Source organism: Homo sapiens, chromosome X (genome assembly GCF_000001405.40).
Source record: "Homo sapiens chromosome X, GRCh38.p14 Primary Assembly".
Taxonomy (NCBI): domain Eukaryota; kingdom Metazoa; phylum Chordata; class Mammalia; order Primates; family Hominidae; genus Homo; species Homo sapiens.
Genome location: NC_000023.11, coordinates 52473527 through 52727138, shown reverse-complemented (window position 1 = coordinate 52727138; position 253612 = coordinate 52473527). Strand labels below are relative to the sequence as shown.

The window sequence follows — 253612 nt, the reverse complement described above, 5'->3', positions numbered from 1 at the left end:
AGTAGTAATATAGCTTAGGGGTACTATTTTTGGAGAAAAAGGCAGTTCCGTTGATTTTTGCAGTGAACTGCTTAGCTCTGTAAGATATATACTTCTTTCTTTCCATCAGTCTCTCCTGTGAAATCTTTCATAAAGTATCCTTTTATAGCTATCTATTGCCTGTGATGTGAATTTTCTTTTTTTCTTTTTCGTTTCTTTTTTTTTTTTTTTAAAGAGATAGAATTGCTGTCGCCCAGGCTGGAGTGCAGTGGCGTGATCTCGGCTCACTGCACCCTCCGTCTCCCAGGTTCAAGGGATTCTCCTGCCTCAGCCCCTGCAGTAACTGGAATTCACAGGAGCCCGCCACCACGGCTGGCTAATTTTTGTATTTTTAGTAGAGACGGGGGTTTCACCCTGTTGGCCAGGCTGGTCTCAAACTCCTGACGTCAAGTGATCTGCCTGCCTCGGCCTCCCAAAGTGCTGGCACTACAGCGTGAGTCACTGTGCCCGACCAGGAGATGCTCTTTGTAACAAAGCCTCTGAAAAACTCCAAACCCTGAATCAAAAAAACACGGAGGAGGAAACGGCCTTAGGATAATCATCATGTAGGTTAATTTAAAAGTTCATTTGAAACGTCTGAATCAGCCAGATTCCCCTCCAACACCACAGACAGATTGGCTGGCAGTAGCCACTTTTGCCTCTAAGATGAAACTCTGATAATTGTTCATTAAAGAAAGTGAAGGCCTGGCGAGGTGGCTCACACTTGTCATCCCAGCACTTTGGGAGGCCGAGGCAGGCAGATTACCTGAGATCAGGAGTTCGAGACCAGCCTGTCCAACATGGCAAAACCCTGTCTCTACTAAAAATACAAAAATTAGCCCGGTGTGGTGGTGGGCATCTGAAATCCCAGCTACTTGGGCGGCTGAGGCAGGAGAATCAGTTGAACCTGGGAAGCGGAGGTTGCAGTGAGCTGAGGTCTTGCCACTGCACTACACCCTGGGTGGCAGAGCAAAACTACGTCACAAAAATGAAAAACATAAAAAAAAGAATATTAAGACTGGGGAGAAGGCAGTACTTGAAGAAATAATGTTCTAGAATTTTCTGAACTGAACAAAGACACTTTGGGAGGCCGAGATGGGTGGATCGCTTGAGGTCAGGAGTTTGAGACGAGCCTGGCTAACATGGAGAAACACCGTCTCTACTAAAAATACAAAAATTAGCTGGGTGTGGTGACGGGTACCTGAAATTCCAGCTACTTGGGAAGCTGAGACAGGAGAATCGCTTGAACATGGGAGGCAGAGACAGCAGTGAGCCGAGATCACCCCACTGCCCTCCAGCTTGGGCGACAAAAGTGAGACTCCTTCTCAAAAAATGTATATGTAGCTAAGACAATTTTTGAAAAAGAAGAATAAGGTGGGAGGAATGGCTCTACCATATTTCAATACTTCTTGTATAGCTACAGGAATCAAGACTGTGTAGTATTGGGAGAAGAATAGACACATAGATCACTGGAACAAAACAGAGAACCTGGAAATAGTCCCACACTGATTTTCCCCAAGAGACAAAAAGAAGGAAGGATCGTCTGCTTAACAAATAGTGCTGGAGCAGTTGCATATCCATAGACAAGAAACAACAACAACAAAAAACAAACAACAACAACAAAAAAAAACACCTAATCTTCATATATATATACGTATATATATATGTGTATATATACACATATGTGTATATATGTGTATATACGTATATACACATATGTGTATATACGTATACACACACATATATACATATGTATATATGTACGTGTATATATACACATATATACATATGTGTATATATACACGTACATATATATGTATATGTATACGTGTATATGTGTGTAATATTTACGTGTATATATATACATATATGTGTATATATATACTATATATGTGTATATATATATATATATAAAACTCAAGTGGATCATAGATTTAAATCTAAAATATAACACTAAAAAAACTTTTACAAGAAAGCGTAGGAGAAACGTCTGAGATCTAGGCATGGTGAATGGTTCAAAAAACATAATCCATAAGGAAAAAAATAAATTAGATTTCATCCAATTTAAAACTTTTGCTCTGTAGAAACCGTGTTAAAAGGATGAAAAAACAGGGTGTAAACTGGGAGAAAATGTTTGCAAACCACGTATCCAAGAAAGGACTCACATCCAGAATATATAACGGATACGTATAGTACTCTCAAAACTCAACGGTATGCCAGGCGTGGTGGCTCACGCTTGTAATCCCAGCACTTTGGGAGGTCGAGGTGGATGGAGGGTAGATCCCTTGAGGCCAGGAGCTCGAGACCAGCCTGGGCAACATGGCAAAACCCATCTCTACTAAACATACAAAAATTAGACAGGCATGATGGTTCGCACCTGTAATCCCAGCTACACCGGAGGCTGAGGCACGAGAATCGCTTGAACCTGGGAGGCAGAGGTTGGAGTGAGCCAAGATCATGCCACTGTATTCCAGCCTTGGTAACAGAGCGAGACTCTGTCTCAAAAACAAAACAAAACAACGGTAAAAAAAAACAAACAAATAATTCAATTAGAAAATTATGAAGATATATGAACATACATTTCACTGAAGAGGAAATAAGCAAATAAGCACATGAGAGGCTGTTCAACACTTACTTGCTTCACTAGATGCAAATTAAGACCACGATGAGGCAGCACTACACACTTATTACAACAGCTAAAATAAAAGACATAGTGACAATACGAAATGCTGGAAAGGATGCAGAGAAACTGGACATCTAATAAAATGCTACTGGGAAGGTAAAATCTTACAGCCACTCTGGAAAGCAGTTTGGTAGTTTCTTATAAAACTAAACATGCAGTGACCATACAATTCATCAATTACACTTCAGAGAAATTAAAATGTATGCCTATCCAGAAACTTGTACATAATTGTTCATAGCAACTTTACTTGTAATAGCCAAATAGCCGGATATAATCAATATGTCCAACAATAGGTGAATGGTGAAACTGTGGTACATCCATACCATGTAATACTACTCAGTAATAAAAATGAACCATTGGCCGTGCGCGGTGGCTCACACTTGTAATCCCGGTATTTTGGGAAGCCGAGGCAGGCAGATCATGAGGTCAGGAGGCAAGTAGATCATGAGATCAGGAGTTTGAGACCAGCCTGGCTAATATGGTGAAACCCTGTCTCTACTAATAATACAAAAATTAACTGGGCGTGGCGGCGTGCACCTGTAGTCCCAGCTACTTGGGAGGCTGAGGCACGAGAATCGCTTAAACCCGGGAGGCAGAGGTTGCAGTGAGCCAAAACCGCGCCACTGCGCTCCAGCCTGGGTGACATAGTGAGACTCCATCTCAACAACAACAACAACAAAAATATGAACTATTGATACACAAATATTAATAGCTTGGATGAATCTCCAGGGAATTATGCTGAGTAGAAATAAGCCTCTAAAATGTTATATACCATGAGATTTCATTCGTATAGCATTGTAGAAAATATAAAATAGTAGAAATGAAAAATAGATTAGTGGTTGTCAGGGGTTAGGGATGGCGGATGGGAGGAGAGTGAGTATTACTAAAAATGAGTAGCACAAGGGATGGCACTGTGGTGATGGAAATGGTCTGTACCATTTTTTTTTTTAAATTCCAAGATTGAGTCTCACTTTGTCACCCAGGCTGGAATGCAGTGGCAGGATCTCTCGGCTCACTGCAACCTCTGCCTCCCAGGTTTGAGCCATTCACCTGTCTCACACTCCCATGGATCTGGGTATACAGGCACGTGCCACCACGCCTGGCTAATTTTTGTATTTTTAGTAGAGAGGGGGTTTCACCATCTTGACAGGCTGGTCTCGAACTCCTGACCTCAAGTGATCTGCCTACCTTGGCCTACCAATGCGCTGGGATTACAGGCGTGAACCACTGCACCTGGCCATGTTCTGTATCTTTTTTTTGTTTTTTCCTGAAATATAAGCCTTATTTTAAATTTAAAGAAATATTAAAAATAAACTTTTTTTACAAATTATAATCAAGCACTCAAAACAATTTAGGAATTTTAATCACTAATTCTTAATTCAAAATAATGACAACCATAGAATACATTCTGGTGTTTGCCAATATGAAGTTTACTTAATATTAGTATTTTACATATGACTAACCATTCGCCCTTCCTAAAATTTAATGATAGCAGTGATTTGACTTTACAAGATGAAGCCTTTTATGCAATACCCCAGAGATAACTTTTTCAAATACAAAAAATTTTTACCAGCAAGGAAATTATAAAAACATATATAAAGTATACTGAAGGACGTGATTTAAAGGCTGTTCTGTATACATAGATATGTTTTACCTTAGAAAGTACAGATGCACATCAAAACACTTTCACTGAATATAGATGCCACTACATTCTCTTACTTACGTTACGAAGCAAAAGGCAGGTTCATAAACGTTGTTCTATTGTGTATCAACTGAAAATAATGGATATTCCACACAAAGGCTTTGAAGACACATGGGAGTAGAATGTGCCTACATTTAGAGCAGAGCTTTTACAGGACCACCTGTCTCCAGCCGGCTCCCAGGGACCACTGAAAACAGCTGCTACCCTCAGAAAGACAAGATGGTCTTGTTAATGATTTCACTGGACTCTCGAATCTCATCCTCCTTGATCACCAGTGGAGGCGCAAACCTGACGATGTCACCATGGGTTGGCTTGGCCAGAAGTCCATTATCTCGAGTCTTAGAATCACCTTCCAAGCATCACGATCTTTGGTTTCTTTAATAACAATAGCGTTTAATACTTCTTTTCCTCACTGGGCATGGTGGCTCACACCTGTAATCCCAGCATTTTGGAAGGCCTAGGCAGGTGATCCATTGTTTTCTTAGTTGGACATGATCCTGGCATTTAGTGAGTACCTATTACTTAATCTAACATAACACAACTTTAATATTTCATCTCCATATGGTAAGAGCAAGAGAAAAAAACATTTCAAATTACATGAAAAGTTCACTTATAAACATGTATCTCACAGTTACCTCATTTATTCATTTTAACTATTATACCTAGATTACTTATGAAAACTGACATATTAAACAAAGCCAGTCGGCCGGGGTCGGTGGCTCACGCCTGTAATCCCAGCACTTAGGGAGGCCAAGAAGGGCAGATCACTTGAGGTCAGGAGTTCAAGACCAGCCTGGCCAACAAGGTGAAACCCCATCTCTACCAAAAATACAAAAATTATCCAGGCATGGGGGCGCACGCCTAGAGTCCCAGCTACTTGGGAGGCTGAGACAGGACAATCTCTTGAACCTGGGAGGCAGAGGCTGCAGCGAGCCGAGATAGCACCACTGCACTCCAGCCTGGGCGACAGAGGGAGACTCTGCTCTAAATAAATAAATAAATAAATAAATAAATAAATAAATAAAGCTAGTCATTTGGAGTTATTTTCCTATTAAAACATTTTTATAGCCTGTAAATGTCAGGTATCCACCTGAGCAAAAACCTTAAATATATGAGTATTTTGCCAATAACTCAGAAAATACAGCTGTTTTATTACACCCACAATATTAAATTAGTCTTACTTATCAAAGAATTGCACATAAAAGACCATTCTGTTTTTAGGTTAGGTTTATGTTTCATAACCTTAAAACATCCAACAGAGACAAATATAGAACCAGTAAACCCAGCCAAAAATGTGTGGTCACAATTTTGAAAACATTTCTCATTTTATTTTACCAACAATTTTAAAACCAGCTTATTTTTCAACTACTTAATTAAGTTGCATGAACTAAATGCGTTTTAGTTAATTACTGTGTATTTATATGAGTACCTAGTTAAGCCAATCTGAATAGGATTCTTTAAATAATTGTTTGCCAACGATTCCAGATTTTACCACGTAGACACATTTAACATAACACATGTACATACGTATGAATACGCCCAAACACAGATACGTACATAAACAAAGATAACTTTCATTTTAGAATTTTGATTATGGGACAGTAAAACATACAAACTCACCAATTTATAAAAGACGTTGGATCTAAATTATATTTCTGACAAAATGGAAGAAGGCTAAACTTTATTTAAGATTTTTCTCCTCAATAGGTAATCCTATGAAGGTGGTGACCCAAATTTTGGGTAAAGCAGTTTGAGTCAGTTACCAACATGTTGAATTAGACAAAGAATTGTTAACTGTAAAAATGTGACTGAATTATGTGAGAAGGCCCAAAAGATAAGTGGTATTCCAATAAGCTTTGTATAGTGTTCTCTTGGTCTCAATTCCTCATCCTTGAAGATAAGAGTGTTGTCTTCCCTTTTAGTATAGGAAGGAGATCTTTTACATGGGAATTTCATCTTTTGCTTTTAAGAAACACTACAAAGGTCAGTGATTTTATTTTATTTGTATCTGATGTCTTTCAACTGTCTTTATTTTAATAGTCAGTATGTCAGAGTAGCTGAGGAGTTTTGGAAAAAGAGTTTTGCTTAAAGAAGGATAAAGAGGAAGAGGTAAACAAAGGAGAGGGGAAGGCTTTGGAGAAGAAAATCTCAGCTAGCTTTAGACAGTATCTTGCAGTGAGGCAGCCTTTGAGTCTTGAATGTGTTCTGGAGCCTCAAGATACCAACTGAGATAGGAGTCCCATTTGGACTGTATTATTTTAGTTCAGTTTGAGGAAAACAGACTGCGTGAATGATCCCCATAATGTTGGCACATATTACCAGCTGGCGTCCCAGAAAGAGGGAACTATGTTGGCATGCCTTTGAACTTTGAGAGCCTGTGTGTAAATAAATTAATCTAGGTGATTCGGTTTAATGCCTAATACACAAAAGCCAAATTAAACTCTAAGCATGCAAACGATTCAGAAAATAAAGTACAAACTTACCAGGAAGCATGAGAAGCCTTCTCTAACAGAAAAATCTCTGTAACCAGGCCTCATAACCAGGAGGGAGAAAATCCCTCTTAAACAGGCCGTCTCTGGCTGGGTGTAGTGGCTCATGCCTGTAATCCCAGCACTTTGGGAGGCCGAGGCGGGCAGATCACTCGAGCTCAGGACTTCAAGACCAGCCTGGCTAACAGGGTGAAACCACATGTCTACTAAAAAACACAAAAATTATCCAGGCGTAGTGGCGCACACCTGTAATCCCAGTTACTCGGGAGGACGATGCACGAGAATCAGTTGAGCCTGGGAGGTGAAGGTTGCAGTGAGCCCAGATCACACCACTGCACTGCAGCCTGGGCGACAGAGCGAAACACTGTCTCAAAAAAAGAAGAAAAGAGAAAGACAAGATAAAAAAGACAAGACAAGAAAAGAAAGGAAAAGAAAAGAGGAGGTTTCATAACCAGGAGAGAGAGAAAGACCCTTCCTAACAAATTCCCAAATAAAACTGAACTCAACTCCTCAGCAAATGGCAGTTTGATCCAAGAAAGACTCACCAGGGGGGAAAGAGGCAACCAGAAAAGCAAAAGCTCAAGGGGACCAAGTGTGCAGACCTCACGCCATAGTTCCAGAGGTCATTGATATCTCCAAGGTGAGTCAGCTTCGGACCCCACTTCTGACACCACAAATATCAAAGTCAAAACCTATGGAGACGAGTCTCTTTTTTTAACTACAATATTAAGGATGTTATATTATGTTTTTGTTTTTGTTTTTTGTTTTGAGACCGGGTCTCACTCTGTCGCCCACCCCGGAGTGCAGTGGCACAATCTCGGCTCACTGCAACCTCTGCCTCCCCGACTCAGCCTCTGGAATAGCTGGGATTACAGGCATGCACCACCACATCCAGCTAATTTTTGTATTTTTTTGTGGTGACAGGGTTTCACCACGTTGTCCAGGCAGGTCACGAACCCCTGGGCTCAAGCGATCCACCGGCCTCAGCCTCCCACAGGGCTGGGATTACAGGGTGAGCCACCACGCCAGGCCATGAATCTCTAAACATTTTACTTGAGAATCACAGAATTGTGATGTGAGGCATACACCCAAACTGGCTGGTCTTTGGTATGTCCAAAGAACAAAGAGAAAGTTGAGAGTTTTATTAGAAACAGAAATGTTACCTATAGTTTTTAAAGCAAGTCCATTGGCACCAGAGAAGCTTTCAGGAGCTGGAAGCTCTGATTGGTGAGTGTGGACAATAGGTAAAACAAGCCTTAGAGTCATTGCAGGTTGTTTCAGCAGTTACTAGGTAAAAGTGCTCTTAGGGTGGCAGCAGGCCATTTCAGCCACCAGCCTTGTGGAAAATTCAATTCTTAGAGCAGGTGCAATGTGCCCTGAGTGCTTTTTCCCCTGGCCACACAACTCTGACATAGTTGTGTATGTCAAGAATGAGTCAATTCAGTGGGTTGCGGTGGAGCACGCCTGTAATCACAGCACTTTGGGAGGCCAAGGCGGACAGATGGCTTGAGGTCAGGAGTTTGAGACCAGCCTGGTCAACATGGCAAAACCCTGTCTCCGGTAAAAATACAAAATTAGTCGGGTGTGGTGGCACGTGGCTGTAGTCCCAGCTGCTCGGGAGGCTGAGGCGGGAGAATCGCTTCAACCCAGGAAGCTGAGGTTTCAGTGAGCCGAGATCACGCATGGCACTCCAGCCTGGGTGACACAGAGAGACTTCATCTCAAAAACAAAAAAAAAAACAAAAAAAAAAACAAAAAAACAAACAAAAAACAAAACAAAACAAACAAAAAAAACAACTAAGAGTGACTCACTTCACATAATCAACTTTCACAATGTTTAAAGCAGAGTCCTGTTTAGCAATGCACAAAAATTCTCCTTTGTGACCCATTCATTTTACTGCTGTTGGCTTTCTTGCTTTTGCTTTCAGACAGAGACACTCTCCTTTGACCAAACTTGAATCGGGCTCCTCTGAGTCCTGTTTCTGACTAGGTCCCAACCTCGGGCTCTGTCCTTCATCCAGGGACTCTGCCCATTTAGCCTGTTTCAGCAAAAATCCTGTCAAGTCAGTTTAGCCAGAATTCCCCTGCACCTGAGGTTTCCTCCAAGTAATTTCCCATCTTCTGACCCCCCGACCCTACTCCTTGACTACAAATCCCCACTTGTCCTTGTGGAGTTGAAGTCGATCCCAATATCACTCTCCCACCGCAAGACCCCATTACGGTGGTCCCTGTACCTATCACAGTAGTCCCCCCTCTGAGTAAAATCGTCCTTACGATCTTTTTTTTTTTTTTTTTTTTTTTTCAGAGACAAAGTCTCACTCTGTAACTCAGGCTGGAGTGCAGTGACCCAATCCTAGCTCACTGCAGCCTCAAACTCCAGGGCCCAAGCAATCTTCCTGCCCCAGCCTCCCGAATAGCTGGGACTACAGGTACGCACCACCAAATCCAACCATATATATATATATATATATACATATATTTTTTTTTTTTTTTAATTCTCTACAGACCCAGGAACTTGATATGCCCGTCTAATTTTTGAATTTTTTGTAGAGACGGCGTTTTGCCATGTTGCCCAGGCTGGTCTTGAACTCCCGGGCTCAATCAATCCTCTTGCCTCAGGCTCCCAAAGTGCTGGGATTACAGGCACGAGCCACTGCAGCTGGCCCTTCCTTACAGTCTCTAATAAGTGCAGTAAATACTTGTTTGCTTTAACATTTCCCTGTGTCTTCAATCTCCTGAAGTCATGTGGCTGACATTGTCTTTACTCCACCCGGTATAAAAATTCCTTTCTTTCGTCGGGTGCAGTGGCTTACGCCTGTAATCCCAGCGCTTTGGGAGGCCGAGGCAGGCAGATAACCTGAGGTCAGGAGTTCCAGACCAGCTTGGCCAACATGGCAAGACCCCATCTCTACTAAAAGTACAAAAATTAGCCGGGTGTGGTGGTGTGCGCCTGTAGCCCCAGCTACTCAGGAGGCTGAGGCAGGAGATTTGCTTGAACCCAGGAGGCAGAGGTTGCAGTGAGCTGAGATCATGCCACTGCACTCCAGCCTGGGTGAGAAAGCGAGACTCTGTCTCAAAAAAAAAATCATTTTTTTCAACAGCTTGGAGTTATTACACCATTGTATCCTTGCCTCCAGTGTGGTATTTGAGAGATCCGGTGTCAGTTTATTTTTCCTCCGTAAGTAACCTGCTATTTCTCTCTGATCGTTTTTAAAATATTTTTTCTTTGTCTTTCACAATTTTACATTTCACTTTTCCTGTGTGTATGTGTGTACTATAATACCTTTAAACCTTAAGTCATTTTTTTAAATCTGAGGAATTCTCATTGATTGCTTATTTAAGTACACTCTCCTTTTTAATAACTGTATTCTCTTCTTATAAGGCTACTATTAGATGTGTTTTGACATTTATTCTTCTATCCTCTCTATTAATTAACTTTTCTTTCATTTACTTCTTCTCTATCCATTACTGATTACTTTTATGAATTCTTTAGACGCATTTCCTCAGCTCAGTAATTGCTTTTTCAACTATATCGGTTTTAACATCCAATCTATTCCGCTGAATTATTTATTTGAGCAGTTAATGTTTTCATATCCAATCTATCCAATAGGTTTTCTATTTATTTATTTATTTATTTATTTATTTATTTATTTATTTATTTATCTGAGACAGAGTCTTCCTCTGTCGCCCAGGTTGGAGCACAGTGGCACGATCTTGGCTCACTGAACCTCTGCCTCCCGAGTCCAAGCAATTCTCCTGCCTCAGCCTCTTGAGTAGCTGGAACCACAGGCATGTGACACTGTGCCAGGCTAATTTTTGAATTTTTAGTAGAGATGGAGTTTCACCTTGTTGGCCAGACTGGTCTCGAACTCCTGAACTCAAGGGATCCACCTGTCTCGGCCTCCCAAAGTGCTGGGATTACAGGCTTGAGCCACTGTGCCTGGCCTTTTTTTTTTTTTCTTTTTCCAGAGTTTCACTCTTGTTTCCCAGGCTGGAGTGCAATGGTGTGATCTCACCTCAATGCAACCTCCACCTCCCAGGTTCAAGTGATTCTCCTGCCCCAGCCTCCTGAATAGCTCAGGTTACAGGCGTGCACCACCGCATTCTATCATTCATTAGCATCTGTATCCCTTCCTTGAACACCAAAAAAACTTATCTTTTCTTTCCTGTCCCTGCTCCCGTCTTCCAAGTTTATAATACTGGGAATTTTAGTTCAAGACTGTAATTTTAAAATTTTTCAATCTAAAGCTTACACTTTTCAATAAATTTTACTATTTTTCTGCTCGCCATTGCTTACTGAAATCACCTCCTTCCTCCTAAATTTAGTTTTCCCTTCTCACAGGACTGGATACCAATAATTATTTCTGAAGGGTATATGCGTCATGAATTTTCTGAAATATTTTTCCCCTCATTCTGGATTATTCTGGCTGTATATAGATATCTAGGTTCAACTTTTTTATTGTTTGTTCTTGTTTTGTTTTTTTGAGACAGTGCCTGGCTCTGTCACCCAGGCTGGAATGCAATGGCACAATCTCGGCTCACTGCAATCTCCACCTCCCGGACTCAAGCAATTCTCCTGCCTCAGCCTCCCAAGTAGCTGGGACTACAGGCATGTGGCACCACACCTGGTTACTTGTATTTTTTGTAGAAGTGGGTTTCGCCTTGTTGGCCAGGCTGGTCTCAAACTCCTGAGCTCAAGTGAGCATCTGGTCTTGGCGCCGAAAGTGCTGGGACTACAGGCATGAGCCACTGCGCCTGGCCCAAAGTTATTTTAAATCAGCTCCTTGAAAAACCTCTCCATTGCATTCTCTCTTCTCTTTTTCTCTCTGGGACCTTTCAGGATTTTATCTTTATCCTAGAAATTTTACCCCGAGGGGGTGTGTGTGTGTGTGCGCTCCTGCGTGCGCAGGTGTGTGTGCACATGTGTGTTAATCAGGCTCAGAACTAGGTGGCTCTTTTCAGGTTGAAGATTCATGTCTTTGTTCAACTGGGAAAATTCTAGAACATTATTTCTTCAAGTAGTGCCTTCTCTCCAGTCTTTTTTTTTTTTTTTTTTTTTTCATTTTTGAGATGGAGTTTTGCTCTGACACCGAGGTTGGAGTGCTGTGGCAGGACCTCAGCTCACTGCAACATCTGTTTCCCGGGTTCAAGTGATTCCCCTGCCTCAGCCTCCCAAGTAGCTGGGATTTCAGGCGCCCACCACCACACTGGGCTAATTTTTGTATTTTTAGTAGAGACAGGGTTTCACCATGTTGGACAGGCTGGTCTCGAACTCCTGACCTCATGTAATCTGCCTGCCTTGGCCTCCCAAAGTGTTGGAATAACAGGCGTGAGCCACCGCGCCCGTCCCAGTCTTTCTATTCTCTACCTCTGGATCTTCTACTGGATGAACGTTGAAAGTTCTTGGATCTCTTCTCCATTTCCTTTACTATTTTCCTTTCATAATTTCTATTCTGTAATTCTTTTCTGCTATACGATAAAGTAGTGCCATGCCTGAACACATTTTTTCATTTGGTTGTTCCAGTTTCTCTTATTGATATGGAAAAGCTTTGTTACATATTAGAGATGGTTACTGTTAATTTATTGGGGATGCTTCATTTTCCCCAAAATTTGCCTTTTTTTTTTTTTTTTTTTTTGAGACGGAGTCTCACTCTATTGCCCAGGATGGAGTGCAGTGGTGCAATCTCGGCTCACTGCAAGCTCCGCCTCCCAGGTTCACGCCATTCTCCTGCCGGGTTCATACCATTCTCCTGCCTCAGCCTCCCGAGCAGCTGGGACTACAGGCACCCACCACCACACCCGGCTAATTTTTTGTACTTTTAGTAGAGACAGGGTTTCACCGTGGTAGCCAGGATGGTCTCGATCTGCTGACCTCGTGATCTGCCCGCCTTGGCCTCCCAAAGTACTGAGATTACAGGCATGAGCCACTGTGCCTGGCCTAATATTTGCCTTTTTAAACAGTTTTTTTATGGTGTCTTTTGACTTAGATGATACTTTACTTTTTACATCTTTAAATATGTCAGATTCATTGTTTATAGCCTTGGTGTAATGTCAGGAAGTGCCTATGCCAACTCAAGATGTCTTACGCTGTAATATTTTCCTAAAATTTCATCTAGTTCTTTATGACTTCACGTTTTCACATTTAAGTCTCTGAATTTTTAGAATTTATTATTTTATGTGGTTGAAAGTAAGGATTTAATGTTTATTTTTCCAAATGGATAGACAACAATCCTTTATTATACAATCCTTTATTATACACCCCATCTTTTGCCCACTGTTTGGAAATGCATGCTGAAGTTTGTATATAAATTAGTCTGTTTCTTGACTTTTTATTTTGTTTCACTAATTAATCTATTTCTATGTGTATTCATTTTTGATTGCTGCTGTAACAAATTGTCAACAGCTAAGACAACACTGGGCCCCGTGTCTCACGCCTGTATTCCCAGCACTTTGGGAGGCTGAGAGGGGCAGATCGCTTGAGGTAAGGAGTTTGAGACCAGCCTGGCCAACATGGCGAAACCCTGTCTCTACTAAAAATACAAAAATTAGCCGGGTGTGGTGGCGTGCACCTGAAATCCCAGCTACTCGGGAAGCTGAGACAGGAGAACCGCTTGAACACAGTAGACAGAAGTTGCAGTGAGCCAAGATCACCCCACTGCCCTCCAGCTTGGGCGACAAAAGTGAGACTCCATCTCAAAAAATATTTATATAGCTAAGACAATTTTTGAAAAAGAAGAAGAATAAGGTGGGAGGAATTGCTCTACCATATTTCAATACTTCTTATATAGCTACAGGAATCAAGACTATATACCATTGGGAGAAAAATAGACACATAGATCGCTGTAACAAAATAGAAAACCTAGAAATAGCCCACACTGATTTTTTACCAAGAGACAAAAATAGGGAAAGATCATCTGCTTAACAAATGGTGCTGGGGCAGTTGCAGAGCCATAGGCCAAAAAAAAAAAAATAATAATAATAAGGCCTAGTCTTCATACCTTTATACAAAAAAGTAAGTCAAGTGGATCATAGATTTAAATCTAAAATATAAAACTAAAAAAGGCCGGGCACGGTGGCTCACGCCTGTAATCCCAGCACTTTGGGAGGCCGAGGTGGGCGGATCACGAGGTCAGGAGATCGAGACCATCCTGGCTAACACAGTGAAACCCTGTCTCTACTAAAAATACAAACAAGTTAGCTGGGCGTGGTGGCAGGCGCCTGTAGTCCCAGCTACTCGGGAGGCTGAGGCAGGAGAATGGGGTGAACCTGGGAGGTGGAGCTTGCAGTGAGCCGAGATCGTGCCACTGCACTCCATCCTGGGCAACAGAGCGAGACTGCATCTCAAAAAACAAACAAACAAACAAACAAACAAATGAACTAAAAACAAAGTTTTACAAGAAAATATAGGAGAAACGTCTGAGATCTAGGGCATAGTGAATGGTTCAAAAAGCATAATACATAAGAAAAAAATAAATTAGATTTTATCCAATTTAAAACTTTTGCTCTGCAAGAAATCTTGTTAAAAGGATGAAAAAATAGGGTACGATCTGAAAGAAAATGTTTGCAAACCACATATCCAAGAAAGGACTCACATCCAGAATATACAATGGATACGTATAGTACTCTCAAAACTCAACAGTAGGCTGAGCGTGGTGGCTCACGCTTGTAATCCCAGCACTTTGAAAGGTCGAGGTGGACGGAGGGCAGATCCCTTGAGGCCAGGAGTTCAAGACCAGCCTGGGCAACATGGCAAAAAACCCATCTCTACTAAAAATACAAAAATTAGACAAGCATGATGATGCATGCCTGTAATCCCAGCTACTCTGGAGGCTGAGGCACGAGAATCACTTGAACCTCGGAGGTGGAGGTCGGAGCGAGCCAAGATCGTGCCACTGCACTCCAGCCTGGGTAACAGAGCAAGACTCTGTCTCAAGAAAAAAAAAAATAATAAAAACCTCAATGGTAAAAAATACAAACAAATAATCCAATTAGAAAATCATGAAAAGATATGAACATACATTTCACTGAAGAGGAAATAAGCAAATAAGCACATGAAAAGATGTTCAACACTCATTTGCTTCACTAGATGCAGAATAACACCACGATGAGGTATCACTACACACTTATTACAATAGCTAAAATAAAAGACATAGTGACAACACCAAATGGTGACAAGGATGCAGAGAAACTGGACACCTCATTAAGTGCTGCTGGGAAGGTAAAATCTTACAGCCACTCTGGAAAGCAGTTTGGTAGTTTCTTATAAAACTAAACAATGCAGTGACCATACAATTCAACAATTACACTTCAGAGAAATTAAAATGTATGCCCATCCAGAAACTTGTACATAATTGTTCATAGCAGCTTTACTTGTAATAGCCAATAGCTGGAAATAATCAATATGTCCTAAAATAAGTGAATGGTCAAACTGTGGTATATCCATCCCCTGGAATGCTACTCAGCAATAAAAATGAACTATCGTCAGGGCACAGTGGCTCACCCTGTTATCACAGCACTTTGGGAGGTCGAGGCGGGTGGATGATGATGTCAGGAGTTCAAGACCAGCCTTGCCAGTATGTTGAAACCCCATCTTTACTACTGATACAAAAATTACCCGGGTGTGGTGGCGCGCACCTGTAGTCAGAGCTACTCGGGAGGCTGAGGCTGGAAAATTGCTTGAACCCGGGAGGCAGACAGTTGCAGTGAGCCGAGACACTGCACTCTAGCCTGGGTGACAGAGTGAGACTCTGTCTCAACAACAACAACAACAACAATGAACTATTGATACACAAATATCAATATCTTGGAGGAATCTCCATGGAATTACGCTGAGTGAAATAAGCCCGTAAAACGTTATATACTGTAAGATTTCACTTGTACAGCATTGTAGAAAAGACAAAATTGTGGAAACGAAAAACAGATTTGTGGTTGCCAGGGATTAGGGATGGCGGATGGGAGGAGAGTATTACTAAAAATGAGTAGCACAAGGGATAGCATTGCGGTGATGAAAATGTACTGTACATTTTTTTTTTCAAGAGGGATTCTCACTCTGTCTCCTAGGCTGTAGTGCAGTGGCACACTCTCGAGCTCACTGCAGCCTCTGCCTCCCGGGTTCGAGCTATTCTGTCTCAGCCTCCCATGTAGCTGGGACTACAGGCGGGTGCCACCATGCCTGGCTAATTTTTGTACTTTTAGTAGAGACGGGGTTTCTCCATGTTGGCCAGGCTGGTCTCAAACTCCTGACCTCAAGTGATCTGCCCACCTCGGCCTCCCAAAGTGCTGGGATTACAAGCGTGAACCACTGCACCCGGCCATGTTCTGTCTCTTTTTTTTTTTTTCTGAAATATAAGCTTTGTTTAAAATGTAAAGAAATATTAAAAATAAACTTTTTTTTACAAATTATAATCAAGCACTCAAAACAATTTAGGGATGTTAAACACTAATTCTTAATTCAAAATAATGACATCCATAGAATATATCCTGGTGTTGGTCAACATAAAGTTTACTTAATATTAGTAATTTATAGGCCAGGCTCAGTGGCTCACACCTGTAATCCCAACACTTTGGGAGGTCGAGGCGGGCGGATCACGAGGTCAGGAGATCGAGACCATCCTGGCTAACACGATGAAACCCCGTCTCTACTAAGAATACAAAAAATTAGCCAGGCGTTTTGGTGGGCACCTGTAGTCCCAGCCACTCGGGAGGCTGAGGCAGGAGAATGGCGTGAACCCAGGAGGCGGAGCTTGCAGTGAGCGGAGATCGAGCCACTGCACTCCAGCCTGGGCGACAGAGCGAGACTCCGTCTCAAAACAAAAACAAAAACAAAAAACAAAAGAAAACAAAAGAACTAGTATTTTTTATATGCTTAACCATTGATCCTTCCTAAAATTCAATGAAAACAATGATTTGACTTTATAAGGTGCAGCCTTTTATGTAATACGCTAGAGATACTTTTTCAAATACAAAACCTTTATACCAGCAAGGAAATTATAAAAGCATATATAAAGTATACTGAAGGATGTGATTTAAAGGCTGTCTGTATATACAGATGCATTTCACCTTATAAAGTACACGTGCACATCAAAACGCTTTCACTGAATATAGATGCCATTACATTCTCTTAACACTACAAAGCAAATGTCAGGTTCATGAACATTGTTCCATTGTGTATCAACTGAAAAAAACATATATACACAAAAAGATTTTGACGGCACATGGGAGTGGAATGTGCCTACATTTAGAGCAGAGCTTTTACAGGACCACCTGTCTCCAGCCGGCTCCCAGGGACCACTGAAAACAGCTGCTACCCTCAGAACGACAAGATGGTCTTGTTAATGATTTCACTGGACTCTCGAATCTCATCCTCCTTGATCACCAGCAGAGGTGAAACCTGATGATGTCACCATGGGTGGGCTTGGCCAGAAGTCCATAATCTCAAAGTCATAGACACACCTCCCAAGCATTACAGTCTATGGTTTCTTTAATAACAATAGCATTTAATAATTATTTTCCTCCCGGGCACAGTGGCTCACGCCTGTAATCCCAACACTTTGGGAGGCTGAGGCGGGTGGATCGCCTGAGGTCAGGAGTTCGAGACCAGCCTGGCCAACATGGCGAAACCCCGTCTCTACTAAAAATACAAAAATTAGCCGGGCATAGTGGCGCGTGCCTGTAATCCCAGCTACTCAGGAGGCTGAGGCAGGAGAATCGCTAGAACCCAGCAGGCAGAGGTTGCAGTGAGCCAAGATCGCGCCATTGCACTCCAACCTGGGCAACCAGAATGAACCTCTGACTCAAAATAATAGCAATAATAATAATTCTGTTCCTCTTATGGCAGTTACAACATCAAAAGGTAGCTTCATGGGTTCACTTCTCACGATAATACCCATTTTTTTTTCTGCATTTTCAGCAAGATTTTCTTGTTCTAAAACCTCAAGGGCTGCGATGGTCACTCAGCAGCCTAGTGGATTGCCACCGTATGTGGACCCATGTTCCCCTGGCTTAATGGTCAGCATTATGCCATCGTCCCACAGCACTGCAGACACAGAGTATCAACCTCCAGAAAGGGCCTTTCCAAGGAGGACTATATCAGGACTGACATTTTCATGATCAACAGCCAGCCATCTACCAGTTCTGGCCAATCCTATCTGTATTTCATCAACAATGAACAGAACCAAGCTGGGAGCATGAGATGGGACGAGGGCAAGTAAAAATACCACAAAGCTCACTGTTCTTACGGAGATTCAGCTGGTCTCTCTCTCGCTCTTTCTTTCTTTCTTTCTTTCTTTTTCAGTCTTGCTCTGTCGCCCAAGCTGGAGTGCAGTGGTGTGATCTCAGCTCAATGCAACCTCCACTTCCCGGGTTCAAATCATTGAGTGAGCCCAGGAGGTCAAGACCAACCTGGGAAACATAGCAAAAGGCAGGGTGGTGCATGCCTGTAGTCCCAAGGCCGAGGCGGGAGAATCACTTGAGTCCCAGAGGTAGAGCCCAGCCTGGACAACATAGCGAAACTGTCTCTAATAGAAAAATTAAAAATATTAGTGGGGGCGGGGTGGTGTGAGCCCATAGTCCCGAGGCCGAGGCGGGAGGATTGCTTGAGCCTAGGAGGTCGAGGCCAGCCTGGCCAACATAGCGAAACCCCATTTCTGCTAACAACAAGAACAACAGAAAAATAGCGTGGGCGGGGTGGCTCACTCCTGTAGTTTTGAGGCCAAGGTGGGAGCATTGCTTGAGCCCAGGAGTTTGATACCAGCCTGGCCAACAAAGCGAAAGCCTGCCTCTCCTAAAAAATAAATAAATAAATAAATAAATAAAAATGAGCGGGGTAGAATGGCACACGCCTATAGTTCTGAGGCCGAGGTGGAAGCATCATCTGAGCCTGAGAGGTTGAGGCCAGCCTGGGCAACATATCGAAACCCGGTTTCCACTAAAACGAAACAAAACAAAACAAAAAATAGCTTGGGCAGGGTGGTGCATGGCTGTAGTCCTGAGATGGGAGGATCCCTTGAGTCCAGGAGCTTGATGCCGGCCTGGCCAACATAGGGAAACACGGTTTCTACTAAAAAAAAAAAAAAAAAAAAAAGCGTGGGCAGGGTGGTGCATGCCTGTCGTCTCGAGGCCATGGCGGAAGGATCCCTTGAGCCCAGGACGATGAGACCAGCCTGGCCAACATAGCAAAACCTGGTTTCTACTTAAAAAAAAAAAAAAAAAAAAGCGTGGGCTGGGTGGTGAATGCCTGTAGTCCCGAGGCCGAGGTGGGAGGATCGCTTGAGCCCACGACGTCAAGACCAGCCTGGCCAACACAGCGAAACCTTCTCTATTAAAAAATCAAAAAATAAAAAATATTAGTGGGGGTAGGGTGGTTCGCGCCTGTAGTCCCAAGACGGAGGCTGGAGGATTGGCCAAGGCAGATGTAACCAATACCACAATCACATCCCATAAGTAAATACATTTTCCTCTCTTCAGGGCTACAGGTAAAGGATGGTAATTGTGCGCACCATACTTAAGATTCCCTTTCAAAAATGTAAGCAGAGGTTGCGGGGCCTTGGACTGTTTTTTCAGTGGCAACAGACATAGAAGCCACTGAAGAATGAAAGCCACGACTAAGTATAGCAAACCTCCGCAAATGTGCTAGTTTGGAAAACATCGTGTCTTTCAAGTAGAAAAATCACAGATTGACTATTTTTTTCTTCCCACAGTTCAGACTAGAATCCAGATTTTTAACCCAAGATCCAGGAACGGTCTTCAGAGAGTTCAAAATCTGACGGCGCCTGAGGACCACCCACTTTTTCGCAGTGGCAACAAAGTGTGGCTGGAGGAGGAGACATTATTCTGCTATGTCACTGCCCAAGGATGATGGACCAATCAGGGCAGTTAGTGAACTCCATCTGGCCAATTAGAAGTCAGAACAGTAGGCGGAACAAGCGAAGCGGATGTGGCTTCTATCAGTCCCGGCTCCAGGGACGGAACCTTCTCAAAGTGGGGGTGGAGACTCTAATTTTCCCGCCTAAAGCATCCCCTGGGATTGGCTACTTTAAGTTCAGAGTACGCATGCTCTGACTTTCTCTCTCTTTCGATTCTTCCATACTCAGAGTACGCACGGTCTGATTTTCTCTTTGGATTCTTCCAAAATCAGAGTAAGCATACGCCGATTTTCTTTTTCCATTCTTCCTACCCCTCCCCTCCTCCGCGGTGCATTTGCTATCTAGTTTTAATAAGGAGTGTATATGAGGCAGGCCGCCATCTCGAATCTTTCCTGTCAGTTTCTAACTTTTTCAGGTACGGGATTTTTCCTAGGAACTCTGTAGTAACTTAAGAAATTTGGGCCGGGCGTGGTGGCTTACACTTGTAATCCCTGCACTTTTGGAAGCCACAGCTGGTGGATCGCCTGAACCTAAGAGGCGGAGGTTGCAGTGAGCCATGATCACGCCAGTGCACTCCCGACTGGGCAACAGAGCGAGACCCTGTCTGAAAAAACAAAAACCAAAAAAGCTCACTCAAATCTTTCCTCCTGGGCTCAAGTGAGCCTCTCGCCTAGGCCTTGGGGCTACAGGCGCGCACCACCCCGCTTCTGCTAAATTTTGTTTGTTTTTTTTAGTAGAGATGGTTTTGCTACGTTTGCGAGCCTGGTCTCAAGCTCCTGGGCTAAGGCGATCCGCCCACCTTGGCCTTCCAAAGTGCTGGGATGGTACAGGCCTGCTCCACCAACCCCAGCTAACTTTTTGTGTATTTTGTAGACGGGGGTTTTGCTGTGTTTCCCAGCCGGGTCTCGACCTCCTGGGCTCAAGCGGCCTGCACGCCTCGGCCTCCCAAAGTGCTGGGATTACAGGCGTGAGCCACGGCGCCTGGCTGATTGCTGCATCTTGAAATGCCCCACATTCTCTCTAAGTGATGGCGGGCTCTTGTAGTCTCAGAAATTCTAGCTCTCTTCCTTCTAATAATTTACAAATCACCGAGTAATAGCCTCTGAACACGTTCATATTAGCGATGCTCATTTCTCTTCAACAGAACAGAACCCCCCATCCCTCTGCCTGATCAGATCCATCGCCAAAGAGACCATGTTATCTCTGGGACTAACTTCCCTTCCTTTATTTATTGAGTGGGGGTGTCAGCATGCCCCCACTGAATAAAATTACACAGTCATGTCCCTGCCTCCCCAAAAAGGGTCCGTACATCTTTCAGGGTAAGCCTAGCTCCAGGGAAACTACTAACAACATTAGCCAACCCCCTCCCAAAGACTCAAGGCTGCTTTGCCCATAGGAAACCTGTCATTCCCTATCAATACTTCTCCCAGAGACCCCTGGTTCCCTGTTTTCATCTGATTTCTCCCCATATCCTTACTCAGGGACAGATAAGCCCCGGATGGAGAAATGCAGCAGCTGATTCCAGGTGACTGAGGGTGGCCGGCCTTCACTGACTTCTCCCTCCACAGGATCAAAGCTGCTGTGGCTGGAAAGACTCAGGCTATTTCTCTTGCAGGTCAGACTGCTCCCGGTGCCATGAACGGAGACGACGCCTTTGCAAGGAGACCCACGGTTGGTGCTCAAATACCAGAGAAGATCCAAAAGGTGAGGTGACCTGGAGGGAGCAGAGTAGTGGCCCAGGGGACAGTGTGGGGTGACCCGGTTTCTGAGGAGGGGAGGACAGAGATACTGGAGACAAGGAGCAGGGTCTCGGGGGAGATCTGGACCCTTGGGAGCCTCCCACCCTCGCTCTGTCATCACCTAGCATCCCTGGAGACAAGTCTGTGACCTTGCACTACATCTGGTGACTCTCAGTCCATTCTGGAAGGTGGGAAGAGAGCCAGCCAGCAGCATTAAAGCCCTACTGTGTGGCAGGGGTGAAGCTAGGGAAGGTCCCTCGTGTTCTGTCAGTTAGCCATGGCATCAACCAGGAAGGATTATCATCCCCAGTTCCCAGATCTAGCACACAGGAAGCGGCTCCAGCTGAATGGCAGACATGCCTAGCTGAGTCCCTGCCATAATTCCTTTTTTTTTTTTTTGTAGGCCTTCGATGATATTGCCAAATACTTCTCTAAGGAAGAGTGGGAAAAGATGAAAGCCTCGGAGAAAATCTTCTATGTGTATATGAAGAGAAAGTATGAGGCTATGACTAAACTAGGTAACAGAAAGTTCTGGGAACAGACAAGTCTGGGGACACATGAGCATCCCTTTTCCTGCTTTGGCTACTTCTTAGGCTGCAGAAAGTACCTCACATTTTCCTTTTGTGCAGGGAAAAATCGCAAGGCAGCTTCTGGGTGTTCTGCTCTTCTGTATCCTGTCAGGGCTGAGGGCAGGGACTGGCCACAGTGGAGCTTATACCTGGATCCTGCACGTTTCTCTCCCTTAGGCTTCTGTTCTGATGAGCCCAACTGTCTCTGTGGCATCCCGGCAACCCCCCTACCCCCACCCCACACACACCCACCCTACCTTCTCTCGGCTTGTCTCTTCCTTTTTTTTTTTTTTTTTTGAGTCAGTCTCAGTCTGTCACCTAGGCTAGAGGGCAGTAGTGCAATCATAGCTTACTGCAGCCTTGAATTCCTGGCCTCAAGCAATTCTCCAGCCTTAGCCTCCCAAAGTGTTGGTACTACAGACATGAGCCACCATACCAGGCCCAAGCTTGTCTCTTAAGGAATAAACATTTTGCTTCTTTCTAGGTTTCAAGGCCACCCTCCCACCTTTCATGTGTAATAAACGGGCCGAAGACTTCCAGGGGAATGATTTGGATAATGACCCTAACCGTGGGAATCAGGGTGAGTAGATGGGAAGGGGCTGGAAAGGGTCTCCTCAAGCCCAGCTGCTTTTCAGCTCAGCTACCTGAGAAAGATCCTCAGGCATTTGTTCCCTCATACACATCAGGGCTGAGTGAAAAAAAAAAAAAAAATTGCATGCAGAAAGTTAACTACAGAGGCCATTCATATAAAATTTTAAAACATGCAAAAGAAGAATATATATTTTATGGATAATAAGTAAATGGTAAATGTATACAAACATGAATGTGAATAAAAAGCCATCAAATTAAGGTGACTGGCTGTAAGTGGAGGAGGGAGGGAGGGCGGGCAGGGATTACTGAGTGCGGCACAGACAGCTTCAGCTGTGACTTGTTGATAGTGTGTTTTGTTTGTTTTTGTTTTTGAGATGGAGTTTCACTCTTCTCGGCCAGGGTAGAGTGCAATAAGGCAATCTCAGCTCACTCCAACTTTCACCTCCTGGGTTCAAGTGATTCTCCTGCCTCAGCCTCCCGAGTAGCTGGGGTTACAGGCACGTGCCCCCACACCCAGCTCATTTTTTAATTTATGGTAGAGACGGGGTTTCACCATGTTGGCCAGGCTGGTCTCAAACTTCCTGACCTCAGGTGATCCACCCGCCTCAGCCTTCCAAAGTGCTGGGATTACAACTGTGAGCTACCACGCCCGGCCTATTTGCAGTTTTTCTAATATTCTGAATAAATAAATCAGACCTAACATAGCTGTGGGGTAATGTTGAGATCCGACTGGACTCAATATTATTCCCCATACTTTTCTGTGTGTTTGAAATATTTCTTTTTTAAACGACATGTTGTTCTTCCTAAGCACCGTTAATGAATCAAAGGACTGCTAAAAAAATGCTACAAGTGAAAAAAAAAAAAGAAAGAAAGAAAGAAAGTGTTAAAACTGTAGATCCGCCAAAAACTTCCAGAGTTTGTTTCATTAACAGCATGTAGGTATTGGATAGGTATCTTAGGAGTGAGGGTGATGAACACATTATGTAATAAAGATCGCTGTTTCTCTGTATTGGTTTATCAAAACCAAATAGTCTTCTCATTCCCAAAGAACCCTGATTCTCCGTAATGAGCTTGGAAGAGAGTTTGAAGGAGTGATCCCTTATCCAACACACAGAGAGCTTTCCCACTTGTCAGAGAGCAGAGATAACATAGGGTGAAAAAAAGATAGGTTCTTGGGTAGAGAGCTTTGTACATTTCAGGAATATAAAGGGGACATATGTATTTACTTGCTCTTCTACTCTGACAACATAATTATAAGACAAGGTCAGAATGTCCAAACCGTCTCCAATAGACCTATTACTCGCCAACTAAACAGGCCAGATTCTACAATCTCCCGCAATCACTATAAGAGACCTGAAAAGCCAGTGCTTGAGTATCTGCCAAGTTTTGACAGTAAAGGAGTGTCTTTATACTGAAAATATTTCAGAGCCACTGGACCAAATCATCCATGGTTCATCACACATTTAACAGCTTAATTCACATACCATAAGATTCACCCATTTGAAGTGTACAATGATTTTCAGTTGTTGCACATCTTGAGTGGATACAGTTCAGATTCCTAACCAATCAATTTAATTATTTGGGAAAAAGTAAAAGATATGTAATGGAATAAGATGAGACTGTGATGGGGTGTAGTCCCCATGTGATAAACCATGAGATGGAAAATTCTGAATTGATGCCACAGATAAATGCACCAACCATGACTAAACATAATTCAGAAGCAAATCTGAAATAACTCCTCAACAATGAGTGGACTCATAACCCTCTGCTGCAGAATACCCTGATGCGACAGAAGTCTCTCTAGAGTTTGGAAACCTTTACCAACAAAGAAAAATTCTGATGTATTCTCTTTCAGTTGAACGTCCTCAGATGACTTTCGGCAGGCTCCAGGGAATCTCCCCGAAGGTGAGTGTCTCTCAGATCTAAAGGACCAGAGAACCTTTGTCCCTCCACGGATGCGAACACTGGTAAGAGTGGGAGAATATCAAAAATGCCCTCACTGCCTTCTTCTCCCCATGTCTATCACAACACCTGATGTCGCACCGACGGCTTGATAGTACCAACAGTTGCGATTGTTAATACTTCTTTTGTTTTCATAGTGATGCCAGATACTATTTCAAGCAGTTCACATGGATTAATTTATTTAATCCTTAAGAAGACATTGTTTCTATTATCTCCAAATAATAATGAGTCACACACTTCAGTTTTCATCCATATGAAAGCCATGTGACTTGACACAAATCTTCTAAGTTCTCTGAGCTCCAGATTCCTGGTCCATGAAATGGAAGTAAAGAATTATAGTTCATGTTTTAGATCATAGTTATCAGCAACATAATAATAAAATGAGGCTATCGTGGTACAGAGATGTTAAAGAATTTTCCTGGGGCGCAGTGGCAGTGGTAGTCTAATCCAGAGCTCCAAGCCATTTAAAGCTCATTCACATTTGCATTTGTCTATGAAGTTCAGATGTTGCTCACTAGGGCTTCACCCCATAGGGCCTGCTGGTGCTTCCAATGAGACACCCACTCTCTCAACAGGAAGGACCATCTGGTCTCTGCTGTGTTGCTGGGGCCACTTGCATGGCTTAGGAATCACTTTGATTGTTGGCCCCTCCCTACTGTGAGCTCCTTGAGTGCCTTGTCTGCACCTGGGGCATCTGGGAAGGCCCAGTCCCAGCCCAGGGGATCCCTCGGAGGCCCCTGAATGAGTGATCCCACAAGTGCAGATTCAACTCTGGTTTGGAGGGTAAAGGGATCTGGGAGTTGGGTTGCCAGTGTGGAGACTGAATTCAAAGAAGGATTGTGAAAGGTATTAATTGTTATTATTACGACATTTAAACAGTGTTTACAAGCTCAGAGAGGACTTTACTGTAGGCTATTTGACATGTATGGTTCACTATTTCATAAGGGAGGAAGCTGAATGAAAAGTAGCTTAAGAGCCGGGCGCGGTGGCTCACGACTGTAATCCCAGCACTTTGGGAGGCTGAGGCGGGCAGATCACGAGGTCAAGAGATCGAGACCATCCTGCCCAACATGGTGAAACCGTGTCTCTACTAAAAATACAAAACTTAGCGGGGCGTGGTAGTGCCTGCCTGTAGTCCCAGATACTCTGGAGGCTAAGGAAGGAGAATCGCTTAAACGCGGGAGTCGGATGTTGCCTTGAGCCGATATCATGCCACGGCACCCCAGTCTGGCGACACAGTGAGACTCCGTCTCAAAAAAAAAAAAAAAAAAAAAAAAAAAGAAAGAAAGAAAGAAAAAAAAAAGTAGCTTAAGATTGTTGGTCAGTGACACATCCCAATGCAACCAGAATTGGTATGGGTACCACCTCACTGAATTCCACATTGAATGTCGGTGCCCCAGTAGGGTAGTATGTCATATCTGGTACTGCTTTGTTTGCTGCCTAGATTAATTTCGGCAAACCATTTCTTTCCCTCTCCCTTCCCTGTATTCATCTCCCCACACCATCTTTCCCAGCAGTGTTTTGTCGCCTCCCTATGTTTTTACATTTACTCTCCCAGCAGCTGTCTAGAAGCTTATATGGGATCCCTTGTATTTTACAGAACCTCTTCCCTTTGTAGACCTTGTGAATTCTTAGAATGCTACTCTTCTCCAAATCATCTGTATATCACACTCTCAATTACATGGAGATTTTTGCTGTTTGCAAGAATGTCAGTCCTAAAAGAGTGGGAAGATAAGCATTCTATCCCTGGAAACCATATTCACTTAGGCCATTCCTTTCCCTTCTAACCTCCCCTCCCAGGTTTCTCCTAATTTAGGCCTGTGTAACTCTCCCAGTGTTGTTGAGAACATTGAATAAGCTAATGCATGTGAAGACCCTTTGTAAGCTCAAAAGCACTATAGATATGTCACTGATACTATTTATCTGTGATCTTCACATTATAAAGATCATGCCCAAGAAGCCAGCAGAGGAAGGAAATGATTCGGAGGAAGTGCCAGAAGCATCTGGCCCACAAAATGATGGGAAAGAGCTGTGCCCCCCGGGAAAACCAACTACCTCTGAGAAGATTCACGAGAGATCTGGTAAGAGGAAGCAATTCAGGAACAATCCCTCTGGCTTCCCTGGCGATGTTCAGGTATATGGACTGGGTGTGTGGCATGGATCCCAGATAACCCTGGGTCCAGACTGGGCTGAGGAGCTCGCCCAGCTCCAGATGAGATGTTAGACATGACTTCCAGAGATAGACTTGATTTGTCACCCATAGAAAAAACCATGTGACTTGGGGCAAGTCTTTCAGATTTTCTCAGCTCCAGATTCCTAGTCCGTAAGATGGAAATAAGGAATCATAGTTCATAAATTGTTTGGAGACATTAAATTTAATCTAGAAGGCCTGATGACATGAAAGGTGCTCAAGCAATTCTATCTGTGATTACCTGGGATCATTACCTGATTAAGACTCAGCTCAATGCCATGCCTGTTACCCAATACAGGTGTACTTCAGAGATACTGCAGGTTCAGTTCCAGACCACTGCAATAAAGTGAGTCACACACGTTGTTTTTTGGTTTGGCAGCGCATAAAAACATTATGTTTATACTATAGTGTAGTCTACTAAGTGTGCGATAGCGTTGTGTCTAAAAATGTATATACCTTAATTTAAAAATAATTCTTTGTTAAAAATGCTAACAATCTTCTGAGCCTTCAGTGAGTCACACTCTTTTTGCTGGTGGAGGGTCTTGCCTCGGTGTTGATGGCTGCTGGCTGATCAAGGTGGTGGTTGCTGAAGGGTGGAGTGGCTGTGGCAGTTTCTTAAAAGAACACAACAGTGAAATTTGCCACATCGATTAGCTCTCCGTTTCATGAAGGATTTCTCTGTAGTATGTGATGCTATTGGATAGCATTTTACCCACAGTAGAACTTCTTTCAAAGTTGAAATCAATCCTCTCTAGCTATGAAAGTCCTAGAAGGCATCTCCTTCCAATAGAAGGCTATTTTATCTACATTGAAAATCTGTTGTTTCATGTAGCCACCTTCAACAGTGATCTTAGCTAGATCTTCTGGATAACTTGCTGCAGCTTCTCCATCAGGGTTTGCTGCTTCACCTTGCACTTTTATGTTATGGAAACGGCTTCATTCCTTAAACCTCATGAACCAACCTCTGCTAGCTTCACATGTTTCTCCTGCAGCTTCTTCACCTCTCTCAGCATTCATGGACTTGAAGAGAGTTCTGGTCTTGCTCTGAATTAGACTTTGGCTTAAGGGAATGTTGTGACTGGTTTCGTCTTCTATCCTGACCACTCAGACTTCCTCTATTTGAGCAGTAAGGCAGTTTTGCTTTCTTATTCGTGTGTTCACTGGAGTATTAGTATTATTATTTCCTTCAAGAACTTTTCCTTTGCATTCACAGCTTGGCTGTTTGGCGCAATAGGCCTAGCTTTCAGCCTGTCTTGGCTTTCAGCATGCTTCCTCACTAAGCTTAGCCATTTCTAGCTTGTGATTTAGAGTGAGAGACATGCGACTCTTCCTTTCATTTGAACACTTAGCGGCCATTGTAAGGTTGTTAATAATCCTCATTTCAGTATTGCTGTGTCTCAGGAAATAGGGAGGCCCAAGAAAAGGAAGAGAGACGCGGAACAGCTCATCGGTGGAGCAGTCAGAACACACACAACATTGGTCGATTCAGTTTGTCAACTTCTATGGGTGCAGTTCATGGTACCCCCAAAACAATTACACACAACAGGGTGATTATAGTCAATAATAACTTAATTGTACATTAAAAAAAAAACTAAAAGTGTAAATGGATTGTTTGTAACACAAGGATAAATGCTTGAGGATGGATACCCTATTTTCCATGATGTGATTATTACCCATTGCATGCCTGTATCAAAGCATCTCATGTACCCCATAAGAATATACACCTGCTGCGTACCCACAAAATAAAGAACAAAAATTATTTTAAAACACTAAAAAACAATAAAATCAATTGCAGTAATAATATCAAAGCTCACCGATCACAGATCACTATAGCAGATATAATAATAATGGAAAAGTGTAAAATTGGTGAGAATTAAAAAAAAAAATTGCAGCATCTGCGAAGCAGTATGAACATGAGGTGCAACAAAACAAGGTACGCCTGTGTGGCCTTAACAAATACGTGCTGGATGAAAGGAGGTATGGGGGAATGTTCCCGTAAGTGAAGAGGTTGGGAATCTAAGCCTGAGAAGGGAAGGAGCCAGAAGCTAAAACTTTAATTGGCATTTGGCCTATGTTGGTGTGGATCTAAGGTCTCAGCCTCTCTAAGCCAGAGAATGTGAAAAACTGGATGAAGAAGGCCCATGGGCACTTGGGAGGAAGCAGGCATCTCCTTTTTTTGAGTAAACAGAGCCTAACACTCTCCAACCTACCCAACCCTCACTTTCCAACTATTCTCCATCACAGGACCCAAAAGGGGGGAACATGCCTGGACCCACAGACTGCGTGAGAGAAAACAGCTGGTGATTTATGAAGAGATCAGCGACCCTGAGGAAGATGACGAGTAACTCCGTAAGAGAACCTTCCACTCATCCCCCACATCCCTGCAGACGTGCTATTCTGTTATGATACTGGTATCCCATCTGTCACTTGCTCCCCAAATCATTCCCTTCTTACAATTTTCTACTGTACAGCATTGAGGCTGAACGATGAGAGATTTCCCATGCTCTTTCTACTCCCTGCCCTGTATATATCCGGGGATCCTCCCTACCCAGGATGCTGTGGGGTCCCAAACCCCAAGTAAGCCCTGATATGCGGGCCACACCTTTCTCTAGCCTAGGAATTGATAACCCAGGCGAGGAAGTCACTGTGGCATGAACAGATGGTTCACTTCGAGGAACCGTGGAAGGCGTGTGCAGGTCCTGAGATAGGGCAGAATCGGAGTGTGCAGGGTCTGCAGGTCAGGAGGAGTTGAGATTGCGTTGCCACGTGGTGGGAACTCACTGCCACTTATTTCCTTCTCTCTTCTTGCCTCAGCCTCAGGGATACGACACATGCCCATGATGAGAAGCAGAACGTGGTGACCTTTCACGAACATGGGCATGGCTGCGGACCCCTCGTCATCAGGTGCATAGCAAGTGAAAGCAAGTGTTCACAACAGTGAAAAGTTGAGCGTCATTTTTCTTAGTGTGCCAAGAGTTCGATGTTAGCGTTTACGTTGTATTTTCTTACACTGTGTCATTCTGTTAGATACTAACATTTTCATTGATGAGCAAGACATACTTAATGCATATTTTGGTTTGTGTATCCATGCACCTACCTTAGAAAACAAGTATTGTCGGTTACCTCTGCATGGAACAGCATTACCCTCCTCTCTCCCCAGATGTGACTACTGAGGGCAGTTCTGAGTGTTTAATTTCAGATTTTTTCCTCTGCATTTACACACACACGCACACAAACCACACCACACACACACACACACACACACACACACACACACACACACACCAAGTACCAGTATAAGCATCTGCCATCTGCTTTTCCCATTGCCATGCGTCCTGGTCAAGCTCCCCTCACTCTGTTTCCTGGTCAGCATGTACTCCCCTCATCCGATTCCCCTGTAGCAGTCACTGACAGTTAATAAACCTTTGCAAACGTTCCCCAGTTGTTTGCTCGTGCCATTATTGTGCACACAGCTCTGTGCACGTGTGTGCATATTTCTTTAGGAAAGATTCTTAGAAGTGGAATTGCTGTGTCAAAGGAGTCATTTATTCAACAAAACACTAATGAGTGCGTCCTCGTGCTGAGCGCTGTTCTAGGTGCTGGAGCGACGTCAGGGAACAAGGCAGACAGGAGTTCCTGACCCCCGTTCTAGAGGAGGATGTTTCCAGTTGTTGGGTTTTGTTTGTTTGTTTCTTCTAGAGATGGTGGTCTTGCTCTGTCCAGGCTAGAGTGCAGTGGCATGATCATAGCTCAGTGCAGCCTTGAACTCCTGGGCTCAAGCAATCCTCCGTCCTCAGCCTCCAGAGAAGCTGTGACTACAGGCGTGCACCATCATGATCCACTAAGTTTTTTAAGGTTTTGTCAAGAAAGTCTCTCTATGTTACCCAGGCTGGACTTAAACTCCTGGGCCAAAGCAATCCTCCCACCTTGGTCTCCTAAAGTGTTGGGATTACAGGCGTGAGCCGCAGCACCTGTCCTCCAGTTTTTATTTTGATACAGACTATACACTTCAGTCCTGGAGCAGGATTCTGTAGCAGGTGGTTGGGCATCTTGGCCTTTGCTCTCTGAATGATTTTCGGTTTCAAGGTCTGGGACGGTCCATTTGGGTGGATGTGGGAGGAGACACAGATGAAATCGTCATCTGGGGAACGTGGAAGAATAAGGCAGATGCGTGCAATGTAGACCCTGTGATGGACAGGGAATAGAAGAGTCCACTTAGTCTCCATGCAGGGGAGCAATTGGTGGGAAAGTCTCCTGGACAGAAGCATGAGAGCGCCCATCAAGGGTCTCACCAACCAAAGGCCTGGGGGCTGGGGTGGGGATGATGATTTGGGAATGGGACAGTTCTTTCTCACAGGTACCATTGCACGGTACAGAGGTGAAACAGTTGTGGGGAAGGGAAGGGCAGAGGGGAGTCTATTTTAGAACAAACCATTGCGTGTCAATGGAGACATCAAAGCTCCATTCACACACAATGGACTTGAAACACCAGCCCCAGGTGGAGGCAGGATTGGAGCTGTTTTGCCCGTTCGTGGCCCATCACCTTGGCCTCCTGGTTCTCCCCAGCCTTCGAAGGAGGACACTATCATCATTATGCCAATATAATAGATGAGAGACGGAGTCCCAGAGAGATGGTAGGTGTCTTGTCAGAGGTCCTACAGCTGGCAGGTGCAGGAGGGGCTGAGTTTGGAGCTCACTGACTTCAGAAACTTTAAGGAGGACAGGTGTGTGTGGTGGAGGGAGGGGGAATTGAACAAGCCCCGGGCTCTGTCCCCAATCAAAATGTAAAGGCTGTGGGTTCATTTACCGAAGACAAGGAGCCCTAGGAGAGAGAGAGTGCAGGGAGGGAGAGGCAGTTGTGGTCACAGCAGGGACAGTGGGAGACAGAGATACGAAGGGTGGGCAGAAGAGGGGCAGGCAAAGAAGCAGGGGAGACAAAGCCACATGTGGGCTGTCACAGCCACCAGAGGGAGAGGGTGCCTGGAAGGAGATTGTGGAGCTCCAGGAGCAACAGAGGTTCCCCAGATCTGTGAGCATGCCCTGCCTGGCAGTGCAGGAAGAGATGGCTGCCACCCAGGTCAGTGTGGACGTACCTCTACCTGTGTCTCAGAGGGAACAAATTCTATTTTATCCCAATATAGTTCTGTATTACACAAATGTAACATTCGGCTACTAGATATTGAGTGCCATGTCCTCCATGCAAATAGAGGAGAGGATACCCTAAAAGAGATACCGAAGCATTTGATTTTTCTTTCTCCCTGGGACAATGGGATCCATAAGTTGGGTCCCCCAGCCCACAAGACAGGTGCAACGTAGTGTGGCAGGAAGATTGTGAGTTATGACAGGGAACATTTTTCCTTAGGTTACATGGGTATATAAAGCTCCGGACTATCTGTCTATCATGGATAGATAAAGAGTGAACATGGTCCCTTCTCCACAAATGTGTTTCTCTCCTTGATTATTACTGTAAAGGGCTGAAGTTACACCAAGTCCTGATACATTACTTTTTCGTGGTTTTTTGTTTTTGTTTTTTTGTTTGTTTGTTTGTTTGTTTGTTTTTTTGAGACAGTATCGCAGTCTGTCGCTGAGTCTGGAGTGCAGTGATGCAAGTACAGCTCACTGCAGCCTGGATCTCCCAGGCTCAAGGGATTCTCCCACTTCAGCTTCTGATCTAGCTGGAACTACAGGCACACGCCACCACACCCAGCTAGTTTTTGTATTTTTTTATAGAGACGGCATCCACTATGTTGCCCAGGCTGGTCTGGATCCCCTGGCCTCAGGCAATCCTCCTGCCTCAGCCTCCCAAAGTGCTGGGATGACAAGTGTGAGCCACCTCGCCAGGCCTTCACTTTCTTTAATGAACAATTATCAGAGTTTCATCTTAGAGGCAAAAGTGGCTACTGCCAGCCAATCTGTCTGTGGTGTTGGAGGGGAATCTGGCTGATTCAGATGTTTCTAATGAACTTTTTATTTTCATTATACTTTAAGTTTTAGGGTACATGTGCCCAACGTGCAGGTTTGTTACATATGTATACATGTGCCATGTTGGTGTGCTGCACCCATTAACTCGTCATTTACCATGAGGTATATCTCCTAATGCTATCCCTCCCCCCTCCCCCCACCCCACAACAGGCCCCGGTGTGTGACGTTCCCCTTCCTGTGTCCATGTGTTCTCATTGTTCAATTCCCGCCTATGAGTGACAACATGTGGTGTTTGGTTTTTTGTCCTTGCGATAGTTTGCTGAGAATGATGGTTTCCAGCTTCATCCATGTCCCTGCAAAGGACGTGAACTCATCGTTTTTGATGGCTGCATAGTATTCCATGGTGTATATGTGCCACATTTTCTTAATCCAGTCTATCATTGTTGGACATTTGGGTTGGTTCCTCTAATGAACTTTTAAATTAACCTACATGATGTGATTATCCTAAGGCCCTTTCCAGCTCCGTGTTTTTTTTGATTCAGGGTTTGGAGATTTTCAGAGGCTTTGTTACAAAGAGAATCTCCTGGGTGGGCGCGGTGACCCACTCTGTAATATCAGCACTTTGGGAAGCCGAGGCAGGCAGATCACTTGAGGTCAGGAGTTTGAGACCAGCCTGGCCAACAGGGTGCAACCCCCGTCTCTACTAAAAATACAAAAATTAGCCGGTAGTGGTGGCAGGCCTCTGTGAATTCCAATTACTGCGGGGAGTGAGGCGGGAGAATCCCTTGAACCTGAGAGACGGAGGGTGCAGTGAGCCGAGATCACGCCACTGCACTCCAGCCTGGGCAACAGAGTAAGTCTGTCTCACAGAGTAAGTCTGTCTCAAAAAGCAAACAGCATCTCTTTACTACAGTGATTTGAGCTGTGGTCTTGTCTCCTCGGGTTTCTCTATCAGTCTGATCCCATCTACTCTATCTCCCAGGAATGCCTCAATATTTCTGGCGGACCACTGACACGTTTTCTTATTTTCCTCTACTGTTAAGAGTTGACCCTTGAAAACATTTTCTTCTCAGTTCAATGGAATGTTGATTGAGTGGGGCACGGGATCTGTCTGCCATCTTGCTCCAATCATCTGGTTTTAGATATTTTATGTACTTTTGTCACTATGAAAGTGTAATTTTTCTCAATTTGGTTTTCTAAATGGTTATTATCGGTATGTAGTAAACCTATCTATGATTGTATATAATATTTTGTTACCTGTCTGGGTGCAGCTTCCCCTGCATTTTGGCACAAGACTCAACTTGTTTTATTCTCCAAAGTAAATGTGACAGGCCGGGTACGGTGGCTCACGCCTGTAATCCCAGCACTTTGGGAGACTGAGGCAGGTGGAACACCTGAGGTCAGGAGTTCGAGACCAGCCTGGCCAAGATGGTGAACCCCCTTCTCTACTAAACACACAAATGAAAAAATTAGCCAGGCATTGGTGTTGCATGCCTGTAGTGCCAGCTACCAGGGCAGCTGAGGAGGGAGGATTACATAAACTCAGGAGGCAGAGATTGCAGTGAGCCGAGATCGGGCCACTGCACTCCAGCCCGGGCGACAGAGACTCTGTCTCTAAATAAAAAAGAAAAAGAAATAAAAAGAAAATTCACTTCACAGGCAGTAGATATCCCACAGGCACGAACTCCCCTACACTTCTAGATTGCATCACCCGCCCCTTTGGCAGCTGTCTGGGAAGCCAGATCCCACACTTGGAAGTGTAGTGTTTCATACAATCCAAAAGTGGTAGCAGAGGCCAGGCGTGGTGGCTCACACCTGTAATCCCAGCACTTTGGGAGGCCAAGGCAGGCGGATCATGAGGTCAGGAGTTGGAGATCAGCCTGGCCAGAATGGAGAAACCCCGTCTCTACTAAAAATAACAGCAATTAGTTGGGCATGGTGGTACACGCCTGTAATCCCAGCTACTCGGGAGGCTGAGGTAGGAGAATCGCTTGAATCTGGGAGGCAGAGGTTTCAATGAGCTGAGATCACACCACTGCACTCCAGCCTGGGCAACAGAGGGCGACTCCGCCTAAAAAAAAAAAAAAAAAAAAAAGCAAAACAAACAAACAATAAAAAGTGGTAGCAGAAATCAGAAAGTCCAGATATGTAGGTAATTGGCCTGGCTGTATGGCAGCAGCCAAGGGTGAACACTAAATGCTCCCAGGCAAGTCCTAAGTTCATCAGGTAACTGGAGTACCCATCTGTGTTAGTTAATTGCCTTTATCTGAAGGAAAAATAAAACTCATGTCTCTACGACAACCAGCTGCTTACAGCTTAGAGCAAGGCATCTAGGCTAAACTCCCCTGGTGACAGGGAGACAAGGACATCATCTTCCTCAGTGTTCACATTTCGAAGAGATGGCGCCAAGGCCCTGAAGAAAGACATTTCGGGGGCAGGGCGTGGTGGCTCACGCCTGTAAGACCAACACTTTGGGAGGCTGAGGCTGGAGGATCACTTGAGGCCTGGAGTTCAAGTTCAAGACATTCCTGGGTTCTAGGATGGCCAGAGGCTTACAGATCAAAGGAAGAATTTACAAATACAAATTTTCTCAAGGAAATGCTCTAAGGAAAGTGAAATGGAGACAGGTTTCTTCTTCCCTCTTGGCAACAGGAAAAATTCAGTTTTATGTTTAGTTACCCTTACAATTTCCCCCTTTTGTTAATTGTTTTATAGGAACACTACAATTTTCTAATTATCTCCACTGCTGTTTCTATCTTTCTCTGCGTAGTTTACAGCCACCTAGATATCCAACAAGTCCATAGTAAGATGCAAAGCAAAGCAGTTATCAAGATTGTAATAGAATGATTTTTTTTTTCGGGATGGAGTTTCGCTCTTGTTGCCCAGGCTGGAGTGCAATGGTGCGATGTCGGCTCACTGTAACCTCTGTCTCCTAAGTTCAAGTGATTCTCCCGCCTCAGCCTCCCGAGTAGCTGGGATTACAGGCATGTGCCACCACGCCCAGCTAATTTGGTATTTTTTTAGAGATGGGATTTCACCATTTTAGCCAGGCTGGTCTTCAACTCCTCACCCTAGGTGATCCACCCACCTCGGCTTCCCAAAGTGTTAGGATTACAGATGTGAGCCACCATGCCCTGCCTAGAAAGAATTTTTAAATTCAGTATAATACTCACCCTGTCAGGGGGTGGGGCAACCTTTAAGCACATCATACTGGTTAATTGTGTCAAAGTCAAAATAAATTATAGAGACAAATCCCTAAATCAAATGCTGTATTTGGGAATCACAAAATTGCAATTCAGGGCATACACACAGACTAGGGTGGTCTTCAGTATGTCCAACGAGCAAACAGAAGTTGGAAGCTTTATTAGAAAGAAAAATGTTACATATTGTTTTGAAATGAGGCTCATTGGCCCTGGAGAAGCTGGTTCATTCGCACAATCAGCTTTCACATTCCCTCTTTTGATCAACATCTTTCTTTCAAAACCTCACCGATCAGCCATCTTAAAGTGAGGCTTCATTGTCACTCCATGCCAGGATGGACCTGTGCCGGTTGTCTTTATCCCATGCCAAGGGAAAGGTAAGGGAGTCTAGATCAGGGACATGGGCCATATTTGAGCAACAAAGAGGACAGAAGGAAAAAAAATTTCAGGCAGGTTTGCCTGGAGTTCAGCATCAAGTTCCATCTTGTTAGTCGCATCTATATTAGCAAACATCTTGACGCACTGGGCTAACATTATTTTCTTGGGAGAACTGGCTTAACAAATATTAGGCAACAAGTATGGAGCTCAAAGATCATAATTCTAAAATAATTAGCAATTGTTTATTTTATTTTATTTATTTTATTATTTTACTTTATTTTATTTTATTTTATTGCAATGGATTCTTGCTCTGTCGCCCAGGCTGAAGTGCAGTGGCGTGATCCCGGCTCACTGTAACCTACATCTCCCGGGTTCAAGCGATTCTCCTGCCTCAGCCTCCCCAGTAGCTGGGATTACAGGTGCCCATCAACATGACTGGCTTATTTTTGTCTTTTCAGTAGAGATGGGGTTTCACCATGTTGGCCAGGCTGGTCTCGAACTCCTGACCTCAAATGATCCCCCCTCCTTGGCATCCCAAAGTGCTGGGATTACAGGCGTGAGCCACCACACCCAGCTATAATTAGCAACAGTAGAATAAATTTAGTTTGTACAATGGTTTTGAACCAAGATCCCAAGCCTAAGGGCCACCAGCTAAACAAATCAAAAAGCTATGGGGGAATTGAATGAGACCTCTTGTAGTCTTTGAGTAGCATTTGAGGACTGGGTCGAATTAAAGCAGAGTGCCAACTCTAAAGGGACCACTAGGTGAGGTAAAGGATTTGGGCGTCGGGTTCTGTCAAGTGAAAAATGTAGACATTCAGGGGGTAAGAGTCTCATTACGATATGAAGACTTATTCTGACGTCTTGGGAAAAGCTGTCTATAGTGTGGAAACGTCAACTTCTCATCCTGATTTGTCGTTCGAATGTCTCCGGTTATGGCATTGGACAGTTTGGTGAACTTTTTGTGTGGTCCATACATCAGGCAGCAGACTTGTTCCTTAAAATGTATGCACTGTTATCTTACAGAACTTGTAGATCAAAAATAAAATCCTATCCCCCGCCAACCCGCAACCATTTGAATGGACTTCTTCCTCAGCCAGGGCTCTTTTAAAATTTAACCTGAGAGATGGTTTCAGGCCATGACAGGAAGTGGGGGTCAGGCATGCCTCATTATACCTCTCTGGCATCAACATCAACACAGACTTTCAGTCTAATAAGAAACATGTTACAACCTAGTCTCTCTGAAGCCTAGTACCTGAAGGCTTCCTCTGCAAATAAGAACTTGGGTCTCCACAATCCTTTATCTTAACCCAGGCATTCCTTTCTGTTGATCCTAGGGTTTTGTTTTGAGATGGAGTCTCTCTCTGTCGCCCAGGCTGGAATGCAATGGGCGGGATCTTGGCTCACTGCAACCTTTGTCTCCCAGGTTCAAGCAATTCTTTTGCCTCCTGTAGCTGGGACCACAGGCGTGGGCCACGACACCCAGCTAATATTTTGTCCTTTTAGTAGAAAAGGGGTTTTGCCATGTCGCTCAGCCTGGTCTTGAACTCCTGGCCTCAAGTGATCTGTCCGCCTCGGCCTCCCAAGGTGCTGGGATTCCAGGCGTGAGCCAACACGCCCAGCCTACTGATTAGGTTTCTTCTTGCTTAGGAAAACTGAGCTTTGAAAGGGTAAGTTTTTAAGTCCATGTAACTTTCTGTATTGCTTTTGAAGTCTGTGGACTATCACTCTGGTTAAATGAGTGACTATTATTTCACAGTGACCCGTGATCCTGTTTTGCACAAGTGTTTTGAGCCTTTTAACATCTTTGACAAACTTCCCCAAAATGCAATTCTTTTTTAATTTATCTATTGCTGTTGAACAAACTAATCAAATTCTAATTTAAGTCTTTTTAACCTAAAATTGACTTTGAGATTTACCAGTGAGGCCCCTGGAGAGCCTCAAAGAATGTGTCTCTCATTAGGCTTATTTGATATGTCACATTATATGAAAAACAATGTCAGATAATAAAAAATACTAATTGGTGTTTACATTTATATAGATATATTATTGATGTTAATGTTCAGAAGATCATATAAAATTTACAGAGGTCTGATGGTCCTGGTGTGATGCTGTTAGTCATGATTCTGGTTGTTATCTTAAAATTCTCTCTATAATAGAAATAACTGAATTTCCTTGTCAATTATTGAACTTTCATCGGATTTTAATCGTTACTATTCTAAGCTTTATCATCTACAGTGCTGATTCTTCTCTAAAGGCATCCAGAATCAGATTCATAAAAAATATTTTAACAAGTACTGTTGAATATAGATTTGTAATAACTTTCAGATCAATGAACGAAATGAATTATTTTTGAAAACTCTAACGAAAACTGATGGGTTCATGCAACTGATTATCAAGATCAAGCAGAACAAACATTAATTATATGAGGCTAAATAACCAATAATGTTTTTGTGACCTTTATTTAAAACTTTATTTATTCTTGGGCTGGGTGCAGTGGCTCACACCTCTGATCCCAGCACTTTTGGAGGCTGGAACAGGAGGATCCCTTGAGTGCAGGAGTTCAAGACCAACCTGGGAAATATAGGAGACCTGGTTTCTGAAAGAAATTAAGAAAATAAAACTTTATTTGTTTTTTACCTAAATGTTTTGTTTTCCACATTTAAGAAAATTTTCTGGTGGGATGTGGTGGCTCACTTTGGAAGCCAAGGCAGGAGGATCGCTTGAGCCCAGGAGTTCCAGACCCGATTGGGCAACATGGCAAAACCCTGTCTCTACAAAAACAAAAACAAAAATAAGAAGATTAGCTGGGCATGGTGGCACGCACCTGTGGTCCCAGCTACTTGCAAGGCCGAGGTGGGAGGATCACTTGAGTCGGGACGCAGAGGTTGCAGGGAGCCGTGTTTGCACCACTGCACTCCAGCCTGGGCGACGGGGCGCAATCCTTTCTCAAAAAAATGAAAAAAAAAAGAGAAAATTTTCTCTGTTAAACTATCTATAGTTTATAATAATTTTGTGAAGTATACTTTTGTAAACTGAGATGGAAATGTTTGCTTTTTCTTACTACTCAATTCCTCCAGAATTTGAAAACTATTTGTAAATATTCCTATGGCAATATGGTTATTTACACAGGTCCAGTAAAAACCTGCTCTTGGTGCCTCATTCAACTCCAACATGGCAAAAGTCTCCAGCCCTACAGAGAGTCCCTGATTGCTATTTTCCAGAAATAGGCTGGAAAGGATGGTTACGATAGCATTCACTCCAAGATGGAGTTCCCAAGCTTCATGAATACAGAACTGGATGCCTTCATGAAGAACCAGAGGCCCCCAGTGTCTTTGACCACATGATGAAGAAACTGGACCTCACTAGTGATGGGCAGCTGGATTTCCAAGAATGTCTGCATCTGATGGATGGCATGACTGTGGCTTACCATGACTCTTTTCTCAAGGCTGCCCATTCCAAGAAGCGGATCTGAGGATCCCCTGGGCCTGGTTTCCAAGCCACCCCCTTTCCTTCCAGCCTCACCATCACCATCTCCTCACAGCCCACACGTACCCTGGGCCCAGCACACCCACCACCTCATGCAGGCCCTGCCTGCAGGTAGTAATAAAACCATTCCCGCCTCCGTGCCGCTCCACCGCTCCCCCTCCCCTGTCCCCTTCCTCCCCCTCCCCTCGCCCTTCTCCCCCCCTTTCCTCCCCTCCCCTCTCCTCTCCTCCGTTCCTCTTCTCTTCTCTCAAGTACACCCACCACCTCATGCAGGCCCTACCTGCAGGTAGTTATAAAACCATACTTCTTTTCTCTTTTCCATCTTTCCTTTTTTTTTTCTTTTTCTTTTTTTTTTTTTTTTTTTTTTTTTTTTTTTTTTTTAGCAATGGGGGTCTAGTTATGTTGCCCAGGTTGATCTTGAACTTCTGGGCTCAAGTGGCCTCCCAAAGCTCTGGGATTTTAGGTGTGAGCCATTGCACCTGACCCACCTTTTTTCTAAACACACACAAAAAAATCTGCTCTCTCTTTATAGACAGATACAATTAAAAACATTGGTTATAAGGCCGGGCATGGTGACTCACACCTGTAATCCCAGCACTTTGGGAGGCTGAGGTGGGTGGATCACCTGAGATCGGGAGTTTGAGACCAGCCTGGCCAACATGGGGAAACCACATCTCTACTAAAAATTATAAAGAAAAAATGTAGTAGGGCATGGTGGTGTACATGTGTAATCCTAGCTACTCAGGAGGCTGAAGCAGGAGAATTGCTTGAAACCAGGAGGTGGAGGCTGCAGCGAGCTGAGATCTCAGCAGTCTGGGTGACAGAGCAAGACTGTCTCAAAAAGAAAAAAAAATTGGTTATATTACCAAGGCTTTCATCAAAATGCATGGAATGCCTGACTTCAAGTGTTTTTAGCTTTAGAGTGGGTGAATAAAAACGGTCACTTTCTGTCAGGCCCAGGAACCTTAAGAAGGTAGGTGAAATCTAAAGTCGGCCTTGGTTTGACTTTCTATGCTCAAGAGGTTTTTAAATCTGAGATTCCTAAGTGATCAATGTATAGAGAAAAATTATGTTGCTAAAGAAAAGCTCTAATAGACCAGTTATTAGATTGTAGCTCTCTGCATTTTTTCGAGTTCTTGTGTTTTTTTTCTTTTTGTGTTGTTGTTGTTGTTTTTGAGACAGAGTCTCGCTCTGTCACCAGGCTGGAGTGCAGTGGCGGGATCTCGGCTCACTGCAACCTCTGCCTCCCGCATTCAAGCGATTCTCCTGCCTCAGCCTCCCGAGTAGCTGGGACTACAGGTGCATGCCACCACGCCCGGCTAATTTTTGTATTTTCAGTAGAGACGGTGTTTCACCATGTTGGCCAGGATGGTCTCAATCTCTTGACCGCGTGATCCGCCCGCCTCGGCCTCCCAAAGTGGTGGGAATACAGGCCTGAGCCACTGCGCCTGGCCGAGTTCTTGTTATCTACATACAGACTAGACTAGATCCAACTTTTTCCCATAAAATTACTAAAAACAGAAACTGCTCTGTTCCTGAAGCCTGCTGATGAAAAGAGTCAAACTCTGGAAAACACTTGAAGAGACTTATTCTGAGCCAAATAGGAGCGACCATGGCCCATGACACAGCCTCAGGAGGTCCTGAGTTGCCCAAGGAGGTTGGGGTGCAGCTTGGTTTTACAGATTTTATGGAGACTCAATCAAATACATTTAAGAAATACATTGGTTTGGTCCAGAAAGGCAGGACAACTCGAAGCAGGGGCTTCCAGCTTACAGGTAGATTAAAAAATTTTCTAGTTGACAATTGGTTGGGTTTTCTAAAAACCTAGGATCGGCCAGGCCTGGTGGCTCGTGCCTATAATCCCAGCACTTTGGGAGGCTGAGGCAGATGAATCACCTGAGGTGAGGAGATGGAGACCAGCCTGGCCAACATGGTGAAACCCCGTCTCTACTAAAAATACAAAAAAATTAGCTGGATGTGATGGCGGGTGCCTGTAACCCCAACTACTGGGTAGACTGAGACAGGAGAATTGCTTGAATCCGGGTGGCAGAGGTTACAGTTGGCAGAGAATGCACCATTATACTCCAGCCTGGGCAACAGATCTAGACTCTGTCTCAAAGCAAAAACAAACAAACAAACAAACAAACAAAAATGCCTAGGATCAACAGAAAGGAATGCCTGGGTTGAGATAAAGGATTGTGGTGACCCAAGTTCTTATTTGCAGAGGAAACCTTCAGGTACTAGACTTCAGAGAGACTAGGTTGTAACATGTTTCTTATGAGATTTAAGTCTGTGTTGATATTGATGCCAGAGAGGTATAATGAGGCATGTCTGACCCACAAGTCCTGTCATGGCCTAAAACAGTCTCCCAGCTTAATTTTAAAAGAGCTCTGGCTGAGGAGGACGTCCATTCAGATGGTTAAGGGTGGGGGTGCTTAGGATGCTATTTTTGGTTTACAAATACTCTAAGACAAAAACTGCATAATTTTTTTTTTTTTTGAGATGGAGTCTCACACTGTTGCCAAGGCTGGAGTGCAGTGGTGAGATCTCGGCTCACTGCAACCTCCGCTTCCCGGGTTCAAGAGATTCTCCTGCCCAAACCTCTCGAGTAGCTGGGACTACAGGCACGTGACAACATCCCCGGCTAATTTTTTGTATTTTTAGTAGAGGCGGGGTTTCACCGAGTTACCCAGGATGGTCTCTATCTCCTGACCTTGTGATCTGCCCACCTCAGCCTCCCAAAATGCTGGGATTACAGGCATGAACCACTGCACCTAGCCAAACTGCATACATTTTAAGGAACAAGTCTCGTGTCTGATGCATGGACCACACAAAAAGTTCACCAAACTGTCGAATGCCATAACCAGAGACATTCGAACGACAAATCAGGATGAGAAGCTGACGATTCCACATTGTAGACAGCTTTTCCCAAGATATCAGAATAAGTCTTCATATCATAATGAGACTCTTATCCCCTTAATGTCTACATTTTTCACTTGGCAGACCATGACTCCCAAATCCTTTGATTCACCTAGTGAATCCTTTTTATAGAGTGGTCCCTTTTATAGAGTTGGCACTCTGCTTTAATTCAACCCAGTCCTCAAATGCTACTCAAAGACTATAAGAGGTCTCATTCAATTCCCCCATAGTCTTTTGATTTGTTTAGCTGGTGGCCCTTAGGCTTGGGATCTTAGTTCAAAATCATTGTACAAACTAAATTTATTCTACTATTGCTAATTATAGCTGGGTGCGGTGGCTCGCGCCTACCGTCCCAGCACTTTGGGATGCCAAGGAGGGCGGATCACTTGAGGTCAGGAGTTCGAGACCAGCCTGGCCAACATGATGAAACCCCGTCTCTACTGAAAAGACAGAAATTAGCCGGGCGTGGTGGTGAGCACTTGTAATCCAAGCTACTCGAGAGGCTGAGGCAGGAGATTCGCTTGAACCCAGGAGGTGGAGGTTGCAGTGAGCCGGGATCACGCCACTGCACTCCAGCCTGGGTGACAGAGCAAGACCGCGTTGCAATAAAATAAAATAAAATAAAATAATAAAATAAAATAACGATAGCTAATTACTTTTGTATTATGATCTTTGAGCTCCATTCTTGTTGCCTGTCTAATATTTGTTAAGCCAGTTCTACCAACAGGAAAATGTTGGCCTAGTGCTTCAAGATGAATGCTAATATAGATGGGACTAACAAGATGGAATTTGATGCTGAACTCCAGACAAACCTGCCTGAATTTTTTTTTTTCCTTCTGGCCTCTTTGTGGCTCAAATATGGCCCATGTCCCTGATCTAGACTCCCTTACCTTTCCCTTGACATGGGACAAAGACAACCGGCCCACGTCCATCCTGGCATGGAGTGACAGTGAAGCCTCACTTTAAGATGGCTAATCAGTGAGGTTTTCAAACAAAGATGTTGATCAAAAGAGGGAATGTGAAAGCTGATTGTGCGAATGAACCAGCTTCTCCAGGGCCAATGAGCCTCATTTCAAAACAATATGTAACATTTTTCTTTCTAATAAAATTTCCAACTTCTGTTTGTTCGTTGGACACACTGAAGACCACCCTAGTCCTTGTATATGCCCTGGATTGCAATTTTGTGATTCCCAAATACAGCATTTGATTTAGGGATTTGTCTCTATAATTTATTTTGACTTTGACACAATTAACCAGTATGATGTGTTTAAAGGTCCCGCCGCCCAAACAAGGGGAGTATTATACTGAATTTAAGAATTCTTTCTAGGCAGGGCATGGTGGCTCACGTTTGTAATCCTAATACTTTGGGAGGCCGAGGTGGGCGGATCACCTGGGGTAAGGAGTTCAAGACCAGCCTGGCTAAAATGGTGAAACCGCATATCTACAAAAAATACCAAATTAGCTGGGCGTGGTGGCACATGCCTGTAATCCCAGCTACTCGGGAGGCTGAGGCAGGAGAATCGCTTGAACTCAGGAGACAGAGGTTGCAGTGAGCCGACATCGCACCACTGCACTCCAGCCTGGGCAACAAGAGCGAAACTCTGTCCTGAAAAAAAAAATCATTCTATTATAATCCTGATAATTGCTTTGCTTTGCATCTTACTATGGACTTGTTGGATATCTAGGTGGCTGTAAACCACACAGAGAAAGATAGAAACAGCAGTGGAGATAATTAGAAAATTGCAGTGTTCCTATAAAACAATAACAAAAGGGGGATATTGTAAGGGTAACTAAACATAAAATTGAATTTTTCCTGTTGCCAAAAGGGAAGAAGAGACCTTTCCCCATTTCACTTTCCTTAGAGCATTTTCTTGAGAAAATTTGTATTTGTAAATTCTTCCTTTGATCTGTAAGCCTCTGGCCATCCTAGAACCCAGGAATGTCTTGAACTTGAACTCCAGGCCTCAAGTGATCCTCCAGCCTCAGCCTCCCAAAGTGTTGGGATTACAGGCGTGAGCCACCACGCCCATCCCCTAGGAATGTCTTTCTTCAGGGCCTTGGAGCCATCTCTTTGAAATGTGAACATTGAGGAAGATGATGTCCTTGTCTCCCTGTCACCAGAGGAGTTTAGCCTAGGTGCCTCGCTCCAAGCTGTAAGCACCTGGTTGTCACAGAGACATGAGTTTTACTTTTCCTTCAGATAAAGGCAATTAACTAACACAGATGGGTACTCCAGTTACTCGGTGAACTTAGGACTTGCCTGGGAGTATTCAGTTTTCACCCTTGGCTGCTGCTTTACAACTAGGCAAAGTAGCTACATACCTGGACTTTCTGACTTCTGCTACCACTTTTGTGTTTGTTTGTTTGTTTGTTTGTTTTGTTTTGTTTTTGAGATTGAGTCTCGCTCTGTCCTCCAGGCTGGAGTATAATGGTGAGATCTCAGCTCAGTGCAACCTCTGCCTCTCGAGGTCAAGCGATTCTCCCACCTCTGCCTCCGGAGTATCTGGGATTACGGGTGCACGTCACCATGCCCAGCTAAATCTGTACTTTTAGTATAGACGGGGTTTCACCATGCTATCGAGGCTGGTCTCGAGCTCCTGACCTCACGATCTGCCTGCATCGGCCTCCCAAAGTGCTGGAATTACAGGCGTGAGCCACCACACCTGGCCTCTGCTACCACTTTTGGATTGTATGAAAAAACTACACTTCCAAGTGTGGGATCTGGCTTCCCAGACAGCTGCCAAGGGGGCAGATGATGCAATCTAGAAGTGTAGGGGAGCTCGTGCCTGTGGGATAAATTTTGACCGTTAAGAAAAGGAACCAGGAGTGAGAGCCAGGTATGTAAATTCCCTCTCCTCTCCTCTCCCCCTGCACCGTTCCAGGCATGGTTTCTCGGTATAGTCTGTCTAGAGGTGTCCGGAATGGCCCAAATTCTGTTTCCTTGGGAACCTGAGCTAAAACAATGGGCATGCAAACACTCGAAGAGAGTGCTAAGTGTTGTGGAGGACCTAGATCTGGGCAGAGGAAAATTATTGCAATAAGAAAATGGACAATTTGAGGATTTGGAATAGAGGGAAGGACTAGAAGAACCAGTAGTAGAATAGCTTAGGGGTAATAATTTTGGAGAAAAAGGCAGTTCTGGTGATTTTTGCTGTGAACTGCTCAGCTCTGTAAAATATACACTTCTTTCTTTCCATCAGTCTTCTCTATGAAATCTTCCATAAAGTATCCTTTTATAACTCTCTATTGCCTGTGAAGTGATTTTTCTTTTTTTCTTTTTCTTTTTGTTTAGAGATAGAAACTCTGTCGCCCAGCCTGGAGTGCAGTGGTGCCACCTTGGCTCACTGCAATCTCTGCCTCCCGAGTTCAAGTGATCCTCCCGTCTCAGCTGCCCTAGTAGCTGGGAATACAGGCGTGCGCCACCAGGCGTGGCTAATTTTTTTTTTATTTTGTATTTTTAGAAGAGATGCGGTTTCACCATCTTGGCCACCCTGGTCTCGAACTCCTGACCTCAGGTGATCTACACACCTCGGCCTACCAAAGTGCTGGGATGACAGGCATGAGCCACCGCACCCAGGCTATCAGGTTTTGTTTTGTTTTGTTTTGTTTTTGTTTGTTTTTTTTTTTTTTTTGAGAATAAAACAGATTGAGTCTTGTGCCAAAATGCAGGGGAAGCTGCACCCAGACAGGTAACAAATTATTATATACAGTAATAGATAGCTTTTCTACATACCAATAATAACCATTTAGAAATCCAAATTGAGAAAAATTACACATATATAGTGACAAAAGTACATAAAATATCTAAAACCAGATGATTGAAGCAAGATGGCAGATAGATCCCGTACCCTACCCAACATTCCTTCGAACTTGGAAGTGCAGTGGGAGATCTCGCCACTGCGCTCCAGCCTGGGTGACAGAGTGACATTCTGTCTCAAAAAAAAAAGGAAAGAAAAAAACAAATAATAATAATAAAAGTAATGTATCAGAACTTGACGGAACTTCAGACCTTCACTGTAATAGTGAAGGAGAGAAACACATTTGTGGAGAGGGGACCATGTTCACTCTTTATCCCTGATAGACAGATAGTCGGGAGTTTTATATACCCATGGAACCTAACGAAAAATGTTCCCTGTCATGACTCACAATCTTCCAGCCACCCTTCTTTGCACCTGTCTTGTGGGCTGGGGGACTCAACTTATGGATCCCATCTTCCCAGGGAGAAAGAAAAATCAAATCCTTCGGTATCTCCTTTAGGGTATCCTCTCCTCTATTTGCATGGAGGGTAAGGCACTCAATATCTAGTATTGGAATGTTACATTTGTGTAATACAGAACTATATTGGGATAAAATAGAATTTGTTTCCTCTGAGACACAGGTAGAGGTATGTCCACACTGACCTGGGTGGCAGCCATCTCTTCCTGCAGTGCCAGGCAGGGCATGCTCACAGATCTAGGGAACCTCTTGCTCCTGGAGGCCCACAACCTCCTTCCTGGCACCCTCTCCCTCTGGTGGCTGTGACAGCCCACACTTGGTCTTGGGTATCCCCTGCTTCTTTGCCTGCCTCTCTTCTGCCCAGGCTGCACATCTCTGTCTCCCACTGTCCCCACTATGTCCACGATTGCCTCTTCCTCCCTGCACTCTCCATCTCTAAGGGCTCCCTGTCTTGGAAAATGAACCCACAACCTCTACCTTGCGACTGGGGACAGAACCTGGAGTTTGTTCAATTCTCCCTCCCTCCACCACACACACCTTTCCTCCTTAATATTTCTAGAGTCAATGAACTCCAAACTCAGCCCCTCCTGCACCTGCCAGCTGTAGGACCTGTGACAAGATGCCTACCATCTGTCTGGGACTCCCTCTCTCATCTATCATATAGGCATAATGATGATAGTGTCCTCCTTCCAAGGCTGGGGAGAACCAGGAGGCCAAGGTGATGGGGTATGAATGGTCAAAAGAGCTCCAGTCCTGCCTCCACCCGGGGCTGGTGTTTCAAGTCTGTTGTGTGTGAATGGAGGTTTAATGTCTTCATTCACACACACTGGTTTGTTCTAAAACATACTCCCCTCTGCCCTTCCTTCCCCACAACTGTTCCACCTCCGCACCGTGCAGTGGTATATGTGAGAAAGAACTGTCCCATTCCCAAATCATCGTCCCCACCCCAGCCCCCAGGCCCTTGGTTGGTGAGATCCTTGATGGGCAGTCTCACGCTCCTGTCCAGGAGACTTTCCCACCGTTGCTCCTTTGCATGGAGACTAAGTGGACTCTTCTATTCCCTGTGCATCACAGGGTCTACAGTGCACGCATCTTCCTCATCCCTCTGCGTTCCCCAGATGACGATTTCATCTGTGTCTCCTCCTACATACTCCCAAATGGACCGTCCCAGCCCTAGAACCCGAAAATGGTTCAGAGAGCGAAGGCCAAGATGCCCAAACACCTGCTGCAGAATCCTGCTCCAGGACTGAAGTGTATAGTCTCTATCAAAATAAAAACTGGAGGCCAGGTGCGGTGGCTTACGCCTGTAATCCCAATATATTAGGAGGCCAAGGTGAGAGGATTGCCTGAACCCAGGAGGTGGAGACCAGCCTGGGTAACATAGTGAGACTCTCTAGACAAAACCTAAAAAAATCAGTGGGGCGTGATGGCGCATGCCTGTAGTCACAGCTACTCTGGAGGCTGCTGTGGGAGGATCACTTGAGCCCAGGAGTTCAAGGCTGCATTGAGCTATGATCATGCCACTGCACTCTAGCCTGGATAGAGCAAGACCCCATCTCTAGAAGAAACAAACAAACAAACCAAGAAACCCAACAACGGGAAACATCTTCCTCTAGAATGGGGGTCAGAAACATCTGTCTGCCTTGTTCCCTGGTGTCTCTCCAGCACCTAGAACAGCGCTCAGCATGAGTATGCACTCATTAGTTTTTTGTTGAATAAGTGACTCGTTTGACACAGCAATTCCACTTCTAAGAATCTTTCCTAAAGAAATATTCATACACATGCAGAGAGCTGTGTGCACAATAATGAGAGGAGCAAACAACTGGGGAACGTTTGCAAATGTTTATTAACTGTCAGTGACTGATAGAGGGGAATCGGATGAGGGGAGTACAAGCAGATGGGAGATGCTTATAGTGTTACTTGGTGTTTGTGTGTGTGTGTGTGTGTGTGTGTGTGTGTGTGGTGTAAATGCAGAGGAAAAAATCTGAAATTAAACACTCAGACCTCCCCTCAGCAGTCACATCTGGGGAGAGAGGAGGGTAGTGCTGTTCTATGGAGAGAATACCTGACTATACTTGTTTTCTAAGGTAGGTGCATGGATACACAAACCGAAATATGCATTAAGTATGTCTTGCTGATCAGTGAAAATGTTAATATCTAACAGAATGGCACACTGTAAGAAAGTACAACGTAAACTCTAACATCGAACTCTTGGCACACTAAGAAAAATGACGCTCAACTTTTCACTGTTGTGAACACTTGCTTTCACTTGCTATGCACCTGATGACGAGGGGTCCACAGCCATGCCCGTGTTCATGAAAGGTCACCACGTTCTGCTTCTCATCATGGGCATGTGTCGTATCCCCGAGGCTGAGGCAAGAAGAGAGAAGGAAAGTAAGTGGCAGTGAGTTCCCACCACGTGACAACTCAACCTCAACTCCTCCTGACCTGCAGACCCTGCACACTCTGATTCTGTCCTACCTCAGGACCTGCACACGCCTTCCACGGTTCCTCGAAGTGAACCATCTGTTCATGCCACAGTGACTTCTTCGCCTGGGTGATCCATTCCTAGGCTAGAGGAAGGTGTGGCCCGCATATCAGGGCTGACCTGGGGTTTGGGAACCCACAGCATCCTGGGTAGGGAGCATCCCTGGATATACAGGGTAGAGAGTAGAAAGAGCATGGGAAATCGGCCGGGTGCGGTGGCTCACGCCTGTAAACCCAGCACTTTGGGAGACCGAGGCAGGTGGATCCCGAGGTCAGGAGTTCGAGACCAGCCTGACCAACATGGTGAAAGTTCATCTCTACTAAAAATACAAAAATTAGCCGGGTGTGTGGGGTGCACACGTGTAATCCCAGCTACTCAGGTTGCTGAGGCAAGAAAATTGCTTGAACCGGGATGCGGAAGTTGCAGTGAGGCGAAATCGGGCCACCACATCCAGCCTGGGCGACAGAGCAAGAATCCCTCCAAAAAAAAAAAGAAAGAAAGAAAGAAAGAAAGAAAGAAAGAGAATGGGAAATCTCATCATTCAGCCTCAATGCTGTACCCTAGAAAAGGGAATGATTTGGGGAGCAAGTGACAGATGGGATACCAGTATCATAACAGAATAGCACATCTGCAGGGATGTGGGGGATGAGCGGAAGGTTCACTTACGGAGTTACTCGTCATCTTCCTCAGGGTCGCTGATCTCTTCATAAATCACCAGCTGCTTTCTCTCACGCAGTCTGTGGGTCCAGGCATGTTTCCCCCTTTTGGGTCCTATGATGGAGAATAGTTGGAAAGTGAGGGTTGGGTGGGTTGGAGAGTGTTAGGCTCTGTTTTCTCAAAAAAGGAGATGCCTCCCCACCACCAAGTGCCCATGGGCCTTCTTTATCCAGTTTTTCACATTCTCTGGCTTAGAGAGGCTGAGGCCTTAGATCCACACCAATACACCACAAATACCAATTAAAGTTTTAGCTTCTGGCTCCTTCCGTTGTCAGGTTTAGATTCCCAGCCTCTTCACTTATGGGAACACTCACCCATACCTCCTTTCATGCTGCACGTATTTGTTAAGGGCACAAGGCAAACCTTGTTTTATGGCACCTCATTTTTATCCTGCTTCGCAGATACTGCAATTTTTTTTTGAAATTCTCACCAATTTTACACTTTTCCATTATTATTATATCTGTTATAGTGATCTGTGATCAGTGAGCTTTGATATTATGATTGCGATTGTTTTGTTGTTCTTTAGTCTTTTAAAATAATTTTTTTTATTTTTGTGGGTACGCAGTAGGTCTATATACTTATGGGGTACGTGAGATGTTTTGATACATGCATGCAATGCATAATAATCACATCATGGCAAATAGGGTATCCGTCCCCTCAACCATTTATCCTTGTGTTACAAACAATCCATTTACACTGTGTTAGTTTTTTTAAATGTGCAATTAGGTTATTACTGACAATAATCACCCTGTTGTGGGTAATTGTTTTAGGGGTAACAGGAACTGCACCCACAGAAGATGACAAACTTAATTGATCAATGTTGTGTGTGTTCTGACTGCTCCACCGATGAGCTCTTCCTTGCCTACCTTCCTTTTCTTGGGCCTCCCTATTTCTTGAGACACAGCAATACTGAAATTAGGACAATGAACAACCCTACAATGGCCACTAAGTGTTCAAAGGAAGGGAAGAGTCGCATGTCTCTCACTCTAAATCACAAGCTAGAAATGGCTAAGCTTAGTGAGGAAGGCACGCTGAAAGCCAAGACAGGCTGAAAGCTCGGCCTCTTCCACCAAACAGCCAAGCTGTGATTGCAAAGGAAAAGTTCTTGAAGGAAATAATAGTATATAATGCAAAGGAAAGGTCTTGAAGGAAATAATAATACTAATACTCCAGTGAACACACAAATAAGAAAGTAAAGCAGCCTTACTGCTGAAATAGAGGAAGATTGCGTGGTCAGGACAGAACATGAAACCAGCCACAACATTCCCTTAAGCCAAAGTCTAATTCAGAGAAAGACCTGAACTCTCTTCACGTCCATGAAAGCTGAGAGAGGTGAAGAAGCTGCAGGAGAAACACGTGAAGCTAGTAGAAGTTGGTTCGTGAGGTTTAAGGAAAGAAGCCATCTCCATAACATAAAAGTGCAAGGTGAAGCAGCAAACCCTGATGGAGAAGCTGCAGCAAGTTATCCAGGAGATCTAGCTAAGATCACTGATGAAGGTGGCTACACTAAACAACAGATTTTCAATGTAGATAAAATAGCCTTCTATTGGAAGGAGATGCCATCTAGGACTTTCATAGCTAGAGAGGATTGACTCCAACTTTGAAAGAAGTTCTACTGTGGGTAAAATGCTATCCAGTAGCATCACACACTACAGGGAAATCTTTCATGAAAGGGAGAGCTAATCAATGTGGCAAATTTCACCGTTGTGTTCTTTTAAGAAACTGCCACAGCCACTCCAATCTTCAGCAACCACCACCTTGATCAGCCAGCAGCCATTAACACCAAGGCAAGACCCTCCACCAGCAAAAAGAGTGTGACTCACTGAAGGCTCAGAAGATTGTTAGCATTTTTTATCAATGAATTATTTTAAAATTAAGGTATGTACATTTTTAGACAATGCTATTGCACACTTAGTAGAGTACACTATAGTGAAAACGTAATGTTTTTATGCACTGCGAAACGACAATAACAAAAAAAATGTGTGACTCACTTTATTGCAGTGGTCTGGAACCGAACCTGCAATATCTCTGAAGTACAACTGATTGGGTATCAGGCATTGAGCTGCGTAAGACATGATCCCAGGTAATTAATTACAGATAGAATTGCTTGAGCACCTTTCATGTCATCAGGCCTTCTAGACTAAATATAATGTCTCCAAACAATTTGTGAACTATGATTCTTTACTTCCATCGTATGGACTGGGAATCTGGAGCTGAGAAAATTTGGAAGACTTGCCCCAAGTCACGTGGTTGTATATGGATGACAACTCCACTCTGTGTCTCTGGAAGTCATGTCTAACATCTCTTCTGGCGCTGGGCAAGCTCCTCAGCTCAGCCGGGACCCAGGCTTGTCTGGGGTCCGTGCCACACACCCAATCCACACACCTGAACATAGCCAGGAAAGCCAGAGGGTTTGTTCCCGAATTGTTTCCTCTTACCAGATCTCTTGTGAATCTTCTAGAGGTATTTGCTTTTCCTGGGTGGGCACAGCTGCTTCGGATCGTTTTGTGGGGCAGATGCTTCTGGCACTCCCTTCTAATCATTTCCTTCCTCTGCTGGCTTCTTGGGCATGATCTTTATAATGTGAAGGTCACAGATAAACAGAATCAGTGCCATTTCTATAGTGCTTTAGAGCTTACAAAGCGTCTTCGCATGCATTACCTTAATCAATGTTCTCAACAAAGCTGGGAGAGTTACACTTGCCTAAATTAGGAGAAACCTGGGAGGGGAGGTTAGAAGGGAAAGGATTGGCCTACATGAATGGGGTTTCCAGGGATAGAATGCTTATCTTCCCACTCTTTTAGGACTGACATTCTTGCAAACAGCAAAAATCTCCATGTAATTGAGAGTGTGATATACAGAAGATTTGGAGCATAGCATTCTAAGAATTCACAGGTCTGCAAAAGGAAGAGCTTCTATAAAATACAAGGGATCCCATATAAGCTCGTAGACAGCTGCTGGGAGGGTAAATGTAAAAACATAGGGAGGGGACGAAACACTGCTGGGAAAGATGGTGTGGGGAGAGGAATACAGGGAAGGGAGAGGGAAAGAAATGGTTTGCTGAAATTAATCCAGGCAGCAAAGAAAGCAGTACCAGATCTGGCATACCAGCCTACCGAGGCACCAACATTGAATGTGGAATTCAGTGAGGTGGTACCCATATCAATTCTGGTTGCACTGGGATGGGTCACTGACCAACAGTCTTAAGCTACATTTATTCAGCTTCCTCACTTATGAAATAGTGAACAATACATGTAAAATAGGCTAAGGGAAAGTCCTCTCTGAGCTTATAAACACTGTTTAAATGTAGTAATAATAACAATTAATACCTTTCATGATCCTTCTTTGAATTTGTCCTCCATACTGGCAACCCAATCCCAGATCCCTTTACCCTCTAAACCGGAATTGAATATGTAGTTGTGGAGTCACTCGTTCAGGGGCCTCCAAGGAAACCCCTGGGCTGGGACTGGGGTTTCTCGGATGCACCAGGTGTAGAGAAAGCCCTCAAGGAGCTCACAGTAGGGAGGGGCCCACAGTCAAACCTATTCCTAAGCCATGCGAGTGGCCCCAGTAACGGATCAGAAGCCAGCTGGTCCTTCCTGTTGCGAGAGTGGGTGTCTCCTTGGAAGCACCAGCAGGCCCTATGGGGTAAAGCCCTAGTGAGCAACATCTGAACTTCATAAACAAATGCAAACGTGAATGAGCTTTAAATGGCTTGGAGCTCTGGATCAGACTACCACTGCCACTGCACCTCAGGAAAATTCTCTAACATCTCTGTACCACGATAGTCTCATGTTATTATTATTTTGCTGATAACTATGATCTAAAACATGAACTATGATTCTTTACTTCCATTTCATGGCCCAGGAGTCTGGAGCTCAGAGAACTTAGAAGATTTGCGCCAAGTCACATGGCTTTTGTGTGGATGACAACTGAAATGTATGAGACATTATTTGGAGATAATAATAGAAACAACGTCATAGACGTATTCTTAAGGATTAAATAAATTAATCCATGTAACCTGCTTAGAATATCTGGCATCACTATGAAAACAAAAGAAGTGTTAAGGATTACAACTGTCAGTGTTATCAAGCCGTCAATGCTACATCAGGTGTTGTGATAGACATGGGAAAAAGGAGGCAGTGAGGGCATTTTTGATATTCTCCCACTCTTACCAGTTTTCGCATCCATGGAGGGACAAAGGTTCTCTGGTCATTTAGATTTGAGAGATACTCACCTTCGGGAAGATTCTCTAGAGTCTGCCGAAAGTCATCTGAGGACATTCAACTGAAAGAGAATACATCAGAATTTTTCTTTGTTGGTAAAGATTTCCAAAAAGTGCTGGGATTACAGGCCTGAGCCACTGCGCCCAGCGTTGTCTAAGCTATTGAAAATTTGTTACAGCTGCAATAAAAAATGAATGCACATAGAAACATTTATTAGTGAAACAAAATAGAAAGTCAAGAAACAGACTAATCTATACGCAAATTTCAGCATGCATTTTCAAACAGTGGGCAAAAGATGATGGGTTGTATAATAAATTATTGCTTGACAAGTGTCTATCTATTTGAAAAAATAAAGATTAAATCCTTACTTTAAACCACATAAAATAATAAATTCTAAAAAATCAGTTACTTAAACGTGAAAATGTGAAGTCATAAAGAACTAGATGAAAATTTAGGAAAATATTACAGTGTAAGACATCTGGAGGTGTCATAGGCACTTCCTGATATTACACTAAGGCTATGAACAATGAATCTGACATAACGATGTAAAAATTAAAGTATCATCTAATTCAAAAAACACCACAAAACTGTTTAAAAAGGCAAATGTTGGGGAAATTGGTGAAGCATCCTCAATAAATTAACAGTAACCATCTCTAATATACAACAAAGCTTTTGCATATCAGTAAGAGAAACTGGAACAACCCAATGAAAAAATGTGTTCAGGCATGGCACTACTTCACCGTATAGCAGAAAAGGATTATGAAATAGAAAGTATGAAATGAAAATAATAAAGGAAATGGAGGATAGAGCCCAGAGGTTTCAACGTTCATCCAATAGAAGTTGCAGAGGTAGAGAACAGAAAGACTGGACCAGGCGCCGTGGCTCACGCTTGTAATCCCAGCCCTTTGGAGGCTGAGGCAGGCCCATCACCTAAGGTCAGGAGTTTGAGACCAGACTGGCCAACATGGCGAAACCCCGTCTCTACTGAAAATACAAAAATTAGCCCGGTGTGGTGGTGGGCGCCTGAAATCCCAACTATGTGGAAGCCTGAGGCAGGAGAATCACTTGAACCCGGGAGGCAGAGGTTGCAGTGAGCTGAGATTGTGCCACTGCACTCCAGCCTGGATGACAGAGCAAAACTCCGACTCGAAAAGGAAAAAAAAAAAAAAAAAAAGAATAGAAAGACTGTAGAGAAGGCGGTACTTGAAGAAATAATGTTCTAGAATTTTCTCAACTGAACAAACACATGAATCTTCAAACTGAAAAAAGTCACCTAGTTCTGAACCTGATTAACACACAGGCGCGCGCACACACACACACACACACACTCACACATATACGCACACACTCCCTAGGGGTAAAATTTCTAGGATAAAGATAAAATCCTGAAAGGCCCCAGAGAGAAAGAGAGAAAAGAGAATGCAATGGAGACGTTTTTCAAGGAGCTGATTAAAAATAACTTTGGGCCAGGCACAGTGGCTCACGCCTGTAGTCCCAGCACTTTGGTAGGCCAAGATGGGAGGACAGCTTGAACTCAGGAAATTGAGACCAGCCTGGCCAACAAGGCAAAACCCATCTCTACAAAAAATACAACAAGTAGCCAGGTGTGGTGCCACGTGCCTGTAGTCCCAGCTACTTGGGAGGCTGAGACAGGAGAATCACTTGAGTCCGGGAGGTGGAAATTGCTGTGAGCCGAGATGGTGCCACTGCATTCCAGCCTGGGTGACAGAGCCAGACACTGTCTCAAAAATTAAAACAAAACAAGACAAAAACAAACAAAAAAGTTGAACCTAGATATCTATATACAGCCAGGATAATCCAGAATGAGGGAGAAAATATTTCAGAAAATTCATGACACATATACCCTTCAGAAATCATTGTTGGTATACAGGTCTATGAGAAGAGAAAAGTAAATTTAAGAGGAAGGAGGTGATTTTAACAAGCAATGATGAGAAGAAAACCAGTAAAATTTATTAAAAAGTGTAAACTTTTGATTGTAAACTTAAAAAATTATAGTCTTGAAATAAAATTCCAGGTATTATAAACATGGAAGATGGGAGGAGGGACAGGAAAAAAAAGAGAAGTTATTTCGGTGTTCAGGGAATGTATACAGATGTTTATGAATGATAGAACGGTAGAATGGTAAAAGGCACTAGCATTAAATTTTGTTTTATTTTAGACAGGGCCTCACTCTGGTGCCCAGGCTAGAGTTCCATAGCACAATCATGGCTCACTGCAACCCCAGCCTCCTCAGCTCAAGTGACCCTCCTGCCTCAGCCTCCCATGTAGCTGGGACTACAGTGTGCACCACCATGCCTGGGTAACTAAAAAAAATTTTTTTTTGGTAGAGACAGGGTCTTGCTATGTTGCCCAGGCTGACCTTGAACTCTGGACCTCGAGCAATCCTCCCACATCAGCCTCTCAAAGTGGTGGGATTATAGGAGTGAGTCACTGTGCCCACTTAACGCTAGTATTTTAGAGTACAAACTCTGGAACCAGACAGCTTGGGTTCAGTTTCTGGCTTCTCAACTTATTAAGCTATGTGACCTTGCGTAAGTCATATAACCTTTCCGTGTTTCAGGCTACTCAAGAGTAAACTGGGGATAACCACACTATCTAGCTCATTTGATTGCTATGATTAAATGGGCAAGTACCTGTAAAGCACTTAGAATAGTGCCTGTCATGTGGTTAAGTTAGTATATATCTTCTACTTGTTGTTAGTAATGACTTCAAATTACTTTTAAAATGTAAAGGCATATCTGGTTCAAGAAGAAGATGGTGAACCAGGAATAGCTGCTGGTTTCCTTCCCAAACCAAATCTTGCAGATGCCACAGACGAGGTGGGAAGTGGTTGGAGTTCAGAACAGTTCCTGTAACAAAACCCTTGATGGTTTGGCCCCACTGGGGGATGAGATGGCTTCGAGTGGGAAAAGGTCAGAGGCCACAGATGGAGGATCAGCCCAGGCGGAGCTTTCTAAGTTGCATTCTTGTTTTCTCCTTGTTTTCTAGAAGGCTTATTATCTGTTCTGTAAACATATAGAGCAGACACTTGGCAGGGCTGGCCCAGTGCTAGCCCAAAGTGGCCTGATAACATTAAAGAATAAGGGGCTTGGCAAGCTCCTAGAAAAAGTGCAGACTCATCAAAGCTGGCCAGTAACTGAACATTTCTTTCCTACCTCTCCCTCTGCCCTCTGAGCTGGGCGATTACAACCAATATCATCCACCTGTAGACTCCCTCCACACTGTAAGGCAGAAATCCTGTAAGGGTCTCTGGGGGCTCATAGGCTAGGGACTGGAAGAAGAATTGGCTCAGCTCAGCTCTAGAGGCTCCGTATCCTACGACCTATCAATCCAGAAACCCTGAAACTCATGTGGAGTGTCTGGACTGACACACCTTCCCAGGAACAAAGAGTTATACAGAAAAACTATCGGATAGGCTGGGTGTGGTGGCTCACCCCTGTAATCCCAGTACTTTGGAAGGCAGAGGTGGGAGGATAACCTGAGGTCAGGAGTTTGAGACCAGCCTGGCTAAGATGGCGAAACCCCATCTCAACTAAAATTAGCTGTGTGATGTGGTGCATGCCTGTAACCCCAGCTACTCAGGAGGCTGGGGCAGGAGAATCACCTGAACCTGGGAGGCGGAGGTTGCAGTGAGGTGAGACCACACCATTGCACTTCAGCCTGGGCAACAATAGTGAAACTGTAAGAGAAAAAAAAAAAAGGCCGGGCACAGTGGCTCACACCTGTAATCCCAGCATTTTGAGAGGCTGAGGCGGGCGGCTCACCTGAGGTCAGGATTTCGAGACCAGCCTGGTCAACATGGTGAAACCCCGTCTCTACTAAAAATGCAAAATTCACCTGGCATAGTGTCACACGCCTGTGGTCCCAGCTACTCAAGGGACTAAGGCAGGAGAATTGCTTGGACTCAGGAGACAGAGCTGCAGTGAGCCAAGATGGAGTCACTGCACTCCAGCCTGGGTGAAAGAACAAGACTCCATTTCAAATAAATAAATAAAAAGAAAACCTATTGGATAGATTGGATATGAAAACATTAATTGCTCGAATAAATAATTCAGTGAAATAGGTTGGATATTAAAATGGATATAGTTGAAAAAGCAATTACTGAGCTGAGAAAGTGAGTCTAAAGAATTCATAAAAGTAATCGGTAATGGATATAGATGAAGTAAATGAAAGGAAAGTTAATTAATAGGGAGGATAGAAGAATAAATGTTGAAACACATCTAATAGTAGCCTTATGAAAACAGAATATAGTCATTAAAAAGGAGAGTGTACTTAAAAAAGTAATGAATGAGAATTTCTCAGATTTAGACAAATGTCTTAAGATTTAAAGGGGTCATCGTACACACGCACATACACACACAGGAACAGTGAAATAAAAAATTGTGAAAGACAAAGAAAAAATATTTTAAAAATGATCTGAGAGAAATAGCAGGTCACTTACAAAGGAAAAATATTTAAACCTTCATCGGGTCTCTCAAACACCACACTGGAGGCAAGGATACAATAGTGTAATAACTCCAAAGTGTTGAACGAAAGGATTTTCTTTTTTTTGAGACAGAGTCTCGCTTTGTCACTCAGGCTGGAGTGCAGTGGCATGATCTGCCTCCCAGTTACAAGCGATTATCCTCCTCAGCCTTCTGAGTAGCTGGAGCTACAGGCGCACACCACCACACCCGGCTAATTTTTGTAGTTTTAGTAGAGATGGGGTTTCACCATGTTTGCCAGGCTGATCTTGAACTCCTGACCTGAAGTGATCTGCCCGCCTTGGCCTCCCAAAGTGCTGGGATTATAAGGGTAAGCCCCAGCACCCAGTGAAAGGAAGGAATTTTTATATTTCGTGGAGTAAGGCAATGTCAGGCATATAACATTTCAGGAGATTGAAGACACAGGGAAATGTTAAAGCAAACAAGTATTTATTGCACTTATTAAAGACTGTAAGGTAGGGCCAGCTGCAGTGGCTCATGCCTGTAATCCCAGCATGTTGGGAGCCCAAGGCAAGAGGATTGGTTGAGCCCAGGAATTCAAGACCAACCTGGACAACGTGGCAAAACCCCCTCTCTACAAAAAATACAAAAATTAGACGGACGTATCAAGTTCCTGGTTCTGTAGATAATTAAAAAAATATATACCTGGGTGTGGTGGTGTGTACGTGTAGTCCCAGCTACTCGGGAGGCTGGGGCAGGAAGATTGCTTGGGCTCTGGAATTTGAGGCTGCAGTGAGCTAGGATTGGGTCACTGCACTCCAGCCGGAGTGACAAAGTGAGACTTTGTCTCTGAAAGTGAAATAAAGATCGTAAGGACGATTTTACTCAGAGAGGGGACTACTGTGATAGGCACAGGGACCACTGCAATGGGGTCTTGCGGTGGGAGAGTGATATTAGGATCGACTTCAACTCCACCAAGGACAAGTGGGGATTTGTAGTCAGGGAGTAGGAGCCGGGGGTCAGAAGATGGGAAATTACTTGGAGGAAAACTCAGGTGTGCAGGGGGATTCTGGATAAACTGACCTGACAGGATTTTTGCTGAAACAGGCTAAATGAGCAGAGTTCCTGGATGAAGGACAGAGCCCAAGGTTGGGACCTAGTCAGAAACAGGACTCAGAGGAGCCCAACTCAAGTTTGGTCAAAGGAGAGTGACTCTGTCTGAAAGCATAAGCAAGAAAGTCAACAGCAGTAAAATGAATGGATCACAAAGGAGAATTTTTGTGCATTGCTAAGCAGGACTCTGCTTTAATCATTGTAAAAATTGATTATGTGAAGTGAGTCGTTCTTAGTTTTTTTTAAGTTCTTATTTGCAGAGGAAGCCTTCAGGTACTACGCTTCAGAGAGAACAGGTTGTACCTTTTTTTTTTTTTTTTTTTTTGAGGTGGAGTCTCGCTATGTTGCCAGGCTAGAGTGCAGTGGCTCCTTCTCCGCTCACTTCAACCTCCGGCTCCTGGGTTCAAGCAATTCTCCTGCCTGAGCCTCCTGAGTTGCTGAGACTACAGGCACGTGCCACTACGCCCAGCTAATTTTTTGTATTTTTAGTAGAGACGGGGTTTCACTGTGTTAGCCAGGATGGTGTTGATCTCCTGACCTCGTGATCTGCCCTCCTCGGCCCCCTAAAGTGCTGGGATTACAGGGGTGAGCCACCATGCCCGGCCAACATGTTTCTTATCACACTTCAAGTCTGTGTTGATGTTGATGCCAGAGAGGTATAATGAGGCATGCCTGACCCCCACTTCGTGTCATGGCCTGAAACCGTCTCTCCAGTTAAATTTTAAAAGAGCCCTGGCTTAGGAGGACGTCTATTCAGATGGTTGGGGGCAGGGAGCTTAGGATTTTATTTTTGATTTACAAGTCCTATAAGGTAAAACTGCATAAATTTTAAAGAACAAGTCTTGTGCTTGATGTATGGACCACACAAAAAGTCCACCAAACTGTCCAGTGCCATAACCAGAGACATTCGAACGACAAATCAGGATGAGAAGTTGATGTTTCCACACTGTCGACAGTTTTTCCCAAGATGCCAGAATAAGTCTTCATATCACAATGAGACTCTTACCCCCCGAATGTCTGCATTTTTCAATTGACAGAACCTGGCCTCCAAATCCTTTCCTTCACCTAGTGGTCCCTTTCATAGAGTTGGCACTCTGCTATAATTCAACCCAGTCCTCAAATGCTACTCAAAGACTATAAGAGGTCTCTTTCAATTGCCCCACAGTTTTTAGATTTGTTTAGCTGGTGGCCCCTAGGCTTGGGATCCTCGTTCAAAACCATTGTACAAACTAAATTTATTATACAATTGCTAATTATAGCTGAGTGCAGTGGCTTAGGCCTGTAATCCCGACTTTGGGATGCCAAGGCAGGCAGATCACTTGAGGTCAGGAATTCGAGACCAGCCCAGCCAACATGGTGAAACCCTGTCTGTACTAAAAATACAAAAATTAGCTGGGCGTAGTGGTGGGCACCTGTAATCCAAGCTACTCAGGAGGCTGAGGCAGTAGAATCACTTGAACCTGGGAGATGGAGCAACCTTGCTCACTGCAGTGGGTGGATCGCACCACTGCACTCCAGCCTGGGCGACAGAGCGAGACTCCGTCTCAGAAAACAAAACAAAAACAAAAGCCTAATAAATGCAGTTAAGAAACTATCTTAAAAGAAAATCCCCGTTTTTTTAGACTAATTATTTAAAAGATAAAGAAAAATAGATCAACCTGTTAAGAAAACCTATTTCAAACTTAGAGGAGCAGACTCACCCTGCTTCAGTTCACCCTTGACACTAATGTTCGATTTTTAGAAAAATTGATAAATCATTTCTTTTCAATCCCAACCAATCTGATCATATATAAGACTTCCTTCCCAAGGCCCATCCTTCATAAACGTCAACAACGTGCGTAGACATTCCATCGTGTTTTTACCCCCAGTCTTAGTCCTATAATTTTTCATTTTTATATTGGACTTCAGTCCAAGTACTAACCAAGCCTGACTCTGTTTAACTTCTGAGATCAGACAAGATTTGGCATATTCAGGTGGTATGGCCATAGACTGTTTTTTTTTTTTTTTGAGACATAGTCTCACTCTGTCTGTTGCCAGGCTGGAGTGCAGTGGCGCAATCTCAACTCGCTGCAACCTCCGCCTCCTGGGTTCAAGCAATTCTCCTGCCTCAGCCTCCCAAATAGCTGGAACTACAGGCAAGAGTCACCATGCCCAGCTCATTTTTGTATTTTTAGTAGAGTCAGAATTCCACCATGTTGTTCAGGATGGTCTCGATCTCTTGACATCAGGAACTGCCCACCTCTGCCTCACAAAGTGCTGAGATTACAGGCCTGAGCCACTGCACCTGGGCTAAACTATTTTTTTTTATGCTAAGGCAACCAATCATTTTGTTTTAGGATAAAAATATATTTATCACTCAGACCACACAAAATTTTTTGATATAAAAATTGTTTTCTGTATATTTTGTATATGGAACTACATATACTAAGAACTTTTAATTTTTAGTAACCTTAATTTTTTTTTTTTTGAGACCAAGTCTTGCTCTGTTGCCCGGGCTGGAGTATAGTGGCACAATCTTGGCTCACTGCAACCTCCACTTCCCAGGTTCCAATGATTCTCCTGACTCAGCCTCCCAAGTAGCTGGGACTACAGGCGCCCGCCACCGTGCCCGGCTAATTTTTGTATTTTTAGTAGAGACGGGGTTTCACCACGTTGGCCAGGATGGTCTTGATCTCTTGACCTCGTGACCCACCCGCCTCAGCCTCCCAAAGTGCTGGGATTACAGGCGTGAGCCACCACACCCAGCCAGAACAATTTTCAATGTAGAACAGGGCATTTTATTAATGGATCCAAGTATCTTTTGTGTTTTATAAAACTTAAGGGCCAAGAACAAACTTGTATTTATGTTTAGCGATTTGTTTCAGCTGTTTTCTTAGTTGGAAAGATCCCGACATTTAATGAGTACCTATTACTTAATCTAACACAACATAACTTTAATATTTCATCTTCCTATGATAAGAGCAAGAGAAAAAAGATTTCCAATTACATGAAAAGTTCATTTATAAACATGTATCTCACATTTACCTCGTTTATTCATTTTTAACAATTATACCTAGATTACTTATGAAAACTGACATATTAAACATAGCCTGTTGGCCAGGTGAGGTGGCTCACACCTCCCCATCCAGGGACTCTGCCCATTAAGCCTGTTTCAGCAAAATTCCTGTCAACTCTGTTTAGCCAGAATCCCCCTGCACCTGATGTCTCCTCCAAGTAATTTCCCATCTTCTGACCCTGCTCCCCACCACCCTGCTCTTGACTATAAATCCCCACTTGTCCTTGGTGGAGTCCAAGTCGATCCCAATATCTCTCCTACCACAAAAACCCATTGCAGTGGCCCGTGTACATCTCATATTACTCCCCCTTCTGAGTAAAATCGTGCCTACGATCTTTTTTTTTTTTTTTAATTTTCAGAGACAAAGTCTCATTTTGTCACTCAGGCTAGAGTGCGGTGACCCAATCCTAGCTCACTGCAGCCTCAAACTCCAGGGCCCAAGCAATCTTCCTGCACCAGCCTCCTGAGTGGCTGGGACTACAGGTACACACCACCAAATGCAGCTTTTTTTTTTTTTTTAATTATCTACTGAGACAGGAGAACTGCTCGGACTCGGGAGGCGAGGTGCATTGAGCCAAGATCACGCCACTGCACTCCAGCCTGGGTGACAGAGCGAGACTCCATCATAAATAAATAAATAAAAAATAACCTATTGGATAGATTGGATATGAAAACATTAAATGCTCAAATAAATAATTCAGTGAAATAGGTTGGATATTAAAACGGATATAGTTGAAAAGGCAAAGGCTGACCTGAGGAAATGAGTCTAAAGAATTCATAAAACTAATCGGTAATGGATACAGATGAAGTAAATGAAAGAAAAGTTAATTAATAGGGAGGATAAAAGAATAAATGTCAAAACACATCTAATAGTAGCCTTATAAGAAGAGAATATAGTCATTAAACAAGAGAGTGTACTGAAATAAGTAATGAAAGAGAATTTCTCAGATTTAGAAAAATGACTTAAGATTTAAAGGTATTTATAAGTACACACACACACAGGATCAGTGAAATGTAAAATTGTGAAAGGAAGAAAAAGTAGTTTTAAAACGATCAGAGAGAAATAGCAGGTTACTTACAGAGGAAAAATAATTAAACTGATATTGGGTCTCTCAAACACCACACTGGAGGCAAGGATACAATGGTGTAATAACTCCAAAGTGTTGAAAGAAAGGAATTTTTTTTTTTTTGAGACAGAGTCTCACTTTGTCACTCAGGCTGGGGTGCAGTGGCATAATCCTGGCTCACTATAACCTCCGACTCTCGGGTTCAAGCGATTCTACTGCCTCAGCCTCCCGAGTAGCTGGGGCTACCGTTGCACACCACCACACCGAGCTAATTTTTGTACTTTTAGAAGAGACAGAGTTTCCCGTGTTGGCCAGGCTGTTCTCGAACTCCTGACCTCAGGCCTTCCAAAGTGCTGGGATTACAGGCATGAGCCACCGCGCCTGGCCTATCTGATAGTTTTTCTATATAACTCTTTGTCCCTGGGAAAAATGTGTCACCCCAGAAACTACATGTGAGTTTCAGGGTTTCTGGATTGATAGGTCATAGGATACACAGCCTCTAGAGCTGAGCTGAGCTGAGCCAATTCTTTCCAGTTCCTAGCCTATTAGCCCCCAGAGATGCTTACAGGATTTCTGCCTTACAGAGTGGAGGGAGTCTACGGGTGGGTGATATTGGTTGTAATTGCCTAGCTCAGAGGGCAGAGGAAGAGGTAGGAAAGGAATGCTCAGTTACTGGCCAGCTTTGATGAGTCTGCACTTTTTCTAGGAGCTTTCCAAGCCCCCTATTCCTTAATGTTATCACGCCACTTTGGGCTAGCACTAGGCCAGCCCTGCCAAATGTCTGCTCTATATGTTTACAGAACAGGTAATAAGCCTTCCAGAAAACAAGGAGAAAACAAGAATGCAACTTAGAAAGCTCCACCTGGGCTGATCCTCCATCTGTGGCCTCTGACCTTTTCCCACTCTAAGCCGTCTCATCCCCCAGTGGGGCCAAACCATCAAGGGTTTTGTTACAGGAACTGTTCTGAACTCCAACCACTTCCCACCTCTTCTGTGGCATCTGCAGGGTTGGGTTTGGGAAGGAAGCCAGCAGCTATTCCTGGTTCACCATCTTCTTCTTGAACCAGATATGCCTTTACATTTTAAAAGTAATTTGAAGTCATTACTAACAACAAGTAAAAGATATATACTAACTTAACCACACGACAGGCACTATTCTAAGTGCTTTACACGTACTTGCCCATTTAATCATAGCAATCAAATGAGCTAGATAGTGTGGTTATCCCCAGTTTACTCTGGAGTAGCCTGAAACACGGAAAGGTTATATGACTTACACAAGGTCACATAGCTTAATAAGTTGGGAAGCCAGAAACTGAACCCAAGCTGTCTGGTTCCAGAGTTTGTACTCTAAAATACTAGTGTTAAGTGGGCACAGTGACTCACTCCTATAATCCCACCACTTTGAGAGGCAGAGTTGGGAGGATTGCTTGAGGACAAGAGTTCAAGGTCAGCCTGGGCAACATAGCAAGACCCTGTCTCTACCAAAAAAAAATTAATTAGCCAGGGGTGGTGGTTCATACCTGAAGTCCCAGCCACATGGGAGGCTGAGGCAGGAGGATCACTTGAGCTGAGGAGGCTGGGGCTTCATTGAGCCACGATTGTGCTATGGAACTCTAGCCTGGGCACCAGAGTGAGGCCCTGTCTAAAATAAAACAAAATAAAATGCTCGTGTTTTTAACCATTCTACCATTCTATCATTCATTAGTATCTGTATGCATTCCTTGAACACCAAAATAACTTCTCTTTTCTTTTCTGTCCCTCCTCCCATCTTCCATGTTTATAATACCTGCAAATTTAGTTCAAGACTATAATTTTTTTAATTTACAATCTAAACTTTACACTTTTCAATAAATTCTAGTATTTTTCTCCTCACCATTGCTTATTGAAATCTTCTCCTTCCTCTTAAATTTACAACCTCTGCCTCCCGTGTTCAAGCGATTCTCCTGCCTCAGGTTCCTGAGTAGCTGAGACTACAGGCGCGTGCTACCGTGCCTGGCTAATTTTTTGTATTTTTATTAGAGACGAGGTTTCGTCGTGGTAGCCAGGATGGTGTTGATCCCCTGACCTCATGATCCGCCCTCCTCAGCCCCCTAAAGTGCTGGGATTATAGGCGTGAGCCACCCCGCCCCGCCTAAAATTTGCCTTTTTAAACGGTTGTTTATGGTGTCTTTTGACTTAGATGATACTTTAATTTTTACATCTTTAACTATGTCAGATTAATTGTTTATAGCCTTGGTGTAATGTCAGGAATTGCTTATGCCAATTCAAGATGTCTTACACTGTAATATTTTCCTGAATTTTCATCTAGTTCTTTATGACTTCACATTTTCACATTTATGTCTCTGAACATTTAGAATTTATTATTTTATGTGGTTCAGAGTAAGGATTTAATCTTCATTTTTTCAAATGGATAGACACTTGTCACCAATCCTTTATTATACAACCCATCTTTTGCCCACTGTTTGTTTGGAAATGCATGCTGAAGTTGGTATATAAATTAGTCTGTTTCTTGACTTTCTATTTAGTTACACTAATCTGTTTCTACGTATATTCATTTTTGATTGTTGCTGTAACAAATTGTCAATAGCTAAGACAACGCTGGGAGTGGTGGCTCACGCCTGTAATACCAGCACTTTGGAAGGCCGAGATGGGCAGATCGCTTCAGGTCAGGAGTTCAAGACCAGCCTGGCCAACATGACAAAACACCGTCTCTAATAAAAATACAAAAATTAACTGGGTGTGGTGGTGAGTGCCTGAAATCCCAGCTACTCGGGGGGCTGAGGCAGGAGAATCACTTGAACATGGGAGGTGGAGGCTGCAGCGAGCCAAGATCACTCCACTGATCTCCAGCTTGGGTGACACAAGTGAGACTCCATCTCAAAAAATATTTATATAGCTAAGACAATTTTTGAAAAAGAAGAATAAGGTGGGAGGAATGGCTCTTTCATATTTCAATACTTTTTATATAGCTATAGGAATCAAGACTGTGTAGTACTGGGAGAAGAATAGACGCATAGATCACTGGAACAAAATAGAGAACCTAGAAATAGCCCCACACTGATTTTTTACCAAGAGACAAAAAGAAGGAAGGATTGTCTGCTGAACAAATGGTGCTGAAGATGTTGTAGACATAGGCCAAAAAAAAAAGACCTAATTTTCATACCTTTATACAAGAAAGTAACTCAAGTGGATCATAGATTTAAATCTAAAATATAAAACTAAAAGAAAACTTTTACAATAAAATATAGGAGAAACATCTGAGATCTAGGGCATAGTGAACGGTTCAAAAAGCATAATCCATAAGGAAAAAAATAAATTAGATTTCATCCAATTTAAAACTTGTGCTCTGCAAGAAATCTTTTTAAAAGGATGAAAAAACAGGTTATGACCTGGGAGAGAGTGCTTGCAAACCACATATCCAAGAAAGGACTCACATCCAGAATATATAATGGATATACATACTACTCTCAAAACTCAATGGTAGGCTGAGCATGGTGGCTCACACTTGTAATCCCAGCACTTAGAAAGGTCGAGGTCGGGGGGGCGGGGGCAGATCCCTTGAGGCTAGGAGTTCGAGACCAGCCTGGGCAACATGGCAAAAAACACATCTCTGCTGAAATACACAAATTAGACAGGCATGATGATGCGTGCCTGTAATCCCAGCTACTCGGGAGGCTAAGGCACGAGAATCGCTTGAACCTGGAAGGCGGAGGTTGGAGTGAGCCAAGATCATGCCACTGCACTCCAGCCTGGGTAACAGAGAGAGACTCTGTCTCAAGAAAAATAATAATAATAAAAGAAACCTCAATGGTAAAAAATGCAAACAAATAATCCAATTAGAAAATCATGAAAAGATATGAACATACATTTCACTGAAGAGGAAATAAGCAAATAAGCACATGAAAAGATGTTCAACACTCATTTGCTTCACTAGATGCAGAATAACACCACGATGAGGTATCACTACACACTTATTACAATAGCTAAAATAAAAGACATAGTGACAACATGGTGACAAGGATGCAGAGAAACTGGACACCTCATTAAGTGCTGCTGGGAAGGTAAAATCTTACAGCCACTCTGGAAAGCAGTTTGGTAGTTTCTTATAAAACTAAACAATGCAGTGACCATACAATTCAACAATTACACTTCAGAGAAATTAAAATGTATGCCCATCCAGAAACTTGTACATAATTGTTCATAGCAGCTTTACTTGTAATAGCCAATAGCTGGAAATAATCAATATGTCCTAAAATAAGTGAATGGTCAAACTGTGGTATATCCATCCCCTGGAATGCTACTCAGCAATAAAAATGAACTATCGTCAGGGCACAGTGGCTCACCCTGTTACCCTAGCACTTTGGGAGGCCGAGGCGGGTGGATCATGACGTCAGGAGTTCAAGACCAGCCTTGCCAGTATGTTGAAACCCCATCTCTATTACTAATATAAAAATTACCCAGGTGTGGTGGCATGCACCTGTAGTCACAGCTACCTGGGAGGCTGAGGCTAGAAAACTGCTTGAACCTGGGTGGCAGAGGTTGCAGTGAGCTGAGACACTGCACTCCAGCCTGGGCGACAGAGTGAGACTCCGTCTCAACAACAACAACAACAATGAACTATTGATACACAAATATCAATATCTTGGAGGAATCTCCATGGAATTATGCTGAGTGAAATAAACCCCTAAAACGTTATATACTATAAGATTTCATTTGTACAGCATTGTAGAAAAGAGAAAATTATAGAAATGAAAAACAGATTAGTGGTTGCCAGGGGTTAGGGATGGTGGATGGGATGAGAGTGAGTATTACTAAAAATGAGTAGCACAAGGGATAGCATTATGATGATGGAAATGTTCTGTACCTTTTTTTTTTTTTCTGAGAGGGATTCTCACTCTGTCACCTAAGCTGTAGTGCAGTGGCATGATCTTGGCTCACTGCAACCTCTGCCTCCCGGGTTCAAGCGATTCTCTTGTCTCAGCCTCCCATGTAGCTGGGAATACAGGCGTGTGCCACCATGCCTGGCTAATTTTTGTATTTTTGTATTTTTTGTATTTTTGTAGTAGAGACAGGGTTTCTCCATGTTGGCCAGGCTGGTCTCGAACTCCTGATCTCAAGTAATCTGCCCACCTCGCCCTCCCAAAGTGCTGGGATTACAAGCGTGAACCACTGCACCCAGGCATGTTCTGTATCTTTTTTTTTTCTGAAATATAAGCTTTATACTAAATTTAAAGAAATATTAAAAATAAACATTTTTTAACAAATTATAATCAAGCACTCAAAACAATTTAGGAATGTTAAACACTAATTCTTAATTGAAAATAATGACATCCATAGAATACATCCTGGTGTTGGCCAACAGGAAGTTTACTTAATATTAGTATTTTATACATACTTAACCATTCATCCTTCCTAAAATTCAATGATAACAATGATTTGACTTTATAAGGTGAAGTCTTTTATGTAATTCCCTAGAGATAACTTTTTCAAATGCAAAGCATTTATACCAGCAAGGAAATTATAAAAACATATATAAAGTATACTGAAGGATGTAATTTAAACACTGTCTGTATATGTAGATACGTTTAACCTTAGAAAGTACACATCAAAACACTTTCACAGAATATAGATGCCATTGCATGCTCTTACTTACGTTACAAAGCAAACAGCAGCTTCATAAACGTTGTTCTGCTATGTATTAACTGAAAAAAATAGATACTCCACAAAAAGATTTTGAAGACACATGGAGTGGAATGTGCCCGCATTAAGAGCAGAGCTTTTACAAGACCACCTGTCTCCAGCCGGCTCCCAGGGACCACTGAAAACAGCTGCTACCCTCAGAACGACAAGATGGTCTTGTTAATGATTTCACTGGACTTGAATCTCATCCCCCTTCACCACCAGCGGAGGCGAAACCTGATGATGTCGCCATGGGTTGGCTTGGCCAGAAGTGGATAATCTTGAAGTCGTAGACACACCTTCCAAGCATCACAATCTTTGCTTTCTTTAATAACAATAGAAATTAATAATTCTTTTCCTCCCAGGCACAGTGGCTCACGCCTGTAATCCCAACATTTTCGGAGGCCGAGGTGGGTGCATCACCTGAGGTCAGGAGTTCAAGACCAGCGTGGCCAACATGGTGAAACCTAGTCTCTACTAAAAATATGAAAATTAGCTGGGCATAGTGGCACATGCCTGTAATCCCAGCTACTCAGGAGGCCGAGGCAAGGAGATTCGCTAGAACTCAGCAGGCAGAGGTTGCAGTGAGCCAAGATCGCACCATTGCATACTGGGCAACCAGAGTGAACCTCTGACTCTAAATACATACATACATACACACATACACACAATAATTCTCTTCCTCTTACAGCAGTTACAGCATCAGAAGGTAGCTTCATGGGTTCATTTCTCAAGAGAATACCTATTGTTTTCTGTATTTTCAGCAAGGTTTTCTTCTTCTAAAACCTCAAGGGCTGCGATGGCCACTCGGCAGCCTAGTGGATTGCCACCGTATGTGGACCCATGGTCGCCTGGCTTAATGCTCAGCATTATGTCATCGTCCCACAGCACTGCAGACATAGAGTATCAGCCCCCAGAAAAGGCCTTTCCGAGGAGGACTATATCAGGTCTGACATTTTCATGATCAACAGCCAGCCATCTACCAGTTCTGGCCAATCCTATCTGTATTTCAGCAGCAATGAACAGAACCAAGCTGGGAGCACGAGATGGGATGAGGGTAAGTTAATATACCACAAAGCTTACTGTTTTTACAGAGTTTCAGCTGGTTCGTTCGTTCCTTCCTTCCTTCCTTCCTTCCTTCCTTCCTTCCTTCCTTCCTTCCTTCCTTTCTTTTCTTTCTTCTTTCTTTCAAGTATGGATGTATTTATTTATTTGACAGTCTTGCTCTGTCGCCCAAGCTGGAGTGCAGTGGTGTGATCTCAGCTCAATGCAACGTCCGCTTCCCAGGTTCAAATCATTGAGCGAGCCCAGAAAGTCAAAAGCAGCCGGGGAAAAATAGCAAAAGGCAGGGCGGTGCATGCCTGTAGTCCCAAGGCTGAAGCAGGAGGATCGCTTGAGCCCAGGAGGTAGGGACCAGCCAGGACAACATAGCAAAACTGTCTCTGCTAGAAAAATTAAAAATATTAGTGGTGGTGGGGTGGTGTGAGCCTGTAGTCACCAGGCTGAGGCGGGAGGATTGTTTGAGCCCGGGAGGTAGAGGCCAGCCTGGCCAACATAGCGAAACCCCATTTCTACTAACAACAAGAACAACAAAAAAATTGCGTGGGTGGGATGGCTCACTCCTGTAGTTCCGAGGCCAAGGTGGGAGGACTGCTTGAGCCCAGGAGGTCAATACCAGCCTGGCCAACGTAGCGAAAGCCTGTCTTTCCTATAAGTAAATAAATAAATAAATAAATAAATAAATAAATAAATAAATAAAATAAAATAAAATAAAATAAAATAAAAATGAGCAGGGCAGAATGGCAGTAGTCCTGAGGCCGTGGTGGAAGGATCCCTTGAGCCCAGGAGGTTGAGGCCAGCCTGGCCAACATAGCGAAACCGTCTCTTTTAAAAAATCCAAAAACAAAAAATATTAGTGGGGGTGGGGTGGTTCCCACCTGTAGTCGCGAGACCGAGGCGGGAAGATTGGCCAAGGCGGATGTAACCAATACCACAATCACATCCCATAAGTAAATACATTTTCCTCTCTCCAGGGCTACAGGTAAAGGATGGTAATTGTGCACACCACACTTAGATTCCCTTTCAAAAATGTAATCAGAGGTTGGAGGGCCTTGGACTGTTTTTTCAGTAGCAACAGATATAGAAGCCACTGAAGAATGAAAGCCACTACTAAGTACAGCAAAGCTCTGCAAATGTGCTAGTCTGGAAAACATTGTGTCTTTCAAGTAGAAAAATCACAGATCCGACTATTTTTTTCTTCTCGCTGTTCAGACTAGAAAACAGATTTTTAACCCAAGATCCAGGGACGGTCTTCAGAGAGTTCAAAATCTCCTGACGGCGCCTGAGGACCACCCACTTTGTCGCAGTGGCAACAAAGTGTTGCTGGAGGAGGAGACAATATTGTGCAATGTCACTATGCAGGGATGATGGACCAATCAGGGCAGTTAGTGAACTCCATCTGGCCAATCAGAAGTCAGAACAGTAGCGTGATAAGCGAAGCTGATGTGGCTTCTATCAGTCCAGGCTCCAGGGACAGAACCTTCTCAAAGTGGGGGTGGAGACTCTGATTTTCCCGCCTAAAGCATCCCCTGGGATTGGCTACTTTAAGTTCAGAGTATGCATGCTCTGACTTTCTCTCTCGATTCTTCCATACTCAGAGTACGCACGGTCTGATTTTCTCTTTTGATTCTTCCAAAATCAGAGTAAGCATGCGCTGATTTTCTTTTTCCATTCTTACTACCCCTCCCCTCCTCTGTGGTGCATTTGTTATCTAGTTTTAATAAGGAGTGTATGTGAGGCAGGTCGCCATCTCAAATCCTTCCTGTCAGTTTCTAACTTTTTCAGGTATGGGATTTTTCCTGGGAACTCTAGTAACTTAACAAATTTGGGCCGGGTACGGTGGCTCACGCTTGTAATTCCAGCAGTTTTGGAGGCCACAGCTGGTGGATCACTTGAACCCAGGAGGCGGAGGTTGCAGTGAGCCATGATCACACCACTGCATCCCAGCCTGGGCAGCAGAGAGAGACCATGACTCAAAAAAAAAAAAAAAAAAAAACTCACTCAAATCTTTCCTCCTGGGATCAAGTGATCCTCTCGCGTAGGCCTTGGGACTAGAGGTGCACACCACTCCGCTTCTGTTAATGTGTGTGTGTGTGTGTGTGTTTTGTTGTTGTTGTTGTTTTAGTAGAGATGGTTTCGGTATGTTGGCCAGGCTGGTCTCAAGCTCATGGGCTCAAGCGATCCGCCCTCCTTGGCCTCCCAAAGTGCTGGGATTACAGGCGTGAGCCACTGCGCCTGGCTGATTGCTGCACCTTGAAACTCCCTACATTCTCTCTAAGTGATGGCGGGCTCTTGTAGTCTCAGAAATTCTAGCTCTCTTCTTCTAATAATTTACAAATCACCCAGTAATAGCCTCTAAATCCGTTCATATTAGCCATGCTCATTTCTCTTCAACAGAACAGAACCCCCTATCCCTCTGCCTGATCAGATCCATCACCAGAGAGACGATGTTATCTCTGGGACTCATTTCCCTTCCATTATTTATTGAGTCGGGGTGTCAGCATGCCCCCACTGAATAAAATTACACAGTCACATCTCTGCCTTCCCAACAAGGGTCTGTACATCTTTCAGAGTAAGGCTAGCCCCAGGGAAACTACTAACAACATTAGCCAACCCCCTCCCAAAGACTCAAGGCTGCTTTGCCCACAGGAAGCCTGTCATCCCAAATCAATACTTCTCCCAGAGACCCCTGGTTCCCTATTTTCATCTGACTTCGCCCCATGTCATTACTCAGGGACAGATAAGCCCCAGATGGAGAAATGAAGCACCTGATTCCAGGTGACTGAGGGTGGCCGGCCTTCACTGATTTCTCCCTCCACAAGACCAAAGCTGCTGTGGCTGGAAAGACTCAGGCTATTTCTCTTGCAGGTCAGACTGCTCCTGGTGCCATGAACGGAGACGACGCCTTTGCAAGGAGACCTAGGGCTGGTGCTCAAATACCAGAGAAGATCCAAAAGGTGAGGTGACCTGGAGGGAGCAGAGTAGTGGCCCAGGGGACAGTGTGGGGTGGCCAAGTTTCTGAGGAGGGGAGGACAGAGATACTGGAGACAAGGACCAGGGTCTTGGGGGAGATCTGGATCCTTGAGAGCCTCCCATCCTCGCTCTGTCATCAACTAGCATCCTTGGAGACAAGTCTGTGACCGTGCACTACATTTGGTGAATCTCAGTCCATTCTGGAAAGTGGGAAGAGAGTCAGTCAGCAGCATTAAAGCCCTACTGTGTGGCAGGGGTGAAGCTAGGAAAGGTCGCTCATGTTGTCGGTTAGCCATGGCATCATCCCCACTTCCCAGATCCAGCACACAGGAAGGGGCTCCAGCTGAATGGCAGACATGTCTAGCTGAGTCACTGACAAAATTCCTTTTTTATCTTTTCCTAGTCCTTCGATGATATTGCCAAATACTTCTCTAAGAAAGAGTGGGAAAAGATGAAATCCTTGGAGAAAATCAGCTATGTGTATATGAAGAGAAAGTATGAGGCCATGACTAAACTAGGTAACAGAAAGTTCTAGGTACAGACAAGTCTGGGGACACATGAGCATCCCTATTCCTGCTTTGGCTACTTCTTAGGCTGCAGAAAGTACCCCACATTTTCCTTTTGTGCAGGGAAAAATCGCAAGGCAGCTTCTGGGTGTTCTCCTCTTCTGTATCCTGTCAGGGCTGAGGGCAGGGACTGGCCACAGTGGAGCTCATACCTGGATCCTGCACGTTTCTCTCCCTTAGGCTTCTGTTCTGATGAGTCCAAGTGTCTCTGTGGCATCCCGGCACCCCCACACCGTCCCTACCTTCCTTCTCTCGGCTTGTATCTTTCTTTCTTTCTTTTTTTTTGAGTCTGAGTCTCAGTCTGTCACCTAGGCTAGTTTGCAGTAGTGCAGTCATAGCTCACTGCAGCCTTGAACTCCTGGCCTCAAGCAATACTCCAGCCTCAGCCTCCCAAAGCACTGGTACTACAGATATGAGCCACCGTGACAGGTCAAAGCTTGTCTCTTAAGGAATAAACATTTTGCTTCTTTCTAGGCTTCAAGGCCACCCTCCCACCTTTCATGCATAATACAGGGGCCACAGACCTCCAGGGGAATGATTTTGATAATGACCGTAACCAAGGGAATCAGGGTGAGTAGACGGGAAGGGGCTGGAAAGGGTCTCCTCAAGCCCAGCTGCTTTTCAGCTCAGCTACTTGGGAAAGATCCTCAGGCATTTGTTCCCTCATACACATCAGGGCTGAGTGAAAAAAAAAAAAATTGCATGCAGAAAGTTAACTACAGAGGCCATTCATATAAAATTTTAAAACACGAAAAACAAGAATATATATTTTTATAGATAATAAGTAAATGGTAAATGTATACAAACATGAATGTGAATAAAAAGCCATCAAATTGAGGTGACTGGCTGTAAGTGGAGGAGGGAGGGCGGGCAGGGATTGCTGAGTGCTGCACAGACAGCTTCAGCTGTGACTTGTTGATAGTGTGTTTTGTTTGTTTTTGTTTTTGAGATGGAGTTTCACTCTTCTCGGCCAGGGTAGAGTGCAATAAGGCAATCTCAGCTCACTCCAACTTTCACCTCCTGGGTTCAAGTGATTCTCCTGCCTCAGCCTCCGGAGTAGCTGGGGTTACGGGTGCCCGCCCCCACACCCAGCTCATTTTTTATTTTTGGTAGAGACGGGGTTTTACCATGTTGACCAGGCTGGTCTCAAACTTCCTGACCTCAGGTGATCCACCTGCCTCAGCCTCCCAAAGTGCTGGGATTACAAGTGTGAGCTACCATGCCCGGCCTGTTTGTAGTTTTTCTAATATTGTGAATAAATAAATCAAACCTAGCATAGCTGTGGGGTAATGTTGAGATCCGACTGGACTCAATATTATTCCTCATACTTTTCTGTGTGTTTGAAATATTTCTTTTTTAGATGACATGTTGTTCTTCCTAAGCACCATTAATGAATCAAAGGACTGCTAAAAAAATGTTACAAGAGAAAAAAAGAAGAAAGAAAATGTTACAACTGTAGATTCGCCAAAAACTTCCAGAGTTTGTCTCATTAACAGCATGTAGGTATTGGATAGGTATCTTAGGAGTGAGGATGATGAACACATTATGTAATAAAGATCGCTGTTTCTCTGTATTTTATCAGAGCCAAATAGTCTTTTCATTCCCAAAGAACCCTGATTCTCCGTGATGAGCTTGGAAGAGAGTTTGAAAGAGTGATCCCTCATCCAACACACAGAGAGAGCTTTCCCACTTGCCAGAGAGCAGAGATAACATAGGGTGAAAAAAAGACAGGTTCTTCGGTAGAGATCTTTGTACGTTTTGGGAATATAAAGGGGTCACATATGTGTTTCCTTGCTCTTCTGCTCTGACAACACAATTATAAGACAAGGTCAGAACGTCCAAACTGTCTCCAATAGACCTATTACTCCCCAACTAAAAAGGCCAGATTCTAAAATCTCCCACGATCACTGTAAGAGATCTGAAAATCCAGTGCTTGGGTGTCTGCCAAGATTTTGACATTAAAGGACTGTCTTTATACTGAAAATATCTCAGAGCCACTGGACTAAATCATCCATGGTTCATCACACATTTAACAGCTTAATTCACATACCATAAGATTCACCCATTTGAAGTGTGCAATGATTTTCAGTTGTTGCACATCTTGAGTGGATACAGTTCAGATTCCTAACCAATCAATTTAATTATTTGGAAAAAAATAAAAGATATGTAAAGGAATAAGATGAGACTGTGATGGGGTTTAGTCCCCATTTGATAAACCATGAGATGGAAAATTCTGAATTGATGCCACAGATAAATGAATCAACCATGACTAAACATAATTCAGAAGCAAAACTGAAATAACTCCTCAACAATGAGTGGACTCATAACACTCTGCTGCAGAATACCCTGATGCTACAGAAGTCTCTAGAGTTTGGAAATCTTTACCAACAAAGAAAAATTCTGATATATTCTCTTTCAGTTGAACGTCCTCAGATGACTTTTTGCAGGCTCCAGAGAATCTTCCCGAAGGTGAGTGTCTCTCAGATCTAAAGGACCAGAGAACCTTTGTCCCTCCATGGATGCAAACACTGGTAAGAGTGGGAGAATATAAAAAATGCCCTCACTGCCTCCTTCTCCCCATGTCTATCACAACACCTGATGTAGCACCAACAGCTTAATAATACTAACAGTTGTGATCCTTAATACATCTTTTGTTTTCATAGTGATGCCAGATACTATTTTAAGCAGTTCACATGGATTAATGTATTTAATCCTTAAGAAGACCTGTATGACTTTGTTTCTATTATTATCTCCAAATAATAATGAGTCACACACTTCGGTTGTCGTCCATATAAAAGCCATGTGACTTGGCACAAGTCTTCTAAGTTCTCTGAGCTCCAGATTCCTGGTCCATGAAATGGAAGTAAAGAATCGTAGTTATCAGCAACATAATAATAAAATGAGGCTATTGGGGTATAGATATGTTAAATAATTTTCCTGGGGCACAGTGGCAGTGGTAGTCTAATCCAGAGCTCCAAGCCATTTAAAGCTCATTCACGTTTGCATTTGTTTATGAAGTTCAGATGTTGCTCACTAGGGCTTCACCCCATAGGGCCTGCTGGTGCTTCCATTGAGACACCCATTCTCGCAATAGGAAAGACCAGCTGGCCTCTGCTCTGTTACTGGGACCACTTGCATGGCTTAGGAATCGTTTTGACTGTTGGCCCCTCCCTACTGTGAGCTCCTTGAGGACCTTGTCTGCACCTGGGGCATCCCAGAAGCCCCCATCCCAGCCCAGGGGATCCCTCGGAGGCCCCTGAATGAGTGACCCCACAAGTGCAGATTCAACTCTGGTTTAGAGGGTAAAGGGATCTGGGAGTTGGGTTGCTAGTGTGGAGACCGAATTGAAGGAAGGATCATGAAAGGTATTAATTGTTATTATTACTGCATTTAAACAGTGTTTACAAGCTCAGAGAGGACTTTCCCGTAGACTATTTTACATGTATTGTTCACTATCTCATAAGCAAGGAAGCTGAATAAAAAGTAGATTAAGAGCGGGGCACGGTGGCTAGCGACTGTAATCCCAGCACTTTGGGAGGCTGAGGTGGATGGATCACTAGGTCAAGAGGTCAAGACCATCCTGCCCAACATGGTAAAACCTCATCTCTATTAAAAATACAAAACTTAGCGGGGCGTGGTAGCGCCTGCCTGCAGTCCCAGATACTCTGGAGGCTGTTGCATGAGTCACTTAAACACAGGAGTTGGATGTTGCAGTGAGCTGAGATCGTGCCACTGCACTGCAGCCTGGTGACAGAGTGAGACTCTGTCTCAAAACAAAACAACAAAAAAAAAAGTAGCTTAAGATTGTTGGTCAGTGACACATCCCAATGCAACCAGAATTGGTATGGGTACCACCTCACTGAATTCCACATTCAGTGTTGGTGCCTCGGTAGGGTGGTATGCCAGATCTGGTACTGCTTTCTTCGCTGCCTAGATTAATTTTAGCAAACCATTTCTTTACCTCTCCCTTCCCTGTATTAATCTCCCCACACCATCTTTCCCAGCAGTGTTTTGTCCCCTCTCTATGTTTTTACATTTACTCTCCCAGCAGCTAAGAGCTTATATGAGATCCCTTGTATTTCATAGAAGCTCTTCCTTTTGTAGACCTTGTGAATTTTAAAAATGCTATCCTTCTTCCAATCTTTTGTATACCAAACTCTCAATTGCATGGAGATTTTTACTGTTTGCAAGAATGTCAGTCTTAAAGAGTGTGAAGATAAGCATTCTAGCCCTGGAAACGATATTCACATAGGCCATTCCTTTCCCGTCTAACTTCCCAGGTTTCTCCTAATTTAGGCATGTGTAACTCTCCCAGCATTGTTGAGAACATTGATTAAGGTAATGCATGTGAAGACGCTTTGTAAGCTCTAAAGCACTATAGAAATGTCACTGATTCTGTTTATCTGTGACCTTCACATTATAAAGATCATGCCCAAGAAGCCAGCAGAGGAAGGAAATGATTCGAAGGGAGTGCCAGAAGCATCTGGCTCACAGAACGATGGGAAACACCTGTGCCCTCCAGGAAAACCAAGTACCTCTGAGAAGATTAACAAGACATCCGGTAAGAGGAAAGAATTCGGGAACAAACCCTCTGGCTTCCGTGGCTATGTTCAGGTGTGTGGACTGGGTGTGTGGCATGGACCCCAGACAAGCCTGGGTCCAGGCTGGGCTGAGGAGCTCGCCCAGCTCCAGATGAGATGTTTGACTGGACTTCCAGAGATACAGACTGGAGTTGTCACCCATATACAAACCACGTGACTTGGGGCTAGTCTTCCAAATTTTCTCAGTTCCAGATTCCTAGTCCATAAGATGGAAATAAAGAATCATAGTTCATAAATTGTTTGGAGACATTAAATTTAATCTAGAAGGCCTGATGACATGAAAGGTGCTCAAGCGATTCTATCTTTGATAACCTGGGATAATATCTTACTCAGCTCAATGCCTGATACCCAATAAAGTTGTACTTCAGAGATATTGCAGATTCGGTTCCAGACCACTGCAATAATGTGAGTCACACACATTGTTTTTTTGGTTTAGCAGTGCATAAAAACATTATGTTTACACTATACTGCAGTCTACTAAGAGTGCAATAGCATTATGTCTAAAAATGTACATACCTTTATTTTAAAATAATTCATTGTCAAAAATGCTAATAATCTTCTGAGTCTTCAGTGACTCACTCTTTTTGCTGGTGGAGGGTCTTGCCTCGGTGTTGATGGCTGCTGGCTGATCAAGGTGGTGGTTGCTGAAGGGTGGAGTGGCTGTGGCAGTTTCTTAAAAGAACACAACAATGAAATTTGCCACATTGATTAACTCTCTGCTTCATGAAGGATTTCTCTGTAGTATGTGATGCTATGGACAGCATTTTACCCACAGTAGAACTTCTTTCAAAGTTCGAGTCAATTCTCTCTAGCTATGAAAGTCCTAGAAGGCATCTCCTTCCAATAGAAGGCTATTTTATCTACATTGAAAATCTGTTGTTTAGTGTAGCCACCTTCAACAGTGATCTTAGCTAGATCTTCTGGATAACTTGCTGCAGCTTCTCCATCAGGGTTTGCTGCTTCACCTTGCACTTTTAAGTTATGGAGATGGCTTCTTTCCTTAAACTTCATGAACCAACCTCTGCTAGCTTCACACATTTCTCCTGCAGCTTCTTCACCTCTCTCAGCTTTCATGGACTGGAAGAGAGTTCTGGTCTTGCTCTGAATTAGACTTTGGCTTAAGGGAATGTTGTGGCTGGTTTCATCAAATATCCTGACCACTCAAACTTTCTCTATTTGAGCAGTAAGGCAGTTTTGCTTTCTTATTCGTGTGTTCACTGGAGTGTTAATATTATTATTTCCTTCAAGGACTTTCCCTTTGCATTATATACTATTATTTCCTTCAAGAACTTTTCCTTTGCATTCACAGCTTGGCTGTTTGGTGCAAGAGGCCGAGCTTTCAGCCTGTCTTGGCTTTCAGCATGCCTTCCTCACTAAGCTTAGCCATTTCTAGCTTCTGATGTACAGTGTGAGACACGCGACTCTTCCTTTCATTTGAATACTTAGCGGCCATTATAGGGTTGTCAATCATCCTAATTTCAATATAGGTGTGTCTCAAGAAATAGGGAGGTCCAAGAAAAGGAGGAGAGATGGGGAATAGCTCATCGGTGGAGCAGTCAGAAGACACACAACATTAATCGATTAAGTTTGTCATCTTCTATGGGTGCAGTTCCTGGTACCCACCCCCCAAACAATTACACAGAACAGGGTGATTATTGTCAATAATAACTTAATTGTACATTTTAAAAAAACTAGAAGAGTGTAATTGGATTGTTTATAACACAAGGATAAGTGGTTGAAGGGATGGATACCCTATTTTCCATGATGTGATTATTACGCATGGCATGCGTGTATCAAAACATCTCACGTACCCCATAAGTATATACACCTACTGTGTATGCACAAAAATAAAAAACACGGACGGGCGCCGTGGCTCACGCCTGTGATCCCAGCACTTTGGGAGGCCGAGGCAGGCAGATCACGAAGTCGGGAGATCGAGACCATCCTGGCTAATACGGTGAAACCCCGTCTCTACTAAAAATACAAAATATTAGCCAGGCGTGGTGACATGCTCCTGTAGTCCCAGCTACTCGGGAGGCTGAGGCAGGAGAATCGCTTGAACTGGAGAGGCAGAGGTTGCAGTGAGCTGAGATTGCTCCACTGCACTCCAGTCTGGGCGACAGAGCGAGACTTCATCTCAAACAAAATAAAATAAAATAAAAATTAAAAATTAAAAAATTAAAATTATTTTAAAAGACTAAAAAACAACAAAAACAATTTCAGTAATAATATCAAAGCTCACTGATCACAGATCACTATAACAGATATAATAATAACGGAAAGGTGTAAAATTGATGAGAGTTTCCAAAAAAAAACATTGCAGCATCTGTGAAGCACTATGAAAATGTTGTGCAATAAAAAAAAGTATGCCTCGGTGCCCTCAATAAAAACACGTGCTGAATGAAAGGAGGTAAGGGTGGATGTTCCCGTAAGTGAAAAGGTTGGGAATCTAAACCCCACAACAGAAGGAGCCAGAAGCTAAAACTTTAATTGGCATTTGGCCTGTATTGGTGTGGGTCTAAGGTCTCAGCCTCTCTAAGCCAGAGAATGTGAAAAACTGGATAAAGAAGGCCCATGGGCACTTGGGAGGGGGGAGGCATCTCCTTTTTTTGAGAAAACAGAGCCTAACACTCTCCAACCTACCCAACCCTCACTTTCCAACTATTCTCCATCACAGGACCCAAAAGGGGGAAACATGCCTGGACCCACAGACTGCGTGAGAGAAAGCAGCTGGTGATTTATGAAGAGATCAGCGACCCTGAAGAAGACGACGAGTAACTCCGTAAGTGAACCTTCGGCTCATCCCCCACATCCCTGCAGATGTGGTATTCTGTTATGATACTGGTATCCCATCTGTCACTTGCTCCCCAAATCATTCCCGTCTCATAATTTTCTAGGGTACAGCATTGAGGCCGAATGATGAGAGATTTCCCACGTTTTTTTTTTTTTTTTGACGGATTCGCCCTTTGTGGCCCAGGCTGCAGTGCAGCAGCATGATCTCCGCTTACTGCAAGCTCCGCCTCACGGGTTCACGCCATTCTCCTGCCTCAGCCTCTCCAGTAGCTGGGACTACAAGTGCCCGCCACCACGCCCGGGTAATTTTTTTTGTATTTTTGGTAGAGACGGGGTTTCACCGTGTTAGCCAGGATGGTCTCGGTCTCCTGACCTCGTGATCCGCCCGCCTCGGCCTCCCAAAGTTCTGGGATTACAGGCGTGAACCACCGCGCCTGGCCTTCGTAAGCTCTTTTTACTCCCTGCCCTGTATATCCAGGAATGCTCCCTACCCAGGATGCTGTGGGTTCCCGAACTCCAGATCAGCCCTGTATGTGGGCCACACCTTCCTCTAGCCTAGGAATGGATAACCCAGGCGAAGAAGTCACTGTGGCATGAGCGGATGGTTCACTTCAAGGAACCATGGAAGGCGTGTGCAGGTCCTGGGGTAGGGCAGAATCAGAGTGTGCAGGGTCTGCAGGTCAGGAGGAGTTGAGATTGAGTTGTCACGTGGTGGGAACTCACTGCCACTTACTTTCCTTCTCTCTTCTTGCCTCAGCCTCGGGGATACGACATATGCCCATGATGAGAAGCAGAACGTGGTGACCTTTCACGAACATGGGCATGGCTGCGGACCCCTCGTCATCAGGTGCATAGCAAGTGAAAGCAAGTGTTCACAACAGTGAAAAGTTGAGCGTCGTTTTTCTTAGTGTGACAAGAGTTCGATGTTAGTGTTTCCATTGTATTTTCTTACAGTGTGCCATTCTGTTAGATATTAGCGTTTTCATTGATGAGCAAGACATGCTTAATGTGTATTTCGGTTTGTGTATCCATGCACCTACCTCAGAAAGCAAGTATAGTCAGGTATTCTCTCCATAGAACAGCACTACCCTCCTCTCTCCCCAGATGTGACTACTGAGGGCAGATCTGAGTGTTTAATTTCCGATTTTCCCCTCTGCATTTACACACCAGACACACAAACACACACACACAGACACACACACACACAGACACACCAAGTACCAGTATAAGCATCTCCCATATGCTTTTCCCCATTGCCATGAGTCCTGGTCAAGCCCCCCTTCAATTTGTTTCCTGTTCAGCATGTACTCCCCTCCTCTGATTCCCCGTATCAGTCACTGACAGTTAATACACCTTTGCAAACGTTCCCCAGTTGTTTGCTCCTCTCATTAATGTGCGCACAGGTCTCTGCACCTGTGTGAATATTTCTTTAGGAAAGATTCTTAGAAGTTGAATTGCTGTGTCAAAGGAGTCATTTATTCAACAAAACACTAATGAGTGTGTTCTCGTGCTGGGCGTTGTTCTAGGTGCTGGAGAGACATCAGTGAACAAGGCAGGCAGATGTTCCTGACCACCATTCCAGAGGAGGATGTTTCCAGTTGTTGGGTTTCTTTGTTTGTTTCTTTTTTCTAGAGAAGGGGTCTTGCACTGCCCAGGCTAGAGTGCAGTGGCATGATCATAGTTCAATGCAGCCTTGAACTCGTGGGCTCAAGTGATCCTCCCACCTTAGCCTGCAGAGAAGCTGTGACTACAGGCATGCACCATCATGACCCACTAATTTTTTTAAGATTTTGTCAAGAAAGTCTGTCTATGTTACCCAGGCTGTTCTTAAATTCCTGTGCCAAAGCGATCCTCCCACCTTGGTCTCCTAAAGTGTTGGGATTACAGGTGTGAGCCCCAGCACCTGGCCTCCAGTTTTTATTTTGATATACACTATACACTTCAGTCCTGGAGCAGGATTCTGCAGCAGGTGGTTGGGCATCTTGGCCTTCGCTCTCTGAATGATTTTCGGTTTCAAGGTCTGGGACGGTCCATTTGGGTGGATGTGGGAGGAGACACAGATGAAATCGTCATCTGGGGAATGTGGAGGAATCAGGCAGATGCGTGCACTGTAGATCCTGTGATGGACAGGGAATAGAAGAGTCCACTTAGTCTCCATGCAGGGGAGCAATTGGTGGGAAAGTCCCCTGGACAGAAGCATGAGAACGCCCATCAAGGGTCTCACCAATCAAGGGCCTGGGAGTTGGGGTGGGGATGATGATTTGGGAATGGGACTGTTCTTTCTCACATATACCACTGCACAGTGCAGAGGTGAAAGAGTTGTGGGGAAGGAAGGGCAGAGGGGAGTCTATTTTAGAACAAACTATTCTGTGTCAATGGAGACATCAAAGCTCCATTCACACACAATGGACTTGAAACACCAGCCCCAGGTGGAGGCAGGATTGGAGCTGTTTTGCCCGTTCGTGGCCCATCACCTTGGCCTCCTGGTTCTCTCCAGCCTGAGAAGGAGGACACTATCATCATTATGCCTATGTGACAGATGAGAGACGGAGACCCAGACAGATGGCAGGCGTCTTGTCACAGGTCCTACAGCTGGCAGGTGCAGGAGGGGCTGAGTTTGGATCTCACTGACTTCAGAAACATTAAGGAGGACAGGTGTGTGATGGAAGGAGGGAGAACTGAACAAGCCCCGGGCTCTGTCCCCAGTCACAATGTAAAGGCTGTGGGTTCATTTACCGAAGACAAGGAGCCCTAGGAGAGAGAGAGTGCGGGGAGGGAGAGGCAGTCGTGGTCACAGCAGGGACAGTGGGAGACAGAGATATGCAGGGTGGGCAGAAGAGGGGCAGGCAAAGAAGCAGGGGAGACCCAAGGCCAAGTGTGGGCTGTCACAGCCACCAGAGGGAGAGGGTGCCAGGAAGGAGGTTGTGGGGCTCAAGGAGCAAGAGGTTCCCCAGATCTGTGAGCATGCCCTGCCTGGCACTGCAGGAAGAGATGGCTGCCACCCAGGTCAGTGTGGACGTACCTCTACCTGTGTCTCAGAGGAAACAAATTCGATTTTATACCAATATAGTTCTGTATTACACAAATGTAACATTCGGCTACTAGATATTGAGTGCCTTAACCTCCATGCAAATAGAGGAGAGCATACCCCAAAAGAGATAATGAAGGATTTGATTTTTCTTTCTCCCTGGGATGATGGGATCCATAAGTTGGTTCCCCCAGCCCACAAGACAGATACAAGGAAGGGTGGCTGGAAGATTGTGAGTTATGACAGGCAACATTTTTCCATAGGTTCCATGGGTATATAAAGCTCCGGACTATCTGTCTATCATGGATAGATAAAGAGTGAACATGGTCCCTTCTCCACAAATGTGTTTCTCTCCTTGTGAAGGGCTGAAGTTACACCAAGTTCTGATATGTTACTTTTGTGTGTGTGTGTGTGTGTGTGTGTGTGTTTTTTTTTGACATGATCGCACTCTGTGGACCAGGCTGGAGTGCAGTGATGCAAGTACAGCTCACTGCAGCCTCGATCTCCCAGGCTCAAGGGATTCTCGCACTTCAGCTTCCAATCTAGCTGGAACTACAGGCACACGCCACCACACCCAGCTAGTTTTTGTATTTTTTTTGTAGAGACGGCATCCACTTTGTTGCCCAGGCTGGTCTGGATCCCCTGGCCTCAGGCAATCCTCCTGCCTCAGCCTCCCAAAGTGCTGGGATGACAAGTGTGAGCCACCTCGCCAGGCCTTCACTTTCTTTAATGAACAATTATCAGAGTTTCATCTTAGAGGCAAAAGTGGCTACTGCCAGCCAATCTGAGTGTGGTGTTGGAGGGGAATCTGGCTGATTCAGATGTTTCTAATGAACTTTTAAATTAACCTACCTGATGATTATCCTAAGGCCCTTTCCGGCTCTGTGTTTTTTTGATTCAGGGTTTGGAGTTTTTCAGAGGCTTTGTTACAAAGATCATCACCTGGGCGGCGTCCCACGCTGGGTAATATCAGCACTTTGGGAGGCCGAGGCAGGCAGATCAGTTGAGGTCATGAGTTTGAGACTAGCCTGGCCAACAGGGTGAAACCTCCATCTCTACTAAAAGTACAAAAATCAGCTGGCCATGGTGGCAGGCCTCTATGAATTCCAGTTACAGTGGGGAGTGAAGCAGGAGAATCCCTTGAACCTGGGAGATAGAGTGTGCAGTGAGCCGAGATCACGCCACTGCACTCCAGCCTGGGCGATGGAGTAAGTCTCTGTCTCAAACAGCATCTCTCGCCTACAGTGATTTGACCTGTGGTCTTGTCTCCTTGGGTTTCTCTATCAGTCTGATCCCATCTACTCTATCTCCCAGGAATGCCTTAATATTTCTGGTGGACCACTGACACGTTTTCTTATTTTCCTCTACTCTTGAGAATTGACCCTTGAAAACATTTTCTTCCCAGTTCAATGGAATGTTGAGTGGGGCATGGGATCTATCTGCCATCTTGCTCCAATCATCTGGTTTTAGATATTTTATGTATATTTGTCACTATATAAGTGTATTTTTTCTCAATTTGGTTTTCTAAATGGTTAATATTGGTATGTAGAAAACCTATCTATCTATATATATAATATTTTGTTACCTTTCTGGGTGCAGCTTCCCCTGCATTTTGGCACAAGACTCAATATGTTTTATTCTCCAAAAAGAAAGTGACAGGCTGGGTGCGGTGGCTCACGCCTCTTATCCCAGCACTTTGGGAGACTGATGCTGGTGGATCAATTGAGTTCGAGACCAGCCTGGCCAAGCTGGTGAACCCCCTTCTGTACTAAAAATACAATAAAATTAAAAAATTAGCCTGGCATTGGTGGTGCGCACCTGTAGTCCCAGCTACTAGGGCAGCTGAGGTGGGAGGATCATTTGAGCTCGGGAGGTGGAGATTGCAGTGAGTCGAGATCGTGCCACAGCACTCCAGCCCAGGCGACAGAGACTCTATCTCTAAAGAAAAAAGATAAAGAAAATTCACTTCCCAGGCAATAGGTAGTTATAAAAGGATACTTTATGGACGATTTCATAGGGGAGAATGATGGAAAGAATGATGTATATATATATATATATATATACACACACACACACACACATATATATACACATATATATACACACATATATATACACATATATATACACACATATATATACACACACATATATATTTATATATATATATCCTTTATGTATATTTATATATATAAAACAGAGCTGAGCAATTCACTGGAACAATCACCAGAACTGCCTTTTTCTCCAAAAATAGTACCCCTAAGCTATACTACTACTGGTTCTTCTAGTCCTTCCCTCTATTCCACATCCTCAAATTGTCCATTTTCTTATTGGGATAATTTTCCTCTGCCCAGATCTGGGTCCTCCACAACACTTAACACTGTCTTCGAGTGTTTGAATGCCCATTGCTTTAGCTCAGATTCCCAAGGAAACAGGCTTTGGGCCATACAGGACACCTCTAGACAGACTATACTGAGAAACAATGCCTGGAATGGTGCATGGGGAGAGGAGAGGAGAGGAGAGGGAATTACGTACCTGACTCTCACTCCTGGTTCCTTTTCTTATTGGTCAAAATTTACCCCACAGGTGCAAACTCCCCTACACTTCTAGATTGCATCAACTGCCCCTTTGACAGCTGTCTAGGAAGCCAGATCCCACACTTTGAAGTGTAGTGTTTCATACAATCCAAAAGTGTTAGCAGAGGCCAGGCGTGGTGGCTCACGCCTGTAATCCCAGCACTGTGGGAGGCCAAGGCAGGCAGATCATGAGGTCAGGAGTTGGAGACCATCCGGCCAGCATGATGAAACCCTGTCTCTACTAAAAATACAGAAATTAGTTGGGCATGATGGTACACGCCTGTAATCCCAGCTACTTGGGAGGCTGAGGAAGGAAAATCCCTTGAACTCAGGAGACAGAGGTTGCAGTGAGCCAAGATCGCACCATTGCACTCCAGTCTGGGCAACGAGAGCGAAACTCTGTCCCGAAAAAAAAAGTCATTCTATTATAATTCTGATAATTGCTTTGCTTTGCATCTTACTATGGACTTGTTGGATATCTATGTGGCTGTACGCTACCCAGAGAAAGATAGAAACAGCAGTGGAGATAATTAGAAAATTGTAATGTTTCTATAAAATAACAAAAGGGGGAAATTGTAAGGTTAACTACACATAAAATTTAGATTTTCCTGTTGCCAAAAGGGAAGAAGATACCTTTTCCCATTTTCCTTTCCCTAGAGCATTTCCTTCAGAAAATTTGTGTTGGTAAATTCTTTCTTTGATATGTAAGCCTCTGGCCCTGTATATCCCGGGAATGTCTTGGACTTGAACTCCAGGCCTCAAGTGATCCTCCAGCCTCAGCCTCCCAAAGTGTTGGGATTACAGGTGTGAGCCACCATGTCCAGTCCCTAGAAAGGTCTTTCTTCAGGGCCTTGAGCCATCTCTTTGAAATGTGAACATGGAGGAAGATGACGTCCCAGTCTCCCTGTCACCAGGGGAGTTTGCCTAGGTGCCTTGCTCCAAGCTGTAAGCACCTGCTTGTCATAGAGATACGAGTTTTATTTTTCCTTCAGATAAAGGCAATTAACTAGCACAGATGGGTACTCCAATTCCTTGGTGAACTCAGGACTTGCCTGGGAGTATTTAGTTTTCACCCTTGGCTGCTGCTATACAACCAAAGCAATTAGCTACCTACGTGGACTTTCTGGTTTCTGCTACCACTTTTTTGATTGTTTGTTTTGTTTTGTTTTGTTTTTCAGATGGAGTCTTGCTCTGTCGCCCAGGCTGAAGTGCCGTGGTGCAATCTCAGCTCACTGCAACCTCTGCCTCCCAGGGTCAAGCGATTCTCCTGCCTCAGCCTCCCGAGTAGCTGAGATTACAGGTGTGTGCCACCATGCCGGGCTAATTTTTGTATTTTTAGTACAGACTGGGTTTCACCATGCTTGCCAGGCTAGACTCAAACTCCTGACCTCATGATCTGCCTGCCTTGGCATCCCAAAGTGATGGGATTGCAGGCGTAAGCCACAACACCTGGCCTCTATGACCACTTTTGGATTGTATGAAACACTACACTTCAAAGTGTGGGATCTGGCTTCCCAGATAGCTGTGAAAGGGGCAGATGATGCAATCTAGAAGTGTGGGGGAGTTCATGCCTATGTGGTAAATTTTGACCAATTAAAAAAAAAAAAAACCATGAGTGAGAGCCAGGTACATAAATTCCCTCTCCTCTCCCCATGCACCGTTCCAAGCATGGCTTCTCAGTATAGTCTGTCTAGATGTGTCCTGTATGGCCCAAAGCCTGTTTCCTTGGGAACCTGAGCTAAAATAATGGGAATTCACACCCTCACAGACAGTGTTAAGTGTGGTGGGGGACCCAGATCTGGGCAGAGGAAAATTACCCCAATAAGGAAATGGACAATTTGAGGATTTGGAATAGAGAAAAGGACTAGAAGAACCAGTAGTAGAATAGCTTATGGGTAGCACTTTTGGAGAAAAAGGCAGTTCTGGTGATTTTTGCAGTGAGTTCTGCTCAGCTCTGTAAAATGTATACTTCCTTTCTTTCCATCAGTCTCCCCTATGAAATCTTCCATAAATTATCCTTTTATAACTATCTATTGCCGGTGAAGTGAATTTTCTTTTATTCTTTTTCTTTTTATTTAGAGATAGAGTTTCTGTCCACGAGGCTGGAGTGCAGTGGTGCCACCTTGGCTCACTGCGATCTCCGCCTCCCGAGTTCAAATGATCCTCCCGCCTCAGCTGCCCTAGTAGCTGGGACTACAGGCGTGCACCACCAATGCCCGGCTAATTTTTCTTTCTTTCTTTTTTTTTTTTTTTTGTATTTTTAGTAGAGATGGGGTTTTACCGTCTTGGCCAGGCTGGTCTCGAAATCCTGACCTCAGTTGATCCACATGCCTCGGCCTCCCTACGTGCTGGGATTACAGGTGTGAGCCACCACACTCAGCCTGTCAGTTTTGTTTTGAAGAATAAAATAGATTGAGTCTTGTGCCAAAATGCATGGGAAGCTGTACCCAGACAGGTAACAAAATATTATTAACAATAATAGATAGGGTTTCTACATGCTAATAATAGCCATTTAGAAAACCAAATTGAGAAAAATTACACTTATATTGTGACAAAAATACATGAAATATCTAATAACAGGTGATTGGAACAAGATGGCAGCTAGATCCCGTGCCCCACTCAACATTCCATCAAAGTAGGAAGAAAATGTTTTCAAGAGTCAATCCTTGACAGTAGAGGAAAATAGGAAGACGTGTCAGTGGTCCACCAGAAATATTGAGGCATTCCTGGTAGATAGAGTAGATGGGATCAGACTGACAGAGAAACCCGAGGAGACAAGACCACAGCTCAAATGAGTGTAGGCGAGAGATGCTGTTTGTTTTTTGAGACAGAGACTTACTCTGTCGCCCACGCTGGAGTGCAGTGGCGTGATCTCGGCTCACTGCACGGTGTGTCTCCCGGGTCCAAGTGATTCTCGTGCCTCAGCCCCCGCAAGAACTGGAAGTCACCAGTGCCCACCACCACAGCTGGCTAATTTTTGTATTTTTAGTAGAGGCAGAGTTTTTGCAATGTAGGCCAGGCTGGTCTCAAACTCCTGACCTCAAGTGATCTGCCTGTCTTGGCCTCCCAAAGTGCTGGCACTAGAGCATGAGTCACTGTGCCCGACCAGGAGATGCTCTTTGTAGGAAAGCTTCTGAAAAACTCCAAACCCAGAATCAAAAAAACATGGAGCAAGAAAGGGCCTTAGGATAATCATCAGGTAGGTTAATTTAAAAGTTCATTTGAAATGTCTGAATCAGCCAGATTCCCCTCCAACACCACACTCAGATTGGCTGGCAATAGTCACTTTTGCCTCTAAGATGAAACTCTGATAATTGTTCATTGAAGAAAGTGAAGGCCTGGTGAGGTGGCTCACACTTGTCATCTCAGCACTTTGGGAGGCTGAGGCAGGAGGATTGCCTGCGGCCAGGAAGTTGAGACCAGACTGGGCAACATAGTGGGATCCTGTCTCTACAGAAAATACAAAAATTAGCTGGGTGTGGTGGCATGTGCCTGTAGTCCCAGGTAGTTCGTAAGCTGAAGTGGGAGAATCCCTTGAGCCTGGGAGATTGAGGCTGCAGTGAGCTGTACTTGCATCACTGCACTCCAGCCTCAGCAACAGACTGCGATTCTGTCTCAAAAAAAATTTAAAAAAAAGTAATGCATCACTGGGCGCGGTACCTCACGCATGTAATCCCAGCACTTTGGGATGCTGAGGCCATCACATCACGAGGTCAGAAGATCAACCTGGCTGGCACAGTGAAAGCCTGTTTCTACTAAAAATACAAAAAATTAGCTGGGAATGGTGGCACGCGCCTGTGTTCCCAGCGACTCTGGAGACTGAGGCAGGAGAATCGCTTGACCCTGGCAGGCAGAGGTTGCAGTGAGCCGACATCTCGCCACTGCACTCCAGCCTGGATGACAGAGTGAGACTCTGTCTCAAAAAAAAAAAAAAAAGTAATGTATCAGAACTTGACGGAACTTCAGACCTTCACTGTAATAATGAAGGAGAGAAACACATTTGTGGAGAGGGGACCATGTTCACTCTTTATCTATTCATGATAGACAGATAGTCGGGAGCTTTATATACCCATGGAACCTAACGAAAAATGTTCCCTGTCATGACTCACAATCTTCCAGCCACCCTTCCTTGCACCTGTCTTGTGGGCTGGGGGACCCAACTTACGGATCCCATCATCCCAGGGAGAAAGAAAAATCAAATCCTTTAGTATCTCTTTTAGGGTATCCTCTCCTCTACTTGCATGGAGGATAAGGCACCCAATATCTAGTAGCTGAATGTTACATTTGTGTAATACAGAATGATATTGGGATAAAACAGAATGTGTTTCCTCTGAGACACAGGTAGAGGCACGTCCACACTGACCTGGGTGGCAGCCACCTCTTCCTGCAGTGCCAGGCAGGGCATGCTCAGAGATCTGGGGAACCTCTGTTGCTCCTGGAGCCCCACAACCTCCTTCCTGGCATCCTCTCCCTCTGGTGGCTGTGACAGCCCACACTTGGTCTTGGGTATCCCCTGCTTCTTTGCCTGCCCCTCTTCTGCCCACCCTGAATATCTCTGTCTCCCACTGTCCCCACTATATCCGTGATTGCCTCTCCCTCCCCGCACTCTCTCTGTCCTAGGGCTCCTTGTCTTGGGTAAATGAACCCACAATATCTACCTTGTGACTGGGGACAGAACCCGGGGCTTGTTCACTTCTCCCTCCCTCCACCACACACGCTTGTCCTCCTTAATGTTTCTAGAGTCAGTGAACTCCAAACTCAGCCCCTCCTGCACCTGCCAGCTGTAGGACCTGTGACAAGACACCTACCATCTCTCTGGGACTCTGTCTCTCATCTATTACATAGGCATAATGATGATAGTGTCCTCCTTCTAAGGCTGGGGAGAACCAGGAGGCCAAGGTGATGGGTTACGGATGGTCAAAACAGCTCCAATCCTGCCTCCACCTGGGGCTGGTGTTTCAAGTCCGCTGTGTGTAAATGGAACCTTAATGTCTCCATTGACACACAATGGTTCGTTCTAAAATAGACTCCCCTCTGCCCTTCCCTTCCCCACAACTGTTTCCTCTCTGCACCTTGCAATGGTACCTGTGAGAAAGAACTGTCCCATTCCCAAATCATCATCTCCACCCCAGCCCCCAGGACCTTGGTTGGTGAGACCCTTGATGGGCAGTCTCATGCTTCTGTCCAGGGGACTTTCCCACTGCTGATCCCCTGCATGGAGACTAAGTGGACTCTTCTATTCCCTGGCCATCACAGGGTCTACAGTGCATGCATCTTCCTCATTCCTCCACGTTCCCCAGATGACGATTTCATCTGTGTCTCCTCCCACATACTCCCAAATGGACCATCACAGCCCTAGAACCCGAAAATTGTTCAGAGAGCGAAGGCCAAATTGCCCAACCACCTGCTACAGAATCCTGCTCCAGGACTGAAGTGTATAGTCTCTATCAAAATAAAAACTGGAGGCCAGGTGCGGTGGCTCATGCCTGTAATCCTAGTACTTCAGGAGGCCAAGGTGGGAGGATTGCTTGAGCCCAGGTGTTCAAGGCTGCATTGAACTATAATCATGCCACTGCACTCCAGCCTGGACAGAGCAAGACCCCATCTCTAGAAGAAACAAACAAACAAATCAAGAAAACGAACAACTGGAAACATCCTCCTCTAGAATGGTGGTCAGAAACATCTGTCTGCCCTGTTCCCTGATGTCTCTCCAGCACCTAGAATAGCGCTCAGCCCGAGGACACACTCATTAGGGTTTTGTTGAATAAATGACTCCTTTGACACATCAATTCCACTTCTAAGAATCTTTCTAAAGAAATATTCACACATGTGCACAGAGCTGTGTGTACAATAATGAGAGGAACAAACAACTGGGGAATGTTTGCAAAGGTTTGTTAACTGTCAGTGACTGATAGAGGGGAATCGGATGAGGGGAGTACATGCTGAACAGGAAACAGAGTGAGGGGGGCTTGACCAGGATGCACGGCAATGGGAAAAGCAGATGGGAGATGCTTATAATGGTACTTGGTGTGTGTGTGTGTGTGTGTGTGTTGTGTGGTGTGTAAATGCAGAGGAAGAAGTCTGAAATTAAACACTCAGGACTGCCCTCAGTAGTCACATCTGGGGAGAGATGAGGATAGTGCTGTTCTATGCAGAGAATACATGACAATACTTGTTTTCTGACGTAGGTGCATGGATACACAAACCGAAATATGCATTAAGTATGTCTTGCTCATCATTGAAAAGGATAGTATCTAACAGAATGGCACAGTGTAAGAAAATACAATGGAAACACTAACATCGAACTCTTGGCACACTAAGAAAAATGACGCTCAACTTTTCACTGTTGTGAACACTTGCTTTCACTTGCTATGCACCTGATGACGAGGGTCCGCAGCCATGCCCATGTTCGTGAAAGGTCACCATGTTCTGCTTCTCATCATGGGCATGTGTCATATCCCCCAGGCTGAGGCGAGAAGAGAGAAGGAAAGTAAGTGACAGCGAGTTCCCACTGCCCAATAACTCAATCTCAACTTCTCCAGACCTGCAGACCCTGCACACTCTGATTCTGCCCTACCTCAGGACCTGGACACGCCTTCCATGGTTCCTCGAAGTGAACCATCTGCTCATGCCACAGTGACTTCCTCGCCTGGGTTATCCATTCCTAGGCTAGAGGAAGGTGTGGCCACATATCAGGGCTGACCTGGGGTTTGGGAAGCCACAGCATCCTGGGTAGGGAGGATCCCTGGATATACAGGGCAGGGAGTAGAAAGAGCATGGGAAATCTCATCATTCAGCCTCAATGCTGTACACTAGAAAATTATGAGAAAGGAATGATTTGGGAAACAAATGACAAGATGGGATACCAGTACCATAACAGAATAGCACATCTGCAGGGATGTGGGGGATGAGCCAAAGGTTCACTTACGGAGTTACTCATCATCTTCCTCAGGGTCTCTGATCTCTTCATAAATCACCAGCTGGTTTCTCTCACGCAGTCTGTGGGTCCAGGCATGTCTCCCCCTTTTGGGTCCTATGATGAAGAAGAGTTGGAAGATGAGGACTGGGTAGGTTGAAGAATGTTAGGCTCTGTTTTCTCAAAAAAAGGAGATGCCTCCCCCCTCCCAAGTGCCCATGGGCCTTCTTTATCCAGTTTTTCACATTCTCTGGCTTAAAGAGGCTGAGACCTTAGATCCACACCAATACACGACAAATACCAATTAAAGTTTTAGCTTCTGGCTCCTTCCGTTGTCAGGTTTAGATTCCCAACGTCTTCATTTACAGGAACATTCACCCATACCTCCTTTCATGCTGCACATATTTGTTAAGGGCACAGAGGCATACCTTGTTTTATGGCACCTCATTTTTATAGTGCTTTGCAGATACTGTAATTTTTTGAGGGGAATTCTCACCAATGTTACACTTTTCTGTTATTAGTGTATCTGTTATGGTGATCTGTGATCAGTGAGCTTTGATGTTATTATTGCAATTGTTTTTGTTGTTTTTTAGTCTTTAAAATAATTTTTTTTATTTTTGTGGATATACAGTAGGTGTACATACTTATGGGGTATGTGAGATGTTTTGATACATGTATGCAATGCGTAATAATCACATCATGGAAAATAGGGTATCCATCCGGTCAAGCATTTATCCTTGTGTTACAAACAATCCAATTACACTCTTTTAGTTATTTTTAAATGTATGACTAAGGTATTATTGACTATAGTCACCCTGTTGTTTGTAAATGTTTTGGGCGTAACAGGAACTCCACCCAGAGAAGATGACGAACGTAATTGATCAATGTTGTGTGTGTTCTGACTGCTCCACCGATGAGCGCTTCCCGACTCTTTTCCTTTTCTTGGGCCTACCTATTCCCTGAGACACAGCAATACTGAAATTAGGACAATTAGCAATCCTACAATGGCCGCTAACAGTTCAAATGAAAGGAAGACTTGCATTCTCTCACACTAAATCAGAATCTAGAAATGGCTAAGCTTAGTGAGGAGGGCATGCTGAAAGCCAAGATAGGCTGAAAGCTAGGCCTCTTGCACCAAATAGCCAAGCTGTGCATGCAAAGAAAAGTTCTTGAAGGAAAGAATAGTATATAATGCAAAGGAAAAGTTCTTCAAGGAAATAATAATACTAATACCCAGTGAACACACGAATAAGAAAGCAAAACAGTCTTACTGTTGAAATAGAGAAAGTTTGAGTGATCAGGATAGAACATGAAACCAGCCACAACATTCCTTTAAGCCAAAGTCTAATTCAGAGCAAGACCCGAACTCTCTTCAAGTCCATGAAAGCTGAGAGAGGTGAGGAAACTGCAGAAGAAACGTGTGAAGCTAGCAGAGGTTGGCTCATGAGGTTTAAGGAAGGAAGTCATCTTCATAACATAAAAGTGCAAGGTGTAGCAGCAAACCCTGTTGGAGAAGCTGCAGCAAGTTATCCAGAAGATCTAGCTAAGATCACTGATGAAGGTGGCTACACTAAACAACAGATTTTCAATAAAGATAAAATAGCCTTTTATTGGAAGTAGATGTCATCTAAAACTTTCACAGCTAGAGAGGATTCACTTCAACTTTGAAAGAAGTTCTAAAGTGGCTAAATGCTATCGAATAGCATCACATACTACAGAGAAATCTTTCATGAAAGGGAGAGCTAATCCATGTGGCAAATTTCACTGTTGTGTTCTTTTAAGGAACTGCCACAGCCACTTCACCCTTCAGCAACCACCACCTTGATCAGCCAGCAGCCATCAACACTGAGGCAAGACCCCACACCAACAAGAAGAGTGTGACTCACTGAAGGCTCAGAAGATTGTTAGCATTTTTTAACAATGAATTATTTTAAAATTAAGGTATGTACATTTTTAGACATAATGCTATTGCACACTTAGTAGAGTACACTATAGTGTAAACATAATGTTTTTATGCACTGCAAAACAATCGAAAAACAATGTGTGTGACTCACTTTATTGCAGTGGTCTGGAACCGAATCTGCAATATCTCTGAAGTACACCTGCATTGGGTATCAGGCATTGAGCTGAGTAAGATATGATCCCAGGTTATCACTGATAGAATCGCTTGAGCACCTTTCATGTCATCAGGCCTTCTAGATTAAATTTAATGTCTCCAAACAATTTATGAACTATGATTCTTTATTTCCATCTTATGGACTAGGAGTCTGGAGCTGAGAAAATTTGAAAGACTTGCCCCAAGTCACGTGGTTTTTTATATGGGTGACAACTCCAGTCTGTGTCTCTGGAAGTCATGTCTAACATCTCATCTGGAGCTGGGCGAGCTCCTCAGCCCAGCCTGGACCCAGACTTGTCTGGGATCCATGCCACACACCCAGTCCACACACCTGAACATAGCCAGAAAAGCCAGAGGAGTTGTTCCCAAATTGATTCCTCTTACCAGATCTCTTATTAATCTTCTCAGAAGTATTTGCTTTTCCCGGGGCGGCGCAGCTGTTTCCCATCGTTCTGTGGGCCAGATGCTTCTGACACTCCCTTCGAATCATTTCCTTCCTCTGCTGGCTTCTTGGGCATGATCTTTATAATGTGAAGGTCACAGATAAACAGAATCAGTGACATTTCTATAGTGCTTTAGAGCTTACAAAGCATCTTCACATGCATTACCTTAATCAATGTTCTCAACAATGCTGGGAGAGTTACACTTGCCTAAATAAGAGAAACCTGGGAGATTAGAAGCAAAAGGAATGGCCTAAATGAATGGGGTTTCCAGGATTAGAATGCTTATCTTCACACTTTTTTAAGACTGACATTCGTGCAAACAGCAGAAATCTCCATGTGATTGAGAGTGCGGTACACAGAAGATTTGGAGAAAAACAGCATTCTAAGAATTCACAACGTCTAAAAAAGGAAGAACTTCTATAAAATACAAGGGATCCCATATAAGCTTGTAGACAGCTGCTCAGAGAGTAAATGTAAAAACATAGAGAGGGGACAAAACACTGCTGGGAAAGATGGTGTGGGGAGATGAATACAGGGAAGGGAGAGGGAAAGAAATGGTTTGCTGAAATTTATCTAGGCAGCAAAGAAAGCAGTAACAGATATGGCATACCACCCTACCGAGGCACCAACATTGAATGTGGAATTCAGTGAGGTGGTGCCCATACCAATTCTGGTTGCATTGAGATATGTCACTGACCAACAATATTAAGCTACTTTTTTTTTTTTTTGACAAAGTCTCGCTCTGTCACCAGGCTAGAGTGCAGTGGCGCGATATCGGCTCACTGCAATCTCCTCCTCCCCTCCTCCCCGGTTCAAGTGATTCCCCTGCCTCAGCCTCCCAAGTAGCTGGGACTACAGGCAGGTGCTACCAGGCCCCACTAAATTTTGTATTTTTAGTAGAGACGAGGTTTCACCATGTTGGCCAGGACGGTCTCGATCTCTTGACCTCGTGATCTGCCCGCCTTGACCTCCTAAATTGCTGGGATTACAGTCATGAGCCACCGCGCCCGGCCCTTAAACTACTTTTTACTCAACTTCCTCACTTATGAAATAGTGAATAATACATGTAAAATAGACTAAGGGAAAGTCCTCTCTGAGCTTGTAAACGTTGTTCAAATGTAATAATAATAACAATGAATACCTTTCTGGATCCTTCTTTGAATTCGTTCTCCATACTGGCAACCCAACTCCCAGATCCCTTTACCTTCTAAACCAGAGCTGAATCTGCACTTCCAGAATCACTCATTCAGGGGCCTCTGAGGGATCCCCTGGGCTGGGACTGGGGCTTCTCGGATGCCCCAGGTGCAGACAAAACCCTTAAGGAGCTCAAGGAGGGGCCAACAGTCAAAGCGATTCCTAAGCCATGGGAGTGGCCCCGGTAACAGAAGAGAGGCCAGCTGGTCCTTCCTGTTGAGAGAGTGGGTGTCTCAATGGAAGCACCATCAGGCCCTATGGGGTGAAGCCCTAGTGAGCAACATCTGAACTTCATAAACAAATACAAACGTGAATGAGCTTTAAATGGCTTGAAGCTCTGGATTAGACTACCACTGCCACTGCGCCCCAGGAAAATTCTTTAACATCTCTGTACCATGATAGCCTCATTTTATTGTTATATTGCTGATAATTATGGTCTATAACATGAACTATTATTCTTTACTTCCACTTCATGGACTAGGAATCTGGAGCTCCAATAACTTAGAAGATTTGTGCCAAGTCACATGGCTTTTATATGGATGACAACCGAAGTGTGTGACTCATTACTATTTGGAGATAATAAAAGAAACAACATCATAGAGGTCTTCTTATGGATTAAATTAATTAATCCATGTGAACTCCTTAAAATAGTATCTGGCATCACTATGAAAACAAAAGAAGTATTAAGGATCACAACTGTTAGTATTATCAAGCCGTCGGTGCTACATAAGTTGTTGTGATAGACATGGGGAGAAAGAGGCAATGAGGGCATTTTTGATATTCTCCCACTCTTATCAGTGTTCACATCCATGAAGGGAAAAAGGTTCTCTGGTCCTTTAGATTTGAGAGGTACTCACCTTCGGGATGATTCTCTGGAGCCTGCCAAAAGTCATCTGAGGACGTTCAACTGGAAGAGAATACATCAGAATTTTTCTTTGTTGGTAAAGATTTCCAAACTCTAGAGAGACTTCTGTCGCATGAGGGCATTCTGCAGCAAAGGGGTATGAGTCCACTCATTGTTGAGGAGTTATTTGAGATTTGCTTCTGAATTATGTTTAGTAATGGTTGGTGCATTTATCTGTGGCATCAATTCAGAATTTTACATCTCATGGTTTGTCAAATGGGGGTTAAATCCCATCACAGTCTCATCTTATTCCATTACATATCTTTTACTTTTTCCCAAATAATTAAATTCATTGGTTGGGAATCTGAACTGTATCCACTCAAGATGTGAACAACTAAAAATCACTGTACACTTCAAATGGGTGGATCTTATGGTATGTGAATTAAGCTGTTAAATGTGTGATGAACCGTGGATAATTTAGTCCAGTGGCTCTGAAATATTTTCAGTAAAAAGACACTCCTTTAATGTCAAAACTTGGCAGACACTCAAGCACTGGCTTTTCAGGTCTCTTATAGTGATTGCGGGAGATGGTTGATTCTGGCCTGTTTAGTTGGGGAGTAATAGGTATATTGAGGACAGTTTAGACACTCCGACCTTGTCTTATGATTGTATTGTCAGAGCAGAAGAGCAGGTAAACACATATGTCCCCTTTATATTCCTGAAATGCACAAAGATCTCTACCGAAGAACCTGTCTTTTTTTCATCCTATGTTATCTCTGCTCACTGACAATTGGGAAAGCTCTCTGTGTGTTAGATGAGGGAGCACTCTTTCAAACTCACTTCCAAGCTCATCATGGAGAATTGGGGTTGTTTGGGAATGAGAAGACTATTTGGTTTTAATAAAGTACAGAGAAACAGCGATCTTTATTACCTAATGTGTTCATCACCCTCTCTCTTAAGATATTTATCCAATATCTACATGCTGTTAATGAAACAATCTCTGGAAGTTTTTGGCTGATCTACACTTTTAACATTTTCCTTTTTTTCACTTTTAAAATTGTCTTAACTGTCCTTTCATTCATTAACAGTGTGTAGCAAGAACAACATGTCGTTTAAAAAAGAAATGTTTGAAACACACAGAAAAGTATGGGGAATAATATCGAGTTCAGTCGCATCTCAACATTACCCCATGACTATGTTAGATCTGATTTATTTATTTAGAATGTTAGAAACACTAGAAACGGCCTGGGTGCAGTAGCTCACACCTGTAATCCCAGCACTTTGGAGGCTGAGGTGGGTGGATCACCTGAGGTCAGGAGTTTGAGACCAGCCTGGCCAACATGGTGAAACCCCGTTTCTACTAAAAATACAAAAATTAGGTGTACATGGTGGCGGGTGCCTGTAATCCTATCTACTCAGGAGGCTGAGGCAGGAGAATCCCTTGAACCCGGTAGGCAGAGGTTGTAGTGGGCTGAGACTGTGCCATTGCACTCCAGCCTGGGCGACAAGAGCAAATCTCCAGTTCAAAACAAAAACAAAAACAAAAACAAAAACAAAAACAAAAACAAAACAAAACACACTATCAACAAGTCATGACTGAAGCTGTCTGTGCAGCACTCACCAATCCCTGCCCCCGGCCCTTCTCCATTTACAGCCAGTCTCCTCAATTTGATGCCTTTTTATTCGCATTCATGTTTTCATGCATTTACCATTTACTTATTATCCATGAAAATACATATTACTGTTTTGCATGTTTTAGAATTTTATGAATAGCCTCTGTAGTTAACTTTCTGTATGCAATTTTTTTTTCACTCAACCCTGATGTGTATGAGAGAACAAATGTCAGAGGATCTTTCCCAGGTAGCTGAGCTGAAAAGCAACTGGGTTTCAGGAGACCTTTCCAGCCACTTCCCATCTACTCACCCTGAATCCTGCGGTTACGGTCATTATCAAAATAATTCCCCTGGAAGTCTGTGGCCTGTTTATTACACATGAAAGGTGGGAGGGTGACATTGAAACCTAGAAAGAAGCAAAATGTTTATTCCTTAAGGGACAAACTTAGGCCTGGCACGGTGGCTCATGTCTGTCGTACCAGCACTTTGGGAGGCTGAGGCAGGAGGATTGTTTGAGGCCAGGAGTTCAAGATGAGACTGTGTAACATAGAGAGACCCCCATATCTACAAAATATAAAATAAAATTAGTTGGGCATGGTGGCATGTGCCTGTAGCCTCAGCTATTCCATTGGCTGGGCAGAAGGATTGCTTGAGCCCAGGAGTTCGAGGCTGCATTGAGCTATGATTGCACTACTACACTCTAGCCTAGGTGACAGAGTGAGACTCTGACTCAAAAAAAAAAAAAAAAAAAAAAAAGGGAGAGAGAGAGAAAAAGACAAGCCGAGAGAAGGAAGGTAGGGTGGGAGGTGTGCTGCAATGCCACAGAGACCGTTGGGCTCATCAGAACAGATGCCTAAGGGAGAGAAAAGTGCAGGGTCCAGGTACAAGCTCCACTATGGCCAGTCCCTGCCCTCAGCTCTGACAGGATACAGAAGAGCAGAACACCCAGAAGCTGCCTTGTGATTTTTCCCTGCACAAAAGGAAAATGTGGGGTACTTTCTGCAGCCTAAGAAGTAGCCAAAGCAGGAAAAGGGATGCTCATGTATCCCCAGACTTGTCTGTTCCTAGAACTTTCTGTTACCTAGTTTAGTCATGGCCTCATAGTTTCTCTTCATATACACATAGCTGATTTTCTCCGAGTATTTCATCTTTTCCCACTCTTTCTTAGAGAAGTATGTGGCAATATCATTGAAGGCCTAAAAAAAAAAAAAGAAATTTTGGCGGCGACTCAGCTAGGTATGTCTGCCATTCAGCTGGAGCCGCTTCCTGTGTGCTGGATCTGGGAAGTGAGGATGATAATCCGTCCTGGTTGATGCCATGGCTAACTGAGAGACCATGGGGGACCTACCCTAGCTTCTCCCGTGGCACACATTAGGGCTTTAATGCTGCTGTCTGGCTCTCTTCCCACCTTCCAGAATGCACTGAGAGTTACCAAATATAGTGCAAGGTCACAGACTTGTCTCCAGGGATGCTAGGTGATGACAGAGCGAGGGTGGGAGGCTCCCAAGGGTCCAGATCTCCCCGGAGACCCTGCTCCTTGTCCCCAGTACCTCTGTCCTCCCCTCCTCAGAAACCTGGTCACCCTACTCTGTCCCCTGGACCACTGCTCTGCCCCCTCCAGGTCACCTCACCTTGCTTCTCTTCTCTGATGCTTTATCATCATCCCTGGGTCTCTTTGCAAAGGCGTCGTCTCCGTTCATGGCACCAGGAGCACTCTCACCTGCGAGAGAAACAGCCTGAGACTTTCTAGCTACAGGACCCTTGGTCCTATGGAGGGAGAAATCAGTGAAGCCCGGCCACACTCAGTCACCTGGAATTAGGGGTTGCATGTCTGCATTCGGGGCTTATCTGTCCCTGAGTAAGGACATGGGGAGAAGTCAGACGAAAACAGGGAGCCTGGAGTCTCTGGGAGAAGTATTGCTTGGGGATGACAGGTTTCCTAGCAGCCTTGAGTCTTTGGGAGGGGGTTGGCTAGTGTTGTTAGTAGTTTCCCTGGGGCTAGGCTTACCCTGAAAGATGTACAGACCCTTGTTGGGGAGGCAGGGACGTGACTGTGTAACTATTCAGTGGGGGCGTTCTGACACCCCCACTCAATAAATAAAGGGAGGGAAGTGAGTCCCAGACATAACCTGGTCTCTCTGGTGATGGATCTGATCAGGCAGAGGGTTGAGGGGTTCTGTTCTGTTGAAGAGAAATGACCTTCACTAATATGAACAGATTTAGAGGCTATTACTCGGTGATTTGTAAATTATTAGAAGGAAGAGAGCTAGAATCTCTGAGACTAGATGAGCCTGCCATCACTTACAGAAAATGTGGGGTGTTTCAATTTGCAGCAATCAGCTAGGCACAGTGGCTCATGCCTGTAATCCCAGCATTTTGGGAGGCCGAGGCATGCAGATCTCTTGAGCCCAGGAGGATGAGACCAGCCTGGGAAACATAGCAAACCCCTCATTTCTACAAAAAAAAAAAAAAATCACAAAATTTAGCTGGGGGCAGTGGCACAGGCCTGTAGCATCTCAGCACTTTGGTCAAGGGGGGCGGATTGCTTGAGCCCACGAGGTCGGTACCAGCCTAGCCAACCTAGCGAAACCCTCTACTAAAAAAAATAAAATAAAATAAAATAAAAAGTATTAGTGGGGGCGGGGTGGTGCTCGCCTGTAGTCCGGAGGCCGAGGCAAGAGGATCTCTTGAGCCCAGAAGGTCGAGGCCAGCCTGGCCAACATAGCAAAACCCCATTTCTACTACTAGTAATAACAACAAAAAAATAACATCAGCGAGGTGGTTCTTGCCTGTAGTTCCGAGGCTGAGGTGGGAGGATCACTTGAGCTGAGGAGGTCAAGCCCAGTCCGGCCAACATAGCGAAACCCTGTCTCTAGTAAAAAGAACAACAACAAAACTAGCAGGGGCAGAATGGCACACATCTGTAGTCCTGAGGCCAAGGTACGAGGATCGCTTGAGCCCAGGAGGTTGAGGCCAGCCTGGCCAACATAGTGAAACACGGTTTCTACTAAAAAAAAAAAAAAAAGAAAAGCGTGGGCAGGATGGTGCACTTCTGTAGTCCTGGGGCCGAGGCGGAAGGATTGCTTAAGCCCAGGCGGTCGAGGTCAGCCTGGCCAACATAGCGAAACCATCTGTACTAAAATAAATAAATAAATAAAAAAATACTAGTGAGGGTGGGGTGGTGCGTGCCTGCAGTCCCGAGGCCAAGGCGGGAGGATTGCTTGAGCCCAGGCGGTTGAGGCCAGCCTGGCCAACATAACGAATCCCTGTCTCTACTAAAATACCCCCCCCCAAAAATACCAGGGGTGGGATGATACAGGCCTGTACACCCAAGGCCAAGGCGGGAGAATCCTCCATGATGATCGTCCTGAAAGGCATTAGTTGTCTTTCAGTCCTCAAGATTTTCGGAACCCCAAGCACTTGACGGCCCTACAGAAGCTTCCTCCTTTTCTATCTGCCCCGATTAGCCCATCTAGGGTGTCCCTTAAAGAGAACCTACTTCAGAGACAAAGCAGTGGTGGCGAGGTCGGCAGCAGTGGTGGCGAGTTGGCAGCAGTTGGTGACAAAGTGTGGCTGGAGGAGGAGAAAATATCCTGCAATGTCACTGCTCCAGGATGATGGACCAATCAGGGCAGTTAGTGAACTCCATCTGGCCAATCAGAAGTCAGAACAGTAGGTGGGAAAAGCCAAGCTGATGTGGGGTCTATCAGTCCAGGCTCCAGGGACAGAACCTTCTCAAAATGGAGGCAGAGACTCTGATTTTCCCGCCTAAAGCATCCCCTGGGATTGGCTACTCCAAGTTCAGAGTACGCATGCTCTGATTTTCTCTTTAGATTCTTCCAAAATCAGAGTACGCATGCGCTGATTTTCTCTTTCCATTTTTCCTATCTCCCTTACCCCCCCAGTGGTGGATTGTTGTTCAGTTTTAATAAGGAGTGTATATGAAGCAGGTCATCATCTCAAATCCTTCCTGTCAGTTCCTAACTTTTTCAGGTATGGAATTTTTCCTAGGAACTCTGTAGTGACGTAAGAAATTTGGGCCTGAGCGGTGGCTCACGCTTGTAATCCCAGCACTTTGGGAGGCCACAGCTGGAGGATCTCTTGAACCTGGGACTCAGAGGTTGCAGTGAGCCACGATCATGCCACTGCACCCCAGCCTGGGCAACACAGCAATACCCTGTCTCTTTTCTCTACAAAAAAATAAAATAAATAAAATTAGCGAGGTGGGGTGGTGTGCCTGTAGTCCGTTACTCAGGAGGCTGAGGTAGGAGGATAGCTTGAGCCCAGGAGTACGAGGTTGCAGTGAGCCATGATCTGGCTACTGCTGCCTACCTGGGCCACAGAGCGAGATCTTGTCTTTAAAAAGAGAGAGAGAGAGAGAGAAAGAAAGAAAAATTTCAGTGAGCCAGTCCCAGTGGCTCATGCCTGTAATCCCAACACTTTTTGAGAGGCTGAGGCAGGAGGTGGAAGGATCACTTGAGGCCAGGAGTTCTGGAACAATCTGGGATACATAGTGAGACCCCCGTCTCTATAAAAAAATTTTTAAAAAAGAAATTTAAACAAAAAAACCACTTCTACACTTCTATGTATGTTTTTTTCTAAAAGACCAAAGAAGCAGAAATATATTTTACCCATTGATATTAAAAATATTTATAATAATAGTTTTAAAAAGAGTATGTAATTAAGGCCCACTGTGTTCATCAGGGAGCTCATAAGTCAATTTGTCTAAGAAGTTTCCCCTACCCCCATCCCTAGTACCTCCAACAAGTCCCCTTTCCTCTCTGGGCTTTCCATCTACAGCCCTGATCTCTCTAAGATCCTCCCAGGATGACAGCAAGCTCTGTTAGGGCAGGGACAGGGCAATGGCCCTTGAGCCCAGCACAAAGCCCTTTATGTGCATCTTCCCATTGATTTTCACAATCTTCTCTTGAGTTAAATACTATTATCATCCCCAGTGTGCAGATGTTGAGACTGAGGCTCAGAGAATTAAGCAGTGTGCTCAAGTTCACATAGTCAGTGGGTGACAGAGCTGGGATTCACCCCCAAGATGAATTGAGTCCAAAGTCTGTGCTTTTATTTATGTATTTATTTATTTTTAATTAAAATAATATTTTTTAGAGATGGGGTCTTGCTATGTTGCCCCCGCTGATCTGGAAGGAACTGCTGGCCTCAAGCAATCCTCCTGCCTTGGCTTCCCAAAACATTGGGATTACAGGAGTGAACCACCCCACACCCGGCCTCAAAGTCAGTGCTTTTAATTACTCTTCTATATTGCCTCGACTATTTGTTGAATGAATGAATGCATCTTACAACTGCAATGGTTCTTTAACATAATTTACATAACTCCTTACAATCACCCCAAATTCCCTCTGGCTGCTGTAACAAATTACCACAAACTTTGTGGCATAAACAACATCAATTTATTCTCTCACAATTCTGGAGCCCAGAAATCTGAAATCAGTTTCACTGAGTTGAAATCAAGTTGTCAGCGGGGCTGTAGTCCTCCAGAGGCTCTGGGAGAGAATCTGTTCCTTGCCTCTTCCAGCTTCCGGTGATTGCCAGCATTTCTTGGCTTGTGGCTTGACATGGGTTGGCTCTGTGTCCCCACCCAAATCTCATCTCCAATTGTAATCCCCACAGATTACAAATCCCCACGGGGGGGGCGGGTTTTCCCCATGCTGTTTTTGTGACAGTGAGTTCTCATGAGGTCTGATGGTTTTATAAGCGTCTGGCATTTCCCCTGCTTGCACTTCTGTCTCCTGCTACCATGTGAGGAAAGTCTTTGCTTCCTCTTCACCTTTGGCCATGATTGTTTCCTGAGGCCTCCCCAGCCATGCGGAACTGTGAGTCAGTTAAATCTCTTTCCTTTATAAATTACCCAGTCTCGGGCAGTTCTTTATAACAGTGTGAGAACGGACTAATACATGGCTGCATCACTCTAATCTCTATCTCCATGGTCATTGCCTTCGTTTGTTTTCTGTTGCTATAATGGAATACCACAAACTGGGTAATTTATAAAGGATAGAAGTTTATTACGTATACAGTTCTAGAGGCTAGGAGTCCAAGAACATGGCGCTGGCATCTGGTGAGGGTTGTGTCATGATGGAAGGATGAAAGGCAAAAGCAAGTGCAGGAGACAGACAGAGAAAATGTGGCTAAGCTCCCTTTTATAACAAACCCAGTCTCATGATAACTAATCCACTCTTATGATAATGGCATTAATCACTTCCTAACAGCCGCACATCTTAATATTGTTACAATGGCAATTAAATTTCAACACAAGTTTTGGTGGGGACGTTCAAACCATGGCAGGCATACTGCCGTCTTCTCTTCTGTCTGTGTCAGATCTCCCTGCCTCAATGTGATAAGGACACTCATTATTACATTTAGGGGCCACCCAGATAATCCAGGAGAATCTCCCCATCTCAAGAGCTTTAACATAATTACTTTTTTTTTTTTCGAGACGGAGTCTCACTCTGTCACCCAGGCTAGAGTGCAGTGGCGTGATCTCAGCTCACTGCAACCTCTGCCTCCCAGGTCAAGCAATTCTTTGCCCCAGGCTCCTGGGTAGCTGGGATTACAGGTGCCCGCCACCATACCCAGCTAATTTTTATATATTTTTTTTAGTAGAGACGGGGTTTCACCATCTTGGCCAGGCTGGTCTTGAACTCCTGACCTCGTGACCCATCCGCCTCAGCCTCCCAAAGTGCTGGGATTATAGGCGTGAGCCACCATACCTGGCCAACATAATCACTTTTTTTGTTGTAAGCTAGCACTCACAGGTTCCAGGGGTTACTATGTCACTATCTTTTGGAGGGGCATTGTTCAGTCTACCACAACCTGCCCTCTGGCCCCCAAGGATTCACATCTCTCCCACATGCAAAATACATGCACCCCATCCCCAAATCCTCAAATGTCTCAAACCATGCAACATTAGCTGAAGTCCAACATTTTATCCATATAAGATCAGCTCAAAATTACCAAATCTCCTCATCTAAAACAGATATGGGTGAGACTCTGGTTATGAAACATCCTGGGGCAAAATTCTCCTGCTGTGAATTTGTGACACTAGAAAACAAGTTATCTGTTCCAAAAATAAAGTGGCGAGACAGGTGTAGGATAATAGTTACAGATACTTCCATTTCAAATGGGAGAAACTGGAAGAAAGGAGTCACCGCTTCCAACCATTTTGAAATCTAGCAGGACAAATTCCATTTGGTTTCAAGTACTCAGAATAATCCTCTGTAGCTTGAAGCTCTCCCCTCTGGTCCCATAGCCCTCCTCTCAGAATGTATGTCATAGTGATTCACACCTTTAGGCCAGCAGGTCCTTTGTGTAGCTTCCAAGATAATATCATTTCTATTACCAGCTATGGCTGAGCATAGTGGAAGAGCTCCTTGAGTCACGTGCCTGATCTCTTCAGCACTAGCAAACATGGCCACATTCTTGACTTTCTCTCTAGAGCATACCTTCCTGACAGTGCCTCTCCTAATTTTAGTGTCTTTTGCAATCTTGATAGGCTGAGAATTTCCCTGGATCCTTTTTGCTTAACAGTCCTTTCCTCAGTTTATCCTTTTCCTCTAACATTTTACTAGAACTTGAATTGGAGTCCAATATAAAAATGAAAAATTATGGGACTAAGACTGGGCATAAAAAATGATGGACTTTCTAGGCAAGTTGCTGAGGGTTTATGAAGGATGAGCCTTGGGAAGGGAGTCTTATATATGATCAGATTGGTTGTGATTGAAAAGAAATTGTTTATCCGTTTATCTAAAAATCGACCATTAGTGTCAAGGGTGCACTGCAGCAGGGTGAGTCTACTCCTCTCGTTTTGAAATAGGTTTTCTTAACATGTTGATCTGTTTTTCTTTATCTTTTAAACAATCAGTCTAAAAAAACGGGGATTTTGTGTTTTAAGATAGTTTCCTAACTGCATTTATTAGGTTTTTGTTTTTGTTTTCTGAGATGGAGTCTTCCTCTGTCGCCCAGGTTGGAGTGCAGTGGTGGGATCCAGCCACTGTAGTAAGCAAGGTTGCTTACTGCAACCTCCACCTCCCAGGTTCAAGTGATTCTTGTGCTTCAGCCTCCTGAGTAGCTGGGATTACAGGTGCCCACCACCACGCCCAGCTAATTTTTGTCTTTTTAGTAGAGACAGGGTTTCACTATGTTGGCCAGGCTGGTCTTGAACTCCTGACCTCAGGTGAGTCGCCCGCCTCAGCCTCCCAAGGTGCTAGAATTACACGCGTGAGCCACCATGCCCGGCCTTTTTTTGTTGTTGTTGTTAAGACAGTTTCACTATTGTTGCCCAGGCTGAAGTGCAATGGTGTGGTCTCGCCTCACTGCAACCTCTGCTTCCCAGGTTCAAGTGATTCTCCTGCCCCAACCTCCTGAGTAACTGGGATTACAGGCGTGCACCACCACACACAGCTAATTTTGTATTTTTAGTAGAGATGGGGTTTCGCCATCTTGGCCAGGCTGGTCTCAAACTCCTGACCTCAGGTGATCGTCCCACCTTGGTCTTCCAAAATACTGGGATTACAGGCATGAGCCACCATGCCAGGCCTATCCGATAGTTTTTCTGTATAACTCTTTGTTCCTGGGAAGATGTGTCAGCCCAGACACTCCATATGAGTTTCAGGGTTTCTGGATTGATAGGTCGTAGGATATAGAGCCTCTAGAGCTGAGCTGAGCCAATTCTTCTTTCCAGTCCCTAGCCTATGAGCCCCCAGAGACGCTTATAGGATTTCTGCCTTACAGTGTGGAGGGAGTCTATGGATGGGTGATATTGGTTGTAATTGCCTAGCTCAGAGGGCAGAGAAAGAGGTAGGAAAGGAATGCTCAGTTACTGGCCAGCTTTGATGAGTCTGCACTTTCTCTAGGAGCTTTCCAAGCCCCCTATTCCTTAATGTTATCAGGCCACTTTCGGCTGCCACTGGGCCAGCCCTGCCAAGTGTCTGCTCTGTATGTTTACAGAACAGGTAATAAGCCATCGAGAAAACAAGGAGAAAAAAAGAATGTAACTTAGAAAGCTCCAACTGGGCTGATCCTCCATCTGTGGCCTCTGACCTTTTCCCACTCGAAGACATCTCACTCCCCAGTGGGGCCAAACCATCAAGGGTTTTGTTACTGGGAACTGTTCTGAACTCCCAAATAGCTGGGATTTCAGGCGCCCACCACCAAACCCTAGTAGAGACGGGGTTTCACCCTGTTAATCAGGCTGGTCTCAAACTCCTGACCTCAGGTGATTTGCCTGCCTCGGCCTCCCAAAATGCTGGGATTACAGGCATGAGCCATGGCGCCCGGCCCAGTCTTTCTATTCTCTACCTCTGGAACTTTTTTTTTTTTTTTTAAGACGGAGTCTTGCTCTGTTGCCCAGGTTGGAGTGCAGTGGCACAATCTCGGCTCACTGCAACCTCTGCCTCCCAGGTCCAAGTGATCCTCCTGCCTCAGCACGGCTAGCAGCTAGGATTACAGGCACGTGCCACCATGCCCAGCTAATTTTTGTATTTTTAGTACAGACAGGGTTTCACCATGTTGGCCAGGCTGGTCTCAAACTTGTGACCTCAGTTGATCCGCCCACCTCGGCCTCCCAAAATGCTGGGATTACAGGCTTGAGCCACCGTGCCTGGCCTATCTCTGGAACTTCTGTTGGATGAACTTTGAAACTTCTGGGATCTATTCTCCATTTCCTTTATTATTTTTCTTTTATACTTTCTATTTCATAATCCTTTTGTGCTATACAGTGAAGTAGTGCCATGCCTGAACACATTTTTTCATTGAGTTGTTCCAGTTTCTCTTATTGATATGCAAAAGCTTTGTTGTATATTAGAGATAGTTACTGTTAGTTTATTGGGGATGCTTCACCAATTTCCCCAACATTTGCCTTTTTAAACAGTTGTTTATGGTGTCTTTTGAATTAGATGATACTTTAATTTTTGCATCTTTATGTCAGATTCATTGTTTATAGCCTTGGAGTAATGTCAGGAAGTTCCTATGCCAACTCAGGATGTCTTACACTGTAATATTTTCCTAAATTTTCATCTAGTTCTTTATGATTTCACGTTTTCACATTTAAGTCACTGAATTTTTAGAATTTATTATTTTATATGCTTCAAAGTAAGGATTTCATCTTTAGTTTTTGAAATGGATAGACACTTGTCAAGCAATCATTTATTATACAACCCATCATCTGTTGCCCACTGTTTGGAAATGCATGCTGAAGTTTGCATATAGATCAGTCTGTTTTTTGACTTTCTATTTTGTTTCACTAATAAATGTTTCCATGTGTTTTCATTTTTGATTGCTGCTGTAACAAGTTTCCAATAGCTTAGACAACACTGGGCGCAGTGGCTCAGGCCTGTAATCCCAGCACTTTGGGAGGCCAAGACAGGCGGATCACTTGAGGTCAGGAGTTCAAGACCAGCCTGGTCAACATGGCGAAACCCCCTCTCTACTAAAAATAAAAAAATTAGCCGTGTGTGGTGGCGCATGCCTGTAATCCCAGCTACTCAGGAAGCTGAGACAGGAGAATCACTTGAACCCTGGAGGTGGAGGTTGCAGTGAGCCGAGATCACCCCAGTGCGCTCCAGCTTGGGCAACACAAGTCAGACTGCATCTCAATATATATATATGTAGCTAAGACAATTTTTGGAAAGGAAGAATAAGGTGGGAGGAATGGCTCTACCATATTTCAATATTTCTTATATAGCTACAGGAATCAAGTCTGTGTAGTACTGGGAGAAGAATAGACACATAGATCACTGGAACAAAATAGAGAACCTAGAAATAGCCCCACAATGATTTTTTACAGGGACAAAAAGAAGGAAGGGTCATCTGCTTGACAAATGGTGCTGGAGCAGTTGCAGAGCCATAGGCTAAAAAAAAAAAAAAAAAGACCTAATCTTCATATTTTTATACAAAAAATAACTCAAGTGGATCATAGATTTAAATCTAAAATATAAAACTAAAAAAAAATCTTTTACAAGAAAGCATGGGACAAACGTCTGAGATCTAGGGTATAGTGAATGGTTCAAAAAGCATAATCCATAAAGAAAACAAGTAAATTAGATTTCATCCAATTTAAAACTTGTGCTCTGCAAGAGACCCTGTTAAAAGGATGAAAAAACTGGGTCTTGACTAGGAGAAAATGTTTGCAAACCACATATCCAAGAAAGGACTCACATCCAGAATATATAATGGATATGTATAGTACTCTCAAAACTCAATGGTATGCTGAGTGTGGTGGCTCACGCTTGTAATCCCAGCACTTTGAGAGGTCGAGGTGGATGGAGGGCAGATCCCTTGAGGCCTGGAGTTCAAGACCAGTCTGGGCAACATGGCAAAAGCCCATCTCTACTAAAAATACAAAAATTAGACAGGCATGATGATGCGTGCCCGTAATCCCAGCTACTCAGGAGGCTGAGACATGAGAATCGCTAGAACCTGGGAGGCAGAAATTGGAGTGAACCAAGATCGTGCCACTGCACTGCAGTCTGGGTAACAGAGTGAGACTCTGTCTCAATAATAATAATAATAATAATAGTAATAATAATAATAAACCTCAATGGTAAAAAATACAAACAAATAATCCAATTAGAAAATCATGAAAAGATGTGAACATATACTTCACTGAAGAGGAAATAAGCAAATAGGCACATGAAAAGATGTTCAACCCTCATTTCCTTCACTAGATGCAAGTTAAGACCATGGTGAGGTATCACTACACACTTATTACAATAGATGAAATAAAGCACATAGTGACAACACCAAATGGTGACGAGGATGCAGAGAAACTGGACACCTCATTAAGTGCTGTTGGGAAGGTAAAATCTTACAGCCACTCTGGAAAGCAGTTTGGTAGTTTCTGACAAAACTAAACATGCAATGACCATACATTTCAACAATTACACTTCAGAGAAGTTAAAATGTATGCCTATCCAGAAACTTGTACATAATTGTTCATAGCAGCTTTATTTGTAATAGCCAGTAGCTGGAAATAATCAATATGTCCTACAATAAGTGAATGGTCAAACTGTGGAACATCCATCCTATGGAATACTACTCAGTAATAAAAATGAACTATTGGCCAGGCACAGTGGCTTACCTTGTTATCGCAGCACTTTGGGAGGTTGAGGCAGGCAGATCATGATGTCAAGAGTTCAAGACCAGCCTTGCCAATATGTTGAAACCCCGTCTCTATGACTAATACAAAAATTACCAGGGTGTGGTGGCATGCACGTGTAGTCACAGCTACTCAGGAGGCTGAGGTAGGAAAATCACTTGAACCAGGGAGGCGGACGTTGCAGTGAGCCAAGATCATTCCACTGCACTGCAGCCTGAGTGACAGAGTGAGACTCTGTCTCAACAACAACAGCAACAATGAACTATTGATACACAGATATTAATAGTTTGGATGAATCTCCAGGGAATTATGCTGAGTGGAATAAGCCCTTAAAACGTGATATACTATAAGATTTCATTTGTACAGCATTCTAGAAAAGACAAAATTGTAGAAGTGGAAAACAGATTAGTGGTTGCCAGGGGTTAGGAATGGTGGGTGGGAGGAGAGTGAGTATTACTAAAAATGAGTAGCACAAGGAATAGCATTGTGGTGATGGAAGTGTTGTGTACCTTTTTTTTTTCCAAAGGGATTCTCACTCTGTGATCTAGGCTTGAGTGCAGTGGCATGATCTTGGCTCACTGCAACATCTGCCTCTTGGGTTCAAGGGGTTCTCCTGTCTCAGTCTCCCATGTAGCTAGGACTACAGGCACCCACCACCTCACCTAGCTAATTTTTGTATTTTTAGTAGAGATGGGGTTTCTCTGTGTTGGCCAGGCTGGTCTCAAACTCCTGACCTCAAGTAATCTGCCCACCTTGCCTCCCAAAATCCTGGAATTACACGCATGAACCACTGCACCTCGCCATGTTCTGCACATCAAAACACTTTCACTGAATATAGATGCCATTACATTCTCTTACTTATGTTACAAAGCAAAAGGCAGCTTCATAAACACTATTCTATTATGTATCAACTGAAAAAAAAATATATTCCAGAAAAAGGTTTTGAAGACACATGGGAGTGGAATGTGCCCACATTAAGAGCAGAGCTTTTACAGGACCACCTGTCTCTAGTCGGCTCCCAGGGACCACTGAAAATGGCTGCTACACTCAGAACGACAAGATGGTCTTGTTATTGATTTCACTGGACTCTCGAATCTCATCCTCCTTGACCACTAGCAGAGGCAAAAACTGATGATGTCACCATGGATTGGCTGGGCCAGAAATCCATAATCTCGAAGTTGTAGATACACCTTCCAAGCATCACAGTCTTTGTTGTCTTGAATAACAATAGCATTTAATAATTCTTTTCCTCCTAGGGAGAGTGGCTCACGCCTGTAACCCCAACATTTTGGGAGGCCGAGGCAGGTGCATCACCTGAGGTCAGGAGATCAATACCAGCTTGGCCAACAAGGCGAAACCCCATCTCTACTAAAAATACAAAAATTAGCCGGGCATAGGGGCACATCCCTGTAATCCCAGCTACTCAGGAGGCTGAGGCAGGAGAATCCCTTTAACCCAGGAGGCAGAGGTTGCAGTGAGCCAAAATCGTGGCATTGCACTCCAGCCTGGGCAACCGGAGTGAATCTCTGACTCAATAAAATAACTAAATGAATAAATAAAACAATCATTTTCCTCTTACGGCAGTCACAACATCAGAAGGTAGCTTCATGGGTTCATTTCTCAAGAGAATACCCATTTTTTTTCTGCATTTTCAGCAAGGTTTTCTTCTTCTAAAACCTCAAGGGCTGCGATGGTCACTCAGCAGCCTAGTGGATTGCCACCGTATGTGGACCCACGTTCCCCTGGCTTAATGGTCAGCATTATGTCATTGTCTCACAGCACCACTGACACAGAGTATCAGCCCCTAGAAAGGGCCTTTCCAAGGAGGACTATATCAGGTCTGACATTTTCATGATCAACAGCCAGCCCTCTACCAGTTCTGGCCAATCCTATCTGTATTTCATCAGCAATGAACAGAACCAAGCTGGGAGCATGAGATGGGATGAGGGTAAGTAAAAATACCACAAAGCTTACTACTATTCTTATGGAGATTCAGCTGGTCTTTCTTTCTTTCTTATGTATTTATTTATCTATTTATTTGACAATCTTGCACTGTCGCCCAAGCTGGAGTGCAGTGGTGTGATGTTGGCTCAATGCAACCTCTGCTTCCCAGGTTCAAGTCATTGAGTGAGCCCAGGAGGTCAAGACCAGCCTGGAAACATAGCAAAAGGCAGGGTGGTGCATGCCTGTAGTCCCTAAGCTGAGGCGGGAGTATCGCTTGAGCCCAAGAGGGCGAGACCAACTTGGTCAACATAGCAAAACCCTCTCCACTAAAAAAAACAAAAATAAAAATATTAGTAGGGGCTGGGTGGTGCATGCCTGTACTGTAGTCCCAAGATCGAGGCGGGAGGATTGGCCAATGTGCTGGGATTACTGGCGTGAACCACTGCTCCTGGCTGATTGCTGCATCTTGAAATACCCCATATTTCAGCACGCCCTCACCCAATACAATTACATAGTCATGTCCTTGCCTCCCCAACAAGGGTCTGTACATCTTTCAGGGCAAGGCTAGCTCCAGGGAAACTACTAACAAGAGTAGCCAACCCCCTCCTAAAGACTCAAGGCTGCTTTGCCCATAGGAAACCTGTTATCCCCAATCAATACTTCTCCCAGAGATCCCTGGTTTCCTGTTTTCATCTGACTTCTCCCCATGGCCTTACTCAGGAACAGATAAGCCCCGGATGGAGAAATGCAGCACCTGATTCCAGGTGACTGAGTGTGGCCGGCCTTCACTGATTTCTCCCTCCACAAGACCAAAGGTCCTGTGGCTGGAAAGTCTCATTCTGTTTCTCTTGCAGGTCAGACTAGTCCCGGTGCCATGAACGGAGACAACGACTGTGCAAAGAGAGCTAGGGATGATGCTCAAATACCAGAGAAGATACAAAAGCTGAGGTGACCTGGAGGGGGCATAGTAGTGGCCCAGGGGACAGTGTGGGGTGACCTGGTTTCTGAGGAGGGGAGGACAGAGACACTGGAGACAAGGAGCAGGGTCTCGGGGGAGATCTGGATCCTTGGGAACTTCCCACCCTCGCTCTGTCATCACCTAGCATCTCTGGAGACAAGTCTATGACTGTGCACTTCATTTGGTGAATCTCAGTCCATTCTGGAAGGTGGGAAGAGAGCCAGCCAGCAGCATTAAAGCCCTACTGTGTGGCAGGGGAGAAGCTAGGGTAGGTGCCCCTTGTTCTGTCAGTTAGCCATGGCATCAACCAGGAAGAATTATCATCCCCAGTTCCCAGATCTAGCACACAGGAAGCGGCTCCAGCTGAATGGCAGACATGCCTAGCTGAGTACTGCCAGAATTCCTTTTTTTTTTCTTCTAGGCCTTCAATGATATTGCCAAATACTTCTCTAAGAAAGAGTGGGAAAGATGAAAGCCTCGGAGAAAATCATCTATGTGTATATGAAGAGAAAGTATGAGGCCATGACTAAACTAGGTAACAGAAAATTCTAGGTACAGACAAGTCTGGGGACACATGAGCATCCCTTTCCCTGCTTTGGCTACTTCTTAGGCTGCAGAAAGTACCCCACATTTTCCTTTTGTGCAGGGAAAAATCGCAAGGCAGCTTCTGGGTGTTCTGCTCTTCTGTATCCTGTCAGGGCTGAGGGCAGGGACTGGCCACAGTGGAGCTCATACCTGGATCCTGCACGTTTCTCTCCATTAGGCCTCTGTTCTGATGAGTCCAACTGTCTCTGTGGCATCCTGGCAACCCCCCACCGACACTACCTTCCTTCTCTTGGCTTTTCTCTCTTTTGAGTCAGACTCTCACCATGTCACCTAGCCTAGAGTGCAGTAGTGCAATCATAGCTTACTGCAGCCTCGAGTTCCTGGCCTCAAACAATCCTCCCACCTCAGTCTCCCAAAGCGCTGGTACTATAGACGTGAGCCACAGTGCCAGGCCTAAGCTTCTCTCTTAGGGAATAAACATTTTGCTTCTTTCTAGGTTTCAAGGTTACCCTCTCACCTTTCATGCATAATAAACGGGCCGCAGATTTCCAGGGGAATGATTTTGATAATGACCGTAACCACAGGAATCAGGGTGAGTAGATGGGAAGGGGCTGGAAAGGGTCTCCTCAAGCCCAGTTGCTTTTCAGCTCAGCTACCTGGGAAAGATCCTCAGGCATTTGTTCCCTCATACACATCAGGGCTGAGTGAAAAAAAATTGCGTGCAGAAAGTTAACTACAGAGGCCATTCATATAAAATTTTAAAACATGCAAAACAAGAATATATATTTTTATGGATAATTAGTAAATGGTAAATATATGCAAACATGAATGTGAATAAAAAGCCATCAAATTAAGGTGACTGGCTGTAAGTGGAGGAGGGAGGGAGAGCAGGGATTGCTGAGTGCTGCACACACAGCTTCAGCTGTGACTTGTCGATAGTGTGTTTTGTTTGCTTTTGTTTTTGAGATGGAGTTTCACTCTTCTCGGCCAGGGTGGAGTGCAATAAGGCAATCTCAGCTCACTCCAACTTTCAACTCCCGGGTTCAAGTGATTCTCCTGCCTCAGCCTCCGGAGTAGCTGGGGTTATGGGTGCCCGCCCCCACACCCAGCTCATTTTTTTATTTTTGGTAGAGACGGGGTTTCACCATGTAGGCCAGGCTGGTCTCAAACTTCCTGACCTCAGGTGATCCACCCGCTTCAGCCTCCCAAAGTGCTGGGATTACAAGTATGAGCTACCACGCTCAGCCTGTTTGCAGTATTTCTAATATTCTGAATGAAAAAATGAGACCTAACACAGCTGTGGGGTAATGTTGAGATCTGACTGGACTCAATATTATTCCCCATACTTTTCTGTGTGTTTGAAATATTTCTTTTTAAAGGACATGTTGCTCTTCCTAAGCACTGTTAATGAATCAAAAGACAGTTAAGAAATGTGAAAAGTGACAAAAAAAGAAAGAAACTGTTAAAACTATGGATCCGCCAAAAACTTCCAGAGTTTGTTTCATTAACAGCATGTAGGTATTGGATAAGTATCTTAGGAGTGAGGGTGATGAACACATTATGTAATAAGCATCGCTGTTTCTCTGTATTTTATCAAAACCAAATAGTCTTCTCATTCCCAAAGAACCCTGATTCTCTGTGATGAGCTCGGGAGTGAGTCTGAAAGAGTGATCCCTCATCCAACACAGAGAGAGCTTTCCCACTTGTCAGTGAGCAGAGATAACATGGAGTGAAAAAAAGACACGTTCTTCGGTAGAGATCTTTGTACATTTCAGGAATAAAAAGGGGACATATGTGTTTACTGGCTCTTCTGCTCTGACAACACAATTACAAGACAAGGTCAAACTGTCCAAACTGTCTCCAATAGACCTATTACTCCCCAACTAAACAGGCCAGATTCTACCATCTCCCACAATCACTATAAGAGATCTGAAAATCCAGTGCTTGAGTATCTGCCAAGTTTTTGACATTAAAGGAGTGTCTTCATACCGAAAATATTTCAGAGCCACTGGACTAAATCATCCATGGTTCATCACACATTTAACAGCTTAATTCACATACCACAGTATTCACCCATTTACCACAGTATTCATCCATACCACAGTATTCACCCATTTGAAAATCACCCAATGATTTTCAGTTGTTGCCCATCTTGAGTGGATACAGTTCAGATTCCTAACCAATCAATTTAATTATTTGGGAAAAAGTAAAAGATATTTAATGGAATAAGATGAGACTGTGATGGGGTTTAGTCCCCATTTGATAAACTATGAGATGGAAACCATGACTAAACATAATTCAGAAGCGAATCTCCAATAACTTCTCAATAATGAGTGGACTCATAACCCTCTGCTGCAGAATACCCTGATGCGACAGAAGTCTCTCTAGAGTTTGGAAATCTTTACCAACAAAGAAAAATTCTGATGTATTCTCTTTCAGTTGAATGTCCTCAGATGACTTTCAGCAGGCTCCAGAGAATCTTCCCGAAGGTGAGTATCTCTCAAATCTAATGGACCAGAGAACCTTTGTCCCTTCATGGATGTGAACACTGGTAAGAGTGGGAGAATATCAAAAATGCCCTCATTGCCTCCTTCTCCCCATATCTATCACAAAACCTGGTGTAGCACCAACGGTTTGATAATACTAACAGTTGTGATCCTTATTACTTCTTTTGTCTTCATAGTGATGCCAGATACTATTTTAAGCAGTTCACATGGATGAATTTATTTAATCCCTAAGAAGACCTCTGTGACGTTGTGTCTGTTATTATCTCCAAATAATAACGAGTCACACAGTTGAGTTTTCATCCATATAAAAGTCATGTGACTTGGTGCAAATCTTCTAAGTTCTCTGAGCTCCAGATTCCTGGTCCATGAAATGGAAGTAAAGAATCACAGTTCATGTTTTAGATCATAGCTATCAGCAACATAATAATAAAATGAGGCTATCGGGGTACAGAGATGTTAAAGAATTTTCCTGAGGCGCAGTGGCAGTGGTAGTCTAATCCAGAGCTCCAAGCCATTTAAAGTTCATTCACGTTTGCATTTGTTATGAAGTTCAGATGTTGCTCACTAGGGCTTTACCCCATAGGGCCTGCTGGTGCTTCCATTGAGACATCCACTCTCACAACAGGAAGGACCAGCTGGCCTCAGCTCTGTTACTGGGGCCACTGGCATGGCTTAAGAATCGCTTTGACTGTTGGCCCCTCCCTACTGTGAGCTCCTTGAGGGCTTTGCCTGCAGCTGGGACATCCGGGAATCCCCCGTCCCAGCCCAGGGGATACCTCGGAGGCCCCTGAATGAGTGACCCCACAACTGCAGATTCAACTCTTGTTTAGAGGGTAAAGGGATCTAGGAGTTGGGTTACCAGTATGGAGACCGAATTCAAAGAAGGATTCAGAAAGGTATTAATTGTTATTATTACTACATTTAAACCGTGTTTACAAGCTCAGAGAGGACTTTCCCTTAGCCTATTTTACATGTATTGTTCACTATTTCATAAGTGAGGGAGCTGAATAAAAAGTAGCTTAATGACCGGGTGCAGTGGCTCACGACTGTAATCCCAGCAATTTCGGAGGCCGAGGCGGGCAGTTCACGAGGTCAAGAGATCAAAACCAACCTGTCCAACATGGTGAAACCTCATCTCTACTAAAAATACAAAACTTAGTGGGGCGTGATAGCACCTGCCTGTAGTCCCAGACACTAGGGAGGCTGAGGCAGGAGAATCGCTTGAACGCGGGAGTTGCATGTTTCAGTGAGCTGAGATTGCGCCAGTGCACTCCAGCCTGGCGACAGAGCAAGACTGCGTCAAAAAAAAAAAAAAATAGCTTTGTCAGTGACACATCCCAAAGCAACCAGAATTGTTATGGGAACCACCTCACTTAATTCCACATTCAATGTTGGTGCCTCGGTAGGGTGGTATGCCATATGTGATACTGCTTTGTTTGCTGCCTAGATTAATTTCAGCAAACCATTTCTTTCCCTCTCCCTTCCCTGTATTAATCTCCCCACACCATCTTTCCCAGCAGTGTTTTGTCCCCTCTCTATGTCTTTACATTTACTCTCCCAGCAGCTGTCTACAAGCTTATATGGGATCCCTTGTATTTTATAGAACCTCTTCCCCTTGTAGAACTTGTGAATTCTTAGAATGCTATTTTTCTCCAAATCTCCTGTATAACAAACTCTCAACTACATGGAGATTTTTGCTGTTTGCAAGAATGTCAGTCTTAAAAGAGTGTGAAGATAAGCATTCTAGCCCTGGAAACCCCATTCATTTGGGCCGTTCCTTTCCCTTCTGACCTCCCAGGTTTCTCCTAATTTAGGCAAGTGTAACTCTCCCAGCGTTATTGAGAACATTGATTAAGGTAATGCATGTGAAGACACTTTGTAAGCTCTGAAACACTATAGAAATGTCACTGATACTGTTTATCTGTGACCTTCACATTATAATGATCATGCCCAAGAAGACAGCAGAGGAAGGAAATGATTCGAAGGGAGTGCCAGAAGCATCTGGCCCACAAAACGATGGGAAACAGCTGCGCCCCCCAAGAAGAGCAAATACTTCTGAGAAGATTCACAAGAGATCTGGTAAGAAGAAAGAATTCGGGAACAACCCCTCTGGCTTTTCTGGCTATTTTCAGGTGTGTGGACTGGGTGTGTGGCATTGATCCCAGACAAGCCTGGGTCCAGGCTGGGCAGAGGAGCTTGCCCAGCTCCAGATGAAGCCATGTCTAACGTGACTTCCAGAAACACAGACTGGAGTTGTCATCCATATAAAAAACCACATGATTTGGGGCAAGTCTTCCAAATTTTCTCAGCTCCAGATTCCTAGTCCATAAGATGGAAATAAAGAATCATAGTTCATAAATCGTTTGGAGGTATTAAATTAAATCTAGAAGGTCTGATGATATGGAAGGTGCTCAAGCAATTCTATCGGTGATTACCTGGGATCATTTCTTACTCAGCTCAATGCCTGATACCCAATACGGGTGTACTTCAGAGATATTGCAGGTTCGGTTCCAGACCACTGCAATAAAGAGAGTCACACACATTTTTCTTTTTTGAATTCGTAGTGCGTAAAAACACGTTTACACCATCCTGTAGTCTACTAAGTGTGCAATAGCATTATGTCTAAAAATGTACATAACTTAATTTTAAAATAATTCATTGTTAAAAATGCTAACAATCTTCTGAGCCTTCAGTGAGTCACACTCTTTTTCCTGGTGGAGGGTCTTGTCCCGGTGTTGATGGCTGCTGGTGGATCAAGGTGATGGTTGCTGAAGGCTGGAGTGGCCGTGGCAGTTCTTAAAAGAACACAGTGAAATTTGCCACATCGATTAGCTCTCCCTTTCGTGAAGCATATCTCTGTAGTATGTGGTGCTATTGGACAGCATTTTACCCACAGTAGAACTTCTTTCAAAGTTGGAGTCAATCCTCTCTAGCTATGAAAGTCTTAGATGGCATCTCCTTCCATTAGAAGGCGAGTTTATCCATATTGAAAATCTGTTGCTTACTGTAGCCACCTTCAACAGTGATCTTAGCTAGATCTTCTGGATAACTTGCTGCAGCTTCTCCATCAGGGTTTGCTGCTTCACCTTGCACTTTTATTTTATGGAGACGGCTTCTTTCCTTAAACCTTATGAACCAACCTCTGCTAGCTTCACACGTTTCTTCTGCAGCTTCTTCACCTCTCTCAGCTTTCATGGACTTGAAGAGAGTTTGGGTGTTGCTCTGAATTAGACTTTGGCTTAAGGGAATGTTGTGGCTGGTTTCATCTTCTATCCTGACCACCTAAACTTTCTCTATTTCAGCAGTAAGGCAATTTTGCTTTCTTATTAGTGTGTTCACTGGAGTATTAGTATTATTATTTCCTTCAAGAACTTTCCCTTTGCATTATATACTATTATTTCCTTCAAGAACTATTCCTTTGCATTCACAGCTTGGCTGTTTGGTGCAAGAGGCCTAGCTTTCAGCCTACCTTGGCTTTCAGCATGCTTCCTCACTAAGCTTAGCCATTTCTAGCTTCCGATTTAATGTGAGAGACATGTGACTGTTCGTTTCATTTGAACACTTAGCGGCCATTGTAGGGTTCTTAGTCATCCTAATTTCAGTGTTGCTGTGTGTCAGGAATTAGGAAGGCCCAAGAAAAGGAAGAGAGGCAGGGAAGCGCTCATCGATGGAGCAGTCAGAACACACACAACATTGGTCGATTAAGTTCGTCATCTCCTATGGGCGCAGTTCCTGTTACCCCCAAAACCATGACACACAACTGGGTGATTATAGTCAATAATAACTTAATTGTACATTTAAAAAAAATAAAGAGTGTAAGTGGATTGTTTGTAACACAAGGATAGATGGTTGAGGGTATGGATACCCTGTTTTCCATGATGTGAGTATTACGCATTGCATGCCTGTATCAAAGCATCTCATGTACCCCATAAGAATATACACCTACCATGTACCCACAAAAATAAAAAACCAAGATTTAAAACACTAAAGAACAACAAAACAATTGCAATCACAATATCAAAGCTCACTGATGACAGATCACCATACCAGATATAATAATAATGGAAAAGTGTAAAATTGGTGAGAATTTCAAAAACAAAATTGCGGTATCTGTGAGGCACTATAAAAATGAGGTGCAATAAAACAAGGTATGCCTGTGTGCCCTTAAATACATGCTGAATGAAAGGAGGTATAGGTGAATGTTCCCTTAAGTGAAGAGGTTGGGAATCTAAACCTGACAGCGGAAGGAGCCAGAAGCTAAAACTTTCATTGGCATTTGGCCTGTATTGGTGTGGGTCTAAGCTGTCAGCCTCTGTAAGCCAGCGAATGTGAAAAACTGGATGCAATGTTGCAAAGGTTTCTTAAACGTCAGTGACTGATACAGGGGAATCTGATGAGGGGAGTACATGCTGAACAGGAAACAGAGTGAGCTGGGCTTGACCAGGACACATGGCAATGGAGAAAAGCAGATGTGAGATGCTTATAGTGGTACTTGGTGTGTGTGTGTGTGTGTGTGTGTGTGTGTGGTGTGGTATGTAAATGCAGAGGAAAAAGTCTGAAATTAAACACTCAGAACTGCCCTCAGTAGTCACATCTGGGGAGAGAGGAGGGTAGTACTGTTCTATGCAGAGAATACCTGATAATACCTGTTTTCTAAGGTAGGTGCATGGATACACAAACCGAAATATGCATTAAGTATGCCTTGCTCATCAATGAAAAGGATAATATCTAACAGAACAGCACACTGTAAGAAAATACAATGGAGACGCTAACATCAAACTCTTGGCACACTAAGAAAAATGACGCTCAACTTTTCACTGTTGTGAACACTTGCTTTCACTTGCTATGCACCTGATGACGAGGGGTCCGCAGACATGCCCACGTTCGTGAATGGTGACCATGTTCTGTTTCTCATCATGGGCATGTGTCATATCCCCGAGGCTGAGGCAAGAGGAGATAAGGAAAGTAAGTGGCATGAGTTCCCACTGCCTGATAACTCAATCTCAACTCCTCCTGACCTGCAGACCCGGCACACTCCGATTCTGTCCTACCTCAGGACCTGCACACGCCTTCCATGGTTCCTCGAAGTGAACCATCTGCTCATGTCAAAGTGACTTCCTCGCCTGGGTTATCAATTTCTAGGCTAGAGGAAGGTGTGGCCCGCATATCAGGGCTGACCTGGGGTTTGGGAGCCCACAGCATCCTGGGTAGGGAGGATCCCTTAGATATACAGGACAGGGAGTAGAAAGAGCATGGGAAATCACCCGGGCACGGTGACTCATGCCTGTAAAGCCAGCACTTTGGGAGGCCGAGGTGTGCAGATCACGAAGTCTGGAGCCTGCTGAAAGTCATCTGAGGACGTTCAACTGAAAGAGAATACATCAGAATTTTTCTTTGTTGGTAAAGATTTCCAAACTCTAGAGAGACTTCTATTGCATGAGGGCATTCTGCAGCAGAGGGTTATGAGTCCACTCATTGTTGAGGAGTTATTGGAGATTCGCTTCTGAATTATGTTTAGTCATGGTTGGTTCATTTATCGGTGGCATCAATTCAGAATTTTCCATCTCATGGTTCATCACATTGGACTAAACCCCATCACAGTCTCATCTTATTCCATTACATATGTTTTACTTTTACCCAAATAATTAAATTGATTGGTTGGGAATCTGAACTATATTCACTCAAATGTACAACAACTAAAAATCATTGTACACTTAAAATGGGTGAATACTGTGGTATGTGAATTAAGCTGTTAAATGTGTGATGAACCATGGATGATTTAGTCCAGTGGCTCTGAAATATTTTCAGTATAAAGACACTCCTTTATTGTCAAAAACTTGGCAGATATTCAAGCACTGGATTTTCAGATCTCTTTTATTTTATTTTATTATTATTATACTTTAAGTTTTAGGGTACATGTGCACAATGTGCAGGTTAGTTACATATGTATACACGTGCCATGCTGGTGTGATGCACCCATTAACTCGTCATTTAGCATTAGGTATATCTCCTAAAGCTATCCCTCCCTCTTCCCCCCACCCCACAACAGTCCCCAGAGTGTGATGTTCCCCTTCCTGTGTCCGTGGGTTCTCAATGTTCAATTCCCACCTATGAGTGAGAATATGCGGTGTTTGGTTTTTTGTTCTTGTGATAGTTTACCGAGAATGATGATTTCCAATTTCATCCATGTCCCTACAAAGGACATGAACTCATCATTTTTTATGGCTGCATAGTATTCCATGGTGTATATGTGCCACATTTTCTTAATCCAGTCTATCATTGTTGGACATTTGGGTTGGTTCCAAGTCTTTGCTATTGTGAATAGTGCTGCAATAAACATACTTGTGCATGTGTCTTTATAACAGCATGATTTATAATCCTTTGGGTATATACCCAGTAATGGGATGGGTGGGTCAAATGGTATTTCAAGTTCTAGATCCCTGAGGAATCGCCACACTGACTTCCACAAGGGTTGAACTAGTTTCCAGTCCCACCAACAGTGTAAAAGTGTTCCTATTTCTCCACATCCTCTCCAGCACCTGTTGTTTCCTGACTTTTTAATGATTGCCATTCTAACTGGTGTTAGATGGTATCTCATTGTGGTTTTGATTTGCATTTCTCTGATGGCCAGTGATGGTGAGCATTTTTTCATGTGTTTTTTGGCTGCATAAATGTCTTCTTTTGAGAAGTGTCTGTTCATGTCCTTCACCCATTTTTTGATGGGGTTGTTTGTTTTTTTCTTGTAAATTTGTTTGAGTTCATTGTAGATTCTGGATACTAGCCCTTTGTCAGATGAGTAGGTTGCGAAAATTTTCTCCCATTTTGTAGGTTGCCTGTTCACTCTGATGGTAGTTTCTTTTGCTGTGCAGAAGCTCTTGAGTTTAATTAGATCCCATTTGTCAGTTTTGGCTTTTGTTGCCATTGCTTTTGGTGTTTTAGACATGAAGTCCTTGCCCATGCCTATGTCCTGAATGGTATTGCCTAGGTTTTCTTCTAGGGTTTTTGTGTTTTTAGGTCTAACACGTAAGTCTTTAATCCATCTTGAATTAATTTTTGTATAAGGTGTAAGGAAGGGATCCAGTTTCAGCTTTCTACATATGGCTAGCCAGTTTTCCCAGCACCATTTATTAAATAGGGAATCCTTTCCCCATTTCTTGTTTTTGTCAGTTTGTCAAAGATCAGATAGTTGTAGATATGCGGCGTTATTTCTGAGGGCTCTGTTCTGTTCCATTGATGTATATCTCTGTTTTGGTACCAGTATCATTGATGGGACATATCTCAAAATAATAAGAGCTATCTATGACAAACCCACAGCCAATATCCTACTGAATTGGCAAAAACTAGAAGCATTCCCTTTGAAAACTGGCACAAGACAGGGATGCCCTCTCTCACCACTCCTATTCAATATAGTGTTGGAAGTTCTGGCCAGGGCAATTAGGCAGGAGAAGGAAATAAAGTGTATTCAATTAGGAAAAGAGGAAGTCAAATTGTCCCTGTTTGCAGATGACATGATTGTATATCTAGAAAACCCTATCGTCGCAGCCCAAAATCTCCTTAAGCTGATAAGCAACTTCAGCAAAGTCTCAGGATACAAAATCAATGTGCAAAAATCACAAGCATTCTTATACACCAATAACAGACAAACAGAGAGCCAAATCATGAGTGAACTCCCATTCACAATAGCTTCAAACGGAATAAAATACCTAGGAATCCAACTTACAAGGGACGTGAAGGACCTCTTCAAGGAGAACTACAAACCACTGCTCAGTGAAATAAAAGAGGATACAAACAAATGGAAGAACATTCCATGCTCATGGGTAGGAAGAATCAATATCATGAAAATGGCCATACTGCCCAAGGTAATTTATAGATTCAATGCCATCCCCATCAAGCTACCAATGACTTTCTTCACAGAATTGGAAAAAACTACTTTAAAGTTCATATGGAACCAAAAAAGAGCCCGTATCGCCAAGTCAATCCTAAGCCAAAAGAACAAAGCTGGAGGCATCACGCTACCTGATTTCAGATCTCTTATAGTGATTGTGGGAGTTGAAAGAATCTGGCCTGTTTAGTTGGGGAGTTATCGGTCTATTGGAGACGGTTTGGACATTCTGACCTTGTCGTATATTTGTGTTGTCAGAGCAGAAGAGCCAGTAAACACATATGTCCCCTTTATATTCCTGAAATGTACAAAGATGTCTAGCCAAGAACCTTTCTTTTTTTCACCCCATGTTATCTCTGCTCACTGACAAGTGGGAAAGCTCTCTCTGTGTTGGATGAGGGATCACTCTTTCAAACTCTCTTCCAAGCTCATCACGGAGAATTGGGGTTGTTTGGGAATGAGAAGAGTATTTGGTTTTGATAAGATACAGAAAAACAGCGATCTTTATTACATAATGTGTTCATCACCCTCACTCCTAAGATACCTATCCAATACCTACTTGCTGTTAATGAAACAACCTCTTGAAGTTTTTGGCGGATCCACAGTTTTAACAGTTTCTTTCTTTTTTTGTCACTTTTAACATTTTCTTAACTGTCCTTTGATTCATTAACAGTGCTTAGGAAGAACAACATGTCCTTTAAAAAGAAATATTTCAAACAGAAAAGTATGGGGAATAATATTGAGTCTGGTCGGATCTCAACATTACCCCCAGCTATGTTAGGTCTGATTTATTTATTCAGAATATTAGAAATACTGCAAACAGGCTGAGCGTGGTAGCTCATACTTGTAATCCCAGCACTTTGGGAGGCTGAGGCGGGTGGATCACCTGAGGTCAGGAAGTTTGAGACCAGCCTGGCCTACATGGTGAAACCCCGTCTCTACCAAACATTAAAAAATGAGCTGGGTGTGGGGGCGGGCACCTGTAACCCCAGCTACTCTGGAGGCTGAGACAGGAGAATCACTTGAACCCAGGAGGTGAAAGTCAGAGTGAGCTGAGATTGCCTTATTGCACTCCAGCCTGGGCAACAAGAGTGAAACTCCATCTCAAAAACAAAAGCAAACAAAACACACTATCGACAAGTCACAGCTGAAGCTGTGTGTGCAGCACTCAGCAATCCCTGCTCTCCCTCCCTCCTCCACTTACAGCCAGTCACCTTAATTTGATGGCTTTTTATTCACATTCATGTTTGTATACATTTACCATTTACTTATTATCCATAAAAATATATATTCTTGTTTTGCATGTTTTAAAATTTTATATGAATGGCCTCTGTAGTTAACTTTCTGCATGCAATTTTTTTTTCACTCAGCCCTGATGTGTATGAGGGAACAAATGCCTGAGGCTCTTTCCCAGGTAGCTGAGCTGAAAAGCAGTTGGGCTTGAGGAGACCCTTTCCAGCCCCTTCCCATCTACTCACCCTGATTCCCGCAGTTATGGTCATTATCAAAATCATTCCCCTGGCAGTCTGCGGCCCCTTTGTCATCCATGAAAGTTGGGATGGTAGCCGTGAAACCTAGTAAGAAGCAAAATATTTATTCCTTAAGAGACACGCTTAGGCCTGCCATGGTGGCTCATGTCTGTAGTACCAGCACTTTGGGAGGCTAAGGCTGGAGGATTGCTTGAGGCCATGAATTCAAGGCTGTAGTGAGCTATGATTGCACTACTGTACTCTATCCTAGGTGACAGAGTGAGACTCAGACTCAAAAAAAAAAAAAAAAGACAGAGAGAGAGAGAGAGAGACAAGCCGAGAGAAGGAAGGTAGGGTGGGTGTGTTGGGGGCGGTGGCGGGGTGGGGGAGGCCTGGGATGCCACAGAGACAGTTGGGCTCATCACAACAGACTCCTAAGGGAGAGAAACGTGCAGGATCCAGGTATGAGCTCCACTGTGGCCAGTCCCTGCCCTCAGCCCTGACAGAATACAGAAGAGCAGAGCACCCAGAAGCTGCCTTGCGATTTTTCCCTGCACAAAAGGAAAATGTGGGGTACTTTCTGCAGCCTAAGAAGTAGCCAAAGCAGGAAAAGGGATGCTCATGTGTCCCCAGACTTGTCTGTACCTAGAACTTTCAGTTACCCTGTTTAGTCATGGCCTCATACTTTCTCTTCATATACACATGGATGATTTTCTCTGAGGCTTTCATCTTTTCCCATTCTTTCTCAGAGAAGTATTTGGCAGTATCATTGAAGGCCTAGGAAAAGATAAAAAGGGAATTCTGGCAGTACTCAGCTAGGCATCTCTGCCATTCAGCTGGAGCCGCTTCCTGTGTGCTGGATCTGGGAAGTGGGAATGATAATCTGTCCTGGTTGATGCCATGGCTAACTGACAGAAAATGAGGGACTTTCCCTAGCTTCTTCCCTGCCACACAGTAGGGCTTTAATGCTGCTGGCTGGCTCTCTTCCCACCTTCCAGAATGGACTGAGAGTCACCAAAGATGCAAATCAATTTTTTAGACTGAACGGGGAACCCTAGAGGGAAAGGTTTCTTTGTGGGATGCCACAATGGAGGCCTTGGCCAGCTCCTGCCTGATGACTGTATGTCCTGCTGGGGGTGCCCTAACAAGGGTAAACTCTTGTTGTCCAGGGGTACCACCTGTGCCCTCTGGGATTGCCTGTGTGCCCTGACTAGCCCATCACTCCCTTATTGCTGGAAGGCATTCACATCAGCTTCAGCTTCCTGGCCGGAGTTGTGCTGAGCCAGAAATGCTGGCTTGGGCTGGATAAAAATGGTTAATACAGAATCTTAGGAAGTCCCCTGCCTTTGTCAGATACACCTTCATCATTAATAGGATTTGTATAAGATGGCTATGATGGGAAATCTGATGTGTCAACTTTGCTAGGTCACAATGCATGAGAAATGTTCACTTTGACCAGGGTAGATGTCTCCGTGGAGGGTTTTCTTTACAAGAGAAGTAGCATTCAAATCAGCAGACTTTGGGTAAACCTCCCCAATGTGGGTGGGCCTCAATCAGTCACTTGAAGGCCTTCAGAGAAGAAGACTGGGGTCCTCCTCAAGATGAAGAAATTCTGCCTCCACCCTGCCCTTGGATTTGAGCTCTCATATCACCTCTGCCCAGGCTCTCCAGCCTGACATCCAGCTCTGTGAGATTTGGACTTGCCATTCACAACAGTTGCATGAGCTAGGTCTTCAAACTCAATCTCTCTCTCTCTCTCTCAATCTCTACACACACACACACACACACACACACACACACACACACACACACACACACACACGGGAACCCTAACCAATAGGCTGCTTACATCTGGGATGCTTAAAGGGCGTAACTGAGATTAGTACTGCAGGTTCGTCTCACTCTGCTGCATGGCATTCTCCTCCCACCCTCTGCAGACTGACCTCCATGGGGCTCATCACTGTGACTCAGGGTTTGGTCACCCAACCATGTACAGATCACTACCATTCCACAAGTGTTCCCTGCTCTCCTTCTGTATGTGAGGTCCTCTGTTCCATCCTGAGGATACAGAGATCTATAGGGTATGTTTCCAGCCTTCAGGAAGGCACTGGGAGCCTGGTGAGGGACATACATATGCAACATCAGTTACAGCAACAGGCATAGCCAGTGTGTTCACCAACTCATGAGAGATCACATTACCAACATCTCCCACTTAAGTTTCCCCATCAGCTAACAGCTTATCCTGGAAATGGTCACGTTCATAGGTAAGTTGCATTCCCCTTTTTCTATTTTCTCCAGGAATGGACGCATACAAAGCAAACTGATACCGGAATGTTGTGTCGGAGTAGAATCCAAGAGTGGAATGCGCTGCAGTGATGTGATTTCTCAAGCAGTCAATAAGTCTTTATAAGTTCCCAGATGAAGCAACATACAGGCCCCCCTCGGTTTAAAGGGAGTGACATGTATGGAAAATCCAGTTTAGTGAAGACTCTGGAAAAAGACGTTTGCTTCCCTGTAACACTCAGTCCCCAAATGCCAGTAGCCCCTGCCAATCATTCCAACAACTGCAGCTGCCCTCAAAAATTTCCAAAATGACCCAAAGTGGGCAAAGATATTGGGGCAATAAACCACAAGTTTATGATTGAAACAAAGTATCCTCAAGCTTCTTATTTACATCAAAAAATAGGAATGTTGGAGTTGGTGCAGAGGAAATAGCAGGGTAGCATGAAGAAGGACACAATTTTCCCCAGGAGGGCTTGCAGGCTCCTTCTTCCTCTATCTTGGTTTCTGTGATTAAAAAAAAAAAAAGTGGTTCAGGGATAGGTGAGGTGGCTCATGCCCCTAACTGCAGCACATTGGGAGGTTGAGGCATAAGTATTGCTTGAATCCAGGAGTTTGAGATCAACCTGGGCAACATAAGGATACCCCACCTCTACAAAAAAATAAAAAAATGGCCAGGGGTGGTGGAACCTGTGTGTTTTCCCAGCTACTTGGGAGGCTGAGATGGAAGGATCACTTGAGCCTGGGAGGTCAAGGCTGCAGTGAGCCATGGTTTCTCCACTGCACTCCAGGCAGAGCAACAGACCCTTTCTGAAACAACAATAACAAGTGGTTTGGGGCCAGCTGGGGTGTGTGGTGAAGCTTATCCTGGAAAAGATCCTGTTGGTAGGTAAGATGGATTCCCTTCATTGTTTCCCTCGGGCATGCAGAGCTACAAAGCAAACTGATACTGGCATGTTGTGTCAGAGTGGGATCCAAGAATGGAATGGCCTGAAGTGATGTGATCTTCCAATGGAGTCAGTAAGTCTTTCATAACTTCCCAGATGAAGCAACATACCAGCCTCCCTCAGTTTACAGTGAAGTGACATGTATGGAAAATCCGGTTTATTGAAGACTCTGGCAAAAGATGTTTGCCTCCCTGCGACACTGAGTCCCCAAATGCCAGTAGCCCCTACCAATCATTCCAACAACCACAGCTGCACTTGGAAATGTCGAAAATATCCCAAAGTAGGCGATGATATTCTGGCTATTAACCACAAGTTTATGATTGAAAAGAAGTATAGTCACACTTCTTATTTACATCAAAAGAATAGAAATATTGTGGTCAGTACAAAGGAAATAACACGGCATTAAGGAGGAGGCCTTAAGGAGGAGGCATTAAGGAGGAGGCATTAAGGAGGAGGAGACAAAGTGTCTTTGCACACTGTTGATTGTTTATTTTGCTGTGCAGAAGTTTTTGAGTTTGAGATAATTTTATTTGTTTACTTTTGTTGTTGTTCCCTGTGCTTTTAGAATCATATCCCAAAAAAATCATTGCCCAGACCAATGTCATGGAGCTTCTTCCCTATGTTTTCTTCTAGTAATTTCATAGATTCGGGTCTTACATTATAAGGTTTTAATTTACTTTAAGTTGACTTTTTTATATGGTGAGAGATGAGGGTTGAATTTCATTCCTCTGCATGTGGATATACCATTTTGCCATTACCATTTATTGAAGGCTGTCCGTCCCTCACTGTGTGTGCTTGACACCTTTGTCAAATTCATTTGATTATAAGTGCATGGATTTATTTCTGGGCTCTGCATTTTTTTCCCTCGGTCTATGTGTTTATTTGGGGGATGCCATTGTACTTTAGTTGTCTTTCTGGATTTACATTACTCTATTTTGTTGTACTTGCTTCTCTCTGTCAGTTTTCATGTATTCCTTGGCTTATCTCTTTATTCTTTCCTTTGGAGAATTGATTAAACATTATAGGTTTATGTTACGTGATGAACATAGATGCAAAAATCCTCAATAAAATACTAGGAAACTGAATCCAACAGCATATCAAAAAAACAATCCACTATGATCAAGTGGGTTTCATACCGGGAATGCAGGGATGGTTTAACATACGTAAGTCAATAAATGTGATACACCACATAAACAGAATTAGAAACAAAAGTCACATGATCATCTCAACAGATGCAGAAAGTGCATTTGACAAAATCCGGCATCGCTTTATGATTAAATCCCTCAGCAAAATCGGCATAGAAGGCACATACCTTAAGGATGTATTCTTCCTTCCCTTTGGCCACTACATTCATTGTTTTTTATTCCCATGGCTCCCTTCCCTGTGTTTCTCCTTTGCACTTCAGCTGCTCTTCTGTTTAAGGATCTCTCCACCCCACCACAGTGTGATAGCCCCCACGGAAAGTACCACGTGTTGTTGGTTGGTCTTCCAATTTCCAGCACCCCAGATATTTCCTGTAACATGGCAGGCCATCAGTGCATGTCTACTGAATTGAATAATCTATCTTCTGTAATGATCCTAACAGAAAAGCATCGCCTCTGTTTAGGAGACATTATTGTAGATGATATGTTTCCAGGCACCTTACATATGATCCTTGATTTTGTGCTGGACACTCTAGGGTAATGCATCTGCCACGGTGCCCTGGAGCTCTAACAGGTCACCACATAGGGCACATATGCAAAACTAGATTCCAGTCTAACCTGAGTCTTGGCAGAATACATTGAATGCCCTTGGAGCAAGGGGAGATAGGAAGCATGGTGGGGGAACTGCTACAGGTTATTTCTCACCAGTTCCCTATCTGGTTGGAGGCTGAAACAAGGCCATTCTTCATCCATCTCCCTAGTTTCAGGTAAGCACAGACCTTTCCTCATCTTAGGGTACAGTTATGGAGTATAAAAGTGCCCACTGCCTTAAGGTACGGCTGTGGGCTCCTCACAGGTGGAGAGACCAACCATCTTTGCTGTCACTGAGAACCCCCAATTCACTGTCATTCTATGGGACTAGGAACATGGTGCCAAAGCAATGCTGATCTTGCTTTTGCTGTGTCTGCAAGCAATCAACCACTTGGATCCATTTGGGCTCATGATCTCCTTATTGGCCAAATCTATGAATATGTGACAAGGTAAACTAATAACTGCAGTGGTGATCCTTGTGGCCCTGTTAGCCACGACAGGGCTGCTTACGGATGGCTTGAGCACTTGACACACTACTGTATTGAGTTGTGTGGTGCTGAATGGCCAGAATATTGACTTATTCTTCTTGGCATCACACATAGCAAACAGGTTTTCGGTACATAGTACTGACTTGGGGTTGGCTTTATCACACCTCGGTTATTTTCCAATCAACTTCAGAATCAATAACATGTCTGACACCAGCTACACTGCTATTTCACTAATACGTTTATTTAAATCAAATAATTTTCTGAAGTCAAATGCAGATTAAAAGTAACTTGACATTCCAAATTGAAATTCAAAAGCACTTATCACATACTAGAGATGCAGTTATAAGGAAAAATGAAATGAAAATGTTTGAAATCTAAAGGGAAAAAGGAAATCTAAGTAGTAATCCAAATTTATCTGCAATGTAATGCCTACTTGGTATGTTATTTCCTTCATTCTTCATAGCAAGTATTTAGTGTAAATATTGTAATTTCTACTTTGGAAGAAGGGAAACAGTCCCAAAGGATGTAAGCATATTGCCCACCATCTCAAGGCCAGTATGTGAGAGGCAGGATGGAAACCCATGACTATTTCATGCCATAACCTGTAAAGAGAGAGTGTAGGTAGGACCCAAGTCATCTTGCTTCAGCAAGTTGCCCTGGTTGCTTGCCCCTTTCTTCTACCTAGGCCCTAATTCTTTCATCCAGTTCTGTAGCTTAGGGACTTCTTACATGTTTTGTGGCAAATGGGATACCCTAAGAAAGGAAGCAGATAAGGAGACACATAGGGTGAGGTCTGGGGAAAGGGGCAGGGAGCTTCCATGCCCTCTACAGGTATGCTTCCTTCCATGTGTTCATCTAGGCTGGAGCCTCTCTGAATCCTGTCCTTTTGGGTTTTCATGGAGGTTTTCATTTTGTAGGCGTGATTGATTAAACCGTTGGCCCGCCACAGGTGGTCAACTTAACCTTCAGCCCCTCTCCCTTCCCTGATGTTTGGGGGTGAGGCTGAAAGTCCCAACCCTCTTATTCCCCAGCCTAGAGCTACTTAGGTGCTGCCAGCCATCAGTCAACTCACTAGCATACAAAAAGACACCACTTCGTAGAGATCCTAAAAATTGTAGGAGTTCTATACCAGGAAGCATGGTCTAGGACCAAATATGTATTTCATAATATCATAACTGTGCATACCAGCTGAGTCAGAATACAAAATTTCGAAAATTATACTAAATTTTTTAAAAAATGGAGTCTATAGTTAAAAAAAAATTAAGCTTGTAACTGGATTTTCCAAACATGTCACTCCCTGTAAACTGAGGAATGCTTGTATGTTGCTTCATCTGGGAACTTATAAAGACTTATTGACTGCTTCAGAAATCATACCACTACAGGGCATTCCATTCTTGCATTCCAATTTGACACAACATTTCAGTATCAGTTTGCTTTGAATCTGTGGATTCCTGTGGAAAACAGAATAAGGGGAGTCTAACTTAGCTACCAAAACTATCGTTTCCAAGATAAGCTGTTAGTTGATGGGGAAAATCAAGTGGGCGATGTTGGTAGTGTGATCTCTCGTGATTTGGTGAACACACCGGTTATGCCCATTGCTGTTACTGCACTGAAGTTCCCTTCGCAGGTGTATCTCCCTCACCAGGCTCCCAGGTCCTTCCTGGAAGTTTGGAAACATACCCAGTAGATCTGTGTGTCCTCAGGATAGAACAGAAGAACTCACAGGCAGAAGGAGGGCAGGGAACACCTGTGGAATTGTAGTGATCTCTACATGGTTGGATAACCAAACCCAGACTCACAGTGATAAGCCATTTGGATGTCAGTCTGCAGAGGATGTGAGGGGAATGCCACAGGCCTCTGCCTTAGGAGCCATGCAGCAGAGTGAGACCAACCTGCAGTAGTGATCTCAGTTATGCCCCTTAAGGGTCCCAGATGTAAGCAGCCTATTGGTTAGAGTTACTCTGTGTTCATGTGAGTGTGTGTGTGTGTGTTTGCATGCGTGTAGAGAGACAGACAGAGAGAGAGACATTGATTTTGAGGAGAGACATTGATTTTGAGGTACTGGGTCATGCAACTATGTGGGCTGGCAAGTCCAAATCTTGCAGAGCAGGATGTCAGGCTGCAGACCTGGGGAAGAGCTGATATGAGAGCTCAAATCCAAGAGCAGTGTGGAGGCAGAAATTCTTCATCTTGAAAGGACCCCAGTCTTTTTCTCTGAAGGCCTTCAAGTGACTGGATGAGGCCCACCGACATTATAGAGGGCAATTAGGTATACCCAAAGTCTGCCAATGTACATGTTAGTTCTTATGTGGAGAAAACTTTTCACAGAGACATCTACCATGGTCAAAGTGAACATTTTTTGTGCTTTATGGCATAACACAGTTGACACATCAGATTTCCCATAATAGCCGTCTTATACAAATCCTATTAATGATGAAGGTCTATCTTAGAAAGGCAGGGGACCTCCTTCCTAAGATTCTGTGTTAACCATTTTTGTCCAGCGTGAGCCACCATTTCAGGCTCAGCACAACTCTGGCCAGGAAGATGAAGCTGATGTGAATGCCTTCCAGGGATAAGGCAGTGATGGATAGTGAGTGCACACACGTAAAAACAATCCCAGAGGGCATAGGTGGTACTCCTGGGCACCAAGAATCTACTCTTGTTAGGGCACCCCCAGCAGGTCATACATTCATCAGGCAGGAGCTGGCCAAGGCCTCCAGTGTGGCCTCCCACTGAGGGACCTTTCCCTTTAGGGTTCCTCTTCCAGTCCAAACAATTCATTTGGGTCTTTGATTTAGGCAAACTGTTAGAAGGCAGTAAGTTCAGGGTACTCATTGACACCAGTTTCTCCTCTTCACAAGCGTGGATGACATCACTAAGTGTTCTGTGTGGGATGTTTGGGAGCTGGGTCACCCCTGCTGTCCCATAGTCGCAGTTCTGTCAGGGGTGATCTTGGGTTCAGGATTCAGTGTGGTTTCCAATTTGGCCTTAGGGTATGACTGTGGGCTACTCCCAGGCAGAGAGACCCAACATCTATGCTATCACTGAGTATCTCTGATTCAGTGTGGTATTGCGGGGCTAGGGACACAGTGCTGAGACAGTGTCGATCTGCATTAGCTGCGTCTGCAAGTGTTCAACCACTTGGATCAATTTGAGTTCATTGTCTTTTTACCCAGCAAATCTATGAATATATGACAAGCCAAAAGCAACTGCACTGGTGATCCTTGTGGCCCCATTAGCCACCACAGGGCTGCTTAGGGACTGCTTGAGCAACTGACACACTATTGTTTTGAGTTATGTGGTGTTACCTGACCAGAATATTGACTTATTCTTCATGGCATCACACACAACAAAGAAATTTTTTGGCCCAAACTGCTGCCATAGGGTTGGCCTTGTCACACCTCAGTTATTTACAAATCAGCTTCAGAATCAATGTCATGTCTGATACCAGCTACATTGCTATTTTATTTACATATTTAAATAAAATATGCTTGTGAAGTCAAATGCATTTAAGAAGGTAGATTGATATTCCTACTTGAAATTCCAAAGCATCGGTAACATACTAGAGATGTAATTATAATGCAAAATGAAAGAACATTATTTAAAATTTTAAAGGGATTAAGGAAATATAACTAATAAATTTATGTGCTATGTAATACCTGCTTCCTATGTTATTTCATTTATTCTTCATAGCAACTGTTTAGTGTAAATATTGTAATTTCAACTTCAGAAATGGGTAAACAGTCCCACAGGATGTGTCTTGCCCACCATGTCAAGGCCAGTGTGTGAGAAGCAGGATAGAAACCCATGGCTATCATAACTTATAAGAGACAGTGTAGGTAGGACCGAAGTAATTTTGCTTCAGGAAGTTGCCCTAGTTGCTTTCCCCTTTCTTCTACCTAGGCCCTAATTCTTTCATCCAGCTATATGGCCTAGGGAATGCTCACATATTTTGTGGCAAATAGGATACCCTAACAAAGGGTGCATATAAAGACCTACATAGGGGAAGGAATGAAGGAAGGGGAAGGGAGCTTCCATGCCCTCTATGGGCATGCTACCCTCCATGTGTTCAGCTAGCCTAAAGCTCTCTGAACCCTATACTTTGGGTTTTGACGGAGGTTTTCATTATATAGGCATAATTGATTAACCCGTTGGCCAACCATTGGCAATCAACTTAACCTTCAGCCCCTCTCCCTGCCCTGAATGTTGGGGATGGGGCTGAAAGTCCCAATGCTCTAATCCCCCATCCTAGAGCTACCTAGGAACTGCTAGCCTTCAGGCAACTCACTGGCATCACTATGTGGAGATTCTAAATATTGTAGGAGTTGTATATCAGTAAGTGGGGTGTGGGACCAAATATATATTTCACAATACCACACCTGTGGATACCAGATCAATGAGAATGCAAAGTTTGAAAAATTGTACTATTTTTTATTCAAACAGAGTCTCAGTCACCCAGGCTGGAGTTGTAGTGGCATGAACGTGACTACCTGCATCCTCGACCTGCTGGGCTCCAGGGATCCTCCCACCTCAGCCTCCAGAGTAGCTGGGACTACAGCTACATCCATACATGAATACATTCATGCATTCATTCATTTATTTTTGCAGAGAGGGTATTTTCCCATGTTGCCCAGGCACATCTCAGTCTCCCAAGCTCAAGCAATCCTGCTGCCTCAGCTTCCCAAAGGGCTGGGATTACAGGTGTGAGCCACTGCACCCAGCCACAATTTTCATTAGCGTCTAATATGTGAGAATAAATGAACAAAAGATGTGCAAGACTTCTTTGGAGAAAGCTGTGAAGCTTTATTGAGATTTTTTTAAAGCCAAATATCTCAGAAAAATTCAGCTTGCATTCTTTCAGCTTGTTTTCGTTTAAACCTGTGGTTGCCCTTTACCTGCAACAAAAATATAACAGGAGGGAACATTACTAGCAGAACTGTATTCAGATGAAATGAAAGGTATACAAAGGACACCAAAGTTTTAGTTTTATACAGTGGACTAAAACCAGAAGCCTAAAAGTCACCCTATGGCTAGCATTCAACTAGATCTCTGTAGAGACTTTGAAGATAGACTTCCAAGCATATACATTAGCAACATGTTTTAAACACAACCTGCTTTTGGTGCTAGAAGGAAACCAAAAGACAGTCCGAGGTCAGAATACATTAAATCCAGTGAACCTATTAAAAGAGGTTAAATTAGATAGTAAACATTGTGTAGGGTTTTACTCAAAATAAAACCAGAACACAAAAAACCTAAGAAACAGAAGGAATTTGTGAAAAATGTATAATTTAATGTTTTGGCTTGAAACTATGGTCTGGATATCCAATGGGCTCCTGCAAATAGTCAGAAAACTATGTTTTGAGAAAATAGTTAATGTTACATTAGGAAATACATAAGTGAAATGAATAGAAAGGCCAGTATTGCATTTGTTTTTTCTCTATTATGCAGAAGTGTAAAAATATTGCTTTGGGCTAGTTTACTCTTCTCTCTCTCTCTCTCTCTCTCTCTCTGTGTATGTGTGTGTGTGTGTGTGTGTTTTAACATACAGTAACCATTTGCATCTAGTTTTCACCTGCAGACCTCATGTTAATATGAATAATGATAGTTTTTTCACCAGAAAGTATTCCTCTTTGTATAATTAATTAAATGGTCATACAAGTTTTAAGCTGTCACTGTCATTATTGATATTACACTATGAAAGAGGTACGCATCGTAAACAGTGTGGCAAAAAAAAGAAATGGAGAGGGAAATGAAAAAGGAGAGAAAGACAACTGGGAAAGCTAAATATTTGCTTCTAAAAGTAATTGTTGTGAGGGACAACTGCCAAATTTCACAAGCTCATACAGAGTCTTTGTGATGTTCAGATATTCAGGTATTAAAAGGATAGATTGAATAATGTAGGCATTCCTAGCATGCCAAATATTTCATCCATACTCTGAAAATATTAGTATTCAAGAGTGTATTCACTTTCAATTATGCCCTACACTCAATATCTGTGTCTTGCTCATATTCCGTGCTGTGCTTTATCCATTTTCTTCAAGATTGTGTAAACTACTAGATGCTCTCTTCACAGCTATTTCTCAAAAGAACAATCTATTAAATTTATTAATTTTAGATTAGTTTTCCTTTTGTTAATGATTTGTACCTTTTATTTACTGCCTGCTTCCTTCTTCCTTAAGTTCATTCTGTGACTCTTTTATAATTTTTTTATTTCTTGGTATTATTTTCTTGTATCGTGTAATTTGCTATCTATTTTAATAAGATGTGCATTTAAGGCTATGACTCTCTGAAGAATTCAACTGATGCCTTTTCAATAGGCTCCTGAAAATCATCTGAAAAACTATCTTTTAATATAAATAGTCGAATGGAAGGGTTCTGCAGTGTAGAGTAAAAACATTTAGGTAATTTCTCCCTTGAACATGCAATGCTTCCTTTAAATTCAGAAGTTCTTCTAATTAAGTCAGCAATTTTGAAAATGTGTGTAAAAGAGATTTATGTCTACTACACAGGAATTGGTACATTACAGTCTTTGAACTTTACATCGTATCATCTGATGACTGAAGGCAGAAACCATGGTTAGAGGTGATCCTATCATATGTGTCTTCAATCTAATTACACACAGTAGCTCATGAAGGGACTGGAGGGCAGGGATCATGCTTAGCACAGGCATCTTACACCCACCTTGAGCATCACTGACCTACATGCATGCTCCCTACTTATCGGCCACAGAAACCTGACTGTCTCTTGCCATGTTATTATTCAGTCATTCGAGCCTTCACTGCGGGAAAGATTTAAAATGCAATCATTGTTTAAGAGCCTGAGAATTCAGAATCTGACAAAATCCAAGAACACTCATGAAAGTCTCCATTCACAAAAACAAAGATCAAGCAGAGTCCCCACTCATTTTCTTAGGAGCAATGAAATCTCAACTCAGATATTACAATTGAACTGAAGATGATTGTTACGAAAAACAAATCATGAAAATCAGAGTATCTTTGTTTTCTCTCCAACAGAACCAGAGCATGCAGAAATCAGCATTGAAATGGATTTTAGTCTATCTGATGTGCATTCACTACTTTCAATAAAAGCAAAAATGGGTGTAGGATTTATGTGATTTGTCCAGAATCTCACAAATTATGTTAGAGCTGGTACTAGGATCTCCTTCAGGGATCAGCATATTTCATATAAGATGGCATTACAAATGTATTATGCATTCATGAAAAGCAGAAATTAGAAAATAATATGAAAATTGTTAGCTGTTGGATATACTCAGAAGTAAGAAAATGCTTTCCTATTTGATGATTCAATATGGCTTTGAGCCTGTTTGTTTCTGTATCTGATAGTGTTTCAGTCTTGCAGTCAGGCATGTTGGGTCTGAACTACCTTCCAAGAAAGGTCTGCATTTGAACTCTGTTTAAAGAGGCAGTGATGTTCTCTCTTTTTATTATCAAAAATATAATTTTATGGAAAACAGAAAGCATATAATTCTGAATCTTAATGGATAACATACCTCCTTATGAGATTTTAAATTGCTCTGATTTTGGCAGAATCTTCCCCTGGACATCAGGACCATCTCTGCCTTTACCCCAGTCTTTGACTGAGACAGCTCCTGGAAATCAGCTGCCAGGTCAGGCGCTGAAAAACACAAAGGTTATTAATTAAAGCAGGCAAAGGAGATAACTAAGGAAATGATAATATTCTTTTCCTCAGTGTTACGCAATAAAAGCCTGTAGGCAACTGTGGTTATAAATGTGATGCAAAGATGCCACGCCTTTGTTTTCCTGTATTATGATACCTTATCTTAAATGACAATCTGAGGATAAATCACACCACACCTCTGTTTCCTATACTTTAACCTTGTGTATTATAAACAGTGAGTATCTGCTATCTGGGAATTCTGAAGACTGCCCCATGGAAAGCAATTAAATCATACCTTAAATGTAATTTTCTGAAGAATTAGATCAATGTATTGGTGGCCCTATGACAAATCTTACACTCCTGACACTCCTCCCGTGTTGAGGTACCTTGAAAATGTTGGAGTTAAACTTAATTAAAGCGATGCTTAGGTCCAAAGGCCCTCTATGTGACTTTCCATACATGATTGCCATTAAGAAACAGTACAGAATATAATAGCAAAATCACTGTCTTCCAGTGAGAGTACTGGAACTGAAGTGCAAAGAAATTAATGGGCATTGTTGACTCATATTCTGGAAATCCCTCAACAGTGAATTGCTAAAATAATACATGGCCCAAATTCGGTCTATGTTTAGTTTTAAAATGTTATCCATTGAGGAAATTATTTCTGTTTCATGATAATCTTATCGTACTTTGGGGTTTCTAATTACAAAAGTATTTAAACAACTTTTAAAAGCCCTTTCAAAATCCTACTAATATAGCTACCTGTATGCTAGTGTCCTGAATTAGCCAGCTTTTACCAAACATACTGTCAAAAATACAGAGGAAAACGCAACAGTGGCTTTCATTCACTGAGCTCTTTTCTGGGGTTGCTATCCTGCTTCACTGAACTGTGTTTTGTCCTGAGCCAATATTGAAGTATCTTATAGTACAGAGACATCCGAGTATTAAACATTCGTAAGCAAAATCATTCATATTTTCTAACAACATAGATGGTAGAAAGAATGCAAACCTTGGAACAAAATATGAATTCCTTCTCCATGAGTCAAGTGGTCTTGGAAAACCTCTATCTCCAAGTCTCAGGTTTCTTATTGATAAAATGGGGCTAACATCCCTTTGCAAATGGTCTTTATTCAGGATGTTAAAAGGTAGGGTGACTTGACACTCCACATGTTATTAAAGGGTGCTTACAACACTGTGGACAGCATGGCTGAGGAGGTCACACTGCAACATCCTAAGAAGATCAAATTAAATGAGTGAAATAATGTACATTTTTATACAACCAATTAAACAGTTTCATCTGATTTAGGAAGAACTGTATTTTCAAGCCTACAAAATGCATCTCGAAGAAAAAGAGAAGAATCATCATATCCAGGGACTGCAAGAAGCTGCAAACTATGCCTGTCACGTTTCCAGCCAACTCTCAGCAAATGTTTTAGATCCTTTCCTAATGTTTTCTTTCCTCCTGTTACTGGTCATGGCATAGGGCATGATGCACATACAGGCCTCCTTCCCCCCATAGACATTCTTTCTTTCCCTTCCCACCACCTCGAATCTCAGCTGCACCCTGATCTTCTTCTGTCTTCTGACCAGGTGTACCATTCTGACTTTCAGCTTGTGGTTCCTCTTGTTAAGGCTCTGGCACACTGGGCTCCTGGGACGAGGTGTGTGTGTGTGTGTGTCTGTGTGTGTGCAAAGTTTTATCAATACATGTCAATAATATGAATATACAGATTACATAGGTACTTCTGATCATAAGCATGTCGAAAGACATGCTCCAACACTATCCCCACACTATTCCACATACTTATTCTTCATAAAGTTACTCTTCCCATAGAGAGGTTACTCTAAGGCAGTTATCCTCAATGGCTTTGGAAGCCATTTTAATTTACCTTGGATTGAATGTATGTAATGTGCTATGGATAAGCATGAGGAAGGAATCATCAGCAAAATCCACGCAAAACCAGTACTTAGTCTTCTTGGGTTAGTCTTTCCTTCATGAGATGCCACAATCATTTTTTATCAACATGGGAGGCCTTTATCAGTGTATCTATACGAGTCCAACAACACTATCAGAAAAATAACTTTCTGCAAATAGAAAACATCGAATGGTAAGACATTCACAAGCAGAGGCCCAATCGGCTGAACAGGCTGTAAATATTGTCTTGATCTACATGTTAATCTTCCTCGCCAACTCATATTTCACTCTGCAAACAGAATACTGTGGGAAAATGCATGTAAGAGGATACTATATTTGAGCATTTCCATGGCTAAATGTTAACTTGTTATTTTTTAAAAAGTTGGTAATATATTGAAAAGTATGACACAGGGCATGTATCAATGTGCATGCCTTCTGAATCGAATGCTTGCACAGCCACTTAATTTGATCAAGCTAGCTGAGCAATGTCTTAATGCTCATGGCAAGACACATGGTATTTCCGATGAGGTTTAGTTTCACAGCTGGACTCTCCATCATGACGCATTTAGGAAAATACACCTTGAGAATTAAAATTAAACTGACCATGGCTTTTGTCACACACCCAGTTGCTAGGCCCATTTCCCCCTGAAAATCAAGTTTTGTTGGAACGCAGAGCCCCACCCATTGGAACTTCCAAGATGGAGTTGAGAAGTTGCCACACAGCGCTGGGTGGTCCTCACTGGTTGGGCACCTCTGCAGGGCACTATACACACCTTGTAGCCAAGGTCACCACCCCGAAGAGTTCCCACTTTCCAGGCCCCTTCCTTACCGCCCAAGCCGTCCCAGCCCTGATCCCCCTTGAGGAGTCTGGAATCTGTCCTCTGTTGGGGTTTTCAGGCGTTTCTGGAACTCGGATACCACCAACAGCACCCCAGTATCACCCTGGCTTCACCTACACCACCCCCCAACCCACTCTGAGGCCCTCCTTCTCCCTTTGTTCAGACTCCAACAAGACAAGAAGGCCCATAGTCGCCAGGCGGCATGAAAAGGATGGTGACCTCAAAGCCCTTCTCCTTTGGAGTCACCGACCACGATGCCCGAGCCTCCGAAAGCCCACTGGCTCCTCCTCACCCTCATTCACACTTCAACTCCCAGTTGAATTGGCCTGTGGACCTACCGGCTGCGTCTCAGTAGTGGAGAAAGAATCCAGACCTCAGGGTCCCGAGCTGCAGGCTGACAACCCCGTAGCGTTCACCATATGGGCAAAGGGGCAGATGGAAAGATGCCCAGTGAACATGTGCACTGAGGTGGGCACCCGAGGAGCATGCACAGTGAGGTCCTCTCTTGCCTTAAGGGCTGCACTGCCCTTCCTCCTCCGGTCCTGCCCTGTCCTCTGCCCCTTCCAAGGTCCCCACTAAGGACTTTGGAATCCATCTTCTCTGTGGTTTTTTATGCCTTCGAGACTGAAATACCTCAGATAATGTCATGCTTCAACTAATTCCATGTTTACTTGGCCTTCCTCCCCTCTACGGCCCTCCTTCCTCCCTTGCCCGGGACCCCACAACAGCAAGGCCATGGCGGTGTTGCTGCCTTTTAGTTGAAGGATGACGACCTCTATGAGGCCATGGAACAAGTGGTCCAACCCATGGGAAGCCCTCTGCTTTCCCTCACACTCACTGACACTTCAACTTCTGGGAGGACTGATCTGCAGACCTACCTGCTATGTCACAGTTGGCAAGAAAGAGTCACGACGTTTCCTTCCACAGCTCTGCAGGGACAGAAGGCAGACAGCAAGGTGCATGGGCAGCGGGAACTTACATAGCAAGGGGCATGCCCATTGAGTCAGGCACTTGCAGGACTTGCAGGGTGGGCCATGGTTTTCCTGCTGTTCTCATACCCGCATCCACGGGGTGCTTATAGTAGAAAGAAGGGGACTAGGCTGGGTGCAGTGGCTCATGCCTGAAATCCCAGCACGTTGGGAGGCCGAGGTGGGTAGGCAGATCACCTGAGGTCGGGAGTTCAAGATCAGCATGACCACCATGGAGAAACTCCATCTCTACTAAAAATACAAAATTAGCCGGGGGTGGTGGCACATGTCTGTAATCCCAGCTACTCAGGAGGTTGAGGCAGGAGAATCGCTTGAACCCAGAGGTGCAGGTTGCAGTGAGACAATATCACGCCATTGCTTTCCAGCCTGGGCAACAAGAGTGAAACTCCATGAAAGAAAGAAAGAAAGAAAGAAAGAAAGAAAGAAAGAAAGAAAGAAAGAAAGAAGGAAAGAAGGAAAGAGAGACTAAAGAGAGCTTTTGTTTTTGTTTGCCCAAACAATCTCATGCATTGAGAAACATTGTGAACACACAGTCTCATGTCACCTTTAATGGAGGATGTGTCCTATACCTCACTAAACTCTCGATCTCCTGGGTTTAAACAATCCTCATGGTGCAGCCTCCCAAGTGGGTGGTACTAGAGATGAGAACACCACACCTGGGCAATTAATTTATATTTAGAGGGGGGCCTCACTCTGTTGCCCATGCTGGTCTCAAATTCCTGGGCTCAAGTGGTCCTCACACCTTGGCCAATTTTTATACATGCTTTGATTAATCACTTTTTCCTCTGGTTTTCAGTTTTCTGCCATGCTTCTAATGAATGTAATGGAATAAACTCTTCTGCAGACTAAATATATTCACACGTGTTTACTTTTTTTAAGATTGTGTTATTGCACGTTTAAATCTGTGGAATGGTAACTGATTTACCTGAATATACCTGTAGGTCATTCACACTGTGTATTATGGTTCAGAAATATTCATAGATATTGATGACAGGATCTAGGCGCAGTCTACTGTGACATGATGCACAGCAGTGGTGACTATCTGCATCATATACTGTACTCCTCAAGTATCAGCCAAGTAGCCTGTTCATAAGGCAGGGCTGACATTATTTGCATAATGCCGTAAGGGAGAGCACTACCTTGACAGGGGCACTAGTATGTTAGAGGTCAAAGGGATTTAGGTATATTTATTCTGATTTTGAAATTGGCGTAAAGTGGGTCTTTTAAAGTGAGGGAGGCCAGGCGTGGTGGCTCATGCCTGTAATCCCAGCACTTTGGGAGGTCAAGGGGGGCAGATTACCTGAGGTCAGGAGTTCGAGACCAGCCTGGCCAACATGCCAAAACCCCGTTTCTACTACAAATACAAAAATTACCTGGTGAGCTGATGAGTGCCTGTAATCCCAGCTGCTAGGGAGTCTGAGGCAGGAGAAGTACTTGAACCCGGGATGCGGAGATTGCAGTGAGCCGGGATCTTGCCACTGTAATCCAGCCTGGGTGACAGAGCAAGTCTCCGTCTCTCTCTCTCTCCCTCTCTCTCTCTCTCTCTCTCTCTATATATATATATATATATATATATACACACATACAATACATATATATATAATATATATAGATATATATAATATATATAGATATATATAATATATATAGATATATATAATATATATAGATATATATTATATATATAGATATATATAATATATATCTATATATATAATATATATAGATATATATAATATATATCGATATATATAATATATATTAATGTATTATATTAATATATAATATATTAATATATATAATATATTAATATATTATATATAGTATATATACTATATATTGTGTATATATACTATATATATTGTATATGTATATATACTATATATATTGTATATGTATATATACTATATATATATATCGCTGTATTGTATCAGCGATATCTAGAAGGATAGAACTAATAGCATAGATGTAAATATGAAGTGGAGTTTATTAAGGAGTATTGACTCACACGATGACAAGGTGAAGTCCCACAAGAGGTCATCTGCAAGTTGAGGTGCAAGGAAGCCAGTCCGAGTTCCAAAACCTCAAAAGTAGGGAAGCCAACAGTGCAGCCTTCAGTCTATGGCTGAAGGCTCCAAAGCCCCTGGCAGATGACTGGTGGAAGTCCACGAGTCCAGATGCTGATGAACTTGAAGCCTAATGTTAGAGGGCAGGAAGCATCCAGCATGGGAGAAAGTGGAAGGCCGGAATACTCAGCAAGTCTAGCTTTTCCACCTTCTTCTGCCTGATTTATTCTACCCACACTGGAAGCTGATTAGATGGTACCCTCCATGATTGAGGGTGGATCTGCCTCTCCCAGCGCACCAACTCAAATGTGAATCTCCTTTGACAACACCCTCTCAGACACAACCAGGAACAATACTTTGCATTCTTCAATCCAATGAACTCGACACTTAATATTAACCATCACACACAGACCTGGACTTTAATGATTCCTGAGTGGCCTCACTCCAGCTCAAAGGGCAGGCTTGAATTTCATGTCAAATTTGAGCTTCCTGCTGCCATTCCTATGGAATATAACTCCAGACTTGCTGGATGAGTTCAAAGGATCATAATAGGATTGGGATCAGGGAAGCTGTGAAGGAGCCCTTGTGACTCACAGGCTGCAACAGAAAGTATAAAAGACACTGTAGAGAGAAGAGTTGCCTGATACATGACCCTAGCAACTCTCTAGCTGCTAAGGGAGGAAACAGAGCTGGGACCAACACAGCCAGTCTACCTGTGGGAGGGCTCAATTTCCCACATGAGCAGAGCTTCCCATCTTCCATGCACGGGAATCTATGACCAAACTTAGATTTCCACAGGATGTTTGGTGGGTGGGACAAAGTCTACAGATTCTGAGCAGCTGGCAAGTTTCAGGGCACAGGGTAAACACTGACATGTGAGCTCAGATTGCTTTGTGGTTGAGGCCAAATTATTTACTACCTACCATGTTCAGTGCAACTCTCCTGCTTGTCCCATAACATGGGAGCACAGTAGGGAAATGGAGGTCCCCCTGTGAATGGATGCCATAGATGACATTCAGCTATGCTGCAGCCCAGGCAAAGCCTGCATGTGATACCAAGAGGACAAGAAGTCACGTGTATTTTTTGTCCCTTTTGCCTGTGAGTTCCTGTCTGTGCAAGTAAGACTTCACCTGTGCAAAACAGACGCTGATAACTGACAAACATTTCATCAGTAACTGTACCTTTTGTTGTTGTCTTTGTGGCCCATATCAAAGAAGAACTTTTTGTCTAAAAACACTGAATTGCTAAGGAGGTGGACAAAAATGGGTTCTCACGTGTATTTGCATATATTCTATAGCAACATAAGGATGTTCTCTGAAAAGGTTTTAGTCGTTTCTAAACTGGTTTTTAATCCATGGTGGATCATAAGGTTAATGTTGTCAGCCAGCAACAGCATTTTAAAAAAAGGAGATAAAATAAATTACTAAAGAGCATTCACTGCATATAGAATATACAAATACAGTGCACATCCCCATACACATACATATATTTATTTGCGTAGTCAACTATATACAAACTGTGTACTCTTGAAGGGGGAATTAATGAATTTTATGAGTGTAATAGTCAAGAAATTTATTCTTTTCCTTAAAGGTAGAATTTAATATAGCCCCTCAACCCAGAGGCCTGGGTTGAAAGAGAATATTAACTGCTTATTTCTCCTCTATGCTCAGAGAGGCTTATCTGTGTTCCATCATTTCACATTCCTTGAGGCACAGCGAGTTCTTTCTTCCCTCCCTAGCGCGGCTGTGAAGTCACAAGGTTGATAAGCAAATGCTACAAAAACATGTATTCCCAAGGATGTAAGACATGTGGTGCAACAAATGTAAAAAAAAGATTAACTGCCTTTGTTCTTGCTTCCACAAGTACGCTTCCTGCAGCACGTAACTCCCGCCACAAACTACTTAAAAGGTGATTGATCCCTTTGTTCAGGGCTCAGACTTTCTGGACCCTAGTCCGACTGAGCCTGTGATCACCTTAACAATAAAGGGCTCTCCTGAACTCTGTTCTGTCTCTCCCATCTCTCATTTGTCCTGCAACATTTCTGGGGGCTCATCCGGGATTGGAGATGGTAGGTTTTTGTCTCCTTTACCTATGGGCTTGAGCCCCAGGACGCGGGAGATTTGGGACCCTTGGCGCCACTGGGTGAAGTTACCCAGAAGGAGAACGGCTCTCTCGTGTCTTGAAGCCTTCACTTGACAGCGCAAACGGAACCGACTCGGGAGTTGCAGGACAGTCACAGGAGCAGCATGCAGGCAGACTACTGAACCATGCTATATTTGGGCCCTAGGAAAGCCCGTCCCATAAGGACAGAAGGGGAGCCTGATCACCTCTCAGGGTGCGGCGATTAGTCCTACTCTAGAGAGCAATCAACGGGAGGGGCCTGTTGACTCAGACAAAACTCACGCCCAGATTGGCATTGGGCATGAACAAAGTTCATGAGCCAGTCTCAGGACACTGGTTCTTGGGAGAAAGGGGGAGGTGTGTGAAAAAGCATGAAAGAGACAGTCTTGTGAGAGGCCAATGCGGGGAGTGATGTTGGGAGGCATAAGTCTCTCAGCGCAGACTGTGTCCTCGGAAGTGAGTGTGGGACGAGCCAGACCTAGGTCGCTGCATAAGGCCGACAGGATCAGGTTTATACCTTCACAGCAGTAGTTGGCTGTGACTTGGCCAAGCAGCATCTGAACCTCCCATAATAGGACCTGGTCTGGTGACTCTGAGAGTGAAAGTGAGAGTGAAAGTGCACCGAAAGGGAAGAAATGGGAGGAAATGCATGGAAGCCAGCTCCATCAGAATGTATGTTGAAGAACTTTAGGAAAGGCTTTGATGGTGATTATGGAATGAAGTTAACACCACAGAGGCTGAGAACACTTTTTGAAATTGACTGGCCCTCTTTTAATGTAGGGTGGAACTGCCGAGGGAACCATAGATAGGGAAACAATTGGCCGAGTGTTCTGGGTGGTAACCAGAGTCGGGGAACAACCTGGGCACCCTGATCAGTTTCCACATATAGACTCCTGGCTGAGCGTAATTCAGAACCACCCAAAATGGCTACAGGCCTGCTTTGAAGATGATTGTAAGACTTTAGTGGCTCATGCAAATCAGGGCACTGTAGAACCCACAAAGCGCTGTCTCAGGAGAAGGAGCAGCAAGGAAAATGAGAAAAACCTGTCCTACAAGCCCCGCCCAAAGAGTTGGAAACTCCACCCCACTACATTCCAATCTACCCATCTCTGGAGAGGCTTAGGCAAGAGGCTGCTCCGGTAGCCACCTCTGGAGGGTTGGATTCATAAGAGAGTACTCCCCAAACTTCCCCATAGTGGGAAGGACTGGAACCACTGCCAGATAAATCAAAGGAGGAGTTTCAGGACGGGGCAGGCTGGCTCTGGTCCGGACGTGCCCGAGCCACGCAAATGCCCCTCCAAGAGACCAGAGGGCAAATCTATTTAGACGCACAAAATGAAGTTCAGGGAGGGGAGCAGATTTATGTCTATCAGCCCTTGTCCACTACTGACATTTTCAATTGGAAGCAACATACTCCCTCCTATACGGAGAAGCCCCAGGCTCTCATTGACCTAATGAAGTCCATCCTTCTAACCCACAACCCAACTTGGGCAGACTGCAAACAACTTTTCCTGTCACTGTTTAATACAGACGAATGCTGCCAAGTAATACAAACGGCTCATCAGTGGCTAGAGAGCAATGCCCCTGTGGGCACAGCCAATGTTAAGCAGTATGCGCAGCAGGCTTTACCAACTGAAATAGAGCCTGGCTGGGACCCAAATCAGGCTCAAGGACTGCAGAACTTGTTGAGATATCGAGAAGTGTTAGTACAAGGAATAAAAGCTGGAGGGAAAAAAGCAACAAACATTGGAAAAGTCTCAGAGGTCCATTAAAAACCAGATGAAAGCCCCAGTGAGCTCTGTGAAAGGCTTTGTAAGGCTTACCGGCTCTACACGCCATTTGATCCGGAAGCAGCAGGGAATCAGTGCATGGTTAATGCAGCATTCGTAAGTCAGGCACAGAATGACATAAAACGAAAGCTGCAGAAATTAGAAAGGTTTGAGGGTATGAACATATCCCAGTTAATCCAGGTGGCAACCAAGATTTATGTGAATTGGGATGAAGAAGCTAAGAGGGAAGCCAAGTGTAGGGCAAAGGAGAAGGCAGAGTTTTTAGCCGCAGCTTTGGTTGAAAGAGAAGCCAGATTTGCAAGAGGGCATGGACATGGTCAAGGATGTGGTCAAGGTAGAGAACAAGCTAGGTCAGGCCAGAAGGCCAGGACAGGTCAGGAAGGACAGCCAAGACTAGAGAGATATCAATGTGCCAGGTGCAAGCAAAGAGGGCATTGGAAAAATGAGTGCCCAGAGAAGGGAAAAGATAAAGGCAACAACCAGGGACGGAATGGCTGGATAGGACCTCCTTCTGCCACTGAACAGGACATAATAGGAGCAGACATGGATCTAACTGGGCTGGCAGGAGCCAACGATTATCTTGAGGACTGAGACAGACCAAGCTCCATTTCACTGGGCCCCGAGGAGCCTATGGTCTCAATGGTAGTAGGGGGCCAAAAAACAGACTTGATGATAGATACAGGTGCTGAACACTCGGTTGTGACTCAGACAATTGGACCGTTATCAAAGGACTATGTGAACATTATCGGAGCCACAGGTACCACAGAAAAGACACCTTTTTTCAAATCTAGGAGGTGTATGATTGGGAACCAAGAAGTCCAACACAAGTTTTTATTTTGCCAAATTGCCCAGTGCCACTATTAGGAAGAGACTTGCTACACAAGTTGCAGGCTCAGATCTCCTTTACACCCAGTGGAGATATGACCTTAAGCCTAGGACTGAAAGAGGCTATGGTATTAACACTCACTATTCAAAAAACAGAGGAATGGAGGCTTTACGAAAGCAATTGTCAAGAATGTGGAAAGAGATACACTGTAGCTAAAGGAGAAAAACTGTTTACAGATCTGCTCCTTAAATTGCCAGGTGTCTGGGCAGAGGACAACCCCACCGGGCTAGCAGTGAATAGAGCACCTGCGGTAGTAGAGTTACTGCGCAGAACCTATCCAGTGCGGATTCGCCAATATCTCATTCCCATGGAGGCCTATTGGGGAATTGAAAAACATTTAAAAAGACTCCTTGAGTTCTGGATAATAGAAGAATGTACCTCCTCCTGGAATACCCCCTTGCTGCCAGTGTTAAAACCGTCTGGTGACTACCAACCTGTACAAGACTGAAAGGCAGTCAACAAGGTGGCGGCTACACAGCATGCTGTTGTACTTAACCCGTATACTATGCTTGGACAAATGCCTGCTAGTGCTGCTTGGTTCACATGCCTGGACATAAAAGATGCATTCTTTTGCATTCAGTTAGCCCCTATGAGCTGAGACATCTTTGCTTTTGAGTGGGGACCACCTCAGTATACCTGGACTAGACTTCCCCAAGGATTTAAGAACTCCCCTATCTTTGAGGAAGGGCTTGTCTCAGACTTGAAGGCTTTCACGCCACCTAGTGACCGGTGTATCTTACTGCAATATATTGACTATTTATTGTTGGCCGCACCCACTAGAAAGGAATGTATCGAAGGGACAGAGAATCTCCTTTGAGTGTTGTGGGAGGCTGGCTATAAAGTGTCTAAGAAAAAGGCACATATCTGTGGCCAAGGAGTTCAGTACCTTGGTTTTCCTATTCCCCAAGGGCGGCGTGAGCTTGTGCGAGAGCGAAAAGAGACTGTGTGTAGCATTCCTTGGCCAGACACGACACTGGCATGTACGGGAGTTCCTTGGGGTGGCTGGTTTCTGCCGTATATGGATCCCCAACTACTTGCTCTTAGCAAAACCTTTATATGAGGCTACCAAAGTGGGGATAAAGGAGCCCCTCCTTTGGGGAAAAGAACAGGACATGGCCTTCAAGGAAATCAAGAAAGCTTTAATTCAAGCTCTGGCACTCGGGTTGCCAGACTTGACAAAGCCCTTTTATCTGTATGTTCATGAAAGAAAGGAGATGGCCACAGGAGTCTTGGTGCAAATGTTAGGGTCATGGTATCTACCTGTAGCATATCTGTCCAAGCAACTGGACTGGGTGGCCACAGGATGGCCGCCCCGTTTCAAGGTGCTGGCTGTCACTGCTCTGTTAGCTGAGGATGCTAACAAGCTCACTTTTGGACAGAAGTTGATAATTCAGGTGCCCCATACAGTTGTCACCCTGATGGAACAGAGAGGAGGACATCGTTGGCTCTCTAACCCTAGAATGCTGAGATACCAATGGCTCCTGTGTGAAAATCCATACATCACCTTAGAGACTGTAAACACCCTAAATCTGGCTACACTTCTGCCAATAGAATATGCAGAGCATGGGAAGCCCCCGTTATGTGCCCCAGGGTATCATTGCTGTGTAGAAACAGTAGATGAAGTCTTTTCAAGCCGGAAAGACCTAAAAGACCAGCCCCTAAAGGACCCAGACATAGAGTATTTTACTGATGGAAGTAGCTTCATATCCGAAGGTATCAGAAAGGCTGGATATGCAGTAGCCACACTGAACTCAGTCGCTGAGGCCTGCCCTTTACCAGTAGGAACCTCTGCACAGAAGGCAGAACTAATAGCTCTCATAAGAGCGCTACTTCTAGCAAAAGGAAAGTCAGTGAATATCTATACTGACTCAAAATATGCCTTTGCTACCTTGCATGCTCATGGAGCCATCTACAAGGAGAAAGGACTGTTAACTACTGAAGGGAAAGAAATAAAGAACAAAAAAGAAATAGAGCAGCTCCTAGAGGCAGTATGGACTCCAAAGAAAGTAGCATTAATTCATTGTAATGGACATCAAACAGGAGGAAGTAATGAGGCTACAGGAAACAGGAAAGTAGACAGGGAAGCAAAAAGGGCTGCAATAACAAAAATGACAGAAAAAAGAGAGACTTATGTCATGCCCTTATTAGAACCTCCCCTTGCAGAAACTCCTAACTACACCTCCAGTGAAAAGGCATGGTTCGCACAGGAAAACGGGGATTATCAAAGAAAGGAGGCTGGTGGAAGTTTTCAGACGGGAGGCTTGCCATCCCAGAAGCCGTCGCCCCTCGACTTATAAAGCAACTTCACCAAGGAACACAGATAAGGAAGACAGCCTTAGAAACTCTTGTAGGGTGATACTTCTTTGTACCACACCTGACTGCCGTCACAGGAGCCATCTGCGAGCAATGTGTCATATGTGCTCAAAATAACCCCAGACAAGGGCCCACTCGGCCCCCAGGAATTCAAGAAACAGGAGCAGTTGCCATGTGAAAACCTGCTTGTAGAATTTACCCAGCTGCCTTGGGCTGGAGACTATCAGTACATGTTAGTGTTAGTCTGCACCTTTTGAAGGTGGGTTGAAGCATTTCCCACCAGAACAGAGAAGGCTCGAGAAGTAACCAGGATACTACTAAAAGACATTATTCCTAGATTTAGACTGCCACTAACTTTAGGCTCAGATAACAGACCAGCCTTTGTGGCAGAAGTAGTGCAGCAGTTAACCCAAATGTTAAACGGAAGCTGCGTACTGCCTATCATCCACAGAGTTCCAGAAAAGTTGAAAGGATGAACCAAACACTGAAACAACTGTGGAAGAAGTTTTGCCAGGAAACTCATTTAAGGTGGGATCAGGTGTTGCCAATGGTCCTTCTCTGAGTCAGGTGTACCCCCACTAAATTAACTGGGTATTCACCCTATGAGATAGTGTATGGCCGACCACCCCAACTCATAGCTCAAATAAGAGGAGATTTAAAAGAAATAGGAGAACTAACTCTAAGGAGACAAATGCAGGCATTAGGTGAAGTAATGCAAGAAGTACAAGGGTGGGTAAGACAGAGAATACCTGTTAGTCTTACAGATGCAGTACAACCCTTTCAACCCAGAGACTCTGTATGGGTTAAACGTTGGAACCCCATCACCCTCAGGCCTTTATGGGATGGCCCCCATGTTGTGATCATGTATCGGGGGAAATTCAGCCAGATATCAGGCGAAATTCACCCCCAATATTTCACGTAGTTTCTTTTCTATTTTCCCTAAGTGTCAGCCGGTCTGAGAAATAAAGGGACAGAGTACAAAAGAGAGAAATAAAGGGACAGAGTACAAAAGAGAGAAATTTTAAAGCTGGGTGTCCGGGGGACACATCACATGTCAGCCGGTTCCATGATGCCCCCTGAGCCGTAAAACCAGCAAGTTTTTATTAGTGATTTTCAAAAGGGGAGGGAGTGTACAAGGCGAGGTCACAGGACCACAGGACCAGGGCGAAATTAAAATTGCTAATGAAGTTTTGGGCACGCGTTGTCATTGATAACATCTTATCAGGAGCCAGGGTTTGAGAGCAGACAACCGGTCTGACCAAAATTTATTAGGTGGGAATTTCCTCGTCCTAATAAGCCTGGGAGCGCTACAGGAGACTGGGGCTTATTTCATCCCTACAGCTTCGACCATAAAAGATGGCCGCCCCCTGAAGCGGCCATTTTAGAGGCCTACCCTCAGGGATGCGTTCTCTTTCTCAGGGATGTTCCTTGCTGAGAAAAAGAATTCAGTGATATTTCTCCCATTTGCTTTTGAAAGAAGAGAAATATGGCTCTGTTCTGCCCGGCTCACCGGCAGTCAGAGTTTAAGGTTATCTCTCTTGTTCCCTGAACATTGCTGTTATCCTGTTCTTTTTTCAAGGTGCCCAGATTTTATATTGTTTAAACACACATGCTCTACAAACAATTTGTGCAGTTAAAGCAATCATCACAGGGTCCTGAGGTGACATACATCCTCCTCAGTTTACGAAGATGATGGGATTAAGAGACTAAAGTAAAGATAGGCATAGGAAATCACAAGGGTATTGATTGGGGAAGTGATAAGTGTCCATGAAATCTTAGCAATTTATGTTCAGAGATTGCAGTAAAGACAGGCGTAAGAAATTATAAAAGTATTAATTTGGGGAACTAATAAATGTCCATGAAATCTTCACAATCCATGTTCTTCTGCCATGGCTTCAGCCAGTCCCTCCATTCGGGGTTCCTGACTTCCCACAACAATCATGTCTACCCCTACCACTGTTAAAGTTGCAGGTATCACACCTTGGGTTCATCATAGCCTGCTGAAACCTGCAGCCCCAGCTCCAGACTGGTGGACAAGTAAGCAAGATCCAGATAATCCAGCTGGACTGATCTTGCAGAAAGACCAAGGTGCGTCAGAGAAGGACGACTGCCCTGCTCCGACCACACTGGAGGCTGGTCGGTCCATGTATGGCTGAAGCTTGAAGAAACACCAAACCTTGCTCTAGTCACACAACCGGAAGCTGAGTAGTCTACACATGGCCGAAGCCTGAGGAAGCCAGTGCCAGATAAGTAAATGTGGATAGAATTTGCCAGTGTAGTTATTCTTTTGCTTGTACTAATTGTCTTACTGTCATGTTACCTTTGCAATTGCTGTCGAACTTGCTGCCCAGGAGGATGCCCGTGCATAGTCTAAACCTGATTGTACTAGTAGCAAAAATGCTAACAGCTGTCCAAGGAAACCAAGATAGTTGCCATCACTGCATGATGGATGCTTGGTCTGAAAAAGGCATAACTAAGACTCTGATATACCAGACCTACTATGAGTGCACAGGGACTCAGGTAGGAACTTGTGTTTATAACCAAACCAGCTACTCTGTTTGTGACCTGGGAAATGGGCAGCCTCAAATCTGTTATGATCTGGAATCCCTGCCCTACGATTTCTGGCTTGAAATCCGAATAGGGGAACCCTTGTTGCCATCATATACGAATCCAATAGACACTGGAGTAGGGAAGCTTGTAACCAAAACAAAGGTATTTCCTTTTTCACACAGAGGGCCTGTCTCAATATATTTTGATGCCTGCCAAGCTGCACATCTTAGCAAGTTGAACAATCTAGGAGTGGTCTGTAGGGATCTAGGCCAGGAAAGAATCAGCAGCAAAGCTGCTAAGATCTTAATGGGAGAAACAGAAAAGGATTGTCTTGACTGTCACAGTCAATGGACTACCCACGAGTTCAGTCAGCACCTTTACCCAGGAAGAGTGGCTTTGTTTGCCTGCCTGAAAGCCAAAATTGGGTGCACAACCCGAACATGCAACCCCCTCAATCTGACTATACTGAAACCAAATATGCCTTTCTGGACTAACGGACATAAAGGACTAATGGGCTTTAACCAGGAAGGAGCAAACCAAGGGATTCCGAATGTAATTATTAAAAAGACTCAACGAGCTAAAGTTCAAGTTAACCCAATGCAGCAATTCAGGTTTTATAAATTCCTTATTAAGCATTTCGACCCCAAAGAATCAAAGATTCAAATTCCACCAATAACAGCAGAAAATCTGTTTGCTCAACTAGCTGAAAGTATTGCTACTAATCTTGGGGTCACATCACGTTATGTTTGTGGAGGTACAAATATGGGAGATCAATGGCCTTGGGAAGCCAGAGAATTAATGCCACAAGATAATTTTACCATACCAGAATTTGTTACAAAATTCAATGCCAACCCAAGTGTTTGGCTACTAAAGGCCCCTATCATTGGGAGATATTGCATAGCACGATGGGGAAAAAAACTTTCAAACTCAGGTAGGGGATACAACTTGTTCACATCAACAATATTTCGAGGAATCAGAAAATAAGACCCAGGAGAGAAGTTGTACAGATAATTCCTCTGTGCTGGATTTCAATCCCCTCTCCCAATTTCCAGTGTTAAATCAGTCATGGTATCAGCTGGATGTCCCAAATATTTGGAAGGCACCAGCAGGACTATACTGGATCTCTGGGACAAAGGCCTACCAACTATTGCCTGAAAATTGGATCAGAGCCTGTGTATTAGGAACAATAAGACCATCTTTCTTCTTACTCCCATTAACCCAAGGAGAAGATTTAAGTTACCCAGTCTATAACAAAGAAAGGAAAAGGACCAGAAGAAATGTCTCTACCCAGATAAGTACCGCCAAAAAGGTAAACACAAACATAAGAAAAGACATTGAAATAAGAAATTGGAAAGACAATGAATAGCCTCCAGAGAGGATCATAAAATATTATGGACCAACTACGTAGGCCCAAGATGGGTCATGGGGTTACCATACTCCTATATACATGCTGAACTGAATTATAAGATTACAAGCGGTACTAGAAATTATAGTCAATGAGACAGCTCGAGCCTTAGATTTGCTAGCTATACATGCCACCCAAATGAGGGATGCCATATACCAAAATAGGCTAGCGTTAGACTATCTCCTAGCCTCCAAAGGAGGAGTTTGTGGCAAACTAAATTTGACCAACTGTTGCTTACAAATTGACAACAATGGAAGAGCTGTTATGGAAATTACTGCTAAGATGTGAAAGTTAGCCCATGTCTCAGTGCAGACCTGGTCCAGATGGAGCCCAAATACACTTTTTGGAGGATGGTTCTCATGGCTTGGAGGCTTTAAAACTCTAATAATCGGTTTTATAGTCATAACTGGAGGATGCCTAATACTGCCTTGGCTTTTACTTCTTCTCATCAGAAGCATCCAATCCACCACTGAAGCAGTAGTAGACCGGACGACTACCACCAAACTAATGGCACTGCAAAAATACCAATCAGTCCCTCAAGAAGAATATGAGCCTACACCGGAAGACATAAACGACTGTGGTGCCCTTTATTAATCTGCATGTATGGCAAGCACCAAAGTGGGGAAATGAAGGGGGAATTAATGAATTTTTTAAATATAATAGTCAAGAAATGTATTATTTTCCTTGAAGGTAGAATGTCATATAGCCCCCCAACCCAGAGGCCTGGGTTAAAAGAGAATATTAACTGCTTATTTCTCCTCTATGCTCAGAGAGGCTTATCTGTGTTCCATCATTTCACATTCCTTGAGGCACAGCGAGTTCTTTCTTCCCTCCCTAGCGCGGCTGTGAAGTCACAAGGTTGATAAGCAAATGCTACAAAAACATGTATTCCCAAGGATGTAAGACATGTGGTGCAACAAATGTGAAAGAAAGATTAACTGCCTTTGTTCTCGCTTCCACAAGTACGCTTCCTGCAGCACGTAACTCCCGCCACAAACTACTTAAAAGGTGATTGATCCCTTTGTTCGGGGCTCAGACTTTCTGGACCCTAGTCCGACTGAGCCGGTGATCACCTTAATAATAAAGGGCTCTCCTGAACTCTGTTCCGTCTCTCCCATCTCTGATTTTCCCGCAACACTCTCATGCATTGTAATAAAAGAGTTTGGATGTCAGTACTTTAGCGGTTGTCAGACAAGATATTTACAGGCCATTTCTGTTAGCCATCTGTGAAGATGATGGATTAAGACTTGCTCAGAATAAGTTCACTCTTGTCTGTAGCTTTCTACCTAAGGCTTGAAATGGCATTCAGTGATATTTAAATCGGTCAGTTTTACTGTAGACATTTGACCCTCAGCAAACTCATTTGTGAACTCATGAGCTGGTGAGAAGGATGGCTGATGAGTTGTGGGGCTTTACTTCCTACCATGTCTTTCCGCAGCTGCAGGGTGTGTTCATGTGTGTGCCTCTGCACTAGTCTGATGGTGCTTTGATATGTTCCCTTTTATTTCCCCCTTTATTATTGACTGTGTCTTATGGGTCCATTATGTACTTCATTAGCATCCAGTGACAGCGACATCTGTGGTATTCAGTGTTGATCAATTTTACATGAATTTTAAAATTATTTTGAAGCATGAATATTTTTCCTTACCAACTTTCCTTAAGTACTGTAAGCAGTCCAATGCAATTCAATATTAGTAATTACTGGGCTATAATCCTGCTAAATCACTAATCATACTAACTGTTATTACACCTGAGCTTTTATGTCACCATACTGCTTTGATAAATGACATAATGACAAACACATGGAAAGAGGGATTCTGAGATACTGACTTTTTTATTTCCAAAATTTATATTAAGTTCAGGGTTACGTGTGCAGGATGTGCAGATTTGTTACATAGGTAAATGAGTGCCACCATGATTTACTGCGCAGATCATCACATCACTCAGGTATTAAGCCTAGCATCCACAAGCTATTCTTCCTGATCCTCTCCCTCCTCCCACCCCCGCCCTCCAGTACGCCCCAGTGTGTGATGCTTCTCCCGTGTGTCCATGTGTTTTCATCATTTAACTCCCACTTATAAGTGAGAAGATCCGGTATTTGGTTTTCTGGTCCTGCATTAGTTTGCTAAGGATAATGGCCTCCACCACTGTCCACGTCCCTGCCAAGGACATGATCTCTTTAGTTTTATGGCTGCATAGTATTCCATGGTGTATATGTACCACATTTTCTTGATCTGGTTTATCATTGATGTGATGAACATATCAAATATCACAAAGACACTTGATACGTGCTGTGGGAAATATCGCACTATGTTGGGGCAGAAAGACAAACAGAAGACCAGTTGAAGTGCAAAGGAGAAACATAGAGAAGGGAACCAGAGGAATAAAAAACAATGTAGTGACCACGAGGTGGGAGAAAACCAACATCATTTATTTAAAAAAAACTTTCTCCTTTGCCTTTTCCCCTTCTCTGAAAATCAACTTATTATGTCTGTGAGTCTATTGCTGGACTCTATTCTGATCTGTTGATTTTCCCCAAATGCCACACTGTCTTGAATATTGGAGAAGTAACACAATTGCCATATGGGGCTGGATGATTAAAAATCATAATCAACAACTACATACAATTCTCCTAACTCAAGGGAGCACCCTCACCTCAGCTCGGGATGCCATGCCTCCCCTCTTCTCAGGGGCTTTACTCCTGCAGTGATCACTCCTCTCTCCTGAACCATCAACGGCTCCCTCTATATTAGATCAATCCCCAAGCTAAGAGAGAACTCCACTTCTTCCCATTCATTGAGAACATAGTCAATCAATCAATAAAATAGAATTAATGTGAATTTTGACATCATGTACGGTGAATACCCCAAAGTTATACTTCAGAATTGTTTTGGATATTGTGGTTCATTTTCCTTTGTAGATAATATGAGAACGGACTCCAGTGAAGTGTGATGCTTAAGTTCATGCAGTTTTCCTTTGCTGGGCAGCAGATACATGTGTTGGTACTTACAAAAGGACATGGGGGAAGAAGGTGAGTTTTCCCTTAGCTTGGGGAATGATCCAACGTAGAGGGAGCAGTCGATGGTTCAGGAGAAAAGAGTGATCATTGCAGGAGCAAAGCCCCTGAGAAAGTGGGAGACATGGTATCCTCACCTGAGGTGAGGGGGCTGGCTCCAGTCAGGAGTATTGTATGCAGAAGGGCAGCAGAGAATGCCAGGGAATCACTGAAGGTGAGGGTGGCCTTGAGGATCCCTGACACAGTGGCAGCAACAGTGTGATTCACCAGCAATACCCTGGCTCACTACAATATGGTGAAAACCTTGTTTGAATAAAGGAAGTGTGAAGGGATACAGAAGATGAAGTTGTCACTCCTTTGAGACTATGGATTTCCCCATAGTATGAAGCACCAGCTGAGCTGTTGTCTATTATGAAAAATACATGTACTCACAGCATTTAACAATAATCCCTCCAGCTGCAAGAGAACTGGCTCACTGGATCTCTTAAACGCTGTTCTGCACAGGATAATGTATGAAGGAAAAGTGCAGCCTGGTGCTGACTTTAATTTTTGTTTTCTCCTGTAGGCATGTAGAGAAAGGACGCAATTGTTGCCAAAGAACTTTCAGTAGGCCAAAAACCCTGACGTATGAATTGCTCTTTCCTGCAAGCAGGAGGGAAAAAACCAGTCTCCTGGACTGGAGCAAGGATTTAGATAAACCTTAAGCCTTATATAAAGGGAGAAGAGTGAGGAAAAAAAAAAGGCGACATGAGGTGGCTCACATCTGAAATCTCAGTATTTTGGGAAGCTGAGGGAGGAGAATCACTTGAGGCCAGGAGTTCAAGGCCAGCCTGGGCAACATAATGAGACCCCTGCTCTTCACAATTTTCAAAATTAGCTGGGCATCATGGCACGTGTCTGTAGTCCCATCTACTCAGGAAGGTAAGGCAGCAGGATCGCTTGAGCCCAGGAGTCCTAGGTTGTGGTGAGCTGTAAGTCCTCCAGTGTACTCCACCTTGGGCAACAGAGAGAAGCCCTGTTTCAAAAGGGCGATGCGGGTGTGTGAAGACACATTCCAGCCTTGTCATCAGCTGGGCTGCCACTGCTGCAGCACCCCACCACCCACAAAAAAAAATTTGAGGCAGGATCTCTCTTGGCCATGATACTTGTAACTCTGTGAATGGTGAATTTAGTGATAGGGGTTTGATGGAAATTACAATGAGATTAAAAGAAAAAAAAAGAAAAACAGGTACAGTTGTAAAATGGCTTTGCATTTTGTGGCCACTACATCTGAATGTATGATATTGATGGAAGGGTTCCAGAAGTTTGACTAATTAATGCAGCTGTCACAAGCAAGGAATTCATCTTTTCTACACTTCTCACTGGATAAGTGATGTAGACAAAAGGGATGGAGGTAATGTAAACTGATTTTTACAATTTTTATAAATTCAGGATTTCATCCTGACCATTTCTTAAATATGATGAGTCTTTTCACTAAATTTATATCATAATGTGTTTTTCTGAAAATGTTTTGTTCCATCTGCATACAACCCTTCCAGGAAAAAAAAAAGGTCTAGAGGAAAAAAACTGGATGATTAAAGAGATGAAAACTTTTCATCACAGAATACTACATGCTGATTTTGTAACAATGGAGAAAATAGAAAACCTGGCTCAGGAGGAGAGGCAAGGGAGGGAAGGAGGACATCGCTTGTCTCTGTTTTTCAAAATGGTTCCTGGAAACTCTCCACTTTCCTTCAAGAAATACTTCCCACGCAGGCTTTCCAAGTCACTGTGAGCCAATGTTGAAATCACACAGAGTTACCTTACAGGTGATTACCTTACAGGTATTAAGGGAAATCAGTTACCAGTGGAGAAGTATAAATATGCGTTAACACAACCTAAAGAATGGGTACAGATGTGAATTGATTGAGTCTACAGAAGTAGTTAATTACATTGTATGCATGGTAGAAAACCCAGAACCAGAGGAGAAAGTGACTAATCAAAGCATGTATAAAAGTTGGCCAAGATGGGAGGATCACTTGAGCCCATGTGTTTGAAAGCCACCTGAGCAAACAGTGACACCCCGCATCTAAAACAATAACAATTTAATACATTAGCTGGGCCTGGTGGCGTCTACCTGCAGTCCCAGCTACTTGGGAGGCAGCAGCTTGAGGAGGATGGCTGGAGCCCAGGAGATGGAGGCTGCAGTGAAGCATGGTCATGCCACTGCCCTCCTGCCTGGAGGGCAGAGCAACACCCTGAGAAAAAAGTATGTGTAAATGTAGACATACAAGTCTTTATTTCTGTCACAAAGGTCTTTCTGAGACACATCCTCCACTAAGGGTGACATGGGACTCTCTGTTCCCAATGTTTCTGGATGCATGAGAATGTTTGGGCAAGAGACAAAAAAAAAAAAAAAAAATCTCGTGTCTCTTTCTACTACAAACACCACCCTGGGGATGTGGGCCTGGGGACAGTGGGAAAACCCTGGCTGTCACTGCACGTGCCTGATTGTGTGCACGTCCTTTGTTGCCCAGGTGCCTTGTCTATTTGCCTCCTGTCCCTGTAGAGCTATGCAAGGAGACATCGTGACTTCCTTCTGTGTTGCTAAGAGTCAGCCAGTAGGTCCACAGATCAGTACTCCCAGAGTTGAAGTGTGAGAGAGTGTGAGAAGGAGCCTGCGGGCACGGTCCATGGCCTCCTAGGGGGAAGGGCCTTGAGGTCCCTGTCCTTCTACTAACAGGCGACAAAGGAGCTACGGCCTTGCTGTCGTGCAGGGCCTGGACAGGAGGAAGGAGGTCCATAGAGAGAAGGAGGGCCTGATGAAGATGGAGTGCATTTTGAAGGGGAAAACTATTCGTAGTATTTCAGTTCCGGAGGCATATGAAACCGCCCACGGAGGGCACATTTGAAGTCCACAGTGGTGACCTGGGGCAGGGGGCAGGCCTGCAGAGTGGGGGATGAGGTGAGGCAAGGCAGGGCACCACAGCCCACAAGGCAGGTACCGACTTCCCTGCCCATGCTCCTGGGGCCCCTGCCTCAGTGCGCATGTTCACTGGGCATCTTCCAGTCGGCCCCTTTGCCACGTGGTGAATGTCGCAGAGCTGTGAGGGTGTGAGGGTCACTTTCTCCCACTACTGAGATGCAGTCCGTAGGTCCACAGACCAGCCCTCCCAGGAGTGGAAGTGTGGGTGAGTGTGAGGAGGGGAACGTGGCCTTCCAGAGCATGGGGCAGCATGGTCCTTGGCCTCTCAGGGTGAAGGGTCATGAGGTGATTGTCCTTTTCCTCGTGTGTCGGCACCATCACAGGCATTGTTATGGTGGGTTCAGAACAAAGGAGAAAGGTGGGCCATGGACTTCAGGGGGATCAGGTGAAGATGGGGAGAGTGCTGGGGGCCCTGTTGAAGGTATCCGAGGCCCACAAGGGCCTGGAACACCTGAGAGATGACAGATTCCAGGCTCACCGTGAGGGACCCCAGAGAGGGCCAGGTGGGAGATAAGGAAGGGGCCTGGAAACTCAGAGCACCGCAAGTTGTTGATGGCAGCTCCCAGGTCTGTAGGAGCACTCAGGGATGCGTCTCAACTTGTCTACTCCACCGTAGAGGTTCGAATGGATGGGGCTCTGCATTCCAACAAAACTCGATTTTAGGGGAGAAATGGGACTAGCAAATGGTTGTGTGACAAAAGCCGTGGCCACTGCGGTTTTAATTCACTAGCTGTATATTTCTATATGTCTTTATGTGGAAGGTCCAGTTTTGAAACCAACCTCATCGGAAATACCCTGTGTCATTTGCCAAGAGCCTTAAGACATTGCTCAGCTAGCTTGACCAATGTAATGTGCAAGCATTTCATTCAGAAGGCAAACAAACTTATACTTGCCCTAGGACTTATATTCAAAGTCTTACCAAATTTTTAAAAAATTACAAGTTGAAATTTGGCTATGGAAGTGGTCAAATATAGCTATCCTGTCAAGTGCATTTTCCCCATCACAGTTTCCTGTTCGCACTGTGAAATATGAATTGGCTAGGAAGATCAACATATAGGCCTAGACCAAGATGATATGTACAACCTCCTGAGCTGATTGGGCCTATGCTTGTGAGTGCCTTGCCATTCAATGCTTTCCATTAGCAGAAATTCCTTTTCATGATAGTGTTGAACTAGTATAGGTACAATGATTAAAGTATCCCATGATTCCACACATTCATCCCAACATAAATTAAAATGGCTTCTGAAGCCCTTGAGGTTAACTCTATTAGAGTAACCTGTCTGTGAAAAGAGTAACTCTATGAACAATTAGTATATGGTATAGTGTTGGAGAAATGTCTTCAGACGTACTTATGATCAACAATATGTATGTATTATATACATTTATATTATTGACATGTAATTGATAACAAAACTTTTTATCTGGACAAACACACACCCCTGTTCCCAGGAGCCCAGTGATAAAGAGCCATGAGAGGAGGAACCACCAGCTGAAAGTCAAGATCCAAAACCTGGTCAGGAGAGAGAAGAATGATCAAGGTGCAGCTGAGATTCAAGGTCCTGGGAAGGGAAAGAAAGAATGTCTATGGGGGGAGGAGGCCTATGTGTGCATCATGCCTTATGCCTTGAGCAGTAACAGGAGGAAAGAAAGCATTAGGAAAGGGTCTCAAATGTTTGCTGAAAGTTGGCTGGAAAATTGATAAGTATAGTTTGTAGTTTCCTGGAGTCCCTGGATATAATGAATCATCTCTTACCTTTGAGATACATTTTCTATGTTGAAAATACTGTCCTTGCTAAATCAGAAGAAACCGTTATAATAAAATGGCAAGTGACAGTCTTATTTCTGTGGCTGATAAGTAGAGAGAATGCACGTAGGTCAGTGATGCTCAAGGTAGGTGTAAGATGCCTGTGCTAAGCATGCTCTCTGCCCTCCTGTCAGTCTTCATGACCTACTGTGTGCAATTAGATAGAAGACACGTATGATACAATCTCTTCCAACCATATCATAGGTTACATTTTACAGGTTTCTGCCTTGAGACCTCAGATGATAGGAATTAAATTTCAAGTATTCTAAGGGTACTAATTCCTGGGTAGTTGACATAAGTATTTTTTACGCATATAATGCCAATTGATGGCTATGAATTAGAAGACTTTCTGATTTTAACTGAAGAACTGCATGTTTAGGGGAGAAATTACCTAAATGTTTTTACTCTACACTGCTGAACCATTTCATTAGACTATTTACATTAAAAGATAGTTTTCAGACGATTTCTGGAAGCATATCGAACAAGCCTCAATTGTATTCTTAGGAAGATCATAGCCTTAAATGCACATGTTACTAAAATAGACAGAAAATTACATGACAAATAAAAATAATACAAAGAAATAAACATAATAGTAGAAGAGCCACAGAACAAACTTATGGGGAGACAGGTAGTGAATAAAAGACAGGTATGAATCATTAGTTGAAGTTATTCATAAGTAATAAATGTACTCTCTACAGAGAATACAGACATATTACGTCTCTACAGAAGTCTAATTCAATATAAGCCATAGAGTGACTCTTAGGCTCCTAGTTTTAGTCCATTGTGTAAAACTAAAACTTCGGTGTCCTTCTCATACCTTTAATTTTATCTGAATACAGTTCTGCTAGTAATGTCCCCTCCTGTTATGTTTCTATTATAGGTGATGGGCAACCACAGTTTTAAATGAAGACAAGCTGAAACAACACAAACTGGTTTTATATTAGATATTTGACTGAAAAATGTCTCAATAAAGTTTTAAGCCTTCTCCAAAGAATTCTTGCACATTTTTTATTCATTTTATTCCCAGGTAGTTAACACTTTTGTAACTTGTGGCCAGGTGCAGTGGCTCATGTCTGTAATCCAGTATTTTGGCATGCTGAGGGAGGTGGACTGCTTGAGCTCAGAGACTGACACCAGATTGAGCAACACAGCGAGACCCCCCCCTGCAAAAATAAATGAATGATTGTATGAATGTACTCATGTCTGTATGTCACTGTAGTCCCAGCTACTCTGGAGGCTTATAAAATGGGTTCTCTAAGAAAAACAGGAATAATAATACCTCACATTTATAGAGTATGTGTTATCCATTAGCCAATTCTGTGAGCTATGTTTCATTGATTCTGACCTCATTTAATTCTTTAATAAGGTGAGTCAGAGTTTCCTAAAATTAACAATAAATGACTCTAGTAAGAAGCAGATATGGGGACTCAAGTTCTAAGTTCACAGTCTGCGCTTTCTTGAAGCAAATGCTTCTGACAGTGTTGAACGTAGAACTGGTGTTGTACATGTTGACTTTCGTGGTAATCACATGATTTCATATAAATCTAGGATAATATATAAAATATATTTTTTCATTATTCAAGATAAGAGGCTTTGTTCTTCTCTTGAAGGAGGGGTTTCCCAAAACATGGCACATAGGCCTAACAGGCATCCCTAGATGAAACCATTGGTCCAAAAACTTTTTTTTTCTTTTTTTGAGATGCAGTCTCACTCTGTCACTGGGCTGGAGTGCAATGGTGCCATCTTGGCTCACTGCAACCTCTGCCTCCCTGGTTCAAGCAATTCTCACACCTCAGCCTCCCGATTGGGTGGGATTACAGTCGCATGCACCCACATCTGGCTAATTTTTGTATTTTTGTAGAGATGGAGTTTCACCTTGTTTACCAGGCTGGTGTTGAACCCCTGACCTCAGGTGATCAGACCACCTCAGCCTCCCAAATTGCTGCGATTACATTTAGGAGTCACATAGCGCCCGACCGGTCCAAAAACATTTTTAAAAAATTAATGAGAACACACCTATTTTACTGTGGTACAGAAACATGTAACTAGAATACTAAAGCCATCTGAAACAGTGAGTGGAAACACGGAGAGAAGAAATGATGTCTCAATCCCTGTGGAGCAAGTCCACAACATCTCATGCAAACACGTCCGACCTTTCTTTAAAATTATTAAGAGTCAGGGAAGGAGAAGCACCAAACCTCATTTTTCATCTACATAAAATCCATCAGCCTCACAGTCACCACATCTCATTCAGGAGCCCCTGCAGCTGCCTGGATCCAGCCTGATATCCCTCTTACTAATACATAATACACGACTGACACCTCTGAGCTCCATTTGTATCCTCACACCATAAAAGATAATTCTGCAGTAAAGGCCCCTTCTCAAAATCCACACTGCTTAGAGAGGGCAAGGGCATTATAATTAGCAATGATTTCTCTCTTTTACAGAGATTATAAATATTTTTGTTCAAAAGGACTGAAAAGCTAGGGTTCAAATAAAAAGTGAGTCTAAATGTAGGGGATCCCATTCGCCACAAAGTATGTGAGAAGTTCCTAGGCTGTAGAGCTGAATGAAAGAATTAGGGCCTAGTAGAAGAAAGGGGAAAGTAACCAGGGCAACTTGCTGAGCAAAATGACTTGGGTCCCAGCTACACTGTCTCCTCACAGACTATAACATGGAATACCCATGAGTTTCCATCATGGCCCTGACACACTGGCTTGAGATGATGAGCAAAGTACTTATATCCTGTGGGACTGTTTCCCCATTTCTAAATTAGAAATGAGATTATTTACACTAAATGATTGTTATGAAGAATAAAAGAAGTAACATACCGAGAAGGCATTACAGTGCACATAAATTTGGTTTACAAGTTATTTATTTTTTTCTTTAAAATTTAATCTTTTCACTTGATTTGCCTTTACAACTACATCTATATTAAGTGATAGCTACCTTTGTGAAATGCAAGTAAAAATACGAAGTTACCTTTTTAAATGCATTTGACTTCCATAGCTTATTTGATTTAAATATACATGTTCATTAATGGTGTCACACATGGAATGAATTCTGAAATATTTTTGTAAATACCCAACTGTGACAAGGAAAATCCTGTCAGTAGTATGTGCTGAAAACTTTGCTCCTTGCTCTGTGTGATGCCATGAGGAATAAGTCAACATTCTGATTGGGCAACACCACATAATTCAGTACAATTGTGTGTCAATTGCTCAGGCAGTACCTAAGCAGCCCTGTGGTGGCTAACAGGGCCACAGGGATCACCAATACGGTTGTTAGTCTGGCTTGTCACATATCCATAGATTTGTCCGGTAAGAAGACAGTGAGCTCAAATGGATCCAATTGACTGATTGCTTGCAGACGCAGCAAAAGCAAGATCACCATTGTGTCAGCACCATGTCCCTAGTCCCACAGTATGACAGTGAATCAGAGGTACTCAATGACAGACAGCATAGATGGAGAGTCTCTTTTTCTGTGAGGAACCTACAGCTGTACCCTAAGACCAATGGTGAAACCGCACTGAATACTCAGCTTAGGATCACACCTGACAGAGCTGCAACATCAGCCGGGACAGGAGGGGCAATCCAGCTCCTGAACACAGAAGACCTATGGAAGTCATTCATGCTTGTGAAGATGAGGAACTGGTGTCAATGACTATGCTGAACTGACTGCCTTCTGACAGTTCCCCTAAGCCAAAGATGCAGATGCATTGTTTGGACTGGATGAGGAACCCTAGAGGAAAGGTCTTACAGAAGGATGCCATGTTGGGGCCTTGGCCAACTTCTGCCTGACTAATGTATGTCCCGGAGGGGTGCTCTCACAAGGGTAAACTCTTGGTGTCCAGGGGTATCATGTGTGCCCTCTGGCAATGTGCTTGCATGTGTCCCCCGACTATCCGGACCCTGCCTGGGCCCTGGAAGGCATTCATGGCAGCTACAGCTTACTGGCCAGAGTTGAGCTGAGCCTGAAATGGTGGCTTGGACTGGACAAAAGTGGTTAATACAGAATCTTAGTTAGGAAGTCCCCTGCCTATCTAAGATAGACATTCATCATTAATAGCTTTTGTGCAAGACAGCTATGATGGGAAATTTGATGTGTCAACTTTGCTGGGCCACACTACGTAGGAAATTCTTCACTTTAATCAATGTAGCTGTCTCTCTGAAGGGGTGTTCTGATATGAGACTAACACTTAAATCAACAGACTTTGAGAAAAGCTAATTGTCCTCCACAATGTGTTTGAGCCTCATCCAGTCACTTGGAGGCCTTCAAAGAAAAAGACTGGGGCCCTCCATAAGATGAAAAACATCTGCCTCCACACTGCGCTTAAATTTGAGCTATCACATCACCTCTGCCAGGGGACTCCAGGGTGACATCCTGCTCTGCAAAGTTTGTACTTTCCAGCTCCCATAGTTGCCTGAGACAGTTTCTCAAAATCTCCTCTCTTTCTCTCTATCTCTCCACTCACTCCCCTCAACACCCACACAAACAGAGAAACCCCAACCAATAGGCTGCTTACATCTGGGACCCTTAAAGGGCATAACTGAGATCAGTACTGCAGGCTGGTATCACTCTGATGCATGGCTCCTAAGGCAGAGGCCTGTGGCATTCCCCTCCCACCCTCTGCAGACTGACATCCACGTGGCTCATCACTGTGCCTTAGGGTTTGATCATCCAACCATGTAGAGATCACTACAATTCCACAAGTGTTCCCTGCCCTCCATCTGCCTGTGAGGTCCTCTGTTCCATCCCAAAGACATAGGGGTCTACTGGGTAAAATTTCAACCTTTCACAAAGGACCTGGGAACCTAGTGAGAGAGATACATCTGCAAAGAGAACTTTCAGTGCAGTAACAGCAAGGGGCATAGCTGGTGTTTTCACCAACTCAAGGGAAATTACACTGTGAACATCTCCCACTTCATTTTCCCCAACAATTGACAGCTTATCTTGGAAAAGATACTGTTGGTAGACAAGCTGGATTTCCCTCATTCTATTTTTCCCAGGCATGCACAGGTGCAAAGCAAACTGATATTGGAATGTTGTATCAGAGTGGAATCCAAGAATGAAATGCCCTGCAGTGATGTGATTTTCCAAAGCAGTCAACAAGTCTTCATAAGTTCCCAGATAAAGCAACATATAAGTCTCCCTCAGTTTACAGGGAAGTGACATGTATGGAAAATCCAGTTTATTTAAGACTCAGGAAAAAAAACTTTGCCTCTCCCCATAACCTTAATCCCCAAATGCCAGTAACCTCTGACAATAATTCCAACAACCACAGCTACCCTCAGAAATTTCCAAAATGCCCCAAAATGGGCAATGATGTTCTGGCTATAAACCGCAAGTTTAGGAATGCAAAGGAGTACCCTCAAACTTCTTATTTACATCAAAAGCATAGCAATGTTGCAGTCAGTACAGAGGAAACAGCTCAGTAACAAGGGGAAGGACACAATGTTCCCCAGGAGGAGTTGCAGGCACCTTCCTCCTCTGTCTTGCTTTCCGTGATAAGAAAATGGTTCATGGCAAGGTGAGGTGGCTCAGACCTCAAATCTCAGCATGTTGGTTCATCGAAGTGTGAGTATTCTTTAAGCTCTGGGGTTCAAGACCAGCCAGGACAACAGAGGGTGACCCCATCTTTACAAAAAAGTTAAAAATATATACCTAGGCATGGTGGCCTGTGCATGGTATATGAGGATGAGATGGAAGGATTGCTGGAGTCTGGGAATTCAAGGCTACAGTGAGCCACAATTTCTCTATTACATTCCAGGCTGAGCAACACAGTGAGACCCTGTCTCAAATAAGACAAAAAGAAAGAAAATATTTCACGGCCAGCTGGGGTGTGTGGTGAAGCTTCATTTCATAGGTCAAGCACTGCCATGGGACATTGATGCTCAGGATGGTTCTGTGGTAGGCATGTCTCTGGGATCCTTGGATCAGTGTCCTTCCCCTTGGCGAGGACAGCCCTCTCCAGGTGGGGACACAGGAGGAAGGGGCCAGGCTAGGTCGTCAGGCTACCAGGGACACCTGTCTGCTGTGGGATGGCAGATGAGATCAGGAGAAGGACAGCTGAAAGGAAGAGAGGGGGAGACGCACTCCTCAGGTGAGGGGCCGGTCTCCTAAAAAGGGAAGACATTGGCCCTAAGTCGTGTCATTGCTCTAGGCTCCCGTGGAAGCACATGATGGTGCAAGAAGGAAACCAAGGCTGGTGGGAGGGGAACAACAGCTTGCATCACGCCCCATCCTATGTGTTCAGTGGCCCCTGAGAGGAGCCCATGCCTTTCTGGGATCTAAAAGGTCATTTCCTGACACAACTCCATTCACCACCCACGAGGAGCAGGGATTTGAGATAAACAGGCCTCTGGGGAGAAAGGCCAGTAAGAGTTGTGAGGTCTTCTCATAAGATACACTGCCTTACCCTTATGATGAGTCTCACACTGCGTTCATCCTGTCCTGTGTTCCTGTGTGTTGAGGTCGCTCTTCTCAACCTCATGTCTGTCCTGGGAATATTTTTCTGGGTATATTGCAGAGAGTCTTGTTACCTGAGGGATTTAATAAGGTTTCTGAAAGTTCCCTAGGATGGGGAGTAAATTCCCAGATCCTAGGACACAGTTGTGGCCACACTAAATGAGCTTCACTGGGTGTGATTCCTGGAATCTGCACTTTTAACAGATCTTGGATTCTAACTTTCATGGAAACTTGTCTGAGAACTATTAGAGCAGGGGAATAGTCTCATTTCCCAGCTACACGGCTTCTGTCTCCTTTGTAAAAGTATAGAAGGGACAGGTTTGGTGCCTTCTCTGATGGACGAACTCAAGACCTTCAGGTGAGGAGACGGACACTCACATGCTGGCTGTTATTCTAATGACACTCTCAGGATGCCGTCTCCAAATGATACCCAGACCAGTCCTTTCAAGTCTCCATCTCTTAAAGATTTCTGAAGAAATCAAATGTCTTTTGCCTGTGCAGTTTCATGCTCTAACATTCTAAAGTTTTGCAGTAGCCTTTGGATCTTACTCTTGATTACACAAATATGCAGCTCAGTAGAGTTTTCACCATGCCTGTGGCCTTTGGCTCCACCACTCACTGCTGGGTGACACTGAGACAGTTCCTTATCATCTCTGTGCCTCCTTTCTCCATTAGTATCATGGAAATACTACTAGTAATGTCATCTATTTCTTGGGGCAGTTTAGAGCATTGAGTGTATTAAGACATGCACAGTTGTCAGGACATTGCCAGCCATATCATAAATTTCCAATCAATTCTAGCTGTTATTGTTGCCAAGATTGTTGCTGTGTCCACATTTCCCTGGGACATGTTCCAGAGAGACTATGTCATGAATACCTTTGACCCCTTGGATGATCTTTCTGTTATCACTTCAGCTCTTTTGGGACTCAAGAAATGAGTCTGTGTGGCTGGAAGGAGGGCACATTTTTTTTAGAATAATGAATAATCAATGCTCCTCATGGGGTTATTCTAAAGCCTAAATTTAAAGCTGGGGTTTTGTCTTCATGAGCTGGTATGGAGAATTTGAATGAAAACTTTCTAGGAAATTAGAGCTCTAATTACCTCTTCATATCATTTGTATAATTCTTGGGCAAGTAAGTAGTCACTGGATGAGGGTAGCACATAATTATATAGAATTTTAAAAATGTATGCATGTACTATTTCATAGTTAGTGCTTTTTGTATCCTGTCTATCTTTGTCTTACAAGATGCTGCAGATTCCCTTACATTTTCTTCTACAAGTGTTGTAACAGTAGCTTTTACATTGAGTTCTATGATGTATTTTGAGTTCATTTTTGTATATGGCGTGAGGCAAAGATTAAGGTTCATTTTTTTGCATATCAATGTCCAATTGTTCCAGCACCATTCCTGGAATAAAACATCCTTCCCCACTGAATTATCTTGGCACTTTATGGAAAAATCTATTTAACTTGCATATATAGATCTAGCTTCAGACTCTTATGCCTTTTCCTCTGCCAATATCACAGTGTCCTGATTAGCATAGTTGTCAAATGCATCTTGAAATCAGATAATGTGAATACTCCAATATTATTTGCCCTTTATAACATTGTTAGGCTATTCTAGTCCCTTTGCTTTCCCATATAAATTTTGAAGTCAGCTTGTCAATTTATAGAAACAAGAGTTTGCAAGTATTTTAATTGGGTTTACATGGAATGTACAGATTATTTGGGAGAAACTGACATATTGACAATCTTAAGTCTTGGGATCCTTTAACGTGGTATGTCTCTCCACTTATTTCAGCGTGCTTTCATATTCCTCCAAAATTTTTTTTAGGGAGTCTAAGTCTCTTTGTAGGCCTCTAAGGACTTCCTTTATGAATCTGGGTGCTCCTGTGTTGGGTGTATATATATTTAGGATAGTTAGCTCTTCTGGTTGAATTGATCTCTTTACCATTATGTAATGGCCTTCTTTGTCTCTGTTGATCTTTGTTGGTTTAAAGTCTGTTTTACCAGAGACTACGATTGCAACCCCTGCTTTTTTTTTTTTTTTGGTTTCCGTTTTCTTGGTAGATCTTCCTCCATCCCTTGAATACAGCACACCGATGGGTCTTCACTGTTATTCAATTTGCCAGTCTGTGTCTTTTAATTGGGGCATTTAGCCCACTCACATTTAAGGTTAATATTCTTATGTGTGAATTTGATGCTGTCAATGTGATGTTAGCTGGTTGTTTTGCCTGTTAATTGATGCAGTTTCTTCATAGCGTCGATGGTCTTTACAATTTGGTATATTTTTGTAGTGGCTGGTACCGGTTGTTCCTTCCCATGTTTAGTGCTTCCTTCAGGAGCTGTTGTAAGGCAGGCCTGGTGGTGACAAAATCTCTCAGCATTTGCTTGTCTGTAAAGGATTTTCTTTTCCCTACACTTATGAATCTTAGTTTCACTGGATATGAAATTCTGGGTTGAAAATTCTTTGCTTTAAGAATGTTGAATATTGGCCCCCACTCTCTTCTGGCTTGTATGGTTGCTGCCAAGAGATCTGCTGTTAGTCTGTTGGGCTTCTCTCTGTGGGTAACCCAACCTTTCTCTCTGGCTGCCCTTAACATTTTTTCCTTGATTTCAACCTTGGTGAATCTGACAATTATATGTCTTGGGGTTGCTCTTCTCGAGGAGTATCTTTGTGGTGTTCTCTGTATTTCCTGAATTTGAATGTTGGCCTGCCTTGCTAGGTTGGGGAAGTTCTCCTGGATAATATTCTGAAGAGTGTTTTCTAACTTGGTTCCATTCTCCCCATCACATTCAGTCACACCAATCAAACGTAGATTCGGTCTTTTCACATAGTCCCATATTTCTTGCAGGCTTTGTTCTTTTCACTCTTTTTTCTCTAATCTTGTCTTCTCTCTTTATTTCATTAATTTGATCTTCAGTCACTGATATCCTTTCTTCCACTTGATCAAATCTGCTATTGAAGCTTGTGCATGCATCATGAAGTTCTCGTGCTGTGGTTTTCAGATCCATCCGGTCATTTAAGGTCTTCTCAACAGTGTTTATTCTAGTTAGCCAGTCGTCTAATCTTTTTTCAAGGTTTTTAGCTTCCTTGTGATGGGTTAGAATATGCTCCATTAGTTTGGTGAAGTTTGTTATTACTGACCTTTTGAAGCCTTCTTCTGTCAACTCATCAAACTCATTCTCCGTCCAGTTTTGTTCCTTTGCTGGCGAGGAGCTGCGATCCTTTGGAGGAGAAGAGGGGCTCTGGTTTTTGAGTTTTCAGATTTTCTGCTCTGGTTTGTCCCCATCTATGTGGTTTTATCTATCTTTGGTCTTTGATGTTGGTGACCTACAGATGGGGTTTTGGTGTGGATGTGCTTTTTGTTGATGTTGATGCTATTCCTTTCTGTTTGTTAGTTTTCCTTCTAACAGTCGGGCCCCTCAGCTGCAGGTCTGTTGGAGTTTGCTGGAGTTCCACTCCAGAACCTGTTTGCCTAGGTATCACCAGCGGAGGCTGCAGAACAGCAAATATTGCTGCCTGATCCTTCCTCTGGAAGATTCGTCCCAGAGGGGCACCTGCTTGTATGAGCTGTCTGTCGGCCCCTACTGGGGGTTCCCAGTCAGGCTACATGATGGTCAGGGACCCACTTGAGGTGGCAGTCTGTCTGTTCTCAGAGCTCGAATGCCATGCTGGGAGAACCACTGCTCTCTTCAGAGCTGTCAGACAGGGATGTTTAGGTTTGTGGAAGCTGACTGCTGCCTTTTGTTCTGATATGCCCTGCCCACAGAGGTGGAATCTAGAGAGGCAGTAGGCCTTGCTAAGCTGCAGTGGGTCCGCCCAGTTCAAGCTTCCGAGCCTCCTTATTTACACTGTGAGCACAGAATCACCTACTCAAGCCTCAGCAATGGCGGACGCCCCTCCCTTCGCCAAGCTGCAGCATCACAGGTCGATCTCAGACTGCTGTGGGAGCAGTGAGCAAGGCTCCATGGGCATGGGACCCTCTGAGCCAGGCACAGGAGGGAATCTCCTGGTCTGCCGGTTGTGAAGACTGTGGGAAAAGCGCAGGTACAGACTGTCATGGCTTCCCTTGGCTAGCAAAGGGAAATCCCCTGACCCCTTGCACTTCCCGGGTGAGTCCACGCCCCGCCCTGCTTCAGCTCACCCTCCGTGGACTGCACCCACTGTCCAACCAGTCCCAATGAGATGAACCAGGTACCTCAGTTGGAAATGCAGGAATCACCCGTCTTCTGCATCGATCTCACTGGGAGCTGCAGATTGGAGCTGTTCCTATTTGGCCATCTTCCAAAAATGATACTATTTTTTATTAAAACAGTCTCAGTCACCCGGGCTGGAGTTGCAGTGGCATGAAAATGTCTACCTGCATCCTCAACCTCCTAGGCTCAAGGGAACCTCTCACCTCAGCCTCCAGAGTAGCTGGAGTATACACCTGCATTACATGCATACATTCATTTAGAGTAGCTGGGACTACACCTGCATACATACATGCATACATTCATGCATTCATTCATTTATTTTTGTAGACAGGGGGTTTCAGCAGGTTGCCCAAGCATGTCTCAGTCTCCCAAGCTCAAGACATCCTCGTGCTTCAGCATCCCTATGGCTAACATTCAACTAAACCTCTGTAGAGACTTTGAAGATACACTTCCAAGGGTACATATTAGTAACATTTTTTAAACACACCCTTCTTTTAGTGCTAGAAGGAAACCAAAAGACAGTCTGAGGTCAGAACACATTAAATCAAGTGGACCTATTTAAAAGGTGCTTAGAGTAGATAGCAAACATTTTGTAGAGTTTTACTCAAAATACGACCAGGACATAAAAAACCTAAGCAACAGAAGGAATTTGTGAAAAATGTATAATTTAATGTGTTGGCTTGAAACTATGGTCTTGATGTCCAATAAGCTCCTGCAAAAAGTCTGAAAATTATCTTTGGAGAAAACAGTTAATGTCACATTAGGAAATACATAAGTGAAATGAATAGGAAGGCCAGTATTGCATTTGTTTTTTCTCTATTGTGCTGAAGTGCAGCAATATTCCTTTGGGCTAGGTTACCCTTCTGTGTTTTTTTTTAACATAAAGTAAACATTTGCATCCAGTTTTCACCTATAGTCCTCATGAGGATATGAATAATGACACTTTAATCACCAGAATGTATTCCCGTTTATATAATTAATTAAATGGTCATATAAGTTTTAAGGTATCAGGATCTTTATTGACATTAAAACGTGAAAGAGTTATACATCATAACCAGTGTGGCAAAAAAAAAATGGAGGGGGAAAAGAAAACGGAGAGTAAGGCATCTGGAAAAGCTAAATATTTGCTTCTAAAAGTAACTGTTTTGAGGGATGACCAGCAAATTCCACAAGCTCATGCACAGTCTTTGTGATGTTCAGATATTCAGGTATTAAAGGGATACGTTAAATAATGTAGGTGTTCCTAGCATGTCAACCATTTCATCCACACTCTGAAAATATTAGTGTTCAAGAATGTATTCCCTTTCAATCATGCCTTATATTCAATATCTGTGTCTTGTTCATATTCCGTGTTGTGCTTTTTCCATTTTCCTCAAGATTGTTTAAGCTACTGGATGCTCTCTTCCTAGATATTTCACAAAAGAACGATCTGTTAAATTTATTACTTTTGGATTAGTTTTCCTTTTGTTAATGATTCGTACCTTTCATTTACTGCCTGTTTCCCTTTCCCTTAAGTTTCTTTTGTGACTCTTTTTTTATTTCTTAGTATTATTTTCTTGTATCATGTAATTTGCTGTCTATTTTAATAGGATATGCATATAATGCTATGACTGTCCTAAGAATACTATTCAGGCTTGTTCAATAGGCTCCTGGAAATCGCCTACAAGCTATCCTTTAATGTAAATAGTCAAAGGGAGTGGTTCAGCAGTGTGAAGTAAAAACATTTAGATATTCTCCCCTATACGTGCAGTGCTTCCTTTAAATTCAGAAGTTCTTCTAATTAAGTCAGCAATTTGGAAAACATGTATGAAAAATACTTATGTGGACTACTCAGGACTTAGTACATTATAGACTTTGAACTCTAAATCATATCATCTGATGACTCAAAGCAGAAGCCTGTAATATAACCTCTGATATGGTTAGCGGTTACCATATGTGTCTTCAATCTAATTACACACAGTAGCTCATGAAGACTGACAGGAGGACAGGGAGCATGCTTAGCACAGGCATCTTACAACCACCTTGAGCATGACTGACCTACATGCATTCTCCCTACTTCATGGGTCACAAAAACCTGACTGTCTCTATCGATTTTATTACTCAGTCATTCAAGGCTTCACTGCGGGAAGACATTAAAATGTAATCATTGGGTCTGGCGCAGGAGGAGGTTCACCCCTATAATCACTCCCAACATTTTGGGAGGCCGAGACGAGTGGGTCACTTGAGGTCAGGAGTTCGAGCCCAGCCTGGCCAACATGGTGAAACCTCGTCTCTACTAAAAATAAAAAAATTGGTTGGCATGGTGGCAGGCATCTGTAATCCCAAATGCATGGGAGGCTGAGGCTTGAGAATCGCTTGAACCCGGGAGGCAGAAGTCGCAGTGAACCGAGATCAGAACACTGCACTCCATCCTGGGTGACAGAGTGAGACCCCATCTGAAAAAAAAATGCAATCATTGTTTAAGAGCCTGAGAGAATTCAGGATTTGACAAAATCCAAGAACACTCATGAAGGTCTCCATACAGGAAAACAAGCATCAAGCAGAGTGCCTTCTCATTTTCTTAGGAGCAATGAAGTCTCAACTCAGATATTTTAATTGGACTAAAGCTGATTGTTATGATAAACAAATCATGAAAATCAGAATATCTGTATATTCTCTGCAACAAGACGAAAGCATGGAGAAACCAGCACTGAAATGGATTTTAATGTATCTTATGTGCATTCACTATTTTCAATAAAAGCAAAAATGGGTGTAGGATTGATGTGATTTGTCCAGAATCTCACAAATTATGTTGGAGCTGGTACTAGAATCTCCTTCAGGGATCAGCATATATCATACAAAGTGGTATTACAAATGCATTATTTATTTGTGAGAAACAGAAATTGCAAAATAATCTGAAAATTGTTAGCTGTTGGTTATACTTAGAAGTAACAAAATGCTTTGCTATTCAATGGTTCAATATGGCTTTGACCCAATTTGTGTCTGTATCTGATAGTGTTTCAGTTTTGCAGTCAGGCTTCTAGGGTCTGATCTACCTTTCGAAGAAAGTCTGCATTTGAACTCAGTTTTTGGAGGGGCAGTAATATTCTCTCTTTTTATTGTCAAAAGTGTAATATTGTGGAATACAGAAAGCACGTAATTTTGAATCTTAATGGATAACATACCTCCTTCTGGCATTTTAAATTGCTCTGATTTTGGCAGAATCTTCCCCTGGATATCAGGATCATCTCCGCATTCATCCCCAGTCTTTGACTGAGACAGCTCCTGGAGATCAGCTTCCAGGTCAGGCACTAAAAAATACCAAGGAAATCAACTGGAGCAGCCAAAGCAGAATGATAAATAAGGAAATGATCCTGTTCTTTTCCTCAGTGTGATGCAATAAAAGCCTAGAGGCTACTGTGGTAATAAATGTGATGCAAAGATGTCCCCGTTTGTTTTCCTGTATTATGATATCTTATCTTAAATGACAATCTGAGGATAAGTCACAGCACACCTGCATTTCCCATACTTTACCATTGTGTATTATAAACACACAGCTACCTAGGAAACCTGAAGATGGCCTCGTGGATAGCATTTTAATCATAACTTAAATGTAATTTTCTGAAGGATTAGATCAATGTATTGGTGAGCTTATGACAAATCCTATAGTCCTGATACTCATCTCCTGTTGAGGTATCTTGAAAATGTTGGGGTTAAACTTAATCAAAGTTATTCTTAGGTCAAAAGGCGCTATATGTGACTTTCCATACATGAATGTCATTAAGAAAAAAGTACGGAATATAAAAGCAAAATCACTGTCTTCCAGTGAGAGTATGGGAACTGAAGTGCAAATAAATTAATGGGCATTGTTGACAGTCATATTCTGGAAACCCCTTAACAGGGAATTGCCAAAATAACCCATGGCCCAAATTCTGTCTCTGATTAGTTTGAAAATGCTATCTGTTGAGGAAACAGTTTCTGTTTCATGATAATCTTATCATACTTAGAATTTTCTAATTATAAAAATATTGCAACAACTTTTAAAAGCCCCTTCAAAATCCTACAAATACAGTTACCTGTATGCCATTGTCCTGAATTATCCAGCTTTTATCAAACATACGGTCAAAAATATAAATCAAAGGAAACAGTGGCTGTCATTTATTGGCCTCCTTTCTGGAGTTGCTATCTTGCTTCACTGAACTGCGTTTTGCCCTGAGCCGATACCAAATTACCTTATAGTACAGACACATTTGAATATTAAGCATTTTTAAGCAAAATCATTCACATTTTCTAAAATAGAATGCAAACCTTGGAACAAAATATGAATTCCTTCTCCATGAGCCAAGTGTTCTTGGTAAGTCTCAACCTCTGATTCTCAGTTTTCTTATTTATTTATTTATTTTTATTTTTATTTTTGGAGACAGAGTCTCGCTGTGTCACCGAGGTTGGAGTGCAGTGGTGCGATCTTGGCTCACTGCAACCAATGCCACCCGGGCTCAAGTGACTCTCCTGCCTCAGCCTGCTTAGCATCTGGGATTACGAGTGTGTGCCACCATGCCCAGCTAATTTTTGTATTTTTAGTAGAGATGGGGTTTCACCATATTGGCCAGGCTGGTCTTGAACTCCTGACCTCAAGTGATCTGCCCGCTTCGGCCTCCCAAAGTGCAGGGATTACAGGCATGAGCCACCACACCGGGCCTCAGTTTTATTTATAAAATGAGGTTAACATCCCTTTGCAAATGGGCTTTATTCAGGGTATTATAAGGTAGGGCGACTTGGCACTCCACATGCTATTAAAGGGTGCTTAAAACACTGTGAATACCATGGCTGAGAAGATCTCACTGCAACATCCTAAGAATATCAAGTTAAACTAGTGAAATAATGTACATTTTTATACAACCAATTAAATGATTTCATCTGATTTAGGAAGGACTGTACTTTCAAGCCTACAAAATGCATCTCGAAGAAAAAGAGAAGATTAATCATATCCAGGGACTGCAGGAAGCTGCAAACTATACCCGTCACGTTTCCAGCCAACCCTCAGCAAATGTTTGAGATCCTTTCCTAGTGTTTTCTTTCCTCCTCTTACTGGTCATGGCATAAGGCATGATGCACACATAGGCCTCCTCCCCCCGTAGACATTCTTTCTTTCTCTTCCCACCACTTTGAATCTCAGCTGCACCCTGATCTTCTTCTGTCTTCTGACCAGATGTACTATCCTGACTTTCAGCTGGTGGTTCTTCTTGTTGAGGCTCTGGCACACTAGGCTCCTGGGAAAAGGGGGTTTTCTGTGTGCATGTGCAGATAAAAAATTTTTCTTATCAATGCATGTCAATAACACGAATATACAGATTACATAGATACTTCTGATCATATGCATGTTTAAAGACATGCTGCAACACTAGCTATGTGCTAGTGTAATGAGCTATGAATAAGCATGAGGAGGAAATCACTAGTCAAATCTGGGGAACACAAATTCCCACATCCAGGCAAAACCAGTATGTAGTCCTCTTGGGTTACTGTTTCCTTCATGAGATGCCGCAATGGTTTTTTGTCAACATGGGAGACCTTTATCAGTGCATCTATGCTAGTTCAACAACACTATCACACACAAAAAAATTCTGCTAATAGAAAACATTGAATGTTAAGTCACTCACAAGCATAGGCCCAATCAGCTGAGCAAGTCGTAAACATCATCTTGGTTCTATATCATCTTCCTCGCCAACTCATATTTCAGTCTGCAAACAGAATAGTGTGCACTTTGGGAGGCCAAGGTGGGTGGACCACCTGAGGTCAGGAGTTCGAGGCCAGCTTGGCCAAAATAGTGAAACCCCATCTCTACCAAAAATACAAAAACTTAGCTGGGCGTGGTAGCAGGTACCTGTAATCCCAGCTAGTTGGGAGGCTGAGGCAGGAGAATCGATAGAACCCAGGGGCAAAGGTTGCAGCCAGCCGAGATCATGTCATTGCACTCCAGCCTGGGCAACAAGAGCAAAACTCCCTCTCAAAAAAACCAAACCAAATCAAAACAAAACAAAGCAAAAATTAGAAAACTGTGATTGGAAAAATGCACGTGAGAGGATACTACGTCCATGGCCAAATGTTAACTTGCAATTTATAAAAGTTTGGTAAGACATTGAAAAGTAAGTCAGAGAGCATGTATAAGTGTGTATGCCTTCTGAATCGAATACTTGCACAGCCACTTACGTTCGTCAAGTAATGCCTTAGGGCTTTACTGAGCTGAGCAATGCCTTAGGGCTTAGGGCAAGAGACACACAGTATTTCCAATGAGGTTTGGTTTCACAACTGGACTCTCCATGGTGAGACACTTAGGAAAATACAGCTTGAGAATTCAAATTAAAGTGTCCACAGCTTTTGTCACGCACCCATTTGCTAGGCCCATTTCCCCCACAAAATCGAGTTTTGTTGGAATGCAGAGCCCCGTCCGCGCATTCGAACGTCCAAGATGAAGTTGAAAACTTGCCACACAGCACTGGGCGGTCCTCACAGGTCGGGCGCCACTGGGAGTCACTACACAAACCTTGGGGTGGCGGGAACCAGTCTGGAGTGTTCCCACTTTGCAGGCCCTTTCCTTACCGCCCACACCTCCCAGCCCTGATCCTCCTTGAGGAGTTCAGAATCTGTCCTCTGTTGGGGGTTCCAGGGGTTTCTGGGACTCGAATACCGCCAGCAGCACCCCAGCATCGCCCCACTCCGAGGCCCTCCTTCTTCTTTCGTTCGCACTCCGGCAAGACAAGAAGGCCCATAGTGGCAGGGCCACATGAGAAGGACGACAACATCAAAGCCCTTCTCCCTCAGAGTCACCGACCAAGCTGCCCGGCCCTCTGGAACCCCAGTGTCTCCTCCTCACTCTCACTCACACTTCAATTCCCAGTAGGAGGGGCCTGCGGACTTACCGGCTGCGTCTCAGTAGGGGAGAAAGAATGCAGATCTCAGGGACCGAGCTGCAGGCTCACAGCTCTAAGGCACTCACCACGTGGGCAAAAAGGCAGATGGGAAGACGCCCAGTGAACCTGTGCACTGAGGCGGGCACCCAAGGAGCGTGCGCAGTGAGTTCCCCTCTTGCCTTAAAGGGCTGCACTGCACCTCCTTGTTCCTGCACTCACTGTCCTCTGCTTCTTCCAAGGTCCCCACTAAGGATGTTGGAACCCATCCTCTGTGGTTTCTTATGCTTCGGAGACTGAAATACCGCAAATAATGTCACGCTTCAATTCATTCCTTGATCATCTGACCCTCCTCGCCTCTACGGCCTTAACTCCTCCCCTCTCCAGGACCCCACAACATCAAGGCCATGGTGATGCCACTGTCTTTTAGTAGAAGGATGACGACCTCTATGAGGCCATAGACCGAGTGGTCCAACCCACAGGAAGCCCTTCCGCTCTCCCTCACACTCACTGACACTTCAACTTCTGGGAGGACTGATCTGGGACCTACGTGTTGTGTCATAGTAGGCAAGAAAGAAGTCACAACGTTTCCTTCCACAGCTCTGCAGGGACAGAAAGCAGACAGCAAGGCACATGGGCAGCAGGAACTTGCTTAGCAAGGGGCATGCCCATTGAGTCTGCTACTTGCAGGGCCGACCGTGGTTTTCCTGCTGTTCTCATACCCGCACCCACAAGTTGTTTGTAGTGGAAAGAAAGGGACTTAAGGGAGCTTTTCTTTTTCTTTGCCCAAACAATCTCATGCATTGAGAAACATTGGGAACACACAGTCCTATGTCACCCTTAATGGAGGACGTGTTTCAGAAAAGCCTGTTGTGAAATAAACTATTTTTATATCCTTATTTATAAATGTTTTTTTTTTTTTTTTTTTTTTTTTTTTTTTTTTTTAGACAGGGTGTCACTTTCTCACCCAGGCTGGATGGCAGTGGCATGATCATAACTCACTGAAGTCTGGATCTCCTGGGCTCAAATAATCCTCATGCTGCAGCCTCTCAAGTGGGTGGTACTACAGGTGCGAACACCACACGTGGGCAGTAAATTCATTTTTTAGAGCATGGTCTCACTCCGTTTCCATGTTGGTCTCGAATTCCTGGGCTCAAGCGATCCTCCTACCTTGACCAATTTTTATACGTGCTTTGATAATTCACTTTTTTCCTCTGGTTCTCAGTTTTCTGCCATGCTTCTAATGAATGTAATGGAATAAACTCTTCTGCAGACTAAATATATTCACACGTGCTAAATTTATGGGGAGGTGTGTTATTGAACATTTACATCTCTGGACTGGTGACTGATTTGCCTGAATATACTTGTAGGTCATTCAGACCGTATATGTATATTCAGAAATATACATAGATATTGATGACAGGATCTAGGCACAGTCTACTGTGACATGATGTCATGCAGTGGTGACTAACCAGATCATATACCGTACTCTCCAAATATCAGCCACATGGCCTGTTCGTAAGACAGGGCTGATATTATTTGCATAACGCTGTAAAAGAGAGCACTACTTCAACAAAGCACTAGTATGTCAGACGAGGGGATTTAAGTATCTTTATTCTCATTTTGAAATCTGGTGTAAAGTGGGTCTTTTAAAGTGGGGGACTGTTTGTTTGGAGTTAGATAGGAATCATAATGATTTAGGACTGGTGGAGCCAAGAAGACAAACACTTTTAGGCAATGATTCAATGTGTTTTGGGGTTGAAAAATGTCATTTGAATCTTTTGACTGAAGACTTGATGGATCTTTCAGACAGTTGCTGAAATTAACAGTAAAGTTCTTTGCAACTTTTATTTTCCTAAGCAAGAGATTCCTGTATTAGTAAAGTTATCTTAATGAAGCCAGTGGTGTATAAACTTTCCTTAAAGTAGACAGTAAGCTGTGTGCATGATTCCTGTTTTTATTACTTTTGTATTACTTAGCAGTTTAATGTGGGAAATAGTATATGAAACAGAAGGATAGGAAGGGGGGCCTGATGAGAATGCAGGCTTTTATAAATAAATTGAGATATATTGCTGAAATGACTCCTATATATTCCATTCACCTGGGCTTCTCTTAGGGAAATACCTTGAGTTGGAAATAAAAGTTTGCTCAGTCTCTCTGTCTCTCTCTCAAAAGCAATGTGAGTAGGAATTACGGCGTTTCAAAGATTTTTTTAAAAGGTGAGAGCAGTTGTAATCATGATGACTTAATTAATTTAACTTTTATCTTTTTATTCTTTCTTGGCAAGGGCACTATCATTATTAAATTTTACTTTATTTTGTTTCTTATTAACCCCAGTTTTTAATATAGTGCACTCAGACGTGCTCAAAGAATAGGAAATAGTGATTTCTGGACTCAGACTTTCTGTGGGCAACTATTTAGCAAATGGTCATGCCATCAGATGGCTGGATGGTACTCTTTCACACTGTATTAGTTACGGATCTGCAGAAGGACAGAACTGATGCATAGATGTATATGTGAAGCAGGGCTTATCAAGGAATATTGATTTACACAATCACAAGGCGAAGTCCCAAAATAGGCTGTCTGCAAGCTGAGGAGCAAGAAAGGCAGTCTGAGTTCCAAAACCTCAAACGTATTGAAGCCAGCATTGCAGCCTTTAGTCTGTGGCTGAAAGCCTGAGAGCCCCTGGCAGATCACCAGTGTAAGTTCAAGAGTCCAAAAGCAGAGGAACCTGGAGTCTGATGTTTGAGGACAGGAGGCATGCAGCACGGGAGAAAGTTGGAGGCTGGAAGACTCAGCAAGTCTGGTTTTCCATGTTCTTCTGCCTGGTTTATTCTAGTGGCACTGGCAAATGATTAGACGGTGCCCACCCAGATTGAGGGTGGGTCTACCTCTCCCAGTCCACTGACTCAAATGTTAATCTCCTTTGGCAACAACGTCTCAGACACACCCAGGAACAATACTTTGCACCCTTTGATCCAACCAAGTTGACACTTAATATTAAACATCACCTGCAGACCTGGACTTTAATGATTCCTGAGTGGCCTCACTCCAGCTTCAAAGGGCAGGCTTGAATTTCTTGCCAAATTTGAACTTCCCGCTGCCCTTCCTGTGGACTATAACTCCGGACCTCCTGGATAACTTCAAAGGATCATAATTGCATTGGTATTGGGAAAGTTGTGAAGGAGCCCTTGTGACAAACAGGAAGCAGCAGACAGTATGAAAGACACTGCAGAGACAAGAAGAGTTGCCTGATACATGACCCTAGCAACTCTCTAGCTGCTAAGGGAGGAAACAGAGCTGGGACCAACACAGCCAGTCTACCTGTGAGAGGGCTCAATTTCCCACATGACCAGAGCTTCCCATCCTCCACGCATGGGAATCTATGACCAAACATAGATTTCCACAGGATGGTGGGTGGGTGGGACAAAGTCTACAGATTCTGAGCAGCTGGCAAGTTTCAGGGTACCAGAGTAAACACTGTCATGTGAGCTCAGATTGCTTTGTGGTTGAGGCCAAATTATTTACTACCTACCATGTTCCGTGCCATTCTCCCACTTGCCTCATAAAATGGGACCACCGTAGGGGAATGGAGGTCCCTGTGCACTCACAGGGAGGTCTCCATGAATGCAGGAAATGCATAACATTCACGTATGCTGCAGCCCAAGCAAAGCCTCCACGTGATACCAAGAGGACAAGAGGTCATATGTACTTTCTGTCCCTTTTTGCCTGTGAGTTCCCATCTGTCCAAGTAAGACTTCACCTTTGCAAAAGAGAAACAGATATCTGCAGATGAAACACACATTTCATCAGTAATTGTCTATTTTGTAGTGGCTTTTGTGGCCCATATCAAAGACGACATTTTTGTCTAAAAACACTGAATTGCTAAGGAGGCGGACAAAATTGGGTTCTAATGTGTTTTTGGATATATACTATAGCAACATTTATCAACCATTCAAGATGTTCTCTGAAAAGGCTTTAATCATTTCTAAACTGGTTTTTAATCCATGGTCGATCATAAGATTAATGTTGTCAGCCAAAAACAGCATTTTAAAGAACGGAGATAAAATAAATTACTAAGTAGCATTCACTGCACACAGAATATACAAATATACAATATTCACTGCACATCCCCAAGCACATATATATATTTATTTGCCTAGTCGACTATATATAAACTGTGCGTTTCTCACACATTGTCATAAAAGAGTTTGAACGTCACTACTTTAGCGGTTATCAGACAAAATGTTTACAGGCCATTTCTATAGCCATCTGTGAAGATGATGGATTAAGACGTGCTCAGAATAAGTTCACTGTTGTCTGTAGCTTTCTACATAATGCTTGAAATAGCACTCAGTGATGTTTAAATTGTCAGTTTAACTGCAGGGTGTGTTCATGTGGGTGTTCCTGCATTCATCTGATGATGCTTTGATATGTCTCCTTTTATTTCCCCCTTTATTTTTGACTGGGTTTTATGGTTACTATTATGTAATTCATTAGCATCTAGTGACAGTGACATCTGTGGTAATCAGTGTTGATCCAGTTTACATGAATTTTAAAAATGTTTTCAAGTGTGAATACTTTTTCTTACCAACTTTCCTTAAGCACTTCAAGGAGTTGAATGCAATTCAATACTAGTAGTTGATGTTATATCATACTGAGCTATAATCCTGCTAAATTGCTAATCATACTAACTGTTGTTATGCCTCAGCTTTCATGTCACCATAATGCTTAGATAAATGACACAAAGACCAAAACATAGAAATAAGGATTCTGAGATATTGACTTTTTTTTAATTTCCAAATTTTACTTTAAGTTCAGGGGTACATGTGAAGGATGTGCAGGTTTCTTACACAAGTAAATGTGTGCCACGGTGATTTACCGCACACATCATCACATCACCCAGATATTAAGCCCAGTATCCGTGAGCTGTTCTTCCTGATCCTCTCCCTCCTCCCACCCCCGCACTCCAGTACGCCCCAGTGAGTGATGGTTCTCCCATGTGTCCATGTGTTTTCATCATTTACCTCCCACTTATAAGTGAGAACATCCGGTATTTGGTTTTCTGTTCCTGCATTAGTTTGCTAAGGATAATGGCCGCCACCACCATCCACCTCCCTGCCAAGGACATGAGCTCATTCATTTCATGGCTGCATAGTATTTCATGGCTGCATAGTATTCCATGGTGCATGTGTACCACATTTTCTTGATTCGGTTTATCATTGATGAGATGGACATAGCAAATATCACAAAGACACTTGGTCCTTGCTGTGGGAAATATCGCACTGTGGTGGGGCAGACAGACAAACAGAACAGCAGTTGAAGTGCAAAGGAGAAACACAGGAAAGGAAACCAGAGGAATAAAAAACAATTAATGTAGTGGCCACGAGGCAGGAGAAAATAACACAATTTTTAAAAGATAATCTTTGTCCATTGCCTTTGCCTCTTTTCTGAAAGTCAACTTATTAGGTTTGTGAGTCTATTGCTAGACTCTATTTTGATCTGTAGATTTTCCCCCAATATCACACTGTCCTGAATACTGGAGAAGTAACATAATTGCCATATGGGGCTGGATGATTAAAAATCATAATCAATAGCTTCATTCAATGCTCCTAACTCAAGGCAGCACCCTCACCTCAGCTGAGGATCCCATGCCTCCCACCTTTTCAGGAGTTCTGCTCCTGCACTGATCATTCCTCTCCCCTGAACCATCAACGGCTCCCTCTATATTGGATCAACCCCCAAGCCAAGGGGGAAGTCAACTTCTTCCAACTCACTGATAACATAATCAATCAATAAATAAAATAGAATTAATGTGAATCTTGACATTGTGTGGGGTGAATTCCCCCAAGTTACACTTCAGAATTGTTCTAGATATTCTGGTTCATTTTCCTTTGTAGAAAATTTTGAAAATGGACTCCAATGAAGTGTGTTGCATAAGTTCATGCAGTTTTCCTTTGCAGGGCAGCAGACACATGTGTTCGTAGCTACAGAAGGACATGGGGGAAGAAGGTGAGTTTTCCCGTAGCTGGAGAATGATCCAATGTAGAGGGAGCAGTCGATGGTTCAGGAGAGAGGAGTGATCACTACAGGAGCAAAGCCCATGACAAGGTGGGACGCATGGTATACTGACCTGAGGTGAGGGGGCTGGCTTCAATTAGGAGTATTGTATGCAGAAGGGCAGCAGAGAATGTCCATGAATCACTGAAGGTGAGGGTGGCCTTGGGGGTCCCTGACACAGTGTCAACAACCGTGTGATTCACCAGCAGGACCCTGACTCACTACAATATGGTGAAAGCTTTCTTTGAGTAAAGGAAGAGTGAAGGGGTAGAGATGATGAAGCTGTCACTCCTGGGAGACTATGCATTTCCCCATAGTATGAAGCAACAGCCGAGCTGTTGTCTGTTATGAAAAATACATGTACTCCCAGCATTTAACAATAATCCCTCCAACTGCAAGAGAACTGGCTCACTGGATCCCTCAAACGCTGTTCTGCACAGGATAATGTATGGAGGAAAAGTGCAGCCTGGTGCTGACTTTAATTTTTGTTTTCTCCTGCAGGCAGGTAGAGACAGGACACAATTGTTGCCAATGAACTTTCAGTAGGTCAAAAATCCTGAACGTTTGAATTGCTGTTTCCTCCAAGTGGGAGGGAAAAAATTCAGTTTCCTGGGCTGGAGCAAAGCCTTACATAAACCTTAAAACTTAGATAAAGGAAAAATAAGTGAGAAAAAGGCCACGGGCAGTGGCTCACGCCTGTAATCCCAGTATTTTGAGAGGCTGAGGGAGGAGAATCACTTGAAGCCAGGAGTTCAAGACCAGCTTGGGCAACATAGTGAGACCCCTGCTCTACACAATTTTTAAAATTACCTGGGCATTGTGGCACATGTCTGTAGTCCCATCTACTCAGAAACGTAAGGCAGGAGGATCGCTTGAGCACAGAAGTCCTACGCTGTGGTGCACTATAAGTCGTCCAGTGTACTCCAGCCTGGGCAAAAGAGAGAAACCCTGCCTCAAAAAAGGGGTTGCAGGTTTGTGAAGACACATTCCAGCCTCGTCTTCAGCCGGGTTGCCACTGCTGCAGCCCCCTCTCAACATTTCAGGCAGGATCTCTCTTGGCCATGGTACTTGCAAGTGTGTGAATATTGAATTTAGTGCTAGGGGTTTAATGGAAATTACAATGATATAAAGAAAACCGCCACAGTTGTAAAATGCCTTTGCATTTTGTGGCTATTAAATCTGGATGTGTGATATCGATGGACAGGGTGCAGCAGTTTGACTAACTAATGCCACTGTCACAAGCAAGGAACTCATCTTTTCTACACTTCTCACCGGATAAGTGATAGAGACAAAAGGATTGGAGGTTATGCAAACTGAGTTTTACAATTATTACAAATTCAGGATTTCATCCTGACCATTTCTTAAATATGATGAATTTTTTCACGAAATTTATATTACAATGTGTTTTTCTGAATATGTTTAGTCCCTTCTGCCTACCACCCTTCCAGAAAAAAAAAAAAAAAGTTTTGAGGAAGAAACGGGATGATGAAAGAGATAAAAGCGTTTCATCACATAATACTCCATGCTGATTTGTTAACAATTGGAGAAAGCAGAAAACCTGGCACATGAGGAGAAGCAAGGGAGGGAAGGAAGACATAAGTAGTCTCTGTTTTTCAAAACTGTTCCTGGAAACTCTCCAGTTTTCCTCAAGACATACTTCCCATGCAGGCTTTCCTAGCTGCTGTGAGTCAACGCTGAAATCACACTGACTGATGAGCCATGATCACCTTACAGGTTTTCATGGAAATCAGTTACCAGTTGACAGGTTCAAAGGTGGAGTAACACAATATTAAAAAAGCACACAAGTGTGAACTGATTGAGTCTACAGCATGTATAAAAAGCCTTTATAAAAATTGGCCAAGATGGGAGGATCACTTGAGGCTGTGTGTTTGAAGGCAGCCTGAGCAACACACTGACACACCTCATCTAAAAAAAAAATTAAATACATTAGGTGGGCATGGTGGCGGCCATCTGCACTCCCAGCTACTTGGGAGGTTTCAGTGTGAGGAGGCTTGCTTGAGCCCAGAAGATGGATGCTGCAGTGAGGCGTGATCATGCCACTGCCCTCCACCCTTCACAACAGAAAAACACCCTGAGAAAAAGGCATGTGTAAATATAGACATAAAATTCTTTATTTCTGTCACAAAAAGTCTTTCTGAGACACACTCCGCACTAAGGGTGACGTGGGACTCTCTGTTCCCAACGTTTCCGGATGCAGGAGAATGGTTGGACAAGACACACACACAGACAGACACACACACACAAACACAGACACACACAGACACACATACACACACACACACACAAGCACACACACAAAAGCTCTCGCGTCCCTTTGTTTCCACTACAAACACCCTGGAATTCGGGTGTGGGGATACCAGGAAAACCCTGGTCGGCCCTGCCTGTGCCTGACTCAGTGTGTCTGCTATAAAGACACATGCACACGTATGTTTATTGCAGCACTATTCACAATAGCAAAGACTTGGAACCAACCCAAATGCCCATCAATGATAGACTGGATAAAGAAAATGTGGCTCATATACACCATGGAATACTATGCAGCCATGAAAAAGGATGAGTTCATGTCCTTTGCAGGGACATGGATGAAATTGGAAACCATCATTCTCAGCAAACTGACACAGGAACAGAAAACCAAACACTCCATGTTCTCACTCATAAGTGGTAGTTGAACAATGAGAACACGTGGACACAGGGAGGGGAACATCACACACTGGGGCCTGTTGGGCGATGGGGGTCTATGGGAGGGATAGCATTAGGAGAAATACCTAATGTAGATGACGGCTTGATGGGTGCAGCAAACCATCATGGCACGTGTATACCTGTGTAACAAACCTACACGTTCAGCACACATATCCCAGAACTTAAAGTATAATAGTAATTTTAAAAGAAAGAAAATGGTTCACGGCAAGGTAAGGTGGCTCAGACGTCAAATCTCAGCATGTTGAGTCATCGAGGCATGAGGATTCCTTCAGCCCCAGAGTTCACGACCATCCTGGGCAACATAGGGAGACCCCGTTTTACAAAAAATTTTAAAAGCATATACCCAGGCATGGTGGAGCATGCATGTAATTCCAGCTACTTGTGAGGCTGAGATGGAAGGATTGCTTGAGTCTGGGAGGTCAAGGCTACTGTGAGCCATGATTTCTCCACGGCACTACAGGCTGAGCAACGCAGTGAGGGCCTGTCTCAAATGAGACAAAAAGAAAAGAAAGTGTTTCAGGGCCAGCTGCGATGGGTGGTGAAGCTTCATTTCAAAGGTCAGCCACTGCCATGGGACACTGATGCTAAGGATGGTTCTGTAGTAGTCATGGCTCTGGGACCCTGGGACTGATGTCCTTCCACTCGGGGAGGGCAGCCCTCTCCAGGCTGGGACATAGGAGGAAGGGGCCAGGCTAGATCATCAGGCTACGAGGGACAGCTGTCTGCTGTGGAATGGCAGATGAGATCAGGAGAAGGACAGCTGAAAGGAGGAGAGGGGAGACGCACTGCTCAGGCGAGGGGCCGGTCTCCTAAAAAGGGAAGACATTGGCCCTAAGTCGTGTCATTGCTCTAGGCTCCCGTGGAAGCACATGATGGTGCAAGAAGGAAACCAAGGCTGGTGGGAGGGGAACAATAGCTTGCATCATGCCCCATCCTATGTGTTCAGTGGCCCCTGAAAGGAGCCCATGCCTTTTGGGGATCGAAAAGGTCATTTCCTGACACAACTCCATTCACCACCCATGAGGAGCAGGGATTTGAGATAAACTGAGGCCTCTGGGGAGAAAGGCCAGTAAGAGTTGTGAGGTCTTCTCATAAGACGCACTGCCTTACCCTTATGGTGATTTTCACACTGTGTTCATCATGTCCTGTGTTTCTGTGTGCTCTGAGGTCGCTCTTCTCAACTTCATGTCTGTCCTGGGAAGAGTGGATATATTTCAGACAGTCTTGCTACCTAAGGGATTTAATAAAGTTTCTGGAAGTTCCCTAGGCTGGGCAGTGAATTCCCAGATCCTAGGACACCATTGTGGCCACACTACATAAGCTTCACTGGGTGTGATTCCTGGAATCTGCACTTTTAACAGATCTTGGGCTCTAACTTTCACAGAAGCTTGTCTGAGAACTACTAGAGCAGGGGAATAGTCTGCTTTCCCAGCTCCAAAGCTTCTTTCTCCTTTGTGAAGGTATAGAAGGGACAGGTTTGTAGTATATAAAATTTTAAAAATGTATGTTTGTTCTATTTCATAGTTTGTGCTTTTTGCATCCTGTCTATCTTTATCTTACACGATGCTGCAGATTCCCTTACATTTTCTTCTACAAGTGTTGTAACATTAGCTTTCACATTTAGTTCTATGAAGCATTTTGAGTTAACTTTTGTGTATGGTGTGAGGCAAAGTTTGAGGTTCATTTGTTTGCATGTCAATGTCCGACTGTTCCAGCACCACTCCTGGAATAAAACATCCTTCCCCACTGAATTCTCTTGGCACTTTATGGAAAAATCCATTTAACTTGAATATATAGATCTAGCTTCGGACTCTTATGCCTTTTCTTCTGCCAATATCACAGTGTCCTGATTAGCATAGTTGTCAAATGCATCTCGATATCAGGTAATGTGAGTCCTCCAATATTCTTGGTCCTTTATAAAATTGTTAGGCTATTCTAGTCCCTTTGCTTTCCCATATAAATTTTGAAGTCAGCTTGTCATTTTATAGCAACAAGAGGCTGCAGGGATTTTTATTGGTTTACACTAGACATATAGATTATTTGGGAGTAACTGACATATTGACAATCTTGAGTCTTGCAATCCATTAATGTGGTATGTCTCTCTATTTATTTCAACGTGGTTTCATATTTTTCTGAAATGTTTTTTAGGCTTCTGAGCACAGGTCTTGCACATATTTTGTTAAATTTTACCACTACAGATTTCACGGGGGGGTTTGCTGCTATATTAAGGGATATCGACTTTCAATTTTCAATTGTTTGTTGCTGGCATATAAAAATAGCATTGACTTTTCCATGTTCATCTTGTACCATGTTACTTTGCTAAACTCACATGGAGGAAATTCCATTTGGCTAGGATGTAAATTTTTTATGTTGCTAGTTTCTAACTCCGGTTAATTGTTTTTTACAGAGTTTGTGTCTATGTTCATGAGTTACATTGGTCTGTCATGTTATTTTCTCATAATGTTGTCTGGTTTTGATATCAGGCTTGTGCTTGCTCTGTAAAATGCTTTGGAAAGTGTGGCCTCTCCTCAATTATCTTGAGTGGAGAACTGGTGTTATTTCTCCCAGAAACGTTTGGCAGAATTATCCAGTGAAGTCACCAGAAACATGAGGTTTAATTGAGAAATATCTTTGTTGAGTTTCTTTGTTGCTTTTACTGAATCCAATTCCTTTAATTGATATACGGCTATATATGTCGTTTATTTGTTTTTTAACGTTTCATTTATGTCCATTTTTATGGGTATTTAGTAGGCACACATACTTGACATGTTTTGATGCAGCTTGCAATTTGAAATGAGGACATGATGGAGATTGAGGTATTCCTCCTCTCAAGCATTTATCCACTGAGTTGCAAATAATCCAATTATACTGTTCATGTTATTTTAAAATGCACAGTTACACTCTTTTTTTGTTTGTCTTTTTTAGCACTTGTCCACTGTTTATTCATTGGAAGGAAGGCCCGGTCCTAGGTAGACTCGACCTCCCCCGAGGAACCTTGGAGCCAAAGGCAGGAGGCTTCCAGAATGCTTAGACTCTGATCCTCCTTACTATCACCCTGAGACCTGTCTCACCAAAGCCTTCTTCTGTCCATGGTTTTCTCACTGGATCTACAAGGGAATCCCCCCACAAGTCTGGGGTCCAGTGTGGTCACTCCTGATGGTTTTCAAGAAGGGGAAGGCCAGGAACCTAGGGAAATACCTCATTTGGCCCGACCACAACTGGCCAGAGCAGGACAAACATGCCATGCCATGTCAGGCGCCCAGTTACCCAGCTGGAGGGAAAGTCAGTCCTGAGAGGGTGGAAGGGGCCAGTCACAAATCCCGGATAGATAGTGACCTGGGCTCCACAGGTGAGCTGGGCTCTGATGGCTTTCCCTGCCTTTGGAAACAAGGAGGAGAAGTTTTTTGCAGAAAAAGCCTCTTTTCCTTCCAGAACTGCTGTTTTATGACAGCTGTTTCGGCAGTGAGTCTTGTGTCTGTTATGAGGGTGGGTCCCCCTCTTGGCCCTGCTCTACAGAAAATGATGGAGCAGGGCAAGCTGTCCTCAGTGAATGTACACCAGAATGGCCTGGACGTGAGCCACGCCTTCAGAAACCATGCGTGCTCCAAGAGCGCTACAGCATCAAATAAGGCCTATGGAGGGTCCCCATCTGAAGGGCATCGGGGAGGTCTCTGAGTCGAGGTAGGTGTCTCAGAGAAGAGGGTGACAGCCCAGCCTACTGCCTGGAGTTCTGGCATTGGGTAGGGACTGCAGAGGGCCCGGGAACGGGGAGGCTTTCAGGGAAGTCCTAGGGGCTCTGAACACCTCTGCTCCTTCCATGAGGACAAGGAAATGTTGTGCACCCAGACTGCCACCTTAATGTGCTTCCCACAGCACTCAATTGATGGGGCAAGGATGCACAGGAGACCGCCCCCCCTCCCCAGTCCAGTGACCCTGCTGCCCACAGTGCCTGGCTTCCCCGCTGTAGGGTTCTGACCCCTCCAGAATGATCCTGCTCGTCTCCTCTGCACAGGAGGCAGAGGCACGTCCCTGCAGGGCACAGAAACCATGCCGACATCCCACAGCAGGGGCTGGGGCTCAGAGCCGGCATCGTGTGCAGACTGGGCTAGGACTCACCTTGGGAGAGAACTTGGGGAGCCCCTTCTTCCAGGGGCCACATCCCACTGAGATGAGTCGACCCCCATGAGGATCTGCAGGATCTTGTCTGACATAGCCTCATTGGGAAGGGGGGTCTGATACTGTGCAGAGTGGGTCCCCGGCACTACAGACTGGGATCCCAATAGGCTCTGCTCACTCCACCAGCCATCAGCCTTGACAGGCCAGGTCCTCCCAGGCCTGCTGTCCCCACAGACCCCTTTTGGGCTCATCCTGAGGCTCTGGGAGGTCTGCCTTCTGCAGGGCGAGCACAAGCTCACAGCCAGGACATAAGCGGCATTCAAAGTTCATAGAAACTTGTCCCCATGTGCCTGAAGGTAGCAGGAGGACCACACAAGACAGACCTCAACTGTCCTGAGGGCAGCACTTGCACTGTCCACACGACCCTCTGCTCTGGCCTAGAGGGAAGGCCAAGCCAAGCCAGGCCTGGTCAGCTGTGCAGGGCACCGTGAGTCCTTCTGGAAACTGAGCCCACCCCTGACACGACACAGATGAAAGGCAGGAGCGTGGTGAGCATTCCCCTGCCTGGGCCTTCCCTGCATCCATGGCCTCCTGTGCACAGCTGGACCCCAGGGTTGTCCAAAAGGGGCCCAGCACTGCCCACTGGGAAGTGCCCAGAGCAGAAACGAGGTGAAGGCACAGACCTCTCCCAGGAGACCCCACCTGGCCTGATGTGCAGCCCCATTCCTAGAACATCTCCTGAAGCTGTCTCTCTTTGGCCCATGGGAGCTCCTTCAGGACATGCTGTCTCAGGCCTGGACTCTTGAGGACCACGTGGTGCTCAGGCCTCCATGGTCGAGTTGAGAAGGACACACTGCGACCTGCATCCCACGTGGGCTCCAGCCTCCCGAGTCACCCTCTGAGGCATTAAATCATGGGGAGTGCCCAGAACCCTCCATCCCTACTCCCTGGGCCTTCCTCCTTTTCCTCTTCCTTCTCAAAGAAGTTTCTGAAAACAGGCCAGCTGGGCCCCAGGGCAGGTGCTAGACTCGCCTCAGTGACAGGGCATGGGATGAGGGCAAGACCCCTCCAAGCCCCTCCCCCACACCCTTCCCCTCCTGGCCTAGAAGAACCCTAGGGGGCACTGGAGGGGTTGGTCCCATCTGTGCGAGCCAACACCCACAGCTGCCAGCACCAACGCCAGAGAACAGCAGGGGCGCCTCACTCACAAGCACCCCTCCAAGTGTGTCACGACGGCAAGCCTTGAGCCAGGGAATGGAGAGAATCAGTGTCTCAGACCCAGAGAGAGGATTCAGGGAAACGGTGCAGTAGGCCCCTTGGTGTGGGAAGTCATGGCATGGCGTGGATTGTCCGGGATGGCAGAGGGGCCCAGTGCCCAGGAGCGTCTCACGCGCTATGGAGACAGATCCTCATCTTAGGTGGCAAGGGGGCCAGGTGACAGGTAAGGCCTCTCCCAGCTGGGTTCTGCACCAGGGCTGAAGCCCAGACCGAGCCGCCCTGGGGTGAGGGTATGAGGCCTGGAGCCCCGAGCCAGCCTGAACCCTGGGGTCCGTCTCAGGAGCAGCCTGAGATGCTCTGACAGCAACCATGCCCCAAGCTGCACGCACCCCTCACTCTGGGTTCAGCAGCCTGTGGGTGTTTCCTCAGTGTCACACCAGGTGGGCCACTAGAGACCCCCAAAACTCCAGGGGCCCAGGTTCATGAGGCCCAGCCCTGCAAGGAACAAATGGGCTTGGTGGAGAAGTGGACCAAATCTGCTTTTCTTTCAGCCAAACCCGCAAAGATCCCTAGGAAGGTCCTGGGCCTGGAGCGAGTGTCCCTGGCACCCAGGCCTCTGTGGGCATCCCTCAGCATGCAGACCCTCCCCAAGGGGGATGGGCTGGCCCTCCGTGGCCCACCAGCCCAGCTCCAGAAGTCCAGAAGCTGACCCTGAGGCCAAGGCCCAGCAGCATGAGGGGACTTCTGCAGAGCCCCGGGCAGCAGGACACTCTCTGGGGGCTCAGCCGCCCAGAGTGCAGCAAGTCTGTTCCTATCTCAGGACAGACCCCAGGATTTTGGGCGATTTCTGTGTGGGTGTCCTCTCCCAAAACTCCCCATGTACCTGGACATCCAGGGCTCATGGTTTCTACAGTGCAGCTTTGAGCAGGCATGCTGAACTCCTATTCCTTCCACATCTGCTCTGGACATCGCCAGGACCAATGGACAGGCCCATCCCTGCAACCCCAGCAGGGCTCCAACAACCAGACCCGGCCCACCCCACTGAAAACCCAGAGGTAGGACCACAGAAACTCCCCTTGCATGGTGGCATCTGGATCTGACGTTTCTCTGAGGATAGTGACCTGCACAGCCCCAAAGCAGTCAGTACTACTGCTAGGCCATATGGGATCAATATCAATGGGGAAGCTGGGCCCTCAGAGGCTGCTGGAGGGGAGAGTGACTGTGGCATCTGCACAGCCCCAGCCAGCCAGCAGCATATCACATGTCCTCATGTCTGCCCATTCGTGTGACAGAGCCTCTCTCACATGGCAAGCGTCCTAGAGCCATGGGGCTGCGATCCAGCCCAAGCCCTCCCCAACCAAAGCCCTAAGAGAAAAAGGACCCAGGGGAGCCATGGGTGCCCCAGAAACAGCTAAGATGGATACACAGGGGACTGAGTTCCTGGGACACTGGCCAGAACTAGACTGTGGCCCAAGGCAGGGCAAGCCCCTTAAAGCAGTGTGTGGGTACGCAGGGCCTGTGCATGCCTGGCAGAGCCAAGCCAGTGACGTTACCAGGCTCAAAGAGCAACCATCCACGACGGCCATGGTGGGGCAGGAGCAGGTGGGCCAGCCCCCTGCCTCATCAACTCAAGGAATCAGGGATGGCTGGGTTCCCAGGCCCTGAGTGCCCACCACCTGACCATTAGTGAGGCAGAGACATGAGGCCAATCACATGATCCTGGGGCCCTGCTTCCATCTTACAAGAACTCCTTCAGCTCACAGCACCAAGAAAAATCCTGGGCAAGTGAGGGTCCAGGAGGCCAGGTTCCTACGTCTATTCTCCTTGTCAGGTGCATTTTGCCACTGGGAAAAGTCAGAAAAGGTGGCCTCAGTCCATGTAAGCAGGCTCCAAAGTAGGCACCATAGCTGCAGGGGGAGAAGGAGCTCCTGGCGGCACTGGAATAGGCTCTGGCAGGATCCCAGATTCTGTGATTCTGTCCCCCGCAACCTGTTTTTTGTTTTGTTTTTTTTTTTGTTTTTTTTTTTTTTTTTTCCCCTTGAGTGCTTGGAATCGTCCCCATTTTACACGGAGTCTGCAGCCATTGACAATCAGTTTATTAGAGGACTTGTCGGCACCCACTTCTGTAGCCACCCTGTGGAAAGCTGGATGAAAGGCACACTGCTATCTCTGCACAACGGTGACCATCCGGATCTCACCAACAGGCAGAGACAATTTCTTAAATCTGTCTGAGTAATGGTATCCGCCAGATCACCAACATACACTCTGGTGGAATCCTTCTCTGCTGGTGATTCAAGATGAAGCGTGGTTGAAGCCTGCTTTAGAAGCTTATCTGCTACAGGGTCATTGTTTCCACAATATCGATCTTTAATATTTTGACCAGCAAGAGGGGGTCATCGGGATCTGCAGGCTTCTCATGTCTTTACGGACAGTCCTCTCCTTTCACCTGGACAGAACAAATGTAAGGCTTATTCCTCAGCCAGTACAGTGTGGTCCGGGCCAGTTTGAGCAGCATCTCACTACTGGACGTGGCTTTCCCCAGCAGAGCAACTGGCCATGTTCTATCAGGGTTAGAAATTCCTCTGTCCATATCTGCAGTCACCTTTAAAGGCAAGTCTGTGTCATGAACCTGTATGGGCAGTCATACTCTAGGTCTAAGAGGCAAGTCTGACAGACATTTCCTGCAGGCTTGGCCCCCTTCAGTCTTCTTGGGATGCATGTGCTCCCCCGGGCACCAGCCAAACACTGAATGGCCTGACAGAGTTTGCATTTTTTCTCATAGTTCTCCTTGGTCATGTTTCTCTGAGACATATCTGGCACAGAATGGAGAAATCGACGTCCTCCCAGTTTTGCCTGTTTTAGGCGCTGGAACCCAGAGAGGTCGCCATCTTGAGAGGGTCGGCAGGCAGCAGTAGATTTCCAGGTGGGAGAGAGGACCCCCAGAATCCCACCAGACCCAGCTCTCCTTCCTGGTGCTGTTCTTGAGGCCCTGGATAATTGCCTTTCACCATACGTGAGTCATCTTTCTTGAGTCAAGGTGAACCTCACTTCCAAGGAATCCCCATTCTTGTAGGACACTCTGTGCTTCCTGGTCTCTCCAGGAGCTGGCTAAAATTCTATGCTTTTTCATTGGAATACTGAGATAGACAGAAGTGCAGTTTTTTTACAAGTGTCTTTATCCAGCCATGGCATTAATTTCCCGTTTGGTAGGAGGACAATAGTCTTATTTTCATCAGTATGTGTAGTGCATGTTAGTGCACAGCATGAACCTTAGAGGAAGACTTCTACCTTGAGATGTGAAATGCATCAATACTTGTGTGGAGTTAATAAACCTGCTCTACCTCCACAAGTGTCAGCTTCCTCACCCATACAATGGGGATCACACAACGACTTCTTCAAGTTGTTGCCAGAGTTACATTCACCAAGATATTTAAAAGTACCTAACTACAAGGGTCCACAGCATTAATAAAACTGCATCAGACTTCAATGCACACAAAAGGAATAAAGTACATGCGTCCAAAGACGAGATGAGCAGCTTTCTAAGCAGCCTGATGAGCATCAGAATGAGATCTACATTTAAGTAGAATTCTTCACAGCTCCACTGAAGAGGACACACATGGGGGCTCCAAGAAGATAAGCACATGGCCATTGCACAGTAACTGGTGTAGTGTGGATGGAATCCCTGAAGACCCTCTGAAATATCATTACACAACTGGCTCTCAGGGAACACTGGAACAAATCAGGAAACTCAGCAGATGCTACCAGGAACTGGGTGAGCAGAGGGGGGTCACATCCACAAATTTAAGCAGAAGACACCAAACCGCAAGGAGCTCCTGGCTCTGCAACAGCAGCTGTGGTGGCATCGGGGCCAATCTTCTGAGACAGCTGCTGTGGGATTGCTGAGACCATGTGTTTTTGCAGCCACACACCCAAAAGCAGTGCATTTGAAAACGGATCACAACACTCTCCTCTCCATTCATCTTTGTTTTAAGATGACTGATGATGGATACCCTCACATTGCAACATCCCCACCAACACTTGTGGACAATCGTATTTAGAAAATCCCACCTAAAGAGGGAACAGTCAGGAGTAGGATGAGAATATTGAGGGATGGGGGAGAGATGCGGGTACTTCACCCCAGACTCTGTTTGAAACAAGAGCCATTGTGCTGTGGTCTCCCTATACTTCCTCATTTTGCCGCATTCGTAGATGCCACCTGGTTTTTGTCCCTTTACTTACAAAGGTGCTGATGAGCCCATGGGTGGTTAATCCTGAAGGAGGAAATTCTTCACAAAATACAATAACAGAGTCTAATTTCAATGACCAGGTTTTTTAGTTTTTTTTTTTTTTCATAGTATCCCACATTAAAAATCACAAATGAAACCTGTTGGAATGTGTGATATGAACAAAGTCTTATTTTCATGCAGATTAACAACTTGGCTTTTACGGATTACACATAAAAGCATAAAAGCTGGTACCATCCCAGAATCAAAGGAACAGTCCCAGAGGACATACGGAATTTAGTGACATCAATTATTAAGAGGCTACACGAAACTGGAAGTGCTCCCAGAAGTTTTCATTGTCTAGACAGAAAAATTCAAGACATCAGCCCCATCGAGTAAAGGTACGTCCCCTGGCTGCCGTGGGTGATGAGCTTTTCATTCAAAGCAGAGATATGAAGCCTGAGGTGTCTCAAAGTCACCCCAAGTGCTCCACACCTTGAAAGTCACTCCCACAAAGCTGGAACACCATCTGTTCCTGAAGGATCAGGTCATGACCTGTATCTTTGAGACACTGGGCAGTCAGGCCTCAGTTGAGATGAAGCCAATGATTTCAAGTGTAAAATACCTAAAACCAAATCTTTAGGTATCTATTAGCAGCCCCGTCCACTTAAATGGGTTGGTGAACATGGCCCATCAGACAGACACACACCTGAGCACTGGGGTTTTCTCCTCTGTTCTTAGCATCCCCTGGGTAAACCAGTAATTACCCTCCCTCATGCCTCAACGTTCACATCTGTGAAAAAGGTGATGGGGAGAGTGGCCTTTCCAGGAAAGCGGAGCACATGTCAACACCTGCTAAGCTCTGAATTTGTGCGTGGGCCCAGGCGACGGATTTCTCCAGAAAGCGGCTGAACTGGGACTCTGGCTGAAGAGAGCGGAGGTCAGCAGCACAATGCACAGCCCCTGGGACCTCAGGCCAGTTCCATAGCAGCTTAGGAAAGCAGTTGGGTCCCTAGGCTGGAGGAGGCCCGGTGCTCTGGAAAGATCCAGGGTGCGGGTGGAGAGGAAACGGAGCTGAGCAGTGAGAGGTGGGGTGAGCACCACGTCCATCCGGTTTGGGCAAAGGCAAGGTGTCCTTTGCAGTGTCACACCCTCCTCACTACTGAGCCCAGAACTGCCTCTCATGGCCTTCTCCAGACTCACTTCCCATGGCCAGGAGGTGGCACATGATCAGTAGCCGGCACATGATCAGTAGCCAGCATCATTCTTCTATACAGTTAACTTCTTATTGACTACCGTCTCTCGGCTGTGCTATCAAATAGGACGTCTTATTCAGTCTTTCTAACTATGTTTTTGGTACCCATTACCATCCCCACATCCCCCAAGCTCCCCACTACCCTTCCCAGCCTCTGGTAACCATCCTTCTACTCTCTGTGTCCATGAGTTGAATTGTTTGGATTTTTAGATCCCACAAATAAGTGAGAACAATTGATGTTTGTCTTTCTGTGAATGGATTATTTCACTTAACATATTGATCTCCAGTTCCATTCATAGTTTTGCAAATGAGTGGCTCTCAATTTTTTTTATGGCTGAAGAGTACTCCCTTGTGTGTATGTGCCACATTTTCTTCATTCCTCTGTTGCTGGACGCTTAGGTTGCTTCCAAATCTTAGCTATTGTGAACAGTGCTGCAACACACATGGGAGTGCAGATATCTCTTCGATATACTGCTTTCATTTCTTTGGGGCATAAACCCAGCAATAGGATTGCTTGATCATATGGAAGCTCTATTTTTAGTTTGTAGAGAAACCTCCAAACTGTTCTCCGTAGTGGTTGTATATTACATTCCCACTGACAGTGTATGAGGGTTCCCTTTTCTCCACATCTTCGCCAGCATTTGGTATTTCGTGACTGTTGGTTAAAAGCCATTTGAACTGGAGTGAGATGATATCTCATTGTAGTTTTGATTGGCATTTCTCCAAAGATCAGCGATGCTGAGCACCTTCTCACATGCCTGTTTTCCATTTGTATGTCTTCCTTTGAGAAATGTCCACTCAAATCTTTTGGTGATTTCTTGATCAGATATTAGATTTTTTCCGATAGAATTGTTTGAGCTTCCCGTATACTCTGGTTATTAATCCCTCGTGAGACGGGTAGTTTGCAAATATTTTGTCCCATTCTGTGTGCTGTCTCTTCAATGTGTTGATTGTATCCTCTGCTGTGCAGAAGCTTTTGAACTTGATGTGATCTCATTTGCCCGTGTTTGCTTTGGATGCCTGTGCTTGTGGGGCATTACTCAAGAAATTTTCGCCCAGGGAAATCTACAATCTAAATGTCTTGTAGAGTTTCCTCAATATTTTATTGTAGTAGTTTCATAGTTTGAAAGCTTAGATTTCTTTAACCCATTCTGATTTGATTTTTGTATATGGTGAGAGATAGGGGTCTAGATTCATTCTTCTGCATATGGATATCCAGGTTTCCCAGTACCATTTATTAATGAGACTGTCTTTCCCCAGTGTATGTTCTTGGCACCTTTGTGGAAAGTGAGTTCACTGTAAGTGTGTGGGTTTGTTTCTGCTTTCTGTATTCTGTTCAATGGGTCTATACGTCTGTTTTAATGTCAGTACCGTGCTGTTTGGGTTACTATCTCTCTGTAGTATGATTTGAAGTCAGGTAATGTGAGTCCTCCAGATTTGTTCTTTTTTGTTTAGAATAGCTTGGCTATTCTGGGTCACTTGTGGTTCCATATGAATTTTGTGATTGCTTTATCCATTTCTGTGAGAAATGTCACTGTCTGTTGTTGTTTGTTTTTTTTTTTTAGGGATTGCACTGAATCTGCAGATTGCTTGCTTGTATATGTTTTAGAATGAGTTTTGCTAGCTAGTGTCCTTCAAATAATTTTTTCTTTCAATATAAATATAAGTTTTTGGATAACATTTCTTGAAAGGTTCCCTGTTGTACATTTAATATCTAAAGGATCTGTATTGACGTAACGACCCTCTGGGTTTGCTGATATTAATATTTGTAGTCTCTGTGTCTCCCTCTCTCATCAGTCTGGATAAAGGTTTATTAATTCGAGTTGTCTTCTCAAAGAAACAATGTCTGGGTTTCACTGATAATTTCTATAGATTTTTATCAATTCTATTTAATTCATTTTTCCTCATGTCTTTTAAATTTTTTCCTTCTTTTTTTCTCCTTTTTTTTTTTTTTTTTTTTAACAGAATCTCGCACTGTCACCCAGGCTGGAGTGCAGTGGCATGATCTCGGCTCACTGCAGCCTGCACCTCCCAGGTTGAAGAGATTCTCCTGCCTTAGCCTCCCGAGTAGCTGAAACTATAGGCGTGCACCACCAGCCCAGCTAACTTTTGTATTTTTAGTAGAGACCGGGTTTCACCATGTTGGCCAGGCTGGTCTCGAACTCCAGACCTCAGGGGATCGGCCACCTCAGCCTCCAAGAGTGCTGGGATTACAGGCATGAGCCACTGTGCACGGTCTAACAGTTTTCCTTCTGACTTTGGGTATAATTTGATTTCATTTTTCTAGTTTCTTAATGTGGAAACCTAGATAATTGATTTGAGACTTTTCTTCCTTTCTGGCATAAGTATTGAAGGGTATAAATTTCCCTCTATGCTTTAGTTTCATCTTGCAAAGTTTGATAAGTTGAGTTTTCATTTTAAAATTTTTTCCTGCAATTTCTTCTTTGATCTCTGAGTTACTTAAATGTGACATTTAATTTCCAAGATTTCATGAGTTGCAGACATCTTTCTACAACTAATTTCCATTTCAATTCTTTTTTTGGTCATAGAACATGTTTTATAACATTTCATTCCTTTTGAATTTGTTGAGATTTGTTTTTTGGCCCACAATATGGTCTATCTTGGTGAACATTCTATGAGCACTTGAGAAGAATGTGCATTCTGCTGTTGATCTATGAATATCAATTAGGCCATGCTGTCTGATAGTGTTGTTCAAGCCTTCTGCATTTATATATCCTGATTTTTTGTACACTTTTTCTACCAAATGCTGGGAGTAATGGGGAAGTCTTCTACTAAAGGCACATGTGTTTATTTCTTCTTTGTGATGATGTATCAGTTGTCCCTCAAGTATTTTGAAGTTGCCTACATATCCGTGGTGTTTCTGTCTTCTGAATCAATGCACCTCTCTATGATTATTATGTAATGTCCCACTTTGTCCCTTGTAGTAATCTCCACTATAAAGTGTGCTTTGTGAGATACTAATTTCACACTTTGAGTTTATGTGATTCATATTTGCAGGAAATATCTTTTTCCATCTTTTACTTGTATCTTATTTATTTGTAGAGTGGGGCTCTTTTTTTCAAGATACAGATTACTGATAAATATACTGTGAAAATCAAGATCCTCTTGCAACTGTGCAACAACAATAAAAGTACCGAAAAATTAGATGCAGAAGTTAATATACAACTAAAATGTTACGCAGAAATCCACAGAATAATCTGCTCGGCTCTTCAAAAGAACCTCAATCAAACTCTTTGACAGCCTTCATAGAAAGATATCTTCACATTAAAGTGGTATATTTATATGAAAAATATAATTTTATCCCCCTATTTTCTACAGTAGGGTTTTGGGTAAAATTTCATTTCACGAAGGTGTTCTTTTGCTAAAAATCCTTTGAGAAACAACTATATAAAATGATCTCTCAGAGCTCTCTTAGCTTTGAAATGTGGAGATTCAAATATCCCTCTGTAGATTGAGGAGGAGATGTAAAAAAAAAAAACAAAACAAAACAAAAAAAAAAACAAAAAAAACCACGGGGGAGGAAATGTTGGTCTCCTGCACTTTTCTTTTCTTTTTCTTCCTAGACTAACCAGTTTGTGTTGGTCCTCCGCTGAGCTGTTAATCCAGGGAAGAGTTGCCCTTCTGAAGAATATGTGGATTTAATGGAGACCAAGGCAGGTTTGAATCGCTCAGAAACAACAGCCAGAATAACTTTTGAAGGGCTGTAAATGAAGATGATTCAAATCCTCTGATTTATGTTACTTTTCACTCAAGTTTCTAAAAGTGCCTTCCCATCAAGAGCTGTTTGGCTAGGGACAGAAACGTTTGTTCAGCCCTATTTTTCTCTTCCTTCCTTCCTTCCTTCCTTCCTTCCTGCCTCCCTTCCTGCCTCCCTCCCTCCCTCCTTTACTTCTTTCCACCCTCCCTCCCTCGCTCCATTTGTCCTTATTTTCTCCCTTCCTCCCTGGCTCCCTTCATGCCTCACTCCCTTCCTTCTTTCCTACCTTTTATAAAAAGAAGTGAACTGATATTTGTAAAGTAGAAAGATCAGAAGAGTTCACAATTATTTTCGAGTTTTCTTTTAACTTTTATTTTGGGTTCAGGGTGCATGTGCAGGTTTGTAATATAGGTAAACTCATGTCATGGGGTTTGTTGTACAGATTATTTCATCACCCAGGTAGTAAGGCCAGTGCCCATTAGTTATTTTGTTGATCCTCTCCCTCCTCCCAGCCTCTACCCTCTGATAAGCCCCAGCGTGTTGGCCCTCTCTGGGTGTCCATGTGTTCTCAGCAATTAGCTCCCATTTATAAGTGACTTCATGTGGTATTGGGTTTTCTGCTCCTGCATTAGTTTGCTAAGGATAATGGCCTCCAGCTCCATCCGTGTTCCTGGAAAGGACATGATCTCACTGTTTTTTATGGCTGCATAGTACTCCATGGTGTATATGTACCACATTTTAAAAAGTGCAGTCTGTTATTGATGGGCATTTAGGTTGATCCCATGTCTTTGCTATTGTGAGTAGTGCTACAATGATCATACATGTGCATGCGTCTTTATAATAGAAAGGTTTATGTACCTTTGGGTATAGTCCCAGCAATGGGATTGCAGGGCCAAATGGTATTTCTGTTCTTAAGTCCGTGAGGAATTGCCACACTCCTTTCCACAATGGTTGAACTAATTTATACTCCAACCAACAGGGTATAAGCGTTGCCTTTTCTGCACAAACTCACCAGCGTCTGTTATTTTTGTTCTTGCTTTTTATCCAGCCTTATAGACTCTGACTCTGTTTTTTGAGACAGGATGTCTTTCTGTCTGTGAACGTGAATTCCGCTGGTGTCTGAGACTTGCCAGGATTCCAGCTCTCTCAAATGCCTGTGTTCGAACTTTATGAATTTGCTACATTTTCACTGGTTTTCTTCTTACCCCCTGTTATGGCTGTCACTTCTTCCACACATGCTCTGCCACAGGTGATGCAGTTTGTTTGTCTCATCCCTCCTCAGAGGGACTAAGTCACCATTTTGGATCAGTTCCCATGGCTGCCTTGTTACCTCAGGTCTCTCATGATCTAAAAACAAAGCAAAACAAAAGATAACGTTATAGATTATTAGGCTGTTTTTCATTTTCAAGGCTAAAGTGACTTTCTCTTGAGGCTTTCTAAATCTTACCTGGTGGTAGAACTCTCCTTTGTTAATCTTTTGACTACTGGTACAAAAATACAGCATTCAAATATGTGAAGTAAAAGATAATCCAGGGGCTAGCTGACTATGGCTTGAGATCTAAATACAGCCCATGGCTTGTTTTGCATAGCCATTGAGATAAGGATTTTTTTCCATTTAAAAGTATTATTGCTAAAAAACACAACACTACGCCACAGAAACTACATGACCCACAAAGACTGAAATAATTACGATCAGATCTGTTAAAGCAAAATTTGGTGATGCCGTATTAATCAAATACCTGTTATTCTGCTTTGCATTATTGCATACATCTTTTCATCCATTAATTAATTTATTTACACACGGATTGAAAATATGGATGTTACTCTATCCCCTCAAGAAAGCGTCCAGCTTTATGATACCATGATTTCAGTCTGGGAAACTTGTCCCAGGGATCAGGTCAATACACAAACATACATTTGAGGTAGGAGACTGGCAGGACTTGTTTTCTGGTCATAACTGAGCCTAGAGCCTACAGTCAGAATCTATGGCTATTTCTGAAACATATACTGTCTGAATGACCTACAGGTATATTCAGGGAAATCAGTTACCAGTCCAGAGATTTAAATGTGAAGTAACACAACCTAAAAAGAAAAGAGTAAACAGGTGTGAATGTATTTATTCTACAGAAGAATTTATTCAATTACGTTTATTGGAAGCATGGCAGAAAACCCAGAACCAGAGAACAAAGTGATTAATAAAAGCATTTATAAAACTGGCCAAGGTGGGAGGATCACTTGAGCCCAGGAAATTGAGACCAGCATGGGCAACACAGTGAGACCACTATCTAAAAAATAAATAAATAATAAATAAACCAATTACCCAGGTGTGGTGTCTGCACCTGTAGTAGCAGGGACTGGGGAGGCTACATCGGGAGGATTGTTTGAGCCCAGGAGATGGAGGCTTCAGTGAGGTATGGTCATGCCACTGCCCTCCAGCCTGAGCAACAGAGTGACACTCTGTCTGGAAAAAAAAATAAATAAAAACGGCTTTATAAATAAAGATATGAAAATAATTTATTTCTTCCACAAAAGGTCTTCCTGAGACACATCCTCCAGTAAGGGACTGTCTGTTCCCAACGTTTCTGAATGCATGAGATTGGACAAAGAGAGACGAAAGCTCTCAAGTCCCTTTTTCTACTACAAACGCCATGGGGATGCGGGTCTGGGAACAGCGGAAAACCCTACCCTGCCCTGAAAAGTCCCTGGCTCAATGTGCATGTCCCTTTCTATGAAAGTTCCTTGCTGCCTATGCGCCTTGCTCTCTAACTTCTGTCCCTCCACAACTGTGAAAGGAGACGTCGTGACTTCCTTCTTTCGTGCTGACTATGACTTAGCCAGTAGGTCTGCAGATCAGTCCTCCCAGAAAGTGAAGTGTGAGTGAGTGTGAGGGGGAGCGTGGGGGGCTTCCTGTGGGTTGTGCCACTTGGTCCATGGCCTCTGAGGTCGTCATCTTTCTACTAAAACTCAGCGATACTGCCATGGCCTTGCTGTTGTGGGGTCCCGGGCATGGGACGAAGGAGGGCCATAGCGGGGAGGAGGGTCAGGTGAGCATGGAGTGAGTTTTTTTTTTTTTTTCACGGAGTCTTGCTCTGTCACCAGGCTGGAGTGCAGTGGCGCAATCTCGGCTCACTGTAACCTCCGCCTCCCGGGTTCAAGTGATTCTCCTGCCTCAGCCTCCCGAGTAGCTGGGAGTACAGGCGCGCACAACCACACCCAGCTAATTTTTGTATTTTTCAGTAGAGACGGGTTTTAACCATGTTGGCGAGGATGGTCTCGATCTCTTGGCCACATGATCCACCCGCCTCCGCCCCCCAAAGTGCTGGGATTACAGGCGTGAGCCACCGCGCCCGGTCATGGAGTGAGTTTTGAAGGCTGACTTTATTTGAGGTATTTGAGTCCTGGTGGGGGGGAACCCACACACAGAGAGGAGGGATTCCAAAGTCGTTAATGGGGACCTGGGAAGGAGCATAGGACAGGGCAAGGCGGGATAAGGAGGGGCACCACAGCCCTTAAGGCACGAGGGAACCTCACTGCGCATGCTCCTTTGGTGCCCACCTCAGTGCGCATGTTCACTGGGCGTCTTCCCATCGGCCCCTTCGCCAGTGTGGGGAACGCGGCGGAGCTGTGAGCCGGCGACTCGGGTCCCTGAGGTCTGGATTCTTTCTCCGCTACTGAGACACGGCGGGTAGGTCCACAGGCAGATCCAACTGGGAGTTGAAGTGTGAGTGAGAGTGAAGAGGAACCAGCAGGCTTCCGGAGGGTTGTGTGGTCAGTGACTCAGAGTGAGAAGGCCCTCGAAGTCGTCGTCCCTCTCATGCGGTGCCACGCCCATGGACCTTCTTGTCTCGTCACGGCCATAACTAGGGAGGAAGGAGGGCCGAGGAGTGGAGGGGCTCAGGCGAAGCTGGGGTGCTGTTGGGGGTATCCGAGTCCCAGAAGCACCTGGAACCCCGACAGAAGATTCTGGACTCCCCAGACGGGACCAGGAGAGGGACGGCATGAGCGGTATGGAAGGGTCCTGGAGACGGGGCATGCTGCGGGCTAGTGACCGCAGCCCCGAGGTCTGTAGAGTGCCTGGCATAGGGGTCCTGTGAGGAGTGCCCACTGCTGTGTAGCAAATTCTCAACTCCACTGTGGAGATTCCAATGGGCGGGGCCCTGAGTTCCTAAAAATGTGACTTTGGGGTGGGGGGGAAGTGGGCCTAGCAAATCATTATGTGACAAAATTGGTGGTCACTGCAGTTTCAGTTCTGTAGCTGTAATTTCCTACTTGTCTCCCTGATGGAGTGTCCAGTTGTGAAACCAACCTCATGGGAAATGCCCTGTGTTTTTTGCCAGGAGCCTTAAGACATCGCTCAGCTAGCTAGACCTACTTAAGTGGCTTTGCAAGCATTCGATTCAAAAGGTGCATACACTTATACTTGCCCGGGGACTTTCAGAGTATTTCTAAATTAAAAAAAAAAAAAATGTCCAAGTTAACATTTGACCATGAAAGCGGTCAAATCTAGTTGTCCTGTCAAGTGCATTTTCCCAATCGCAGTATTCTGCTTGCAGAGTGAAGTATGTGTTGATGAGGACGATCAACATATAGGCCTATGCCAAGAAGTTCACAACCTCCTGAGCTCATTGTGCCTCTGCTTGTGAATGTCTTAACATTCGATGTTTTCTCTTAGCAGAAAGTTATTTTTCTGATAGTGTTGATGGACTAGTATGGATACACTGATAATGGTCTCCCATGCTGATAAAAAATGATCATGGCATCCCATGAAGGAAAGATTAGTCCAGAGGGTTATATTTGGGTTTTGTGTGGGTGGATGATCGTGTGTGCCCAGATTTTGTCCATAACTTCCTCCTCATGCTTATTCAGAACAGATTACACACATTCATCCCAACATTGATTAAAACGGCTTCCAAAGTCCCTGAGGATATCTGTCTTTGAGTAACCTCTCTGAGGGAAGAATAGTGTTATGAAGATTAGGTATACGGGGTAGTGTTGGAGAAATGTCTCTAGACATACTTATAATAAGACATACCTGTGTATTCTGTATATTTATATTATTGACATGTATTAATAACAAAACTTTTTATCTAGACACACACAAACACAGAACCACACAGCCAGTCCCAGGAGCCCAGTAATGGAGAGCCCCAAAAAGAAGAACCAGCAGCTGAAAGTCGGGATCCTACACCTGGGCAGCAGACAGAAGAAGATCAGGATACAGCTGAGATCCCAGGTGCTGGGAAGGGAAAGTATGTCTATGGGGCGGGAGAAGGTCTATGTGTGCATTGTGGCCTATGCCATGAGCAGTAACAGGAGCAAAGAGAACATTAGGAAAAGATACCAAACATTTGCTCAAAGTTGGCTGGAAAAGGGAGAGTATAGTTTGCAGCTTCATGCTGTCCCTGGATATAATGAATCTTCTCTTGTTCTTCGAGATGGATTTTGTATGCTTGAAAATACAGTCCTTACTAAATCACTTGAAACCATTTAATTTGGTGTATAGAAATGTACATTTTTTTATTATGTGGCAGAGGCTCATCTGTCACGCAGTGTGGATTGTTGTGGCATGATCTTGGCTCACTGCCACCTCCAGCTCTTGGGTTCAAGCGACCTCGGCCTCCCAAAGTGCTGAGATTACAGGCATGAACCACTACGCCTGGCTCAGGCTTTATTTCGTAACGCGAAGGAAGAGAATATTATCATTTCCTTATTTATATTTCATGTTGGAATGCTTAAATCGATAACCTTTGTATTTTGAAGTGCGCGACATGGAAGGTGATCTGCAAGAGCTGCATCAGTCAAACACCGGGGATAAATCTGGATTTGGGTTCCGGCGTCAAGGTGAAGATAATACCTAAAGAGGAACACTGTAAAATGCCAGAAGCAGGTATGTTATCCAGCAAGATGCAAAGTTATGTGCTTTCTCATTTACACAGTATTATACTTTTGATAATAGAGGGATAACATTAGTGCTACTTTAAAAACACAGTGCAAATGCAAATGTTCTTTGAAACGTCGTTCAGACCCAAATGCCAGATTGCAAGACTTAAACACTATCAGATACAGAAACAAATTGGGTCAAAGCCATATTGAATCATCAAACGTGACAGCATTTTCTTAGTTTGGTGTATAACCAACAGCTAACAATTTTCAGATTCTTTTCTAATTTCTGCTTTTAACAAACACATAATGCATTTGTAATACCAGTTTGTGTGAAGTATGCTGAGCCCTGAAGCAGATTCTAGTACCAGCTCTACCATAATTTGTGAGAGTCTGGATGAATCGTATAAATTCCACAGGCATCCTTGCTCTTAGTGAAAAGAGTGGATGCACATCAGATAGATTAAAATCCATTTCGTTGCTAATTTCCACATGCTCTGGTTCTGTTGGATAGAAGACCAAGATATTCTGATCTTCATGATTTGTTTATCATAACAATCAGCTTCAGTCCAATTATAGTGTCTGAGTTGAGATTTCATGGTTCCTAGGAAAATGAGCGGGCACTCTGCTTGGTGTTTGTTTTCCTGTGTGGAGCCCTGTATGAGTGTTCTTGTATTTTGCCAAATTCTGAGTTCTCTGTCTCTTAAAGAATAATTGCATTTTAAAGCCTTCCCGCAGTGAAGCCTTGAATGACTGAATGATAAAATGGCAGGAGATCATCAGGTTTCTGTGGCCAGTGAAGTAGAGAGAATGCATGTAGGTCAGTGATGCCCAAGGTGGGTGTAAGATGCTTCTGCTAAGCATGCTCCCTGCCCTCCCGTCAGTCTTCATGAACTACTTCGTGTAATTAGATTGAAGACTCATATAGTAGAGTCACCTCTAACCATACCATAGGTTACATATTACAGGTTTCTGCCTTGAGGCATTAGATGATAGGGTTTGAAGTTCAACAACAGCACTGTGCTAGTTCCTGAGTAGTTGACACAAGTATGTTTTACACATATTTTCCAAATTGGTGACTGTTAATTACAATACCTCCTGAAGTTAAAGGAAGCACCCCATGTTTAAGGGAGAAATTACCTAAGTGTTTTTACTGTACCCTGCTGAACCATTCCATTATACTATTTACATTAAAAGATAGTTCTCAGACGATTTCCAGGAGCCCACTGAACAAGCCTCAGTTGTATTCTTAGGGAGATCATAGCTTTAAATGCACGTCTTATTAAAATAAATAGCACGTTACATGTTAAAGGAAAAGAATACTATGAAATAACAATAAAAGAGCCAGAGAATAAACTTAAAGGAAAAAGAAAGTGGTAGTGAATAAAAGACAGGTACGAATCATTAGTATAAGGAAAAGTAGTTCAAATGTCATAAATTGAAAAGATTGGTGTTTTGAAAATTAGCTACGAATATTCAGTAATTTACACAATCTTGAAGAAACGGAAAAAGCACAACATGGAATATGAACAAGACAGAGTGATTTAATACAGGGCTTTATTGAAAGTGAATACAGTCTTGAACGCTAAGATTTTCAGAGCATGGATGAAATGGTTGGTAAGCTAGGAAGGCATGCATTATTTATTTCTGTAATACCTGATTAAGCATCACAAAGCCTGTGGAAGAAACTGTGAAATTTTCCAGTTGTCCCTCAGAAACATTTACTTTTAGAAACAAATTTTGGCTTTTTCAGCTGTCCTACTCTTGTTTTCCATTCCCGTATCCCTCCATGTGTTCATGTGTGACACAGTTCATAATGCTATCACATATTGATGACAAAACTGATAGTGATAGCTTAAGAGTAATGCGACCATATACTTAATTATACAAATGGGAATACTTTCAAGTGTAAAAAGAGGCATGATTCATGTTGACATCACGGTAGGAGAAAACTGGGTACAAACGGTTGCTGTACCTTAAAAACCACAGAAGGGTAAACGAGCCCAAATAAATATTTTTGCCCTTCTGCGCAATAGAGTAAAAACAAATGCAATGCTGGCCTTTCTATTCACTTTACTTATTCAGTTCCTAAGGTGACAGTAACCGTTTTCTTCCAAGATAGTATTCAGACCATTTCCAGGAGCCCGTTTGGCATGCAGACCACAGATTCAAGCCAGAATATTAAAAGAGTGTTTGCCAAAAATTATACATTTTTCGTAAATTCCTTTTTTGTTTCTTAGGATTTTTGTGTGGTGCTGGTATTTTGAGTAAAACTATGCACAATGTTTGCTTTCTACTTTAAACCCCTTTTTAGTAGGTTCACTTCATTTAATGTGTTCGGACCTTGGACTGTCTTGCTTTCCTTGTAGCACTAGAAAGCAGGGTGTGTTTGAAAAACATCTTTAATGCATACACTTGGACGACTGTTGTCAAAGTCTCTTCAGAGGTCTACATGAATGTAAGCAAAAGGGTGACTCTTAGGCTTCTGGTTTTGTCCATTGTAGAAAACTAAAACTTTGGTGTCTTTTCCATATCCTTAATGTCATTTAAACACAGTTCTGCTAGTAATGTTCCCACCTGTTATGCTTCTGTTATAGGTGAAGAGCAACCACAAGTTTAAATGAAGACAAGCTGAAACAACGCAAGCTGGTTTTATATTAGATATTTGACTTAAACTATCTCAATAAAGTTTTGCAGCTTTCACCAAAGAAGTCTTGCTCATCTTTGGTTCACTTCCTTCCCAGGTATTTGATAATATTGGAAATTGTTTCTGGCTGCGGTTGTCCACGCCTGTAATCCCAGCACTTTGGGATGCTGAGGCAGGAGGATTGCTTGAGCTCAGTAGTTTGAGACCAGATGGGGCAACAAAGCAAGACTCTCTCTCTACAAAAATAAAAGAGTGAATGCATGAATGTATGCAAGTTTGTATGTAGCTATAGCCCCAGCTACTCTAGAGCCGAAGGGTGGAGGATGCCTCCAGCCCAGGAGGTCCAGGATGAGGTTAATTTTTTTTTGAGATAGAGACTCTATTTTTTTTTTTTTTTTTAAAATTCAGTATCATTTTTGAAATTTTGTGTTCTGATTGAGCTGGTATGCACAGGTGTGATATTGTGTAATACATATTTGGTCCTAGACCCTGCTTCCTGGCATACAACTACTACAATTTTTAAAATCTCCACAAAGTGGTGTCTTTTTATATGCTAGTGAGTTGACTCATGGCTGGCAGCACCTAGGTAGCTCTAGTTTGGGGAATAGGAGGGTTGGGGCTTTCAGCTGCCCCTCCCCCCCCCCCAGCATTCGGGAAGAGGCAGAAGGTTAATTTGATCCCCAGTGGCAGGACAACAGTTTAATCAGTCACGCCTACAGAATGAAAACCTCCATCAAAACCAAAAGGACAGGATTCAGACGGCTTCTGGCTAGCTGAACATATGGAGGGCAGCATGCCCCTAGTGGGCACAGAAGCTCCCTACCCCTTTCCCCATACCTTGCGCTATGTCTCTCCTCATCTGCTTCCTTTCTTAGGGTATCCCATTTGCCACAAAACATGTGAGAAGTCCCTAGGCTATAGAGCTGGATGAAAGAATTAGGGCCTAGGTAGGAGTAAGCGGCAAGGAACCAGGGCAACTTGCTGAAGCAAGATGACGGGTCCTACCTACACCGTCTCTTTAGAGGCTATGTCATGAAGTAGCCATGGGTTTCCATCTTGCCTCTCACACAGTGCTCTTGATATGGTGGTCAAGATACTTACACCCTTTGGGACTGTTTTTCCATTTCTAAAGTTGAATTTACAATATGTACACTAAAAATACTTAGTATGAAAAATAAAGGAAATAACATCAAGGAGGCTTTACATTGCAGATAAATTTGGCCTGCTACTTAGATTTCCTTTTTTCCTTTAGATTTCAAACTTTTTCATTTCATTTTTCCTTACAACTACATTTCTGGTGTGTGATAACCTGCTTTTGAATTTCAAGTAGGAATGTCAAGTTCACTTTTAAAATACATTTGAATTCAGAAAATTATTTGATTTAAATATGTTAATTTAATAGCAGTGTAGCCGGTGTCACCCACGGCATAGATTCTGAAGTTGATTTGTAAATAACCGAGGTGTTATAAAGCCAACTGAATGTCAGCAATGTGTGCTGAAAACTTGTTTGCTATGTGTTATGCGGGTGGATCACCTGAGGTCAGGAGTATGAGAGCAGCCTGGCCAACATGGTGAAACCCCATCTCTACTAAAAATACAAAAATTAGCCAGATATGGTGGTATATGCATGTAATCTCAGCTACTGGGGAGTCCGAGGCAGGAGAATCGCTTGAACCCAGGAGGCGGGGCTTGCAGTGATCGGAGATCGTGCCATTGCACTCCAGTCTGGAAAATAAAGAGTGAAACTCTGTCAAAAAAAAAAAGGAAGGAAGAAAGGAAGGAAGGCAGACAGGAAAAGAGAAAAAGAGAAAGAGAAGGGAAGAAAATGAAGAAAGAAAAAGGGGAGAGAGAGAGAGAAGGATGGAGAGGGGGAGGAAGGAAGGAAGGAAGGAAGGAAGGAAGGGAAGTCCCTCTGTCCGTATTTGCAGTCACTTTAAAGGCACGTCTGTGCCATGAACCCGGATCGGCAGTCATACTCTAGGTCTAAGAGGCAAGTCTGAAAGACATTGCCTGCAGGCTTGACATCCTTCATTATTCTTGGGATGCACGTTCTCCCCAGGGCACCAGCCAAACACCGAATGGCCTGACACAGAGTTTGCATTTTTTCTCATAGTTCTCCTTGGTCATTCAGATAATATGGGTTCTCTCTAAGACATATCTGGTGCAGAATAGAGAAGGTTGCATCCTCCCAGTTTTGCCTGTTTTAGGTGCTGGAACCCAGACAGGTCGCAATCTTGAGAGGGTCGGCAGGCAGCAGTAGATTTTCAGGTGGGAAGGAGGACCCCCGCAATCCCACCAGACACAGCTCTTCTTTCTCATGCTGTTCTTGAGGCCCTGGGCAATTGCCTTTGACCGTATATGATTCATCTTTCTTGTGTCAAGGTGAACCTCACTTCCAAGGAATCCCCATTCTTGTAGGACACTCTGGACTTCCTGGTCTCTCCAAGAACTGGCTAAATTCCATGTTTTTCCATCGGAATACTGAGATAGACAACCTTGAAGTGCAGTTTCTTTACAAGTGTCTTTATCTGGCCATGACATTAATTTCGCATTTGGTAGGAGGGTAACAGTCTTATTTTCATCAGTATGTTCAGTGCATGTTAGTGTACAGCATGAACCTTAGAGGAAGACTTCTACGTTGAGATGTGAAATGCATCAAAAGCTTGTGTGGAGTTAATAAAGCTACTCTACCTCTACGAGTGCCAGTTTCCTCACCCATAAAATGAGGATCACAAGATGACTTCTTCAAGTTGTTGCCAGAGTTAAATTCAGAAAGATATTTAAAAGTACCTAACTGCAAGGGTCCACATCATGAATGAAATAGCATCAGATTTCAAAGTACACAAAAGGAATAAAGTACACATGACCTAAGATGAGATGATCAGCTTTCTAAGCAGACTGACGAGCATCAGAATGAGATCTATATTTAAGCGATTTCTTCGCAGCCCCACTGAAGAGGACACACATGGGGGCTCCAAGAAGGTACGTACACGGCCATTGTAGAGGAACTGATGTTGTGAGGGCGGAATTTGAAATGTCATTACACAACTGGTTCTCAGGGAGCACTGGAAGAAACCGTGCAACCCAGCAGATACTACCAGGAATTGGGTGAGCAGAGGAGGGTCATGGCCACAAATCTAAGCAGAAGACACCAAACCACAAGGAGCTTCTGGCTCTGAAACAGCAGCTGTGATGGCATAAGGAGCAATCTTCTGAGATAGCTGCTGTGGGATTGCTGAGAGCACATGATTTTGCATCAATACACCCAAAAGCAGTGCATGTGAAAACAGATCACAAAACTCTCCCCTCCATTCATCTTTGTTTTACCATGACCAATGATGGATACCCTCACGTTACAACATCCCCACCAACACTTGTGGACAAGTATATTTAGAAACTCCCACCTAAATTGGGAACGCTCAGGAGTAGGGTGAGAATATTGATGGATGGGTGAGGGATGTGGGTTCTTCACCTCATAGACTCTGTTTGAAACAAGAGAAGAGCTGCTGTGCTGTGGTCTCCCTATACTTCCTCATCTTGCCACATTCATAGATGCCACATAGTTTTTGTCCCTTTATTTACAAAGGGGCTGATGAACCCATGGGTAATTAATCCTGAAGGAGAAAATTCTTCACAAAGTACAATAACAGGGTCTAATTTCCATGGCCAAGTTTTTTAGGTTTTTTTTTTTTTAATAGTGGCTCACATTCAGGAATCACAAAAGAAACCTGTTGGAATGTGTGATATGAACAAGGTCTTATTTTGATGTAGATTAGCAACTAGGCTTTTACAGATTAGACATAAAAGCATAAAAGCTGGTACCATCCCAGAATCAAAGGAATGGTCCCTGAGGACATACGGAATTAGGGACATCAATTACTAAGAGGCTACAGGAAACTAGAAGTGCTCCCAGAACTTTTCATTGTCCAGATAGAAAAATTCAACAAATCTGCTCTAATAAGTAAAGGTACCTCCCTGACTGCCATGGGTGATGGGCTTTCCATTCCAAGCAGAGAAGTGAAGCTTGAGGCCCTTCAAAAGCACCCCAAGTGCTCCACACCTTGAAAGTCATTCCCACAAAGCTGGAACACCATCTGTTCCTGAGGGATCAGGTCATGATCTGTGTCTTTGAGACACTGGCCAAACAGACTCTGAGTCCTGAATGGATCTTCACTGGGTAACTGCATCTCTATTCCTGCATTCTGCTGAGATGGTTGATGGAGCCATGAGTCACATACCTCACCTCTTAAGCAATCAATTGTCCAGCTACATCCTTGGCCATGTTTTCATGGCATGCTATCTGAATAGGCTGAGAATCTTCCAAATCATCACAGGCTGATTTCTTTTTCTTAGCAGTTCTGTTGTTGATTTATTTCTCCTCTCTTGGATTTTGCTATCAGCAGCAGGGAGAAACATGGCAACATCTTCAATACTTGGCTTAGAAATCTTAGCTAAATACCCACGTTCATCACTTGCAAATTCTACTTTGCATCTAAGAGTATGCAGTTTAGCTAAATTCTCTGCGATTTTCTCATAAGGAATGTGAATCCATGTTTCCAATAACATGTTCCCCATTCCTGTCTGAGACCTCACCGGAAGCACCTTTAACATTCATTTTTCTAGCAACATTCTGTTCTTGATGTTGGATGTATTCTCTAAGATGACAGAAATTTTCTGTATAGCTCTCCTGTTTTTTTCTGAGCACTTGCCAGAATTTATCTTAATGTCCATATGTCTACCAATTGCCCCTTCAAGGAAGTGTAGGCTTTTTCTGTCACTTACTTTGAAACTCTTCCAGCATCTCTTCACGACCCAATTCCAAAGCTACTTTCATGCTGTTAGGTATTTGTTAGAGCCGCACTTCATTTCCTGGTACCACAATCTTTGAGAGTTCTCTAGGGCTGCAGTAACAAATCACCACAAACTCACTGGCTTCAACAACAGACATTTATTGTATCACAGTTCCGGAGGCTAAGAGTCTGAAATCAAGGTGTGGGCAGGGTTGACTCCTTCTGAGGCCTGAATGGAAGAATCTGTTCCATGCCTTTCTCATAGTTTCTGTTGGCTTGCTGGCAATCCTTGACATTCATTGACCAGTAGATGCATCACCCCTATCTCTTCCTTCATGCTCACGTGGTTTTTTCCCTGTGTGCACGTCGTAGTCCATTTTGTGTTGCTATAAAGGAATACCTAGAACCAGGTAATTCATAAGGAAAAGATATTTATTTAGCTCACAGTTCTACAAACTGAGAAATTCAAGGGAATGCATAGCCCTCTGGCTTTCGGTGAGGGATTTCGATCCACATCACAACATGGTGGAGAAGGCCAAAGTGGAAGTGGACACTTGTGAAGAGGGGAAAACCTGAGGGGTGTCGTGGCTTTACAACAACCCACTTTAAAGGGAATGAATCCATTCCTTCAAGAGCTACTCCAGCATTCTGAAACTGAGAACTCACTTACCATTTCACCAAGAGATCAGCACCAAGTTATTCATAAGGGATCCACATCCATAACCCAAACTCATCCTAACAGGCCCCACCTCCCAACACTGCCACGGGAAGTGGGGGGTCAAATTTCTTTTTTTTCCTTTTTCTTTTTTTGAGACAGAGTCTTGCTCTGTTTTCCAGTCTACAGTACAGTGGTGCGATCTCAGCTCACTGCAAACTGTGCTTCCCAGGTTCAAGTGATTCTCCTGCCGCAGCCTCCTGAGTAGCTGGGACAACAGGTGCATGCCACCACTTCCGGCTAATTTTTGTATTTTTTTTTTTATTAGATACAGAGTTTCACCATGTTGGCCAAACTGGTTTTGAACTCCTGACCTCAGGTGATCTGCCCACCTGCCTTGGCCTCCCAAAGTGCTGGGATTACAGGCATGAGCCACCGCACCAGGGCAAGGGGGTCAAATTTCAACATGAGTTTTCCTGGAGACAAACCAACCATACCCAAGCCATACCAACGTCTGTGTACAAATTTCCCCCTCTTCTAATAACAACAGTCATATTAGATTAGGGGCCCACCCAACCTCATTATGACCTCATCTGAAATTAATTATATTTTCAATAACCCTATTTCCAAATAAGGTCACATTCTGCGGTACCTGGGGTTAGGACATCAACATATGAATTTTTCAGGAAACCCAAAATAAACTATGTGTATTTTGCCACAATAAAAAATGTTTAACCTCCTCCTGTGCAGTAAACTGCTTCAAGGGCACCTTTGGAAACATCTCCATGTGAACCTCACTGTCCAGAAAGCTTCTTTCACAATAAACACCATAGAAAGCTCTTGACAGGTATAGTCTCCACAAGAATTTGAACAACAGCCACTCCCATCTCCTCTGCTCTCCCCTGTATTGCTACTTGTTGCTGCTGCTGCTGCTGCTGGAATGTTGATAACTGCTCCTCCCTGGATCCCTTGCAGAGGGTTGTGCGCCACAGTTTACCAGGTATTGCTAATGATATGCCCTATTATAAGGTTTGGGAATTAGAAGTAATTTTTTAGTTCTACCAAAAATGGTTGCAGTGTGAATCATGAATGTGGCAAAGTTTAGGCAGGTGGGAATGGCGAATGTGAGAATTTTCAGCAGGTGCGCATGGTGAATATGGAATGTTTAGGCAGATGTGCATGGTGATTGTGGAATATTTGGGCAGGTGTGAATCGTGAATGTGAAATGTTTGGGCAGGTGTGAATAGTGAATGTGGGAATGTTTGGACAGGTATGAATGATGAATGCAGAATGTTCTGGCAGGTGTGAATGGTGAATGTGCGAGTGTTCAGGCAGGTGTGAATAATGAGTGTGCGAGTGTTTGTTATGGCCCCGGGATTCCCCTACTGATCACCTGCCTCAGGATTCCAGGAGGCAGAGACATTTGGCAGAGGTTTCCTCCAGTTGCCTGACCATCAGGTATATTTCAGTGGACTCCAAATCTAGTATGATTTCCATTATGTCTGTAGGTTTTATGAGACTTGAAGATTCTTCATTACTATTTTCTGTACTGATAATTTAATTAATAATTTTCTGTACATATAATTTAATAACACATGAATTCATGATAAGAAATGTAACAAATTTGACTTTCTCAGTTACATTCCACTCAAAAACACATGAGTTTTGTCTGTTTGACTAGTACTTCCATTCCTGGTAAGGTTCAGCAAGAGCTGAGATTTCTGAGCTTCAGTGACTACATCCTACCTTGCAGGTTACTTGCAATAATGAAATAAATGATAGTGATAATAGTAGTAAAAATAGTAGTAAAAGAAGGCTGGGCTCAGTGGCTCATGCTTATAATCCCAGCACTTTGGGAGGCTGAGGCAGGAGGATCGCATGAGCACAGGAGTTCCAGACCAGCCTGGAGAACATGGCGCAACCCCCCGCCCCTGTCTACAAAAAGGTTAACAAAATTTAGTCCAGTGTGGTGTCACACGCCTGTACTGCCAGCTACTAGGAAGATGACATGGCAGGATCCCTGGAGCAAGGAGTTCCAGACAGTAGTGAGCCATGGCAAAGTCAGTGCACTCCAGTCAGGGTCACCCAGTGAGACTTGGTGTCAAAAATAATCAGTTTTAATATAAAACCAACAGTCATACTGTTACGGACTGACTTCTGTCTGCACGAGATTCATATGGTGAAGTCCTAACCCCTAGAGCCTCAGACTGTAACTGTATGTGAGATAGATGGGGTCTTTAAAAAGGTAATTAAGTGAAATGGGGTCATTAGAGTAGAGTCTAAGGCAATGTGCCTGGTGCCCTTACAAGAAGAGGAAATGAGGACACAGACTTGTACAGAGGGAGGGCTAAGGCAGACACGGAGAAAACAGCTGCCTGCAAGGCAAGGAGGGAGGCCTTAGAAGAAACCAACTCTGCTGACACCTTGATCTCAGATGTGTAGCCTCCAGAATTGTGAGAAAATACATTTTTGTTGTTTAAGTCACCCAGTTCATGGTAGTTTTTGATGGCAGCCCTAACAAACCAATAGAAACACTTTTAGTGCCGCTCAGAAGGCAAGCATTATCATATCTATTTTATGAGCTAGAACTCCTGCTCCTCCAACTAATATAATGAGCATGTAATGATACCTGTATCTGAGCAACTGAGCAGTGATGAGAAAACTTCAAAACTTTGGAATTATTTTACCTTAAGTCTATGACCACGAGAGAATCGCTTCTCCCTTTCGCACTCATCCTACTTCCACTACTACAATACTCTCACAAATTCCTAGGAACCCTCCTCCATTTGAATGACCTACCCTAATGATTCCTTCAGAAGACAGAAGCTATCTGCTGGGAATTCTCAGAGCATCCCAAACCCAGGCTACCCCTGTTGGGCCTGGCATTCTCTGCCACCCTTGTGCATACAATGCTCCTAACGGAAGCAAGCCCCTCACCTCAGCTCAGGATCCCATAACTCCCACTTTCCCAGGGGCTTTCCTGCTGCAATGATCGTTCTTCTCTCCTGAACCATCAATGGCTCCCCCTATATTGGATCACTCCCCAAGCTAAGGGGGAAACTCACTTTCTTCCCCCATGTCCTTCTATAGCTACGAATACATTTAGCTGCTGCCCTTCAAAGCAAAACTGCCTCAACATATACAACTCACTTCACTGGAGTCATTTTCCAAAATTACCTGGCAACAAAAATGAACCAGAACAGCTGAAACAATGCTGAACTATAACTTTGGGGAACTCACACTACCTAATAGTAAGAGTGATGTTAATTCTATAGTAATCAAGAGAACGTGGTAATTTGGAAAAATCAACAAATCAGAATGGAGTCCAGCAATAGACTCACAGACATGATATATTGATTTTCAGAAAAGGTGCAAAGGCAATGGAGAAAGATTGTCTTTTCGTGAAAGTGTTATTTTCCTCCTGCCTCTTGGCCACTACATTGATTGGTTTTTATTCCCCTGGGTCCCTTCCCTGTGTTTCCCCCTTTGCACTTCAGCTGCTCTTCTGTTTAGTGGCCTCTCTGCCCCACCACAGTGTGACAGCCCCCACAGCAAGTACCATGTGTTGTTGGTTGTTCTTCCAATTTCCAGCATCCCAGGTATTTCTTGTAACATGGCAGGCCACTCATGCATGTCTACTGAATTGATGAATTAACCTTTTGTAATGATCCTAACAGAAAAGCATCTCCTGTGTTTAGGAGACATTATTGGAGATGATATGTTTCTAGGCACCTTACATATGGTCTTTGGTTTTGTGCCGGACACTCTAGGGTAATGGCTCTGTATGTTGCTCTGGAGCTCCTGCAGGTCACCACTAATAGGGGAAGTAGGCAAAGCTAGACTACAAGCTAACCTGAGTCTGGGCACAATATCTTGACTGCCCTTGGAACAAGGAAAGATAGGCAGGGCGGTGGGAGCTGCCACAGGTATTTTTGCACCAGCTCCCTATCTGCCTGGAGGCTGACACAAGGCCATTCTTCATCCGTCTCCCTAGTTTGAGGTAAGCACAGGCCTTTCTTCATCATAGGGTACAGTTGTGGAGTATAAAATTGCTCACTGCCTTTGGGCACAGGTGTGGGCTCCTCACCAGCAGAAAGACCCACTATCTGTGCTGTCCATCACTGAGTACCTCCGATTCACTGTCACACTATGGAAATAGGGATACGGTGCTTACACAATGCTGATCTTGCTTTTGCTTTCTCTACAAGCAATCAACCACTTGGATCTGTTTGGGCTCATTGTCTCCGTATTGGCCAAATTTAAGAATATGTGAAAAGGCAAACTAACGACTTTAGTGGTGATCCTCATGGCCCTTTTAGGACAACACAGGGCTGCTTACGGACCGCTTGAGTAATTGACACACTACTGTATTGAGTTGCGTGGTGTAGCATAGACAGAATATTGATTTAGTCTTCATGGCATCACACACAGCAAATAAGTTTTCAGCACATACTATTGACTTATGGTTGGCCTTGTAACACCTCGGTTATTTACAAATCAACTTCAGAATCTATGCCGTGGGTGACACCGGCTACACTGCTATTAAATTAACATATTTAAATCAAATAATTTTCTGAATTCAAATGTATTTTAAAAGTGAACTTGACATTCCTACTTGAAATTCAAAAGCAGGTTATCACACACCAGAAATGTAGTTGTAAGGAAAAATGAAATGAAAAAGTTTGAAATCTAAAGGAAAAAAGGAAATCTAAGTAGCAGGCCAAATTTATCTGCAATGTAAAGCCTCCTTGATGTTATTTCCTTTATTTTTCATACTAAGTATTTTTAGTGTACATATTGTAAATTCAACTTTAGAAATGGAAAAACAGTCCCAAAGGGTGTAAGTATCTTGACCACCATATCAAGAGCACTGTGTGAGAGGCAAGATGGAAACCCATGGCTACTTCATGACATAGCCTCTAAAGAGACGGTGTAGGTAGGACCCGTCATCTTGCTTCAGCAAGTTGCCCTGGTTCCTTGCCGCTTACTCCTACCTAGGCCCTAATTCTTTCATCCAGCTCTATAGCCTAGGGACTTCTCACATGTTTTGTGGCAAATGGGATACCCTAAGAAAGGAAGCAGATGAGGAGAGACATAGCGCAAGGTATGGGGAAAGGGGTAGGGAGCTTCTGTGCCCACTAGGGGCATGCTGCCCTCCATATGTTCAGCTAGCCAGAAGCCGTCTGAATCCTGTCCTTTTGGTTTTGATGGAGGTTTTCATTCTGTAGGCGTGACTGATTAAACTGTTGTCCTGCCACTGGGGATCAAATTAACCTTCTGCCTCTTCCCGAATGCTGGGGGGGGGGGAGGGGCAGCTGAAAGCCCCAACCCTCCTATTCCCCAAACTAGAGCTACCTAGGTGCTGCCAGCCATGAGTCAACTCACTAGCATATAAAAAGACACCACTTTGTGGAGATTTTAAAAATTGTAGTAGTTGTATGCCAGGAAGCAGGGTCTAGGACCAAATATGTATTACACAATATCACACCTGTGCATACCAGCTCAATCAGAACACAAAATTTCAAAAATGATACTGAATTTTAAAAAAAAAAAAAAAAATAGAGTCTCTATCTCAAAAAAAAATTAACCTCATCCTGGACCTCCTGGGCTGGAGGCATCCTCCACCCTTCGGCTCTAGAGTAGCTGGGGCTATAGCTACATACAAACTTGCATACATTCATGCATTCACTCTTTTATTTTTGTAGAGAGAGAGTCTTGCTTTGTTGCCCCATCTGGTCTCAAACTACTGAGCTCAAGCAATCCTCCTGCCTCAGCATCCCAAAGTGCTGGGATTACAGGCGTGGACAACCGCAGCCAGAAACAATTTCCAATATTATCAAATACCTGGGAAGGAAGTGAACCAAAGATGAGCAAGACTTCTTTGGTGAAAGCTGCAAAACTTTATTGAGATAGTTTAAGTCAAATATCTAATATAAAACCAGCTTGCGTTGTTTCAGCTTGTCTTCATTTAAACTTGTGGTTGCTCTTCACCTATAACAGAAGCATAACAGGTGGGAACATTACTAGCAGAACTGTGTTTAAATGACATTAAGGATATGGAAAAGACACCAAAGTTTTAGTTTTCTACAATGGACAAAACCAGAAGCCTAAGAGTCACCCTTTTGCTTATATTCATGTAGACCTCTGAAGAGACTTTGACAACAGTCGTCCAAGTGTATGCATTAAAGATGTTTTTCAAACACACCCTGCTTTCTAGTGCTACAAGGAAAGCAAGACAGTCCAAGGTCCGAACACATTAAATGAAGTGAACCTACTAAAAAGGGGTTTAAAGTAGAAAGCAAACATTGTGCATAGTTTTACTCAAAATACCAGCACCACACAAAAATCCTAAGAAACAAAAAAGGAATTTACGAAAAATGTATAATTTTTGGCAAACACTCTTTTAATATTCTGGCTTGAATCTGTGGTCTGCATGCCAAACGGGCTCCTGGAAATGGTCTGAATACTATCTTGGAAGAAAACGGTTACTGTCACCTTAGGAACTGAATAAGTAAAGTGAATAGAAAGGCCAGCATTGCATTTGTTTTTACTCTATTGCGCAGAAGGGCAAAAATATTTATTTGGGCTCGTTTACCCTTCTGTGGTTTTTAAGGTACAGCAACCGTTTGTACCCAGTTTTCTCCTACCGTGATGTCAACATGAATCATGCCTCTTTTTACACTTGAAAGTATTCCCATTTGTATAATTAAGTATATGGTCGCATTACTCTTAAGCTATCACTATCAGTTTTGTCATCAATATGTGATAGCATTATGAACTGTGTCACACATGAACACATGGAGGGATACGGGAATGGAAAACAAGAGTAGGACAGCTGAAAAAGCCAAAATTTGTTTCTAAAAGTAAATGTTTCTGAGGGACAACTGGAAAATTTCACAGTTTCTTCCACAGGCTTTGTGATGCTTAATCAGGTATTACAGAAATAAATAATGCATGCCTTCCTAGCTTACCAACCATTTCATCCATGCTCTGAAAATCTTAGCGTTCAAGACTGTATTCACTTTCAATAAAGCCCTGTATTAAATCACTCTGTCTTGTTCATATTCCATGTTGTGCTTTTTCCGTTTCTTCAAGATTGTGTAAATTACTGAATATTCGTAGCTAATTTTCAAAACACCAATCTTTTCAATTTATGACATTTGAACTACTTTTCCTTATACTAATGATTCGTACCTGTCTTTTATTCACTACCACTTTCTTTTTCCTTTAAGTTTATTCTCTGGCTCTTTTATTGTTATTTCATAGTATTCTTTTCCTTTAACATGTAACGTGCTATTTATTTTAATAAGACGTGCATTTAAAGCTATGATCTCCCTAAGAATACAACTGAGGCTTGTTCAGTGGGCTCCTGGAAATCGTCTGAGAACTATCTTTTAATGTAAATAGTATAATGGAATGGTTCAGCAGGGTACAGTAAAAACACTTAGGTAATTTCTCCCTTAAACATGGGGTGCTTCCTTTAACTTCAAGAGGTATTGTAATTAACAGTCACCAATTTGGAAAATATGTGTAAAACATACTTGTGTCAACTACTCAGGAACTAGCACAGTGCTGTTGTTGAACTTCAAACCCTATCATCTAATGCCTCAAGGCAGAAACCTGTAATATGTAACCTATGGTATGGTTAGAGGTGACTCTACTATATGAGTCTTCAATCTAATTACACGAAGTAGTTCATGAAGACTGACGGGAGGGCAGGGAGCATGCTTAGCAGAAGCATCTTACACCCACCTTGGGCATCACTGACCTACATGCATTCTCTCTACTTCACTGGCCACAGAAACCTGATGATCTCCTGCCATTTTATCATTCAGTCATTCAAGGCTTCACTGCGGGAAGGCTTTAAAATGCAATTATTCTTTAAGAGACAGAGAACTCAGAATTTGGCAAAATACAAGAACACTCATACAGGGCTCCACACAGGAAAACAAACACCAAGCAGAGTGCCCGCTCATTTTCCTAGGAACCATGAAATCTCAACTCAGACACTATAATTGGACTGAAGCTGATTGTTATGATAAACAAATCATGAAGATCAGAATATCTTGGTCTTCTATCCAACAGAACCAGAGCATGTGGAAATTAGCAACGAAATGGATTTTAATCTATCTGATGTGCATCCACTCTTTTCACTAAGAGCAAGGATGCCTGTGGAATTTATACGATTCATCCAGACTCTCACAAATTATGGTAGAGCTGGTACTAGAATCTGCTTCAGGGCTCAGCATACTTCACACAAACTGGTATTACAAATGCATTATGTGTTTGTTAAAAGCAGAAATTAGAAAAGAATCTGAAAATTGTTAGCTGTTGGTTATACACCAAACTAAGAAAATGCTGTCACGTTTGATGATTCAATATGGCTTTGACCCAATTTGTTTCTGTATCTGATAGTGTTTAAGTCTTGCAATCTGGCATTTGGGTCTGAACGACGTTTCAAAGAACATTTGCATTTGCACTGTGTTTTTAAAGTAGCACTAATGTTATCCCTCTATTATCAAAAGTATAATACTGTGTAAATGAGAAAGCACATAACTTTGCATCTTGCTGGATAACATACCTGCTTCTGGCATTTTACAGTGTTCCTCTTTAGGTATTATCTTCACCTTGACGCCGGAACCCAAATCCAGATTTATCCCCGGTGTTTGACTGATGCAGCTCTTGCAGATCACCTTCCATGTCGCGCACTTCAAAATACAAAGGTTATCGATTTAAGCATTCCAACATGAAATATAAATAAGGAAATGATAATATTCTCTTCCTTCGCGTTACGAAATAAAGCCTGAGCCAGGCGTAGTGGTTCATGCCTGTAATCTCAGCACTTTGGGAGGCCGAGGTCGCTTGAACCCAAGAGCTGGAGGTGGCAGTGAGCCAAGATCATGCCACAACAATCCACACTGCGTGACAGATGAGCCTCTGCCACATAATAAAAAAATGTACATTTCTATACACCAAATTAAATGGTTTCAAGTGATTTAGTAAGGACTGTATTTTCAAGCATACAAAATCCATCTCGAAGAACAAGAGAAGATTCATTATATCCAGGGACAGCATGAAGCTGCAAACTATACTCTCCCTTTTCCAGCCAACTTTGAGCAAATGTTTGGTATCTTTTCCTAATGTTCTCTTTGCTCCTGTTACTGCTCATGGCATAGGCCACAATGCACACATAGACCTTCTCCCGCCCCATAGACATACTTTCCCTTCCCAGCACCTGGGATCTCAGCTGTATCCTGATCTTCTTCTGTCTGCTGCCCAGGTGTAGGATCCCGACTTTCAGCTGCTGGTTCTTCTTTTTGGGGCTCTCCATTACTGGGCTCCTGGGACTGGCTGTGTGGTTCTGTGTTTGTGTGTGTCTAGATAAAAAGTTTTGTTATTAATACATGTCAATAATATAAATATACAGAATACACAGGTATGTCTTATTATAAGTATGTCTAGAGACATTTCTCCAACACTACCCCGTATACCTAATCTTCATAACACTATTCTTCCCTCAGAGAGGTTACTCAAAGACAGATATCCTCAGGGACTTTGGAAGCCGTTTTAATCAATGTTGGGATGAATGTGTGTAATCTGTTCTGAATAAGCATGAGGAGGAAGTTATGGACAAAATCTGGGCACACACGATCATCCACCCACACAAAACCCAAATATAACCCTCTGGACTAATCTTTCCTTCATGGGATGCCATGATCATTTTTTATCAGCATGGGAGACCATTATCAGTGTATCCATACTAGTCCATCAACACTATCAGAAAAATAACTTTCTGCTAAGAGAAAACATCGAATGTTAAGACATTCACAAGCAGAGGCACAATGAGCTCAGGAGGTTGTGAACTTCTTGGCATAGGCCTATATGTTGATCGTCCTCATCAACACATACTTCACTCTGCAAGCAGAATACTGCGATTGGGAAAATGCACTTGACAGGACAACTAGATTTGACCGCTTTCATGGTCAAATGTTAACTTGGACATTTTTTTTTTTTTTAATTTAGAAATACTCTGAAAGTCCCCGGGCAAGTATAAGTGTATGCACCTTTTGAATCGAATGCTTGCAAAGCCACTTAAGTAGGTCTAGCTAGCTGAGCGATGTCTTAAGGCTCCTGGCAAAAAACACAGGGCATTTCCCATGAGGTTGGTTTCACAACTGGACACTCCATCAGGGAGACAAGTAGGAAATTACAGCTACAGAACTGAAACTGCAGTGACCACCAATTTTGTCACATAATGATTTGCTAGGCCCACTTCCCCCCCACCCCAAAGTCACATTTTTAGGAACTCAGGGCCCCGCCCATTGGAATCTCCACAGTGGAGTTGAGAATTTGCTACACAGCAGTGGGCACTCCTCACAGGACCCCTATGCCAGGCACTCTACAGACCTCGGGGCTGCGGTCACTAGCCCGCAGCATGCCCCGTCTCCAGGACCCTTCCATACCGCTCATGCCGTCCCTCTCCTGGTCCCGTCTGGGGAGTCCAGAATCTTCTGTCGGGGTTCCAGGTGCTTCTGGGACTCGGATACCCCCAACAGCACCCCAGCTTCGCCTGAGCCCCTCCACTCCTCGGCCCTCCTTCCTCCCTAGTTATGGCCGTGACGAGACAAGAAGGTCCATGGGCGTGGCACCGCATGAGAGGGACGACGACTTCGAGGGCCTTCTCACTCTGAGTCACTGACCACACAACCCTCCGGAAGCCTGCTGGTTCCTCTTCACTCTCACTCACACTTCAACTCCCAGTTGGATCTGCCTGTGGACCTACCCGCCGTGTCTCAGTAGCGGAGAAAGAATCCAGACCTCAGGGACCCGAGTCGCCGGCTCACAGCTCCGCCGCGTTCCCCACACTGGCGAAGGGGCCGATGGGAAGACGCCCAGTGAACATGCGCACTGAGGTGGGCACCAAAGGAGCATGCGCAGTGAGGTTCCCTCGTGCCTTAAGGGCTGTGGTGCCCCTCCTTATCCCGCCTTGCCCTGTCCTATGCTCCTTCCCAGGTCCCCATTAACGACTTTGGAATCCCTCCTCTCTGTGTGTGGGTTCCCCCCCACCAGGACTCAAATACCTCAAATAAAGTCAGCCTTCAAAACTCACTCCATGACCGGGCGCGGTGGCTCACGCCTGTAATCCCAGCACTTTGGGGGGCGGAGGCGGGTGGATCATGTGGCCAAGAGATCGAGACCATCCTCGCCAACATGGTTAAAACCCGTCTCTACTGAAAAATACAAAAATTAGCTGGGTGTGGTTGTGCGCGCCTGTACTCCCAGCTACTCGGGAGGCTGAGGCAGGAGAATCACTTGAACCCGGGAGGCGGAGGTTACAGTGAGCCGAGATTGCGCCACTGCACTCCAGCCTGGTGACAGAGCAAGACTCCGTGAAAAAAAAAAAAAAACTCACTCCATGCTCACCTGACCCTCCTCCCCGCTATGGCCCTCCTTCGTCCCATGCCCGGGACCCCACAACAGCAAGGCCATGGCAGTATCGCTGAGTTTTAGTAGAAAGATGACGACCTCAGAGGCCATGGACCAAGTGGCACAACCCACAGGAAGCCCCCCACGCTCCCCCTCACACTCACTCACACTTCACTTTCTGGGAGGACTGATCTGCAGACCTACTGGCTAAGTCATAGTCAGCACGAAAGAAGGAAGTCACGACGTCTCCTTTCACAGTTGTGGAGGGACAGAAGTTAGAGAGCAAGGCGCATAGGCAGCAAGGAACTTTCATAGAAAGGGACATGCACATTGAGCCAGGGACTTTTCAGGGCAGGGTAGGGTTTTCCGCTGTTCCCAGACCCGCATCCCCATGGCGTTTGTAGTAGAAAAAGGGACTTGAGAGCTTTCGTCTCTCTTTGTCCAATCTCATGCATTCAGAAACGTTGGGAACAGACAGTCCCTTACTGGAGGATGTGTCTCAGGAAGACCTTTTGTGGAAGAAATAAATTATTTTCATATCTTTATTTATAAAGCCGTTTTTATTTATTTTTTTTTCCAGACAGAGTGTCACTCTGTTGCTCAGGCTGGAGGGCAGTGGCATGACCATACCTCACTGAAGCCTCCATCTCCTGGGCTCAAACAATCCTCCCGATGTAGCCTCCCCAGTCCCTGCTACTACAGGTGCAGACACCACACCTGGGTAATTGGTTTATTTATTATTTATTTATTTTTTAGATAGTGGTCTCACTGTGTTGCCCATGCTGGTCTCAATTTCCTGGGCTCAAGTGATCCTCCCACCTTGGCCAGTTTTATAAATGCTTTTATTAATCACTTTGTTCTCTGGTTCTGGGTTTTCTGCCATGCTTCCAATAAACGTAATTGAATAAATTCTTCTGTAGAATAAATACATTCACACCTGTTTACTCTTTTCTTTTTAGGTTGTGTTACTTCACATTTAAATCTCTGGACTGGTAACTGATTTCCCTGAATATACCTGTAGGTCATTCAGACAGTATATGTTTCAGAAATAGCCATAGATTCTGACTGTAGGCTCTAGGCTCAGTTATGACCAGAAAACAAGTCCTGCCAGTCTCCTACCTCAAATGTATGTTTGTGTATTGACCTGATCCCTGGGACAAGTTTCCCAGACTGAAATCATGGTATCATAAAGCTGGACGCTTTCTTGAGGGGATAGAGTAACATCCATATTTTCAATCCGTGTGTAAATAAATTAATTAATGGATGAAAAGATGTATGCAATAATGCAAAGCAGAATAACAGGTATTTGATTAATACGGCATCACCAAATTTTGCTTTAACAGATCTGATCGTAATTATTTCAGTCTTTGTGGGTCATGTAGTTTCTGTGGCGTAGTGTTGTGTTTTTTAGCAATAATACTTTTAAATGGAAAAAAATCCTTATCTCAATGGCTATGCAAAACAAGCCATGGGCTGTATTTAGATCTCAAGCCATAGTCAGCTAGCCCCTGGATTATCTTTTACTTCACATATTTGAATGCTGTATTTTTGTACCAGTAGTCAAAAGATTAACAAAGGAGAGTTCTACCACCAGGTAAGATTTAGAAAGCCTCAAGAGAAAGTCACTTTAGCCTTGAAAATGAAAAACAGCCTAATAATCTATAACGTTATCTTTTGTTTTGCTTTGTTTTTAGATCATGAGAGACCTGAGGTAACAAGGCAGCCATGGGAACTGATCCAAAATGGTGACTTAGTCCCTCTGAGGAGGGATGAGACAAACAAACTGCATCACCTGTGGCAGAGCATGTGTGGAAGAAGTGACAGCCATAACAGGGGGTAAGAAGAAAACCAGTGAAAATGTAGCAAATTCATAAAGTTCGAACACAGGCATTTGAGAGAGCTGGAATCCTGGCAAGTCTCAGACACCAGCGGAATTCACGTTCACAGACAGAAAGACATCCTGTCTCAAAAAACAGAGTCAGAGTCTATAAGGCTGGATAAAAAGCAAGAACAAAAATAACAGACGCTGGTGAGTTTGTGCAGAAAAGGCAACGCTTATACCCTGTTGGTTGGAGTATAAATTAGTTCAACCATTGTGGAAAGGAGTGTGGCAATTCCTCACGGACTTAAGAACAGAAATACCATTTGGCCCTGCAATCCCATTGCTGGGACTATACCCAAAGGTACATAAACCTTTCTATTATAAAGACGCATGCACATGTATGATCATTGTAGCACTACTCACAATAGCAAAGACATGGGATCAACCTAAATGCCCATCAATAACAGACTGCACTTTTTAAAATGTGGTACATATACACCATGGAGTACTATGCAGCCATAAAAAACAGTGAGATCATGTCCTTTCCAGGAACACGGATGGAGCTGGAGGCCATTATCCTTAGCAAACTAATGCAGGAGCAGAAAACCCAATACCACATGAAGTCACTTATAAATGGGAGCTAATTGCTGAGAACACATGGACACCCAGAGAGGGCCAACACGCTGGGGCTTATCAGAGGGTAGAGGCTGGGAGGAGGGAGAGGATCAACAAAATAACTAATGGGCACTGGCCTTACTACCTGGGTGATGAAATAATCTGTACAACAAACCCCATGACATGAGTTTACCTATATTACAAACCTGCACATGCACCCTGAACCCAAAATAAAAGTTAAAAGAAAACTCGAAAATAATTGTGAACTCTTCTGATCTTTCTACTTTACAAATATCAGTTCACTTCTTTTTATAAAAGGTAGGAAAGAAGGAAGGGAGTGAGGCATGAAGGGAGCCAGGGAGGAAGGGAGAAAATAAGGACAAATGGAGCGAGGGAGGGAGGGTGGAAAGAAGTAAAGGAGGGAGGGAGGGAGGCAGGAAGGGAGGCAGGAAGGAAGGAAGGAAGGAAGGAAGGAAGAGAAAAATAGGGCTGAACAAACGTTTCTGTCCCTAGCCAAACAGCTCTTGATGGGAAGGCACTTTTAGAAACTTGAGTGAAAAGTAACATAAATCAGAGGATTTGAATCATCTTCATTTACAGCCCTTCAAAAGTTATTCTGGCTGTTGTTTCTGAGCGATTCAAACCTGCCTTGGTCTCCATTAAATCCACATATTCTTCAGAAGGGCAACTCTTCCCTGGATTAACAGCTCAGCGGAGGACCAACACAAACTGGTTAGTCTAGGAAGAAAAAGAAAAGAAAAGTGCAGGAGACCAACATTTCCTCCCCCGTGGTTTTTTTTGTTTTTTTTTTTGTTTTGTTTTGTTTTTTTTTTTTACATCTCCTCCTCAATCTACAGAGGGATATTTGAATCTCCACATTTCAAAGCTAAGAGAGCTCTGAGAGATCATTTTATATAGTTGTTTCTCAAAGGATTTTTAGCAAAAGAACACCTTCGTGAAATGAAATTTTACCCAAAACCCTACTGTAGAAAATAGGGGGATAAAATTATATTTTTCATATAAATATACCACTTTAATGTGAAGATATCTTTCTATGAAGGCTGTCAAAGAGTTTGATTGAGGTTCTTTTGAAGAGCCGAGCAGATTATTCTGTGGATTTCTGCGTAACATTTTAGTTGTATATTAACTTCTGCATCTAATTTTTCGGTACTTTTATTGTTGTTGCACAGTTGCAAGAGGATCTTGATTTTCACAGTATATTTATCAGTAATCTGTATCTTGAAAAAAAGAGCCCCACTCTACAAATAAATAAGATACAAGTAAAAGATGGAAAAAGATATTTCCTGCAAATATGAATCACATAAACTCAAAGTGTGAAATTAGTATCTCACAAAGCACACTTTATAGTGGAGATTACTACAAGGGACAAAGTGGGACATTACATAATAATCATAGAGAGGTGCATTGATTCAGAAGACAGAAACACCACGGATATGTAGGCAACTTCAAAATACTTGAGGGACAACTGATACATCATCACAAAGAAGAAATAAACACATGTGCCTTTAGTAGAAGACTTCCCCATTACTCCCAGCATTTGGTAGAAAAAGTGTACAAAAAATCAGGATATATAAATGCAGAAGGCTTGAACAACACTATCAGACAGCATGGCCTAATTGATATTCATAGATCAACAGCAGAATGCACATTCTTCTCAAGTGCTCATAGAATGTTCACCAAGATAGACCATATTGTGGGCCAAAAAACAAATCTCAACAAATTCAAAAGGAATGAAATGTTATAAAACATGTTCTATGACCAAAAAAAGAATTGAAATGGAAATTAGTTGTAGAAAGATGTCTGCAACTCATGAAATCTTGGAAATTAAATGTCACATTTAAGTAACTCAGAGATCAAAGAAGAAATTGCAGGAAAAAATTTTAAAATGAAAACTCAACTTATCAAACTTTGCAAGATGAAACTAAAGCATAGAGGGAAATTTATACCCTTCAATACTTATGCCAGAAAGGAAGAAAAGTCTCAAATCAATTATCTAGGTTTCCACATTAAGAAACTAGAAAAATGAAATCAAATTATACCCAAAGTCAGAAGGAAAACTGTTAGACCGTGCACAGTGGCTCATGCCTGTAATCCCAGCACTCTTGGAGGCTGAGGTGGCCGATCCCCTGAGGTCTGGAGTTCGAGACCAGCCTGGCCAACATGGTGAAACCCGGTCTCTACTAAAAATACAAAAGTTAGCTGGGCTGGTGGTGCACGCCTATAGTTTCAGCTACTCGGGAGGCTAAGGCAGGAGAATCTCTTCAACCTGGGAGGTGCAGGCTGCAGTGAGCCGAGATCATGCCACTGCACTCCAGCCTGGGTGACAGTGCGAGATTCTGTTAAAAAAAAAAAAAAAAAAAAAGGAGAAAAAAAGAAGGAAAAAATTTAAAAGACATGAGGAAAAATGAATTAAATAGAATTGATAAAAATCTATAGAAATTATCAGTGAAACCCAGACATTGTTTCTTTGAGAAGACAACTCGAATTAATAAACCTTTATCCAGACTGATGAGAGAGGGAGACACAGAGACTACAAATATTAATATCAGCAAACCCAGAGGGTCGTTACGTCAATACAGATCCTTTAGATATTAAATGTACAACAGGGAACCTTTCAAGAAATGTTATCCAAAAACTTATATTTATATTGAAAGAAAAAATTATTTGAAGGACACTAGCTAGCAAAACTCATTCTAAAACATATACAAGCAAGCAATCTGCAGATTCAGTGCAATCCCTAAAAAAAAAAAACAAACAACAACAGACAGTGACATTTCTCACAGAAATGGATAAAGCAATCACAAAATTCATATGGAACCACAAGTGACCCAGAATAGCCAAGCTATTCTAAACAAAAAAGAACAAATCTGGAGGACTCACATTACCTGACTTCAAATCATACTACAGAGAGATAGTAACCCAAACAGCACGGTACTGACATTAAAACAGACGTATAGACCCATTGAACAGAATACAGAAAGCAGAAACAAACCCACACACTTACAGTGAACTCACTTTCCACAAAGGTGCCAAGAACATACACTGGGGAAAGACAGTCTCATTAATAAATGGTACTGGGAAACCTGGATATCCATATGCAGAAGAATGAATCTAGACCCCTATCTCTCACCATATACAAAAATCAAATCAGAATGGGTTAAAGAAATCTAAGCTTTCAAACTATGAAACTACTACAATAAAATATTGAGGAAACTCTACAAGACATTTAGATTGTAGATTTCCCTGGGCGAAAATTTCTTGAGTAATGCCCCACAAGCACAGGCATCCAAAGCAAACACGGGCAAATGAGATCACATCAAGTTCAAAAGCTTCTGCACAGCAGAGGATACAATCAACACATTGAAGAGACAGCACACAGAATGGGACAAAATATTTGCAAACTACCCGTCTCACGAGGGATTAATAACCAGAGTATACGGGAAGCTCAAACAATTCTATCGGAAAAAATCTAATATCTGATCAAGAAATCACCAAAAGATTTGAGTGGACATTTCTCAAAGGAAGACATACAAATGGAAAACAGGCATGTGAGAAGGTGCTCAGCATCGCTGATCTTTGGAGAAATGCCAATCAAAACTACAATGAGATATCATCTCACTCCAGTTCAAATGGCTTTTAACCAACAGTCACGAAATACCAAATGCTGGCGAAGATGTGGAGAAAAGGGAACCCTCATACACTGTCAGTGGGAATGTAATATACAACCACTACGGAGAACAGTTTGGAGGTTTCTCTACAAACTAAAAATAGAGCTTCCATATGATCAAGCAATCCTATTGCTGGGTTTATGCCCCAAAGAAATGAAAGCAGTATATCGAAGAGATATCTGCACTCCCATGTGTGTTGCAGCACTGTTCACAATAGCTAAGATTTGGAAGCAACCTAAGCGTCCAGCAACAGAGGAATGAAGAAAATGTGGCACATACACACAAGGGAGTACTCTTCAGCCATAAAAAAAATTGAGAGCCACTCATTTGCAAAACCATGAATGGAACTGGAGATCAATATGTTAAGTGAAATAATCCATTCACAGAAAGACAAACATCAATTGTTCTCACTTATTTGTGGGATCTAAAAATCCAAACAATTCAACTCATGGACACAGAGAGTAGAAGGATGGTTACCAGAGGCTGGGAAGGGTAGTGGGGAGCTTGGGGGATGTGGGGATGGTAATGGGTACCAAAAACATAGTTAGAAAGACTGAATAAGACGTCCTATTTGATAGCACAGCCGAGAGACGGTAGTCAATAAGAAGTTAACTGTATAGAAGAATGATGCTGGCTACTGATCATGTGCCGGCTACTGATCATGTGCCACCTCCTGGCCATGGGAAGTGAGTCTGGAGAAGGCCATGAGAGGCAGTTCTGGGCTCAGTAGTGAGGAGGGTGTGACACTGCAAAGGACACCTTGCCTTTGCCCAAACCGGATGGACGTGGTGCTCACCCCACCTCTCACTGCTCAGCTCCGTTTCCTCTCCACCCGCACCCTGGATCTTTCCAGAGCACCGGGCCTCCTCCAGCCTAGGGACCCAACTGCTTTCCTAAGCTGCTATGGAACTGGCCTGAGGTCCCAGGGGCTGTGCATTGTGCTGCTGACCTCCGCTCTCTTCAGCCAGAGTCCCAGTTCAGCCGCTTTCTGGAGAAATCCGTCGCCTGGGCCCACGCACAAATTCAGAGCTTAGCAGGTGTTGACATGTGCTCCGCTTTCCTGGAAAGGCCACTCTCCCCATCACCTTTTTCACAGATGTGAACGTTGAGGCATGAGGGAGGGTAATTACTGGTTTACCCAGGGGATGCTAAGAACAGAGGAGAAAACCCCAGTGCTCAGGTGTGTGTCTGTCTGATGGGCCATGTTCACCAACCCATTTAAGTGGACGGGGCTGCTAATAGATACCTAAAGATTTGGTTTTAGGTATTTTACACTTGAAATCATTGGCTTCATCTCAACTGAGGCCTGACTGCCCAGTGTCTCAAAGATACAGGTCATGACCTGATCCTTCAGGAACAGATGGTGTTCCAGCTTTGTGGGAGTGACTTTCAAGGTGTGGAGCACTTGGGGTGACTTTGAGACACCTCAGGCTTCATATCTCTGCTTTGAATGAAAAGCTCATCACCCACGGCAGCCAGGGGACGTACCTTTACTCGATGGGGCTGATGTCTTGAATTTTTCTGTCTAGACAATGAAAACTTCTGGGAGCACTTCCAGTTTCGTGTAGCCTCTTAATAATTGATGTCACTAAATTCCGTATGTCCTCTGGGACTGTTCCTTTGATTCTGGGATGGTACCAGCTTTTATGCTTTTATGTGTAATCCGTAAAAGCCAAGTTGTTAATCTGCATGAAAATAAGACTTTGTTCATATCACACATTCCAACAGGTTTCATTTGTGATTTTTAATGTGGGATACTATGAAAAAAAAAAAAAAACTAAAAAACCTGGTCATTGAAATTAGACTCTGTTATTGTATTTTGTGAAGAATTTCCTCCTTCAGGATTAACCACCCATGGGCTCATCAGCACCTTTGTAAGTAAAGGGACAAAAACCAGGTGGCATCTACGAATGCGGCAAAATGAGGAAGTATAGGGAGACCACAGCACAATGGCTCTTGTTTCAAACAGAGTCTGGGGTGAAGTACCCGCATCTCTCCCCCATCCCTCAATATTCTCATCCTACTCCTGACTGTTCCCTCTTTAGGTGGGATTTTCTAAATACGATTGTCCACAAGTGTTGGTGGGGATGTTGCAATGTGAGGGTATCCATCATCAGTCATCTTAAAACAAAGATGAATGGAGAGGAGAGTGTTGTGATCCGTTTTCAAATGCACTGCTTTTGGGTGTGTGGCTGCAAAAACACATGGTCTCAGCAATCCCACAGCAGCTGTCTCAGAAGATTGGCCCCGATGCCACCACAGCTGCTGTTGCAGAGCCAGGAGCTCCTTGCGGTTTGGTGTCTTCTGCTTAAATTTGTGGATGTGACCCCCCTCTGCTCACCCAGTTCCTGGTAGCATCTGCTGAGTTTCCTGATTTGTTCCAGTGTTCCCTGAGAGCCAGTTGTGTAATGATATTTCAGAGGGTCTTCAGGGATTCCATCCACACTACACCAGTTACTGTGCAATGGCCATGTGCTTATCTTCTTGGAGCCCCCATGTGTGTCCTCTTCAGTGGAGCTGTGAAGAATTCTACTTAAATGTAGATCTCATTCTGATGCTCATCAGGCTGCTTAGAAAGCTGCTCATCTCGTCTTTGGACGCATGTACTTTATTCCTTTTGTGTGCATTGAAGTCTGATGCAGTTTTATTAATGCTGTGGACCCTTGTAGTTAGGTACTTTTAAATATCTTGGTGAATGTAACTCTGGCAACAACTTGAAGAAGTCGTTGTGTGATCCCCATTGTATGGGTGAGGAAGCTGACACTTGTGGAGGTAGAGCAGGTTTATTAACTCCACACAAGTATTGATGCATTTCACATCTCAAGGTAGAAGTCTTCCTCTAAGGTTCATGCTGTGCACTAACATGCACTACACATACTGATGAAAATAAGACTATTGTCCTCCTACCAAACGGGAAATTAATGCCATGGCTGGATAAAGACACTTGTAAAAAAACTGCACTTCTGTCTATCTCAGTATTCCAATGAAAAAGCATAGAATTTTAGCCAGCTCCTGGAGAGACCAGGAAGCACAGAGTGTCCTACAAGAATGGGGATTCCTTGGAAGTGAGGTTCACCTTGACTCAAGAAAGATGACTCACGTATGGTGAAAGGCAATTATCCAGGGCCTCAAGAACAGCACCAGGAAGGAGAGCTGGGTCTGGTGGGATTCTGGGGGTCCTCTCTCCCACCTGGAAATCTACTGCTGCCTGCCGACCCTCTCAAGATGGCGACCTCTCTGGGTTCCAGCGCCTAAAACAGGCAAAACTGGGAGGACGTCGATTTCTCCATTCTGTGCCAGATATGTCTCAGAGAAACATGACCAAGGAGAACTATGAGAAAAAATGCAAACTCTGTCAGGCCATTCAGTGTTTGGCTGGTGCCCGGGGGAGCACATGCATCCCAAGAAGACTGAAGGGGGCCAAGCCTGCAGGAAATGTCTGTCAGACTTGCCTCTTAGACCTAGAGTATGACTGCCCATACAGGTTCATGACACAGACTTGCCTTTAAAGGTGACTGCAGATATGGACAGAGGAATTTCTAACCCTGATAGAACATGGCCAGTTGCTCTGCTGGGGAAAGCCACGTCCAGTAGTGAGATGCTGCTCAAACTGGCCCGGACCACACTGTACTGGCTGAGGAATAAGCCTTACATTTGTTCTGTCCAGGTGAAAGGAGAGGACTGTCCGTAAAGACATGAGAAGCCTGCAGATCCCGATGACCCCCTCTTGCTGGTCAAAATATTAAAGATCGATATTGTGGAAACAATGACCCTGTAGCAGATAAGCTTCTAAAGCAGGCTTCAACCACGCTTCATCTTGAATCACCAGCAGAGAAGGATTCCACCAGAGTGTATGTTGGTGATCTGGCGGATACCATTACTCAGACAGATTTAAGAAATTGTCTCTGCCTGTTGGTGAGATCCGGATGGTCACCGTTGTGCAGAGATAGCAGTGTGCCTTTCATCCAGCTTTCCACAGGGTGGCTACAGAAGTGGGTGCCGACAAGTCCTCTAATAAACTGATTGTCAATGGCTGCAGACTCCGTGTAAAATGGGGACGATTCCAAGCACTCAAGGGGAAAAAAAAAAAAAAAAAACAAAAAAAAAAACAAAACAAAAAACAGGTTGCGGGGGACAGAATCACAGAATCTGGGATCCTGCCAGAGCCTATTCCAGTGCCGCCAGGAGCTCCTTCTCCCCCTGCAGCTATGGTGCCTACTTTGGAGCCTGCTTACATGGACTGAGGCCACCTTTTCTGACTTTTCCCAGTGGCAAAATGCACCTGACAAGGAGAATAGACGTAGGAACCTGGCCTCCTGGACCCTCACTTGCCCAGGATTTTTCTTGGTGCTGTGAGCTGAAGGAGTTCTTGTAAGATGGAAGCAGGGCCCCAGGATCATGTGATTGGCCTCATGTCTCTGCCTCACTAATGGTCAGGTGGTGGGCACTCAGGGCCTGGGAACCCAGCCATCCCTGATTCCTTGAGTTGATGAGGCAGGGGGCTGGCCCACCTGCTCCTGCCCCACCATGGCCGTCGTGGATGGTTGCTCTTTGAGCCTGGTAACGTCACTGGCTTGGCTCTGCCAGGCATGCACAGGCCCTGCGTACCCACACACTGCTTTAAGGGGCTTGCCCTGCCTTGGGCCACAGTCTAGTTCTGGCCAGTGTCCCAGGAACTCAGTCCCCTGTGTATCCATCTTAGCTGTTTCTGGGGCACCCATGGCTCCCCTGGGTCCTTTTTCTCTTAGGGCTTTGGTTGGGGAGGGCTTGGGCTGGATCGCAGCCCCATGGCTCTAGGACGCTTGCCATGTGAGAGAGGCTCTGTCACACGAATGGGCAGACATGAGGACATGTGATATGCTGCTGGCTGGCTGGGGCTGTGCAGATGCCACAGTCACTCTCCCCTCCAGCAGCCTCTGAGGGCCCAGCTTCCCCATTGATATTGATCCCATATGGCCTAGCAGTAGTACTGACTGCTTTGGGGCTGTGCAGGTCACTATCCTCAGAGAAACGTCAGATCCAGATGCCACCATGCAAGGGGAGTTTCTGTGGTCCTACCTCTGGGTTTTCAGTGGGGTGGGCCGGGTCTGGTTGTTGGAGCCCTGCTGGGGTTGCAGGGATGGGCCTGTCCATTGGTCCTGGCGATGTCCAGAGCAGATGTGGAAGGAATAGGAGTTCAGCATGCCTGCTCAAAGCTGCACTGTAGAAACCATGAGCCCTGGATGTCCAGGTACATGGGGAGTTTTGGGAGAGGACACCCACACAGAAATCGCCCAAAATCCTGGGGTCTGTCCTGAGATAGGAACAGACTTGCTGCACTCTGGGCGGCTGAGCCCCCAGAGAGTGTCCTGCTGCCCGGGGCTCTGCAGAAGTCCCCTCATGCTGCTGGGCCTTGGCCTCAGGGTCAGCTTCTGGACTTCTGGAGCTGGGCTGGTGGGCCACGGAGGGCCAGCCCATCCCCCTTGGGGAGGGTCTGCATGCTGAGGGATGCCCACAGAGGCCTGGGTGCCAGGGACACTCGCTCCAGGCCCAGGACCTTCCTAGGGATCTTTGCGGGTTTGGCTGAAAGAAAAGCAGATTTGGTCCACTTCTCCACCAAGCCCATTTGTTCCTTGCAGGGCTGGGCCTCATGAACCTGGGCCCCTGGAGTTTTGGGGGTCTCTAGTGGCCCACCTGGTGTGACACTGAGGAAACACCCACAGGCTGCTGAACCCAGAGTGAGGGGTGCGTGCAGCTTGGGGCATGGTTGCTGTCAGAGCATCTCAGGCTGCTCCTGAGACGGACCCCAGGGTTCAGGCTGGCTCGGGGCTCCAGGCCTCATACCCTCACCCCAGGGCGGCTCGGTCTGGGCTTCAGCCCTGGTGCAGAACCCAGCTGGGAGAGGCCTTACCTGTCACCTGGCCCCCTTGCCACCTAAGATGAGGATCTGTCTCCATAGCGCGTGAGACGCTCCTGGGCACTGGGCCCCTCTGCCATCCCGGACAATCCACGCCATGCCATGACTTCCCACACCAAGGGGCCTACTGCACCGTTTCCCTGAATCCTCTCTCTGGGTCTGAGACACTGATTCTCTCCATTCCCTGGCTCAAGGCTTGCCGTCGTGACACACTTGGAGGGGTGCTTGTGAGTGAGGCGCCCCTGCTGTTCTCTGGCGTTGGTGCTGGCAGCTGTGGGTGTTGGCTCGCACAGATGGGACCAACCCCTCCAGTGCCCCCTAGGGTTCTTCTAGGCCAGGAGGGGAAGGGTGTGGGGGAGGGGCTTGGAGGGGTCTTGCCCTCATCCCATGCCCTGTCACTGAGGCGAGTCTAGCACCTGCCCTGGGGCCCAGCTGGCCTGTTTTCAGAAACTTCTTTGAGAAGGAAGAGGAAAAGGAGGAAGGCCCAGGGAGTAGGGATGGAGGGTTCTGGGCACTCCCCATGATTTAATGCCTCAGAGGGTGACTCGGGAGGCTGGAGCCCACGTGGGATGCAGGTCGCAGTGTGTCCTTCTCAACTCGACCATGGAGGCCTGAGCACCACGTGGTCCTCAAGAGTCCAGGCCTGAGACAGCATGTCCTGAAGGAGCTCCCATGGGCCAAAGAGAGACAGCTTCAGGAGATGTTCTAGGAATGGGGCTGCACATCAGGCCAGGTGGGGTCTCCTGGGAGAGGTCTGTGCCTTCACCTCGTTTCTGCTCTGGGCACTTCCCAGTGGGCAGTGCTGGGCCCCTTTTGGACAACCCTGGGGTCCAGCTGTGCACAGGAGGCCATGGATGCAGGGAAGGCCCAGGCAGGGGAATGCTCACCACGCTCCTGCCTTTCATCTGTGTCGTGTCAGGGGTGGGCTCAGTTTCCAGAAGGACTCACGGTGCCCTGCACAGCTGACCAGGCCTGGCTTGGCTTGGCCTTCCCTCTAGGCCAGAGCAGAGGGTCGTGTGGACAGTGCAAGTGCTGCCCTCAGGACAGTTGAGGTCTGTCTTGTGTGGTCCTCCTGCTACCTTCAGGCACATGGGGACAAGTTTCTATGAACTTTGAATGCCGCTTATGTCCTGGCTGTGAGCTTGTGCTCGCCCTGCAGAAGGCAGACCTCCCAGAGCCTCAGGATGAGCCCAAAAGGGGTCTGTGGGGACAGCAGGCCTGGGAGGACCTGGCCTGTCAAGGCTGATGGCTGGTGGAGTGAGCAGAGCCTATTGGGATCCCAGTCTGTAGTGCCGGGGACCCACTCTGCACAGTATCAGACCCCCCTTCCCAATGAGGCTATGTCAGACAAGATCCTGCAGATCCTCATGGGGGTCGACTCATCTCAGTGGGATGTGGCCCCTGGAAGAAGGGGCTCCCCAAGTTCTCTCCCAAGGTGAGTCCTAGCCCAGTCTGCACACGATGCCGGCTCTGAGCCCCAGCCCCTGCTGTGGGATGTCGGCATGGTTTCTGTGCCCTGCAGGGACGTGCCTCTGCCTCCTGTGCAGAGGAGACGAGCAGGATCATTCTGGAGGGGTCAGAACCCTACAGCGGGGAAGCCAGGCACTGTGGGCAGCAGGGTCACTGGACTGGGGAGGGGGGGCGGTCTCCTGTGCATCCTTGCCCCATCAATTGAGTGCTGTGGGAAGCACATTAAGGTGGCAGTCTGGGTGCACAACATTTCCTTGTCCTCATGGAAGGAGCAGAGGTGTTCAGAGCCCCTAGGACTTCCCTGAAAGCCTCCCCGTTCCCGGGCCCTCTGCAGTCCCTACCCAATGCCAGAACTCCAGGCAGTAGGCTGGGCTGTCACCCTCTTCTCTGAGACACCTACCTCGACTCAGAGACCTCCCCGATGCCCTTCAGATGGGGACCCTCCATAGGCCTTATTTGATGCTGTAGCGCTCTTGGAGCACGCATGGTTTCTGAAGGCGTGGCTCACGTCCAGGCCATTCTGGTGTACATTCACTGAGGACAGCTTGCCCTGCTCCATCATTTTCTGTAGAGCAGGGCCAAGAGGGGGACCCACCCTCATAACAGACACAAGACTCACTGCCGAAACAGCTGTCATAAAACAGCAGTTCTGGAAGGAAAAGAGGCTTTTTCTGCAAAAAACTTCTCCTCCTTGTTTCCAAAGGCAGGGAAAGCCATCAGAGCCCAGCTCACCTGTGGAGCCCAGGTCACTATCTATCCGGGATTTGTGACTGGCCCCTTCCACCCTCTCAGGACTGACTTTCCCTCCAGCTGGGTAACTGGGCGCCTGACATGGCATGGCATGTTTGTCCTGCTCTGGCCAGTTGTGGTCGGGCCAAATGAGGTATTTCCCTAGGTTCCTGGCCTTCCCCTTCTTGAAAACCATCAGGAGTGACCACACTGGACCCCAGACTTGTGGGGGGATTCCCTTGTAGATCCAGTGAGAAAACCATGGACAGAAGAAGGCTTTGGTGAGACAGGTCTCAGGGTGATAGTAAGGAGGATCAGAGTCTAAGCATTCTGGAAGCCTCCTGCCTTTGGCTCCAAGGTTCCTCGGGGGAGGTCGAGTCTACCTAGGACCGGGCCTTCCTTCCAATGAATAAACAGTGGACAAGTGCTAAAAAAGACAAACAAAAAAAGAGTGTAACTGTGCATTTTAAAATAACATGAACAGTATAATTGGATTATTTGCAACTCAGTGGATAAATGCTTGAGAGGAGGAATACCTCAATCTCCATCATGTCCTCATTTCAAATTGCAAGCTGCATCAAAACATGTCAAGTATGTGTGCCTACTAAATACCCATAAAAATGGACATAAATGAAACGTTAAAAAACAAATAAACGACATATATAGCCGTATATCAATTAAAGGAATTGGATTCAGTAAAAGCAACAAAGAAACTCAACAAAGATATTTCTCAATTAAACCTCATGTTTCTGGTGACTTCACTGGATAATTCTGCCAAACGTTTCTGGGAGAAATAACACCAGTTCTCCACTCAAGATAATTGAGGAGAGGCCACACTTTCCAAAGCATTTTACAGAGCAAGCACAAGCCTGATATCAAAACCAGACAACATTATGAGAAAATAACATGACAGACCAATGTAACTCATGAACATAGACACAAACTCTGTAAAAAACAATTAACCGGAGTTAGAAACTAGCAACATAAAAAATTTACATCCTAGCCAAATGGAATTTCCTCCATGTGAGTTTAGCAAAGTAACATGGTACAAGATGAACATGGAAAAGTCAATGCTATTTTTATATGCCAGCAACAAACAATTGAAAATTGAAAGTCGATATCCCTTAATATAGCAGCAAACCCCCCCGTGAAATCTGTAGTGGTAAAATTTAACAAAATATGTGCAAGACCTGTGCTCAGAAGCCTAAAAAACATTTCAGAAAAATATGAAACCACGTTGAAATAAATAGAGAGACATACCACATTAATGGATTGCAAGACTCAAGATTGTCAATATGTCAGTTACTCCCAAATAATCTATATGTCTAGTGTAAACCAATAAAAATCCCTGCAGCCTCTTGTTGCTATAAAATGACAAGCTGACTTCAAAATTTATATGGGAAAGCAAAGGGACTAGAATAGCCTAACAATTTTATAAAGGACCAAGAATATTGGAGGACTCACATTACCTGATATCGAGATGCATTTGACAACTATGCTAATCAGGACACTGTGATATTGGCAGAAGAAAAGGCATAAGAGTCCGAAGCTAGATCTATATATTCAAGTTAAATGGATTTTTCCATAAAGTGCCAAGAGAATTCAGTGGGGAAGGATGTTTTATTCCAGGAGTGGTGCTGGAACAGTCGGACATTGACATGCAAACAAATGAACCTCAAACTTTGCCTCACACCATACACAAAAGTTAACTCAAAATGCTTCATAGAACTAAATGTGAAAGCTAATGTTACAACACTTGTAGAAGAAAATGTAAGGGAATCTGCAGCATCGTGTAAGATAAAGATAGACAGGATGCAAAAAGCACAAACTATGAAATAGAACAAACATACATTTTTAAAATTTTATATACTACAAACCTGTCCCTTCTATACCTTCACAAAGGAGAAAGAAGCTTTGGAGCTGGGAAAGCAGACTATTCCCCTGCTCTAGTAGTTCTCAGACAAGCTTCTGTGAAAGTTAGAGCCCAAGATCTGTTAAAAGTGCAGATTCCAGGAATCACACCCAGTGAAGCTTATGTAGTGTGGCCACAATGGTGTCCTAGGATCTGGGAATTCACTGCCCAGCCTAGGGAACTTCCAGAAACTTTATTAAATCCCTTAGGTAGCAAGACTGTCTGAAATATATCCACTCTTCCCAGGACAGACATGAAGTTGAGAAGAGCGACCTCAGAGCACACAGAAACACAGGACATGATGAACACAGTGTGAAAATCACCATAAGGGTAAGGCAGTGCGTCTTATGAGAAGACCTCACAACTCTTACTGGCCTTTCTCCCCAGAGGCCTCAGTTTATCTCAAATCCCTGCTCCTCATGGGTGGTGAATGGAGTTGTGTCAGGAAATGACCTTTTCGATCCCCAAAAGGCATGGGCTCCTTTCAGGGGCCACTGAACACATAGGATGGGGCATGATGCAAGCTATTGTTCCCCTCCCACCAGCCTTGGTTTCCTTCTTGCACCATCATGTGCTTCCACGGGAGCCTAGAGCAATGACACGACTTAGGGCCAATGTCTTCCCTTTTTAGGAGACCGGCCCCTCGCCTGAGCAGTGCGTCTCCCCTCTCCTCCTTTCAGCTGTCCTTCTCCTGATCTCATCTGCCATTCCACAGCAGACAGCTGTCCCTCGTAGCCTGATGATCTAGCCTGGCCCCTTCCTCCTATGTCCCAGCCTGGAGAGGGCTGCCCTCCCCGAGTGGAAGGACATCAGTCCCAGGGTCCCAGAGCCATGACTACTACAGAACCATCCTTAGCATCAGTGTCCCATGGCAGTGGCTGACCTTTGAAATGAAGCTTCACCACCCATCGCAGCTGGCCCTGAAACACTTTCTTTTCTTTTTGTCTCATTTGAGACAGGCCCTCACTGCGTTGCTCAGCCTGTAGTGCCGTGGAGAAATCATGGCTCACAGTAGCCTTGACCTCCCAGACTCAAGCAATCCTTCCATCTCAGCCTCACAAGTAGCTGGAATTACATGCATGCTCCACCATGCCTGGGTATATGCTTTTAAAATTTTTTGTAAAACGGGGTCTCCCTATGTTGCCCAGGATGGTCGTGAACTCTGGGGCTGAAGGAATCCTCATGCCTCGATGACTCAACATGCTGAGATTTGACGTCTGAGCCACCTTACCTTGCCGTGAACCATTTTCTTTCTTTTAAAATTACTATTATACTTTAAGTTCTGGGATATGTGTGCTGAACGTGTAGGTTTGTTACACAGGTATACACGTGCCATGATGGTTTGCTGCACCCATCAAGCCGTCATCTACATTAGGTATTTCTCCTAATGCTATCCCTCCCATAGACCCCCATCGCCCAACAGGCCCCAGTGTGTGATGTTCCCCTCCCTGTGTCCACGTGTTCTCATTGTTCAACTACCACTTATGAGTGAGAACATGGAGTGTTTGGTTTTCTGTTCCTGTGTCAGTTTGCTGAGAATGATGGTTTCCAATTTCATCCATGTCCCTGCAAAGGACATGAACTCATCCTTTTTCATGGCTGCATAGTATTCCATGGTGTATATGAGCCACATTTTCTTTATCCAGTCTATCATTGATGGGCATTTGGGTTGGTTCCAAGTCTTTGCTATTGTGAATAGTGCTGCAATAAACATACGTGTGCATGTGTCTTTATAGCAGACACACTGAGTCAGGCACAGGCAGGGCCGACCAGGGTTTTCCTGGTATCCCCACACCCGAATTCCAGGGTGTTTGTAGTGGAAACAAAGGGACGCGAGAGCTTTTGTGTGTGTGCTTGTGTGTGTGTGTGTGTATGTGTGTCTGTGTGTGTCTGTGTTTGTGTGTGTGTGTCTGTCTGTGTGTGTGTCTTGTCCAACCATTCTCCTGCATCCGGAAACGTTGGGAACAGAGAGTCCCACGTCACCCTTAGTGCGGAGTGTGTCTCAGAAAGACTTTTTGTGACAGAAATAAAGAATTTTATGTCTATATTTACACATGCCTTTTTCTCAGGGTGTTTTTCTGTTGTGAAGGGTGGAGGGCAGTGGCATGATCACGCCTCACTGCAGCATCCATCTTCTGGGCTCAAGCAAGCCTCCTCACACTGAAACCTCCCAAGTAGCTGGGAGTGCAGATGGCCGCCACCATGCCCACCTAATGTATTTAATTTTTTTTTTAGATGAGGTGTGTCAGTGTGTTGCTCAGGCTGCCTTCAAACACACAGCCTCAAGTGATCCTCCCATCTTGGCCAATTTTTATAAAGGCTTTTTATACATGCTGTAGACTCAATCAGTTCACACTTGTGTGCTTTTTTAATATTGTGTTACTCCACCTTTGAACCTGTCAACTGGTAACTGATTTCCATGAAAACCTGTAAGGTGATCATGGCTCATCAGTCAGTGTGATTTCAGCGTTGACTCACAGCAGCTAGGAAAGCCTGCATGGGAAGTATGTCTTGAGGAAAACTGGAGAGTTTCCAGGAACAGTTTTGAAAAACAGAGACTACTTATGTCTTCCTTCCCTCCCTTGCTTCTCCTCATGTGCCAGGTTTTCTGCTTTCTCCAATTGTTAACAAATCAGCATGGAGTATTATGTGATGAAACGCTTTTATCTCTTTCATCATCCCGTTTCTTCCTCAAAACTTTTTTTTTTTTTTTCTGGAAGGGTGGTAGGCAGAAGGGACTAAACATATTCAGAAAAACACATTGTAATATAAATTTCGTGAAAAAATTCATCATATTTAAGAAATGGTCAGGATGAAATCCTGAATTTGTAATAATTGTAAAACTCAGTTTGCATAACCTCCAATCCTTTTGTCTCTATCACTTATCCGGTGAGAAGTGTAGAAAAGATGAGTTCCTTGCTTGTGACAGTGGCATTAGTTAGTCAAACTGCTGCACCCTGTCCATCGATATCACACATCCAGATTTAATAGCCACAAAATGCAAAGGCATTTTACAACTGTGGCGGTTTTCTTTATATCATTGTAATTTCCATTAAACCCCTAGCACTAAATTCAATATTCACACACTTGCAAGTACCATGGCCAAGAGAGATCCTGCCTGAAATGTTGAGAGGGGGCTGCAGCAGTGGCAACCCGGCTGAAGACGAGGCTGGAATGTGTCTTCACAAACCTGCAACCCCTTTTTTGAGGCAGGGTTTCTCTCTTTTGCCCAGGCTGGAGTACACTGGACGACTTATAGTGCACCACAGCGTAGGACTTCTGTGCTCAAGCGATCCTCCTGCCTTACGTTTCTGAGTAGATGGGACTACAGACATGTGCCACAATGCCCAGGTAATTTTAAAAATTGTGTAGAGCAGGGGTCTCACTATGTTGCCCAAGCTGGTCTTGAACTCCTGGCTTCAAGTGATTCTCCTCCCTCAGCCTCTCAAAATACTGGGATTACAGGCGTGAGCCACTGCCCGTGGCCTTTTTCTCACTTATTTTTCCTTTATCTAAGTTTTAAGGTTTATGTAAGGCTTTGCTCCAGCCCAGGAAACTGAATTTTTTCCCTCCCACTTGGAGGAAACAGCAATTCAAACGTTCAGGATTTTTGACCTACTGAAAGTTCATTGGCAACAATTGTGTCCTGTCTCTACCTGCCTGCAGGAGAAAACAAAAATTAAAGTCAGCACCAGGCTGCACTTTTCCTCCATACATTATCCTGTGCAGAACAGCGTTTGAGGGATCCAGTGAGCCAGTTCTCTTGCAGTTGGAGGGATTATTGTTAAATGCTGGGAGTACATGTATTTTTCATAACAGACAACAGCTCGGCTGTTGCTTCATACTATGGGGAAATGCATAGTCTCCCAGGAGTGACAGCTTCATCATCTCTACCCCTTCACTCTTCCTTTACTCAAAGAAAGCTTTCACCATATTGTAGTGAGTCAGGGTCCTGCTGGTGAATCACACGGTTGTTGACACTGTGTCAGGGACCCCCAAGGCCACCCTCACCTTCAGTGATTCATGGACATTCTCTGCTGCCCTTCTGCATACAATACTCCTAATTGAAGCCAGCCCCCTCACCTCAGGTCAGTATACCATGCGTCCCACCTTGTCATGGGCTTTGCTCCTGTAGTGATCACTCCTCTCTCCTGAACCATCGACTGCTCCCTCTACATTGGATCATTCTCCAGCTACGGGAAAACTCACCTTCTTCCCCCATGTCCTTCTGTAGCTACGAACACATGTGTCTGCTGCCCTGCAAAGGAAAACTGCATGAACTTATGCAACACACTTCATTGGAGTCCATTTTCAAAATTTTCTACAAAGGAAAATGAACCAGAATATCTAGAACAATTCTGAAGTGTAACTTGGGGGAATTCACCCCACACAATGTCAAGATTCACATTAATTCTATTTTATTTATTGATTGATTATGTTATCAGTGAGTTGGAAGAAGTTGACATCCCCCTTGGCTTGGGGGTTGATCCAATATAGAGGGAGCCGTTGATGGTTCAGGGGAGAGGAATGATCAGTGCAGGAGCAGAACTCCTGAAAAGGTGGGAGGCATGGGATCCTCAGCTGAGGTGAGGGTGCTGCCTTGAGTTAGGAGCATTGAATGAAGCTATTGATTATGATTTTTAATCATCCAGCCCCATATGGCAATTATGTTACTTCTCCAGTATTCAGGACAGTGTGATATTGGGGGAAAATCTACAGATCAAAATAGAGTCTAGCAATAGACTCACAAACCTAATAAGTTGACTTTCAGAAAAGAGGCAAAGGCAATGGACAAAGATTATCTTTTAAAAATTGTGTTATTTTCTCCTGCCTCGTGGCCACTACATTAATTGTTTTTTATTCCTCTGGTTTCCTTTCCTGTGTTTCTCCTTTGCACTTCAACTGCTGTTCTGTTTGTCTGTCTGCCCCACCACAGTGCGATATTTCCCACAGCAAGGACCAAGTGTCTTTGTGATATTTGCTATGTCCATCTCATCAATGATAAACCGAATCAAGAAAATGTGGTACACATGCACCATGGAATACTATGCAGCCATGAAATACTATGCAGCCATGAAATGAATGAGCTCATGTCCTTGGCAGGGAGGTGGATGGTGGTGGCGGCCATTATCCTTAGCAAACTAATGCAGGAACAGAAAACCAAATACCGGATGTTCTCACTTATAAGTGGGAGGTAAATGATGAAAACACATGGACACATGGGAGAACCATCACTCACTGGGGCGTACTGGAGTGCGGGGGTGGGAGGAGGGAGAGGATCAGGAAGAACAGCTCACGGATACTGGGCTTAATATCTGGGTGATGTGATGATGTGTGCGGTAAATCACCGTGGCACACATTTACTTGTGTAAGAAACCTGCACATCCTTCACATGTACCCCTGAACTTAAAGTAAAATTTGGAAATTAAAAAAAAGTCAATATCTCAGAATCCTTATTTCTATGTTTTGGTCTTTGTGTCATTTATCTAAGCATTATGGTGACATGAAAGCTGAGGCATAACAACAGTTAGTAGATTAGCAATTTAGCAGGATTATAGCTCAGTATGATATAACATCAACTACTAGTATTGAATTGCATTCAACTC

General features: G+C 44.0%; 4 protein-coding genes and 14 pseudogenes across 14 annotated transcripts, besides 1 other annotated feature; 6 read left to right on the top strand and 12 right to left on the bottom strand.

Annotated features, from left to right (window-relative positions):
- Nucleotides 16231-18066, bottom strand: LOC791098 (ornithine aminotransferase pseudogene; annotated as a pseudogene).
- Nucleotides 19912-30243, top strand: SSX2 (SSX family member 2). Of its 3 annotated transcripts, none has more exons than NM_001278697.2 (9): nt 19912-20027; nt 21370-21458; nt 21897-22011; nt 22547-22642; nt 24509-24558; nt 26561-26696; nt 28208-28285; nt 29051-29155; nt 29621-30243. In NM_001278697.2, exons 2-8 carry the CDS (start codon nt 21390-21392, stop codon nt 29149-29151), a joined length of 645 nt encoding a protein of 214 aa, NP_001265626.1. In that variant the 5' UTR covers nt 19912-20027; nt 21370-21389; the 3' UTR covers nt 29152-29155; nt 29621-30243. The 3 variants fall into 3 exon arrangements, with proteins under 3 accessions (NP_001265626.1, NP_003138.3, NP_783629.1); NM_003147.6 differs by having other exon boundaries at nt 28208-28353; NM_175698.4 differs by lacking the exon at nt 28208-28285 and having other exon boundaries at nt 19961-20027.
- A 9237-nt stretch (nt 30244-39480) lies between these two features.
- On the top strand, nt 39481-39843 carry S100A11P10 (S100A11 pseudogene 10; annotated as a pseudogene).
- Nucleotides 48558-54617, bottom strand: SSX15P (SSX family member 15, pseudogene; annotated as a pseudogene).
- On the bottom strand, nt 61792-61908 carry RNA5SP504 (RNA, 5S ribosomal pseudogene 504; annotated as a pseudogene).
- On the bottom strand, nt 69245-71962 carry LOC791097 (ornithine aminotransferase pseudogene; annotated as a pseudogene).
- SSX7 (SSX family member 7) lies at nt 72239-83078 on the top strand. The gene is made up of 8 exons (NM_173358.2): nt 72239-72377; nt 73647-73735; nt 74155-74269; nt 74792-74887; nt 76737-76786; nt 78743-78878; nt 81596-81700; nt 82469-83078. The coding sequence occupies exons 2-7, from the start codon at nt 73667-73669 to the stop codon at nt 81694-81696; spliced, it is 567 nt and encodes a 188-aa protein (NP_775494.1). The 5' UTR covers nt 72239-72377; nt 73647-73666; the 3' UTR covers nt 81697-81700; nt 82469-83078.
- A 10112-nt stretch (nt 83079-93190) lies between these two features.
- SSX8P (SSX family member 8, pseudogene) lies at nt 93191-104204 on the bottom strand (annotated as a pseudogene). Its single transcript, NR_027250.2, has 8 exons — nt 103941-104204; nt 102073-102161; nt 101523-101637; nt 100752-100847; nt 98842-98891; nt 96732-96868; nt 94244-94348; nt 93191-93781 (listed from the first exon to the last, which is right to left on the bottom strand). The product of NR_027250.2 is annotated as an SSX family member 8, pseudogene (transcript).
- On the bottom strand, nt 113417-114483 carry LOC100420089 (ornithine aminotransferase pseudogene; annotated as a pseudogene).
- On the top strand, nt 115381-122157 carry SSX11P (SSX family member 11, pseudogene; annotated as a pseudogene).
- On the bottom strand, nt 127698-129197 carry SSX14P (SSX family member 14, pseudogene; annotated as a pseudogene).
- LOC107985659 (X antigen family member 5-like) lies at nt 138099-143150 on the bottom strand (annotated as a pseudogene). The gene is made up of 4 exons (XR_007068241.1): nt 143076-143150; nt 142500-142605; nt 140827-140951; nt 138099-138211 (listed from the first exon to the last, which is right to left on the bottom strand). The product of XR_007068241.1 is annotated as a X antigen family member 5-like, transcript variant X1 (transcript).
- Nucleotides 163903-164403: an enhancer, noted in NCBI's record as "H3K4me1 hESC enhancer chrX:52591748-52592248 (GRCh37/hg19 assembly coordinates)". NCBI's record gives its function as "activates a minimal SCP1, AML or CMV promoter by ChIP-STARR-seq in naive H9 embryonic stem cells {active_cell/tissue: H9 hESC(naive)}" and the evidence as "EXISTENCE:reporter gene assay evidence [ECO:0000049][PMID:30033119]".
- Nucleotides 171615-181988, bottom strand: LOC107985640 (X antigen family member 5-like; annotated as a pseudogene).
- RBM22P11 (RNA binding motif protein 22 pseudogene 11) lies at nt 199297-200236 on the bottom strand (annotated as a pseudogene).
- On the top strand, nt 210071-215062 carry XAGE1B (X antigen family member 1B). 4 transcript variants are annotated; one of them, NM_001097605.2, is made up of 4 exons: nt 210071-210159; nt 211566-211723; nt 212235-212361; nt 214952-215062. In NM_001097605.2, the coding sequence occupies exons 2-3, from the start codon at nt 211612-211614 to the stop codon at nt 212330-212332; spliced, it is 210 nt and encodes a 69-aa protein (NP_001091074.1). In that variant the 5' UTR covers nt 210071-210159; nt 211566-211611; the 3' UTR covers nt 212333-212361; nt 214952-215062. The 4 variants fall into 4 exon arrangements, 3 of the variants coding, with proteins under 3 accessions (NP_001091074.1, NP_001091073.2, XP_016885235.1); NM_001097604.3 differs by having other exon boundaries at nt 210076-210159; nt 211566-211707; NR_033257.1 differs by having other exon boundaries at nt 210127-210479; nt 211566-211707.
- On the bottom strand, nt 216957-217236 carry RBM22P7 (RNA binding motif protein 22 pseudogene 7; annotated as a pseudogene).
- On the bottom strand, nt 226327-231331 carry XAGE1A (X antigen family member 1A). Of its 4 annotated transcripts, none has more exons than NR_033254.1 (4): nt 230910-231262; nt 229682-229823; nt 229028-229154; nt 226327-226437 (listed from the first exon to the last, which is right to left on the bottom strand). NR_033254.1 is itself a non-coding variant. In NM_001097596.3 (4 exons), exons 2-3 carry the CDS (start codon nt 229775-229777, stop codon nt 229057-229059), a joined length of 210 nt encoding a protein of 69 aa, NP_001091065.1. In that variant the 5' UTR covers nt 229778-229823; nt 231230-231331; the 3' UTR covers nt 226327-226437; nt 229028-229056. The 4 variants fall into 4 exon arrangements, 3 of the variants coding, with proteins under 3 accessions (NP_001091065.1, NP_001091063.2, XP_016885237.1); NM_001097596.3 differs by having other exon boundaries at nt 229666-229823; nt 231230-231331; NM_001097594.3 differs by having other exon boundaries at nt 231230-231331.
- On the top strand, nt 241155-242094 carry RBM22P6 (RNA binding motif protein 22 pseudogene 6; annotated as a pseudogene).

Coding starts and splice junctions, on each gene's coding strand:
- SSX2 (NM_003147.6), top strand. CDS start 21,390: ATGAACGGAGACGACGCCTTTGCAAGGAGACCCACGGTTGGTGCTCAA. Junction 21,459..21,896: donor TACCAGAGAAGATCCAAAAG/GTGAGGTGACCT, acceptor TTTTTTTTGTAG/GCCTTCGATGATATTGCCAA. Junction 28,354..29,050: donor AAACAATTACACACAACAGG/GTGATTATAGTC, acceptor TCTCCATCACAG/GACCCAAAAGGGGGGAACAT.
- SSX7 (NM_173358.2), top strand. CDS start 73,667: ATGAACGGAGACGACGCCTTTGCAAGGAGACCTAGGGCTGGTGCTCAA. Junction 73,736..74,154: donor TACCAGAGAAGATCCAAAAG/GTGAGGTGACCT, acceptor ATCTTTTCCTAG/TCCTTCGATGATATTGCCAA. Junction 74,888..76,736: donor CCGTAACCAAGGGAATCAGG/GTGAGTAGACGG, acceptor ATTCTCTTTCAG/TTGAACGTCCTCAGATGACT.
- XAGE1B (XM_017029746.2), top strand. CDS start 210,289: ATGCGGTGCCACGCCCATGGACCTTCTTGTCTCGTCACGGCCATAACT. Junction 210,480..211,565: donor GGAGAGGGACGGCATGAGCG/GTATGGAAGGGT, acceptor CTTTTTATCTAG/ACACACACAAACACAGAACC. Junction 211,724..212,234: donor CCAGGTGCTGGGAAGGGAAA/GTATGTCTATGG, acceptor TGTATTTTGAAG/TGCGCGACATGGAAGGTGAT.
- XAGE1A (XM_017029748.2), bottom strand. CDS start 231,100: ATGCGGTGCCACGCCCATGGACCTTCTTGTCTCGTCACGGCCATAACT. Junction 229,824..230,909: donor GGAGAGGGACGGCATGAGCG/GTATGGAAGGGT, acceptor CTTTTTATCTAG/ACACACACAAACACAGAACC. Junction 229,155..229,665: donor CCAGGTGCTGGGAAGGGAAA/GTATGTCTATGG, acceptor TGTATTTTGAAG/TGCGCGACATGGAAGGTGAT.